Below are 288,358 nucleotides of genomic sequence, written 5' to 3'. Positions count from 1 at the left end.
ATTGACAATCACATATCGGCACACGTATTTTAAATGCAGAACATTTTAAAATGTCTCACTTGTTAAATGTATAAATACATCTGCAAAATCACACTAAATGTAATATAACTTAGTAAACATACCAACTTCTTTCAAAGTTGTCAAGCTCTTAAAAAGTAACTATAAATGACCAGACAGAGATAAAAACGCCTAGATTATGATTGCAAGGAAAGGGTGCGGCGGGGAGAGTTGAAGGAAGAGAGGGTAGCAGTTGAGAGCAAATCGGCAGGGCCGTTGGTTGAGAAGAAGGGGAATGAGTTTGAAATCACTGTACCTTTTTCCATGACAGAAGCTGCACTCCAAAGGGGGTGCCCGGGAGAGATAAGGCTGCCATCGCCCACTTGCCACAATGTCACAGTCAAACCTTTTGTGCAACGGTGCCCACAACTGTACTGAGATCTAGAGGGCTAATTATTTTCCTAGGGATTTCTGGGCGAAAGGGCATATGGGTTTATGGAAGACTGTCCGCACGGCAGCCCACCGGAAATGGCTAGCGCTTAAGCCCTCCCTCAACAGCCTCACTATACGTATTACAGGAAACTCAAACAAAAATCTTGGGCCATCTGAAACACACACACAGCTCCTCTGCAACGTCTACGGCGAGTCCAGGCCAGAATAAAATGGAAAAAAAGAGCGCGATCGCACTGCTACAGTTCACTCGTAGTGAAACCTATTGGCAAAAGTGCAATTATCTATGTAACAGGGTTGATGTCATGCAAAGCGCTCGACTTCTGCCAAGCGAGATCACACTGCGAAAAAAGATCAAAAGTAGTCCACAAACCGGATGGAAAACAGCGAGCCTCGCATGTTTTCAGTACTTGGTCGCTGCGCTCGAGGAGAGCTAACCACCCGAAAAGGGATGACGTATACATGCCTTCCACTTGTAGAGACGGGCCACTCACCTGAAAAGCAGGATGTCTGCAGGGGCAATGGTATGCCTCCGACCTCCTGGACACCTCTCGCCACTTCCTGGTGGACACAGAAACCCCGGCAGGTGTCCCAAAAGGAGAGGGGGGTGGAAGAGAAAGAGACAAAACACTGCCACGTCCTTCCGGTCCAGCCAGGCACCCTGTATTTTCGGGGGGGGGGGCGGTCGTTGTTGACAGAGTGATAGTAGAGTTAGTGCACTCGACTTCCTTGAAACTGAATCTCTTTTTCTGACACTGGCACAGGAGCGGTAGAAGAACACCGGGATGCTCCAACACTTTTCTTGGATAATAATAACTGTTGGCACAATTACTAACACTGCATTACCAAATACCCAAACTGAGTACCATGACAATAAGTACAGCAACACTAGGACTGGCTTCACAGAGATTCACTGTTGCACACTACAATTAGAACTGTGGTTGCACTTATCATGCACAAGAAAGACAAACAAGGGCATTAATTATATCACATATAACTTTCCTGCATGCATAGGATTAAACTAAAAGGAACAAAAACAATCCAATAAATACAAATGTCCACTCTGGGTTTAAACAGTTAGGTTTGCACAGTTTGATTTGGTTTTATTGTGTGTGTGAAAAACCATTCAAAAGCAAATTCCTCAAACCTGAAACACATGCATGAATGGCACAATTTAAATCCAAGAGTTATGCTGTTAGAGAAAGAAAAGTCACATAAATGTTCTTTTAAAATTGCACTGTCACTTTTTGTAGTGCTTGAGCTCAAGCAGATTTCCTGAAGCAACTTTAGGCAAGTAACTACAATAATAATGTAGAATGTTCAGAAATGCATTTGTATCTCCAAGATAAGCACTCTGCCAAAATACGAGGTCTGAAATACACCAGCTGTTCTAGGAAAGCGCGGCGTTCAAAGAACAAACTCCCTGGAGAATACTAGTCACTTAGCTGCAGTCTTTTCCGGAGTGCTTGATGAATGCCTGGTGTCAGCTGGTACAGGAACAAAGAAAAGAATTGCCTCAAAAGTCCTAAATATGAGGATGACAGCAGGGCTGGACTGCCAAATCAGATGCTGAGATCAGGAAGCAAAACAAAGCCAAGCAGGGAGGCATGCTTCACTCTGCTATTTATAGCCAATCAGGAAAGCAGTTGAGTTTCCACATGTGGATGGTTCACCACACCCAATTAGAAGCACATGTCTACACCTGCTCACATTAGCAAACAATCATTGGTAAAACAAGCATTGATAAAACTAATTGTGTAACACAGCACATTATGTTTACTTAGAAATATGAAGGTTTAACCAAGAACGGAGATATGACTTAACCGTAATCCCTGGGGATGCTGACAGATAACGCAGGAGGCCCCTTGGGGATTCCTGACACCATTAATGAAAGCAAGCACATTTTAAAAGGCAAGCCCACGAACCAATGAAAGGCACTGACGTGACATGGATGGGGCTCCAAGCCCTTTTCTAACTACTAAAGCGTCTCGCAAGGAATACGCATGCACAAGCGCATGCGACTCAGACTCAACCCTAAAAAGAGCACAACTCCGGTCCTCATGCATGACACTGCAAGACTAGCCGAAGATGCCGTGTCAGAGAGACATTGTCCAATTTAGAAGTTATTTGGTGTACTTACTTCTCGAGGAACTGATACAGTTGTGTCTGTGTCTGTGTCCTGTGGGCTCTGTGCTGGTGTGAATCACACATAACAAGTGAAAATGAAAACAAAAACTGAAGCGGGCTGGGGAACTTCTTTTTCTCATCTCTGGGGCATGACTCTGGGTGTTAGGCCACATAAATATGGCGGCATTTCAAAAGGTAAATAGACTCTATTGTTCCAGTCATTATGTAAAACAATTCTTGTTCTCCGATATGAATATTTAAATATTTTATGTCCCTTGCAAAGCTGAATTTATCTATGCCTCTTTGTGATACTACTGTTACATTTGCCTGTGGTTGTTCTTTGAAGTATTTGTGTTATCAGAGGATCGTCTGATAATATTCAAATGTTCACTTTACAGGAAACAAGCCTTGGCAATACCAATGGGTCTACCCTTCAGTATGCTAACACACGGCCGAGCCATTGGCTGTGTCAGTGCTTCTGCACACAAGAAGGGGTAACTTTTACTGTTCCGAGACCGCTATAGCACTGATTTTGCATGCGTTGGGTATCATGAAATTGTAAAACCCTAGGAAAATAACAGTTAACGTGAGAGATCACATGTGCTTGCACATGTCATTTTTATTTTATTTTTGCATACTTTCTCATTGCTTTACCATTCTAAGATGACTGTGCACTACAAAGCTAGCAGTGGGGGGAGTCCATAGCAGTGACCAAACATCATTTGGTGGTATCTGACCATATTGGCGGTCACTGCACTTTACCTAGATATATTTTGGTATGGCTCCAACGGTCTGTAGCCTTTATACCGCAGTCATTACTAGGCCTGGGCGGAATTTTGATTAAGGCGGAGTGATAAGAGTAATGTAGGTATTTCTGTGTTGATCATTGATGAGGAATTACTGAGAATTACAAGATTACTCATTGCGTAACTAAGAGTAATTTTGTGAAAAAATGCCACCACGAGAACACATTTGGTGAGTATAAGTGGCCTCATTCATTCGCTATTGGTGTTGTGCTGCATTTTGCGCTAAGAAAATAGCTCTAAATGCCAGGAGTAAGTTGTGGAGAAATCCTGTCCCAAGAGCACATTTTGCAAGTCCGAGTGGCTGCTCTTTCTCACCATTTTTGTTCTGTTGCATTTAGCAAAATTTCTTAGTGCTAAATGCATCCTCTAAATGCAGTATGTTCTCATGTGTCGCAGTGAGTTCTGCCGCCTCAGTACTCCAAATTATTTGCTTTTCTGGGATCACCAGGTTTTTGGATTCTTTACTGTTGGTGACTCTCACTACCAGTGTCTCACTCACAGTAATCCCATGGCAATCAGATTTGGCATGTTTACCACAAGTGTCTGCCTTTTAATATAAGGCAGCTGCGACACAGAAAGGGTAAGGGACACTTGGCTGGTTACACGTTAACACATGTGTACACACATGTGCACACATGTGCAGGCTGTGCACAGGAGACTACTGTTGTGCACAGCACGGTAACAGCACAAAGGTAGGCTGGTGCAATGGGGACTCTGCAGGATTAGTTATTCATCTTGGATAGGCCTCATGAGGGTAGTGTACACTATTAGGGAAAGTCAGTGTGCTTTACTGTTTTAACTGTAGTGGCATCCCACTTTACACATAAGGGCTACTTCAGGCATATTCAAAGCGCCCAGTTGTGTGTTCAGCAGTCCTGTTGTATGGCACAGCCTGTCTAGGGAACTGCCTTAGAATGCAGTTTCACTTCCCCTTGGCCTCCAGAGACCATTGAGTTCTTGAATTGAAGTGTAACCTGTGTGAAAAAAACACATTTGTAACTTTCAAAATGAGAACTGTACATCTTATGGGCCATTCACACTTTCCATATTTTTCTGGCTTAGCTCAGGTTTGGAACCCAGGCCCTGTGTCACCTGCTATGTCTTGTAATTACATTTTCTCTAGCAGCAGGGACAAATGCTGCCTCCACACAAAAGGAGCAATTAGCAGTACTTTTCCCAGCTTCTTAGAAAAAAGGTGGGAGGTGGGATGAACTGTGTCAATCACCCAGCTGTCACATTACAACAAGGATGGTCCTGCCCAACCCCACTGAGCAAGGGAAAGTGCCCAGACAATTTGAACCAACCCACTGTGGGCTCCCTTTGAAATTCTAGTGGGCAAGTCCCTGGCACTAAAGTCAACGAAAGGAGGAGCTGAGACCCCAGGAGCTGATGTGACCAGTGGCTTCTGGATTATGCTATTTTGGATTGTCCCAAAATGCTATGCAGGAGGATTGGGACAGGGGTGGAGAGGTGATGCGTCACCACAGGATTGGCTAGGGGTGCCTGTGTTCTGTAACCTTCCTCTCTCTTTAAAAACACTTGCACCACGGGAGAGACTATCTCTTGCTGTGGATTCTCTACCCACTTTGCTGCTGGATCGTGGCCTTGCATTGGAGGACCCCCAGACTCCCACTCAGGACCCAGGTCTCTGCCCAGTTGACCCAAGGGCCAGCGGATCTACCCAAGGGTCAGTGAGGCTGTCTCCCATGAATCTCCTGACGACCAGTTGAGGGAAATTCCTAGACATTTCTTGCCCACTAAGTGTAAAATGAGCCCAGGATTATCCCAACGGGCCGGAGTTTGGCATTCTAAAGTTTAGCAGCCTTTTACCTACTTTTCTACCTTGGAGTGGGGCCCCACTGCCGGTTCATTCATTTTCTCCCAGGGTGGACCGGGCCTGGGGGATGGTGCAAGGAAGTTGTTGTGTCTTTGTTGGGGGAGGGGGTGTGCATGCCCTCACCCCTGTTTTCCCACCTTGCCGTGGACTCCATCCCTCAGGCAAATTTATACTAAAGGGAGCTGGGACCCAATCCATGGACCCCGTGTTATTCCTGATGTATGAAAGTGCCATCACGCTTTCCCAGGATTCTGGAGTGAACAGACACAAATGAAGGCTGCTAGCTCTCGCAGGAGAGCACGATCATGCTTTTGGCATTGGGATCTGGAAAAGGCAGTCAGGGGTGGGCTACTTGAGCTGCCCTTCAACCAAGACTTCATTTGGTATGCCCAGGTGGGGTAGGGCACCCTGACCTAAAACAGAAAACGTAGCACAAGCCAGCCCTGAAAAGGAAGAACAAAGCAGCAAATCTGACACAGCTCTCCCCAGCGCAGTGTGAGAGCTGCTGCTCTAATATTCACTACTTTCAACAAATGGCCCCATAATGCTTTGCGGGGCCTTTCCAACTCAACACATCTTTGCCCATATCTCTGCTTGTGAGGGTCCCACGACGATAGAACCACCACCACATTACTCAGCACAACCCAACCTTTATGTAAATTTTACTTTCGGGTCCTCATTCTAAATTGATAACCTCTTTTGGACTTCAATGTCTTTCCAAACTCTCCCTTGCCTGCAGCTATTGCTCTACAGTCAGGAGTGCTTCTCCCCTAGGTGGCTTGTGTGTGATACCATCCACTGGGGCTTGGAAGTCCTGAAAATATATAAATTCAATGTTCATGTGGTTACTCCCTCTAAGGGCTGACTGTATGGTTTCAATGTAATACTTTTTCATTGGGATGCTCTCTATGGGCTGTTTTTACAATCACTGTTTAAACAAATACATGAAAGAATTCACAAACACAAAGTATATTCCTGATGTTTTGTTAGGTTGTCATAATGACTGCGCATGATTTATTAGTTCAGCATTATCACATAAATAACAATGACTCATGCAAAAGTAATGTGTTTATTACAAACCAACTGTCTAAACTCACTTGACATGGTGACCCCTCCGTGATTACACTATGGGCCTGATTACAACTTTGGAGGAGGTGTTAATCCGTCCCAAAAGTGACGGTAAAGTGACAGATATACCACCATCCATATTCCGAGTTCCATAGGATATAATGGACTCGTAATACAGGTGGTGGTATATCCGTCACTTTACCGTCACTTTTGGGACAGATTAACACCTCCTCCAAAGTTGTAATCAGGCCCTATGTCATCTATGTTATGCTCCATCTGCCATTATATATATTTGTAAATTATTGCACAGTATTTAGTAGTGTGTGTGTAATAAATGTACTTCTCCTTTTTCTAAAGAACAAGTACTGGCTGGACAGTCATTTATTGAGTTTTATTATTGTGTGCCAGTGATTGGCGATTACTAGCCCACACCATCACTCTTGAGTAGGCCATGGACTGCTCAGCTTTGTTGCACTGTGAGAGTCAAGCGCTACAATTGGATATTTGATTCCCAATGAGGACAGCTGTGGATCTATTGCTATTTATGGCCACACGACTAATAGTCCAATTTACAACATTGCTTAATTTTGCATACACAGGATTACGTGAGTAGGTACAGGTAAAAGGAGACAGTGTTTAATTTGAGCCAGTGGTTTCTGGTACTCAGCACTGGTACTTAATTCCCTGGCAAAAATGACAGTCCAGCACATGGTGGTGTGGCTGTCTCATTTGAAGATGAGCACAAAAGCAATGTTTAATACATCATTGTGCATTAAAAGTTATTTGTCCCTCCACCCACACCAATCTTATAGCTTTGAATGACCTGGGATAGAGTGAATTATCACTTTTGCAGGAGTGCATTGTTTAGTGGTCGTGTTGATACTTCCATTTGCAACCCTTGCAGGGGCAATACGTGGCGCAAGCGAGTGCTCTGACTGGCTGGCTGCAACATGATAAGAAATGTTGCAAGGATAATTACAAGTCTCAGAGATTTAGGGGCTGATTACGAGTTTGGCAGTCCCGTGATAGCCATGTTAACGGTGGTGGTCTGGCAGAGCAGACCGCCAAATTCTGAGTTTTGCAGTTGTGCACACAGACGACCATCATAGGTCTGCTGGCACCGCCAGCCAGTACAGACAGTGGCGGTCGACCGGAGGCACAAACAGTCCGATGGAGACCATGTTTCCACCGGAACTATTAGGTTCAACGATCATGCATCAGGAGGCAGAGATAGACACAATAAAAGGAGAAACTCTCGTCCAGGAAGCCATACACATCTGGTGCCGCCATGTAGCCACAACTATACTTCGTCCCACTGCTCCAGCTTGCCAAAAGTCAACAAAAGCATCACAGACGCTGACAACGACTGTAACTACACACACTCACCTGTTACATTTGTAAAATGTCTAAATTTGTACAGTTACATAACATTCCATAGGGAGAGGGGTGCAAAAGGCTCTTTACCACTGCTGACCAGTGCTAAAGTGCAAGTGCTCCAGTGTGAAATTGTGTGTGTAATGGGCTTATTCCTGATTGGCATATGTGATTTACTAGTAAGTCCCTAGTAAAGTGCACTAGAGGTACCTAGAGCCTGTAAATCAAATGCTACTAATGGGCCTGCAGCACTGCTTCTGCCACCCATATGAGTAGCCTTGGAAACATGGCTCAGACCTGCCACTGCAGTGTCTATGTGTGCAGTCTTGCACTGCATATCGACTTGGCAAGTGTACCCACTTGCCAGGCCTAAACCTTCTCTTTTTATACATGTAAAGCACCCCTAAGGTAGACCCTAGGTAGCCCCTTGGGCAGGGTGCAGTGTGTGTGTTAGAGGACGGTTCTCATCATCAGGTCTGCCCTTTTGCTTTTTGACCACCTGTTTTTTACTTTTTACTGTGAGGGAGCCTCCTATGCGGGGACTCACACACAGTAAACTTGTGGTAAAATGGACTGCGCTTGTTTACCACCGGTGCCGCGATGCTACGGAAAGGCTACAGTGGCACAGCAAGGGCAGGAGGCCCCAGCCGGGTTGCATGTGATCATGTGTGCACATGGATGTGCACCCATGTGAGGGCTGTGGGAGGGGGATTCCTGATGTGCGCAGCCCAAGAACTGCACTTAGGTAAGCCTGGTGCAGGAGGAACTATGCAGAGTGGGTGGTGACCTGGAGTAGGTCTCATGAGAAGGGTGTACACATGTGAGGAAGAGTCAGTATGCTTACTGTCTTTTCACTGTAGGGACACTCAGTTAAATTCCAATGTCAGTGTGCTTAAGGTATTTGCATTGTGGGGATACTCCATTAAATGTCAATAGGAAAGAAGGGCCTAGGGTGCAACTCCAGCTCTCTGGGGTCCACCGAGACCAGAGTCACACCAAAGTACACTGTAACCTGTAAGAAAATAATGATGCAGTAGGTTACAAGAGCACAGTTGTACAACTTATGGGTCATCCATGGATGTCAACTTTCTCTGACTCAGCTCAGGATTAGGGCCAATTACTGCTCTGTCCAGTTGCTTGAGCAGGGTCTGCCATCAATCAGCCAGCTGTCATCCCGTGCCAGGAGCAGGCTGGAGAGGCCCTGCGAGGAATGTCAGTGAGGAGCGGCTGAGACTTTTAGAGCACAGGTTGCAACTAACTCCTGGAGGATGCCATTTTGAGCTATCCCAGAAGACTGTGCAAGAAGGAGGGGATGGGGGCAAGGAAGTGATGTGGTACATCTGGATAGGCCAGAGGTGCAGACCTGCTGGACACTTCCACCGCCAGTTAAAAGGTCCTGCATAGGGGGGAGCTCTCTCTCTTGGCTGTGCTTCACTGCTGGACACTGGGACTGCAGACAGGCGTCATGGACAACTGGAAGGAAGAACCTCCTGATTGCCCTTGGGGCAGGGACTCTGCCCCTGAAAGACTCCAGGCCAGCAATGCAAATGCCAGGGCCAGGCAAGCTGGCCCCCTTAGCCCTCCAGAGGGCTAGTTGGGGGAAGGATAGGGCTGGTGCAAGGAGAGCACGCTGCCCAGAAGGAAAAGAGGGAACCCAGAGGAAAGGCTGGCGCAGGGAGTCAGTGGGACTGGCTCCCTATGATCTGGGACCCTTCGAGGCCAGGAGGCCTGAGGAGAGTGCTTCTGGTGGCAAGGGCTTGTCACCAGTAGCGAAACGACACAAGAATGATGAAAATCAGCCCTTGGCGGCCCGAGATATCCAGGGAAAAAGGATGGTGACCCTTGACCTCTGGAGAAGCAGCTACGAAGTGTGTGGGGCTCTGCAGTTGATCGAGACTGTGGCCCCGGGGTGGGCCAGGGCCGGGGGCTGCCCCAGGAGGAAGAGGAGCGAGGGGAGTGCCGACGCACTCCCCCTATGGAAGAGGAAGGGGTCCCGGACCCCATCCCGGGGCCCCGTGAAGCCTGGTCTGAATTGATTGGATGGTGGGGCGCCGTCGCGCACCCCCCCCCTGCTGCGGTGGGTAGGGACCCCGGACACCATCTCGGGCCCCCTTTGGCCGAAGTAAAGTCAGGGAGCGCCATCGTGCTTCCCCGTGAGGATGTGATGCGAGGGGCACCCGGACCCCATCCTGGGGCACCGTGAAGAATGAGGAATGGGGGGGGGCACACAATGCAGTCTCCAACCCCCTGGTGAGTGTCTGGAGCCAGGCCTGGGCAAGGCAGGATCTTGTAAACAACAGAGACTTTGCTTTGAAGTTTGCCCACTTCAAAGGCAGAAAGGGAAATAAGAAGTGTACCCAAAACCCATGAAATTCAAAATTCTTCAAGGAATTAAGAGGAACCTCTGCCAAGAAGAAGAGCTGAAGAGCTGAGGAGAAGTGCTACCCCTAACTGTGACTGTGCTTTGTTGGGCTATCCTGCAGTTGCTGCTTCTGCCTGTAAAGGGGGACAAAGACTAGACTTTGTTGTGGATTCCTGTTTGAGAAGAATCACCAAGGGTTTGAACTGAACTTGCCTCCTGTTGTTGAAGTCTTAGGGCCATTAAAGACTTCCTCTGCCAGCACCTGGACTCTCTTGTGAGACTCCTGCTTTGCCAAGTGGTACCCTATCCAGTCCCTGGGCCCATGAAAGGTGAAGCTGGTGTAAAAGGTCTGAAATCCATGCAAACACTGCCATGTGGGGACATTTTCGATGCACCAGCTCCAACACGGCTTATAAACAACGTGCCGTCAGCCTCGCGGTTGAAATCATTGCTCCGCCTGCATCGTAGCTGGAAGATTGATGCATCAAGGCTGGAGAAACGTCACGCAACACCCGCTTGCTGCTGTTGGTAACAAAGCAAACTCCACGAATCGCGGTTTTCTGACACCGTGCAACAGGATTTCAACGGCAACTTTGCTGGGTGTGAAAAATCAATGCAAAGCATGTCCAGACCCGAGGTGCCCGTCCAGAAATCGATGCATCGCTCTCTTGTAAGGGAGAAAAACAACGCATTGCCGACCCGACCAGAAAAGGAAACAACACACAGCTTCGCTTGCGAGTAAGGAATCGACGCATCACTGACTTTTCCAATGCATGCTCGTCCGTGCGGCTTTATTTTGGACGTAAACCAGGTACTTCAGTGTAACAACAGCGTTCTCAATGTTTTCTAAGGATTAAGGGCCTGATGTAGGTAGGTAGGAAATTGTGATTTGCAATTTGCGAGTCCGTGCGACTCGCAAATTGCAAGTCGCAATTTGGTATGCAGAAAGGTGTCTCAGACACCTTCTGCAAGTCGCAATGGGGTCGCAAAGACCCACCTCATTAATATTAATGAGGTGGGTCGCAGTTTGTGACCCCATTGCGAGTATGGGCACTCACGGGGATGGTGGCCAGCTAGAGACAGCAGACCAACATGTCCGTGACTGCTTTTTAATAAAGCAGGTTTTTTTTTTCCTATCTGCAGCCCGTTTTCCTTAAAGGAAACCTTTTGTTTTGGTATTTTTCAGAGCAGTCAGTGGTCCATAGGACCACTACCTGCTCTGAAAAATTATTTTTGTTTCCATTCAAAAGGCGAAGGGGTCCCATGGGGACCCCTTCCCGTTTGCGACTGGGTTACCAACCACTTCAAGTGGATGTTAACTGCGATTTCATTTGCGACAGCTTTCGCGGTCGCAAATGAAATTGAATAGCATTGCGAGTCGCAAATAGGAAGGGAACACCCCTTCCTATTTGCGAGTCGGAAATGCATTTTGCGAGTCGGATCCGACTCGCAAAATGCATTTCTGCATAGCAGAGAGGCTTGTGCGCCTCGCAAACTGCATTTTTTGCGCTGTTTGCGAGGCGCAAACACTTTGCTACATCTGGCCCTTAGACTCTTATTGTTTTAAAAATTCATATCTTGTCCTGTGTACAGTATGTTGGACTTTTATCATTTTGGTCTTGTTGTATTTAGAGAAATATTACATATTTTTCTAAACTGCTGTGGTACCCATTTTGTAGTGTTTTCACTGTATTAGTGTGTGTGTTGGTAAATATACACTTTGCTTCTGAGTTAAGCCTCCCTGCTTGTGTCAAGCTACCAAGGGAGGGGAGTGGGGGTTAACCAGGTGTGTTTCTCCTTTACTCTGACTAGAGTGAGGGTCCCTGCTTGGACAGAGTGCCGACTGACCACTGTTAGAAATGAGGTCTTTGGTTCGCAGTCAGGTTACCCCCTCCAAGGACCCTCACTCTAGTCAGGGTAAGTAACACACAATCCAAATTATCCTGTGCCCACTCTCTGGTAGCTTGGCACTGAGCAGTTAGGCTTAACTTAGAAGGCAATGTGTAAAGTATTTGTGCAATCAATCATGCAATAACACAGTAAACCTCACAAATACACCACACAGTGTTTACAAAAATATGTAGCATTTATATGACTAAATGCAGGTCAAAATGATCAAGAATCCATAATTACATATTGAGATATCACTGTAGAAATGATATAAAGTGACTTTAGTCTTTAAAAAGCAACAAGTGTCTCTTGCAAGCACAAAGAACCTGGTTTGCATTCAAATTCTCCACAAGGGACCGCAGAGGAGGAGATGCCTGGAAAACGGGGAGGTGTACATCATTTTTTTCGGTGCACACAAATGATGCGTCATTGAGCATTCACGCAGCGCAGGCTTTGCATTGATTTCCGGCAATTAGACTGTGATCCTCTTCATGTTGAGGGGTTTTCACATGCCCCGGGGATGTTGCGCAGGAATCCTGGGCGCGCAGGGCTAATTCACAGGGGCTGCATCGGTCTGGTGGGCGATGCATGGACATTTCTGCCGCACGGCAGGTACAGCGCCGATTTCTCTCAGGAAATCGAGCTGCGTCGTTCCGAGTCAGCTCTGAGTCAATCCAGTGGGCTGTGCGTCGAAGTTCCTGTTGCAACGCTGGTGCTGTGTCGATCTCCTGTTCGGGAAGTCGGGCTGAGTCATTCCAGTTCGGCGTGCAGTGATTTTTTCACTGCTATGAGGGCTGTGCGTAGTTTCTTGCAGGTTGTGTGGCAATTTTCACCACACAAGGAGTTCTTTGTAGAGATGAAGGGGGTCATTCAGACCTTGGCGGACGGCGGAGGCCTTCCGCCAAGGTACCGCCGACAAATGACTGCACCGCGGTCAAAAGACCGCGGCGGCCATTCAAACATTTCCGCTGGGCCGGCGGGCGCTCTCCAAAAGAGCGCCCGCCGGCCCAGCGGAAATGCCCCTGCAACGAGGACGCCGGCTCAGAATTGAGCCGGCGTAGTTGCAGGGGTGCGACGGGTGCAGTTGCACCCGTCGCGTATTTCAGTGTCTGCAAAGCAGACACTGAAATACTTTGTGGGGCCCTCTTACGGGGGCCCCTGCAGTGCCCATGCCTTTGGCATGGGCACTGCAGGGGCACCTAGGGTCCCGCGGCACCCCCTACCGCCATCCTGTTCATGGCGGGTTTCCCGCCATGAACAGGATGGCGGTAGGGGGTGTCTGAATCCCCATGGCGGCGGGCATGGAGGATTCAATGGGGCAGCGGTAAACCGGCGGGAGACCGCCGGTTTACCCTTTCTGACCGCGGCTGAACCGCCGCGGTCAGAATGCCCTTGGGAGCACCGCCAGCCTGTTGGCGGTGCTCCCGTGGTCGGTGACCCTGGCGGTCACCGGCCGCCAGGGTCAGAATGACCCCCGAAGTCTTTTTGGTCCTGGGACTTCAATGAACAGGAGGCAAGCTCTACCCAAGCCCTTGGAAGGCACTTCTCATTGGAGTCAGAGGACAGTAAGGCAGCAGGGCAGCAGGCCTTTGCAGAAAAGTAGTCAGGTGAGTCCTTTGGTCAGCCAGACAGTTCCTCTTGGCAGGTTGCAGGTTCTGGTTCAGGGTTTCTTCTCCAGTGGTATCTTGTCCAGAAGTGTCTGAGTTGGTAGGCTCAGAGACCCTGCTTAAATACCCAAATGTGCCTTTGAAGTGGGGGAGACTTCAAAGAGTAGTTTAGAAGTGCACAAGGTCCCCTTTCAGTTCCATCCTGTCTGCCAGGGTCCCAGTAGGGGGTGTGGCAGCCTTTGTGTGAGGACAGGCTACTGTCCTTTGACATGTAAGTGTCAGGCCCTCTGCCCTTCTAGCCCAGGAAGACCCATTCAATATGTAGATGTGTGCAAGTGTGACTGAGCATCCGTGTTTGGGGTAGTCTCAGTGAATGCACAAGGGAGCTGTCAACTAAACCCAGCCAGACGTGGATTGTAAGGCACAGAAGGATTTAAGTGCGGAGAAATGCTCACTTTCTAAAAGTGGCATTTCTTAAACAATAATATTGAATCCAACTTAACCAGTCAGCAGGATTTTGTATTACCATTCTGGCAATACTAAATATGACCTTGTTACTCCTTTCAGATCATAAGCTACCACTCAAACAGCCTGTGAGCGTAGCCCTAATGTTAGCCTATGAAAGGAGCAGGCCTCACAGCTGTGTAAAAACGAATTTAGGAGTTTTACACTACCAGGACACATGAATTACAGAGGTCCATATCCTGCCTTTTACCTACATTGCACCCTGCCCTATTAGTTACCTTGGGCCTACGTTAGGGTTGACTTATATGTAGAAAAAGGGGAGTTTACGGCTTGGCAAGTATTTTTAAATGCCAAGTCGAAGTGACAGTGAAACTTCACACACAGGCCTTGCAATGGCAGGCCCGAGGCATTGTTGGAGGGCTACTTAGGTGGGTGGCACAATCAGTGCTGCAGGCCCACAAGTAGCATTTATTCTATAGACCCTGTGCACATGTAGTGCACTTTACGTAGGACTTACAAGTAGATTAAATAAGCCAATTGGGTATAAACCAATGTCACCATGTTTTAAGGGATAGAGCATGTTGGAAACTGGGTTATTGGTAAGGGCAGGGAGGAACCTACACTTAGCAATAGGCCACTAACCTCCACTTAGGTCCAGTTAGGTCTCAGTAAATTAAACCCAGCTCAACCCTTGGTAGCTTGGCAACGAGCGACAAGGCTTAACTTAGGAGACAGAGTGTAAAGCATTCAAATATCACAAAACAGTAATTAAATAAAACACAGGAAACAGTTTAAAAATCCAAAACCAGTTTATGAAAATAGATTATATTTGTATTGTTAAAATGACACAAAAACGAATAATATCAGATAAGGGGAACCAGAGATATGATTTTTTTTTAAATTAATGCTTTCTAGCGCATAGAAGCAACTAGTGCTCAAAGGGTTAAAAAAAGGTCTCACTGGAAAGGAACAAAGTCCAGAGTTCAGGCCACCCACGAGGTAACACTGTCACACTACTTTAAGAAGTGTTTGATTCAGGAAAGTGGTCCAGAGCACCAGCCAAGGGTTCAGAGGCTATGGGGTGCCTCCTTGGGTCTGGGACTACAACTCCCACAATGAACCTCTTCAATTTATTCAGTTGCTCCAAATGTCTCCAAACTTCTGGATCTTCTTTCAGAGGTCCTTTTTGTGTCCTTGTAGTGTCCATAACTTGATCCAAGGTTCCAGAAGCTCTGAGTTGCTCCTTGGGAGTTGGGACTACAATTCCCAGAATGCACCGTGTCAGAATCCTCAAATGGCCCCTGAGCGCTGGTCAGCTGGGCTCTGCTTGCAGGACTTGATGCAGGGGACTCTGGGCAGCTCCTTTGTACCCATGGCAAACAGGGAGTCCCTTCTTGAAGCAGTAGAAGACAGGTAAAGTCCTTTTAGTGGTGAAGCCCAAGTGTGCAGCTGGTGCAGTCCTTCAGAGTGCAGTGTCCAGGCGCAGGTCAGGGGTCCAGCAGGACAGTCCTTCTTTTCCTGTAGTTCTTCCTTGTTGGAATCTGATGGGGATCTGAGGTGTGGGTGCAGATCTGCCAGTTTTATCCTTGCTCCTGGGTGAAAAGCAGGGGGGTCTCTGGTTCTCCGATCAGGTGCAGGGTCCTTCCCCCTGTGATGACCACTTCCTGGGAAGTGTGGCAAAAATCAGTCCCAGGAGGCCACATTCCTCAAAAATCCATCATGGCTGAAAGTGATTTTTGAAGGTTGCATCTGGCTGAGCCCACCCACTGGTGGGGCTAAAAATAATAAACACACCCCTCTCCTGCCCTCTCCTAATCTAATCAAAGGGGCACCTAGTTGTCTGGGGTTGCAGGATGTAGGGGTGTTGCTGGGTTGCTCCAAATGTCCTTCTCTGCCTTTAAAGACCAGTTTGGCAGCCCTCCCCCTTCCTGCCTTACCATCTGCTGAGGGTAGATCCCCTCCCACAGGCACATCTCTTTGTGTGAAGCCAGGCCACTTCACACCTCATCAAGGCAGCCTGGCCAGGCTGCCAGAGGCTGGCCAATCAGAGCACAGCAGCACAAACAATGCTGGGCTGAAGTTGGCAACTTTTCAGGTAAAGTTTAAAACTCTTTACCTGAACAAGTTATATTAAATTCAACAACTGGAAGTTGTGGGATTTACTATAACAATTAATTTGATACCAAACTCTTTATATCTGTCACTTAAGGGGACTTTTAAAATTAAAATAAAGTCTCCCCATTCTAGCCTATGGAGGCCATTCACTACAATGAGGGGAAAACAAATTTGCCTGTTTTACCTCACCAGGGCTTATAAAACTATTTTTATAAGGTCCCTGCTTATAGTTACATGGCACCAAGCCCTAGGGGCACATAGGGCACACCTTAGGGGTGACTTATATGTAAAAATAAGGTAGTTTAAGACTTTGGAACTACTTTTAATTCCAAAGTCGAATTTGCATATAACTTTAATTTAAAAGCAGCCAGCAAGGCAGGCCTGCCTTAAAAATTACACTGGGCACCTCATCAGTGCACCTATGGGTGTACTACCTATGCTGGGGTCCCTTAACCTACATGCCCTACCAATAATAGGGACTTATAGGTAGGTTGACTTAGCCATTTATAATTAGCCTAATTTGTATACTGATTTTACACAGAGCACAGGCCCTGGGACTGGTTAGCAGTACCCAGGGCACCGTCAGAGTCAGGAAAACACCAGCAAAAAGTGGGAAATGGGGGCAAAAAGTTAGGGGGCCTCTGCAATCAGCCCTGTTCTCTCACACAAGCCCCTTCCAGCCCACACATCCAGGAGACTCAGCCCAACCCTGGGAGAGTCTTCCTGGCTTGTCATGCGAGGAAGACAGTGAAGAGAACAGGCTGTCCCTTTGCAGGGCCTACTCTGCCTTACATCCTCCTGCCTTGGTCCCTCCCCCTGGGTAGTGAATCCATCCCAACATTGAAAGGACCCATCTCAAACTGACACTTCCCTCTAGGGGTGTCTTCCTCCTCTCTCTCTGCCAACTTGGGTAGTGAGGTGCCCACCTCCCCTACTCCTAACTTTGCTAGGGCAACACCTAGCTTACCCAAAGAGATCACCCAGCACTTGAGCAACCCCACCATGACCAACAGGGTCAGTGGGCCTACTTTGCTTTACGCCTTGGGGTTTGCCTCCCAGGCCAAGTGCAGTGCTGCCAGGAAGACTAGAACCCAGCAGAGGCTACTGACAACTGTCAGTACCCAGAACCAAACCCTAAGCTCTCCACTGACAGGTGGCGGAGCTTCTTTAGGGGCAACTGTGGGGTCCTGGCACCACTCCTGCTGTTTAGAGTGGGGGGCTACCACCTCCTGTGGCAGACACCCTCCTTCCACTCTCCCTTCTGTCAGTGTAGGGGCAACACTCCGCATCTGGACAGCTGCCTGACTAATCAACTAATCAGGACTTCCTTGGGGTCAGGTGGGGCCTCACCAGTGCCAACTCTGGGCTCCCCCCCTACTGGGGCAGAAGGCCTTTGGCTCCCTGGAACTCTCTTTACGAGTGGCCTACCCTTCCTTCTCTTCTTTCCTTTTCTTGAGGACCACTGCCTCCTAACTGTAGGGACTGACTCCCCAGGGCTTTGGGTTGGGGGGCGCCCTGGGTGACGCCCCATCTGGGACCAGAGTCACCTCTGGGAGGTCATTGCCCAGGATACAATCTAGGGGGAGGTCAGCACTGACTACCACCCTAAACCAGTCAAGGATACCCTCCCTCTCTAGGGGCACTATGGCTACAGGTTTGGAGGTGACCTCTCCTGTGGCTATCCTGACTTTCCTGGTCTGTCCTGGGACATACATGTCTGGGGTCACTAACAGGTCACTCACTATAGTGTGACTGGCACAGGTGTCTCTCAGGCCAGTGGTAGGCATCCCATTCACCTGAGTGGGGTGAAAGTGCCTACTCCCACCCTCAGGGATCACCAGCTTACCATCTGGTCCTGTCTCCCAGCTCAATGCAAGGAGGACTTCATCATCTGAGGAGTCTTCCTCCATGGCTACACTGGACAGCCCAATGCTAACCACCTTCTTTGGACAGGCTGCATCGCCTCTGAAGTGGCCTGTCTGCTGACAGTCAAAGCAAGCCTTACTGTCCAAGAGCTTTTTTAACCCTAGGTCTACCTGTCTCTGCTTGTCAGAATGGGAGTGGGATTTACTCTCCTCCTTCTTAGGGTTCTGGGGTACAGAGGGAGTTTCTGTGGTGGGCTTACCACCTCCTTCCTTAGGTTTTTGGGGACCTGATCCCCCTTCTTGGAGTCTCCCCCCTGGGACTTGACAACCACCCTGGTTCTCAACCACTCATTGACTGCCTCTCCTAGCTCTCTAGGGTTGGTCAGCTTAGAGTCCACTAGATGCTGGCGTAACCTTTCTTGGATAAAATTGGTTAAGATGTGCTCTCTCATGATCAGATTGTATAACCCCATATAAGTATTTACTTTGTTACCATGAATCCAGCCCTCTAGTGTCTTAAGGGAGGTATCTACAAAGTCAACCCAAGACTGGGTATTAACCTTCTAGGTGGCCCTGAGCTTCATCCTATACTGCTATGGGGTCAGATCAAACTTCTTGGTTAAGCACCTCTTCATACTAGGGTATGAATCTGCCTCCTCCCCATCTAAGGTCAGAAGCCTATCCCTCCCTGAGTTGGGGACCAACTCCCATAAAAGTGAGCCCCAGTATTGAGGCCTAACCCTTCTCATTTGGAGTGCCCTCTCAAAGGCCTCCAACCACTTGTCTGTGTCATCCCCCTCTACATAAGCAGGAACCACCCCCTTGGGTAATCTGGGGCAAACCCCTCCACCCATGGACACCTCAGCTTCTCTGTCGCTGCCACCATCTCTTTTCTCTTTCTTTGCCCACTTTTTTCTCTTCTAGGGCCACCTTCTGTGCTTCCAAAGCTATAAATGCCAGCTGGGCCTCCAGCTCTCTTTCCCTGAGGGACAGGTTCTCTCCTCCTGAAGGGACCCCCTTCCCCCAACTAGCTTTGGGTATGACCCTAGTAACTGTGTGCAGTGAGGACCTGTCTTCCTCCTCCTCACTTAGGCTCAGATGCCCTCCCTCCCCTGAGTGGTTGGAGCTAGCATCCTCTCCTGCTTCTTCCTCCTCTGGAGCTTCCTCTGAGTCTACCTCTTGGGCCTCAGCCCATGCTTTCAGGGATTTGATCAGGATATGCTTCCTGAGGTCAGTGGTTGCAGTCAACCCTCTTTCAGTACACAACCCCCTAAGCTGGACTACTGTCAGTGTGGGTAGGCTAGCCAGACCAAGCTCCATGGTTCCCTAGTTTTGTGTCAACAAAAACTTTTTGCAAAAATTGGAAACAACAATTTAGAAAAATCACAACAATTCAATAATTGAAATTAATCCAAATTAAAAATGAAAACAATTTTTGCACTAGGACAATTTAAAGGATTTTCAATTTGTTTTACATAAAACTATAATGTGATACTGAACACAAGTACAGGATCCCACCACTGCGCACCAAAAATGTTGGAAAATGGGTCATTGGTAAGGGCAGGTAGGTACCTACACTTAGCAATAGGCCACTAACCTCCACTTAGGTCCAGTTAGGGCTCAGTAAATTAAACCCAGCTCAACCCTTGGTAGCTTGGCAACGAGCGACAAGGCTTAACTTAGGAGACAGAGTGTAAAGCATTCAAATATCACAAAACAGTAATTAAAGAAAAAACACAGGAAACAGTTTAAAAATCCAAAACTAATTTATAAAAAATGACACAAAAACTAATAAAATCGGATAAGGGGAACCGGAGATATGAATTTTTAAATAATAACGCTTTCTAGCGCATAGAAGCAACTAGTGCTCAAAGGGTTCAAAAAGGTCACACTGGAAAGGAAGAAAGTCCAGAGTTCAGGCCGCCCACGAGGTAACACTGTCACACTACTTTAAGAAGTGTTTGATTCAGGAAAGTGGTCCACAGCACCAGCCAAGGGTTCAGAGGCTATGGGGTGTAGCTTGGGGTCTGGTACTACAACTCCCACAGTGTACCTCTTCAACTTATGGAGTTGCTCCATACATCTCCAAATTTCTGGATCTTCTTCCAGAGGTCCTTTTTGTGCCCTTGAAGTGTCCACAACTTGATCCAAGGTTCCAGAATCTCTGAGTTCCTCCTTGGGAGCTGGGGCTGTAATTCCCAGAATGCACCTGGTCAGAATCCTCAAATGGCCATTGGACACTGGTCAGCTGGGCTCTCCTTGCAGCACTTGATGCAGGGAACTCTGGACAGCTCCTTTGTACCTATAGCAAACAGGGAGTCCATTCTTGAAGCACTAGAAGACAGGCAAAGTCATTTTAGTGGTGAAGCCCAAGTGTGCAGCAGGTGCAGTTCAGTTCTTCAGGGTGCAGTATCCAAGTGCAGGTCAGGGCTCCAGCAGGGTAGTCCTTCTCCTGTAGTTCTTCCTTGTTGGGATCTGATAGGGATCTGGTAGGGAACTGAGGTGTGGGTGCAGGTCTGCCAGTTTTATCCTTGCTCCTGGGTAAAAAACAGGGGGGTCCTGGTTCTCCAATCAGGTGCAGGGTCCTTCTCCCTGTGATGAACACTTCCTCGGAAGTGTGGCAAAAATCAATCCCAGGAGGCAATATTCTTCATAAATCCATCATGGCTGAACAGGTCTATCAGAACAGGAAGAACTTCCACTCCATAAATGTCCAAGTAGTTTGGCGGACCTCTACTTTTCCCAAGTATATGCATGGTACCCAGGTTCAGTCCTTGATGCCTTCATCATGTGGAACATTGCTATCCCACAGCTGATGACACAACAGTACCCTCAGAAGGCCTGGCTGGTTGGTATGTTACATATGTCATGTGTGTTTGCATGCTCTGTCTGCTGCCAAATGTGATCATGCCCTAGACTTATGTTTGCATACGTTACAGTTTCTTACAGGTGACTGTCTAACCAAACAATCCCTGGTTGTTGAAACCAGAGAGGGACCCAAACACGCCAGGGGAAGTCTGCTTCAAAGAGACCCATGGAAGGACATGGTATGGTGGGGAATGGGCTTTTGGGCTCCTGATGGCAAGATTCTGCAGCATTGATAAGTCTGGTGGAGACTTCCTCTACTCACCCACTAAAGTGGGTCACATTAATGTGGCCTGCTGCATGCTCCAAAAATGTTGCCCTGGGGTGACAGATCCCATACATCCCAGATGAGGGGGAGGTAGCAGTTCCACCGGGTGAGAATGCAGAAATGTCAAGTGAGGATGACAGTAATGAGGATATAGGGAGGTAAATGTGGGCAGATCTCATCAATCAGTACTTCACCTGTGTGTAAGTATGTGGTGTTCTGTAATTTCACTGACCCTGTGGGTAATGTGGGGGTCAGGATTGGTTGAGAAGGGTGTCTGTGTGAACATCAGATAGGTCATTTGATGCTTTGCAATATACAGCCCAGGTTTTCCAACAAGTTTAGACTTTGAGTTGTGACTCTTGTGAGGATCTCCTTAGTTTGAGGGCAGTCAAAATGCTCAATCTGAGAAACAACAATATTTAGAACTGATTTTTCTAGCTCATGTTAGCCTGCCTAAACTCCTTGTGTACCACTTTCTCCTTCCAGGTCTCTTCACAATGCCATCCTCATGTGCACATTTCTGAGTTGTGCAAATGGCAGGTGGCTTTAGCTGGTCTGACATTTGAAGTGGACATGGATTGGTCCAGGTACTGTGTTAAATTTTTTGGGGGTGTATGAATCCCATGCTCAGGCTTTCAAGACAGTGGAATGGCATAGATCTGTGCTACACAATAGACCTGTTTGCCACGGTATATAGGTCCAATGTTGTCATGTGTGTGATTATGTTTCTTTGACACATCTCATCCTGTGCAGTCCATTCACTCAACCCTCACATTGAATTGACAATGATCCTGTTTGACTTGTATCTAGCTGTCATTGTGCTCCCTCATTGCAGGCCACTGTGCATGTGTGTCAACACTGACATTGGTGAGCGAAATGCCTACAGATGACTGACCATTGTAAGTGGAAGGTTCTCTCACTATGGACTGTTGTACTGTCTTCTGTCTGTATTATGGGGTATGTTGATTTGGTAGGCACGGTGTGTTAATGTGATAAGGGTTAAGCCAATTGCCACAAATCTGTAAGACTATTCAGAGGACACAGTCTGACATGTCCCTTACTTCAGTGGCCAGTTGAATGTTACTTACTGACACCTAGGCAGAAGCAATAAATGTTTAGACATACTTGACTATGACAGTCCTGACATTTGGTAAGCCTGTGTGCTGCACAGTGTAATAAATAGAGATTGGTGATTGTCCATTTGTGTCATTGTGTTGGTAGTGATCCCCAGCATGACACTACCTGTGACATGTCCCTATTCACATGTCTTTCTTGTTAGTTAATCATGAGCATGAAATATATTTCAGATGAAACTACTCACACAGATAAAAAATGACTCCCATACATAGTTAGTGTATTAGTCACGTTTATTTTCATGTGCACAGGATATTATGATGAATGTGGGCAAAGTAATAATGTTCAAACACTGAAGTTATCAGTCATGGTGAATGATATCATTTGAGCAGCTGCCACAACATTTGAAGTCCCAAGTCCGGTGTCCTACTATTCTGGAAAACTAGAAAGTGGTTGTAGAAAAGTCAATATGGTGCATCAGTGGTACAAACAAGGGAATCAGTTGGGGGTTACTTCCTGGCAGTGGTTGTTGTTTTTCCATGTGCACCTCCTGGTTGTTTGGGTGGAAGTCCATGCTAGCGGGGGTGGGGGTTCTTCAGCTACAGAGGCAGGGGTCTGAGGCATATCCTTCACCTGGCAGGGCTTCATTCCTCTGGATGCCACAGATGTTAAAGGGGCTTGTGTAACTTGGCCAATGGAAGGAGTTTGGTGTTGTGGATGTTTTCTGCTCAGGATGGTGCTGATGTCTCTCAGCACCCCTGTTAGGGAGACCATGTGGGTATTGTGGACCTCCCACTGTAGCATGACTTCCTGGTGGTTGTTTTTCTGTAGCTGCTTGATCTCCCCCATCATGGCAAGTACCTGGCACATGATGCCTTGGGACTGTTGGTAGGCTCCCAAGACTTGGGAGATGGTGTACTGGCCAGAAATATCCTTAGCAGCCTAATGCCACTGGCCCACACCATTTCTCCCACACACCCTATCCCCATGTGCCTGCATCCTTGGCAATGTTTGCCCACTGCCATTGGTGCCAGGTCCATCATTGTCATGGTTTTCGAGTTAAGACTCTGGTACCTGGACTGGGAGGGCACATGATGGTTGTTACTGTCCTTAGGGCACAGGTTTGGGGATGAGTGGTTGCCTGGGATGTACATGCAACAGGGATGGCGGGAGTTGATGTGGGCAGGTTGAGGCTGACAGTTGTTGTCTGACCAGGCTGCCAGATGGGCCAGAGCTATCCCCCCCATCCACACATCCAGGAGTGCTCTCCTCGCTGAGAGCTTTATCCAGAGGGGAGGTGGCTGCCTCAAGAGTGTTTTCATGGTCCCAGTGACAGGTAGACCTGTTGGAGATGTGAAACAGATAGTTACAGGTTTCAATGTGACATGTGGCACCAATTTAACAGGTAGATATGCTTTGGGTCATATACAGATTGGTTGGTTTTGCTTGATCTCCTTATGTGGCAGTGACACCTGCTTTCAATTATGAAGATCTGGCATTTGGGGTACACACAGTTCCTTTTTAAGTCGCCTTGCTACAGGATGTCAGAGTATCTTGGCACTTGGTTGTCTGTTCATTGACTCATATCTTGGCAGCAATGTAGCATGATATGTTTAATAGTACCTCACTGTTAGTAATACTTCATTGTAGAGTTAAAAGACAGCTGCACAAGGTAATGTGCATTCTTGCCTCACCATCAAATTGGGAGTAACCATTCTACCTGGCCCCATCTGACAGGATACAGCAAGTACAGCACATGGATATACGTAGGATCGCCCCAGGTGTGCTGAGTCACATAGGTGATGGGAGGTAGAAAGGACAGAGTAGCAACAAACACATTTGTAGCTGTGTGTGAGGGGTATGTCCGTGGCAGCTGCCCTTGGCATTCCTGTCAATAGCTGGCCTATGCCAACAGACTTTACAGTTGTTACCCCCCAGGTGAGTACAGTTTTATAGGTGATGAGAGGTAGAAGACATGGAATAGCAGAGGACACAGTTGTGGCTGTGTGTTAGTGGTGTTATACTAGCAGAGGTCCATAGCATTGCTGTCATTCCCACCGACTATACAACTGTGGACAATTCAGTTGAGTACACCCCATTGTTTAGTTTACATGCAAGGCTATTTTTACTATGGTACACTGTTCTGGTTTTCTTAATGGTAGAACAGTACCTTCTGGGAGTTGTAGTGCTCCCGGCCCCACACAATACACAGATAATGTGCCCCCAGGTGAGATAGGTTCACATGTGAGATGCCAGACAAGGGTATTCGGATAGTTGGACACAGGGGGTGGTGAGTGGGTTGACTTTTAAGGTGGCAAAAGGTGACCAGTGAGCATGCATTTTGGTGGCATTATTGGTATAGTGATTTACCCGACTCCACCAAGTATTCCTGTCAAGCCCTCAGGATGCAGGATGGCCAAGGCCTTCTCCTCCCATAATGTTAACTGTGTGGGAGGAGGAGGGGCACTACTGCCAGTCTAGAGGACCACGACTTGTGCCTGACTAACATGGAATGCACCATGCCCATGAGGTCATCCCTCCATCTTCCTTCCTGTGCACGGGCAGCTGCCTACAGAATTCACCCTGTCAACTATTCATTGTCCCATTTCCATATTCCTCGTAATTGTAGTCTGCTGGACTTGGGTTCCAAATAAGTGTAGCTCTACTCTGATAAATACATCCACCATGACTCTTAAGTCATTTTCTGTGCAACAGAGATGTTTTTGTGGTGATATGGTGGTGGTAGACATCACAAAAATAAGAGGATGGGGTGTAGGTGTTGTGTGGTGAGGGGGTGACGGTTAGTAAATGCTGTGTAGAGGTGCTATTTTGTGTGGTGGGTGTGTTGTGTGGGTGTGGTTTAAGTGCTATACGAAAGTTAGATGGGAGCTTAGTCTATGATACTGTGTCTCTGATTTTGGTCTCTGGCTTCTATGTGCGGTGTTGTATATGCAATGGATTGTGGCCTGTAAAGAGGTGTGTTTTATAGTGAAGTATGTAGGTGTGGCAGGTGTGTGAATGTGTGTCAGCTGCATGGATTTTGAATCCATCAATGTGGTGTATTACTGTGGTGACCGCCGACCTCCACGGTTCCCACTGCCATTGGTAGAAGGCCATGGATGCACCACTGTCATTTGTGAGAAGTAATACTGTAGGTGGTTGGTTGACGGGCTGGCAGTGCTGGTGGTTGGACCGCCTATTTCCTGCCATCCAGAGTCCTGGCGGTGTTGTTTTTTTGCTTGTGTTTTGACCGTCCTGGCTGTTCAACTCGTAATACGGCGGTCTGTGAGCCCACCAACATGGCAGTCCTTCGGTGGCCGCCAGCATGGCGGTCTGGCAGTCAGGTCAACAAACTCATAATGAGGCCCTTAGTCCCCTGTCCTGAACTTTAAAAAAAGGAATATAATGGGTAGTAGGAAGTAGCCTTGTGACCCACTGCAGGCAATTTTTAAAAATGTTTTCTGTAACTACAATCCTGCAGTTCGTTCTCAGGATTGCAGTAAAAACATTTGGCAGGCAACATCCTCAAACCATATTATTTATTAAAAATATGTGCAAGGCGGAGTGCATGGGCCCCGGTGTTGATTTTGTACCTAGGGACCTATTACCTTGGGCCCAGTGAGGTCTCAAGGGGACAGACATATTTTTGAAATGGTTGGGGGCACAACAACCCCCTTCCTGAGTCACCAAAGTACCAAGGCCAGCTCACTTTTTGTGTTCCCTGGAGCCTGCCTCAGGGAAGCTGTTTCCCTACCCATGAGAGAGCAGACAGGGACAACTTGTATGCTGCCACCTGGCAGGAGCTGCAAAAATGCTCCCACAAGGAGGGTAAACCCATTGTCGTTTGGGCCATGCTTTTGCAGGCTGGGAAACAGAGACTGCCGGGTGGGAGAAAAGCCAGCTTCTGCTACACCCAAGATGGGTGCATGTGGGGGAGCCGGTAGGGCTATGCGGGTTCTGAGGTTCTACTCATACCCCTAAGATTGTAAATTGTAGATGTCCCAGGTGAGGAAGGGGCAACCACCTTAGGACCTATGGGAAGGGGTCCACATGAACAGTGTTGACTCAGGGAGGAGGGCACACACCCCTACCAATTAATTAAAAAATAAAAAGGAAAGAATTGCCGGCACCCAGGATGAAGCATGCAAGTGAGCTGCGGGGGAACCCTAAATATTAATCGAAAAATATATAATAAATTACATTTTTTAATTAATACATTATTCCCTTCTCCTTGCAAAGAGTGCCCCAAAATGCCATGAAATGGCTTTTTAACTAATTTTAAAATGTTTGGTTGTGTTGCAAGCAGTGGCAGGGGCACAACCAACAATTGTTTTAGTGTTGTAGGAGCTGCAGGGAATGCATCAGTCCCTAGCAACATTAACTTGGCAAAAACAGCTTCATGGTAGTGCAAGATAAGACAAAGAACAATCATTGACAAACCAATAGTTTTAACCTTGAGAATGCAATTAGCACGCTTGATTAATTATTTTTGAAGGTTATAAAAGATATTTAATTGCCAGGGTATTACAATAGCTCATGGTGGCTCAAAAGTAAGTTGCTGTTCACTTGAGCATTGGTACACACATCGACTTCACAAGCTCAACTTAATTAAAAGCAGTACAACATTAATGAATATATTGTAAAAAATTATTAAAAGCAACAATGTTTTGGAATTCACTCAGGCAACTTGACATGACTAGCTGAAGCTCTATGAACAGGGCAAAATACTTAATGTAACTAAAGTACAAATGTTAGCTTTCTAAAATTAGATTTTTCTCATTAGTGGCACAACGAGGTTTTTCTCTTTTCTCTTTTAACTTCTTCTGTATAGCATATAAAGACATGTAAAGAAATAAACATTGCATCATGAGCAGCACTGCTAAACCACATCTAAAAACTAATACATTTACCCAAAAGTAAATACCAAACAAATATAGATCTTGCTCCCTAGCCATGCACATCTACATAACTCGAGCATTACATCACTTATGAAATGTTCTATGACATCCTTGATAAAACTACTGCAGCATCTGAAATGGCAGCGTTTAGGCAAAAAGTCAAGTTCAAATATCAATACCAAGTTTATAAATAATATAGTTTTCAAGAATATCATTGTTCATCATCATCATATACTTTATTCGACCATAGGTCATAAAAGTTACACATTAAATCGTACAAAAAGGGTGCGTTTGTTCCATTATGCTTTCACACTGGCTTAAAATAAATTTTAGAATAAAAATAGCTTCTCTAAAACCTTCAAAATCCGACCAAGATTTAAAAATTTAAAGTGCTAGGTTGATGTTACATAGTGATACAGTTCCTTGATAGTTTAGATAGCATACTTTGACATGAAGAGCCTGCTCCCGGCGCAATCATCATATAGGCAAATTTAGGCACTGCCAAGTCATTGGAGACACAAGCACAATGAAATAAAAAGCTTATATAATAGCTTAAAATGGATATCGGATTCATGTTAAGATTGCACGAATACCAGACAGGTGCATAAAAATAACTCTTTGCGGCTAACACTAGTAAAAAAAATAGCAGAAACACAGGATGATTACCCACATATTTGTCTGAGAAAAATCTATTCCAGGTCCTGTCCAGACCACATGGTCAATAATTGATCATCATCATCATCATTATCAACTTTGTTCGATCAATGACCATAAAACACATAAAACAAGATAATAAATAGTTCTTAAGCAAATAAATAAATACACATCTATAAATTGGTGTAGAAACATTAGAACAATAACTTAAATTGCACTTATGACTCTAAAACTTATCTATAGAAGAGATGAGACCTAAAATTACTTTTTGGAGATGGCATCGTATGCGCCAAGCTGTTGCTAAATACTTGCTTACTGAAAGAATTACGTCGGTTGAATTGTGGCTTTTTAGAACCCGTAGAGCCAAAGAGCAGTTCTTGAATCCCATGTCCCTGCAAATATTGCGGATCCATTTTAGTCGCGGAATCGCAGAGGCTGGGCAAAAGAACATGAAATGCTCAATGGTTTCGAAAGTACTGCCACAGGCAGGGCATATATCGGGAAGATTACTCGACCCCCACCTATGAATCAATGACATCAGGGGCAGAGAGCCAAAACGAAACCTTGCATATAAGCTCTTGCCCTGCAAATCCGGTATAACATCCAAATAGGATTCAAACTTTGGGGACCATTTAATATCAATGAAGGAATTAGTTAAGCGGCCGTGGGATTTGTGGGTTATGTAGTTGTCCTTAACATAAGACCAATAGGTTAACTTTAAAACGTTTTTATGCCGTCTCTCTAATTTATGGGGATTTTCCCAATAATCACCCAGACCCAATAGTCGGAGCCAATGGGCCACGTGGCGAATCCAGGGTAGAGTATTAGCGTTCTGGCATTTCAATAGATCGAGTAATGCGGTTTTATATATATCTAGTTCGGGGGTTATCCATAACCTGATCCAATAAAGGAGGGGTCTTAGAGTAGCTAGATCTGCTACTCGGCTTAACCCCAGATCTAGAAATAATGGAAGCAAGGGTGTAGTGCGTGGACATGCAGTTAAGGCCCTTGCAAAGTTGTTTTCCCCCACACTGATCTTGTTACAGTTAGCGCAACCCCATACCTCCGCTCCGTACAGGGCTGCACTTTGAGCCTTAGCTGTATACATTTTTATTGCTGGGGAAACAACTTTGGTAGAGGTGCTTTGATAGAAACGCAATATAGATGAGGCTCTGTGTTGTAGGAGCCCTGCACTTTTTGTAATCTGCTCTTCCCATAATAGTTTGGTGGTTAGCCTAACTCCCAGGTAATCTATAGAGCTTACTTCCTTCAACGGTACTCCCTCAATATGAATGGAACATTTTTTCCTAGGTCCCTTGGATAACACCATCAGTTTGGTTTTGTTAATATTAACCTCCAACCCATGATCGCTACAGAATTGGTTAAACCGGTCAACAAGGGTTTGCAACCCCATTGGTGTCTTAGAAATGAGGAGTGAATCATCAGCAAAGAGCAGGATAGGGATTTTTTGTGTATTCAGGGAAGGGGCATCATTCTGGCCTATGGACACAGCCTTTACTACTTCGTTGATAAATATGGTAAACAGTAGGGGGGCTAGCACACAACCTTGGTGAACTCCCCTTCTGATTGGGATCCGCTCTGTCAGTTCGCCTTGTTCACCCCACCTCACTTGGGCATAAGTGTTCTCATGTAGTCGTTTTAACAGGAGTAATAGATCCTCTGGGACTCCCAATCTACCCAGCACTTCCCACAGTTTGGCTCTCGGGACCAGATCAAAAGCCGATCGCAGGTCTATAAATACCACATACAGGCATTGCTTGGCCACAAGAACATATTTCCAATGCAATATGGCCAATCGGAAGACCTGGTCTATCGTGCTAGTTTTTGCACGAAACCCTGCCTGTAAATGGGAAAGGATTTGATACTCCTCAACCCAATTGATTAGCCTCTGCAAAATGTGTTTAGCAAAGATCTTTTGTAGGTTGTCTATAAGGCTAATTAGCCTATAGTTAGCTGGAAGATTAGCATTTCCTTTTTTATAAATGGGTATGATCTCTGCCCCCTTCCATGTACCTGGAATTTGCCCCCCTGCAGCTATGCTATTTGAAATGGCATTAATATACCAGGACCAGATGTATGGTTCCGATCTATAAAGATCTCCAGGAAGCTTGTCTGGTCCAGGTGCTTTACCAGGTTTTAGGCTATTTATAGCCTCAAGGGTCTCTTCTACTTTAAAGATGAGGCAACCCTCAGGAACACACTGGGCCTCCACTTGGAGGGCCATGCTGGAATTTGATTCCAACAATTTTGTTGGAGAGTGGACCACATTGGTGTCCATTGGGCCCTCTGGTAGGGCGTAAAGAGTAGTAAAATGCTCTACCCAGCTTTCTGGTTGAATGTGGTTGCTGGGACAACTCCTACCTCCATTTTCTCTTTTAGACAGGAGTTCCCAGAAACGCTTGTTATTCTTCTCTCTGGAAGCGTCTAATAATTCCTGCCATAGGGAATCCTCCCACCGCTTTTTTGCGTTAGACAAAGTTACTTTGTAAAGGGACCATTGTTTAAAAAAAAAGAAATCAGTAATATAGATGTGAAAAATATAGGGGCTGATTTAGATTTCGGCGGACGGGTTACTCCATCACAAAGGTGACGAATATCACAAGCGCCAATTTCTATTTCTGTGGACAGGATATCTGTCACCATTGTGAAGAAGTATCCTGTTCATCCAAATCTAAATCAGGCCCTAAGACTTTTAAATATGTTAATGGGTTTTAGTTAATATATTAATGACTTGTGTTTTCATTGTTATCATAATTGTTATTATCATCATCATCATCAAAGAAACTTTATTCGATTGTTTTTAGCAATCATAAAAGTCATTATACATAAAAAACTATTTTCAGAGGAAAGGGGAGGGAGGATGCAGGGAATAAAATACGTATAAATATGAATATAAATACAAACAAGTAAAAAGTTAAAAAGAAGTAAAAGTTAATAAGCAATTTGATTAAAACAGGTAGGGAAGGAAAAAATCTCAAATATAGTGCTTGAAAGTCTCACCCATTTGCCTCAAGACATTGTCTGGCCTTAATCACTGAACACAGGAACAAAGCTAATCCATTGCAAACCATGATAGACAGAAGAGATAAAAGGTACAGAAAAGCTGGACGACATTGTTTAAAATGCATTAATTTAAAAATGGTATCACAAACATTTTCCTAAGAGTTGAATAATATTTGCAAAAGAGAAGTGTACATTTTTACAGTTGTAAAGACCAGTCATTAATCAGGGGGAAACTAACGAGACGATGAAAAGATTCTAGTCTCAAGCGCGTGAGGACAAACCGATGTCTTGGGTTTGTGACTTTGCATAAGTATGGTTCCATGCCATTCGTTTGCTGTATCATATGGTTTCTCCTGACACTATATTTATTTGCCTCCGCTACCCATCTCAATTCGGCCAGGTGGGTGAGGCAAGTGTTTTTCAGGTCTTTCCTGGAAATTGTTTTCAATTCATCTGGGGTAAAAAACAGCTCAGGGTGGCCTAGTTTAATAAAAAAGTGCTTTATGTAGTTTAGCCATGGAATTTTGGACGAGTAAGTAAGTGCCAGGGCATCTACTATGATAGCCTTGTTCAACCTCGCAGGATCTGAGGTCCATACTTTATGCCAGAGTAGGATTGGTTGGACACGAATGAGATCTGTGAGGTATGTTACTCCCATTTCTGAGTGGCATACTACTGTTGATGTTGATTGCGGGACACTTAAAACTGTTTTCAGGAGAGCATTTTCGGTCAGCTGTGAGGTAGTGCAGTCTCGATATCCCCAAAGTCCAGCCCCATACAGTGCTACTGAAACACATTTTGCGTTGTAAAGAGTCATCATGTCTTTGGGACTTGCTCTCCCCACCCTTTTAGAGAAGTTTTTTATCGCCATAACGGTTTTCGTGAATAACAATGATCTCGCTTTTATGGCTTGTGCCTATGTGCCTTTGTCATCGAACACAATGCCTAAGTACGAAAATGTCCCTGTGTCAACTAGTTTTGCACCTTTTAAGTCTATATTGCAGTTCTTTGTGCGGCATCTGGGATATGTCATAGAGAAAGTTTTAGTGTGATTAATTTTGAGGCCCAAGACGTCCATGCAGTTATCAAAGGTTGTAGCTAGTCTTTACAAAGCGACTGGGGTGCGGGCCATCAGAACGGCGTCATCCGCATACAAAAGGGCCGGGATCTTCCGAAAGCCTACTTGTGGAAGATCACCACAGGCATCGGAAAGAATCCCCTCTAGACTGTTAATATACAAAGCGAACAATAGGGGAGCTAACACGCAACCTTGACGCACCCCTCGTTCGATGGGGAAAGATGAAGTGCATTCCCCTTGACGCCCATAGCAGACCTTGGCGTTTGCACCAGCGTACAATTCCCTGATAAAGTGGACTATGGTAATATCGACCCCCATGTCCAGCAAAATGGGCCACAATTTAGAATGCACCACACAATCGAAGGCGGAGGTTAGATCGACAAATGCAAGGTATAGTGCTCTGGGCTTAGCCCTTGTATATTTACCAAGTATGATCTCTAAGTTAAGAGCCTGTTCCGTTGTCACTATGCCAGCCCTAAACCCGTATTGTTGATCAGAGAGGATATGATTTTCCTCCATCCAATCTTGTAATCTATTTAAAATGATGCGTCCCTCAATCTTTGCAAGTGTGTCAAGCAGTGAAATAGGACGATAACATGCGGGATTATGCCGATCTCCCTTTTTATAAATTGGAATGATTATAGACTCTGCCCAGGTCGAGATGAAAGTAGTTGAACAACAGGCGCGTAGCACCTGTGTCAATAGTGGACCCCAAAGAGAGATATTAGATTTATAGATGTCAACTGAGACTCCATCTGGGCCTGGGGCTTTTCCGCTTTTACTTGCATTAATAGCGTCAGTGACCTCGTTTAAAGTAAATGGTGAAATGGGGTCATGGGAGTCTGGTTTAGGGAGATTTGTTTCTAGTGCCAAATTTTCTGAGGAGTATATGGCAGAAAAGAAGGCAACCCACTCTTCTTCGTGATGGCAATTTCAATTTTTGGCATTTCTTCATCACATATACAATTTTCCAGAATTTTACATTATCATTCCGGAGACTAGCATCATAGAGGGATTGCCATGCCTCATTTTTTAAGTTCTGTTTTCTTTTCTTTATGGCATTTTTATACTCCTTCCTCTTTAAACTTAGTTGGCGTTTATCCGGGTTTTTTGAATGCAAATGACATTTTAGGTTCTTGCGAGCTTGTGTACATTCAGCATTGAACCAGCCTTTGTCCTCTTTCGATTTCGATTTGCTAAAAGTTGCCTTAAGAGACTGTTTTATACCAGCCGTAATTACCATGAAGGCCTCGATACAGTCTCGTGGATTTGTGTCGTCTGCGGGGCAAATATTTAATTTGTTAGCATAATTGGTCACCAGTCGTTTCATAAAATCTATAGGTTCAATGTCTGACCACCGGATGGTGTAACCATTTCTTGCTCCCAGTTCAATATTTTCTACTATCTCTTCCATGTCCCTGTGTATAAGGGCATGTTGGGGAAATGTGAGGCATACGGTTTGAGGGTTATGGTCACTGAATATGGTGTCTTGAATATCATAATCAAGTACATAAGGGAGGAGGTTATTGGAAAGTAAAATAAAATCAATTGTCGTGTTGGCTTGCCTACCATTAAAAGTGGGTTTCAATTGTGGCCTACCCTGAGTCAGGCAATTGCATAGGATGAGGTCAAGACTAAATAGGACTTCATTCAACAAATTGCCTGAATTGTTGTGTATGAAGTGTAATGAATCATCATCACCGTCAGGGATGTGAGGGCAATAGCCCTTAGTTAAGCTGGGACACAGGTATATGTTAAAATCACCTCCCCACACAATATAAGACTGTTTATTTGAAGAGTCACATACTCGGTCAATATCATCCTGGAGGAGGTTAAGTACTGATCGGAGATCTTGAAAAGGTACATTGTTATAAAAATTAATGACCACCAACTGTGCAGTATTTTTTAAATGACATGAAATCACTTGGCAAAACATATTAGATATTAGAGCAATGTCCTTGATTGTATCGCACTTATTGGATATAAAGGTGCACAAACCGCCCTTGGCCCTGCCCCGTGCGGAAGGAACGGCAGGAGTATGTAATGTCCTATAGCCATTTATGTGAATCGGGTTCACAGACCAGGTCTCTTGGAGGCAGACCCAGGGAAAACACTGGATGTATTCTAACCAGGCCTCATTCTCCACCTTAGATCGGAGGCCGGCCACGTTCCAAAATAAAAAAGAAAGATAGTCTTTATGCATTATTTTAACCTGGCCCACAAGGGACTTATCAATTATCTGGGTTTTCCCTGGAATAGTAATGGTTTCTGTGCATACAGGAGAAATCAGGGCACAGGTAAAAAAATATTTTGGCAGGGCTCTTGGAAACAAGTCATCATTGAGAGATTGTCTAGAGGAGGGTTCCATGTCTGATCGTTCTTCTCCTGTGTCTACTGCCGAATTGTCTGTACACAGGTACAAGGTCCGATGTTACTATAGGGTGCTTAGGCTTGCAGGATTCCTTATCAGGTAATAATCAATCAATATCTTCCATGCTGAGCCCCCAAAATCTATTCACAGTAGGAATCATGTATTGCGGCTCAGGCCTGGTTCTATGATCCTCTAGACAAAGGACAGGTCCGTCATAGTTTTTAGTGCTCGTATAAAAGAAACCCAAAGGAAGCAAGGCAACTCCATGGTCAGTAATCTGACCTGGGCTTAAACTTGTTAAGATATGTTTGACCAGCGTAGGGGTTTTGAATGAAAGAACTACGCAATCGCCCTTGAATGTTTTACGGTTTCTACCCACCCATTTTACCCTTCTAACCATCTTGATGTCTTCAAAAAGTTTATTTGTCAGGCCAGGTTCAGGCGAGTTGCAATCCAGTTCAGGGCCTTGTTCCTCAGAGCTGCCCATGATTCCTCCCGTGCTCTAGATAGAATGGGGACATTGGCAAGAACTGCCACATAAGGGGTTGCCGCAGGCGGGAGGTCAAGTATGTCTCTCCTGATTAAAGGGGCACCCTGATAGACTTTTGGAGTAGTTACGTTTTCCCCTCTTTTTGATTACGTTTTGTGGGATTGGGCTTTGCCAGTACTTTCGGGTGAAGCACAAGGATCAACTTGTCTTTGGGTAATCTGAGAAATGTGTGGTTGGGTCTGATGCGTTAAAGAGGGCCTGGCGTTGAAATCAGTATAGCAAAGCTGTTGTGCAGTTGAGGTTAAAGGGTTTATTAGTTGTGGATTCAATGTTTTAAGCAAATAATACATTTTTCCCTCCAATTGGGTTAGGCGTTCCATTACTTGATCAAAGCGTGTACTAACTAATTTTTCTAGAGCAGTCAATGGCTCTGCGGCACTAGTTTTCCCTTTCGCTGTGTGGGGTTTATTCATATGGTCAGATTTTTCATTTTGAGGGCGAGTTTGAGCGGTTAGGATACATGCATTGGGTTGTGCTTTCGAGGAACCTTGTCTAACGTTCACAGGCGGGTCTTGTTTAGATGGTATATCCTTCCTTGCTAGTTGGGGTTTCCTCTTACGTTTTGGTCAGGACGGATGGTCATCACCATCTGAGATAAAGTCAGTAGTATCTTGAATACAACCATTAGTAATTTTAGTCTGGGTTTCGCTTCCCAAAGGCTTTGCCGAGTACTCGGGAGTTGTTGTTAAATGGGGAGGGTTAGGGAGTACTAGTGACCTATTCTGGGTAAGTATTTATCCCTCGACATTAGTAATCTGTTTGTCAATTTCTCCAATTGCTCCTGAGATAAATTTCAAAATTGACGTATGTTTTTTTTTAAGTGAAGTATCATTTACGCTGAGTTGTTTCCTTTTTCCCATTTTTACTAACTGCCAAAGTTCTATGGTAGTTGACTGCTAGGTAAGAGTTCACTTAGGAGGTAAAGTAACAACAATTGCTTTTAGAAAGATGGGGGCGAAGAATGATAGATGGATTTATCCCAGTATTTTTTATTTATTTTTTAAGCAAAAAGGGGAGAGGTGCAGGCTACAAGAATATAGTCACGAAGGGCAAAGAAGAAAAACACAGTACCTGTTTTAATGATTTGTGTGCCAAGTCCTAAGCTCGCAGGGAAGATCTCAGAGGGGTGGCCCACACAACATAATGCAAGAGTGATGCAATTCAGAAGTGAGATTTATTAATCCATGCGAGGCTTCATAAATATTGAGTAATGCAATGCAGCGCAAATCACTGAGTTACACTACTCTGCACCAGGGATGCATTTCCATGGGTGTTCCCACGCAACATCCATGGATTTTGATACATTCACAGATTTACAACAACATGTAAACCTGGGAATACACCAAAAGGATGTGTCTCCCCAGGAGAGGCATAATGAGGAAAGAATATCTGTATTTCTCATTGTTTTTTCCTCCTCCTATGTGTGCTGCATTCTGCAGCATACATAGAAAGAGTAGAAAGCCTCTTGGGATTGCTTTTGCACAGGAAGAGGCACCTTCCTGCACAAAAACAATCCTACACACACTGCAGGCACCCTTCCACCATGGTGCAAGGGTGCCTGCATTGGTGGTATGCAGTCTATTGTGTGCCAGTGCAGGAGAAAGGACAGGAATGTGCGATATTCTTTTAAATACTGTGCATTCATATCGTTCCCCTGTGACACACAGCAGCGCAGCAAGGTGACTTGCTGACCTGCCCTTCGCCAATATTCCCATAAATATGACCCGTAGTTTGTAATTTCAAATGATTTAGTATTTTATTTTAATTAGTATTTGTATTTTATAGTGTTGTTGCAGGTTGTTGGGTTTGTAGGGAATAGACTGGGAGGTTACTTAAATTAGAAATATATTAATTTGGGTGTATTGTTAAATAATACTTTATTTAAATATTAAAAACATAAATACTTTTGTAAATTTATTTAGAATTTGAAATTGATATTTTATTTTTTATTTTAATTATTAGTAATAGCAAGTTATATTTTTGTAATGGTTTATAAGGTTATAGGGTAGGATGATCAATGAATAATAAATAACTAAACATTTTTGTTGAATAATAAGCGTCAGAGCAGGGTTAAGGAATAAAGGGCCCAGCACTTTTTCCTCCAAAACCTACAACCACGATATTTGTCCAAACTGAATTTCAACCTTATTTGATGTATAAGAGAACTTAGAGTTTTGCAATACTATTGAAGTATGCCATCTTGGAAAAATAATCCACAATGATCATAGTTATGTGATTTCTACTAAATCGATCTTTATTTGAATCATTGTACAGCCAGTCAACACTTGTTTCAGGGGATGACCCTCTTCTTCAGGACTGTAAAATTAATTGAACATTAAAATCATAAACCTGAATGTCCAGTTTATAATATAAAGAGAGCAAATTAAAATCACACCACAACAAGTGGCAACAGTACAATATAAGGTTTCTAAAGCTTGACAAAACTAGATAGTTTTTTAAAAACAACAATGATTATTTCCCATGATTCAACATTTGATTCCATACAAATAATACTTTTCAGAAAGCTGATCTATCCAATGTGGCAAATAATAAGTATTTAAGGCTATAAAGGCCTTACTGTCAGTTCACCTCCATATCCCCTCCTCTCCAATTCCATTTTATAGTATCAATACCTATAAATCTTAACCCCTTTGGTGCGGGTGTCAGCCACTGGCCGACGCCCACACTACCTCCCTGATGCAGGTCACGACCAGTGGCTGACTGACACCAAGGAGGGGGTTAAAAAATCCAGGGGATTTTTCTTTTTTTCAAAATAACCCCGGGAGACATGGAAGACCTTCCGTGCCTCCCCCAAAACTCCCACCCACCCCTTTGTGACATCAGCGCACCACTGCAGGCACACAGACATCACTGTTTTGTTTTCCCCATCGGAGCAGGAAGTGGCCGCTTCCTGCTCCGATGGGAAAACGGCCCCAAACAGCCTCCTTGACGTTCGGAAAGGCCTTGTTTGAAAGGAGAGACTCTCCCCTTTCAAACAAGGCCTTCCTGAACAGGTTTCTGCGATCAAGGGCCAGGAAACCCTACTAGACACCAGGGATTTCACTTGGGGGGTCAGCCCCCTCGGCAAGCAGGCCTTTCCCCTCCCCCATGGGGGGATATTTTTTAAAACAAAGATAGGTATCCCCTGGGGGGCCCGATCGTCCCCCCACCAGGGGCTAATGCTAATTGTTTTTTTTTTTAAATAAAGAAATTGACAGGGGGTCGCCCGTGGGCAGGGCGACCTCCTGTGGGGGCAATATTTTGTTTTGTAGTTGTATGGTTTTCCTTGGGGGCAAGGAAACCATACAACTATTACAAAATTATAGAGATATATATATATATATATATATATATATATATATATAGATAGATATATATAGATAGATATATATATATATATATATATATATATATAGATAGATATATCTATCTATGTAGCTAGATCTATCTGTGTAGATATCTATCTATGTAGATAGGTCTATATATAGATAGATAGATAGATAGATAGATAGATAGATAGATAGATAGATAGATAGATAGATAGATAGATAGATAGATAGATAGATAGATAGATAGATAGATAGATAGATGTAGATAACTTTTGCCAATGCATGCGATTGGCCCCCAGGAAAACCAGACCCACATATAAAAGTGATCTATTTATGAAAGTGATCTATGTATACACACATGTATGTATATATATAAATATATATATATATATATATATATACATATATATATTTGCCACCAGTTGTCTTGCAGTTGCAGCTTGCGTCTTCAAAGCAATGCATATACTTCAACTGACACGTTTCAGTTGTAGCTTTTAGGCAGCAATGAAAAAGTCAAGTAAGTCTTGTGATTTTGTTTCTGCTACAAAAGGATTAGACTTTTGTCTAGTGGCAGTTGTGGCGCCATAAAGAAGTGCAGAAGGTTTATATGCCTACTGCAAAGAGCAAATCTGTATTTTATGTAAATAGCTGAGTACATTAGTAAAGTCAACCATTAGCTGTGCTATAATACAAATTAAATGTATGTGCGGGGGGTTACTATGGAGAGATGAAGGGCACTTTTGCTGGGTGGTAGTGAGGGAATCCGAGGAGGAAGACATGGGCGTGGGAGCACCAATAATGATTGTTGGACTGGGCGTTAGAGGTGCTAAAGACTGTGACTATTGGAATGTGACAAGGTGTTTCTTAAGTGTCGTGAAAGAACGTGCTGATTGAGGGAAGAAGTTAAGGTAAGGTGACCTCTACTGTTGCACGTATCACACACACACCAGCAATTTCGTGACTGTCTACGTAAGCTAGTGTTTTAGAGCAACAGTTTAGCCAGTAGCAGAGATGGCATTTCGTTGGATGACTGCTGCTCACGCCCTCACTTGGGTTATAGAGGACAGCTCTGACATAGGATCAGAGACTGAGACAGCAGATACTGAGACAGCATCTGAGGGGTAGGACAATGGTGCAGACTCTGGGAGATTTTTCAGTCGGAGGAGTACCATTCGATAACTTATTTTCCAGTAATTATGAGGGAGGTGATGAGGACAGTCCTGCTGTCCCTTCGCAAGCAAAGTCTGTGCAACAGACAATAGCGGGTTAGTCCAACCCAGAGAGCAGGAGAATGCAGCGGAAAGCACAGAGAGAGAGAGTTCTGCCCCAAATTCCACCACCCAAATCATATTGTGGAGACATCAAAATTATAAATCACAAAACAAACTGGGTTTGTAATGCAGGCACCTGTGTTTTTAATCCTGGGCTCTGCGGCCATACAGGGAAACATACTAAATGCAGACATTTCTGGAAACTACACATTCGGGGTAGCCCACAGAGGTGTGACTTGTATGTATTCCCAAAGGTTTTCTTACCCAGAATACCCTGCAAAGCTGAAATGTTGAATAAAAACTCTATTTGCTCTTGCATTTTGGTCACACAAACTACAGGAATATGCTTGCTGCCTGCCTAGGCTCCGCCACCTCACCTCCTACCACTGTATGAGGTCTCTGACAACAGACAATGGTGCAAGCTCTGGGTATCAAAAGGAAACTGGTTCCCTAACATTTCAAACAAAACTTCCACCAGAATCTCTCAGATGCTCCTTTCCTACAGGTCAACAGAAAAGATCCAGCAGGTGGCGAGGCTGGCCCAAAATGAGAAAAGTGGTGATCACCACTGCGCTGGCCGGAGTCCAAACAGTACAAGATGAACTCCACTAAAGCAAGAACTCAGGAGCTGAAAAGGAGGTATGGGGCAAGGGGGTAGCGGGCAAGGGGTGCGTGGGATAAATCACAAGCAGCTGTCGGACCAGCATTCGTCTGGAGTACAGCATTTGCAGGCAGCAAATGACTGCTTACCCCCGGTCTCTGCCTTTTAGGCTTCTGGGGTGGAGTTTCACCTTCCTCCCAATATTGGTTCTTTTAAAATGACACCTGGACAATCATAATCTCGGGATTTCCTGCATCAAGGTACAGCTACCTGTTGAGCTGAAGGGGAAGGGACAAGGAGCATATACTCTCTGCTTCCACCCCTCCACACTTCTCTTATTCCCTTTGCTCATGGCAGAAAATCTTGGAGACCTTGGGGTGTGTTAACTGCAGTCCCTTTATGGTCCGCCTTTGCCTCCCCGCCTCATCTTCCTAGTGAACCTCCTCATCTCAAACATGACAGGCACATGCAAAAAAGGGAGTAAAGCAGGGGTAAACAGGAACGTCTTTCACAGTGGAGCTGAAGGCGTGCATCAAAATGCTGGATTTGGCCTCAAAGAAAGGGTCTCCACTGAAGGGCATCAACATATAAGGTGATGCACTTCAGCTATACAGATCCTGAAGCACCAGGCAAAGGAGCACCAGAATGAAAATTCAGAGCCTCAATCTCCCAAATCATGATAAAGAAAGAATGCACCATTTCAGACTCTGCTGTGTCCATGATCATGGGAGGAGACAGAGTTGCACCAATGCTGTTTTGAAATGTGCGTGCCAACATGTTACTGGGCGGGTTGTCAGCTGGTGCTTTAACTACAACTACAAAGAGTTCAGCTGTGATTAGGACAGTGTTATTGTCTCTCCCCGGCTGGCTTGGAAAAAACGGAGAGCAAACACATAAATAGTGACATGCCACAAGTACAGTAAGAACTGATTGATGACTGATAGGGGCTAAGTAAAAAATGCCTCCTCTGCTTCTGGAATTAGATAGTGGTGATTCCCATGCCGAAGGTTAGGCAGGCAAAAAAGCAGTGACATCCTCTGGAGCACATAACCCCTACCCGTCTTGATTCCTCAATAAGAACCAGAAAGGTAATCCTTTCAACCAGAGATGAACATGCTGAGGCTACAATTCACTGGCAGTAGTACCTCAAGCATACACACTCAATAGGTTTTAGAGGTCTTGGCTCAAACACTGCTCCAGGAATGATGCAAGGGTGGTGGTTTTTAGGGAAATTGGTGCTCACAAACACCCAATCCTTAACGTCTCTTGATCCAAATCTCCAAGAAGGAGGTGCACTTAAAGGGGGGGAAAAACACACACCACAACCCCCCAAATTTGAACAATTGAAGACTGTCAAAAACAAGAAGTCTACACTGAAGGCACACGCCTATAAGTAATTCAAAGACATTATTTACTTATGTTGTGGATAGTCTCTTCTGATTTTGAGTCCTTCAACTCTTCAAAAGTCTAAAGTAACTTAGTATCAGCACTCCCCAAGGGAAGTAAATCTCCATATGCTGCGAGTATGCTTCCATGATATCTATTCAAAAAGGAATTTTTACTCTATTGGGATCTCATTGTTTACCAGCCCTGACGAAGTCAGTGGGATATTTCCCAGGACAAAACATGTGTTGGCGGATCTGAGGCTGATTTGAAACCAATTAAAAACGACTGAACTGCAGTGAAGGACTGGAGTTTCAATTTGTGATAGGCCAAATTGAATTGAGCCAATTGGAGTTTGGATCTGGAGCTTAACTGTCATCTGATGCATGAACATTATTTTATATATGGACTACCCACAACATAAGTAAATAATGTCTTGGAATTACTTATAGGCGTGTGCCTTAAATGTAGACAACTTGCTGCTCCAGGCATGTTAGATATGTCAGCCTTATGGTGGTCTTACCCCAGTCTTTTTGCCTTACACCTCCATTTCTTGCTGATCTCATTTTTGTTGGCCTTAGGACTCTGTGCATGTGACGACTGCTTATCACTGCTAAAGTGTTTGCTTACTCCCTAAAGCACAGTAATATTGGCCTACACCCAACTTGCACATTTAATTTACTTATAAGTCCCTGGTATATTGGTAATACATGTGCCCCAGGCCTGTAAATTAAATAATACTAGTGGGCCTTCAGCACTGATTGTGACACCCACTTCAGCCACCTACCAGACCTATCACAGGTCTGCCATTGCAGCCTGTGAGTGCAGTTTTACCACCAATTTGACTGTGCAAAACACATTTTAATACATATAATTTACTTCTAATGAAGGCCCTAAATAGCCCTAGGGAGGGGTGCAGTGTATTTCAAAAAAATATTCAAAAGCACGTTTGACTTTTTCATATCCTGATAGCGAAAAACCCCTAAACTAATGTTTCATTCTAGCAATGCCTGTTTCTCTGATAGAAATAACACAGTTACCTTATTACATTGATTAAGTGATAAATTTCAATTGGGATCAGGTATGAATGTTGAGTTTGGCATCTAAAGAATTGCAATTTAAAACCCTCTTTAATGGTAAAGCCAGATTTTAAGTCACAATTCTGAAAATGTCACTTTTAGAAAGTGACCATTTTCTTTTCCCACCCATTTAGTGCCAGCAGCCTGTATCCTGGGTCACTTGACTAGGTGTAGCTGGCAGTTGGTCTTTGTGCATTTTACCTAGACAGTGAGACAAAGGCGAAATAGCTGTTTTCAGGATGGACCATTTCTGACTTCAGAGGGATGAGTTGTCACCTATCACAGTTGGACATCACAAAGACTCTTCTTGAGGACACTAATATGTACACAAAACAGGGGCTCAGCTCTGTGCCAGCAAAGGCCATCATACACCCACGGTTCTTTCGTTTTACAAATTAACCAGGGCTGTTGGTGCCTTTGTGTGCTGAAGTATGTCAGTCATCTCCCTTTGAAGCTCTTCATCAAAAACATATCTTGGCTTTTAGAAGTGGTCCTCGACTCAGCATCCCCCTCTAGGTTAAATTCCAATAGAGATAAGTACCACTGGGAAGGGTATATTCTCCCCATCCCAACTGCCCTTCTCTCATGTGATTTCTTATACAGGAAGCATAGTTAATCTTCTGAGCACTATTTCTCCCATCTGCCACAACATCAGGGAATCATTTTTATGACGTGCGCTTTCAAAAATGCGATATTTCATTATCACCAAGAGCCATAACAAGTATCGAGAGAACCCTAACCATTTCCCTCTCTCCACTACACAGGCTTGACATGGGACGACCTTCAAACCTATGACAGACGACCCACTGGTGGCTTGGGTGGTAAAGGAGGGTGGAATCACAGGGTGACACAGAACACCAATTCTGGGGTAAAGAGGTAAGAGCCAAAACCCACTACACTTCTGAGTCAGTAAGAGCCGTTTTTTATTGAGTCAAATACAAGAACATTAACTTAACATTGCCAGGACAGAGATATGCAGTTGTGAATATATATCCATAAGGAATATTGTACTTATAAATGCACATTAAATTAGGCATATACAGCAATTTAGTATCAAGGCTCCAAGTTTGAATAAAGAAAGAAGAAAGAGAGAGGGAGAAGAGCTATAGGGATAGAAAAGGGAATCAAGTGATAGCCATATGGAGAGAGAGGTAATAGACATTAGTTACAGCGAATTTAAGATGAAATAAGTATATATGAGAAGGAAAACAAGAAATATATTGACATTTTTTTTAAAAGGAGGAGAAAAATCCATTTCCTTCGCAGTGCGTGAGAGATAGTTATTTAATGGCAACCATAGCTGATGACGTTTGAAGAAAGTTCCTGTTGAATCAAGCTTGTAGCTGTCAAGTCTATGATGATAACATACAGAATTCCACCACTGTCTGAGAGTAATGTTCTCCGAAGATTTCCAGTGAGAAGTAATTATAGAGATTGCAATAGAAAGCAAAAGGTCCACCAATTTTTCAAGAGGCCTGAATGAACTCCAGATATCGTGAATGCCACCCAAAAACAGTAATTCATATGACATTGGTAAGGAGATCTGAGCTATTGCTGAAATGTGAGACCATATTGAGGACCAAAAAGTAGATAGGGATGAACAGAAAAAAAACATGTGAAAGTCAGTACCCTGCTGAGTGTGGCAGCGCCAACAATTGTCATTTTGTGCAAGTTTGAGTTTGTAAAGGCATTACAGGAGTGTAGAAAAGTCTATTATGAAAAAATATAGGGTCTGTGTGAGGCTTGCAGTGCGTGCAGTGGAATGTATCTTATACCATATTCTATCCCATAAAGAAGTTGGCCAAACAACACCAAGATCTGATTCCCACAATGTCTCAATAGGTGATTTGAGTCTAGGTGAAACAGACGTTCTTAAAAGTTTATAAATTCCAGCTGCCCTAGGATAATTAGAAGTTACAATCGGGTGTGTAGATGATGCACAAGATGAATGATTGTGATGTATAAGTTTATTGAGGGCCTCTTGGACTAGAGTAGAAAGAATGCTATATTGGGATTTCATGCGAATAGGGAGATTATAAATTGCTGAGAGAGTAGTAAAAGGGATGATAGAGTCTTTATGATATAATTGGGAAATGAGAAGAATACCTTTAGTCATCCAAGCCTTCCAACACAAGGTTTTACCTTGTTTCCTAAGCGAACTATTCTGCCAAATAGGACTGTTAAAGAATTGATTAATGGGGGTGAGATGCGAAATAAAGAAAAGGTTTCAGTAAGTTGACTGAATGGGAGATAGTGCTGGGCAACCAGAATTTTGGGGGGTTAGACATAAATATAATGTGTTTATGGAAAAAGGGAGAAATAAATATTTCTTCCAAAGAGAACCATAGCTTTTGAGGGGCATCATTGAGTGTAGATAAATAGGGATGTATTTGCTCGATGCCAAAAGATTTGTGATAAGTTATAAAGTCAGGAAAATTAACTCCACTTTGTACTTTAGGAAGTTTTAATTTCGAGAGAGAGATTCTGGATTGTTTACCGTTCCACAGGAACTTGGATAGAATTTTATCAATTGAACTAAAAAATAGTTTAGGTATCCTAATAGGAAGCATCATAAGGAAGAAGTTAATGATAGGGAGAAGCATCATCTTAATGGCGTCCAAGCAGCCTCACCACGTGAGATATAACGGAGACCATTTCTGTGTGAGATCTACAAGCTTTGCAGATAAGATTTCTAAATGAGTCCTTAATGTATCCTTGAGAGTAGTGCAGTACCATACCCCCAGGCATTTAATCTTAGAAGAATTCCAAGATAATCCTGCATCAAGGAATACAGAGCCAGTGCAATGAGCATTAAGTGGTAAGACCACTGTTTTGTCTATATTAGGTTTATAGCCAGATACATCAGAATATAAGTTGAGCTCATGCAGGAATGCAGGAAGAGAAGTGTCAGGGTGAGACATGAACAAAAGAATATCATCAGCATATGCCATAACTTTGATGTGTGCATTATTAATTTGAAACCCCGTAAATTGTTCAGACGTTTTTAATTGGTATAGAAAAGGTTCGAGAGCCAAAATAAATAGTAAAGGAGATAATGGCCATCCGTGACGAGTACCCCTTTTAAGAGGGAAAAAAGGAGATCGGATACCATTTGTTATAACCGAGGAACATGGTGAGGAATAAAGAATGGATATAAAATGTCGGAATTTAGTACCTAGTCCATGCCATTCCAATGCTTTCGAAAATAAACCCCAGTAGACCCTATCAAAGGCCTTTTCCGCATCCAATGATAAAGCTGCCATCGAATCTAAAGTTTAGATGCCTTGTTAATAATATTTAAAAAGGTACGGGTATTATCTGCTACATTTCTATTAGGGATAAAACCAGATTGATGAGAATCAATAAGGTCAGGTATATATGGGAGTAAACGGAGAGCTAAAACTTTGGCATAGAGTTTACAATCAGTATTAATTAAAGATATGGGTCTATAATTTTTACAGTCAGTCACATCCCGATCTTTTTTGGGAATAAGACAAATCATGGCCTCCGTAATGAGCCAGATGCAGAACCTGACATTATAAAGTGATTAAGTAATTGAAAGATTTTGGGGAAAAGAGACTTAGCAAACTGAATAAAGAATTCTACTGTGAAGCCATCTGGGCCTGGAGCCTTACCTTTGGGGAGAGATTGTAAAGCTGTATATAGTTCGGTAAGTTGTAGGGGTTGGTCTATAGATGAGAGGTCAAACTGCAATGGGTCTCTTCGTTTGAGATTAGAGAAATATTGGTTGAGAGATTCAACTGTTGGTATGTGTTCTGGAGTGTACAGGTCCTTATAGTAAGAAGCGAAACACAATGCTATATCTTTATCGCTAAAGTGTTTAACACCATTGTTATCTGTGATAGATTTAATAGTTGTTTTTTCTTTTCTTTGTTTCAAATATCGAGCTAGAAGAGAACCAGCTTTATTGTTACCACCATAATATCTGGCATTTATTTTCAGGAGGGTGCCGCATGCTTGCTCAGTGGTATATTGGTTAAACTCCATTTTAGCTGAGACTAGTGCTTCAAGATGTGATTTACTAGTTTTGTGAGTATAGTATTCATGTTCTAGGGACTTTATGTTTTCAAGGATGGAAGTCGATTTTTGTTGAGCAGACTTTCTTTTGAGTGAGCATAACTTATGATGAAACCCCTAGAGGCTGCTTTGAATGCATTCCACACAAAATGAAATGATAGTTGATCACTATCGTTGATGTGAAAGTATTCTTCTATAAACTTACTGTAGGAAGCGATAAAAGTAGCATCTGAAAGTAGAGAGTTATTAAACCTCCATGAAGATGTTTTAGGACCATTAAGAAAAAGATCAAGGTCAGTAATCACAGGTGCGTGATCTGAGATCAAAATAGCACTGATTTCAGAGTTGACCATATGTTGCAATAAACCTTTACTCAGAAAAATATAATCAAGCCTAGAATGTGAATGGTGGGTAGGAGAATAAAAAGAGTATTCCAAGAGGTCGGGATTGCATACTCTCCAGGAATCAGAGAGAGAATGCTGTAAAATAAAGTTTTTAAAAGCTTTGTGGGAGGCATGTGGAATGAAACGTGACGTGGAATGTCTGTCCAAAAATGGATCGAGAATTTGGTTGCAGTCACCACCTGTTAGTAAATTGTTTGAGGAATGTTCAGAGACAATATGTGAAAGATTCTTCCAAAAATTTGGATCTGGATGTGTGGGGCCATGTATATTTAGGATAGTAAGAGAAATATTATCAATTGTAAATGTAACAAGTACCCAGCGACCTTCTGTATCTTGATGCTGTGAAATTATTGTAGGTTTGAGAGATTTATGACAGCAATACAGCAATATAGTAACACCCATTGTTTTTTAAGCTTAATTGCCTCAGAGTCGTTGAGGTGAGTCTCTTGCAACAAAGCAATGTGGCATTTCAAACGAGCTAAGTGAGATAAGACACGCTGACGTTTAATGGGGTGTTTAAGCCCCTTAACATTCCAAGTACCAGTTCTAAGTTGCATAACAAGAAGTATTCATAAACACCTGCTGTAACAAGGAAAAAACTAGGCATATCAATTTTGCAAAGACAAAGAAATGGGAAAGAAACAAGATAGTAAAGAAAAAGAAAAGGAGGAAGATGACCTCCAGAAGTTGTATTTACATGGATGTGGCAACACAGGGACTTAAGTCCACGAAAGCTAAAGAAAACAAGATAGAAAGTGAATACCCCGAAAGGTAGAGGGACAGTGGAGAACCTGAAAAGACAGGCAAGAGTGGCTTCAGCACAAGAGAAGTGATATTAGATATTAAAACATATGAAGGCGAGTTTCATGGAAGAAAAAAAGCATACAAACGAAAAATGTACCATTCAGGAGACCAAATAACGTAATACCTACAGTAAAGGACTATGACATGAAAAACAATAAAAATCAAAGCTTACCAGTGGAACGTGTAGGAGAACAGTTTGGATGGTGAGAAAGGGATATGGTTGGGAAAGAACACTATCTAAAAAAAAATATATATGTATATATATATATATATATATATATATATATATATATATATAAGAAAATAAGAAGATGCAGAGAAGGAAAACCATGGATATAAATATTAAACATAACCATTACTATTAAACTGTCCAGAAAAAAAAAAGAAAGGACATTAAAGACAAATTAAATTATATCTTCAAGTAATTGCAGATGCTCCTAGTTCCATTGCTTATGTTTTGTGTTGGTTAATAAACGTTTGTAGTGCTGAAGGTTCCTCAAATGAGTAAGATTTGTCCTGGAATGTAATTTTGAAAAGGGAAGGGTGAAGAAGACCATATCGAATATTCAAGGATTTGAGTTGTGGACATAAGTCCAAAAACTATTTGCGACGTGCAGCTGTAGCAGGAGAGAAGTCTTGTGTGAAAAACACTTTAGGACCTGACCATAGCAAAGAGCCCATCTTTTTGGCTTCCGAGAGTATTTGCATCAAGTCAGTAAATTGGAGAAAGAGAATAATAATTCCTCTAGGATGTGCACGAGGGCCAGTTGAAGTCTGTGGACCTAAACGATGTGCCCGTTGGATAGAGAGGGGAGAGGTAGGAGGCATGCAAAAAAATTGAAGGTATTGCTGTTTGAAGGAATGCAATCATGTTAGAGCCTTCCGAACCTTCTGGAATCCCAAAAAGGCGAAGATTATTTCTCCTATTTCTGTTTTCTAAGTTTTCAGTAAGCCTATTAATTTGAGCTATGTCCTTAGAGATCTGAGGATTGACAGTGTTACAATCTTCAAGGTTACTGACTCTCTGTTCCAGAGTACAAATTTGTTGTTCGTGTTGGGACCATTGCTCCTCCATACGTTGCAAAGAGGCATTAGTGTCCATCATAAAGGGCTTTAGTGCACGCAATTCCTCCATGACATCATCTAGAGTAAGATGTGTAGGTGATTTTGAGGGAGAATCAAGGTCTTTTTTTGGGCTCTTGACGGAGGAGGTGTTAAATGTTTTTTTCGCAATTGCGCCAGCAGCATGAGATAAAGAGGCGCTATCCTTTAAAAAGACTGCAGCACTATCCATTGTTAAAGCTGATGGTAGAGAAGATTTAGTTATATGTGTGCGCACCACTCGAAGAGGATTATTAGACTTGGAGAAAGAGGATGACTGGCAACGCTGAGAATTATGTGGTCTCCCCATAAAAGCCAGCAGCAATTTGGTAATAGGAAGTCAGCAATGTGAGGTTTTGATGAAATTATATTACGATGAGAAGCTGCTGCCCAAAGTTTCCAACAACAGAGCAAAATATAATAAAAAAATATATAAATAGAAAATCCTAAATTATTCTCTCATAACAGGCATGACAGAATACCACAAGAGCAAAGCACTTTACTGCACATAGTAAAACAATTGGTGACTAGTTTTAAGGGAACCTTCTGAAAAGGAAAAAATCCCCTCTGTCAAAGGAAAGCATTTACCATGTTATGAAGAGCAATTTGAAAGAGCTCCTTGACATGAGCTGCCAGTGAATACTGAAAGTTGAAATCCACTAAATGTGTTTGAAGATAGAGGTCAAAAGTTCAGCTGGCTGTCAGAAGGTAATAAATATTCCATTGCAGAGGAAACTAGATTTGTAGAATCACATCCAGGCAAGCAATTAAAAGTCAAATAGAAGCATCTCTGTGAAAGTTTAGGTTTGTGCAGAGGCTTACATCAGAAGTGCTGAAGTCTCACGGAGCCAGCGTGACCTCCAGCCGCACCCCCAGCGCAAACATTGTAACACCGGTCACAACATTACACTTCCCCTGGCAACAGGATGACTAGTTTACAGCATTTGCGTTTGATTCACCTTTTTAATTTAGCTCCCTTTCTGCTCCCTCAGGTGCTTGAGCAGCTGAGGTTTCCCCTCTCCTCTGCTCACTCTGAGATTTGCTTATCACCATTCAGAAACTCTTGCTGCCTCCGGGTCAGGCAGCCAACCAGCGTCTCTACTTTAGCGATGAACCTTCACATCCCACTCTGACTGGTGGCTGGTCATGGCCTCCCCTCTTCTGTGCCACGGTAAGACCTTTCTACTGGCCGGTTCTCACTGGCATTATTACTTGCTCCCTGGAGATATGTCCAAATGAGTTGTACCTTGTTTAATAGGGATGTGGGGGTTAACGCTGCAGGCTGATAGTTCTTTGCCACAGGCTTTCCACCATGTCTTGCTCCCGAGGTCAGCTGTCCGAGATGCTTATGGAGCATTTCTTCTCAACAAGAACATGAAGAGACACGAATAGGACATGGGTGTACATCTCCTAGAAAAGCGAAGTCTATTGTTAATAAATTTTGCAACCACTGATCTCAACCTCCCTTCCGCACCACACCGTATGTGGCACTGTTACAGGTTCGGAAAAAAATATGTTTGGTGCAAATAAAAAAAAAAAATCGCTAGGGAATTTCTGGGAAAAATGTAATAATAAAGACTCGTAAATTCTGCTATTACGACGGGCACTGAACACTGTAAGGTTCTCGAAGAATGCAAAGGGGCCAGGCAATGCTTAGTGTTAGGAAAATAGGAGGAGGGAGTCATACGTGCACCTTCGTGAGTTAAACAAATATAATGCACAATGAGGCTGGTCACAAAATGCAACCTGGGTTATTATGGAAAACCGCACACCCCGAGGAGAGGTGGCACTTGCTGCCAGGAAACCGCCCGGTTGCCCTAATGTGCGCGAGAATGAAGTCGCTCACTGGTGGTTCTGCTGTTTGCCTCTTCCCTCCGTCCCCCGTAGGATGTACTCGTTGGTTCACACGCACCCAGCCCACGTGGCACAGACGCACGAGCGCCTCGACTCCTCAGCGCCTAACGAAGTAAGTACACAAAACCTTCTAAACTGTGTGTATTGCAGTGTGCGCTAAATCAAGCATTCAACCAGAGATAGAAAGCAGGTGCTGTTCTGGGTCGTAGCGCTATGAAGCCCATGGCCTATAAGTACACGCAGGAAAAAAAATAATCAGTGAAACTGAAGTAAATGATTGAGATGACCCCGTTAGCAGCCTGAGGGATGGGGACCGGCCTCGAAATGGAAAAATAGATTCTGAGAAGTGCCGGCACTCTCCAATGAAAAGTATTACGTTTTTATTGATAAGTGCAGGTACTCGCCCTCTCAAAATAAAACAGCGCCGCTGAGTACCGGACAGTAACGGCCCATTTAAAGCACCGGACCCTGCTTTGTGTGAACCTGTGATGTGACCGGCCTACGCAGGACCTCATTTTGCGTTGTTTCTCTTGTCCACGCGTGTTCTCCGATATAAAAAGCACAGAAAAGTGTTAACTTTCAGCTGTATAAGCAATTAAAGACTAATTTAAGGGACTGCAGTTGAACAACTCATATCTATAAAACTGAAACCATGATGTTTACATTTTCACCCAGAAGTGCACCAGGTACTGTACGGGCAAAAGTTTGTACCAAAAGGCCCGGCAGCCGCATCTGACAAATCCGCTTTTTGACAAATAAAAAATCAACAGATGCTGTTGAGTCCAGTGCATTGGGTTATATATGGGATAAAGTACCCCCAAGTGGGCGTATTAGGAATGCACCGTGAGGGCAGAGAGCCACAAGGCCCCAGGACTCTCTGTAGTTTTATGGGTCTTTGAGTGACTTGTAATATAATTTCTTCAGGACTTGCAGTTTGGGGTATTCTATTTCGTATTGTACATCAGCGCTTTGTTGTAGTCTATATAGGTAATAATTAATTCCATGAAATATGCAAATTCTCTGCGTGGAAGCCTATTGGACGAGCTAGGAATATCAGCTCCTCCCTGGTACCCCAGTTGTAAAACCCTTTATGTATTTGGAGTTTAGGAGATTCTTCGTCGGAATTCACAAGTTTTTCACACTGAAAACAAACACATGCATAGTATTTTTGTGTGTCAAGCCAAATAAACCCAGTTCAGTAAATGCTACTGAATTAATCACACTAAGCACAGCAGGGCTTTTCCATGCAATCGTCATAAATCCTGCATGATGAAGCTGGATCTGATCACACTTAAAACACTAGCATCTACGCCTCACCTGTGCTCTTTCATTGAACTAGAGAATGATTATCAGAGTCTTTCTTTGCTGCCTATTGTAGAACATGAGCATCGACACCTCAAATGAAACAACTAAACTCAAAACGTTTGTTGAAGCCTCTGGGATATGAGTCTAACCAGCTTAGGCCCAGATTTAAGAGGGCCTAGCGCCATTCTAATGACACATTAACGTAATTTTTTATGCTAACGTGATATTAAATGGCCAAAATTGCTGCACCATATTTACAAAGTGGTGCAATGCATGCCTTGTGTCACTTTGTAAACCGTTGCGCCACATTATGCCTACGCCAGGAATAATGTATGTGAGGGGGGGGGGCTCCCCTATTAAAGGAGTCGAAAACATGGTGCAAAGAAAACCTAAGAGATTTCTTTGTGTCATTTTTTTCACCATTTTTTGCGCCTTCACTGAGCAGGTGTTAAAAGGAGGCTCAGGCTCCCATGGGTTACATTGGGCCTCAATGGGCTTTGCAGGATTACCATCAAATTTTGAACGCTAATCCGGCAAAGCGCCGAACTATTGTCAAAAATGTTGATGATAGTTGCCTAACTACCGCCATGGTGCACCGTATATTGAATACGGCGCACACATGGTGGCATTGGGGGGACTCTAAGGGATGCAAGAAAAGTGCTGCTGCACTGTGTGCAGCTCCATTTTCCTAAAATCTGCCCCTTAGTTTCTTAAGATTTGGAAATGTTGGTTTAAATGGTGTCTGTGTTCCTTGATGTAAAATGCTAAATATTGATTTAGTGCTCCCTGCACTGTGGTACTTTTTTGATCTGTCAAACTGCCCATGCACAAGACCCCATGGGCACTTTGGTAAGTAGAAACAGAATGTTTTATCGCGTTTCACATTCTTTTGATGTTAATTGCTGACTAGTTTGAACACTGTAATAGGATTGTCATTCACACACATATAAACTCCGGGGGTACACAAACATTTGAAAATGTATTCATAAACCTCTTAATTCTGCATCCGTACTTGTTAAAACCCACTTGCTCATGATTATACTCGATCATTCATCTGTTGACTCTGTGTATAGAACTTATTTGGAAAAACAGGTCTTTGAAGTTCATTTTTAAATAAATACGTTCTTGCTATTGTCTGTGTTGGCAATCACATTCTATGTTAATAAACTCTAATTTCCTCTTGAAAGATACCTTTTGTGCATCTTTTCCTGTTCACTTTTCAATGTTTTAAGCCTGAAAACATGTTTTGAATTCGAGCTAGTTGTCAATATGGATATCCACAGAATCATTATGAAAGCTATTTTGATGATCAGGTTGTTATATTGAGTGTGGTTCATGTGATAGCTGGTAACTGGACCTGATTCTTTAAATAATCACTACAGCCAAAAATTCAATAGTACTTTTAGGTATCTTATGTATAAAATAAACGTGCTTCATGCCAAGATCCCTGATATTGATATCCAATTTCTCTTTTATCTATGCTACACCAACACAAGAATTAGCAAAGCCAAAAGGTCTTGCTTTTAACTGACAGTCATTGAATTTTCCTTGTTTTGATTTCTGTAATCAACCATCGATGCACTTTGTCATGTGTTTATCTTTTCATCCATTCACTCATTGGCCCCTTCTTTCTGTCACCCAGTGGACCAGCCACAATCCAACCTTCATAAATTCGCCAATCATAAGGCATTTACAGTTATCACCCAGATCTATTACCTTCACTTCTACACCCACCTGATCACTCTATATGCTCTAACATTGCTATGCTTAGATGTGATCATCATCTTAGCAGTAGAGAATCTACAGCAGGTCATGTCACGCTGTATCAGCCCTGTTGCCCTGGCACACGTGGCATGGTGTACTTCTGCTATTTCTTAAGAGGGCACATTCACGTTCAACTTAATACTAAACATGAAAGTTCAAATGTACACTATGAAAACCAGTCTTCTTTAGTACTTCCCGGACTAGAGATCTGTTGAAGAAGGTATTGCGTAAGGAAGCCATGAAAAGTTTATTCTTATGTGTTTAATAAGGAGTGACTTCATAATGCAAACCCCCTCCGAGGTTATCTGCCACAGACTTCACTGTGTAAGCCCTCTCTCATTGCATCAGAGAGTTTACAAATGTAAATGCCTTTCCTGTAGTAATTCCTGTTGTATTTCTCAGAGAGTTAAAACATGTGAAACCCGTTCCTGCTGCATTTCTGACGGCTCCTGTTAGACAGCCTTAGGGTAGTCACCCCTAACTTTTTGCCTGCCTCCCTCCACTTTTTGGACACTGTTTTTGCTGGTTTATAGACTCTGCGCACTTTACCCCTGCTAACCAGGGCTAAAGTGCATATGCTCTCTCCCCTAAAACATGGTAACCTGGAATCATACCTGATTGGACTATTAATTTACTTATAAGTCCCTAGTAAGGCGCACTTTATGTGCATAGGGCTGGTAAATTAAATGCTACTAGTGGGCCAGCAGCACTGGTTGTGCCGCCCACTTAAGTAGCCCCTTTTCCTTTGTCTCAGGCCTGCCATTGCAAGGCCTGTGTGTGCAGTTTCACTGCCACATCGACTTGGCATTTAAAAGTACTTGCCAAGCCTAGAACTCCCCTTTTTCTACATATAAGTCACCCTTAATGTGTGCCCTAGGTAACCCCTAGGGCAGGGTGCTGTGTAGGTAAAAGGCAGGACATGTACCTGTGTAGTTATATGTCCTGGTAGTGTAAAACTCCTAAATTCGTTTTTACACTACTGGGAGGCCTGCTCCCTTCATAGGCTAACATTGGGGCTGCCCTCATACACTGTTGAAGTGGCAGCTGCTGATCTGAAAGGAGCAGGAAGGTCATATTTAGTATGGCCAGAATGGTAATACAAAATCCTGCTGACTGGTGAAGTCGGATTTAATATTACTATTCTAGAAATGCCACTTTTAGAAAGTGAGCATTTCTTTGCACTTAAATCCTTCTGTGCCTTACAATCCACGTCTGGCTGGGCTTGGTTGACAGCCCCTTGTGCATTCACTCAGACACACCCCAAACACAGGGTACTCAGCCTCACTTGCATACATCTGCATTTTGAATGGGTCTTCCTGGGCTGGGAGGGTGGAGGGCCTGCCCTCACACAAAGGACTGCCACACCCCCTACTGGGACCCTGGCAGACAGGATTGAACTGAAAGGGGACCTGGTGCACTTCTTAGCCACTCTTTGAAGTCTCCCCCACTTCAAAGGCACATTTGGGTATAAAACAGGGCCTCTGCCCTACCTCATCAGACACTTGCTGGAGAAGAAACCTGAACCAGAAACTACATCCTGCCAAGAAGAACTGCCTGGCTGCTCAAAGGACTCACCTGTCTGCTTTCTACAAAGGACTGCTGCCATGCTGTTGCCCTGCTGCCTTGCTGAACTCTTGTCTGGCTGTGAAAGTGCTCTCCAATGGCTTGGATAGAGCTTGCCTCCTGTTCCTTGAAGTCTCAGGACCAAAAAGACTTCTCTCTTTTACTTGGACGCTCCGTGCGCCGAAAATTTCGACGCACAGCTTGTTTCGCGGCGAGAAAAAACGTCGCACTCCGACGCTGATCGACGCGATGCTCTTGGGACGATCGAAGATCCGACGCACGGCCTCGCTAGGACAACGCCGCCCGACCTCTAGAGGAGAAATCGACGCAACGCCTGCCGTGAGATCGTAATTTCAATGCGCAGCCCCGCAGATCGAAGTCTAGAGGAGAAATCGACGCGACGCCTGCCGTGAGATCGTAATTTCGACGCGCAGCCCCGCAGACCGACACGCAGCCGGAGAACAAGCAGGAAAATCCACGCACAGACCCGGGACATCTGGTAATCCCCGCGATCCACAGAAAGAGACTGTCTGCGCCGGAAAACGACGCCCGACTTCCCCGCGTGGAAAATAACGACGCAAGTCCGTGTGTGCTGGGGAGAAATCGACGCACACACCCTTTTTCCACGCACCTCTTCTCTTGTGGCCCTCTGAGGAGATTTTTCCACTCCCAACCAGGTACTTGTGCTTGAAAGAGACTTTGTTTTTATTCTAAAGACTTAAGACACTTTATATCACTTTTCCGTGATACTTCTACAATTTTCCATTGCAACTTTATTCTTTTTGACCTACAATTATCCTGATAAATATTATATATTTTTCTAAACACTGTGTGGTGTATTTTTGTGGTGCTATATGGTGGTATTGTATGATTTATTGCACAAATACTTTACACATTGCCTTCTAAGTTAAGCCTGACTGCTCGTGCCAAGCTACCAGAGGGTGGGCACAGGAAAATCTTGGATTGTGTGTGACTTACCCTGACTAGAGTGAGGGCTTTTGCTTGGACAGGGGGTAACCTGACTGCCAACCAAAAACCCCATTTCTAACATTGGTGATCAGCGGTGAGGATAGGACTTGTATTTGTGCAGTGACATACAGTAGCTAAGTATTTCACTACCTACCCACAGTTGAAGGTCAACTTGGTTTTTATCTCTTTTTGTAAACCCAATTTTTTTCCTGACAATTTTCAAAAACTAAATCCTCACTCAACATGTCTCTGACTGGGTCTCAGACAGGGGACTTTGACCTAGTCCAGTTGGATGCATATACGGTCAAACAACTGAGAGGATTCTGCAGGACATTGAGGGTACCCACCCAAGGGGCCTCCAGAAAGGAGGACTTTCAAGTGGCGCTGAGGGCCTGGGCAGAAGCCCATTTAGAGGATGATGAGGAAGAGGAGCCAGAACATGGCCTCTCAGAGGAATTTTCACTATCTGTGGATGGTGTTACCACTGCAATTGTGCCCCCTTCCAGACCAGGGAGCAGTGTCTCTATGCAAAGCCTGACCGCAGAGGAAAGGAGAGAGGAAAGGGAGTTCCAATTGCAAATGGCAAAACTGAAAATTGAGGCTCAACAGGAGGAGAGGAGGGCAGAGAGAGAAGCCAAACAGATTGAAGCTGAAAGAACAGCCAAACAGATTCAAGCAGAAGCTGAAAGGGCAGCCAAACAAGCAAAAGCTGAAAGAGCAGCCAAACAGGTGGAAGCTGAAAGAGCTTTGCCTGAAAAGAAACTATTGTTGGCTCATGAACTGAGTCTCAAGGAGCTGGAGATCAAGGCGAGACAGTCTGAATCCAGCAATAATGGTGGCAGCATACAGACAGGACCTGCTGGAGAAAAGAAGGTTCGTATACCCAAAAATGTGGTGCCCAGTTTTGTGGTGGGAGATGACATAGATAAATGGTTAGCTGCTTATGAAGTTGCACTAAGGGCTCATGAGGTTCCTGAAGGGCAATGGGGGGTAGCTATGTGGGGTTATGTGCCGCCATTGGGGAGGGACACACTTCTCACATTGGATCAACCTGATCAAAACACATACCCACTTCAGAAAGCCACTTTACTTGCCAAGTTTGGGCTGACCCCTGAGGGATACTGTCAGAGGTTCAGGGACAGCACCAAACAAACCACACAAACATGGGTAGATTTCTTTGATTTCTCCAGTAAGGCACTGAATGGATGGGTGCGGGGCAACAAAGTAGCAGATTATAAAGGTTTATATGACTTGATTCTGAGAGAGCATATGCTTAATACTACTTATACAGAGTTGCGCCAGCACCTAGTGGATAGTAAGCTGACTGATCCCAGGAAGCTTGCTGAGGAGGCGGACCTCTGGGTTAGCACCAGAGTGTCCAAGAAGGTACCTGGGGGGGACTCCCACAAAGGTGGTCAGGGTTCCCAACAGAAGAAAGAGGGGGGAGATAAACTGGCAGATAAGGAACTCTCCAAAGGCCCCCAAAAGAATTCCCAGGGAGGGGGTGGCAACCCTTCCTTTTCCAAATTTGGGAAAAAGCCAGGGACATATGACAAGTCAGGGAAATCTAGCCCCAAATGCATGGAGTGTTACCAGTATGGTCACTACAAAGGTGATCCACAGTGCCCCAAGAGGGCACCGTCCACTACCGGACAGGCACCTGGGTTGACTAGTGTAGCGCTCGGGGGGGAGATGGACCCAAGTAGCTTTGGGGAGCAGGTAGAGATTTCCCTAGTGTCCCTGGGAGAAGGAGAAATGGTGCCCAAGGCCCACATGCCAAAAAATACTTCGAAGTACCGGCAGTGGGTCACCATTGATGGGCAGAAGGTGGAGGCTCTGCGTGACACAGGAGCCAGTATGACTACTATCAAGAGTCAGCTGGTGTCAACAGAGCAGATAGTCCCTAATACATTCCTCCAGGTCATAGTCGCTGACAATCGCGAGAGTCACCTACCGGTGGCTCTGGTTCCCTTTGAGTGGGGGGGGGGGTCTCTGGTACTCTGAAAGTAGCTGTGAGTCCTGCCATGCCTGTAGATTGTCTGTTAGGCAATGATCTTGAGCACACTGCTTGGAAAAAAGTGGAGCTCATGTATCACCTGGAGATGTTAGGGTTACCTGAGTGGGTCTGCATGACCACACGGTCCATGGCTGACCGAGAGGGAAGTCAAGGGCATCTGGAGCCTGGAACGATGGCCCAGAGAGCTGCCAGGAGGAGGGACCAGGGGTGCGGGAAACCGGCCACAGAAGTTCCCGCAGTGGCTGACGGGGCTCCTGAGGAGGAGGCTCCCGAGCCAACTGGGGAAGACATTGCCACCCTAGGTGACTTACCTGAGCTTGCTGGCTGGCAAGTTGAGGGTGGACCCACCAAGGAGGAATTCTGCAAGGCGCAGAAAGAATGTCCCACTCTGGAAGGTTTGAGGAAACAAGCCTCAAACCAGGCAGCAGGTGACGCCTCTGGCGATCACCACCTATATTGGGAGAATGATCACCTCTACAGTGAGCCTAAGGTTCCGGCCTTTGGGGCAGCACGTATGCTGGTGGCCCCCCAATGTTACCGAACCTTCCTACTGGGTCTGGCTCACGACATTCCCCTGGCAGGACATTTGGGGCAGGGCAAGACCTTTAACAGGCTTGTCACCCACTTTTATTGGCCCAAAATGAGGACACACTCAGATAAGTTCTGCAGATCTTGTCCTACCTGCCAGGCCAGTGGTAAAGCAGGAAAAAGGGTTAAAACCCCCCTGATTCCACTTCCTGTCATTGGCACCCCCTTTGAAAGGGTGGGCATCGACATTGTTGGTCCCTTGGACCCCAAAACTGCCTTAGGCAACAGGTTCATCCTGGTTTTGGTGACCATGCCACCCGTTACCCAGAGGCAATCCCTCTGAGGACCGTAACCGCACCAGTGGTGACCAGAACTCTGATGGGGATATTTACCCGTGTGGGGTTCCCCAAGGAGATAGTGTCTGACAGAGGCACTAACTTCATGTCTGCATACATGAAGTCTCTATGGAATGCGTGTGGTGTAACCTACAAGTTCACCACACCCTATCACCCCCAGTCTAATGGTCTTGTGGAGAGATTCAACAAGACCCTGAAAGGCATGATTGGTGGCCTCCCTGAGGCCATGAGGCGTAAGTGGGACGTCCTCTTACCATGCCTTCTCTTTGCTTACAGAGAGGTCCCCCAGAGGGGGGTAGGGTTCAGTCCCTTTGAGCTTCTCTACGGGTACCCTGTCAGGGTACCCTTAAGCATTGTCTAGGAGGGATTGGAGAAAGCTCCAAAGACACCCCCTCAGGATGTGGTCAGCTACATGTTGGCCCTCCGCAACTAGATGACCCGCTTCTGGAAAGAGGCCCAAAGTAACCTTGAGGCCAGTCAAGAGGTAATGAAACACTGGTATGACCAGAAGGCCACCCTGGTAGAGTTTCAACCTGGAGACAAAGTGTGGGTAATGGAGCCAGTAGAGCCCAGAGCTCTCCAGGACCGCTGGTCTGGCCCATTTGAAATAAAGGAGCGGAAAGGGGAGGCCACTTACCTAGTGGACCTCCAAACCCCTAGGAATCCCCTAAGGGTGCTCCATGTGAACCGACTAAAAGCTCATTTTGAGAGGTCGGAGAGCAACATGCTTCTGGTCACAGATGAAGGAATGGAAGAGGAGAGTGAACCTCTCCCCGACCTCCTCTCTGCCCAAGAAGGTGATGGGTCAGTAAGCGGGGTCATTCTGTCTGACTCCCTGACTCTAAACCAGAAAGGAGACTGCTATGAGCTGTTGGAGCAGTTCTCCCTCCTGTTCTCCCTTAATCCTGGACTGACCCACCTCTGTGTTCATGATATTGACACTGGTGACAGTCTCCCTGTGAAGAACAAAATTTACAGGTTGTCGGATAAGGTGAAGGCCAGCATCAAGGAGGAGGTCTCCAAGATGTTGACTCTAGGGGTTATCGAGAAATCCAGTAGTCCCTGGGCCAGCCCAGTGGTGTTGGTCCCTAAGGCTACTGCCCCAGGTGCGAAGCCAGAACTCCGGTTCTGTGTGGGCTACCGGGGTCTCAACTCAGTCACACGGACTGATGCTCACCCCATCCCCGAGCTGATGAGCTCGTGGACAGGCTAGGCGCTGCCAAGTTCCTGAATACGTTTGATCTTACTTCAGGGTACTGGCAGATCGCCCTGACTGAGGGGGCTAAGGAAAGATCCGCATTTTCAACCCCTGATGGCCATTACCAGTTCCGGGTGATGCCGTTTGGGTTGAAAAATGCCCCCGCTACCTTCCAACGGTTGGTTAACGGGGTCCTAGCTGGCAAGGATGCCTTCTGTGCAGCCTACCTGGATGACATAGCTGTCGACAGTTCCAGCTGGGAGGAACACCTGCTTCACCTCAAGGAGGTGCTTCAGGCCCTGCAACAGGCAGGCCTGATCATCAAGGCTAGTAAGTGCCAGATTGGGCAGGGTTCGGTGGTGTACTTGGGACACCTAGTGGGTGGTGGCAAGGTGCAGCCACTCCAGGCCAAGATTGAAACTATCAAGGCCTGGCAACCACCGCGAACGCAGACTGAGGTGAGAGCCTTTCTAGGCCTCACAGGATACTACCGCAGATTTGTCAAGGGCTATGGTACCATTGTAACACCCTTGACAGAACTCACTTCCAAGAAACAACCTAGGTTGGTGAATTGGACAGAGGCTTGTCAGAAAGCCTTTGACGCCCTGAAGGAAGCCATGTGCACGGCCCCCGTGCTCATGGCCCCTGACTACTCCCAGGAATTTATTGTGCAGACAGACGCTTCAGAGCATGGCATAGGGGTTGTCCTAGCACAGCTGAATGAGGAGGGCAGAGATCAACCGGTAGTCTTTATTAGCAGAAGGCTATTACCACGGGAACAAAGGTGGAGTGCTATTGAGAGAGAAGCTTTTGCTGTGGTCTGGGCACTGAAGAAGCTAAGACCCTACCTGTTTGGGACTCACTTCCGGGTTCAGACAGACCACGGGCCCCTCAGATGGCTCATGCAGATGAGGGGTGAGAATCCAAAACTCTTGAGGTGGTCCATTTCCCTACAGGGGATGGACTTTACGGTGGAACATCGCACAGGGGTTCACCACGCCAATGCTGATGGTCTCTCCAGGTACTTCCGCCTTAGCGATGAGAGCTCCCAGGAGGTCGGGTAGCTCTCCCCACTTTCAGCTGGGGGGGACACATGTTAGACCTGACAGCCTTAGGGTAGTCACCCCTAACTTTTTGCCTGCCTCCCTCCACTTTTTGGACACTGTTTTTGCTGGTTTATAGACTCTGCGCACTTTACCCCTGCTAACCAGGGCTAAAGTGCATATGCTCTCTCCCCTAAAACATGGTAACCTGGAATCATACCTGATTGGACTATTAATTTACTTATAAGTCCCTAGTAAGGTGCACTTTATGTGCATAGGGCTGGTAAATTCAATGCTACTAGTGGGCCAGCAGCACTGGTTGTGCCACCCACTTAAGTAGCCCCTTTTCCTTGTCTCAGGCCTGCCATTGCAAGGCCTGTGTGTGCAGTTTCACTGCCACATCGACTTGGCATTTAAAAGTTCTTGCCAAGCCTAGAACTCCCCTTTTTCTACATATAAGTCACCCTTAATGTGTGCCCTAGGTAACCCCTAAGGCAGTGTGCTGTGTAGGTAAAAGGCAGGACAAGTACCTGTGTAGTTATATGTCCTGGTAGTGTAAAACTCCTAAATTCGTTTTCACACTACTGGGAGGCCTTCTCCCTTCATAGGCTAACATTGGGGCTGCCCTCATACACTGTTGAAGTGGCAGCTGCTGATCTGAAAGGAGCAGGAAGGTCATATTTAGTATGGCCAGAATGGTAATACAAAATGCTACTGACTGGTGAAGTCGGATTTAATATTACTATTCTAGAAATGCCACTTTTAGAAAGTGAGCATTTCTTTGCACTTAAATCCTTCTGTGCCTTACAATCCACGTCTGGCTGGGCTTGGTTGACAGCCCCTTGTGCATTCACTCAGACACACCCCAAACACAGGGTACTCAGCCTCACTTGCATACATCTGCATTTTGAATGGGTCTTCCTGGGCTGGGAGGGTGGAGGGCCTGCCCTCACACAAAGGACTGCCACACCCCCTACTGGGACCCTGGCAGACAGGATTGAACTGAAAGGGGACCTGGTGCACTTCTTAGCCACTCTTTGAAGTCTCCCCCACTTCAAAGGCACATTTGGGTATAAAACAGGGCCTCTGCCCTACCTCATCAGACACTTGCTGGAGAAGAAACCTGAACCAGAAACTACATCCTGCCAAGAAGAACTGCCTGGCTGCTCAAAGGACTCACCTGTCTGCTTTCTACAAAGGACTGCTGCCTTGCTGTTGCCCTGCTGCCTTGCTGAACTCTTGTCTGACTGTGAAAGTGCTCTCCAAGGGCTTGGATAGAGCTTGCCTCCTGTTCCTTGAAGTCTCAGGACCAAAAAGACGCGACGCCTGCCGTGAGATCGTAATTTCGACACGCAGCCCCGCAGACCGACGCGCAGCCGGAGAACAAGCAGGAAAATCCACGCACAGACCCGGGACATCTGGTAATCCCCGCGATCCACAGAAAGAGACTGTCCGCGCGCCGGAAAACGACGCCCGACTTCCCCGCGTGGAAAATAACGACTCAAGTAGCTCCCTTCTAGTGTACATGACAAAGGGCATGCGTCTCTATAGGGTAGGCACAGTGCAACTACTTCAGAAGTTGAGTTAAGCTACTGCTGTTGAATGAAATGGTCAAAATCAATAACATCAGAAAGAGGGAAGTGCAAACTTTCTTCTCTATACACTGTTCTTTAGGTCGAGCCTAGGCAGTGAACATTTCCTGTCTCTCGACTTGATGTAATCTACTTCTGTGGGCTTTCACCATGCCCATCACACGCACATCACTTTCATTCGTTCCTTAGCCTGCATTTCAAAATTGCTTTGGTTTGTTAGGTAAATGCTTTAGGTTTATCCTGCCTTGAGACTGTTTTGTTACCACCTTGGAGACGGACCCTGTTACATGGATTATTGTGCAATCGGCCATACACCTTAGTGATGGCGCACTATTTTTTACTTTTGTCTCTCTGCTTCACGCTCATGGCATCTTGCTATTTCTTTGCGGTGTCTGCACACGACATAGAGGGCAAGCTGGAGGGGGATTTGTAAAATTTATCAAACTCGGCCGGAAGATTGGAGCGCTTTACATGAGCACTAGTTCAATTTGCAACCCCAGTCCTAAATTTTACTCAGGTTTAGCAGTTTCAAAGTATACAAACTGGCACCTTTTAAATAGAAAAAACACAAGGGAAACCCTCAGGGCAGCTCTCCCCGACACAGCGGGGCATTCCTTTTACAACACATTTTTGGCCACATCTCAGCACAATGGGACTGCCACCAAAAGGTTCAGCACAACTTGCTCTCTCTGTCCAGATCATCTTCTGGGTCCCCACGCTAGGTTGAAGGGACAAAAATCGTACCCTCTCGCAGCATTCAGTGATTATTTTAAGCTTTCTCTCATGGTTGGAGCTATTGCTTTACAGTTGGGAACAGTTTGTATTCTAAGGGCCTTGTTTGTAGTAATATTCTAGCAGTCCTGTTAGGCCTGAAAATGTGTAATGCCTCATGCTATCTAGGGGCTGAATATATGGTCACACTGCAATGTTCCCTGCCCTTCCTTTTTCATGTGATTATGCCCTCTAGGGGCTGACTATATGGCTACATGGCCATGTCTCTTCCAAATGATATTTTTATTGTGGTGCCCTTTAGGAGACTTTCTATTGCAGTCTAATGCCAAGTGTATGAAAGAATACACAAACACAGTTTATTTCTGATAAAGGTTTTCTGTGCTGCATGGCTAAGTACTTATAAGGTCCCAAAGGTAAGACCTATTGGCTATGCCAATTATGTTGTGCTTACATGAAGTCAGGTAGACAGGACAAGCTGTCTCTGCCAGGGCTCTTTGGAAAAAACCTTACTATGTCCAAGTAGGATCCAGTAGAGGGAGTGGAAGGTGTAGACTTATGAACTGTTAACGCGTCCTTTTATGTCAATTTTATACATATTAGGACTTGTTTTAGGCCAATGAATCTTGTGACTCTGTGGTGAGACACCGTAGGACGAGATAACTGATCAATATGTCAAGCAATATATCAAACATTTCATCAATATTTATCACCACAATGTACCTTACTTTTGAAAAAGACACTAATCAAATTGTCGACGCAACCATGACCTTTCAGCCATGAATAATCACGCCTGTTGATAGAATTTTATTCCCTATTGATTACAATCTACGAGCAGAAGAGTCAATCTCAAAACCAAGAAGCATAAGAGTATAGTCACAATATGACAACTGTGATAAGATTTCATTAATGCTAGAATCACAAACATAAGAACATAGCACGGCGTGAACATAGATCAGAATACAAAGAATATCACTTGAGTCTTAGTTCAGCATAGTGTAACGTCAGTCTTTGTCTATTTGCGTCAGTCAGAGTGATTACCTGTCCTAACCACTAATTAGCATCAGCATGTTGGGCTTCATGGCAAACAATTTAGAACACAGATTTGGAAAACATCTAGCTGCGGCCTCTATTCAAAAATACAGCAGTTGGTACCTAGAAAGGAAAAGCAAACAGACAAATTACAATTCGCATTGTCATAATTACCCTCCAGGAATAGGTCAGCACACAGGATCAGTCTTCGTCTTCAGGACATCAGTCAAATCGCCATCAGTCTAACTTCATCTAAAGGACAGGGGACCCTTCCCTCATAAGGAGGAGAAGTGTAAAGGGCAGTCTATGGGTGAGGATGGTTTATTAAGTCTCAAAGTCACCAAACAGAGTAACAAAGTTTCTGGATGAAATCGATAGCATTCCCTACCTAGTTCGAACGTCCCTTCTGTGACATGAGTTTTTAACCCTTTTTCATAATACCTTCCCCCAAAATTTTTGGACATTCACTATACCCCACTATCTTTAACCTATCAAATTATACATTAGGTAATTGCAATTGTCACCCCACGATAATTTATAACATTTTGATTGGTCTTCATAATTGACGCCTTCGGAGGTGGCACATCCGGGGGGTTTTCATCATCATTTGGCACGTTTCTCGGGTCACGAGTTCCTTTGTCCATGGTCAAATGTCCTTGTACATTGCTTTAATCTACTCTTGTTTCAAAATTGTATAAAACTCATGCTAAGGCAGCTAGCATGCAGATGAGAACTGAATCTGTGTGGTTACATAAAACGGAGAAAAGGAACAAATGCAGGGTCATGGCCCTTTGTGAGTCAGCACACTGAAAAACAGAGAAAAATGCTTTAATATGAGAGCTAAGGAGCTAAATCTACAACTCACGCTAACTTAAGGCCTATGAGGTTTTAATACAAATGCAATATTGTAAATGTTAATATAAATCATAGCATGAATAATTTTACTCATCATTAATAATTCATGTATATATATTGGTGACCACACACATTATAATCGTAATTCAGATGCAATGTTTAAGCATTATTCAAATTATTTTTGTTTTCTATGTGGCATCATTAAGCATTGATATAAGTATTTCACTTTTAGTATATGTAATATTTAAGCTACGCTCTCTCAGTACCATAGATTTAAATGAAGAGACCAATCATGTGACAGCTGGGGCACGCGGGCAGGTTGGAGATATGCCTTCACAAAGGTGAGAAGGGTCATTTGAAGTCCTTTTAAAAGGCAGAAGGAAGTTGCATTTCCTGGTTGCTCCAGCGCTCGTCAATGTCACTATACTAGAAAAGCAGTCACTGCCTTCCTGTATTGCTCCAGTTACCTTATTTTTGCTCTTGCGGAGATCTCCCTCATTTGGCAGACACACCAAAGTATGTGTATTCAGAAGATTGTCTAGTTGTTTTTATGGGTGAGCGGAAAGCGCTCCGTCCCATGCTGTAATCTCTCTTTGGGCTTCAACCACACCCATGTCATGTCAGTCACTTTCATTGGTTTGTGGGCTTGCCCTTTAAAATCCAGTTGATTTCATTTGTGAAAGGCATGCATATGTCATGCCTTTTCCAGTGTTTAGCCCACGTACACAGCACCGGTAAACTACAGAAACCATTTGAGGCTCAATGTTTTCAGCATGGTTTCTGGACTACTTTATCTTTTTATTTTCCATGCAACGTGATCGCCGAACTTTTTTTTTTTTAAAGCGTTTAGAGTGCACTTGCTATGTTTCTTCTTACGTTTCATGGCGCTATTTTTGTTTAAATACACTTACATAGTTTATTTAAAGCCTTGTTTACAGCTTGGGGACGATTTAGTGTATTTGAGGAGAAAGCTGTGACACGTAACACATGGGGGGTCATTCTGACCCCGGCGGTCTGAGACCGCCGGGGCCAGGGTCGGCGGGAGCACCGCCGACAGACCGGCGGTGCCCCGCAGGGCATTCTGACCGCGGCGGTTCGGCCGCGATCAGATGCGGGAAACCGGCGGTCTCCCGCCGGTTTCCCGCTGCCCTGCAGAATCCTCCATGGCGGCAGAGCGCGCTCCGCCGCCATGGGGATTCTGACACCCCCTACCGTCATCCTGTTCCTGGCGGGACTCCCGCCAGGAACAGGATGGCGGTAGGGGGTGCCGCGGGGCCTCTGGGGGCCCCTGCAGTGCCCATGCCAATGGCATGGGCACTGCAGGGGCCCCCGTAAGAGGGCCCCACAAAGTATTTCAGTGTCAGCTATGCAGACACTGAAATACGCGACGGGTGCCACTGCACCCGTCGCACCTTCCCACTACGCCGGCTCAATTCTGAGCCGTCGTCCTCGTGGGAAGGCTGATTTGCCCTGGGCTGTCGGGCGGCCTTTTGGCGGCCGCCCGCCAGCCCAGGGCAAATCCCAAAATACCCTCAGCGGTCTTTCGACCGCGGAGCGGTATTTTGGTGGGGGAACTTCGGCGGGCGGCCTCCGCCACCTGCCGTAGTTAGAATCACCCCCATGGTGTTTTATATTCGCTGTTTTCCGTTTACTGAGGTTGGCAGGATGGATTCAGCTCCTTTCACATGTTTCATTCATGTATGGATATTTTTTACAGCTTGAGACGATAGTGTCTTTTAGGATACAGCTTTCAGTTCTTTTTAGCTTATGTTTTAATTAAAAGTATGGTATTCACAGGGTTAAGTAATAAGCAGATTTGTGTTCAGAAGCGGGCGGGTGTGGGGCTAATAACCAGCGTATTATTGCATTTTGTAAGATTATGTTTGAATAAATGCTTACCTGCTCGCTGCACATTTAAACGAGGTTTAAAATGAAAGCCTAGTATTTATCTGTATCTTACAGAGGGCTTCATTGTCGTTTCTTCGAGTCTGTATAGCGCTTGCGCTCATGCTTTGTATTTACAAACGACAGAAATGTTGCTTCTAATCCCGATAGTAATCTTTATGTGTATGTTAATGTCTTTCTCTTAAGTCATGAAGCACCCTGCTTCCTTTATTGGCCATTTGTGACTGCATCCTGGCGCCGAGTTCTTAGAAAAGATGTGATTCAGTGCATTTGTATTGCAGGGCTAAAGGTTGCCTAAAGCCTAGAAATTACACTTTAGTGCTTTAAAAAAGCTTGTAACACATGTTTATTTACATTTTCATTTCAAACAGATTTTGCGTATCAACTGTAACTGGTAGAACATTTTGTATATACTTAGCTGGCCATTTTACTTTAATAAAATGTGGTAAAAATAAGTGTGCACAGCTGTTTAACTTGCTGAAGTGATTTGTTTTGGAGATTAATAGTTGGCAAATGCAAATTATTTTTAGAAAACAAATATCTGTTCACAGCTAACATTAATGCAAATTGTGCTTTTCAAGGAATAGCGATTTTACTTTTCTGGAAGTTATTTTACATGTGCGAGTTGTGGCAGAAGGGTTTATATTTACATTGCATAAGGGCTAATATTTATTTAAAGCTAAAACATTCATATTTTGAGATTAAAGACTGTAGGAAAGTACCATTTTGTCTGGCATGTTACCCCCTTTTTTTTACTGATATGTATGTTTGTTTTTACCTGTGTCACTGGGATCCTGCTAGCCAGGACCCCAGTGCTCATAAGTTGTGCCCTGTATGTGTTCCCCGTGTGGTGCCTAACTGTATCACTGAGGCTCTGCTAACCAGAACCTCAGTGTTTATGCTGTCTCTGCTTTTAAAATTGTCACTGCAGGCTAGTGACTAATTTTACCAATTCTCATTGGCACACTGGGACACCCTTATAATTCCCGAGTATATGGTACCTAGGTACCCATGGTATTGGGGTTCCAGGAGAGCCCTATGGGCTGCAGCATTTCTTTTGCCACCCACAGGGAGCTCCGACAATTCTTACACAGGACTGCCACTGCAGTCTGAGTGAAATAAGGTCCACGTTATTTCACAGCCATTTTACACTGCACTTAAGTAACTTATAAGTCACCTATATGCCTAACCCTCACTTAGTGAAGGTTAGGTGCAAACTAGCCAAGGTGCCCCCACATTGTTAAGGGCAAATTCCCCTGACTTTGTGAGTGCGGGGACACCACTACCCGCGTGAACTACATATAGGTCAATACCTATGTGTAGCTTCACAATGGTAACTCCGAACATAGCCATGTAACATGTCTAGGATCATGGAATTGTCATCCCAATACCATTCTGGTATTGGGGGGACAATTCCATGCATCCCCTGGGTTCCATCATGGACGCTGGGTACTGCCAAACTAGCTCTCTGGGGTTTTCTCTGTAGCTACCGCTGCTGCCAACCCTCCGACAGGTTTCTGTCCTCCTGGGGTCTGGGCAGCCCAGTCCCAGGAAGGCAGAACAAATGATTTCCTCTGAGAGAGGTTGTTATACCCTCTCCCTTTGGAAATAGGTGTTAAGGGTGTGAGAGAAGTAGCCTCTCCTGGCCTCTGGAAATGCTTTGAAGGGCACAGATGGTGTCCTCCTTGCATAAACCAGTCTACACCGGTTCAGGGATCCCCCAGCCCCTGCTCTGGCGCGAAACTGGACACCCCAGGGGTGGTGCCCAGAGCTCCTCCAGTGTTTCCCAGACCTCTGCCATCTTGAATGCAGAGGTGTGAGGGCACAATGGAGACCTCTGAGTGGCCAGTGCCAGCAGGTGACGTCAGAGACCCCTTCTGATAGGCTCTTGCCTGGTTAGGTAGCCAATCCTCCTCTGAGGGCTATTTAGAGTCTCTACTGTGGGTTTCTCTTCAGATAACAAATGCAATAGCTCACTAGAGTTCCTCTGCACTTCCCTCTTTGACTTCTGCCAAGGATCGACCGCTGACTGCTCCAGGACGCCTGCAAAACCGCAATAAAGTAGCAAAAAGACTACCAGCAACATTGTAGCGCCTAATCCTGCCGGCTTTCTCAACTGTTTCCTGGTGGTGCATGCTCTGAGGGCTGTCTGCCTTTACTCTGCACTGGAAGCCAAGAAGAAATCTCCTGTAGGTCGATGGAATCTTCCCCCTGCCAACGCAGGCACCAAACTTCTGCATCACCAGTCCTCTGGGTCCCCTCTCATCTTGACGAGCGTGTGAGCTGGATCCAAGTGACCCCGACAGTCCAGTGGTCCTTCTGTCCAAATTTGGTGGAGGTAAGTCCTTGCCTCCCCACGCCAGACAGTAATCCTGTGTACTACGTGAACTGCAGCTGCTAGGGCTTCTGTGCCCTTTTGCAAGACTTCCCTTGTGCGCAGCACAGCCCAGGTCCCAGCACTCCATCCTGCATTGCCCAACTCGCTGAGTTGACCTCCGACTTCGTGGGGCCCTCTTTTGTTGTGCTGAGACGACTGCCATGCTCAGATCTTCTGAACACCTGTTCAGGTACTTCTGTGGGTGCTGCCTTCTTCTGCATGGGCTCTCTCTATTGCTGAGCAGCCCCCCTGTCCCCTCCTCCAAGGGGTGACCTCCTGGTCCTTCCTGGGCCCTGGCAGCATCCAATACCTTCAACTGCAACACTTGCAGCTAGCAAGGCTTGTTTGTGGTCTTTCTGCATGGAAACAACTCTGCATCCTCCAGCACGCCGTTGGACATCTTCTGACCAAAGGAGAAGTTCCTGGCACCTTCTGTTGCAGAATCATTGACTTCTTCCACCTGGAGGCAGCCCTTTTGAACCTTCATCCGGGGTTTAGTGGGCTCCTGCCCCCCCTGGACACTTGAGTGACTCTTGGTATTGGTTCCCTTCCTATGCAGCTCCTCAGGTCCAGGAATCCGTCTTCAGTGCTTTGCAGTCAGTTGTTGTGTTTGCAGAATCCCCTATCTCGACTTTACTGTCTTTCTGGGGTAGTAGGGTAACTTTACTCCTACTTTTCAGGGTCTTGGGGTGGGGTATCTTGGACACCCTTAGTGTTTTCTTACACTTCCAGTGACCCTCTACACACTACATTAGGCCTGGGGTCCATTTGTGGTTCTCATTCCACTTTTGGAGTATATGGTTTGTGTTGCCCCTAGGCCTATTTTCTCCTATTGCATTCTATTGTGTTCTACAGTATTTGCACTACTTTTAGAGTTTTACTTACCTGATTTTGGCTTGTGTGTATATTTTGTGTATTTTACTTACCTCCTAAGGGAGTATATCCTCTGAGATACTTTTGGCATATTGTCACTAAAATAAAGTACCTTTATTTTTAGTAACTCTGAGTATTGTGTTTCTTATGATATAATGATATATGATATAAGTGGTATGGTAGGAGCTTTGCATGCCTCCTAGTTCAGCCTAAGCTGCTCTTTTATAGCTACCTCTATCAGTCTCAGCTTCTAGAACACTACTAATCTACTAATAAGGGATAACTGGACCTGGCACAAGGTGTAATTACCACAAGGTACCCACTGTAGGTCAGACCAGCCTCCTACAAATACAGATAACAAAATATCAGTTAAAGCAATACACACAGTGCTTAATTTATAAATAAAAAGGTGCCGGTGCCCAAAGCCCTCCTCTTAAACACGCGGCTTCTGCAATTTAATGTGCCATCACAGAATACTGAGGCGGCGTAATCCTGAAGCCATCTCAGGCCTCTTCAATCCATTTAAAGAGACTCTCTGCCCCTTCATTCCTCTCCTGTAGCTTTCTTCTTTTGCTCACAGTAAATGCTTAAGGCAGAGAAATAAGTGCCAGTCCTAAAAAATAAGTGCAGGTGCTCTGCACAGGAAACAGCAAGCACAAATTAAGCACTACATACATATGCATTTTTTTATGAAGAACTTAAAGGTATTTTAAAGATGGTGGATATGTGCGGTTAAATAATGGTTTCTGGCGCTGCTCGCTCTGACTCCATCTTGGCGCCGAGTTGTTACAAAAGGTGCGCTTCCGCGCATTTCTTTTGAAGGGCTAAAGGTTGCCTACAACCTAGAAATGACACTTTTAGGCTTTGAAAACACTCGCAACAAATACAAGTGCAAATTTGTTTATTGTGTGTTTATTGTGAATAATAATGTAAAGACATTGCTTAGAAATACCAAGGAAGTTACTTAAAAACAAAACTAGAAAAATAAAACATTTAACAAAAAGGAAGACTTTTTTATTTAATATCACACCATACACACTGTGCCACACACCAACAAAGTTTAAACATATACATGCATAAATAACATTAGAATTGAATATGCTTAATACACAACAATAACAAAAAAACATGCAATCACATCCAAAGGCGAGACCTATTGGTTATGCCAATGCTTGTTGTCTCTTGCCTCCTCCCTGCCCCTTTTATTTCCCATGGGTATAGGTTCAGGAATGACAGTTATGTGCTCTTGGCTTACACTAGAGTGGGCTTTGTGCACCCACATGTGAGTTCATCTGTTACTTGCTTAACTAATGAGTTTCTTGTATCTACAATTTCATCTTGTAAATTGCAATAAGTCTTGTGTCCTAATATCAAAAATGTGTCTTGGTCGAAACTTTGAAAATGTTAATGCTTTTTGTACATTAGATTTCAAATCTTTGTATAATTGAATAAATTCCACCCAACAAAGTAACGGAGGCAGTGGGATGATGAGATTTATGCAAAGAATTGAGCAGAATTAATTAATGTTTTGCAAAAGTGAATAATCTTAATATTCCATAATAAGTATTTTGAACTGCAGCACCTTCCTACAGTAGCTTGGTTGAGACCACATCTCTGATATTGGGATTTATTAAAAAGGGTCAGCGAAAACTGTCTCATCAGTCACCCATTTGAGTATCACTGAACTACTTTCCCTTTGATCTGCTCATTGCAGTTTCCCTCATAATGTCCATTCCTAATGATGCAATTGTGATGCCCATTTCTGTTTTCAAAAGGGATGTAGTGGAAAGCACTGATGTTACTTGACTTTATCAGAGATGGCTCTTTTATGAATTAATGTAAAGCTGACACCCTATGATGCCACCACAGGGAGGCAAAATACTCCCACATTGCTATTAGAGTTGCATTTATGATTCTTTGGCTTGCAGTGGGGGGGTTTCATTAACATGATTTGAAATGCTGTTTCGCAGCTGATAATCTTTACCCAATTCCTGGTTTTAACTACGCAAGTAGTTTAACAAGTTCACACAAACAGGAGAAAGATCACAAAACATTTTAACCTGATGCCAATACATGTCCTCAGTGTTAAGCAGGGCTGTGCTTAGGGCAAATTACTTTTACCACCATATTTTGAAAGATTTGTGGAGATGGTGTGAGAAGAATATTTGGCAAAAGGGTGATTTCTTTTTAAACATGCAACATGAAAGGTTGTTTAATAATGTCTGTGTGCACCATTGAATTTTGTGCTAAAATCGTTGTATGGTAATTTGCATTTGTTCACAAATTGCAATTAAATGTGCTTATCTGATGGGAGAGGCGAGAAAAGAGTGCTTGTAATTCACGTATTGAGTATATTCAGGCATTTTGGTTACTGGATGTTAGAAATTGGGTTTCCGGTTGTCATAGGTATGCACCCTGTCCAAGCAGGAACCACAATCCCAGTCAGGGTAGTTCAGCTACACTCCATAAATTAACCCGTGCTCACGCTCTGGTAGGGTAGCTTGGCATAGAGCTGTCAGGGTTAACTTAAGAGGCAATGTATAAAGTATTTGTGCAACACTTCAAACCATAACACAGTGAAAACTCTACAAAAAGATTGTGCACTAGTTTAGAAAATTAGCTTACATTTTTATGAACAAAATAAGAACAAAACAACAAAAATCAAATAAGTATAACCTGAGTTATGAACTGTAAATATTAAATGAAATTGAAGTGCTTAAATGTTTAAAGTGCCCATTGGGGCCACCTGGTTGTGCTAGACTAAGTCAAATCCACATGTCCAGGCTGATTGTAATGGAATGCGGGTCAGATACAGGAACTTGCCTTAGCCCGGTGAACCATCACCTTGATTCATGGTTGCATCAATGTTGATAACATGACTCAAGGAACAAAAGAGGCAAAGTGTTGTTGTTGATCCTTTGGCTGTAGGTGATGCATGGGTTCTGAGCCACGTAAAGTCAGAGATGCCTATGGAATGGGGGCAATGCACCATGCCATTGCCGATGCAAAATCCTCGATCCTTGCTTCAACATTGATGGAGATGCGGTGTCCTTGACCCTCACAGCAGCAGTGAGGAGTTAGCATTGAGGGAGATGCGTTGGTTCTGAATGGTGCAACAACATCGATCCATAGACTCTGGACTGGAGAAGCACTTTATACCCACCTCCAAGCACCCAGGACTGGGTTGGCACCACTTGGTAGGGCAAGACCCTCAGATGGCAGAGTCTAGGTGCTGTAGTCGATGAGTTGGAAGTCTTTTCTGTCCCTGAGACTTCAGAAAACAGAAGGCAAGCCAGCAAGCCCTTGTAGTCACTCTGGTACTGTGTTCAAGTGTTGTGGGTCCAGTCCTTCACACCCAAGCAAAGTGGCAGCAGTCAGTAGCCATCGGTCAATACAGCAAGAAAGCAGTTTTTATAGAGCAGCAGTCCAGCAAAGTAGCAGTCCTTGCAGCAACACAGCAGTCCCTCTTCCTGGCAGAGTATTCACAGGTCCACAAGTGTACTGAGATGTTAGAGTTTGTCGCCCAAATATTTCACCCACATGTGCCATTGAGATAGGGTTGACTATAAAAAAGTACCTTTGAAGTGCACAGAAGATCCTTTCTTCCTGCCCTGGCTCTAGACTCACTACAGGGGTGTATTCAGCCCTTCCAGTAGGGACATGACACTGCTTTTTCAAGTGTAAGTGTGAGGCTGTGCCCAGCTCCTCCCTCCCATCCTGCCCATAATGTCCCATCAGGATGTTGATGGCCCATCAGTCACACCTAAGCCGTCTTTGTGTGTGGCTGTCTAGAGGGAATACACAAAGTACAGCTGTCGCCCTTCCCCAGACAGGCTGCAGGCAAACAATGGTAAGGGCAGGAATATGCCAACTTTCTAAAAGTGGCATTTTCAAAATTTCAGCTATAAATCAAACTTTGCCATGAAAGGGGATTTATCATTACAATCCCATAGGTACTAAACATGATATATCTACTCCTTTTCAATTAGGAATTACAGCTTATTGAATGTAATGAAGAATCCCAAATGTGGCAATTGTATTGGGGAGTTTTTAAGTATCAGGGATGTAAAACCTAAACGTAAATACAAAACCTTTTAATTATATAGCACACTGCCCTATCGGCCACCTTAGGGGTGACATATACTATATAAAAGGAAAGATAAAGGCTTGACAAGAGGTTATAAATGCCAAGTAGACATAGCAGTGTAAACTGCATTCATAGGCTCTGCAGTGGGAGGCCTGAGACATGTTTAAGGGCTACTTGAGTGAGTGGCACAAACAGTGGTGCAGTCCCACTATTACCATTTAAATTACAGGCCATGGGCACATGCAGTGCACATTACTGGGGAATTATAAGTAAATTAAATATGCCAATTGTGGATGTGCCAATCAAAAATACAAAAATGTCTCTAGTACAGAGATGGTTCGTACAAATGAAATTCCAGTTATAAAAAAAAAAGACGTCTCAAACCTAGAGAAGTCCAATTACATAAAAATATATCCAATAGAAATAATCAAAATTCAATTTATTTAGTAATGTATATATTCATAAATCCAATAATAATCTAGGAACACAATATCTTAGTAGGAATTTTGTTATGTACCCTGGGAAATGTATATGAACCTCAAAACAATAACCACAATCATACCAATACACTCATACAAAAAACAATGTTCTTAAAAAAAGTTTTTTGTGACAAGGACAAAACAAAAGTCAAGAAGAAATAAGGTGAATTGCAGTACAAGAGGTACATATGCTACCCCTAGACGGACTGTCCAGTCCTGCCTATAGTGTTCCAACCAGGTTATAGTAAACCAATGTATCCAACTTCCTGGTCCACGCACAATTATATACTGAGGAAGTCCTTTATATCTATTGTATTAATTCTACAAGCTTCTTCTAAGTAATTCTCTTCTTTTATATGGGTCCTTCTTCACATTCTTATGTTTAGGGAAAAAGATTCAATCCGATGCATTATACTTGTTTTTACGTGACAACATCAATGTAAATCCAAAATGTCCTTGTCTTACATGCTAGTGCCGATGTACGTTTCGGTGACAAGGGGCCTGTCGCGGTCAAACACCTTCTTCAGAGCACAAATAGTTAAGATGAATAAAATAGTCCCAGGGACAAGAATAGTGTTCATACAGTTTATAAATATGAAATATGAAAAACAGTTTAAATATAACTCCGGGCATGAGACCACATAATGAACAGAGCTAAAGAGAGAAAAAGAAAACAGAAAGGAAAAAAGAAAGGAATAGGGCAAAGAAAAAGAAGGAAAATGACAATTCCAATTTCACCAAAAAATGTGCTTCTCAAGCAGGAAAACGAAAAGTGTATCCTACAGTACTCTCTAAGGAGTATAATTCAATGTCCCCGAACATGCATGGCTCCTTGTCTAATATCTTTTCTTGACATGATCCTTATAGTTTTTTTTAGAAGATTAGGTCATCCAAAGGGTGATCCAAAGTAGCTTAAGTTTATATATTGCCCTAATATGTGGAGGGTCTAAAATAGGAAGTCCTGCAGACAAAGATCACAAGATCCTGCTCTATGCAAGATATCTCTCTATTTAGAAACCTGAGATAATGATACTCCCTTACTTCAAATCAGAGGGGCTGACTTGCTTATGCAGAGAGGATAAACACCCTCAAGTATCCCCTTTTGGTCGCTGTTTTAAATGGGGTCTTTGGTTGGCAGTCAGGTTACCCCCTGTCCAAGCAAGGACCCTCACTCTAGTCTGGGTAAAAGAGAGTCACCCTCAGCTAACCACCGCTCACCCTCTTGGAGGCTTGGCACGAGCAGCAGGCTTCACTTCAGAGTGCTAAGTGTAAAGTATTTGTACCAACACACACAGTAGCTTGATGAAAACACTACAAAATGGCACAAAACAGGTTTAGAAACATAGAGAATATTTATCTAAACAAAACAAGACCAAATCAACAAAAAACCACAATACAAAAGTCAAGTTAATAATTAAAAAACAAAAGGGTCTTCATGTAGTTTTAAACACAACGCTATTGCTGTTAGCATGAAGATGTACCTTGGGTGAATAAAAAATAACCCTGCATGGCTGAGTGTGCATCAAAAAGGGCTTGCAATGCGTTGATTTCACTCATGAGCAAGACCTTGCGTTGTTTCTCCTTTAGTCAGATCGGCGTGCATCTTTTCTTCCCTCCGCAGGAGAGCTTGCATCGATCCGGTCAGCACTCTCGTGTCCGGGCAGGCCTTGCGTCGTTTTTACACACCCAGCGGTGTTTGCGTCAGAAATTCAGCCACACAATGGTCCGAAAACCACGCAGCACAGGTTGCAATCTCACCAGCCTCCAACAACATTGTGCATCGTTTCTCTAGCCGCGGGTGTCGATCTTCTGGTCACGTTGCAGACGAGCGGCTATTTTCAGCCGCGAAGCCGGCGGCGCATTGATTTTTCAGCCGCAGATGGGAGTTGCGTTGATCTTTTGCCCGCATGTGGATTTCTCACTCTTGTGCTGCCAGCTTCTCCTTTCACGGTCCCAGCAATTGGATGGGCACAACTGGCACAGTTGGAATTTCTCCAGAGGCTCCAGGTGCTGGCAGAGAGATGTCTTTGCTGTCCCTGAGACTTCAAGCAACAGGAGGCAAGCTTTAAATCAAGCCCAAGAGAGTTCTTCACAAGATGGAAGCAAACACAACGTCCAGTCTTTGTCCTCCAGCACAGACAGAAGCAGCAACTGCAGGAGGGCTCATCAAAGCACAGTCACTGGCAGGGCATCTCTTCTTCCTCAGCTCTTAAGCTCTTCTCCAGGCAGAGGTTCCTCTTGGTTTCCAGAAGTGTTCTAAAGTCTGTGGTTTTGGGTGCCCTTCTTTTACCCATTTTGCCCTTTGAAGAAGGCTTACTTCAAAGCAAAGTCTATCTTGATTATGAAATCCTGCCTTGCCCGGATCAGGCCCCAGACACTCACCAGGAGGTTGGAGACTGCATTGTGTGAGGACAGGCATAGACCTTTCAGGTGTGAGTGACCACTCCTCCGCTCCCTCCTAGCACAGATAGCTCATCAGGAAATGCAGACTACACCCTAGCTCCCTTTGTGTCATTGTCTAGTGAGCGGTGCAACCAGCCCAACTGTCAAACTGTTCCAGACAGGGAATCCACAAACAGGCAGAGTCACAGAGATGGTTTAAGCAAGAAAATGCTCACTTTCTGAAAGTGGCATTTTCAAACACACAATTTTAAAATAAACTTTACTAAAAGATGTATTTTTAAATTATGAGCTCAGAGACCTCAAACTCCATATGTCTATCCGCTCCCAATGGGAATCTACACTTTAATCATATTTAATGGTAGCCCCCATGTTTACCTATGAGTGGCACAGGCTGTGCAATAGTGAAAAACGAATTTAGCAATATTTCACTGTCAGGACATATGAAACACATTACTATATGTTCTACCTTAACCATACACTGCTCTCTGCCCTTGGGGCTAACTAGGGCCTACCTTAGGTGTGCCTTACATGTAAGAAAAGGGAAGGTTTAGGCCTGGCAAGTGGGTACACTTGCCAAGTCGAATTTACAGTTAAAAACTGCACACACAGACAGTGCAGTGGCCGGTCTGCTACATGATTACAGAGATACCTAGGTGGGTGGCACAACCAGTGCTTCAGGCCCACTAGTAGCATATGATTTACAGGCCCTGGGCACCTCTCGTGCACTGTACTAGGGACTTACTAGTAAACCAAATTTGCCAATCATGGATAAACCAATTACACACACATTTTGTATAGCAACACTTGCAGTTTAGCACCATCAACAACCTGGAAAACAGCAGTAAAAAGTTAAGGGAGACCACACCAAGGATGAAAAGTCTAACAGTCGTGATACCTAAATATAAACAAACATCATCTTGTCAGAGTCACCAGATCCTCGGGGCCTGTGCACATTCCCAACACGTCCACCACTGAACAGCTCCAAGACTCTGATAGATGAATCACAGAGGCTGAGAGATTTCAAGAGGGGAAGAGGGGATTAGGAAGGGGACCTGTGGGAAGCAAAAGATTAAACAACACAACATCAGATTCAAAACCACAATTAGATTCATAAAAACTCTCTGCTGAATCTAGGGTTCAATTATACTTGGAACATGAAATAACACTCTATTGAGTCCAGAGTTCTATGACACTTGGAACATGAAATAACACTCTGTTGAGCCTAGAGTTCAGAGATACTTGAAACATGAAATAATTCTCTGTGGAGTCTAGAGTTCAGTGATATTCGGAACATGAAATAACACTCTATGGAGTCCAGAGTTCTATGACACTCAGAACATGAAATAACACTCTGTTTAGTCTAGTGTTCAGTGATACTTGAAACATGAAATAACACTCTGCTGAGTCTAGAGTTCAGTGATACTTGAAACATGAAATAACACTCTGTTGAGTCTAGAGTTCAGTGATACTGAGAACATGAAATAATATCTAAAACTAAGTAAACATGAATGGCTTAGAACTAGATTCTAATTAGGCCTTACTAAATCTAGTTACCAGGAAAAGAATCAAAAATGGTTAGTACAATGTTTCATATGGAATTTTCATTAATTGAAAACATAGAGGGTTATTACAACTTTGGAGGAGGTGTTAATCCGTCCCAAATGTGACGGATATACCACCAGACGTATTACGAGTTCCATAGGATATAATGGACTCGTAATACGGCTGGTGGTGTATCAGTCACTTTACCATCACTTTTGGGACAGATTAACACCTCCTCCAAAGTTGTAATAACCCCCATAATGTTCTAGGAATACAAGAACCTTTCAGAACAATGTCCCAGAACAAACACAACCTCATTACATGAGGATAAAGGCTATCCAAACATTCCTTGGAAAATAATAGGAATTGTTCTAAAGACCTTACATGCACATAGAATATAACATCCAGAATTCTAGCACTTTAGATCTTTAGAATGCAAGAACACAAATTGCGCACATCACGGATTTACACAAGAGTTTTGTAAATGTCATGAAATAGTTGCGCACAATGAATAACATGAATTAAGCACAGGAAAAGGAATTGCGCGTCTTGCCGATTCGAAGGCCACCATGTGAATGCCAAGAACTGATAGCACACACAATGAGTAACATGAATTAAGCACAGGAAACCAATTGCGAGTCTTGCTGATTTAAATGCAACCTTGTAATTGCCAGAAAATGGTTGCGCGCAATGAATATCTTTGCCAAATATAAAGTCGACCGTAGATGAGTCTAATGCTAAACGTCTGTTTTGCTGCCGAATGGGTATGGGCACCCCCAATGCGATAACATCAATGTGCAAGGGTGACAAACAGGAACAGACGTGGGATAGAGATACAAGAACCTTCCAGAACAATGTCGCAGAACAAACACGGCCTCATTACATGAGGATAAAGGCTATCCAAACATTCCTTGGAAAATAATAGGAATTGTACTAAAGACCTTACATGCACATAGAATATAACATCCAGAATTCTAGCACTTTAGATCTTTAGAATGCAAGAACACAAATTGCGCACATCGTGGATTTCCACAAGAGTTTTGTAAATGTCATGAAATAGTTGCGCACAATGAATAACATGAATTAAGCACAGGAAAAAAATTGCGCGTCTTGCCGATTCGAAGGCCACCATGTGAATGCCAAGAACTGATAGCATGCACGATGAGTAACATGAATTAAGCACAGGAAACAAATTGCGCGTCTTGCTGATTTAAATGCAACCTTGTAAATGCCAGAAAATGGTTGCGCGCAATGAATATCTTTAACAAAAATATAAAGTCGACCGTGGATGAGTTTGATGCTAAACGTCTGTTTTGCTGCCGAATGGTTATGGGCACGCCCAAAGCGATAACATCAATGTGCAAGGGTGACAGAAAGGAACAGACGTGGGATAGAGATACAAGAACCTTCCAGAACAATGTTCCAGAACAAACACGGCCTCATTACATGAGGATAAAGGCTATCCAAACATTCCTTGGAAAATAATAGGAATTGTACTAAAGACAGTACATGCACATAGAATATAATATCCAGAATTCTAGCACTTTAGATCTTTAGAATGCAAGAACACAAATTGCGCACATCGTGGATTTCCACAAGAGTTTTGTAAATGTCATGAAATAGTTGAGCACAATGAATAACATGAATTAAGCACAGGAAAAGAAATTGCGCGTCTTGCCGATTCGAAGGCAAACCATTAGGAATGCCAAGAACTGATAGCACGCACAATGAGTAACATGAATTAAGCACAGGAAACAAATCGCGCGTCTTGCTGATTTAAATGCAACCTTGTAAATGCCAGAAAATGGTTGCGCACAATGAATATCTTTGCCAAATATAAAGTCGACCGTAGATGAATCTGATGCTAAACGTCTGTTTTGCTGCTGAATGGGTATGGACACCCCAATGCGATAACGTCAATGTGCAAGGGTGACAAAAAGGAACAGACGTGGGATAGAGATACAATACTACGGACCTGGGCATCACTATTGAGATACTGTAAGAGAGAGGAAGCATTCATACAGCTATCTGATGTTAATCAGTTACCCTCAGCTGGCTCTTCTAGCTGTGGTTTTAAAATAGACAGTTTTGCAAGTCTGTATATATTTAAAGATGATGTTTGTTTACATTTAGGTATCGTGATCAAAAGGGGATACTTGAGGGGGTTTATCCCCTCTGTGTAAGCAAGTCATAGGAACACTATCAGCCTCTCTGCTTTGAAGTAAGGGAGTATCATTATCTCAGGTTGGGTTCTAAATAGAGAGATATCTTGCATAGAGCATGATCTTGGCATCAATGTCTGCAGGACTTCCTATTTTAGACACTCCACAAATTAGGGCAATATATAACCTTAAGCCATTTTGGATCACCATTTGGATGACCTAATCTTCTAAAAAAACTACAAGGAACATTTCAAGAATAAATATTAGACAAGGAGCCATACATGTTCGGGGATATGGAATTACACTCCTTAGAGAGTGCTGTAGGATACACATTTTCCCTTTTCCTGCATGAGAAGCAGATTTGTTGGTGACATTGGAATTGTCATTTTCCTTCTTTTTCTTCGCTCTTTCCTTTATTTATTTCTTTCTGATTTCTTTTTCTCTCTTTAGCTCTGTTCATTATGTGTTCTCAAGCCCAGAGTTATGTTTAATCTGTTTTTCATATTTCAGATATATAAACTGTATGAACACTACACTTGTCCCTTGGACTATTTTATTCATGTCAACTAGTTTTGCCCTGAAGAAGGTGAGTGACCCTGACGGGCCACTTGTATTATTACAAAACCAATGACATACCCTGTTCTTCAATGGAAGAGTCGATTCATTCTACCCTGACCTTAGCTGTGGTACTTTCCCCAAATGCAGGGGCAGCAGGCAGGGGGAAGGTGCAAACTCTGATTAGACTGTTCCCCTACTCCTTCATTCACCCCCTCCTTACCCTACCCCTAGGATCATATGACATTTTTATGCTGCTTGAAGACCTCCTATTATCTCGTGTGCCTGCTGAGACATTCACCTCAGGGGAACAATGAACCTGAGCAACTGCAACATGGTCTGAGAGAATCTTTCACTTCGATTGTTAGTCACAGAGACCTGAGGTGGGGGCTCACTCCTGTTAACTTTCTGGGAATTTCTATGCATGGTGGCCCCACCTGCTCCACAATTACAATAAACTGTAGTGGGCCCCATGTCCTTCTTCAAGTCAGAGAAAGCTGCTTCCAGAGAGGAAGGCCGTTCAGTATTGAAGTTAAACACTGCATAATGGTAGCACTAAGCCTATTAAAGACATAGGTAGTCATTATGAGTCTGGCGGTCCTGGGACTGCCAGACTCGTGATGGAGGTCAGACCGCCACGCAAGCAGCGGTCCGATCTCCATATATTGAAAGTAGTGGAGCAGGCACGGTCGGACCGCCGGCACCGCCAGGTTGCCGCCAGTCAACAGCCTGGCAGTCTTGGCGGTCGCAATCGGCCAGGGCAGTGGGATTACAAGTCCCCTTTCTGCCAGCCTTTGCACGGCGATCGGATTGCCATGCAAAGGCTGGCAGAAAGAGGGTTCCCGGTGCCCCATGGGGCCCTTGCACTGCCCTTGGTGCAGGGGCTCCCATGGACAGCCCCGTCGCGCTTTTCACTGCCCGAATTACTGGCACCGCCACATTGCCACGGGCTCAATTATGAGCCGGCATCAATGTTAAGGCCCTATTACCTGCTGAGTCCATGGGTGTAAATGCTGTTTCCTCCCCCTTGCCCAGTGGAAAACTCACAAAATAATTGAAATTTCCTGCCATAGGAATTGAAGAGTGGGGCCTCATGTCAGGATGGCCAGACCCTACCCCATTATTTTATAAAAAAATATTCCTGGCATTCGCTGGGCTTTCTCCTCAATCAGGACAAACCTTCTATTCCCAGGGGGGCAGACGAACTCTGCTATCCCTTCCCAGGAGAAGGTATTTTTTCTTTTCCAGCTGTTTTGAAATTTCTGGTGCTTAGTGAGCTTTCTGCCTTCCTGGGGTGGCGGGGAGGTGGGTGGGGAAGGCTGAGAAAAGTGCTTTGTCTGCGTGAGGACAGAGAGCATCTGTTGCCCCTTTTGGGGTGAGTTTATAGCCCAATGTTTTGGTGGGATTTCCTTCCCCTTTTTCCTCAACTGTTAAATTCCTGGTGTATAGTGGGCTTCCTATTCCTCCAGGGCAAATTAGGAATAACCCCTCACCCCCAGTCTGCCTCCCGAAGAGGGGGCAAAGAGACTGCATTGTCCACTTTGTTGTGGAGGTATAGCCCTACGCCATGGGGGGTGTCCCCACCCTTTACAAAAAAAAAAGTCTACACCCCAGAGACAGATCAGGGGCAAGCCACTAAATATTCCTCCCACGAAGGGACAGAGAGAGACTGTATTCTACACTTTGGGGCAGGGACTATTACAGGGTGAGATGCCCCATGCCTCTTTTTTATGTATATAGAGCTTTCTACCCCACTGTGGGGCAGATTACGGGAAACAACCCAATTTGCCTCTCAGGGGCCAGAAAGACTAAGGGGGTCATTACGATCCTGGCGGATGGCAGTATTTTGGAGAAAGGTACTGGCAACAGGCTGGCGGTACCTTTCCCCAAAATATGACATTCGCTGTTTGGCTCAAGCCAAACATCCAATGTACCACACTGTCCACCAGGGCGGTAACAGCCGCTGGGCTGGAGACTTCAGTCTCCAGCCAGGCGGCCGTCACAATCCCACCCTCGGGATCATGTCTTATATACTTCGAGCTTATGAAATTTAAAAACCAAGCATTTAAAAGGGTACCATAAAATTAGCCTCATGTTTTAAGTAAATTGTTCAGGGGAATTTAATCTTACCATTTGCAAAGTGCTATGTGCTAAGATACTATGAATCGGTTTAAAACAGATAGTATACCAAATCATTTCCAATTATACCTATATAGACTGTTCTAGAGCAAGTTATACATAAAAAATGATTCATAATACTTCGTAAAATACTTCGTACTTGTGAAAATTAGAAACCGGGCATTTAAAAAGGTACCATAGGGTTAGCCTCATGTCTTAAGTAGATTGATCAGAGGAATTAAATCTTACCATTTGCAAAGTGCTATGTGCTAAGATGCTGTGAATCAGTTTAGATGAGAAAATCCACTAAAAACACAGACAAGAATAAAATCTGGTCTCATAGATAAATCAACACAGATAATTATATTTGAATTCCCTAACTGCCTAAAAATCCTCGTCCACTAGCTGTTGGACCTCTCTTCAGCCAGTAGATTAGGGTCTAAAATAGTCCTGCTACGAATTGTCCATGCTGCTGACAGATATTTAGAAACAGAGCTTACTATCAGCGTGGAAGTGTCATATTTGCATAGTCTGTAGGCACTAGTTCGATTTTGTAATAGCAATACCTTACACAAGGGAATAATCCACCTTCCTCTACGACATTTCTAGAAGGGGCAGAAGAATAGAACATGCTCAGGAGTTTCCTTGCATGAGTGGCAGTTTATGCATTTGTCAGACATAGGACTATTAGTCCGCCAGCGGGCCGTAAAGCTGTTCACTGCTAATGTTCCGTACCTGAGCTGAAGGAATAAGGCTCGTGCATGTGCTGGTATGGGGAGGTTCAGGAAATTTTCGGGCCAAGGTTCATGTTTGACCAGCAGAAACTCTGCTGTCAGCCGACCTGGCCCATTACAATGAAAAGACTCCTCGTGGTTTTTCCCCAGTATTGTTCTTTGATCAGCAATCTGGCGTCAGCAGGAATCATCTCAGGATTTTCCCAATAATGGGGGAAGCCCAGCTTAACCCAGGCAGATTTAATCTCCCTCAACCAACAAACTTTTTCCCATCCCTGGAATGGTGGTATAAGATCTTTGATTGCTGTCCTGAAGGGCTCAAGTTCTTCCGTTTTCCAAAGTCGAAACCAGTATAGAAGCGGCCTTAAGCATGCTGTATCTTTGATGCTATTTATACCCAGGTCTAATATTAGGGGAATCATCGTCGTGCCCTTCCCTAGTCTAGATATGTGTCTGAAAAAGTTGTTTTCTTTGGTTTAGAGGGTATCCAATTGTCTGTGTGAACTCCAGAGTTCCGCTCCGTACAGGGTAGCAGCACGGATTTGGACTTTATAAATTTCGGAGATAGAAATCAGAGGGGGACTTGCTACAGTATTAGCCTTTCGTTGTAGCACTCCGCTTCTTTGGCTGATAATGAGTGCCCCTTTTCTTATGGCTGCATCCCAGCTGCCCTTATCTGATAGTCTGATGCCCAGATAATCGTACTCTGTTACCCTCTCCAAAGGGACTGAATCCATCATTATATTTGCTTTTAACTTCTTATTCGGGGTACTATATATCATAAGTTTGGTTTTCTTGGCATTGATGTCCAGCCCATAATCTCTGCAAAATGCACAGAACTGGTTAACCAGATTTTGGATTCCCATGGGTGTTTTGGCCAGCAAGATAGTGTCATCCGCATAGAGCAGGCATGGCACTTTATTCCCAGCCATCTTAAGGGAGTCATTGGTGCAGTTTGCTAGATAGTTAATGCAATTGTTTATATATAGGAGGAAAACGGTAGGGGCTAGCACACAGCCCTGTCTGACTCCTCTTTCGATGGCAACTGGATCTGTTAAATCGCCATCCTTGCCACTCCTAATTTGTGCATAGGTGTTCTCGTGTAGTCGAGCCATAAGTTTCTAAAGACCATTTGGGATGCCCATGTTGGCTAATGTCAGCCATAACTGGTTTCTGGGGACCAGATCAAATGCGGCTATAACGTCAATGAAGACCACAGACAGGTTACCCCCTCCTATTTCCACAGTCTTCCATTTGATTGTTAGAAATCTTAAGACTTGATCTATGGTGCTAACTGCTGGCCTAAGCCCTGCTTGCAAGTTGGAGATGGCATTGGTTTCTTGAATCCATTCTTCGAGATGAAACAGGACTTGCTTTGCAAAAATGTTTTGGAAATTATCAAGTAAGGAGATTGGACGGTAGTTGGCATGGTCAGAGGTGCTGCCTTTCTTGAAGATAGGAACTATCTCCGCTCCCTTCCAGGAGCTCGGGACAGGCACTCCTGCGGCTACTGCATTAGAGACCAAGTTCAGGTATGGGGCCCATATATCAGGACTTGTCTTGTACAGGTCACCTGGGATTTTGTCAAGGCCTGGGGCCTTTCCCCATTTCAGTGAAACAATTGCAGCCTTGGTTTCTGCCAGGGTGAATTTGATTGGGGAGGTCTCAAGGGTCATAATATGGTTCAATTCCCTGGTAGTAACATCTGTAGGCCCCCTGAATATAATCGGCCAAAATGATCTGTCCACTCTACAGGGAGTATTGAGGCACCGGGCAAACGGTTTGGTTCTTCACTAGCGTCGGCCACCAGTTTCCAGAATTTCGAGGTATCATTAGCTTTTGCAGACTCCAGAAGAGAAGCCCATCTAAGCTCATCTTGTCTCCTGCGGGCTCTACTAAGTTCCTGTTTGTAATTTCGTCTATTGTTTGTCAGGGCAAGCTGCTGTTCGTAAATCTTGGGGCAAGGAGCTTCAAGTAGAGGTAATAGGCTCCTAACCGATAAAATCAGTGGCTCATGATCACTTTCCTCATGTTCTAAAATCTTCATGTCAGCCATGTGACCCCATAACCGAATGTCAAGCAAAATATAATCTATCTGGCTCTTCTGGGCTCCACGCCTAAATTTAGGATGAAGGTCAACGTCCGAGCAGGAATGACCGTTACAGGCTCGAAGACCATGTGCCATTGTAATGTCCATGACTTGGTGTGTTAATCTGTTCATTCTCGGTCTTTTGCTTGACACCAATTGGGGGATACCCCAATAAGCGTCCTTTTCTTAATAAAGTTCCTGGGCCAACGAGTAGGGCTCAAAGGTAATATTAAAATCCCCTGCGATAAGAATAAAGTGGGAGGAGGTTTTGCAGGAAAGAAAACTGTCCAAAATAGTCAAAGCGTCTGACTCATATTTACTGCCCAGGCTCCTGTTGTAGATGTTAATTATTAGGAGCGGTTTCTCCTTAAGAGATGGTATTGATAAACCCATCAGATCGGGACAGCCCATATCTACTATTTCAACCCAACATTTGAGGGAGCAGCTAAGCCATATGAGCAGCCCGCCTGAGGGTCTCCCGGAGATGGCCTTGCTTGCTGGGACCCAATAGCTTTTGAAACCAGTTCTATATTTGGGCTCCAATGCCCACGTTTCTTGAAAGAGGCATATTTTGTGTTCATCTATAAATTTGCCCCATTCAGGGATACCCATTTTATTCTCCAGCCCTGCAATGTTTCAACTAAGAACTGTGTCTAAACCATCTATTTTATCTTGGGGGGCTTTGGCCATAGAGTACCCTCTTGCACATGAAGTGCCAGTGGGAGTTTTAATACCCCTTTCAATCATAGTTAGACTGGCCTCAGTTAGGTTTTCTACTACATTGTCACCCATGGTGTTGCACGCCCCATTTAGATCGGGCCTGGCATAGTCGGTTCAAATGCCCGGACAGGCGGAGTGGACCTGCGGTTGCTAGTACCTGTTAAATCCGGGGCTGGGTTGATCTCATAAGCCATGCCCTCCATACTAGCTCCCCAAGTGCAGGTCTCCATGCTCTGATCACAGAGGAAAAGTGAGGGGCTGTTTTCCATCCTAGAGGGTGCTGTCTGGGCTGGTGAAAGGATTAGTGTGGAGCCTCTGATGACTGCAGTAAGAGACTGGTCAGCCTCAGGACTGCCTATTGCTGTTCCTTGTATTTCAATAGTTCCGGTTATAAGATGATTCTTATCCCAATTTCTAGTTCCTTGAGGCTTCGGTGGGCCATGCGCGGGGCTGATTTTTAGTCAATCAATTTCAGAAAGAGATGGTGAAACGGAGCTACGTCCTGACTGAGGGGCAGGCTGCATCTGAGAGCTAGTGGAACCTCTAAGTGGCATTGGCGCCCCCTTAATAGCTGATAAAACTATATGAGGGTAGAACGCCTGGAGTCTACACAAAGATAGTTCTCCCCCTAGAGGGTTGGATTTGCACACATTCAGAGAGAGCTGCTGGACAAGGGTGGGTGAATCAAAGTTGATAACAATACAATCCCCCGTACCGGGGTTCTTAAGTGGACCCACCCAACCCACCCTCCTCACCATTAATATTGAGGGTACCATATGAAATGCAAATCTGGCGTTGCTATGTAGCCAATGTATGACCTTATTTTTCAGTTCTGTGAATGATTCGGAAATGTCAGTTTTAAGTTTAGGGACGCTCGTGATAACAAGAACGTATGGGCAGGATTCCGGCGGCAGGTGTAAAGTTCTCCGGTTGGTTCCTTCATCCCTATGCATCCGATCTGTTGGTGGATAGTTCTGATCAAGGATATCTTTGTAGGATTTTGATCCCATGTTATTGGAAGAAGCAGCTCCTCCATTCCCCCTCAGAAAGGGGGTGGCAGTCTTAGTACACTTGTCCTTTGGGGTGGTAGCCAGCCTAGCAGTTGGAGCCCTCACTGGTTGGTACAGAGGATCAGGACAGTTCATTAAAGGGTTGAGGTCCGTACCCAATGATAGGGGGAGGTTACTGGGGCTGTTGCCTAGAAGGCTTGAGGGGAGAATTTGGCGGGAAAACTGCAAATCCGGTGGAAGGGGGTTGTTCATCTGCTTGGACTTGATAAGACTTTCCAGTTTCTCTTCAATAGCTTGTAGGCGAATTGCTATAGGGTGTAGCCTTTTGGAAAACTTGTCTTTTATGTATTCAATGATATAATCAATTGCTGAACGGTCATCGATAGATGTTTGAGTTAATATAGAGTTCTTGTTCCGAGTTGGTGCGCCGTGATTGGGGGAGCTAAAAATGCGGGCCCGTTTGTTCCTTAGATTTAGCTCACCTCGTTTTCTTTTACCTTTTGTGTTGTGCTCTGAATTGGGTAGAGACCTGTCTAAGAGTGACTGTGTAAGTTCTGGTGGCTGTGTGGCATTATCCTGGGTCTCCACAATAGACTCTTGGGTAGTTAAAGGAGAGATAGCCGGGGGAGACTGTAAATCAGGTGGATGGAGGGAATGTATTGGAATTTGCAGTGGGGATAGGGATGGACAATTGACTACCGTCAATGGGGGGGGCAGTTAGACGGCGCTCCACCATTTCAATTTCCTTTTCTAGTGCTCCAAATGCTTTTTGGAGAAATCCGTCTAGGGTCTTGTTATTGCCAGCCTTTTCCAAGGATGCCCCCCCCTTCCGTCTACCCATCTTGACTCTTTGGACTCCTTTTATCTAGCAGGTATTATTTGGTCAGCCTTTTACTGTAGGCACTTTGCCTCCCCTTTTCCCACCCTGTTTCCACCCCACTGGGGCCTTGTTGAAAAAGGTAAAACGTCAGAAAGGTACAAATACTGCTCACCTATAGGAGTGTGTTATCCTCACAGCTGCGGTGGATTCAATCACTGGTCACCAACCCCAATGCCAGTAACAGGAAGAAAATAGTATGGCTCAGCCCAGCCTCCTCCGGTCGCCGACGGGCGCAGGACGGGCCCCCTTTCAGCTGATCGCACTTCCATGGGTTAATGCTTGGGAAAACCCACACGCCACTCATGTAATGCCTTCCAGGGCAAGGTAACGCAAGGCAGCGACTTATGCTGCCTTGCGTTACATCAGATTTACCAAGCCACACAGGGTACGTGGTAAATCATTCTACAATAGGTTTTGCATCACCTTGAATGGTGCAAGGGTAATGCAAAACCTGGGCCTAAGCTCTTACATAGTCCATTTTTCAATACCAGGCATTCTATCTTGGGGCATAGAAGGTGTACTTTGGAGTGACTTACTTAATACTTAAAAGTAGTGTTTCTCTCCTGTCAAAAGGTTTATTTTGATTTGCCTGCCTATAGGTCTAAAGGCTGCAACAGCCAGACTTTACATGAAGGCCTGAAGCCATGTTTTCCTCGGCAACCGAGTGAGTGACACAATAAGTGCAACAGTCCTCAGGTGACATTTAACTTTCTATGCCATTTGTATATTTACCTGCACCATATACTATGGCCTTAATGGAAAATTAAAATATGTTAATTTGGGATTATCCAATTTTACTACATTATAGGAATCAGAGCAATTTTTCTGGGGAGTGGATAGCAGTACCCCAATATGCAGAGTTATAACACTAGCAGCATCATTCACAAAAATGAGGGTGACCATGTGAAAAAGGTGCATTTTCTCAGTATTGTTTTGATATGATCTTATGTTTTCTGTATTCCGGTAGATACAATCGGGGATGTTTGTAGACATGTATGGGCAGCTTTACCTCTTTCAGCATGCAAAAGGTCAAGAGACTGAATGCCGGTCCTGAAATCCACTGGAAGACCAAAGAGTTTACATTTCTTTAGGAGATGTTGTTTGATTTGCTTAGATTATTGATGTGCTAGGTCATATGGAGGTTGGAATTGATTACAAATCCAAGGGATTTTGCTGATTACTTTCCTATTTGAAGCCATGTAAAACTAATATGAAAAAAGATAAAACAGCTAATTGGCAAACTAAAGATGTTCTGTGTATTTGATTGATGAATTAATGTTATAATATTTTTCAAATTATTCTTAAATATTTTTCTGCTGTTTGTCTCCGCAGATCATCCCAGTGACTACTTGAAAAAAATGATGATACACCACCTTTCCTTGGCAGTTCTGGGTGCTGTAGGGATAAAAGAAGATCCGTGACACTTAGGCATTTCTAAATAACCCATTATGGAGCTGGGTACAGTGCTGGTACTCTCCTTACTTTGGAAAGGTTAGTGTGACTCCTAGTTGAAAAATCCCTAAATCCATTATGTTTACAAAAAAATAAACTATACATCCGCAACAGGATTAATTCATTATCTGATATTCCTAGCTACAGCAGCAGATTTGCAGAGCAGCAGTTTGCCAACCTGAGTAGATCTGCGTGGTATAGTAAATCTGGAGTGACGCAAGACATCGCAAGCTCCTGCCTTGCGTTACTCTGGAATGAGAAGGAGAGGGGGTTTTCCCACACATCCACCTATGCTTTGTGGTGCATTCCCAGATACACTTACACTAATAAACCTGGGAATGTGTCAAAATGCTTTTCCTTCCCAGTTGACGCACAATGAGGGAAATACATTTATTTCTCATTGTTGTTTCCTATTTCTACGTGTGCAGCACAAGCAGAAAGAGGAAAATGCCTCAGGGGATTGTTTTTGCGCAGGAAGCTACACAACAACAATCCTGCCTGTAACACACACACCCTATCATCATGGCGCAAGGGTGCCTGCATTGGTGCTAGGCTGCACTCAGTGCAGCAGCACAGAGGGAGAGCAGGAATGTCGTCCCCCATATCTCAATAGATATGGTACATTCCTGTTCTCTCCATTTGACACAGTTGAGAAAGTTTTCTTGATTCATTGCGTCAAATCTCTGTAAATATGCCCGTTAATTTAATCAATTATTCTAACATTCTATAAGGAGTACAGAGAACAGCAAGTACTCTTTGGGCCTTCCTCCAATAGCCATTGACTTTTATGCGCTTTTCGTGGTGGGTTACAGGGTCCTATTTGTGCACCGATTAGGCTTTTATGGTGTGGCATATAATAGTCATTTTGTTGGAGTACAGATGTAACATGACATGCAGATTGTGATTGAGAAGCACTGTGTGCTATTTGGTAAAAGAATGACATTTTATGTGCCTAATTATGACTTTCTAGTTTAGGAAGCATGCACTATTTGTGTGTCATATTCCTTTATAAGAACAGAATGGATTGCGCTAACTGCTCTTGCAATTTTAATTGTTTTACTGTATTGTCATGATAACATGTAGTTTAGCACACAGTAATGTATAATAATGTGGGCACAGGTTGGACCGGGGACCCCACCATTTTGACACCCTGAAATATTACTTTAACAGAACGTCCACAATTCCATTAATTGGAGACAGTGGTAAGCCTCAGTTTCATGAGGATAGGCATCCTTGAGGTAAAGCACCCTCCAGCATTTCAAAAATATCGGAAAACAGATAATTAACTGCATTCTAGACCACCAGAATAATTTAGAGGCTTTCTTGCTTAGAAAATGTAGTACAGAGTCAATGCCATGAAGAGTCTCAGCAAATAGAGCATAATAGAGAGGTGCAGAATAGAACATATTCAAGGCTCCCAGTAAGCAGAAACACCAGGACAGAAACTAAGAGCATCGCTGGTAACAAAGGAAAAGTCACCAGAAAGCTCTGGATCACACCCAAAATCAAGGTTTTGTATGTGTTATTTTTCAATATGAAATAAGTAGAACTATGTGTGATGGCCTAAAAAGTATGTTACTTTCTCAGCCAATGAGAGTACAGTCCCATTAAGCATCAAATTGCCTTAAAAACAAAGCACTCTCTCCTACATGAATAGTTTTCTCCCTACTTTATGCTAATACTATCTGGAAATATTGGAACAAACTGATACATCAACAACACCAAACTATTATGAATTAATTGGATAGGGTGAGCTAGAGGAAAGGCCTTGACGTAATAGTTTAATTTTGTGACTGAACTGAGGAAGAGGATGATTAATGCCATTGGAAATTAACACATTGAATTGTGCTTGACTGCTTGCTGAGCAAATACCACAAATAACAAAAAGTGAAATGTTCAAGGGGGAGATAAGGATGACATCCATTCTGTAAAATATAGCTGCTATTCCAAAATTGAGGTCTAGCTAATAGAGGTTGGAGAAACCCACTTCTATGCAACATAGGAAAATCATTTTTAAAGCAACAGTACAATATGAGTGTGTACATCTATTCTCAAGTGTGAAACTCCATTCTGTTCTTTGTTAATAATGGACAAAAATTATAAATGCACAAAAATCATCAAACTCCATTCTGCGCTTTGTTAATAATGGACAAAAAATATATATGCACAAAAATCATCAACAAACACATGCTTGCTTACAGATGCAATTAAATATTCACTCTTCATTTTTGCTCCTTGAAAATCTTTGGTGTGTCATTGTCGAGTGCACAATCTTGACTAGCATGTTTTGGGAGAAGCTGTGATTCAATTATGAGCAATCTTACTGACATTATGGCACCAAAAAATAGCCGAAATCCTGGGGAGAAAGGAGAAGGTGCACAAGCCGCCCGGACTAAAAAATCTAGCGGTGAAATGGCGCCCGGTAATAAACGGCAAACCCTAACGCTTGAGAAAATAAGCAGGAAACAGGCTACTGGAACAAGTAGGGAAGCTAAAAGCAATGCCCCCCTATTGTCTTCCCCTGGGGGAAAGAAAACGCAGCCTACAATCACGGGCTTTTGGAAGGGGGGCATGCAAGAGGACAATCTCGTGCACATTTCCCCTCCCCAAGTTGGTATGCAAATGACATCAAGCAGGAAACAGGTGGCCGATAGTGAAGGAAAAACGCTTCCTGAGGTTGGAAGTCAGGGGAAAGACTTCCTTTTGGACTGGCAGCAAGCTTCTGTGGCTTTGGAAGTCTCTGAGATTGCAGTGTTTAAGGGGGAAAAGGAGCCCGCAAGGCCTTCAAAGGATACAGAAATATATACGGTCCCCGAGGGGAATCCTCAACTATGACTCAAGGAGCAAGAAACTGTGCCCATTTCAAGCCAGCCAAGAAGCTATTTACGTACTAAAGGACTCTGCAGGGAATTCAGCTTAGATGGCCCAGGCATTTAGTCAAGGAGCTGAAACAATCATAGCAAAGGAAAACGGGCCAGATTGGTCCAAAGATGGAAGGGATACATTTTACTCTTTAACAGAGGACTCAGACTCCACTAACAGTGATCAAGGGTCAAGTGAAAGTAGAGACAGCATTTCTTCCGAATCTGTTAGTTTCCTATCCCTCGCAGAGTCTACTGTACGACAGCGGCGGTGGAAAAGCAAGGGGCCGGTCCCCAGTGAAGATAGTGTGGAGCCCTCAGCCCAGAACCGCAAAGCACTCAAATGGGACTATTCAGGCACTAATCTTATGAGTACAGTAGAGGTCCATACCTCCCAGAACCCAGCAAAGAGGGCTGATGAATTGGTATGTGGCCCTGCCCCCTAATATTGATGATAGACATACAGACTCAGACATGTAACAGTCTATATGTAATTCAATAAAGGAACTACAAACTGAGACAAGAGCAGAAAGCCACAGAGCAAGGATGGCTACAAAACATCTACAAGGAACAGTCGGCAAGGTGGTCAAATCCTGCGCAGAAATTGAAGGGAAACTAAGCTCGATGGAAGAGAAGACAACGGTAGTGGAAGGGGAGACTGAGGCTTTAAGAGCGCAAACTACAACGCATGAAGGACAACTAACTGACATTGGGGGTGATTCCAACCCTGGCGGTCGGTGATAAAGCGGCGGCCAACCCGCCAACAGGCAGGCGGTCCAAAAAATGGAATTCTGACCCTGGCGGGAACCGCCAACACAGCTCGCCACTTTAACACTCCGACTGCCACGGCGGGACAGACAAACAGCGCGGCGGTCACCGCCAACAGGCAGGCGGCAGACAATGTACCGCCCACCCTATCACAACTCACCAATCTGCCACCTTTTCCGGGGCGGGAGCCCCGCCGATAAAAACACGGCGGAAACAGACTACGAACGGGAAAACGCTCACCTATATACACTCCACGAGGAAGTTGGACAGCATGGAACCCGAATTAAACATCCTACCAGCTATTGTCTACCTGCTCATCTACCACAAGTACGAAAGCCGGAGCAGACAACAACGGTGAGTACTGCACCTACGACACAGGGGAGGGGGGAGGAGGAAAGGTTACGGGCACACACATATGCGACAACCCCCCCACCCCCCCTCAACTATCTACACACCAATGCAGAGCAACAAGTCAGAGTGACACACCCCAAACCCCCCGGAAAAATGCAAAGACATAATTAAATTGAGCTTTAAAATTTATGTATAAAATAGGTTCATTGAAGTCATGTTAAATTAGCAATATGAAATATAAAAAATAAAGAATGAACATTGCGAAATCTATAAACATAGGCAATAAGTCCTGCACAGTCAGTTAAATTTCCATAGTCCGTGGGCCAATGTGTACAAACACATGGGCAAAGCCCACACAGGAGACCGGATACCATTGGAGAGAACACTGCAGGGGCATCAGATGATAAAACTACAGGCACCTCAGGGGGAAGGGAAGGGGGGCACCTCAGCCACAGGAGTCCACGACGCCAGATCCACGAGGGGCCTCCATGCCCAATGTATCATCCTGGGGAGTGCAAAGCCACAGTCTCACAAGTCTCTACAGTGGGAGGGTTGCCCACTGTGCCATCCTGGGGAGTGCAAAGCCACAGTCTCTCAAGTCTATACAGTGGGTGGGTTGGCCACTGTTACATCCTGGGGAGTGCAAAGCCACAGTCCATCAGATGGATAACCGACTCCACTGGTATTGGAGGAGGCATGGTGCCCAGAGTGCTGCGTGAACACCAGCTCGACACAGAACCGGCACTGTCAATGGGCCAGCGGTGCTTGAGACGGCGGCGCCCAGCGGAGCGTTGCTTGACAGGAAGGGCCCAGCGGAGCGGTGCTTGACAGGAAGGGCCCAGCGGAGCGGTGCCTGACGGGAAGGGCCCAGCGGAGCGGTGCTTTACAGGAAGGGCCCAGCGGAGCGGTGCCTGACAGGAAGGGCCCAGCGGAGCGGTGCTTGACAGGAAGGGCCCAGCGGAGCGGTGCTTGAGATGGCGGGGCCCAGAGGAGCGGTGCTTGACAGGAAGGGCCCAGCGGAGCGGTGCTTGAGACGGCGGGGCCCAGCGGAGCGGTGCTTGACAGGAAGGGCCCAGCGGAGCGGTGCATATTCACGGCGGGGCCCAGCGGAGCGGTGCTTGACAGGAAGGGCCCAGCGGAGCGGTGCTTGAGACGGCGGGGCCCAGCGGAGCGGTGCTTGACAGGAAGGGCCCAGCGGAGCGGTGCTTGACAGGAAGGGCCCAGCGGAGCGGTGCTTGAGACGGCGGGGCCCAGCGGAGCGGTGCTTGACAGGAAGGGCCCAGCGGAGCGGTGCCTGACAGGAAGGGCCCAGCAGAGCGGTGCTTGACAGGAAGGGCCCAGCGGAGCGGTGCTTGACAGGAAGGGCCCAGCGGAGCGGTGCTTGAGACGGCGGGGCCCAGCGGAGCGGTGCTTGACAGGAAGGGCCCAGCGGAGCGGTGCTTGAGACGGCGGGGCCCAGCGGAGCGGTGCATATTCACGGCGGGGCCCAGCGGAGCGGTGCTTGACAGGAAGGGCCCAGCGGAGCGGTGCTTGACAGGAAGGGCCCAGTGGAGCGGTGCTTGAGACGGCGGGGCCCAGCGGAGCGGTGCTTGAGGCGGCGGGGCCCAGCGGAGCGGTGCTTGACAGGAAGGGCCCAGCGGAGCGGTGCTTGAGACGGCGGGGCCCTGTTCAGTGGTGCATTTTCACGGCGGGCCCTGTTCAGCAGTGCATTTTCACGCCGGGGCCCTGTTCAGCGGTGCCTGTCTTGGCGGGGCCCTGTTCAGCAGTGCATTTTCACGCCGGGGCCCTGTTCAGCGGTGCATTTTCACGGCGGGCCCTGTTCAGCGGTGCATTTTCACGGCGGGGCCCTGTTCAGCGGTGCCTGTCCTGTCTTGCTAGGGAGCCAGACCTGGCCAAGACTCCCCGCTTAGTCGCCCTCTGACCTTGCGGTTGCTGGCCCCTCCTGTGATGGAGTCTTGGGCCCGTGGCTGTCGTCCGTCACACCCGGTATGGGGCTGGTGGGGCCCTCCTGGTCCGCTCGCCTGCTGGCTGACTTCTCCGCCCTGCTGCCCTTGCCCTCCTTCGATGAAGCTCTCTGGCCCTTGCCTCCCTTTGATGTTGTGGCAGTTGACTGGCCAAGGCTACGGTCCTTGGTGGCAGCCGTCTCAGCCTTCTCGCGCCGGCCCTTAGTTTTTCTGGTTCTCTTCCCAGGGGGTGGGCTGGCTGTCCCCTTGCTGCTGGCCGATGTTCCTGCCCTAGGAAAATGTGGACTCAAATACCCGTGCACTATGGTCATACTTGATGCAGGGCTGGTGGTGGCTGAGGTGCTCTTAGGACTCTTACCAGATGGAGGGGGTGGGTCAGGTGATGCAAAGAGGTTAAGTTTAGAGAGGAAAAGTTTTTTAGGAGCAATGGGAAGGGTAGGTGCAGTGGGAATGGGAGTGGAGGAAGAGGATGTGGTTGTAGGAGAGTCAAGTGTGCTGTCTTTGGGTGCAGGTGCATGTGACAGAGGCTGTCGTGAGGTGGATGGCTGTTGGGTGGGTGCCTGCCTGCGTTTGTGTGGTTTGGAAGAGGGGGTGACAGACACACTGGGAGAGGACACAGGGGACGTGTAAATGGCAGTGGGGGTGGTGACTGCACATGTGCGGACTGTACTGGAGGGTGTGCTGGTGATGGAAGTACTGGCTGATGGTGGTGTGCATGCAGGTGTGAGTGGAGACGTCACAGGGAGGGAGGAGGGAGACGAGGAGGAGGGGGACACAGAGGTGGTAGTGACTGTTGCCATGTCTGCATCTGGATGTTGCTTGGGTGAATGCTTGTGGGATCTGTGGTGCTTATGTCTGGATGAGCTGCCCTTGGGTGTTTAGGTGTGTGCTGGCTGGTCTGATGGTGTGGATGGGATAGGCAGAGGAACAGGAGACTGGGACTGGGTGGAGGCAGTTAGAAGAGGGAGGCTGGAAACAGGGACAATGGCTGCCGTCAGTGCTGAGGCCAGAGCGTTGAACGATCGCTGATTTGCAGCCTGACCCGAATGAATGCCCTCCAGGTATGCATTGCTCCGATGCACCTCCCTTTCTACACCCTGGATGGCATTCAAAAGGGTAGACTGCCCAACAATGATGGTCTGCAGGAGGTCAATGACCTCCTCACTGAGGGCAGCAGGGGTAACTGGGGCAGGGCCTGAGGTGCCTGGGGCGAAGGAGATGCCCGCCTTCCTGGGTGAGCGGGCACGGAGCGAAGGCTGAGGGGCTGCTGGGAGGGCGGGGCTGGTGCGCTGGGTGGCGGCTGTACCTGTTGTAGCAGTGGGCACGGATGTTGCCGCCACCACAAGGGAGCTCCCTTCCGAGGACGTGTCGGTGTCGCTGACGTCTCCACGGGTCCCCGTTGTGGAGCTCCCCTCGCCCTCCGTCTCACTGGTGTACTCGGAGTCTGTTGCATGGCCCTCCGGGGCGATGTGAGTTGCAGCTCCCTCGTGCTCCGATGCCAATTCTCCTCCGCCTGATGATGCTAATGCACACATGCACAGGAAGAAAAAGAAAATGGGTGGGGGGAGAAATAAAGACAGGTTGAGTGCATGCATTGGCAACACCATTGTCGGAGAGGACAGACACAGAAGCCCCCTGCACTACGCCGCGCAATCGGGGTACACTACTCAGTACTTGTGACTAGGCCTACAGGTCTATGGACAACAAATGCACACACGGGTGATGTAGGACCATGGATAGCTGTACTTGGCACCCTACAGAGGTGGGGGGCAGGGGCACAGGGCCATGCCTAATGGAGGGGCCTAGCCTACAGAAAGCGCCCTGGCCTAGAGATACCCACAGCCCTCCTCCCCCACCCAGACACCTCCACTCCGCGCAAAGATAGCAGAATGGGCTGATACTCACCCCCTTGTGTCTGCTGTGATGTCCTCACGCGCCCATCCAAATCGGGGTAGGCCACTGCCAGGATCCGGGACATCAGGGGGGTCAATTGGCGGCTGGCACCCCTCCTACGTTGGGAGGCCATCCCCAGCAGAGACTCGGCGGTCTTCCTGGTCCCGCGGCGGATGTCCTCCCACCTCTTTCAGCAGTGGGTGCCCCGTCTGTTGTGGACCCCCAGTGCCCTGGCAACCTTGGCGATGGCATGCCAAATGTCGATCTTCTGATGGGCGCAGACCTATTTGACATGTACAGGGTGGGAAAGGAAATATCATCACTTTTCTGCATGGTAGATGTGAGTGGCCCCCCCCTCCCCAACCTTGCCATGTGGCACATGTTCTCATCTGTCATGCGTTGCACTCCTCATTCGCTCCCCTCCCCACCATCTTACATCCACCCCACTCAACACAGGCATAGCCCATTCAACGTGCACCCAGTGTACTTACCTGTTGGTCTGGAGGACCGTAGAGTAGCGCATACTGGGGGAGGACCCCATCAACAAGTTTCTCCAACTCTTCTGAAGTGAAGGAAGGGGCCCTTTCCCCAGTCGCAGCAGCCATAGTATCTCCCAGACCGAGGTCACAGCAGCACTTGCAGTATAGGTCCTCTCCTGTGGATAATCAGGTCTCGAGTGATTAATCAGATAGAAAATGGCGGTCACGCCCGCAGCGGTGCGTACCACGACCGCCGGCGCACATCGTCATTGGCTCCTGAAACCCATAGGGTGCAATGTTAACCAATGCGGCTTCGCACCGCGGTCTTCGACCGCCTACCGCCACGGTGTGCCACGCCAGCGCATTGACCTCACATCCCATTGTCACACTTCACAGGTCAGGCAGCCGCCATTTCAAAGGCCCACATGGCTTAATTTCTACTGCGTCACACAGGCCTAGGCCGTGCATTGCCACTCATGCGTGTCTTTAACTGCATTGCGATTCTTTTACTGTGCAAGCTGTGTGAACAAACCTGTGGGTTGCTTGACTCTGTACTCCATGTTGTCCTTCCTAGGCACCGTCCGCTGGGACTTGCGAGGAGAAGGATGAATCCTCCCCTGTACTGACCGCTGGTGGACCTGTCGACAATGGAAGAACAACATATTATACTTCGATACAGACTTGACAGAGCCACTATACATGAACTGTGTGCCCAGCTGGAGCCAGCCCTGATGTCCCCCATCCGCCAACCCACAGGGATTCCCCCTCTGGTGCAGGTTCTGTCAGTACTCCATTTTTTAGCAAGTGGGTCTTTTCAGACAACAGTGGCCATGTCATCAGGGATGTCTCAGCCTATGTTTTCTAAGGTTTTGTCCAGAGTGTTGTCTGCCCTGATGAAATACATGCGGAGCTACATTGTTTTCCCTGAGGAGGATGATTTGGCTACAGTGAAGGGTGATTTCTATGCCCTTGGACACATCCCCAACATCATTGGTGCCATTGATGGGACCCATGTGGCTTTGGTTCCCCCCAAAGAAAGTGAGCAGGTGTACAGAAACAGAAAAAGTTATCATTCGATGAATGTCCAGGTGGTCTGTTTGGCTGACCAGTACATCTCCCATGTAAATGCCAAGTTCCCTGGGTCAGTGCATGACGCGTATGTTATGCAAAATAGCAGCATCCCTTATGTGATGGAACAGTTACAGAGACACCGTGTGTGGTTATTAGGTGACTCTGGTTACCCCAACCTCTCCTGGCTATTGACCCCAGTGAGGAATCCCCGGACCAGGGCAGAGGAACGGTACAATGAGGCCCATGGGCGAACTAGGAGGATCATTGAAAGGACCTTGGGCCTCCTGAAGGCCAGGTTTAGGTGCCTGCATATGACAGGTGTATCCCTAATGTACTCACCAAAGAAGGTGTGCCATATCATCGTGGCCTGCTGTATGCTTCACAATCTTGCTTTGTGACGCCAGGTGCCTTTTGTGCAGGAGGATGGTCCAGATGGTGGTGTTGTAGCAGCTGTGGAGCCTGTGGAGAGTGAAGAGGAGGAAGACGACGGGGACGACACGGACAACAGGGATACAGTCATACAACAATATTTTCAGTAGCACACAGGTAAGAATCACCCACGCCATTTCACATTTACTTAAGGCCTCCTGCGTCTCTACTATCTGTGTTTCCCCCCAGTTCCTTTAAACTGAATTGTGACTTTCCCTTCCCTTTTCAGAGCTGTATGACCAACTGCGTGACTTCTGCTTTGTTTGCCCATGGACTACAGCTTATTGTCATTGGTATGTTGTCATCACAATGTATCAGAACATAATTGCACCGTTATGTGTAATACATATTTGAAAAATACAAGCAGACTCCTGTTATTGTAAGTGCAATAAGTGATTTATTTCAAGTGCTACATATAGGTACATGATAGTAAAACGGTGATGGGTGGGGGTGGAGTAATGTCCATGGCAGAGTCCAGTTCGCAGTTTCACAGGTGCATTGTCCATATGCCTCTGGAAGGATGGAGCAGGGGCAGTTTAAGGTTGGACAGGGTGACAATGTGGGACAGTGGGATGACATCAGGGGGTATCTTATGCTGGCGGGGGTCTTGCAATCCTACTCTGTCTTCTTGTGAGATCTCAGGTTCCGCTTGCGGGTTGGTTGTTCTTCAGCAGGAGGTGGGGTTCTGGTGGCCTGTCGTTGTGTGGGGGCCTCCTGTCCACTAGCGCCGGCGGACGTGGTAGGCTGTTCCTGGTCCAGGCTAGTGACAGGGGCCCTTTGTGGTGCCACATGGTCCCGCAATGTGGTGACTATCTGGTTAAGGGCCAGGGATATGGTCCCCATTGCAGAACCAATGTTACTCAGTTCCTCTCTGAACCCCATGTACCGTTCCTCCTGCTGTGCCTGGATCTCCTGGAACCTGGCCAGTACCGTCGCCATCGTCTCCTGGGAGTGGTGGTATGCTCCCATGATGGTGGTGAGGGCCTCTTGGAGAGTGGGTTCCCTGGGCCTGTCCCCCCCCTGTCGCACAGCAGCCCTCCCAGTTCCCCTGTTTCCCTGGGCCTCTGTCCCCTGGACGGTGTGCCCACTACCACTGCCCCCAGGTCCCTGTTGTTGTTGGGGTGGTGGGTCAACCTGGGTGCCCTGTAGTGGCGGACACACCGCTGATTGACGTGTCCTAGAGACAGAGGCATGGGCCCGCTGGGTGGGAGCTGTGCTGGAGTTCCCAGAGGGGGTTAGGTCTGCTGTAGCCTGTGGCTGTCTGTGGGGAACCGACTGTCCAGAGGTCCCCGATGGGCCGGGCTGGTCATCTGGGTCCAGGGAGACAGAGCTGCTGTCATCGCTGGGGGCCTCTTCTGGGGGTGGGATGGACATCTCTGTACCCTCCGTGGCGGTGTGGTGGCGTTCGGGTCCTGCAGGGGTATAAGGGTATGGTTATTGCTTCTGTGTGTGGCATTTCGTGTGATGGGTGGGTGGCCGTGTACCCAAGTGCAGGCATTCCCTTGTGGGGGCTTTTGTGAGGGTGGCTTGTGGGGGTGATGTGTGTGGGCAGTGGGCATGCTTTGGTGATAGGTGTCCATGCTTTGTGGTCGCATGCAGGTCTGGGTGTTGGGATGGGTGGGTTGTGATGGTGGGACATTTGCAAGGAGTTGGTGTGATGGGGGTGGGGGTGAGGGTGGGGGTATGTGGTGGCATGCAGGTGGGGTGGGGGTGGGAAGTAGTAGTTAGAATTGACTTACCAGAGTCCATTCCTCCAGATACTCCTGCGAGGCCGTCAGGATGCAGGATGTGCAAGACTTCCTCCTCCCATGCTGTAAATTCTGGGGGAGTAGGTGGGGGTCCGCCACCAGTCTTCTGCACCGCAATGTTGTGCCTTGATACCATGGAACGCACCTTCCCCCGTAGGTCGTTCCACCGCTTCCTGATGTCCTCCCGATTGCGTGGATGCTGTCCCACTGCGTTGACCCTGTCGACTATCCTTTGCCATAGCTCCATCTTCCTAGCAATTGTGGTGTGCTGCACCTGTGCCCCGAATAGCTGGGGCTCTACACGTACTATTTCCTCCACCATGACCCTGAGTTCTGCGTCAGAGAACCTGGGGTGTCTTTGGGGTGCCATGGGGTGGTGTGGATGAGGTGAGGGATGTTGTATGTGTTGTGGAGTGTGATGTGTTTGGTGGTGTATGGTGTTTTGTGCGTGGTAATTGTGTGGGTGATGTTGTGATTTGCCTCTGTGTGATGGTCTACTCTAAGCAGTGCTGTCTCTCTCTGTCCTTGATTCGCAATTGTGGTCGTAGGGGTTTGTGGGTGATGTGGGTGTGTGTTTTATATTGTATTGGGTGTGTGGGAGTGGTGTGTATATGTGTATCAGGTGTGTGTATTTCAAATTGTCCAATGTGGTTGCGTTTTGTAAGGGTGTGTGTATTTTGAGCGCGGCGGTGTGTACCGCCAATGGAATACCGCGGTTGTAAGACCGCCGCTTGGATTCGTGAGTCGTAATGGCATGGGCGTATTTCTTTTGGCGTGGCAGTGGAGGTTTGGTCATCGCTGACCTTTGCTGTGGCGGACTTTTGTGGTTGTCGGGTTTTTGGAGGTTTTCAGGTAGCGGGTCGGAATGACCGTGGCGGTTTACCGCGACCGCAGCAGTGTTATGGCGGTCTTCTGACCGGCGGTAAGCTCCTTTTACCGCCGAGGTCAGAATGACCCCCATTATGTGGAAGTTGGAGGATCAGGAAAATAAGCAGAGGAGGAACAAGTTGCGCTTCCTTGGCATCAAAGAAGAAGCAGAAGGCAACAACATTAGGGCCTATATGATTAAAATGCTGCAGGAAGCGTTTCCAGAGCTTACTAACTGGGACTGGGAGGCTGAAGTCCAAAGGGTACACAGGTACCCTGTAGTAAACCGGGAGGGCCGCAGAGAGGAGGCTAAACACCCTAGAGCCATTTTGGTTTACTTTGGGAACTATCCCTTAAGACAGACTATATATGAAAAAGCTCGCGCAGTGGAGGGGGGGGCGACTTTTTTTTTCACCCGACCCGATTATTGTCATGCCACTGTGGAGGAAGGTGGAGGCTGCGGCAGCTGATCAAACACTTTCAAGATAAAGGGGGAGAAGCGTATTTACTTGTTCCCGCTCGCCTCAAGACAGTGTTTAATTCAGGCTGTAAATATTATGATGTAAGGAATTCAAAAGAGAGCGTTGTTGGTCTTGAGTGAAGCTTAAGAGGCCGGTCAGACGGGGGGGGTAGTGGGCGGTACTAAGTACCTAGGCGACACCAACATTCAGGCCAACAGTGGTCTGACTGCCTCTAGGGGGGTAAGAGGGGAAGTGGGGGAGGGAGAGGTGGGTTTTTTGGGGAGAAGGGGGTGAGGGGGTAGGGGGAGATGGGGGGCGGGAGCGGGGATAACCCTTGGCGGGGGGGAGGAAGAGAAAAATCATACCCAAAGAGGTGTGCAGAACTATGTATGTTTGTATAAATGCAAGGTGGTCATTGGTCAGGTGCAAGGCCGAGTCAGTCGAGTCAGTCAAATGTAACCAATTAAGTCTGTACATATGTCAGTTATTAGGATAGCAACCATTAATATATGTGGGTTAAATACCCCCCGGAAGAGGAAGAAAACTGCAGATGATTTGAGAACATTAAAAGCGGATATTTATTGCCTGCAAGAAACACATATAGAAAAGGCAGATAGGAAATTATTAGAAAGTTTGGGTTTGCGGCTGTTAGGGTGTACTGAACAGACGTCTAAAACAAAGGGGGTTGCGATTTTGGCAACTAGGACTAGTTGCATTGTTAATCCGCAGAAAGTAGATGTAATTGGTAGGTGGGTAATAATGGAGTGTTCAGTTGGCAATGTTAGATTTACGTTATGTTCATTATATGGCTCAGTGGATGATGACCCCTCATTATTTGATTTTATATCTGCAGAATTGACACTTTGGCCCGCACCATACGTTATCTGTGGTGGTTTGAACTTTAATGGATCATGGGATGGTGCACAGAGCCTAAGAGATATTAGAAGGAATAAATATCCAGGGCAGAAGCCTAGAGTCTTTCAGGCTCTTAAGAGCATGCAAAGGGAGGTTGGGCTAATAGATGTATGGTCAGTTCTAGAAGGTCCTAAACCAGGATATACTTATTTTTCTGCACCACACAAAAAATGTGCTAGATTGGATCATTTTTTTGTCTCTCCGATATTTTTTGGCAAATTAGAGATTAAGCTATACCCTCGGTTTATGGCAGACCATAACCCATTAGTATTAGTGATTAGGGATAGAGACCGCCGAGATCTCAGAAGAACTGGACATTCGAGTGAGCTCTGCTGAATGATCCTTTGTATATACAGCACATGAGTACACGGTTGAAGGAATTTTTGGATTTCAATATTGGAACAGCCCCAATAGAAATAGTCTGGGATACATTAAAGGCAGTTATACGGGAGGAAACTCTGGGGTACAGTATAAAGCGACGGAAGAAAGCAACAGCCCAGCTTCAGGCACACATGGGGGAATTACAGACAGCAGAAGAGCAGCTTATCCAGGCTATTAGGAATGATGCTGGGGTCGAGGACGCCCTCCATCGGGTTTCAATTGCAAAAATGGCATTAGGGAAGTATTCAACTGAGAGGTGAGCAGAATTTTTTTTACAAAACAAAGTGAATGCTATGAATGCAGTGAGAAAGTAGGGCATATTTTAGCTATGCGGACTCGCCAGAGGGCATCTTCAGGCTCAATTGTGCAAGTGCAAAATAAGGCAGGGCTGACAGTTACAAGACCTGACTCCATCAGGGAAGCCTTCCGGGAATACTACATAGATTTATACGACACGGCTAATATTGGTCAGGAACACATTGATAGACATTGGCTTATCAGATTACAGTGGACGATCAAAGAGTACTGGGACATGAGGTGACAATGAAGGAATTTTTTGGGGCACCTGAGGCACTTCCAAATGGGAAGGCTGTGGGGCCAGACGGCATTCCATTAGAGCTATATAAATATTTCACGAAGGTGCTCTCACCAGTCTTGTTGCAATTGGTGATTCATGTACAGCTGGGAGGTAATCCCCCTCCGTCCTGGGGCTCTGCTAACATCGTAGTATTTTTAAAGAAAGGGAGGAACCCGGTTAGTTTAAGTTCATACCGCCCTATCACCCTTATGAATAGTGATGCAAAAATGTATTCCAAAATATTAGCGACTCGATTGTCTGGATGCATCCGTAAGTTGGTTAGCTGTAACCAACATGGTTTTGTCCCCGGCAGGGACACAACTGATCATATAAGGAGGGTTATAGCATTGTTTGATGCTATGCATTCGGCAGCAGAGCCCATGGCTATGATTTTACTGGATGCTGAGAAAGTGTTTGACAGAGTCAACTGGAGTATTTGTGGGATATATTAAAGATATATGGCTTAGGAGAAAGATTCATCACAGTTGTTAAAGCATTATATAAGGAGCCGAGCGCTAGCATATAGATCAGGGGAGAATACTCCCATTCCTTTAGGATTAAATGGGGTACATGGCAAGGATGTCCATGCTCTCCCTTATTATTCGCGCTATATCTAGATCCCTTCTTGCGATTTTTGGAAAAGAATGTTAATGTTCAGCCAGTTATTCGCTATGGGTGGGCAACAAAAATTCTGGCTTATGCAGATGATGTGGCAGTCATAACCGCGAACCCGAATCTTGCCCTGAAAGAAATTGAGGGTGTGGCAGAAAAGTTTGGGGCAGCCTCGGGCTAACTCCTTAACAGAGACAAGACACACATAGTTTTGAATGAATACTGTAGATCGTCGGATACACGAAAAGTAGAGCACGAGGTGTACTTAGGGATTGATATTCGACCCCAGGTAGAGGAGATCGTCCGGTCTAATCTTTGGCCTATTATAGATAATGCTAGGTATAATTTTAGCAGATGGAAATACTTGCATATAACAATTATGGGGCAGTGTAATATGATAAAAATGATGTTCCTACCTAAAGTACTATATTTATTTCTTGCGATTCCATTAGAATCTGAGAAATCTTGGTTTAGGAAACTGGATCAGCTGATTATGCAGTTCATTTGGTCATATGGTAAGATACGCAGAGCAAGCAAATATATGACACTTTCAAGGGAAAAGGGTGGATGGTCCCTCCCCAACTTTAAATTGTATCAGACGGCAGCTGCAATGCAGTATATGCATTCGATGTTTATAAATGGAGGGTTGGCAAATGATGGGGAATATGTCCCTAGCATCTATGAGGTGTTAATTGGCCCTGTCACAAAAGGGGCGATGTTTAAGCTTTTGGAACCAAGCTATTTTAAGAAAACTTGGTTTAAAGTCCTCCAGGCAGCTTTCAAAACTTGAGGTCTGTGGCGAAAGAAATGCGGGCTGGGAAGGTACAATTATTATACTTTGATCAAGGACAATATGTTCCTTCCTGAGATTTTCCACAATAATATTATGGAGCGGTGGAATCAACAGGGAATACAAAGGCTCAGTGATTTTATTAAGGGCTCTACAATTACTACAGCCTTCAGGGGAAATTCAACTAGCCCAAACAAGCTTTTTCAAATATTTTCAAGTAAGGGATTTTATCCTACGGAAAACTGGTGGTGCAGCAGGGTTTGTTAAGAATTCCTTAATAGAAAAGATGATTTCACCTGATAAGAGCACGATGCGATCAATATACGCAGAATTGACTGATAACCTACCCGATGATTTGGCGAAGCATAGTCAAAAATGGAGTGTTAAGTTGAATGTGGAAGAGGAGGTTTTCTATGAATCTCTTGAGTTAGGGCGTACCTCCTTGATTTCAGCATCTCTCCAGGCTCAACATTATAAAACAATATTTGACTTGTACATCACGCCCGGGAAATTAGCACAGTGGGGTCGGGAACAAGGAGTGTATTGCCCAAGATGTCAGCAACATGGAGTGGATATAATTCATGTTTGCCACCTGTACAAAATAGTGAACTTTCGAGGGAAAGTGGAACAGTTTATAAAAGATGTTGCAAGATTAGAAATTGAGTTATCATCGGGGGTGGTTATATTTGGGGTCGCGGAGCGAAGGGAGCCTACTGTTAGTAAATTTCTTTTTATGGCTATGTCAGTATATCAATTGTGTATTTCTTCTGTATGGCTCGATCAAAACCCCCTACACATCAAAATTGGTTAGATCGTCTCCTTGCAGTATATCAGCTGGAACAGACCCTGTAGGAACGAAAAGGGAAAAAAGGGAGACAAAAAGGGCAAGAAATATGGGGGGTTTTGGGCACATGGCCTGGCAATAAGTGATGACTCTACAATGGTATTCTATATGTGGCTAAATGTTCTGTAGATATATATATTGTGATTTTCGATGAATTATATATATGTTTATGTATGTTTTCTTGGTACTATTAAAAATTAATAAAAACATAAAAAATATATTCACTCTTCACCCAAGTATCTTTCATTCAATATTTTGCTTTTTATGTCTTTAAGATTCTCCATTTTCATCTTCTGACTCCTCGTGTAACAATATACTTTCATACCATAAGCAAACATGTTTTATTATTAATAAGGAAAAGCACATATTTAAACCATTCTTGTTCTTCCTTAAGTAAGAAATTGGGTTATTAGTCATGGGGACTGACTACCCACAATGAGTAGTAATCTCAAACCTCGTCAGGTTAACTCTCAATGTCACAAAGTTAACCTGGGCTCAATGCCTTGGTAGCTCTGGCATGCAGTAAACAGGCTAAACTTGGGATAATGTGTGAAAAATTTATGCAGTACCAAAAGAACAATAAAACCCTAAGTGAATTAGAAATCTAGACTAACATTTGATAAGATGGAACAAATGACAATCCAATACAGTTTGAAATAAAAATAGCTCTAAAAACCACTAAGCTCTAAAAGCGGTCAACTGGCCACGATAGACCAGGAAATAGGTGTGATTTGAAGCCAATCACGATGAAGCGGGGATTAGTTTCATAAATCAGGTTCAAACCAGTCAGGTTTTAACTTGAAATCAAACTCCAAAATGAAAGCCCAAAATTTTTAGTGGGGCATGGCAGCAGACCGTAACCGAATAGGGCTCCATGAGGTTGGATTGCCAGTTGAACATGGTCCCAGTGACGTCATTGGTTTTGGCAAGCAAATTTCAGAGTAGGAGAAATTTGAATTTGTACCCGGAAGTCCTCTTGCCTTCCAGATACTTTGGGCATCTTCTCCCAGTCAAGATCTATTCATTCACACTTAGGCCCTCATTACAACATACCACCCGCCAAGTTGTAACCGCTGTGCGGCCGCACTCCTGCGGTGCCAATTTAGACATCCCCGCCGGCCCAGCGGGGATGTGGGCCGCAACATGGGAGCCGGCTCCAAAATGCATAGCAGACAGTGAAAAGCCGCATGGGGCCCTGTCAGGGGGCCCCTGCACTGCCCATGCCAGTGGCATAGGCAGTGCAGGGGCCACCAGGGGCCCTGTGACTCCCCGTACCGCCAGCCTTTTCCTGGCGGTTCAAACCACCAGGAAAAGGCTGGCGGTAGGGGGACTTGTAATCCCCTGGGCAGCGCTGCTAGCAGCGCTGCCCTGGTGGATTACTACTGCCGGGGACATTGTGGCGGGCTTCCGCCACGGTCGAAATACCATGGGAACCACCGACAGCCTGTTGGCTGTGCTTCCGTCATTTCAGCCCTGGCGGTCCTGTACCGCCAGGGTTGTAATGACCACCTTAGTCACTTTTTCGGATATAAGAATCCTTTAGGGAGACAAGGCTGCACGCTACAAAGAGGGCTCCATAAGGCCAGATTCCTTCTATGCGAGAACCTGCTGAATTAGATTGCTGATGCAGCGAAACTCTGGTAGGACTAACCCTCAATCTTAAAGTTGGTGGCAACACACTTTTTGCAGATCTTTTCGGAGGTCTTGCAGAAAAGATTTTTGAGTATCCAGGTTTCAGGGATGGTAGGAGATGTTCAATCATACACAGCTAAGGGTTCCAGGACTTAAGGAACAGGACTCACTCAAGCAGAGGCCGACCACAGTGTCAAGGACAGGTCCAGCTGGACAGTTCTGGGCAAAAGCCTCTTTGTGATTGTTGTGTCCCTATAGCTTGTGCAGAAGAAAGATGTATTCTGAAATGCACTCCAAAACACCTTTTGAGTGCACTTTGTGTGTAATTAACCTGAATGTTTGCAATTGTACAAAAATGATTTGATCAAAATCAATTACACCATGAGCACCAATTGTTTGAGATCTATGTATTTGAAAAGGTTCTATATACTCTAATGTATCTATTGATGTGATGGTACATGAGGCAATATCTCACATTTTGACTTGGCCACATATCCATAATGCCTTCAATAATTGGGGCATTTGATTTTAGACCTGACTCACATGGTTGTTTACACATTGATATACATCATTGGGGTGCACCCGCATGGTGGCCATCTTGATTAGAGGAAGCAACCACCAGGCCCTCCCTACAAAATCCTGTATTTCTATTAGGACGCGCTCACATGGAATATCTTCGGTAAGCCAGTGATTTTGCTGCTCACCTCTAGTTATAGCATATCAGTGATGATTTCAATTTTTGTACACATTTTGAATTCATACAGGTTTATCTCCTGAAAGCCTTTATTTTTATATATGAGGTATTGTTTCATGTAACCCACATTGGACATTATGGTGAATTTTTTACAGAGTAGAATGACACTTCCTCTCACATCCGAATTGGTACAGTTTTCATTAATGGTCATCATTTAATGTATTGAGTACAAAACAAGTGGGGAAAAGATTAATGCACTCGTTATAATAATGTAAATGTTGTAAGAAACAACATATGTTTACACTCATTATATACCCAGGTTCTTAGGAATACAGCGATTCCACGTGAACTGTTATGCCTGACTACAAGAGGGAGCAAATGCAGTCCTTCAGGGCTCCTCTCAGGTAAGAGATAGCAGGATCAGACTTTATCTGATCTTCCCTACCTCTAATAGTGTTCCAGAAAGGGTGCCAGGATGCCTGGCACTAGCTTCTCAGTCAGGTGACTCCAGGCTACTCCGTATCCAATGGGGTAAAAGTTCCCACTGGGTAGGCTACCCACATCTAAAGCAGTTCCTGCCTGTCCTACTACAGGCAATCCCCGAGTGCCTCTAAATCCTAAAATCTAAAATGGTGAAACCCTTTTCCCCTTTGGTAGACCCTGTGTGCCCACCCAGAGGTGTGGCCAGGATAATGAGCAGCTCTTCATCTGTGGTCACTTCAAACCAGTTCTCAGGATAGCAATACCCCCACTTGGTTTGGTGCCTGCAAAACTAGGAGCACAAACGAATGGGCTTGTCTAGGTTATCATCTGACATCTGGTTGTGACAGAGAAGGCCCCTTTGAAGTAAATTAAGTTCAAGGACACTGCCCAAATGCTAATCCTGCCAGAGAAACAAAAGTGTCTTCCCACATCCAGGCTTGTTCTGGGATCAGTCTTCATACCTCTTTCAGGTTCAAGCACTCAGAGGGCAGCAACTGGACCTTAATGCAAATGTGCCTCCAGATGCCTTAGGGAGAGAAAGACCAACTTTGTAAAAGTTATGTTTCCTTATTATGTATTTGAAATCTGAATTTATTAATGAAATTGGGTTTTAATAAATATTTTTTTAAAAAGAGTGGTTGAATCACATTTCCCTAAACTGAGATAGCAAAATCAATATTTAATATTGCTTCATAGTGTTTTTCTGCATTGTTAGCCAGGCTTTCTACGGTGAAAATTACTTTTAGGTGCTAGTAACTGAGAGGGCATGATAACATCAAATTTCTACATGCACGTTTTTTAAACAACACACATTGTGTGCGCTAAAAAGCATACTTAGGGGTGACATTACATTTTATAAGGAAGGTTAATAGGGTTTAATTTGAGATTTCCACTGCTTCATTTAGGGTACAATGTAAGGCCCAAAGCCATATTTGCACTTCCACTGTAATAGATGGCACAATCGGGTCAGTGTACACTAATGGCAATTATCTTTCATACATGGTTATACTTTGTACCATGTATTATTGCCTTATTAGAAAGATAAAAATGCCAATTAGGAAGAAGCCAATTCAGTCATGTTAAAATGGGAAGCACAGGCACTTTACTCCTGGGAAGAGGGGTTAAAGTGCATACATTTCTGAAGCCAGCAAAAACAGATAGGCCATAATCTGATGGTACAGGCCACAAAGATAGTAATTTACCTCACTCAACATTACTTTTTTATGTTTAATTCTATAAATTGTAAGCAACAAGCATAATTAATTTACAATGTTGAATATAATAAAACCACTCATAAACAAGAAAAATCTGTGCTTTTGTACAATTTCTGCGTCTTCTCAACAATGGTAAGATATGTCACCAAGACATCTAGAAAATATTTTAGTAGCACAATATTTTGAATGTTAATGAAAAAGTAATATTATATATCTTAATGATTTTCAAGATCAATATTTCCACCAAGAAGACTAGATCTACCAATTTTTCTACCACTATCACCATCATCACTGTCACTACCACCACCACCCTCATCATTGCAGAACTGCCACCACTATTACCACAGTTGCCATTACCACCATTATTGCCCACATCCCTACCATTATCACCATGATTACTGTTATCACCACCACTACTATAGCATTATCACAACTATTATCTTCCTCACCACTAATCCCGCTATCACCACCAACATTTATACCACTATTATCAACATTACCACTACTGTCACTGTCACCACCACTGCTACCACTGTCAACTCTACTAGCTCCACATTCAATGCCGCTTTTACCATTTGTACCATCATAGAAACCACAATGACCAGCACAGTACCTCTGCTGCTCCTATAAGGACTACTATTAGGAACATCACTATTATCATAACAACCACCACTATCTCTTTCATCAACACTATTTATCACTATCACTATGAGCCCTAGTAGCACCATTATCACCTCATCAACACCACTAGCACTTCAGCTACTGATACCACTATCACCTACATATTCAGCACTATACCTATCACCAACATTATCATTTCTTTTACCTTTGTCACCACTACTACCACATATTAACACCCTCCCCATCCCCACACTCCAACCACCATCATCACTACCTGTACTATCACCACTGCTGCTACTACCATGCTCTCTGCCATCACCACCAGTATTGTCATTACTACTACCATCACCACTACCATCACTAGCACTATATCCAACATTATCAACACTGCTAATACTACAACTAGAAACACTACAACCATATTGACATTGAAAGCCAGTACCACTATCACTACTATCACCCTCACATTATCACTAACTTTGACAGCAAGTTCACTGTTAAGTTTATCTCTGCTACCACTACCCACCCTTAGCATCACCAATGTTACCAGCATCACCAGTACTACTGCCATCACCACTATCTCCATCACTATCGCCTACACCACGATCACCACCATAACTATGGCCGCCATCACCAGTGCTTCCCCTTTAACCACCACAATCATCACCTCCTCACCATTGCCTCCACCACCATCACTACTATCACCCACAATGTCATGCTCTTGTATAACTTTCTAAATAAAACCCTTCTGGTGTCCTTCAAGCCAGTAAAGGTACAAGAGGCCCGGAAACAAAATTGGTGGACCTCCCCACCTTATTCCACTCTCCATCAACTTACAATGCAAACTTAATCTTCTAACTCTTTTTAGGTTTCGCCTGCACAGCGCCTTTGCTGTGCTTGTGGTAATTTAATATAAATCTTAAAATTGGCTTACATCCCGCCCCCTTGCTTTTCATTGGTTCCTGTGCTTGCCACTTACTTTTACTCTGTTTCTATTGGCTGTAGCACTATTTCCCACATTTACCAATTCTTGTTCCTCATGTGCTTGCTCTTATCAGTGTCCCAAGGAAAAAGTTCTGTTTTTATCCACCTTGCTGGAACTTCTTTTAAGCTGCCAACACCTGCCTGAGTGTCATGGGCTCAGCGAGCTGTGCTGGTTTCAGTGGAGAACTCATGATTGTAGTTCTGCCTGCTTTGTGGGAAGCCAAAGCTCATGCTAGCACGCCTGGTCCTTAGTAAGTAAGCTTACAAGGGGACGCGTATAGGTCAATTAACCTTTTGAATCGCATGGAGTATCCTAGTCATGCAGTGACTACTGAATCGATAGCTAACATCAATAATCGAGAAACATTCTATGGAAAACAGCTTTAAACCATCTTACTCATGAATAACCACAACTCTGTAATGAGTTAAACAATTTTATTTCCCTATTGATTACAATTCTAAAGCATCCGTTAGTTCAGTCTTTATTCAATCCACTTAATTTATTAGTTCATTGATAGAAAACATTATAACTTGAAAGAAACACATGCGACATTGCAATTCCATAAACTAAGAATACCAGCGTTAATAGTGAAGATCAGCAAATAAGTTTGTCAGTCATTTGTCACTGTCAACGTCACCCTTAACAGCCTACCTAACCAAGATTAACATCAGCATGTGGATCTTCATTCGGAAAACATCAATTTGGAAAAAAATCTACCTAAGTAAGAATTTCTATAATCAGCGCAGTAGGGGCCAGATGTAGTAACATTCAGAATTGCGACCCGCAAATTGCGTTTCAGAGCGACTCACAATTTGCGAGTCGCAATTCTGAATGTTGGATGGTGTCCCTGACACCATCTGTGATTTGCAAGGGGGTCGCAAAGGCCCACCTCATGAATAATCATGATGTGGGTCGCAATTTGCGACCCCCTTGCGAATGGCCGCCCTCACAGGGATGGTGTGGCCTGCTGCAGACAGCAGACCACCATGTCTGTGACTGCTTTTTAATAAAGCACTTTTGTGTAATGCAGGCCGTTTACCTTAAAGGAAAACGAGATGCATTACAAAAACGAAAAATGAAAAAATGAAAAATAATTTACAGTGCCATTCACAACGGGGAAAGGGTCCGATGGGGACCTCATCCCTTTTGGGAATGGGTTACCACCCAATTGACATGGATGCAAAATGCGATTGGTTTGCGACCGCATTCGCGGTCACAAACCAATCCTGCATTGCACTACGACTCGCAATTAGGAATGGAACACCCCTTCCTAATTATGACTCGCAAACCCGTTTTGCAATTCGGTAACAAGGTTACCGAATCGCAAAACGAGGTTTGTGCATTGCGATGTGCTTTTTGCACGTGGCAAACAACAAAATGTGCTGTTTGCGACGTGCAAAGAGCTTTCTACATCTGGCCCTAGGTACCTAGAAGAAAAGGCATAAAATCGTCAGTCACATTTTCATAGCTACCTATCCAGGATGGTTCAGCCACAAGTCGGTCTTCGTCTTCAGGTCATCAATTAGTCAGCTACGGATCAGGCTCACAGACCATAAGCCCAATATCAGCACCTCGGACAGCGTCTCCTGACATCATCAACTCCTCTCCTGCAACTCTGACTTCTTGCCCCTTGTCATGACTTTTTATTAGGGTCTCCCAGTCCATCCCCCTAATTGCTAATTGGTCAGTCAGTCGGCAGATATAACTTTAATCAATATATTTTGTTTACTAAATCTACAAATTTTCATATTTATTCGTTGACAAGATATGGATTGGTTCTTCATGCGATGCCCTCATCATCCGGCTCATCAGGTATCTAAATTGTTGCATATTCCTCTTCAGTCAGTGTTTCTATTGTTCAAGTCCTGGGAAAGTACATTTGGCCTGCTCTACACATAATTGTATCAAATTGTCTTCATCATCCGCCGGTACATTGCAGAAAATTCTAGCTAAGTAACTTGAACTTCGAGCGGGTCAAGGTGATATCTGCTTCCAGTCGTTTGCAAAGCATTAAGTATTTCATGTTTTCGAGTATGCGAGGCCAAGGGAAACTAGGCCTTTAGTCTAGCTAACTTAACACTATAAATTAATGCAAACCATAGGTATACATCTCATTATGACATATTATTAATTTTTTCTCATATATTTTCATTATTTCATACAATTTCAGTCATTTTAGTACACATGGTGATCACACATGAAGGGCACATTTTCAAACGTGCACATTATTTCTCTACGCAATTTCTCATTAGTAATTACATATAGATCATTAATAATTTTCTTGTTAGCATATCTGCTTCATCAGTCCTATCGCTACAGCACTCACCAGTCCCCCGGGGCAGCGTCCACACAGGGCCGAAGCAGGGACCCACTCTAGTGCTCCCTTTTGTTTGGAAACGGAGCAACTTGTGAACCACCACCAGCCAGTGGGAGAGTCATATCATAGGCCAACGCTTGCAAGACTTGGCTCGCGACCATACCAAAGGTATTTGCTCTGACCAAGCATGCTGGAAGAGTGAGCTGTGCCATTTGCAGCTGTGTGCCTAGGTGAAATCAACTGAGAAAGACGTTCCCAAACTTTTTTTATTTAACGCTAACAATTCCCACACTTCTTGTTACCTCACCCTCAAATTCGCCGAAACACCCTCATTGCACTGGAGCCACTCTCCACATAAACTTGGGAAATACCAAGAGTTCTCTCTTCTATTTTGCATAATTTATGCATCACTCTAACTCTGAAAGGGTTTTGTTTTGACTTACACTGGGTGCCCCCTTGTGTCTGGGCAGTTCTAAACCTCTCTGAAGAGCTGTAATGACAGTGAAACACATGTCAGGGGTTGCTTTTGCTACTTCCAGACTGGTTTAAATTGTATATTACCAATTCAAAGAGGTAATACTGTGCTTGGAGTGGTGAAAAGGTTTTGCCATTTACAGCTTTGATAGAATAGATCTGTGCTAATCTTATGCTTAAAGACTTTGCTGTATAAATTACAAAAGACTTTGTCATTTTCTAGCTCAGTGTGGATAGCAGTGTTCTAATCCTATGCGTAAAAACGTTGCTAGAAAAACAGGTGTTTGAGGTGAGCAAATCTAGAGTGTTGCTAGTGTTGTAGGGAGCTCTATACTGGAGCTGCTCGCCATCTAAACTTGGGAATATATTTTTTTACCGGCAAACAAATGTGCCACACTCCAGGAGGTAGGTTTCTCCACTAGTATCCTTTATTCTTTACCACACCATAACTTCACACCTTTTCAACTCAAACAAGTCTTGCTCAGGGTATGCAAGCCATTCCTTGCTTTCACCTTAAATAGACGATACTCCACTTAACCATTATGGGGCATTGTAGGATCTGTAGTGGCACTCAAATCAAAGTTCATGTCAATGGCATTTTTACAAAACATGCTTAGATCTTTGACTCCCTCTATTCCTAAAGTGCTTATATATCTCTATTTGAATTCATTTTTAATGTGTCCCTTTTCACAGTCGTAACAGCACTCATTGGCCTCTCCTTAATTACTTAAGCACTAATCCTGTTATGGCTAGTCAGTCTTTACAAGGCATTTGATGGGCATATTGTTGTTTTCAATGTATGTTTTCATTATTACACTCATATTCACTCAGTGCTTATGGATATCAAAAATAACTTGTTTGGTCTTCCTTAGACCTGTTTATCTCCTTCTTTAAAATGTTGCACTTAATATAGTGTGTCCTTATGGATTAAGCACTGATTTTATCTAACTTCGAACTTATTCCTAAGGCACTAAGGCCCATATTTATACTTTTTTTGCACCACTTTTGCATTACTTTCTGATGCAAAAGCAGCACAAATTTACAAAATAAAATTATATTTTGTAAGTTTACGCTACTTTTGCATCATAAAATGATGTAAATGCAGCACAAATAAAAAGTATAAATATGGGCCTAAGTGGCCAATATATATATATTCTAATGTTAGAGTTATCTCATGTAACTATAACTTGTGCCCTAAGGTAACTATAACTCTCTTCTCCACTAAGGCCATGTGCAGTGGTGGTTGGATTAACGTATAGTAATGGAAATAACTTTACGTTAAAAAAAAAAACCATAGAATTTCAATGAGAACACCAAAGGTTACAGGAACGTTATAGTAAGGAACAAGAATTTAAAAATCTTGGAAATTCACTGGAAAAAACAAAGGTTACAGGGACGTTATAGTTAGGAATTGAATTTACTCGTACAAAATCATAGAAATTCACCTGTTATAGTTAGAGTTATCTCAAGTAACTATAACTTGCCCCTAAGATAACTATAACTCACAACTTCACCATGCACTGCAAATTATCCCAGATATTACAGCACTCAGAACAACTTCTATAGCATCATTAAAAATATAAATGAAACATTAGCAGTCAAATTATCGAAGAAAAACCAGTGCATGGCTGGGGCGCAAGTTATAGTTACCTTAGGGCGCGAGTTACAGTTACTTGAGACAATGAGTAAATTCAATTCATAACTATAACATCCTTGTTATAGATTTAGTTTTTGTTTTTTTCACTGAATTTCTAAGTTTTTTTTAAATTCTATTTCCTAACTACAACGTCCCTGTAATCTTTGTTTTTTTGCAGTCAATATATTTATACATACTTACTTTTAGGGGCGGTTATACTCTTCATCCATTGATTGTTTGTGCCATTCACATTTGTCTTCCGTTCCCCTCAGCATATAACTTGAGGCAAAGGGTCAGTCCATTTGAGCTATTGCAAACCTACACTGAGTTATGGCATTCTGCCCTTTCACATGGAGCACACTAATTAGTTAATTTCAATTAAGTGGAGTGGAGCAATAGCAATATGTGCTTATTGTGACAAAAAAGTTTGTTGATTCTAGGGAATATTTTTCTTAGATTGATGAGGGCTGGTAGCTTCCCCAAACATTAAGTTTTGCTAAATCATCACAAAATAAAACAACCATTGCAAAGTCGACAGGCTGGCAGTCAATGCCAGACCTATTGGTTTTGCCAGTGTTTGTTTGTGTTTGCTTTTATTTCCTGGTTCTACATAGCTATTCTTCAGCTACTCTATCACAATACCTTTTTCAAAGTCAGTGCACACATTGGAGTATTTGTACACCTGTCAAGACTCACACAATGGGCTTTATACCAACTCAAATTTGACTAATCTCCATATCAACTCCAAGAAGAGGATTAGTCATACATTGTTACATGGTTTTCAGCTTTGTGTATGTGCAAGAGGTTTCTCTACAATTAGGACATTCTGTTATGTGGGTGCTTTGGAAAATATTCTTATTTACTTAACAAATTACTCCAAAATACAAATGCTCACCAGATAATATCACCTGAAATAATCATTTCCAGACCCCACCAGTTTTGCAAAACATAATTAATCCAATGACTAGCTTACTGTGTCAACTATGATTTCAATGTAGAAAGATAAGGGCAGACGACATTTGCAACAGTGGCAGACATGGCAGTGATTCTGCAGAAACAGAGAAAATGGAGACTAGCAGTGGTATAACATAAGCCCCGAAGCGGAAAAAGTGGTAAGTGGTAGTCTGGGGAGGAGGCTCCCCTACATGTACTTTGCAGGTTTCATTATGCCACTGCCTGCTCAAGATGGAGTCAGACCTTATGGACCATACATTTAAAATAATGTATAAGAGAGTATGTAATGGTAAAATAAAATACAAAAAATAATTGTGTTGAACTGAACTGAACTCTAATGAAAAGGGACAAGAATTAGAAACGTCAGTCTATATGTGAAAAGATTGTTTCAAGCACATCCTGGACGCAATTCCAATTCTAGTCACATGATAATACCACTAAGATAAAAATGACATTTAATAGCCGAGAACTTTAAAATGAAATCAAACTGTATTGTATAATTTACATAATATTGGTGTCATCGGTACTCAAACTATAATCTAAAACATTCACTGTTTGGCTTCTGTTCATGCAATGTGTTTCAGTATATTGCTGATTGATATTCTGTGGAGTTTTTCCTATCCCAATTGCTTCCATTGATCATCAGCCAATTGTTTCACTGTCAATAAACAAAACAGACTTTGCGGGAATGTCAACAATATTACGAACTTAATAGCAGCAGTCAATCAATCAATCAATGAAGAAGAATTTGAAGAGCACGACTTGTCACCCGACTGGGAATCCAGGTGATTGCTGCCAGTGTTAGGTCAAAAGCCAGGACTTAAGGACTTAAGTTCCTTCCTGAAATTCGTCAGCAAGGGTGCGGTGTGGAGGTGGTGAGGGAGGGCATTCCAGGCTTTTGGCATCGAGGTGGGAGAAGGAGCGCCCTCCTGAGTGGCATCAACAAATGCAGAGAATTTGAGCCAGGGTGTGGTGTGCAGAGATAAGGTTCCTGGGAGGTCTATGGAAGTGTAGGTAGTGGTTAAGGTAGTCAGGACCCCAGTCATAGAGGGCTCTGTTGGCATGGTTGAGGAGTTTGGAAGGGCATATTTTCTGGATCGGGAGCCAGTAAAGGCCATTCAGGTGCTGGAAGATGTGAGTTCTCTTGGGCAAGCTAAGGATCAACCTTCCGGCTGCGTTTTGGATTGTACAGTCTTTACATTAGTTTATTGGTGGTGCCTCCAAATAGTGTGTTGTGGCAGTCTAGTCAGCTGTTGATGTGGGCCTGATTTGCTGTCTTTCTGGTGCAGACGGGGAGCCTTTTGAAGATTAAGACTAAGGAGATGGCGTTGAACTGACATCTCATGAAGAGCTCATTGTCAAGGATAATGCTGAGGTTGCGTGCGTGGTCCTTGGTTGTGGGGGTGGGTCTGACTTCTGATGGACACTAGGAATCATTCTAGAGGGATGTGTGTCTGCCAAAGATCAGAACTTCGATGTTGTGCTTTAGGCAGTAGTCACTCATCCAGGCAGATACATTCTTCATACAGTTGTGGAAGTTAGTCTTTGTTCGGGTGGGGTCTACTGAGAGTGAGAGGATGAGCTGAGTGTCATCAGAGTAGGAGATGATGTGGATGTCCTGTGATCTTTCTGTGACCCCTAGAGGTGGCATGTAGACATGCAGAAGGGTTGGGCTGAGGGATGAGCTTTGGGGGATGCCGCAGATGGTGTTTTTGGCTTGCGAGGTGAAGTGGGGGAGCCCACTCTCTGAGTGCATCCTGTGAGAAAACATGCCATCTATCTGAGTGCATTGCCTGTGATCCCTAAATGGCGTAGTCAGTCGATGAGTGTGTGGTGCGAGATGGTGTTAAACGCTCCTTAGAGGTCCAGCAGGATCAGGACGGCTGATTCCCCACTGTAGAGTAGGCTGCAGATGTCATCTGTTGTGGCAATCAAGGCTGCCTCTGTGCTGTGATCAGCTCTAAAACCTTATTGGGATGGGCCAGTGGGTTGTTTCTCTCCAGGCGCTCAGTGAGTTAGAGGTTGTTGGCCTTTTACAAGACTTTGGTGGGAAAAGGGAGCAGTGAGATTGGATGGTAGTTCGGAAGCTTGTTGGAGTCTGCGGAGGGTTTCTTGAGGAGGGGGTCTGACCTTGGCATGTTTCCAGGATTTGGGAAAGGTAGTTGTGGCTAGCAAGGCCTTGAGAATGGTGGTGAGTTTGTAGATGATCTTGTTTCTCCTGAGGTTGAAAAGTCGGTAGCGGCAGGGGTCAGTGGGTGCTCCGGAGGAGATGGAGTTCATGAGTGAGGTAGTGTTCATTGTACTGAGTTGCTCATAGGTGGTGAGTGGGTGGATGGCAGTGGTGGTTGATGGGATGTTGAGGAGGTCCGAGAGTTGGGGATCGAAGTTTTTGTAAGCAGGATTTTTATCTTTCTAGTAGTTATATTATTTAAGGCAGAAAACAATTAGGATCCAATGGCTTACTGTACCAATACCATTCACAAACTAGGATGTGTAATTTGCACACTGACTGATTTGCGAATTTGGATGCAATTTTCAGTTTGATGCAAAATGGCCTCCCTAAGGAATATTAAATAAGCAGATTGCATTCTGAAACTTTCTCCGATCAGCTGTGAATACAGGGATTGTGGCCTGCAAGGGACAGCAGTCTTACATTCCTATATTTGTAGTCAGAAACAAGGAAAACAATTTAAACCAGCATGTGTCCGTTAGAGGGATAGGTGCGGAGACTTTTAACAGTGATTCATAAATAGGAGGAGAGCAACCCCTTTCACACACACCCTTTTTGCAACTTCAAGTAGTGTGCAAAGTTTATTTTATGGTTAGAAAAAGGTTTTCCCAACTTGTAAAGAGCTATTGTACATTGTAAATGGGAGTCAAAAACCCTGTGAATTAGAAAGTTGCAGGATTTTGCAACCACAAAATACAACTGGACATTTGGCCCCAAATGACGCACAACTCTTTAATTGTGAACTCATTGTAGAATAGCATGTGAGCTGCATAATATTTCTTTTAGTTACTGTTAGAAATGGGGTCTTTGGTTGGCAGTCAGATTACCCCCTGTTCAGGCAAGGACCCCCACCCTAGCCAGGGTAAAGGAGAATCACACTCAGTTAGCTCCTGCTCACCCCCTTGGTAGCTTGGCACGTGCAGGCAGGCTTAACTTCAGAGTCTAGGTGTAAAGTATTTGTACCAACACACACTGTAATAGAGTGAACCACTACAAAATGACACAACACAGGTTTAAAAAATCCACTATATACGTAACAAAGTTGTTCACAGAATCGGTTGACTCCAGGTACAGTGCCTTTACAACAAGTAGAAAACAAGCTGGTGCACGGAGTCGGGGAGAGCCGCTTCGCTGGATTTGACGCAGCGTCGGTTCCAGTGCCACAGGGTAGAAACACTGCAGTGTCGCGCAGCGATGTCGGGTTCTCGCTACAGGGAGGGAGAGGTGAGCCGCGTTGGATGCAAAGCCGGTCCTGCGTTTCCAGCAGATGCAAGTTCGGTGGAGTTACGATGCTTCGGCGTGACCTCACGGGGTCGCGATGTTGTCACAGGGCCACAGGCCCTGTGATGTGTCAGAACATCACGGACATTGGACTTATGACCCACCGATGTCAGCGAAGTCAGGCAGGATCAGCGGTTGCAGCGACACGAGGCCTACAGGGTCGTTGGGGTTCCATGAAGTCCACGGCCTTGGCGCAGGGGGCGTCGTGGTTCCGGGGTAGCGACGTCAGCTCACAGGGTCATCAGATTTGCACTTTGGCGAGGTCCACGGCCTCTGGGCAAGCGGTGTTGCGGTTCCAGGCAAGAGGCATCCTTTGCGAAGCCACACGGTGTCGTCCTGCATCGGTAGACTAGTTTTTCACCAGGAATTCACTTTCAGGGGGTCCAGGAACTGGAATGGCACCCTCTGACAAGATAGAGTCCACAGCAAGTAGATTCAAGTCTGGTTGGTGAAGCTTTGCTGTCCCTGAGGCATATGTTGCCATTCCTACTTCTCAAGCAGGAATGCAACAAAGTCCAGTCTCTGTCCCCTTGCACAGGCAGAAGCAGCATATTCAGGATAGCTGCACAAAGCACAGTCACAGGCAGGGCAGCACTTCTCCACAGCTCTTATCCAGGCAGAGGTTACTCTGGGTTTCTTGAAGTAATCTACTCTTCAGGGTTTTTGGGTGCTCTTCTTATACCCCTTTCTGCCTTTGAAGTAGGCCTACTTCAAAGGACAGTCTCTCTTGTTTGTGTAATCCTGCCTTGCCCAGGCTAGGCCCAGACACACACCCGGGGGTTGGAGACTGCATTGTGTGAAGGCAGGCACACCCCTGTCAGGTATGAGTGTAAACACCAATCCTTGCCTTTTATTCCTCAAAACCACTCCCCGGAGTTACCACGATCCCTGGAACTGGACATTAATGAGGTCCTAATTTGGTTGCCCTCAGCTCAAGGGTGGTGGTGACCTAGTTGGCTTGTACAGATTGAGTTCAGGCCCTTCTCTCATTGTCCTCATCCTACTGCCATCCCAAGTCCTCAAAGGGATCCTCAGAAATATCAAGACAGCGTGCAAAATTCCTGAAGGTCAAGAAAAAACACATTTATAGAGATTTCAGTGTGTTTCCATCACCAGATATACCTTCAGGCCTCATTCAATTGTATATCATGTTCTAGCTTATAATGTGATTACCATGAAAGAGTACTCTTTTTTACAGGGAATATAGAGGCTAATTGTAGGTGCAGAGAGTAGGAGGAGGGGTACTGAGCCACAACAACTCCTATGAAAATTAAAACATCCCATTATTAAAGGATGCATGAATTTGTTATTACCAATTCCAATATTCCAATATTGCAACACAATATTCCTGCAGACAGATACAAAGACTGTACCAGTCATCCCCCTATATAGTAGACACCAATCCTAAAGTATGTAGGTGCCAGACTGAGACCCTTTATCACACACCTTCCTCCAGATAACAAAACGGACACAGAACACATTGCTCTGCACAAAATGGCCACACTAGACACATAATGAACAAATAAGCTCACTCGAAAAAGGAGGGGGGGAGACAGGTGCTGTACCTACAGAACAAGAGAACAGCAGTCAAGGCATCAACTGATCAACCCACCACAAGCCTAGATGACAGGGTCTAAGACGCACAACACAAGATGGCGCTGAAGACGTCATCACCCTACAGAGCACAGCATTAGTGGTACCATCCCCACTAGCAGTGACCAGCATCAAATAGCTTTCACTGTGCACAGTTCATAAAGTAATTGTGACCTAATTAAGCACAATTCACTAAAGATGTTATTTCTTGCAAATAAATTACATCCACCTATATGCTACCTGAATCAAACAGGTTAATGCAAGAGAACTGTCCAGATATTTACACGACATGTGCTGTCAAATATATGCCTAAAACACAACATAGTCTTATGGCTGATAGAAAAATCACCAAATGAGACTGCGAGGTAAGCAGCTCACTCTGTCACGATAGTCTAGCATGATGCATTCCTTGCCACCCAGCCATTTGTGCATACCCATAATGTTATGAAATGAAGTGACTAAGTGCAGCCGGCTGCAGAAGTGAAATCAAGACAGGGATAGCGGAGGGCTCCAGCAACTCTTCACCTCGAAGGGCGTGCATCCCAGCCCCTGCCTGTGGTAGTAGAATTATGTCAGGGGAGTGGTTTGTAGGGCCTGTATCTGTAGTTCCTCCCAATTGCACATATGTCCGCTACTACATTGATTCTGAGTTCTCTCACCACCAGTATGGTTCCCCGCTCATTAGACAATGGAAGCCTTGCACACCAGGCCAAAGGCACCTCTGGAGAATATAGCAGAGAACCCACCTGCCTTTCTTGAAGCACAGTGTCGCATTCAGAGAGTCCAGCACTCCATATTTCCGGATTGGGCACTCAAAGAGGAGTTTTGGCAGATTACATGGCACTGCCATTCCACCCTCCAACCTGACATATGGAAGGTCCTATGGACCGTGCACCCAGTAGTGTGCGGCCTGAACCTGTGCCACTAGATAATATAGTTCCAGGTCAGGTGCAATAAAGCCTCCCTTGTCATAATGGAGAGTTAGGGTCCGCCACCCCACTCTGGGGTGTCCACCCACCCACGCCAACCTGCACAAGGGAGTCCGCAGACTGACAGATACTGGCCATGTGGAAATTATCAGGATGTTCTGAAACAAAAAAAAAAAAAAACAGCAGCAAGACCATCTTCATAATAGCTACTTGCACCATGAGTGAAAGAGGCAATTAAATCCAGTGCTGCACATCGTCGGTAAGACGCTGTATCACTTTTTCATAGTTGTGGCGCAATACTATTTCTGGGTTTGTATGAATTAACATGCCCAGATAATGAACGGCATCGTCAGTCCACTGTAGTGGATAGTGCATGTGTATCGGTTTCGTAGTGGGGGTGAGGAGAAACATTATCAGTTTACTCCAATTGACCCGAAGCCTTGCATGGCTCCCAAACAGCACCACCTGCAGGACCGGAGCCAAATTGCTCTCTGGATCTTTAATATAGAGCACTGTGTCATATGAATAGGTTGACAATATAAGTGTATATAAAGGAAAGCATAAACCGCAATGTGAATGGTATTCTTGCAATGCGCAGAACATGGGCTCGCCAACCAGAGCCTACGAGTGGGGGCAACCCTGCCTGGTCCTCCTTTCTATAGAAATGGAAGTGGTCAACCGACCATTCAGGCGGAGACGCACCACAGGACTTGTATAGATCACATAACAAATTGAAGAAACGAGTCTCTAACTCCTACTTGGCGCAGAATCGCTCTCAGAAAGTCCCACTACACGCAGTGAAGGACTTTTTCTATATTGAGAAAGACTGCAATTGCTTGTATCTCCAGGTCTACCTGCTTCATAGTGCCAAACAGGGTTCAGAGATTGAAGTACTGACTCTGCCCCGGGAACAAAGCCCGTTTGCTCCACTCCGGCCAGGAAACAGAGGAGTCAGTCAGTTTGCCAGAATTTTTGCAAACAATTTAGTGTCAACATTCATCAAAGATAGCAGTCTATATGATGAACATTTGTCAGTCGGCTTTCCCAGCTTCAGCAGGACAGCCAATAAGGCCTCACTCATGGTGTTCGGCATGCATCCATCAGCCGCAATCTCCTCAAATGGGGCTACTAAATGAGGACTAAGTATCTCCTGATATGCTTTATAGAAGGAAACGGTCAACTCATCAGGGCCCAGTGCCTTGCTGGATAGCATGTCTTTTAGTGCATGTTTGATATCAAGGGATTCAAGAGCGGGCCTTTGAACGCACCCTTTGGTCGTTAGAGAGACAGGGCATAGCTATGTGTGTGCGGAAATCTGTAACCGCAGCCTCATCAAACTGTAATCGCGACCTATGTAGTTCTGCATTATAGCTGTGAATCCCTCCACCATCTCCTCTGTGCCACTCTGAACCTGACTAGTATCATCTAGTACCTACAAGATTACGTTGTCTTCCTTTTTGGGACACAACAACACCGCTAGCATAGCTCCCGGCCATTCCCCCTCACCATAAACCTGTGCCACTGCATATTTGCCCATATGTGTCACCTCATTCTGAGCTGTCTCCTGGAATTCTACTAGCTTGCTTTGGAAAGAGCCTAGTACAGCATCTTCCCTCCTTCACTCCAATCTAGACTTCAAATCTGCTATTTCGGCCTCATCTATTAGTGAATTCAGAGGGGGCCGCCCGGAGGGATAACAACATGATCCAGTCCCAGAAGTATAAGGGGAGAAGGTCTGAGTATGAACGGGGGAGCACCTCACATTCCCTGATACGTGAGGTCAACCCTCAAGATATTAGCCAGTAGTCAATGCGGGTGTGTATGTCATGAATGGTCAAATAATGTGTGTAGCCTGATATCACAGAGATCTATGGGGCCAAACATCTATCATACCCTAGTGCTGTATAATGTCAGTAGCAGCACAAGCCGCCATTGAGGGCCGACTCAGAGGACATTTAGGACCAGTAACACAATTGAGATCCCCCCATAACTGGGGCAAATTGCCCCATTCTCTAAGTTTAACATTTAGCTCACTGTAGAAATTAGGATCATCATAATTAGGGCCATATATTCCCACCAATAGTATTGCCTGCCCGTTAATGTATCACTAAGTAATGACATAGCGCCCATTTGGATCCACATATAACATCCACAAACTAATCCCCGTTCCCTTTGCTTAAGCTCCATCCGGGGGGGGCCTGTAGTGCTAGGATATATTCTGTGAGCCACTGCTGGTGTGCAATGTGCCTAGGATGCTAGGATTAAGGAGGATCAAGTCCTTGACTGGAGGAGCACTTGGCCTATGCAGCCATTTTCTTCGCCTGGCAAGCTCCCCCCCACCACCTTGATTTATATCTGCAATTCTTCCTCAGGAAATCTATTTGTGATCTTCCTCATTCTTCAAGACCATCTGATTTTTGCCCTAGTGTACTTCAATGAAGATAGCGCTTATAACAAATGATATCCTCTTTGCTAGATCTGGAAACCATGGTACACCCAATATAGCCAGCCAAATTGAATATTCCATATAAGGGCTGTAATCTCATTTGTGCATATGAAATATAGCCTTTTAGCCTGCATAGTGGGCTATAGTGGCCATTAAAGGCCCGCTCCAGTGTTAAAAGCCTGAGCCTTAGGTGAGGGCCTTTAACAAGGGAGTGGGACTTTAATGCCGGTGTTGTCCCGCTATAGAGGGCTATATGGCTATTATAACATTCTGCCACTAGAGGGCAGAACGTTCTAAAAATGAAAACACAAGCCTTGCAGAACCTGAGGGTAGTAAAATCCCCTCGGGCTCCGTGAGGCCTATGTTCATAGCAATAGCTATGAGCAAAACTTTGGATTGTTGGAGCTCTGTGCTTCTACCAGCCTTTAGTAGTCCGGAGCACTCAACTGTTTTCAATGGAGCTCCCAGCATATCAATGTTCTAATACAAGCAAAAAAGCTGTTTCACTCCTGACAACACAATGATATCAGATGTTAAATGATCTTTGGTGAGAACCAGAATTGTTACTCCGACATGAGTACAAATCACGACTCTTGACTTTTATAAGGAGGGAATAGATGTAAAAAAAGCAAAAAAAGTTGTATTACTAACTGCAGGAGGAGATGGAGCAAGTAAAAGATTAAAGGGAAACAGGAAGTGTGCATGAAGGCGTTCAGACAGCAATCCCAATGAATGTTTTCTTGACATCCATGAGGTGGATGATTTACCCAAAGGGAGGATGACTAGCATAATTTCGTTCACTTTTATGTTTTTTTAATGATAGGTTATTTTAGGGGGGCTCCACTTGAGAAGTCAGTTGGCTCTTGAGAGTGGAGCAGAGAAAAAGAAGAAGAGCATTAACAAGCAAGTTAAAGATACTTATGTTCAATACTATGATATATACAGGGATGAGGTGTAAGAGGACCGATAACCTCATATTGTAATTTGGAGTGTTAATGGTTTTAAATCTTTCTCTTTCTCCAAACATAAGTAAATAGAATGTTTTGTTGCGCTATTAATGTTCTACTGTACTGCAGGTAGGTACAGCTGCAAAATCTTGATAATGTCCGATACTCATCATCTGCTCTATCACTTCTTGAAGACCAGCAATCTGAGAAACCATTCAGAACTGTATCCCGAAATAAAACACATGAACCCTATCTAATGTCTGTGACATATTTAAAGTCGCAGGTTTATGGGCTACCCTTGTCTTTACTATTCACGGGGATCATGACTCCCTCTACAAAGGGGTGGAATTAAGTGCTAAACTGCTGCAATTAGAGATTAAGCATAATTCTCAGCTACGCAAAAAATACTCATGCTAACAAAATATCAAGTAGACATTGGATACACCAAGTGGTATTCCTGGATAGGTTAGGATTACAGTCACTACGGTAGTCATATTGGATAATTAGGTTCCTTCATAAATTATAATCTACTTATTATGTTCTTCAGAATTGCTGCTACTAGTATCTGGCAGCTTGTGATTCTTTACTGACAATCAGGTCCCATAATATTGCCTGAAATGATTTACCTTATATGGAGTTTCTTACTAATACTAATTCAAAGCATAACATCAAACAACTGACTTGATTATTGATTGACATAACAATGGATTATCTGTTTCTTGAGCGATGGTCAATGAGACTTCAGATACCTTTATGATTTCTGAATTAATTTACAAGTATATGTAACGGTCATCAGCAGGGTAATGCTGCTCAAAATTCTGCTTAAAAGGCAACACCTTATACTGATGCAGGAGTTCTATTATATTCTGAAGAGATTATTCTAATTCTTGTTGTTTTCGCTGAGATGAGAGAGAGAGGCTGCTTTCATACATACAAATGCAGCCATCAATTAGCAAGCAAAGGAAGACGTACTTGCTTTCCCATTTAGTCACAATTCCCTCTGTTCCTCAGTCCTGTATTCTGGTCTTGTCTCTTACAAGTTGACAGCGCAGCTTCCTGTCCTTGGTCCAATCCTATCCAAGGTGCTGGAGTAGAGGGCTCCAGTAAACTCAACCACGAAATGCAACATTGGCCCACAGGCAATCTTATAGCCAAAGTTATTGGAAAGTTGTGTCAGGCTCAATTGCCAATCAGGGTCTGGGAAACACATACAATTCTTGAACAAACCAACCGAGTCCAAGTGCTTCTTCCTTCAGTACTGTTCAATCTCATGGTGTAGGAGGCTGGCCTTGCTTATAGTGGGTATCTTGTGGTACTTACACCTTGTGCCAGGTCCAGTTATTCCTTATTAGTAGATTAGTAGTGTTCTAGCAGCTGAGGCTGATAGAGGTAGCTATAGCAGAGCAGCTTAGGCTGAACTAGGAGACATGCAAAGCTCCTACTATACCACTTATATCATATAGCACCATATCATAAGAAACACAATACTCAGAGTTACTAAAAATAAAGGTACTTTATTTTAGTGACAATATGCGAAAAGTATCTCAGAGGATATACTCTCTTAGGAGGTAAGTAATATACACAAAATATACACACAAACCAAAATCAAGTAAAACACTTAGAAAAGTAGTGCAAACACTGTAGAACACAATAGAATGCAATAGGAGAAAATAGGCCTAGGGGCAACACAAACCATATACTCCAAAAGTGAAATAAGAACCACGAATGGACCCCAGGCCTAGTGTAGTGTAGAGAGGGTCGCTGGGAGTGTAAGAAAACCCTAAGGGTGTCCAAGATACCCCACCCCAGGACCCTGAAAAGTAGGAGTAAAATTACCCTACTACCACAGAAAGACAGTAAAGACAAGATAGGGGATTCTGCAAGGACAAATACTGACAGCAAAGCACTTAAGACAGATTCCTGGACCTGAGGACCTGCAAAGGAAGGGGACCAAGTCCAAGAGTCACGCAAGTTTCCAGGGGGGGCAGGACCCCACTAAACCCCGGATGAAGGTGCAAAAGTGCTGCCTCTGGGTGGAAGTAGCTGAAGATTCTGCAACAACGGAAGGTGCCATGAACTTCTCCTTTGGTCAGAAGATGCCACACGGTGTGCTGGAGGATGCAGAGTTATTTTCACACAGAAAGACTGCAAACAAGCTTTGCTAGCTGCAAGAGTCATGTTGATGATTTTGGGTGCTGCCAGGGCCCAGGAAGGACCAGGAGGTCACCCCTTGGAGAAAGAGACAGAGGGTGCACTCAGCAACAGAAAGAGCCCACACAGAAGCAGGCAGCACCCTCAGAAGCTCCTAAACAGGCATTCAGAAGATCTGAGCATGACAGTCATCTCAGCACAACAAAAGAGGGTCCCACGAAGTCGTAGTCCAACTCAGCGAGTTGGGCAATGCAGGACAGAGTGCTGGGGACCTGGGCTGTGCTGTGCATGAAGGAAGTCTTGCATAAGTGCACAGAAGCCCTAGCAGCTGCAGTTCACACAGTACACAGGATTACTGTCTGGCGTGGGGAGGCAACGACTTACCTCCACCAAATTTAGACCGAAGGCCCTCTGGACTGTCGGGGAGACATGGATCCAGCTCCTGTGTTCCAGGGACCATGCTCGTTAAGATGAGAGGGGACCCAGAGGACTGGTGATGCAGAAGTTTGGTGCCTGCGTTATCAGGGGTAGGATTCCGTTGACCAACGGCAGATTTCTTCTTGGCTTCCAGTGCAGGGTGAAGGCAGACAGCCCTCAGAGCATGCACCACCAGGAAACAGTCGAGATGAGGCGCTACAATGTTGCTGGTAGTCTTCTTGCTACTCTCTGCATTCAAGATGGCAGAGTTCTGGGACACACTGGAGGAGCTGTGGTGGTGATGGACAGGGGAGTGGTCACTCCCCTTTCCTTTGTCCAGTTTCGCGCCAGAGCAGGGGCTGGGGGATCTCTGAACTGGTGTATACTGGTTTATGCAAGGAGGGCGCCATCTGTGCCCTTCAAAGCATTCCCAGAGGCCCGGAGAGGCTACTCCTCTCAGGCCATTAACACTTATTTCCAAAGGGAGAGGATGTAACACCCTCTCTCAGAGGAAATCCTTTGTTCTGCCTTCTTGGGACTTGGCTGTCCAGACCCCAGGAGGGCAGAAGCCTGTCTGTGGGTTGACAGCAGCGGTAGCTGCAGAGAAAACCCCAGAGAGCTAGTTTGGCAGTACCCGGGGTCCATGCTGGAGCCCCAGGGATGCATGGAATTGTCCCCCAATACAAGAATGGTATTGGTGTGACAATTCCATGATCCTAGATATGTTACATGGCCATGTTCGGAGTTACCATTGTGAAGCTACACATAGGTATTGACCTATAGGTAGTTCACGTGTGTAATGGTGTCCCCGCACTCACAAAGTCCGGGGAAATTGCCCTGAACAATGTGGGGGCACCTTGGCTAGTGCCAGGGTGCCCTAACACTTAGTAACTTTGCACCTAACCTTCACTAAGTGAGGGATAGACATGTAGGTGACTTATGAGTTACTTAAGTGTAGTGTAAAATGGCTGTGAAATAACGTGGACGTTATTTCACTCAGGCTGCAGTGGCAGTCCTGTGTAAGAATTGTCTGAGCTCCCTATGGGTGGCAAAAGAAATGCTGCAGCCCATAGGGATCTCCTGGAACCCCAATACCCTGGCTACCTAGGTACCATATACTAGGGAATTATAAGGGTGTTCCACTGTGCCAATCAGAATTGGTAAAATTAGTCACTAGCCTGCAGTGACAATTTTAAAAGCAGAGAGAGCATAAACACTGAGTTTCTGGTAAGCAGAGCCTCAGTGATACAGTTCAGCACCACACAGGGAACACATACAGGGCACGCTTTATGAGCACTGGGGTCCTGGCTAGCTGGATCCCAGTGACACAGGAAAAAACAAACATACATATGAGTAAAAAATGGGGGTAACATGCCAGGCAAGATGGTACATTCCTACACATGGTAGTTAGGGTTCCATAACAACCACTCCTGTATGTGCCTTGATTAAGACAGACATCTCGTACCGCTATCAAAAAATGAATATGTCTCTCACACTGCTTCACTTAGTAAAGGATGCTGGCTTCAGCTTTCCTTGGAGAACTGATCACAGCATGTAGGGGATGGCCATGGAGCACCTCTTATTTGTTCAGGTGAGAACAGTGTCCAGTCCTTGACCACAATATCTGTTAAGTGCTGCGTCTTATGTGCCCGGGGGCTGACCTGTCTAAACTCGTTTGACCCACTTAGATGAGCAATAAATAGCCCTTTTGTCTCTACTAAATGCTTTGTTGATGTGAAGTAGAAACATAGAAACCTGGCTACAATTGCCTTCACATGGTGCAAGAGAGGGGTGAAAGAAGTAAAACAAATACAGGCGGTTTCTTGAATGCTTGTACCTTCTAGCTTGCTGACCTACCCTCTATTGGAGCACACACCTGCTTACGGACCCACAACCAGCAGTACTCTACCTCCCATGTACACCACAATTATGAGTGTATGAAAGTGACTATGCATGATTTTTACACTGTAGGAGCTTGAAAAGTGGTTGGTTTCTTTAGGTTAAAAAAAAAGGGGCTTCTTAGGGCAATGGAGAAGCTTGTGCAGCCGGCTAGTCATCCACTCTAATCCTTACTGGAAGGCCACAGATTGTCAGAAAGAATCACCAGTTTGGCGCCCCCTGCCCAAGAGCAGGCATAGGAAAGGGGTCAAGGTTACTGCAGTACTGCTCTACTGGGGTGGATGTGACTCCCCAGAAGAAATAAGACCACCAACTAGTCAAGGTAAAACACAGCTTCAGTAATTTAATCCTGGGCTCAACTCCACAGTAGCTATGGCACCAAATAGACAGGCTTAACTTAGTAAAATGTGAAAAGTATTTAACAGTAACAAAACGGTTACAAAAATCAAAGCAACCACAATAAAAAATCACAACAAATTTAGAAAAATATAATACATTTGCAGGGAAGGGCCAATTTTACTATGTTTTAGGGGTCAGAGCAAATACCCTGGCGTCTGGACAGCAGTGCTCCAATGTGCAGAGTTCAAAACCATCCCTACTATTCTGCTTTGCATACTTAACAAAAATTACACACACCCTATTCGCACTGTGAGAAGTGACCGGTGTCAGCCATAAGCTGTCTGACAATGGGGGACCCAGAGCCAGCCTTCTAAACTAGAACCCGAAAAGACCTGTAGTCCATTACTATTAATCAGCTGCCATCTGCGTTTAGTTATTTCATGGACTGGACACCGGGAGACGACTTTTCCATGTTGGAAGGTGGTCCTCTTGGGCAAGATCCACCTCACCAGAGTGGGGTATTCTGCTGGAACCAACTTACATAAACATAGTCCAGCAGACTTGCAGAGGGAGTTAATGTGGAGGTCCCTTGCAGTAAGCCATCATGACGACAGAATGTTAGAAGACGCAGAAGGGTGACAGGCGGCTACTGGGCCACTTACTGTAGCAGAGACCTTCTACCGCAGTAAGCAAGTGACTTCTAGAATTCAGTAGCATGCACGGTATGGGCCACATGGAACCAGGGCCATGGACATAAGTAGGTCTTGCCTGGACTGAAATCTTCATGCAGCAGCCAGTGACTGATATGACAACTCACTCCCTGATGTTTCCCAGAAAATTAGTGCAGCTCAATTTCCTAAACACATCAGCTAGCTGTAAAGTCACACGTCTGAGATGAAGACACCACATTGTGGTTACTTCTCATTCACTCTTAAATGAAATATTAGTTCCCAACACGAAAGTGAAAGAAAGATAGTAAAACGAATAAAGGGCCAGAAGTCAATAAGGCTCATACGATGCTGGAAAGGGAATCGAGAGTTCAGGAGGGGTCTGCCATCTGTGCTTTAAAGCTGTGAAACCACTTAAAGGGCTACAATGCAATGATGGATCACAATGTTCACAAGAAGGTCGGATCAGATGAGTTTAGGAATAAGAGAGTTTCTAATCCTCTGTCTGGAGACGGAGGCAATCACAACGGGAAGCAACAAATATTACCAATGATCTCACCCTAGGTAATGCGTTTCTGTATCTACATTATCTGCTTTTACTATTGCTTAAACTGTTGCATCAGTAAACGGAGTATTGCGTGTGTCCTCCCCCCACTCTCTTCTTCCTTCACAGTCCTTTTTTCTGGGCAATTTCTGTGCTGTTCGGTTTCCCTCTGTTCCCCCCTCCTCGCTCATACACTTCATAATAGCTCATATGATTCACTTTACGTTTCCTGCCGCTCTTGTCTCGCAGGTGCCCTCTGTCCCTCTGAAGATTATACATTGACTGTGACCTCCCCCGTCAGAGCCCAGAAGGGCCTGTGTGTCCTCATCCCCTGCACGTTCACCTACGAGGACACGACGGAGAGTCCAGGGAGAGCCCACGGATACTGGTTCATTAAAGGTGACCCCCGAGACAAGGCCGTGGCTACCAACGATGTAAACAAACAGATCTACGGGTTCGCCAGAGGCCACTTCAGACTGGCGGGAGATGTAAGGAGCCGGGACTGTTCCCTGAGCATCAATGACATCAGGAGCTGGGATAAAAAAACCTACTTCTTCAGATATGAACACAGTGAAGCCTCAAAATTTAAATGGAATTACGTTGGTTTTCCTCTTCGTGTGACAGTATTAGGTGAGTGTTGACACCTTTGCTTCTCCTCTGTAGCGAGTATGCCGCTGCCTCTGCTTCTATCAGCCGCGTCCCCGCGGGGCCTTGCACCCCACACGGTGACAGAACCCCGTAGGCGCCTACAAGAGCCTCAAAATGAAAAACTAACATTAGATTGCTTTTGGGACCAAGTCACAACAAAAGAATATGGGGGTCATTACAACCCTGGCGGTGGCGAAATCGCCGCGGTCGCACCGCCGGGACCGGCGGTTTCCCACCACATTGGTCCCGGCGGTTTCCTGCCACATTGCTCCCGGCGCATATAATCCGCCACGGCAGTGCTGATAGCAGCGCTGCCCAAGGGATTATGAGTCCCCCTACCGCCAGCCTATTCCTGGCGGTTGGAACCCCCAGGAAAAGGTTGGCGGTACGGGGAGTCGCGGGGCCCTGCCATGGCCCGTGCAGCTTTTCACTGTCTGCACAGGTTTCCGCCCACCGGCTCAGTGGGGATCTCCTGATGGCCGCAGCGGGAGTGCGGCCGCATTGGCAGCCCCCTGGTGGTCCGATCTTGGCAGGCGGCATCAGCTGCCTGCCAAGGTCGTTATGAGGGTCTATGTGCTCAGCGCTATTGCATTTTGTTTGCCTTATTTTTTAGAGGAAGAGCGCACCTAATATATATGGGCTACAACAAAGTGTCCGACTTTTTTGCCTCTCTCTTGCCATTTTTCTTTCCTCTTTCTCCTTTTTTCTTGCCTTCCTTATTTTCTCTTCCCTCTTTTTCTTCCTTCTATCCTTCATCTCTCCAGCCTTCCTTCCTTTCCAGTTTTCCTTCCTTAATTCCTCCCTTTTTTCCTTCTGCTCTTTCCACCCGTTCTCCTCTCCTTTCTTCCTTCCTCCCATCTGCCCGCCCTTCTTGCTCACAGACTGATTGGCTTTTTTAAGTTTGTGTTAGCCAAGACCGTTTGCTGTTTCCACAATTTTCCACGACTATGTGTACAATGTAGCCACCTGTAGGGTAACTTCATCCATTGGTCTGTGGATCTGTTGTTCACATGTTCCTTCCGTCCACCCCAGCGTGCATCAAGGTGCAAGGTGTCCGCCTCCTTCAGGCTCCCTTCACTAGGGCCGGCTGCCCTTTCACAAGAGCACATCAACACACACACAAGCTCCCTTCACCAGCAGGTAGTAGTGTGGCAACATGTGCACTTTTCAGAACAAAACAACTTCACCGCTAACCATTGTTTTTGTTTAACTTGATGCGGCTCCAATAGCTTCCCAAATAATAAAGGCTTGTGAAAACCATGGCAAAACGAAACCAGAGCTGGCAAAAACTGGTGCTCAGCTCCAGACTTATTGGCTTTGCCAATGCTTATTTTAATGAATGTCACACTTTTCCATATATTCTGTGTCCTTGCTCGGAAAGCAAGGTGTCTGTTGCATTGTACTTTAAATTTAACCCATTTTAGAAGGTGGCTGGTGAATTCCTTTTAAGGTAGGTGTGTTTTGGCCTCTTTTCCCCAAGAATGGGAAGAGTATTACAGCCTGAAAAGTATAAACTGCGTTCTTGTTGGCATGTACATTGCATTAGTGCAGCCCATGACAATGATGTTCGTTCCTCTTCTTTGTATTCAGTTTGTTGGAATAGTTGAAACTTGTGAAGGAATGGGAAATGGATGGGTGTTTGTTTTACCATAGAATTTACCCATGGAGTGAATAAGAAGGCTGAATTAAAAATGACTCCTGGGTTCATCACCATTTTAGCTGAAGGGACTAGAATAGGATAATGGGGGTCATTCTGACCCTGGCGGCCGGTGACCGCCAGGGTCACCGACCACGGGAGCACCGCCAACAGGCTGGCGGTGCTCCCGAGGGCATTCTGACCGCGGCGGTTCAGCCGCGGTCAGAAAGGGTAAACCGGCAGTCTCCCGCCGGTTTACCGCTGCCCCATTGAATCCTCCATGGCGGCGGAGCGCGCTCCGCCGCCATGGGGATTCAGACACCCCCTACCGCCATCCTGTTCATGGCGGGAAACCCGCCATGAACAGGATGGCGGTAGGGGGTGCCGCGGGGCCCCCGTAAGAGGGCCCCGCAAAGTATTTCAGTGTCTGCTTTGCAGACACTGAAATACGCGACGGGTGCAACTGCACCCGTCGCACCCCTGCAACTACGCCGGCTCAATTCTGAGCCGGCGTCCTCGTTGCAGGGGCATTTCTGCTGGGCCGGCGGGCGCTCTTTCGGAGAGCGCCCGCGGGCCCAGCAGAAATGTTTAAATGGCCGCCGCGGTCTTTTGACCGCGGTGCGGTCATTTCACGGCGGTACCTTGGCGGACGGCCTCCGCCGTCCGCCAAGATTAAAATCACCCCCAATGTGTCTTTCAGTTCCTTCCAATTGTAGATTTAGCTTTTTAACTAACATTGAGGTATAAGAACTGTTTCTTATTAGAAGTTCACAGATACATTGCTTAAGTGAGAGTCACTCAAACTCCTGAGATAAGGAGGCCATACATGTAGAAGAGTTGTACAGCAGATTGCTAGCACTGGAAACTTTTTAAGGTGCCATGTAGCGTGCATTTGTGTACATTATATGTGCGCCACTTTTAATGAGGGCGCATCTGAGGGGGGTATAGGCTCCTAGGCACTCTTAGGTTTGCATCACCTAATTTGCGATTTCCTTTTAGGAAATCACAAACTTGAAAATGCCAAGCTATTCGCACCTATGGTCGTTTAAGCCAATAGAAACGAAGAATGGTATAGCATTTCTTAAGTAGCGATTTCCTAACAGTGATTCCTAGCCTGTAGGAATCACTATTAGGGAATCTCTATTCTTGTACATTCCATTTTTCATTTCTTGAATAGTGATTTCTCAGGATTCGCTATTTAAGAAGCGCAAAATAGGAATTTCGTACATCTGGCCCTTTATCTCAACCAAAAGGCCATAAAAGTACAGAATAAAAACTTGATACACACTCTTTACAAGAAGTAAAAGAATAAACTTACAGATTGCAGTTGCAGTACAATTAGCAGTTGTGCATGTAAAGTGCATTAAGTTAAAAGAAACGGTTATCATTCAGATAAAGTGCATGATAACGAGGCTTCATAAATCAGTGGGGATCTGGGGGCCTCGGACCTGCTGGGAGAGGTATGTAAGAACCAGCAATAAGCCGGAATTCCCAGGGAGATTCTTAACTCGCAACGAGCTACTATAATATAATAAAATAAACATAGGTACAGTAGCGTAAACGCTTCCCTAACGTAATAGGCAGGTGTACCCGATGTGGGTATAAAGTGCATTAAATAGACAAAGAAGGGTAACAGCGTGATAAAGTGTGTAACAAGGAGGCATGATGATTCAGTTGGGTTCTGCTGCCTCATGCTTGGTGTAGACATATTTAGAAGCTAGTTATTAAAAGACATATGTCAAATCACTTAGAAAAACTTAAGATAATATTAACTACTGCACACTTGGGCCAAAACCAGGGAATGGACACAATACATCTTATTTTGATTTAAACCACGGAATGGACATAATACAACACCCGATGCCCGCTATGCCCAGTCCGGCACTACTTATCAAGCGAGTGTTGGTGACCTAAAAGCCTCTCAAAAGTGTCTCATGGCGCCCGTCATTCTGACGGGGCATTAATGAATGATTGACTCTGTTTCTCATGCCATGGAGTGCTATCAGCAGACTAGAATGCCTAAGCAAAGCACTAAGGCCAGTGCACTCATAAACCAATGTGTTCTGTGCTACACTCAACCGTACTTAGTAAGGCAACGGTTCTTCAATGTAATTCACAATTTTGGATATCCCTTCATGTGAATGATAAAACATCATCATGACGTTATACGTGCAAAGACACCGTACCCAGACCACATCTTTTCTTAACTTGCATTAATCTGCTGCATTCCACACATCGGTCCTGATTATGATGGGTTGGTGTTTTCTAAACCCTGATCAAACTCCTGAATTCAGAGTTCGGTGTTAGAGGGTGTCATTTAACACACTGAGTAATCACCCATTGTTACATTTTGACAGATAAAACTTGTCACAATTTAACAGGGGAAAAGTGTATGATATTTACTCATGCAGTAAACACTCAAATCCACATGTTAGTCCCCTAAAACATGGGGCATCGTTATTTATGAGGAGCCATAAACTGCACTTTGATTCCGGAGAACTTGAATCAGGGTCCTACATTCATTATGAGCTTTCGACTTCCGCAGCAAAACCATGGGTGCCAACAACTGCAATCACTCAATTTGCCAAGATTTTAAATGTTTGATGATTTTTTTCCTCAGCCACACAGGAATTCTACAAACTTTGTTAACACAAACCTGGGCATTCTTTTTCATCAATTTCCCATGGCAAAAAAACTTTGAGTTTCTATTATCTCTCACTGAACTCCTCTGGAAATCTTTCCTCCCATCTGATGCTATCTACTGCTCTAGTTCACTTCCCTAGCCACAGAACTTCTCTAGATAAATACGCGTGTCCTCATCATTGTTTCATCAAACTTCAGTCTAGGCTCAAACATTGGCTTTCTTTTCATAAGCAAAATCATTACATTTCCTCAGTTTATTCCCTGGGAACTGACTCACAATTCTACTTCATCAACCTTTAAATTGCAAAACAGCAAATTGCCTCCTCTTCTTCGTCTTATCTAATGATGGTCCCACACATGTGAGAGAACATGTAGAGAAAATGGGTTGCTGGTTGACTGGGGTGTGAGCCCTGTTCAAATAACAGCCACAATCCCTGGCAGGGTGAACCACAAAAAGTCACTAAATTAACCTATGATTAACCCTGGGTAATTTGGCACAAACAGCAGTCAGGCTTAACTCAGAGGCAATGTGCAAAGTATTTATGCAGTACACAAACAGTAATAAAGTGAAACACAAGACAAGAAACATCCCCCACCAATTTAGAAACATGTAATTTTTAATATATGATGTGACACCAAAACAACAAAAATCCAATCAGTAGATCCATAGTTATGAGGTTTTTAGTAAAACCTGGTGCATAAAAGATCAAAGTGCCAATCGCTGACATCTAGACTGTCAACCATGATGGAGCTCGGCTCGGATACAAGAAGCAGATTGGGCCCGGTCTGTGCTAACCTCTGGACTTATAAGACATTTTGAGAAAAATTTTCTGAGAAGGTAAATTTTAGACCTGACAACCCTAGGGTGGTCTTCCCCAAACTTTGCATTGCTTGTGTCATATTTTTGCTGATTCCTTTTTGTTGGCCATAAGACTCTGAGCACTTTAACACTGCTAACCAGAGCTGAAGTGCATATGCTTCTCCCCAAAAATATGGTTTAATCGACTTATCCACAATTGGCACATTTAATTTACCTCTATCTCCCTAGTATAGTGCACTACATGTGACCAGGGCCTGTAAACTAAATGCTACCATCGGGTCTACAGCACTGCTTGTGCCACCCACATGAGTAGCCCTTAAACATGTCTCAGGCCTGCCACTGCAGAACCTGTTTGTGCAGTTTACACTGCCATGGCGACTTGGCATTTAAAATCCCTTACCAAGCTTTAGTCGCCCCTTTTATTACATATGAGTCACCCCTAAGGTATGACCTAGGCAGTCCTAGGGCAGGGTGGTATGCAATCGAAATATAGGACATCTGCTTTTAAGGATTACATGTCCTGGTAGTGAAATACATCCAAACTCATTTTTCACTACTGAGAGGCCTACCCATTTCATAGGTTAACATTGGGGATTCCTTATTACATTTAAGAAACTGCAATTCCTAATTAAGAGAAGATAGAGTTGGAAAGGTAATGGCAAATCCTCTTAAATGGTAAAGTTGGATTTGTAGTTACCATTCTGAAAATGCCACTTTTAGAAAGTTGGACAATTTATTGCTCTTAGCCATTTGGTGTCTGCTGCATGTCTCTGATCACTGGTTGGGCTGGGTGACAGTTCACATTGTGTATTCCAACTAGACAGTCCCATACAAAGGAAGGCTGGGTGTGACTTTTTGCATCTTCCCAGGAGGAGGGGAAGAAGGAGCTGGGCACAGCCATACTCCTACACCTGAATAGGCAACCCGAATAAGCTGTGCTCTGTCCCCACACAAAGGGCTGCATACCCCTTATAGTGAGTCTGGAGCCAGGGCAGAAAGAAAGGACCTCTGTTCACCTCAAATACTCTTCTTTGAAGACACTCCCACGTCAAAGGCACAACTCAGTATAAATACTGGAGCGCTGACCCTACCAACTGAGTACACTGCTGCTCTAAATACTGCTGCTCTCCTGGATGGCTGCTCCGGAAGACTGATGCCTTGCTGTGCTGTCCTGCTGCATGCTGCTATCTCTGACTGTACTTCCATCACTTGACCCAGAGTGACCCCACGGGCTAGCTGTCTAGCCTCCGGTTCTTCAAAGACCAATGGATATCAATCTTTAACCCTGCTCCTGTGCCTGGCCCACTGGAAGAGGAGACAGGTGCTTGCTGCAGTGGAAGTGATGCATCTTCTGCCGTGTGACGCAGAATTGACACATTGCCTCTGTTGTAGGAAAAAAAAAGTTTAATCGCACTTGGAACCGGTGCAGTGCCATCAGAATCAATGCATCAGAACCACTGCACCGCCGGCACTGTGAGAGAGATGATCGACGCGTCCCCTCAACTGCGTGGAGAAGCCCACCGCTTCACACTGTGAACCTTTGCATCTTGCAATCAGCGTTTTGTTTTTGGAACCAGCGCATTGCCATCATTGCGTGGAGAAAGTCGACAGATCTCCTTGACCGTGGGGTTGATACCAACGCATCTCTCTGCTGCATTCTGCATTTTGTGTTTGAGACAGACTGAAGGTACTTTTGCTTAGGAGGCCCTGCATGGGTCCTGTGTTTGGCCTGCGCTACATCATAATCGGCCTGAACTCTTGACTTTGTCTCGGTCCAATGCTTTTAGATAGCCCCCATAGGCGCTTATTGCTTCTAAGCACTATTTTCACTTTTCTTCTTTAAAAATTCATATCTTGAGTTCTACTATATGGAAATTTGGTCTTGCCTTGTTTTATTTTTAAAATCTTAATCAATTTTTCTACACTGGTGTGGAGTCTTTTTCTGATGTTTTCACTGTGTTACTATTTGAAGTGTTGCACAAATACTTTACACATTGCCTCCTAAGTTAATCCTGCCTGCTCTGTGCCCAGCTACCAGAGGGTGAGCAAAGGTTAATTTATGGTGTGTACCTGACTTACCCTAACTGTTCAGCCTACCAGACACCCAATTTCTAATAGTAAAGTTCAGTGGGACCAGGCTGCAGGCGATGTCCGAGGTGGGAGTGTCGTTATCAGGGAACCTTGAGTCAAAGCAGCAGTGACGATTTCTATGTCTGGGCTCAGTCACTTTTTTGAAAGTTGAAAATCTCCAGTGGGGCGAGGCAGGAGGCTATAGCTAAAGAGAGTTCCAGCGACTCGGATACTCCTTTGGTGGAGGATCCCTGAACCAGATTTGATACTATGGAGAAGAATGTAGCAGGAGCATCAGTCAGGCCGACCGGTGATGCACCTTGGATAGGTAGAAGCGCTGGTTGGTCCCAGTCTCCACTTGGTTCTTATAACACTTTTTAACCAAAACATTTTCTAAGTCTTCAGATTGGCTATCTGGGCACATTCAGCATGAGAACCAATTGTCCAGGAATGATGGGACACCACTGGGGGGTTTAGGTGTCAATCAGGCTGGGTCCAGATGCTGCAGGTTCAAGATGGTGGGAGCTTTTTATGTTCCTGTGGAATTGAGCAGAGGCCAGCAAATTAGCCCTTGGAGTCACTCTGGTAGTCCTGAGTTCAAGGGAAGATACAGGGCTCAAACAGCAGGACTGGCTTCTGAGGGTTCAAGGCAGACTCCAAGCAGCAAAGCAGTCCTTCCAGGTATAGCAAAGCAGTCTCACAGAGTGCATAACAGGTCACTGCAACAGGCAGTCCTCTGAGAGTTCCTCCGCAGGTCCAGGAGTGAACTGAAGAGTGGGTCTGAGTGCCCTATTTTTATACCCCATGCCTCATTTGAACTTGGGAGAAGTTTTCGCTTTGCATACTTAACAAGTGTATGGAATTTCCTCATCTCTCAGCCCTGGCTTCAAGGTGGCTGAAGTGACAATGAGGAGGTGATAAGTCTTTTGTGTGATGGCAGAGCACAGCCTATTCCGTTGCGAGTGAGGCTGTGCTCATCTCCGTTCCCCCCACATCCTGCCAGCAGATTGCTCATTCAGGCACACTTAATCCCTCTATTGTGTGACTGTCTGGGAGGATACGTGTGTAGTCTTACTGTCAGTTACACACAGTCATGTGGCTTAAGACAGCATGCAGGCACTAATAGCCTAACACAGGAAAATGCCCACTTTCTAAAATTGTCATTTTCAAAATTATAATGTGAAATTTGACTTTACCAACAAATATAGCAGAAAATGACAGATTTGCATTTCACATAATTACACCTATTTTCATGTAATTTTGCTGTCATTTTAGATGATCACACAAAAGCGACTTACACACCCCTAGCTTATTATATTCTGCAATGGGTAATGCCAAATAATATTCTATAGTAAGGAACCAATATCAGATGGCATTAAATGCAATGATTTATTTTTCAATTTTCCAGGATCTGACTTGAATTGCTTATCAACTTTACCAAAACCCTGGCCCCACTCCCTTCAACAATGCCCAGGACGAGTAAGAATAGAAACAGCCACAGGGAAAGGAGACCTGCAAAAATGAGGCCATAATGCTTCCTGATTACCCTCAAGAGCAATTGATATACAGGGTTCAATAAATTAGTCAGAAGCACCTTAATAGTTGAAAAAACTCCAAAAGATCTTTCCTTTGACATATTCGACGACAAACAGCTAGCCCAGTCACCAGCTGCTATTCACTGAAACTTAATTCTACTCTCCCCTGTGGTGGTGATTCATGCATCAGCAATTTAACCACCCAGCAGTCAGAGCCATAGGTAATACTCAAATTATTGTAAGACACCTGCCATAATAATGGTCTAGAATGGAACTGTAACTTCAATTCTGATTTCACCTCCCCAGTGCTTTTCCTTTTTTGCTAATTATCACATCCCCTAAACAAGCAGAATCGTTGCCTCCTCTGGACCAAATCTGATGTCAAATTGAATAAACATTAGATGCAATGACTAAATTTATATGTAAGGCACATAGAGAATACTTTCAGATCAAATGTCAAGAGTGTTCAACTCCCCATGCAAACTTACAAAAATCGTTTACATTTTCATATCCCAAAAGGCCACAGAAAACAAACTCACCCTGTCTACTGGATGTTATAATGATTTGTCTGAATTCTTCTAAGAGAAAATTCAAACTATATACTTAAAGTTTACAGGAGAGGATCCCCTTAATAATTCTGTCAATTTGAGGTCAGATATTGGATCCAAATTACTTCACATCTACCTTATATAGTCAGGGGACTTGGCTAATGAACTAGCCAAGTGTAAATCCAGATCTCTTTTAGACCCATGTGCCCCTCATATCTTAAGTCACGGATCTTTCACTATCAACCAAGTGTAAACAAATATTTTGAATATTTTCTTGAACACTGCTATTTTTCCTATGAGCTTGTAACATGCTCTACTGCTTTCCTTACTGAAGAAACCAAAGGCTGATCCAGCTGTGCTAAGTAATATTATACCAATTTTGCTCCTGCTACAGCCTCTAAGATTCTGGGGAAATTTGTTAACAACCAGCTAACTCACTTCATAGAATATAATATTATCTTATATGAATCTCAACCTGGGCTTCGACTGGGCAATTCCACTGAATCTGCCTTGTTAGAAGTAACAGAATTCATCAAAGGAAACTTAGACAGAGTTTTTCACTCGTGGTGTTCTTACTTGATTTATCAGCCGCTTTTGATATGGTGTTACAGCAGGTTCTGTTGGACATAACAAGAAAGATTGAGATGCAAGGACAGGCCTTTACTTGGGTAAAACGTTCCTTGAGGACAAGTCTCAGGTGGTTTATCTTCTGTACATCTAGAAAATCACTCTGCTATGGGGCCCCACAGGGATTGGCTTTGATTCAACAAAAGGGTACTGGCAGATCACCTTGACTGAGGAAGCAAAAGAGAGGTCAGCATGTGTAGCCCTGGAGGGTCATTACCAGTTCTTGGTGATGCCCTTTGGCTTGAAGAATGCCCCTGCAACCTTCCAAACGGTTGGTTCACAGGGTCGTGACTGACAAGGATGCTTTCTGTGCCGCCTACTTAGACAACATTGATCTCTACAGTGCCAGCTGGGAGGAACACCTGTATCACCTCAAAGTGGTGCTTCAGGCCCTGCAATAGGCAGGCCGGACAATCAAGGTCAGCAACGCTAGATTAGGCAGGGTTCTGTGGTGTATTTAGGACACCTGGTAGATGGTGGCAAGGTGAAGCCCCTCCAGGCCAAGACTGAAACCATCATGGCCAGGCAGCCACCCAAAACCCACACAGAAGTGAGAGCCTTTATAGGCATCACAGTTTAATACAGAAGATTCATTAAGGGCTATGGCACCATTGCTGGCCCCCTTAACTGTGCTGACTTTTAAGAAGAAGCCTAGGTTGGTGATCTGGACAGAGGCTTGTCAGAAAGCATCTGATTCTCTCAAGAAAGCCATGTGCACAGCACCTGTGCTCAGGGCCCCTGATTACTCCAAGGAATTCATCGTGCATATGGGACTTTAAGAGCATGGCATAGGGACATTCTTAGCACAGCTGAATGAGGAGGACCTAGGCAAATCGGTAGCCTTCATTGGCAGGAGGTTACCTTCAAAGGAACAGAGGTGGAATGCCATTGAAAGAGAAGCATTTGCTATGGTCTGGGCACTGAAGAAACTGAGACCATATCTGTTTGGGCCTCACTTCTGTTCAGACTGACTACAGCCCCCTCAGATGGTGCATGCAGATGAGGAGTAAAAATCCTAAACTCTTGAGGTGGCTAATCTCCCTAAAGGGAATGGACTTTATGGTGGAGCATTGCCCGGGGACTGACCAGACCAATGCTGGTGGTCTCTCCAGACTCTTTCACCTTAATGAAGAAACCTCCCAAGAGGTTGGGTAGCTCTCCCCACTTTCAGCTGGGGAAACACATGTTGGACCTGACAGCTTTAGGGTGGTCTTCCCCCAACTTTTTGCCTGCCTCCCTCCATTTTTCTGATCTTATTTTTGCTGGTTTTAGGACTCTGTGCACTTAAGCACTTCTGGCCAGTGCTAAAGTGCTGGTGCTCCGTCTCCGAAACATGGTAACATTAGCTCTTACCCAATTGGCATATATGTAAATTACCTAAACATCCCTAGTAAAGTGCAGTACATGTGCCTGGGGCCTGTAAATTAAATGCGACTAGTGGGCCTGCACCACTGATTGTGCCACCCTAAGTAGCTCCTTAACCATGTCTCAGGCATGTCATTGCAAGGCCTGTGTGTGCAGTTTCACTGCCTCTTCGACTTGGCATTTAAAACCATTTGCCAAGCTTTAAACTCCCCTTTTATTATATACAAGTCAACCCTAAGGTAGGCCCTAAGCAGCCTATAGAACATGGTGCTATGTACGTAAAAGACAGGATATGTACTCCTAAGAGCTACATGTCCTGGTACTGAAAATCTCCTGAAGTCGTGTTTCACTATTGTGAAGCCTGCTCCTCTCATATGCCAACATTGGAAATTCTCTTATATACCTTTAAACGGTAATTTCTGATCTGAAAGGAGAAACAATGTCATGTTTGGAATGGTTGGAATTGCAGTGAAAAATCCTGCTTTTTGGTGAAGTTGGATTTAACATTACTATTTTGAAAGTGCCACTTTTAGAAGTAGGCATTTCTCTTCATTTACTGCTCTTTGTACCTTACAGCCCTTCTCCAATCCATACCTGGTCTGTGCTGGCAGTTTCACCCAGACAGCCATAAACTCAGGACACTTAGCTGCATCTGCATTCATCTGCCTACTGATGGGTCTTCCTGGGCAGGAGAGGGGCTCTCAGTTACACATCAACGGCTAGTGGCCTTACCCCACACAAAGGGCTGATACCTCATCACAGATCTCCTGGCAGACAGAGGGGGTGATTCCGAGACCGGCGGGCTACCCCCGACAAAATACCGCTCCGCGGTCGCAAGACCGCGGAGGGTATTTTGAGATTTGCCCTGGGCTGGCGGGCGGCCGCCAAAAGGCCGCCCGCCAGCCCAGGGCAAATCTACCTTCCCATTCGGAGCCGGCGTAGTGGGAAGGTGCGACGGGTGCTGTTGCACCCATCGCGTATTTCAGTGTCTGCTTTGCAGACACTGAAATACTTTGTGGGGCCCTCTTACGGGGGCCCCGGCAGTGCCCATGCCATTGGCATGGGCACTGCAGGGGCCCCCAGGGGCCCCGCGGCACCCCCTACCGCCATCCTGTTCCTGGCGGGAGACCCGCCAGGAACAGGATGGCGGTAGGGGGTGTCAGAATCCCCATGGCTGCGGAGCGCGCTCCGCAGCCATGGAGGATTCACCCGAGCAGCGGAAAGTCGGCGGGAGACCGCCGACTTTCCGTTTCTGACCGCGGCTGAACCGCCGCGGTCAGAATGCTCGAGGGAGCACCGCCAGCCTGTTGGCGGTGCTCCCGTGGTCGGTGACCCTGGCGGTCACCGGCCACCAGGGTCAGAATGACCCCCAGAGTTGGGTTGAAAGGGGACCTTGTGTACTTCAGAACCTCTCTTTGAAGTCTCCTCCACTTTAAAGGCACGTTTGGGTATATGTACCGGGTCTGTGACCCCCTAAAATCAGACACTTCTGGACCTAAAACTGGACTCTTTCAGAAGGACTGCAGTGCTTCCCAAAGGACTCCTCTGGACTGCTTTTCTGGATGAACTGCTCTCCTGCTTGTTGTCCTACTGCATGCTGCTCCCTGACTCTGCTAGAAGGACTCAACCTTCCCACCATAAATGATCTCCAAGGGCTTGTCAGCTTTCCTCCTATTTAGAAGCCTCAGGACCATCAAAGACTTCACCTAAGAAAGAAAATCCACTGCTCCAGAAAAATTGATGCAATAGCTGCAGAATCGACGTAGCTCCTGTCTCATGCCTGAAAAATCAACGCAGCACCTGTTTTATGATCACAGCGCATTTGGATTTTCCATGCATCATTCCTGGGTGTCAATTTGCAATCAAACCCTGCACCACAGTAACCGCACCAGAAAATTTGATGCAACGCTTTACTTTCCGATGCCTCATTGCCCACAGCATCTTTATTTTTTATGCATTCCAGGCACGTTTTGCTTAAGACATATATCCATTGATTCCTGTGGATTAAGACTTACTTAAACCTCTAAAAAGTGATATCTTGACTTGTGCAAATTGGATTTTTGTAATTTTGGTCTTGTTGTTCATCAGACAAATATTACCTATTTTTCTAGATTGGTGTGAAGTACGTTTTGTTGTGTTTTCCCTGTGTTAAAGTATGAGGTATTGCACAAATATTTTACACATTGCCTTCTAAGTTAAGCCTTCCTGCTCTGTGCTCTGTGTGAGCCCTGGATAATTTAGCTTGTGTTGTGACTTACCCTGACTAGGATGTGGTCTCTACTTGGACAGGGTGCATACCTGTGCTAAGTAGAGACCTAATTTCAAACATATGGTGCGTTATGTCATAGCAAAATATCATGCTAATGTAGTAGTTGCAAGAAAAAGAGTGTTGATTTCAGATACAGCACTTTTGTAGTAATACACATGGTCTTGGTCCTTTCCCCAGGGAAATGTTTGTTTATAGATGTGAGTATTAATTTACAGGAAATTAAAACAAGTGTTTCATAATATGGGCACTTTTCCTCAGATGGAATGTATTTAAATAAAAAAGATGTTAAGTTTTACAATATATTTTGCCCTGTTACAATTGTTAAGGCGGAGCAGAGTCCCCAACTATTCATTATTTACTATACATTGTTTTAGTGATGGAATTGTATTGTGATGATGTGCTTTTATGGTTCATCTGTGATATGGACACAATAAAGATTGAATTGAATTGATTTGCATTACAGAATGTCAGCATTGATGCAAAATGATAGAAATGCTTGGGTAACAAACAATTCTTATACTTTGAATCTGCCACAGAAATATCTAAGCTTGCCCTTAGAGCAAAAATCCAAAACATTCCTACTTCGTTTCCAGCTATTTTCATTGTCACAATTAAAAGCTGTGTTATAATCTGCTGTGTTTGTAATGCCTTCTCTGCCCCTGCTTCCCTACTATGCTCAGAATAGCTTATGATGTCATAGAATATTGGTGAGTGAATGTTAGGATGAATGGTGATTAGATAGAGTGGACTGAGCAGAGAGGATACTGCTCCTGGTGGGGCGGTCTACTAAGTAACTTGTAAAGTATCATCTTCAAAAAACCTACAACTGGTTAACCTATATGAACTGGCTACCTGACTCCTGCTTACCAAGAAGTAGCCTTCAATTATAACACAAGCGATGACCAGAATGTGAACATACAGGTCACAAGGAGCTTTTAAAAACTAAGAAGAGAAAGGTAGATTGAAGGCATAAGATGAGAAAGAGAAGCCTTGAATGCTCCACCTTTTCCAACAGACAGTCTATGGACACGAAACTCAAAGACCGATAGCTTAAGAGTGTAGATTGCTGAGCTCTGAATGTACTCAGATGAGCAAAATATTATCTAATCAATGCCAATATTGAAGTTTTATGGTTTCAAACTGGCCTCAAATGCTGGCTCACAGCTTATAGACTGGAGACGTCTGCCAGGCAGTGACTGTTTTGTGAATCAGACTTGCTGTACTTGGTATGAGCCATACCAAATGCCAATTTATTTGGAAAAAAGGAAAGGAAGTCCAAGGTTGATGATTCGCAATAATATCTAAACGATCTATATCACTGAAATGACTTGAAAAATGGTGACTTGATGGAACTGTTTGTAAATGAAGTTCAAGTTGTTGTGGAGTTATGTGACTAAACAAAAGAGAGAAGAGTCAGCTGCTGCTTCAAAACTTTATATGTAATATGGTAAATGTGGATGTGGTGTGTTTTCAGCAATCCACAGAAGTCAGTTATTAAAACTGATCTGGTTTCAAGAAGGGATACATGTAACTGCCACCTTATTGCTTATCTTTGGCCTTGGCAGTGCACAGTGACCTGTTAAGAAACATCAGAGAAAAAGAGAAAGCACTTCCCCAATCTGAGTTTCATGCCTAATTTTTAATCTATCTCTGTCCACCGAAAGTGAAGAGGTTGCATGCTGCAGGTGTTCGTAGTCCTGCAAGACTGCTCAGAAGAGGATATATTGACTACATGTCCCTAGTCCTGTAAGAGCGTACAGTAGAAGTTGGATATGTAGTATGTTTCCCTGGTCCTCCAAGTGTGCACAGTAGAGAGGAAGTGTGCCTCGATTCCTAGTGTTTTGCAGTCGTTCACTAGAGAAAAAGTGTATGATTTATGTCTCTGGTCCTGTTACTGAATACAGTAGAGGTAGGTTAAGAACATATGCCTGTTCCTGCAAAAGTGTGCAGAGGAGAGTATGTGGAGTAAGTGTTCTTGGTCCTGCAAGGGTATGCAGTAGAAAGTAAGTGGAGTTTAAGAGTGCCCTGGTATGAAAATATTGTTCCCCTGCTACTGCACCTAGTGGAGGTTTCGTTTGGAGAAGTTCTGTGTGATCTGTGTATGGATATGCTTTCAGGTTCTTGTGGATGAGTATGAATGTAACTGGGACGTGGCCTTAATGTCAAACATGGTGGACGTGTAGCAAAGGAGCTTCCCAGTCCCCCAACAATCTTAATACATCTGCAGGGGCTGACGGCATCCTTCCACGACAGATCACCGTGACACAGCACCTAGCCCCTCTGAACACAGGGGGCAGCAACCAAAATCCCAGAGGAACAGTTTGTTCAATCCGGAGCTCTGAGTAGGGGCTGTGCAGCATCCTGCTTGGGCCTGGGCCATCCCACACTTGGTGCCACTTGTATCGGCCTAGATGTTTGCAGTCCCTCTGCTACTGGAGGGCCCAGGCCTGGTGGTGAGTGTGCTCCACTGCTTTCCCAATGGATTGTTACTGGGATCGGACTGCAGCATCTACATAAGGTTTGGCCTGCCCTGGCTTTAGTTGGCTGGTGGGGACAATGTGGCCCTGTGACTAAGTGATTTGGGACATTGGGGAGAGCGGGCCAGGCCGGCCTCAGGGGTCACATCAGCCCATGTATGTATGACCCTATGGAACAACTGTGTCCCCTACTGCTTGGGGGGCCCTGTAAACTTTGACAATAGAGGTGCTGTGCATCAAGCACACTTGGGGCCAGCTGGGGACCTTGGCACATCATCGCAGCCGGTTCCTAGTGCCACCCAACGAGTGTTGCCTGGTCCTGGTGCATCCTGCTCTGGATTTGGGGTTTCACTCAGCCCGGACCATGCTTCTGGAGGTGCCACATTTTAACCTGCCTCTGTTCTCAATCTGCTGTGGGATAGCCCTCAACGTGGCTACTTTCGAACCCTTAGACTGCTCATGCTGCTATTGCCCCGTGGTGTGCTGGCTGTAGATGTGGCGTGTCTCTGATGCCTTCGGCCTTGTTGGCCCTTTATGGACCCTTCGCTCCCTGTTGTGGAGCACCTTACTGACACATGGCCTTGGGAGGCCCGTGGGAGGATGGAGGGACTGTGTGAGCATCATACTGGCCCTCATCCTGAGACCCCAACTGGGGACCTCCATCTTCTGCCCTGGTGTGGCTGGAAGCCCCTATTCAGATAGTTTCTCATTCAGTGCCCCACCTGGGATGGATTTGGCCACATCTCTGCCTGCTTCTGATAAACTGGACACAATTGTGGCTGCCATAGCTGAGTCCCATATGGCATTTGTAGCTAAGTTTGACTCGGTTACCAACGACTTGGTGATCCTTCATGCAAATCAACACAAGTTGTCTGAAAATGTAATCTCAAAAATACTAAAGTAATATTATTCCTGGATGGGATTCCTTTCTTCAGGTCAAGCGGCAGCTGTGTAAGATGGGCCTCAGGTATGCTCTTGTTTTCCCTGCTAAACTGCAGATTTCTGATTGTCAATGTACACACTTTTTTTTCACAGCCAAAGGAGGCCTGGGACTGGGTGGAGCCTTTCACAGGCTTCTCCCGTAGCCACTGTCCATCACATCCCCAGCATGGCCATGCATGATCCACATTACGAACACTGTCAACCAACTGCACCGCCAGCAATCAAAAGGTGGGGCACCTACTCCTGCACTATGCCGAAAGGAGCAGCGCAGTGCTCGGCGCCTCAACCATTTTGTTTATTCAGCTTTCTGTTATCATACCCAGCTGCTCTCTGACCATATATTGTTACTGATGGAATTGGCTTGGGGGGCTCCTCCCACTCTGATTCCCATTTGGCAGCTATTGCCCATAATGCTAGAGGACACGGTCTTCCGGCAGACTCTGCTCGACCACATAGCCACCTTCATGGAGAATAAGGTGACGGCTTTCTTACTGTTGGTTAAATTGGATTGCTTTAGGGTGGTTACCAGAAGGATTTGTATCCATATCATGGTTGAGGTACATAGAGTTTTGATGGAAAGCATTCAGGAGTTGGAGGTAGCCATTGAGGCATCTGAAAGGATGATGGTAGCTGACATGGGGACATTGGACGCCTTGAAAGGGGCACAGTCTGCCCTCTGATAAACTAGAAATGCTTCACTGTCATGATCATGCTGCGTACATCACAAGGACACACAACAAAAGTGACAAATATGCCTACTGGAGCAACTGGTCTTGACCCATTACCTTGAACCTACTTCACTGATTCATTTCAGTCCTGCGAAGTTGTTCACACTCAGTATTCTATCAATGTCACACCTACAATGGTTTATATTGTTTGGTTCCTAGCAAGAATACTTTTTCAATTTAAATTACATCTTGCTCAGTGATGCCTCACTGAAATGCATAAAAAATCTGATCCAACACAAGTCCATTAAGCTTATTTTTTACATCGCACAAGGCAAATACATTGTATACGTTTGCATATTGTGTGTGTCCCGAATGCAATGGATACTGTGAACAGGTTAGTCCGGCTGAAAAAAAAAACCTTCTAAGGACCATCATGAAGAGACCATTTCACAGTGGAGAAGGTCATGAGGAGCAGGGAAAGCGTCACAGATGATCATCTCTGTAATTCGAAGAGCAGGCTGGATGTTGTGGATGGTCATTGCTGTAGCGCAAAGATTCTGTTGAGTGTCACAGACAGTCACTGCTACAGATTCACATTTTAGGTCAATGGGGCTTTTGATGGTGTAGTGTAAAGTGCAGATTTGTATTTCTGGTCATTGCTGGCCTTCTTGGTCACAAAGAGCCAAAAACTTCAGGATTTCTCCTTTTCTTCAAGGAGGAGTTCAACTGATCCCACACCAAAGGTACAGGACCTGACCTGAGGAGCACCTCTTGGTGAATAGGAACTCATTATATCCATGGCCAGCAGGGCTCAGGCAGGAGTAGTCGCAGGGCCAGACAGGTCAGCTGGGCAGTTGAAGGGAGTCCTCTGGAACTTGTTATGTTCCTGTAGCTCTTGCAGGATTTCAGGCAGCTTACCCTTCGAGTAACTTCAGTTTAGGATGGAGGATGCAGGTCCAGTCTTTCTTCTCAGTAACCAGGACATGTCTCAGGCAGCAGAGCAGTAGGGCATCCTTCTTCTATAGCAGTGGTTCCCAACCTTTTGACTTCTGTGGACCCCCAATTCATCATTGCTGGAAACCGGGGACCCCCTCTGAATCATTATTGGAATCTGGGGACCCCGCACTGAGTCATTACTGAAATCTAGGTACTTAATCTGTCAATATTATTTAATTGTCTAAGCATTCGCGGACCCCCTGGAGAGGCTTCGCGGACCCCCAGGGGTCCCCGGACCACAGGTTGGGAACCACTGTTCTATAGTTTCAACTGGTCCAGGATTATACTGAGAGTGGCTCTGAGGGTCTCCTTTTTATACCTGGTGCATACTTTGTATTGGTAGAAGCAAATGGAATTTCCCCTTAAAGATGTGTCTGGAATTTTCTGCCTCCCTGCCCTGGTCCCAGGCTGTCTGCAGGCACAATGAGCTAGTGTATAAGCTGAGCTAGTGTCCTTGAAGTTCAAGTGTGGTAGATAAAAGGTTCCCCGCCTATCAAGTCAGAGATGGCTCACACTGCCAACACCCAGGCCTTCTAATGTGATCCTGTCTGTGGGGAATACAGAAAGGCCAACTGCCAACTGCACCTAGTGATGTGACTCAGCAACAGGCTGCAGACACCAAATAGCTAGGACAAGAAAATGCCAGCTTTCGGAAAGTGGTGTTTCCAGAATTATACCTTAATATCCAATGTTTCCTTTAAAGAAGATGTTAAATTACAATTCCTCGGGCACCAAACTTGACTTTCCCACCTGCTCTCAATCAAAGTTTACAATACATACAGGGTAACCCAATAGTGAACCGAAGGACCTAGGTTGATTATAATACAAAACTACAGTAGTCCATTCGGAAATTTTTGATCATCTTTGTTGTACACTTAATGATGCATACATAATAAGAATTAAGGGCCAGATGTAGGAAACTGTTTGCAACTCGCAAACGGCAAAAAATGCCGTTTGCGAGTCGCAAACCGGAGTTTCCTATTCAGAAATGCATTTTGCGAGTCGGGACCGACTCGCAAACTGCATTTCCGAATCGCAAATAGGAAGGGGTGTTCCCTTCCTATTTGCGATTCGCAGTGGTATGCAATACGCGGTCTCAAATGAAGTCACAGTTACTATCCACTTGAAGTGGATGGTAACCCACTCGCAAATTGGAAGGGGTCCCCATGGGACCCCTTCCCCTTTGTGAATGGACCACAAAATATTTTTTCAGGGCTGGTAGTGGTCCAAGGGACCACTACCAGCCCTGAAAAAATACCGAAACAAAAGGTTTCGGATTTGTTTTTAAGTGCAGCTCGTTTTCCTTTAAGAAAAACGGGCTACACTTAAAAAAAAAAAACTGCTTTATTTATAAGCAGTCACGAACATGGAGGTCTGCTGACTACAGCAGGCCTCCATGTTAGCGAGTGCCCATAGTCGCTATGGGGCCGCAATTTGCGACCCACCTCATTAATATTAATGAGGTGGGTCTTTGCGACCCCATAGCGACTCGCAGACGGTGTCTGAGACAGAGTTCTGCATTGCAAATTGCGAGTTGCAATTTGCGAGTCAGAAGGACTCGCAAATTGCAACTCGCAATTTGCAATATTGCTACATCTGGCCCTAAATTCTGAACATGCAGCATAACATTACAAGAAATAATAAAGAAACCACGCTATAAGAAAATACACTTTTATTTATTCTTTATATGATTCTAAAATTCCTACCACATCAAGAAAGAAAAGAGGACAGAAAATTTGTGCATAAGTAAAGTGTTCGTAAATAGAAGATATACAATTACAATCCACCATATATCTACAAAAACTTATATTTAAGGAGCCTGTTGGTTGACCATTCATCCAGTTAAGTCAAAATTATTCCCATAATCTCTACTGTCCTCAACTTGATTTAATAAATCAATCCAGGCTACAACAGTATCGTCAACTTTTCGACCCCATAACAAAACAAGGGCCAATTCCGTGCTCCCAAGAGGTCTTCATCAGGTCTCAGAGGTAAAAAAGATCTATAATCAAAAATGAGGACATAAATGTCCTACCTTGATACTAAGTCACTAGGATACATCTTATATGCTGCATGTTATCCATATTTTTACTCACCCATGCAAATCCTTCTAAAGAGAGATATCAACGCCAGCTTCCAGGATAGAACTCTTCAAACTTGTCCCCAAGCTTTCACAGATCTAAAAGAATTATTAACAGACTTGCCTTATCCGATGTCCTTCCATCAATGAATCATGTATTGTAAAAATGTATTCCAAAATCTCTCACCTATTCTATATAATTTCCTCCATATTCTACATCTTCTTCATACAGCTAAGGGGTGCATTAGTCACCACAATTCCTAGTTACTCCTTAGAATTCCTTAAAAAAGATTTTTGGAAGATAAATATCACCCTTATAAACAACAATTAAATCACCTAATTAAACTAAGTTTCACATTCAATTCAAAAATCTCTCATCACTCCCCATTATCTTCAAAACAATTTGGCATCCCCGTGGGTGTTTAAATTTACCAGGTATGCAGTAACTCCACATGCCACAAATTCATACTGGGTCGCTTTCAAAACAATTAATTAGCAATTAAACACAAACTCTCATTTCTCCGACTAACTTCCCAGATGTTGAATTTCACTACTTCCCCCTGTCTATGGAGCCTGAGATTGAATTACATCCGAACATTCTCAAAGTGATAAAAAAATCGGCATACCTGCCGGAGTTAATCGTTCCACTCCACACACAAAGAGACCTCCATCCTCAGCGTTGATCCATCGTGAAATAAAATTTGCGCTTAAATCAACTTCGTCTGCGTCCCGTGCACGTTGCATTCAAGAATGTTAAGAATGCAATGGCCACACTGTTCCTTCTCTATGTCTGCCATCATCGCTTTCCTCATCTCTATCCCACTACATCGATCCCATCAAGAAGCCAGGATCGCCATGTGACATCGATTGAAAGGAATAAGCATTTCTTAAAGGCGATTACATCAAACTGAGAAGAACAGGTCCAATACCGTTTTGCACTGTGTTACGCAACCTTAAAGTCATCGCATACCTTCAGATGTCACAGATTAGATTGGCACATACCTCACCATTAACACTGTCCCATTACATAAATGCACCATGTACATTGAAGTTGTGCTTCCATTGTTCCAGTTGTGGCAGCCTACTCACTCTTGTGTCCCTTAGATACCTTCCGCGGCAGATGAATAAGAGGTGGAGACATACCCCGCCAACAGACCCCTTGTGGACTTGGCTACACTGGAGGACAGGCAAATTATCCTCACCTATAGACTGGACAGGGCCACAATAACTGAGCTGTGTGCCCAATTGGACCCTGACCTGATATCTGCTATCCGTCATCCGACTGGGATCCCCCCACTTGTGCAAGTGCTATCAGTGCTCCATTTCATGGCAACGTGTTCTTTCCAAGTGACAGTGGGCTTAGCAGCAGAAATGTCACAGCCAATGTTCTCAATCGTGCTTGCAAGAGTCTTGTCTGCCCTGGTAAAACACATGTGCAGCTACATTTCTTTCCCCCAGGTGGAAGATTTGGCCACTATGAAGGCTGGATTCCATGCAATGGGACGTATCCCTAATATAATAAGGGCGATTGACGGTACACATATTGCGTTTGTCTCCCCCCGCCAGAATGAACAGATGTTCAGGAACCGTAAGAGTTCCACTCATTGAATGTGCAGATAGTGGTCTTGCGGACCAGTACATCTCCCACGTCAACGCTAAGTATCCTGGGTCGGTACACAATGCCTTTGTCCTGAGGTATAGCAGTATCCCAAATGTGATGGCCCAACTACAGAGGCACAGGGTGTGGGTAATAGGTGAGCCTTGGTCCCCACCCACTGTATGTTAGTGTATGCCTTCAGGTGTTCCCCCCATAGGATTGTGTGAGGCTAAATGTTGTCCCTCAATATTTGCAATTGACTCTGGCTACCCAAACCTATTGTGGCTGCTGACCCCTGTGATGAATGCCAGGACAGGTGCTGAGGAATGTTCTAATGAGGCACATGGGCGAACCACACGGAAAATCGAGTAGACCTTTGGGCTCCTCAAGGCCAGGTTCAGGTGCCTCCATCTGACAGGTGGATCCCTGTGCTACTCACCGAGAAGGTCTGCCAGATAGTAGTGCATGCTGCATGTTGCAAAACCTGGCCCCCAGCCACCATGTACCTTTTCTGCAGGAGGAGGAGACTGGAGATGCTCCTGTGGCAGCAGTAGACCATGAGGACAGTGAGGATGAAGAGGCAGAGGATGAGGATGAGGACAACAGAACATCAGTTATCCGTCAACACTTCCAATGACACATAGGTGAGACAGAGCAACTGACCATTCCGATGACTAATGGTATATTCTGTGTGGCTGTATCACGATGGCATTAATTTCCTTTGCATCTCAACTTACTGTCACCTATGGCTTGTCATTTTACAGATGTTGGAGATATAACAACTGTGTATTGATGTGCTGACTACAGACAGCTACAGGTCATTATTTCTATGTTCTCACAGTGTTCAGATCATTTGCACTAGAGGTGACTGTTTCCATAAATGCATATTTTCAAAACATAAAACACTAGTAGTCAAGTTGTGTTCAATGGTGTTTATTGTAGTGCTGAGAAATTGAGGAGAAAGTGCAATGGAATGGGGTGATGTTGGAGGAAAGTCCAGTGTAATGCACTAGTCTGTTTGTAGCACAGGTCCAGTGTCCAAGGGGCCATAGGAAGGGGAGCAAAGGCAGTTCAAAGTGGACAAGGTGACAGTGTGGCACACAAGGGGGATGATCAGGAGAGTCTAATTTCCTGGTGGTGGTCTTGGCAAGTGTCTTTGGCTTCTGTCTGGTTCACAGGGAACGTTTGCGAGGTGGTTCACCTGCTGCAGGGGGAGGGGTGCTGGTTGCCTGTGGATCCTGTGGTGGGGCCTCCTGCCCACTAGCTGCAGTGGAAGTGGAGGGCTGGTCAATGGACTGGCTAGTGGTGGGGGGCCGCTGCTGTGCTGCTGCCTCCCTCATGATGTTGGCCATGTGTGCCAGCACCACTGCTATGGAGATCAGGGTAGTGTTAATGGCCTGCAAGTCCTCCCTGATCCCCTGATACTGTCACTCCTGGAGCCGCCTGTTCTCCTGCATGTTGTCAAGGATCTGGCCCATCGTATCTTGGGAATGTTGGTAGGCTCCCAGGATCTGGGAGAGTGCCTCCTGGAGAGTCGGTTCTCTGGTCCTGTCCCCCCCTGGTGCACAGCAGTCCTCCCAGTTGCCCTGTTCCCCTGTGCCTCTGTCCCCTGAATGGTTTACCCACTGCCACTGACCCCAGGTCCCTGATTGTCTTGGGCATGAGGTGTGGCCTGGGGTCCCTGTACTGTTGGGCACACTGCTGATTGACGTGTCATGGGGACAGAGGTGTGGGTACTTCGGGGAGGATGCTGTGGTGTTGGAGACTGATGGGGGAGGCTCTGTGGTGGACTATGAGTGGGCTGAGGTGACCAGCTGTCCAGTGGTCCCTGATGGGGCAGGTTGTTGGTCCAGATCCTGAAGTCCAGAGTTACTGTCATCACTGGTGGCATCTTCTGTTGGGGTACTGGATAGTTGTGGCACCTCCTCTCTGCTGACATTGGCTTGGGCACCTATGGGGATGTCAGTGATGCATTATGCTTCATGTCTGTGACATATTGTACATCCCTATCTTCCCCTCTATCCTTGGTGTTGCCCTGCCACCTTTTTCTTGTGTATGGTGATTTATCGTGTGATTGTTAGTTTCCCTATGCTGTGCATGCTTTGGTAAAGGGTGTCCATGCCGGGCTGGGAGGGCTGTCCATGCATTGGTATTGCATGCAGGATTTGGCATTGGGGAAGTCATATGTGTGGGTGCAGTATGTGGGATGCGGCGGAGTGACGGAAGTGAGGGTGTGAGATAGCATGCAGGTATGGGGGGAGATTAGTAGTAAATATTGACTTACCAGTGTCCAGTCCTCCGGCAACTCCAGTGAGTCCCTCTGGATGCAGTAATGCCAAGACTTGCTCCTCCCATGCTGTGAGGTGTGGGGGAGAAGGTGGGGGTCCACCGCCAGTCCTATGTATGGCAAGCTGGTGCCCTCCTTCTATGGAACGTAGCTTCCCCCGTAGGTCGTTCCTCCTCTTCCTGATGTCGTCCCTTGTTCTTGGATGTTGTCCCACGGCGTTCACCCTGTCCATGATTCTCCGCCATAGCTCCATCTTTCTTACAATTGATATCTGCTGGACCTGTGCTCCAAAGAGCTGTGGCTCTACCCTGACAATTTCCTCCACCATGACCCTTAACTCCTCATCAGTGAAAAGGGGGTGCCTTTGTGGGGACATGGGTGCTGTGTGGTGTGTGTAAGTGTGTGGGTGTTGGGTTCTGTGGTTGGGTGTGTGAAGTGGGGTGTGTGAGGGATCTATGGGTGTAAGTGGTGTGTGTCTAGTTGTCGCAGTGGTCTTGGTGTCAGTCTGGTGGCAATAATTTGTATTTGTAAAGGGTTGGGGGTAATGTGGGTGTGTGTTTTATAGTGGTCTGGGTGTGTGGGTGTGGTGTGTGTATGAGTGTCAGTTGTGTGTTTTTCGTATTGGCCAATGTGGTGTTTTTTTGTCTGAGCGCAGCAGTATGTGATAACGCGTCCCGCCCTAGCTAATTTACTTAGTCTGGGACTCGTTTTGGGCCAATGAATCTTTTGACCCTGATTGGAGACACTTTAGGACAAGATAACTAATCAAAATGTCAATCAATAGATCAATAACCTCATCAATATTTACAATAGCAAATCAATCAAATTAATCAATAACATTCATAAGAATCAGAACACACCATGACCTTTCAGTCATGAATAACCACACAAACTTTTAGTAAGATTTGTGATATTTATTCACTATTGATTACACTCTACTAGCAAGTTTATTAGTCTCAGTACCAGAAGACACATTAACAATGTCACAGTATGGCAACTTGAATAAGACTTCATCAAAGCAAAGATCACGAACATTAGGAAAAAGCACGATGTCAACATGGATTAACTTTAGCAGAGTATCATTAGCGCATTATTCAACAAAGCATAGATTCAGTCATTTGTCTATTTGCGTCTGTCTTAGTGAACTCCTTAACTAACCTCGAATTAGCATTAGCATGTTGGGCTTCATGCAAAACAATTTAGCAACACAAATTTAGAAAACTTCTAACTATGGTCTCTATCAAAAAAGAAGCAGTTGGTACCTTGAAAGAAAAGGCAAACAGACAATTACAATTTCATCATTATATAGTTACCCTCTGTAATGGGTCAGCATACAGTCAGTCTTCGTCCTCAGGACATCAGTAGATTCGCCATCAGCCAGGAAACGCAGCAAAAGTTCAGCAAAGTAGGTAATAAGGGACACTTCCCTCATGAGGAGAAAAAGTATGAATCGGGCAAGTCGAAAAGGTGAGGATGGTTTGTAAAAACAAATAATAAAGTCTTTAAGACAGAGTGACAAAGTGGCTAGGTAATATCAAGGAATGGCACGTAATGGCAATGGCAAAAGGTGGCTCGGAATGGCTGATTTCTCCTTGTGACATGGCATTATATCAATCTTGTCGTACAAGCTTCTAATTTCCAATTGGGCAAAATTTGGTGCATCATTATCTCCAACCAATAATAAGCTTGTCACCTCATTAGGATTTTCACTTTAGAACAGTTCTCATGTAGTTTACTGGCTCCTGTAATTGACGTCTCCAACAGGTAGAATGTCAGGTACAAACTTTTATTCTCACAGGCTCAGTCATTAGTCCCATTATCTTTACCAGTTTAGTCAACCTTGCACCTGTTGCAAGTTTACACTGTTGCATTCAGCAAGAATGTCTCCTTGAGCAAGTCGAGTCTCATGAGAAATAATTTACTACCGTTACACACACATCTTCTAGCTTCTGGAAAACTACGGCTACATGTCCTTCAGCAAGTCAGCACATTGCACGTTAGAAAAACACATTTCATATGAAACCGGGCAGCTAGGCCCCGACTTATGCTAACTAAGGCCTAGGGATTAATTTAGCAAAACCTTAACATATAGCTCTTATTACTAGTACAGAATCATACATTAGTACATTAATAATTAATTATTAGTCTATTTCATTAATCATCGTATACATTGGTGGCCACTCCCCATGGGCACATTTCAAATGCGTACGTTAAAGCACATTAATACATTTTCTATGCGGCATCATTACACATTAATTTGCAACCATCTCATGTTAATTTTGATTATAAAAACTACACTCCAACAATCCCTCGTCTGATGACACATGGCATCACACACATCCATTCATTAACAACCCTTTCACCTTTTCATTTCCCTCATTTCAATTTCTTCCTTTTGTTGCGCCTTTTCATATTTTGCTCTGAACTTTTTCTCCCTTTTCTTTTCTTCCCTCCTCGCTTTATGTTTTGCCAAGTTTACTTAACCCTTTTACTAACTTTGCTCAATTACCATAGTCCAAATAAGCAAGCCAAAACAATTACTATTCCCTTTATTAATTTTCCCAAAAAACCATGCCAAAGACCACTAAACCAGCTTCCCACACGCGCAAATCCATGTCCAACCTTTTCCCAGACACCTGCTTCTTTCAGTTCCTTCAAATCTGCAATATCTCTTGTTAGGTTAGTAAGCATATTTCTAATCTCATTACTATTATCTGGAATATAGGCACAAGAGTGACGCTCATTAAGCATCTTACTGACTCCGCCACTTTTTGCTAAAAGAATGTCTAAAGCAAGCCTGTTTTGAAGAGTCATAGCCCTCTCCACAGCAAGTTCAGTATCCATCAGGAGTATAGCCCCTGTGAAGTTTGTAGGCATGTTATCCACAATAGTAGACAACTTTCGAATCTTTATGGAGTTCAAAACAACTCCCACTGAAGGAATTATTGCTCCAAATATATCTCCTACTACACCAGCAGCAGTTTCTCTCATTTGTCTAGCACAAAGTAATTCTGTCACTTTCGGAAACTTCTATAAATCATCCAGTTGATAGATCTTTGGAAAAACTATTCCCAAATAACATGTCCCATACCATCCCTTTGGAAGATGGTAATAAGCACTAAGTCCACAAATATAATAAACCCCTGGGATCGCTTGATCCATTCCATTTAGCATGAACGTCCATTTATTCTGCAACAAAAACACATGCTTACACTCACTCGTTCCCACAAACACATTGTCATAATATGACTTCGGCCGCGTGATGCAAAGCCTACCTACATATTTTGCATCTAAAGCTAGCTTCCCTTGTTCCCTAACCCCATTGTTGATATTACTAAGGAATGATAGTTGCTGCAAGCCGTTCTCTAATTTCCCCTTTAAAACCCTTCTTCTATCTTCAGTGTGATCCTAAAAGCTCTTTTCTACAGGTGTAAGCAAGCATGTCAAATTATTGCGGTGTGCATATGATGTACTAATTGTCATTCTAGGCTCAAAGAATCCCTTAATCACCTTTATACCATAATACTTAGCTACACTATTCAAATCTTCTATGATAGGCACATAAGAGAACACGAGATCGTAGCTTGAATAAAAATACTGCACTTCTTCTTGGTTATAGAAACGTGTTAGTAGCAAACTACAACTAATCCCGTATGTTAATGGAAAGCTGTGATATGTAACTCCCTCTTGGACTGAAAGAGGAATTTGTGTACACACATAACAAGCCTTCGCATCCATAGTGTCAACGTACTCACTCAGCAAGCGATAGAAAACATTAGTAGACAGCTCCCCTTTTGTATTAGTTTTGTCATGCAAATACTTTGTATCCTGCTCAAACCTATCCCACGGTGTTAGTGTAGCAGTCTCAGAAACAGTAGCATTGTTAGCTTCAATCTCCTCCACCAAACGCATTTCCACAAACAAAGCTATAATGAATATCACACACACAACACCCAAAGCAACACCCAAATATTTACAGCGCTTATTCCCCTCAATGTCATCTGCTGACCTAGGCATGATCTGTAAAGAATCAGAAAGTAAAGTACTATAGGTGTACACAACTAACTTGAGGATGGTTAATAACTCTCTTTTTTTTTTTTTTCAGCAAGCTAGGCAGTGATTGTACACACAGCATATCCGTCCCTCAGCACTCCCACTGAGTCTCTCAGGCATGAACCATCAACATAATGTAATCATTTTCTTCCAATTGTGTATCTTTAATGTCAGGTCTCGGTTTGGTGCACAGTTCTTTTACCTCAAGACAATCATGTTCTACTTCCTCAGCATCATCAACATCTGTATTTTCATTAAGAAGCAAAGTTGCCGGGTTTAACAGAGTACAACGTTTTAAAGACACATTAGGTGACCCCAATATAATCGTTTCATATTTTGTTAGGCGGGCATTTGTCATATGTTGCGTCTTTGTTCGGGTGAGTAAAATTTCTACTCAGTGTGGGACCATTACTGTTAAGGGATGTCCCATCACTACGCCTTCACACTGAGTAAGGCTTTGACCAATTGCTGCAACTGCACGCAGACAACCCGGTAAGGCTGCTGCAACTGGGTCCAAAGTAGTTGAAAATTATGCTACTTGGTGGTACGCACCTCCATGGACCTGTGTCAGGACAGACAAAGAACAAGCATCACGTTCATGACAAAACAGGACAAAAGGTGTTGTGTAATCAGGCATACCTAAAGCTGGAGCCCTGCACATACACTTTCTCAGCTCAATGAATGCCCTCATCTCTTTCTCGGACATAGTTAGGGTATCTGGGCCATCCTTAACCTCCTTAATGGTCAACCTCACCAAAGGCTTAGAGATAATTGAGAAGTTTGGAATCCACTGGCGACAGTAGCCCACCATTCCCAAAAACATCCTAACGTCTCTCTTAGATGCCGGCGGATTCATCTGCAATATGGCTGTCACTCTTTCTTTAGATATTCTCCTTGACCCATTCTCAATGAGATGGCCTAAGTATTTCACTTCTTTCTGACAGTACTGCAGCTTCTTTGGGGATACTTTATGTCCGTTCTTTCCCAAATGATTCAGTAAGGCAATAGTATTGTACCTGCAGTCATCTTTCGTTTTGGATGCAATCAACAAATCATCAATATACTGCACTAGAGTCGAATTAAAAGACAATTCCAATGATTCCAAATCCTTCTTAAATATCTGATTAAAGATGGAAGGCAATTCTGAGAACCCTTGAGGAATTCAACACCAACTGTAAACCTTGTCCAAGAATTTGAAACTGAAGAGAAATTGGCTATCCTCATGAAGAGGCACCAAAAAGAACGCTTGAGACAAGTCCACGACGGTGAACCACTCTGCATCACATGGAACCTGGAACATGATTACAGTTAGATTTGGCACTATTGGGCAACATTTTACCACTATCTCATTAATTTTCCTCAGATCTTGGACAATTCGAACTTTCCCACAAGGCTTTCTCAATCCCATTATTGGTGAATTACATGGGCTGATCATCACTTTTTTTCAGACCCCTTGCTTCACAAAATATGCAATTATCTGCGTCACCTGTTAAGGACATCTTGTGCCATGTGGTACTGCGGTACCTGGGGAAACACAGCATTTGGCTTCCCCTCTACCTTGACTGGTTCTACTCCTTTTATCAATCCCACTTCTTTTCCTGTCAAATCCCATACCTTCTCTGTCACTGTTCCCTGTAATTCGGTCCGCAAGTTGGTCACTGTGAACATCGGGGAAAAGCTTATCAAGGGGTACTCCTCATCTATGGTCTCCGTCTCTGGTTCTGAGATCTGACCATCATCGCCTTCATCATCACTATTTGTCTGCGCCTCAATTCCCTCATTGGAACAGGTGACTAAACACCTCGTCTTGCACAGCAAGTCACTCCCTAGTAAGGATACGGGACTTGAATCACAGACTACAAATCTGTGCAGTCCCTGGAAGGTACCAATCTCAACCAGGACCAGATCTGTAATCAGATTAGTCAGGAGCTGATTTGCTACTCCTACCACTTTTATGGTACGCCCTGAAAGAGGCAATTTCGGAACCTCTGCACTTCTGACTGTGGAGCGTGTAGCTCCTGTATCAACCAGGAATGAAACCTTGTGACCCCTCACCTTCCCTTGCACATAAGGCCCCTTCTGATCTATTTCTAGGGACGCTGCAAGTCTGCACTCCTCACTATCTGAACAATCATCTGACCATTCATTGTTTATTCCATTCTCACCACGCAATGGGAACTGTTGTAATGCATTATTTTGACTCATTGTTTGACCTGTGACCTGTTGAGGAAGCATCACTTGTTACTGTCCCATTGGAGCTAAGGGGAACTGCATTTGCTGTCTAGGCACCACTGGAATCTGCGGTTGTACTTGCTGCACCTGCACTGATTGTACACGTGGCATTTGCATTTGTTGCATGGGCTGGAGACCCTGCATCTGGACCATATTATTCTGAAAGTTCGGATTTGGACCCCTCATTCTTAGACCCCTCACATTTTGGAATGCACCAACATCATTGCTTTGTTGAACAACACCATCCTGCACCATCATCTGACATTCCCGCTTCCAGTGTCCCACGCCCCGCACGCATGGTGACATCTTTTTCATCCCTTGCACATCATTTTGAACCACAACAGTATTCAAATCTGGACCACGGTTCACAAAACCTCCTCGACCTCTGCCTCTCGCTTGCGTTTGAAACATTCCATTTCCTTGCGGTTGCTGCACCATCTGCTGCACTCCATTTCCCTGCATCCCTGCTTGAGCTGCCTTAATTTGCATCACCATCACCTTCTCTTTCAGCTTTCTCTGCTTCAATTCAATCTCATCGCTAAAGTATTTCACATACTACAACACCTCATCAATCGGCTTCATTTGCCAACAGATCAAATGATTCTTAATCATCGGGCTAACCTCTGGCCTCAATTCCTCAACAAACCTGAACACAAGGTGATTCATGTCTTTCGGATCTATGACCTCTGTGCCCCTGTAGTGCTTGAACGCCTTCAACAGCCTCTCATAGGAAGCATGTATTGACTCTCTGCCCTCTTGTGCTGTTCGATCAATTTTCTACCAATCAATAACTTTCGGCCACACCTTCTGCTTCAAAAACCCAGTCACCTTAAAGTAGTACCTCATCACCTCAGGAGACGGTGCTCCCGTAAACTTGTCCCTTGCTGGTTCCTCTGTCGGCCAATCCACGCTCCTCTTGCACTCAAGCCACAAATCAGCTGGAACTATAATCTAAACAGTGTATTCAAGTCTTCCCAAAGACATTTCGCAAGCTTCACAAACCTGTCCGTCTGCTGATACCATTCTATCGGCTTTTCTCTCAACTTGGGATAATAGTTTGTGAATGACAATATGTCTCCTCTAGACCACGGTACATGGACTAGAACCCCTCCAGCTGTTTCTCTAATCTGTAACATCTTTATTGTTCCCGTATCTGGCACAGATTTCGCCTGCTGCTGTTCCAGGCAGTCACTTTTCCCCTTATCTCTCTTCTGCGCCCATCTGCCTTCCCACTTCTCTAATGCTCCCCAAATTTGAGCACTCTGTAGTATCTCTTTAAGGTGTGCCTTCATCCCATTAGCCCTCATGTGGTCAAAATCTTTATGGTTCGAAGTCTAACCTGTAATTTCTCTTCAGATGCTTAGTATTATCTAAGTCTATGCCATATCTGTCTGCCAAGTTCGCTAACCTCTGGTGCACCTTACTCACTTCTTTGGGTATTTTCGGGCACAGATACCTCAGTTCTGCTTCAGTGTATGATTCTAACTTGTTCACTCCCATGCTTCCTTCAACTAACTCAGCTGCATCCAGACCCAGTCTCACTAAATTCAGATATTCCTCTCGCTCTGACCGCTCTGCTGTTGAAGGAGTAGTTTGTGGAGTGTTAAGCTTGTCTAACCATTCATTTAATTGTTGCGCCGTCAAACCTTGCAACAAGACATTTCCAGCCTGCACCACCGGTGTTTGTGACGTATTTGCACTTAGTACCTGTGGGGTCAGAAGGCCCAAACCTGCTTGTCTCATTGTCTCTAAAGGAACACCTATCGGACTGAAATCTAACAAGGACCTAGATCTCTCTGCTGTCTGTTCTCCTGGTGTCATCCCTGGAGGGCTTCCTCTGAACCCTCCTCTTATCACCTCTTGAGTCATTACCCCTTGGTCACATACACTAGGCTTTGCCTGTGCATACAGCGGTACTGGCGGACCAACGGTAATTGGCAAAGATATAGCAGCTGGTGCCTGTGCGTTTCCCAATCCCTGTGGAGCATTAACTCCCATAGCTTGGTTCATTACGGGTGCTGCGACTGACTGCGGTCCTGTGACCGAAGTGTAATTCGGAACCACCTGTTGCTGCGGCTGGGGCAGCAAATGTGAAGTTGGCTTAATCTGTACTAACTTTGATCTCGTGTAAGCTGGATCAGACGGCACCATCAAATTCGTAGTCGTCTCTAATACTGGGACATCAGGGTGGAGCCTCTGAATTGGCGGTGGCTGCAGCTGTATCTCCGTCTCTGGTGCAATGGATACACTAGCACCATTCTGTATCGGAGCTGATGTGGTAACATTATTTTCCTGTGCTGTATTCATGATCCCTTGACTCTGTGTCGAATTTACAGGATCTGCACTAGTACTTGGCCTATTATCATTTATGGCATATGGTGGTGGTCGATCATGTAACAACTGATTGAGAAACTCATCATCATCTGAATCATCCTCATCTACCCAAGACTTCTGAGTCTCCTTTTGCTTACTAGAGCCCTTGTCTGTTTTACAAGTGGCCTTTCGTCCCTGTGTTTCGGCTTCTTGAGTTATTGCTGGAAACATTCTTACTCGGTCTATTATTTCCCTTCTCCACATCTTGTTCTCACTATCCCATCTAGCCTCCGCTAGTGTCTTTTCTGCTTTCCTCATTCTCCTCTCGAACTTCTGTTGCCTCTGTTATATGGCCATTAATTCCCAAATCGCTAACGCCTCAAACTGAGCTGGTCTCGGAGGTGGCTTTTGCTCATTTAGCGCTTTCCGCAAATTCTCTAAAACCCCTATTGTAAATGTTCCATTCTCTGAAAACACCAAACACCCATCTTTCTCTGTCAATTTGTACCATTGCTTTAGCCAAAGACATGGCGCGACTCCCTTCTTCTCCATTATGGCATAAGCCGGAGTATCCTCTGGCGGTGTAGGCTCCCCCAGACTCGCTGTAATGTACACATCTCCCCTCAAAGCACTCTTTAAAGCCTTGAAAAACTTCATTTTTGCATCTTTTATTTCATTTAGAATCTAATCAGGAAGTGACCCTTCTCACTAATCGACCTATCCCAGCACGGCTCCAATGACGTCACACTCACACACACTGCGGCTGACAAATTCCTGCGGCTTGTCTTCCTCACTCTCTATTCACACAATACCAATGCAATATATTGCGAGCACTTTAACAACAAAAACAAAAATTTGCCGGTTTACTACAGGAAGGGTAACACAATCGCTTCAGAACTCTACAGAGATTTCACTTGAAGCCTCAGCCGCTACTCTCTCCTTCTCAGATCCCACACTTGCAAGCAAAATTTGAACCGCAAATTTCACTCTCGACTTGTCAATGGTTCGTCCTAGTGCACTTTAGAACTTACCAAATCTCCATCAAAGGTTTCACTCACACACTTTGACTCAAACTCGACTCGTCAACCACGCCAGTTTGACCTATTAAACCACGCAAATTACAGCATAAATCAAGTGTCTCATATACTTATCAATATACTCCGGAGTCTTAGACCACGCCGGGTCCATACACCAACAACCACGTGGACAATTTTTGAGCACAAAGAGCCACACTCACATGAAGTTTGCCGACTTCCCAACTCTCATACTGCGGGGTACGCCCACTCCTACTAAAACATCACCTGGCCTAAATTCTCACAACCCTCACAATTAACCTGCGATATGCATACGCTGATCAAGTGCATATTCTAGGTCACATATACTTATCACTAGAACGCCGAGAACATACCCAACTCACTTCGGCAAGCTCCGAGATTCCGGGAAAGTCATTTTGGACTTAGGGGCACATCATACTTCCAATTTGCATTATTTAAAAAAAATACTTCTAAAACAATTGTCCCTCGTCCTAGGGCCCTAAAGGGCCTAAACCATCCTCTGCTACCAGAACTGATAACGCGTCCCGTCCTAGCTAATTTACTTAGTCTGGGACTCATTTTAGGCCAATGAATATTTGACCCTGATTGGAGACACCTTAGGACAAGATAACTAATCAACATGTAATCAATAGATCAATAACCTCATCAATATTCACAACAGCAAATCAATCAAATTAATCAATAACATTAATAAGAATCAGAACACGCCATGACGTTTCAGTCATGAATAACCACACAACATTTTATTAAGATTTGTGATATTTATTCCCTATTGATTACACTCTACTAGCAAATTTATTAGTCTCAGTACCAAAAAAAAACATTAACAATGTCACAATATGGCAATTTGAATAAGACTTCATCCAGGCAAAGATCATGAATGTTAGACCTGACAGCCTTAGGGAGGTCCCCCCTAACTTTTTGCCTGCCTCCCTCCACTTTTTGGACACTGTTTTGCTGGCTTTTAGACTCTGCACACTTTACCACTGCTAACCAGTGCTAAAGTGCATATGCTCTCTCCCTTTAAACATGGTAACCTTGGATCATACCCAATTGGACTATTTAGTTAACTTATAAGTCCCTAGTAATGTGCTCTGTATGTGCCGAGGGCCTGTAGATTAAATGCTACTAGTGGGCCTGCAGCACTGGTTGTGCCACGAACTTAAGTAGCCCCTTTACCTTGTCTCAGGCCTGCCATTGCAAGGCCTGGGTGTGCAGTTTCATTGTCAACTCGAATTGGCATTTAAAAATACTTGCCAAGCCTAAACCTCCCCTTTCTCTACATATAAGTCACCTCTAATGGGTGCCCTAGGTAACCCCTAGGGCAGGATGCTGTGTTGGTGAAAGGCTGGACATGTACCTGTGTAGTTTACATGTCCTGGTAGTGTAAAACTCCTAAATTTGTTTTTACACTACTGTGAGGCCTGCTCCCTTCATAGGCTAACATTGGGGCTGCCCTCATACATTATTGAAGTGGTAGCTGCTGATCTGAAAGGAGTAGGAAGGTCATATTTAGTATGGCCAGAATGGTAATACAAAATCTTGCTGACTGGTGAAGTTGGATTTAATATTACTATTCTAGAAATGCCACTTTTAGAAAGTGAGCATTTCTTTGCACTTAAATCTTTCTGTGCCTTACAATCCACGTCTGCCTGGGTTTAGTTGGCAGCTCCTTGTGCATTCACGCAGACACACACCAAACACAGGGTATTCAGCCTCACTTCCATACATCTGCATTTTGAATGGGTCTTCCTGGGCTGGGAGGGTGGAGGGCCTGCTCTCACACAAAGGACTGCCACACCCCCTACTGGGACCCTGGCAGACAGGATTTAACTGAAATGGAACCTGGTGCACTTCTAAGCCATTCTTTGGAGTCTCCCCCACTTCAAAGGCACATTTGGGTATAAAACAGAGCCTCTCGCCCTTCCACCTCAGACACTTCCTGGAGAAGAAAACTTGTAACCAGAACCTGCATCCTGCCAAGAAGAACTACCTGGCTGCCCAAAGGACTCACCTGACTTCTTTCTACAAAGGACTGCTGCCTTGCTGTTGCCCTGCTGCCTTGTTGAACTCTTGCCTTGCTGCAGAAGTGCTCTCCAAGGGCTTGGATAGAGCTTGCCTCCTGTTCCCTGAAGTCTCAGGACCAGAAAGACTTCTTTCTTTCAACTGGACTCCTTGTGCAGCAAAAAATTTGACTCACAGCTTGTTCCGCTGTGAAAAATTCACGCACGCCGACTTGGGATGATGCCGCATGACTTCGCAAGGAAAAGATCGACGCGGCGCCTGCGGTGCGACCGGAACTTCGATGCATGGCCCGCCTGGACAACGCCTCCCGACTTCCAGAGCGGAAATCGATGCACCGCCTGCTGTGATGAAGAAAATTCCACGCACAATCCCACCGGAACGACGCGCAGACGGACAACAAGCCCAGGATTCCACGCACAGACCCCGGGGCGTCTGAAAACCCAGCGACCCACAGAGGAGACCTGTCCCCGCGCCGGAAATTGACTCAATGTCTTCCCCGCATGAAAAATAACGACGCAAGTCTGTGTGTGAAGGGGCGAAACCGACGCACACACAATTATTCCACGCATCTCCTCCGTGGCCCTCTGCAGAGATTTTTCACTCCAAACCAGGTACTTTGTGCTTGAAAGAGACTTTGTTTGCTTTTTAAATACTTAAGACACTTTATATCACTTTCCAGTGATATCTCTACAATTTCTTATTGCATCTTTTATCGTTTTGACCTGCAAATACTAAGATAAATATTATATATTTTTCTACACACTGTGTGGTGTATTTTTGTGGTGCTATATTGTGTTATTGTATGATTTATTGCACAAATACTTTACACATTGCCTTCTAAGTTAAGCCTGACTGCTCAGTGCCAAAGGTACCAGAGGGTGGGCACAGGATAATTTGGATTGTGTGTGACTTACCTTGACTAAAGTGAGGGTCCTTGCTTGGACAGGGAGTAACCTGACTGCCAACCAAAGACCCCATTTCTAACAATGAACATTAGAACAAAGCACAACGTCAACATGGATTAACTTTAGCAGAGTATCATTAGTGCATTATTCAACTAAGCATAGATTCAGTCATTTGTCTATTTGAATCCGTCTTAGAGAACCCCTTAACTAACCTCGAATTAGCATTAGCATGTTGGGCTTCATTCAAAACAATTTAGCAACACAAATTTAGAAAACATCTAACTATGGTCTCTATCAAAAGAAGCAGTTGGTACTAGAAAGAAAAGGCAAACAGACAATTACAATTTCATCATTATATAGTTACCCTCCATAATGGGTCAGCATACAGAGTCAGTCTTCGTCCTCAGGACATCAGTAGATTCGCAATCAGCCAGGAAACGCAGCAAAAGTTCAACAAGACAGGCAATAAAAGTATCAATCGGGCAGGTCGAAAAGGTGAGGATGGTTTGTAGAAACAAATAATAAAGTCTTTAATACAGAGTGACAAAGTGGCTAAGTAATAGAAAGGAATGGCACATGTTTGGCAATGGCAAAAGGTGGCTCAGAATGGCTGATTTCTCCTTATGACATGGCATTATATCAATCTTGTCGTACAAGCTTCTAATTTCCAACTGGGCAAAATTTGGTGCATCATTATCTCCAACCAATAATAAGCTTGCCACCTCATTAGGATTTTCATTTTAGAACAGTTCTCACGTAGTTTATTGGCTCCTGTAATTGACGTCTACAATGGGTAGAATGTCAGGTACAAACTTTTATTCTCGCAGGCTCAGTCAGTAGTCCCATTGTCTTTACCAGTTTAGGCGAACTTGTACCGGTTGCAAGTTTACACTGTTGCATTCAGCAAGAATGTCTCCTTGAGCAAGTCGAGTCTCATGAGAAAGAATTTACTACCGTTACACACATGTCTTCTAGCTTCTGGAAAAGTACAGCTACATGTCCTTCAGCAAGTCAGCACATTGCACGTTAGAAAAACACATTTAATATGAAACCGGGCAGCTAGGCCCCGACTTATGCTAACTAAGGCCTAGTGATTAATTTAGCAAAACCTTAACATATAACTCTTAATACTAGTACAGAATCATACATTAGTACATTAATAATTCATTATTAGTCTATTTGATTAATCATCGTATACATTAGTGGCCACTCCCCATGGGCACATTTCAAACACATGTGTTAAAGCACATTAATAGATTTTCTATGCGGCATCATTCCACATTAATTTGCAACCATCTCATGTTAATTTTGATTATAAAAACTACACTCCAACATATGTACCGCCAATGGTTTACTGCCGTTGAATGTCTGCCGTGGTGATTCGTGGGTCATAATGTGATGGGCGTTGTTTTGTTGGCGTAACAGTATGAGTGTTGGGACCGCCACTTTTCCACTGACCTCTGGGCTGGCATATTTATGTATGTGGTGTATTCTGTGGGATTGGTGAGTGTGTGTCATAATATGGTGACAGGATATTCGCCACTGCAGCGGTATGCTGGCGGCCGTCACCGTGGCAGTAAGCGGGATTTACCACCAATGTCATAATGAGGGCCTATATATGTATTGGTATAGGTCTTTTCTATTCCTTATTACTGCTTCCTAACATTGCCTAAGGGTCTTTCCTCTAACACCCTTGCCGTGGTCCTTCTTCAATCTTGTTGTTTATGCTGGTGGGCGTGTCCCATAGCTTCCTCGACAGTGTGCACGCATCGACTGCCAGAAACGATGAGATGGACGTCAGTAAGGTGTCCAACGTCGGACACTCTCTAGCGTTCAATGTGGCAAACGGTAAGCAGTGCAATGCGCTCATACAGCCAGAAGCACAATACGCTTGTAAAGCCAGAAGCGTGCGCTCTGGTATATTACTGTACTAGTCATTACCAGAAGCATGCACAGGATGCCTCGTGCACCAGAGTCAGTTCCTTTAAAAATGTCTTTAGTCATTACCAGAAGCATGCACAGGATGCCTCGTGCACCAGAGTCAGTTCCTTTAAAATTTTCTTTAGTCATTACCAGAAGCATGCACATGATGCCTCATGCGCCAAATTCAGTTCTTTTTAAAGTTTTCCTCAGAGCTGCAATATATCTCCTTGCCTTTTATAGCGCCGGGCTACTCGCGCTTACCTCAGGAGATATTCTAATGTAGCTCATTCACGCTGCGCTGCGCCCTTGCCGTTGAGCAGGAGGACCTGGCAGCTCATCGCCAAAAATATGTTGCGATGCAAGTACTCAGAAGACAAAGGTTAAGGGCTTGAGTATTTATTGGTAGTAAAGGTCAAGCATGACTTTCCTCCTTGCCAGTTGCTTGCAACTGTCAAGGATGGGAACACCTACGCTGACCTGACAACCGTAGAATCATTCGCTCATACCCAGATACATAACAGATTACAACAGTGTGCAAGGGAGAGAGTCAATTTTCTTTTAAGCACAAGAATGTATTTAAAGTTTGTATAATGCAGTTCAGTTAAGTGATGTAACAGTGTGGCATTTGTACAGAGTGCCAATATTATTGAGTAGGTATGGAATAATGGATATGGATACTGTTAGAAATGGGGTTTTTGGTTGGCAGTCAGGTTACCTCCTGTCCAAGCAAAAGCCCTCACTCTAGTCAGGGTAAGTCACACACTATCCAAGATTATCCTGTGCCCACCCTCTGGTAGCTTGGCACGAGCAGTCAGGCTTAACTTAGAAGGCAATGTGTAAAGTATTTGTGCAATAAATCATACAATACCACCATATAGCACCACAAAACTACACCACACAGTGTTTAGAAAAATATATAATATTTATCAGGATAATTGTAGATCAAAAAGAATAAAGTTGCAATGGAAAATTGTAGAAATATCACAGGGAAGTGATATAAAGTGTCTTAAGTCTTTAGAATGCAATACAGTGTCTTTCAAGCACAAAGTACCTGGTTTCTGGTGGAAAATCTCCTCAGAGGGCCACAGGAGAAGAGATGCGTGGAAAAAGGGGTGTGTGCGTCGATTTCTCCTCAGCACACACAGACTTGCGTCGGTCTTTTCCACGCGGGGAGGTCGGGCGTCGTTTTCCGTCGCGCAGACAGTCTCTTTTTGTGGATCGCGGGGATTACCAGATGTCCCGGGTCTGTGCGTGGATTCTCCTGCTTGTTTTCCGGCTGCGCGTCGTTCTGCGGGGCTGCGCGTCGAAGTTTCGATCTCACGGTAGGCGTCGCGTCGATTTCTCCTTGGAAGTCGGGCGGCGTTGTCCTTGCGAGGCCGTGCGTCGAAAGTTTGGTCTCACGGCAGGCGTCGCGTCGATTTCTCCTTGGAAGTCGGGCGGCGTTGTCCTTGCGAGGCCGTGCGTCAAAGTTTCGCACTCACGGTGGGCGTCGCGTCGATTTCTCCTGGAAAGTCGAGCGGCTTTGTCCTTGCGAGGTTGTGCGTCGAAGTCTCGATCGTCCCGAGGGCGTCGCGTCGATCAGCGTCGGTGTGCGGCGTTTTTCTCGCCGCGAAACAAGCTGTGCGTCGAAATTTTCGGCGCACGGAGCGTCCAAGTGAAAGGAAGAAGTCTTTTTGGTCCTGAGACTTCAAGGAACAGGAGGCAAGCTCTATCCAAGCCCTTGGAGAGCACTTTCACAGCCAGACAAGAGTTCAGCAAGGCAGCAGGGCAACAGCAAGACAGCAGTCCTTTGTAGAAAGCAGACAGGTGAGTCCTTTGAGCAGCCAGGCAGTTCTTCTTGGCAGGATGTAGTTTCTGGTTCCGGTTTCTTCTCCAGCAAGTGTCTGATGAGGTAGGGCAGAGGCCCTGTTTTATACCCAAATGTGCCTTTGAAGTGGGGGAGACTTCAAAGAGAGGCTAAGAAGTGCACCAGGTCCCCTTTCAGTTCAATCCTGTCTGCCAGGGTCCCAGTAGGGGGTGTGGCAGTCCTTTGTGTGAGGGCAGGCCCTCCACCCTCCCAGCCCAGGAAGACCCATTCAAAATGCAGATGTATGCAAGTGAGGCTGAGTACCCTGTGTTTGGGGTGTGTCTGAGTGAATGCACAAGGAGCTGTCAACTAAACCTAGCCAGACGTGGATTGTAAGGCACAGAAGGATTTAAGTGCAAAGAAATGCTCACTTTCTAAAAGTGGCATTTCTAGAATAGTAATATTAAATCCGACTTCACCAGTCAGTAGGATTTTGTATTACCATTCTGGCCATACTAAATATGACCTCCCTGCTCCTTTCAGATCAGCAGCTGCCACTTCAACAGTGTATGAGGGCAGCCCCAATGTTAGCCTATGAAGGGAGCAGGTCTCCCAGTAGTGCAAAAACGAATTTAGGAGTTTTACACTACCAGGACATATAACTACACAGGTACATGTCCTGCCTTTTACCTACACAGCACCCTGCTCTAGGGGATACCCAGGGCACACATTAAGGGTGACTTATATGCAGAAAAAGGGGGTTCTAGGCTTGGCAAGTACTTTTAAATGCCAAGTCGAGGTGGCAGTGAAACTGCACACCCAGGCCTAGCAATGGAAGGCCTGAGACAAGGAAAAGGGGCTACTTAAGTGGGTGGCACAATCCGTGCTGCAGGTCCACTAGTAGCATTTAATCTATATGCCCTAGGCACCTGGAGTGCACATGACTGGGGACTTATAAGTAGATTAAATAGTTCCATCAGGTATGATCCAAAGTTACCATGTTTACAGAGAGAGAGCATATACACTTTATCACTGGTTAGCAGTGGTAAAGTGCGCAAAGTCTAAAAACCAGCAAAACAGTATCCAAAACGAGGAGGGAGGCAGGCAAAAAGTTAGGGGTGACTACCCTAAGGCTGTCAGGTCTAACATGTGTGTCCCCCAGCTGAAAGTGGGGAGAGCTACCCGACCTCCTGGGAGCTCTCATCGCTAAGGCGGAAGTACCTGGAGAGACCATCAGCATTGGCGTGGTCAACCCCTGGGCGATGTTCCACCGTAAAGTCCATCCCCTGTAGGGAAATGGACCACCTCAGAAGTTTTGGATTCTCACCCCTCATCTGCATGAGCCATCTGAGGGGTCTGTGGTCTGTCTGAACTAGGAAGTGAGTCCCAAACAGGTAGGGCCTCAGCTTCTTCAGGGCCCAGACCACAGCAAAAGCTTCTCTTTCAATAGCACTCCACCTCTGTTCCCGTGGTAATAGCCTTCTGCTAATAAAGACTACCGGTTGATCTTGGCCCTCCTCATTTAGCTGTGCTAGGACTGCCCCTATGCCATGCTCTGAAGCGTCTGTCTGCACGATAAATTCCTGGGAGTAGTCAGGGGCCTTGAGCACGGGGGCCGTGCACATGGCTTCCTTTAGGGCGTCAAAGGCTTTCTGACAAGCCTCTGTCCAATTCACCAACCTAGGTTGCTTCTTGGACGTGAGTTCTGTCAAGGGGGACACAATGGTACCATAGCCCTTGACAAACCTGCGGTAGTATCCGGTGAGGCCTAAAAAGGCTCTCACCTCAGTCTGGGTTCGAGGTGGTTGCCAGGCCTTGATAGTTTCGATCTTGGCCTGGAGTGGCTGCACCTTGCCACCACCTACTAGGTGTCCCAAGTACACCACGGAACCCTGCCCAATCTGGCACTTACTAGCCTTGATGGTCAGGCCTGCCTGTTGCAGGGCCTGAAGCACCTCCTTGAGGTGGAGCAGGTGTTCCTCCCAGCTGGAACTGTAGACAGCTATGTCATCCAGGTAGGCTGCACAGAAGGCATCCTTGCCAGCCAGGACCCCGTTAACCAACCGTTGGAAGGTAGCGGGGGCATTTTTTAATCCAAACGGCATCACTCGGAACTGGTAATGGCCGTCAGGGGTGGAAAAGGCGGACCTTTCCTTAGCCCCCTCAGTCAGGGCGATCTGCCAGTACCCTGAAGTAAGATCAAACGTACTCAGGAACTTGGCAGCGCCTAGCCTGTCCACGTGCTCATCAGCTCGGGGGATGGGGTGAGCATCAGTCCGGGTGACTGAGTTGAGACCCCGGTAGTCCACACAGAACCGGAGCTCTGGCTTCGCACCTGGGGCAGTAGCCTTAGGGACCAATACCACTGGGCTGGCCCAGGGACTACTGGATTTCTCAATGACCCCTAGAGTCAACATCTTGGAGACCTCCTCCTTGATGCTGGCCTTCACCTTATCCGACAACCTGTAAATTTTGTTTTTCACAGGGAGACTGTCACCGGTGTCAATATCATGAACACAGAGGTGGGTCAGCCCAGGAGTAAGGGAGAACAGGGGGGAGAACTGCTCCAACAGCTCATAACAGTCTCCTTTCTGATTTAGAGTCAGGGTGCCAGACAGAATGACCCCGCTTACTGACCCATCACCTTCTTGGGCAGAGAGGAGGTCGGGGAGAGGTTCACTCTCCTCTTCCGTTCCTTCATCTGTGACCAGAAGCATGTTGATCTCCGACCTCTCACAATGAGCTTTTAGTCGGTTCACATGGAGCACCCTTAGGGGATTCCTAGGGGTTTTGAGGTCCACTAGGTAAGTGGCCTCCCCTTTCCGCTCCTTTATTTCAAATGGGCCAGACCAGCGGTCCTGGAGAGCTCTGGGCTCTACTGGCTCCATTACCCACACTTTGTCTCCAGGTTGAAACTCTACCAGGGTGGCCTTCTGGTCATACCATTGTTTCATCACCTCTTGACTGGCCTCAAGGTTATCTTGGGCTTCTTTCCAGAAGCGGGTCATCTGGTTGCGGAGGGCCAACATATAGCTGACCACATCCTGAGGGGGTGCCTTTGGAGCTTTCTCCAATCCCTCCTGGACAATGCTTAAGGGTCCCCTGACAGGGTACCCATAGAGAAGTTCAAAGGGACTGAACCCTACCCCTCTCTGGGGGACCTCTCTGTAAGCAAAGAGAAGGCATGGTAAGAGGACGTCCCACTTACGCCTCATGGCCTCAGGAAGGCCACCAATCATGCCTTTCAGGGTCTTGTTGAATCTCTCCACAAGACCGTTCGTCTGGGGGTGATAGGGTGTGGTGAACTTGTAAGTTACACCACACGCATCCCACAGCGACTTCATGTATGCGGACATGAAGTTAGTGCCTCTGTCAGACACTATTTCCTTGGGGAACCCCACACGGGTAAATATCCCCATCAGGGTTCTGGCCACCACCGGTGCAGTTACTGTCCTTAGAGGGATTGCCTCTGGGTAACGGGTGGCATGGTCCACCAAAACCAGGATGAACCTGTTGCCTAAGGCAGTTTTGGGGTCCAAGGGGCCAACAATGTCGATGCCCACCCTTTCAAAGGGGGTGCCAACGACAGGAAGTGGAATCAGGGGGGTTTTAACCCTTTTTCCTGCTTTACCACTGGCCTGGCAGGTAGGACAGGATCTGCAGAACTTGTCTGAGTGTGTCCTCATTTTGGGCCAATAAAAGTGGGTGACAAGCCTGTTAAAGGTCTTGCCCTGCCCCAAATGTCCTGCCAGGGGAATGTCGTGAGCCAGACCCAGTAGGAAGGTTCGGTAACATTGGGGGACCACCAGCACACGTGCTGCCCCAAAGCCCGGAACCTTAGGCTCACTGTAAAGGAGATCATTCTCCCAATATAGGTGGTGATCGCCAGAGGCGTCGCCGGCTGCCTGGTTTGAGGCTTGTTTCCTCAAACCTTCTAGAGTGGGACATTCTTTCTGCGCCTTGCAGAAGTCCTCCCTGGTGGGTCCACCCTCAACTTGCCAACCAGCAAGCTCAGGTAAGTCACCTAGGGCGGCGATGTCTTCCCCAGTTGGCTCGGAAGCCTCCTCCTCAGGAGCCCCGTCAGCCACTCTGGGAACAGCGGGGGCCGGTTTCCCGCACCCCTGGTCCCCCCTCTTGGCAGCTCTCTGGGCCATCGTTCCAGGCTCCAGATGCCCTTGACTTCCCTCTCGGTCAGCCATGGACCGTGTGGTCATGCAGACCCACTCAGGTAACCCTAACATCTCCAGGTGAGACCTGAGCTCCACTTCTTTCCAAGCAGTGTGCTCAAGGTCATTGCCTAACAGACAATCTACAGGCATGGCAGGACTCACAGCTACTTTCAGAGTACCAGAGACCCCCCCCCACTCAAAGGGAACCAGAGCCACCGGTAGGTGACTCTCGCGATTGTCAGCTACTCTGACCTGGTGGAATGTATTAGGCATTATCTGCTCTGCTGACACCAGCTGACTCTTGATAGTAGTCATACTGGCTCCTGTGTCACGCAGAGCCTCCACCCTCTGCCCATCAATGGTGACCCACTGCCGGTACTTGGAAGTATTTCTAGGCATGTGGGCCTTGGGCACCATTTCTCCTTCTCCCAGGGACACTAGGGAAATCTCTACCTGTTCCCCAAAGCTAGTTGGGTCCATCTCCCCCCCGAGTGCTACACTAGTCAACCCAGGTGCCTGTCCGGTAGTGGACGGTGCCCTCTTGGGGCACTGAGGATCGCCTTTGTAGTGACCATATTGGTAACATTCCATGCATTTGGGGCTAGATTTTCCTGACTTGTCAAATGTCCCTGGCTTTCTCTCCAAATTTGGAAAAGGAAGGGTTGCCACCCCCTCCCTGGGAATTCTTTTGGGGGCCTTTAGAGAGTTCCTTATCTGTAAGTTTATCTCCCCCCTCTTTCTTCTGTTGGGAACCCTGACCACCTTTGTGGGAGTCCCCCCCAGGTACCTTTTTGGACACTCTGGTGCTAACCCAGAGGTCCGCCTCCTCAGCAAGCTTCCTGGGATCAGTCAGCTTACTATCCACTAGGTGCTGGCGCAAATCTGTATAAGTAACATTAAGCATATGCTCTCTCAGGATCAAATCATATAAACTTTTATAATCTGCTACTTTGTTGCCCCGCACCCATCCATTCAGTGCCTTACTAGAGAAATCAAAGAAATCTACCCATGTTTGTGTGGTTTGTTTGGTGCTGTCCCTGAACCTCTGACGGTATCCCTCAGGGGTCAGCCCAAACTTTGCAGTAAAGTGGCTTTCTGGAGTGGGTATGTGTTTTGATCCGGTGGATCCAATGTGAGAAGTGTGTCCCTCCCCAATGGCGGCACATAACCCCACATAGCTACCCCCCATTGCCCTTCAGGAACCTCATGAGCCCTTAGTGCAACTTCATAAGCAGCTAACCATTTATCTATGTCATCTCCCACCACAAAACTGGGCACCACATTTTTGGGTATACGAACCTTCTTTTCTCCAGCAGGTCCTGTCTGTATGCTGCCACCATTATTGCTGGATTCAGACTGTCTTGCCTTGATCTCCAGCTCCTTGAGACTCAGTTCATGAGCCAACAATAGTTTCTTTTCAGCCAAAGCTCTTTCAGCTTCCACTTGTTTGGCTGCTCTTTCAGCTTCTGCTTGTTTGGCTGCCCTTTCAGCTTCTGCTTGAATCTGTTTGGCTGTCCTTTCAGCTTCAATCTGTTTGGCTGCTCTTTCAGCCTCAGCTTGTTTGGCTTCTCTTTCTGCCCTCCTCTCCTCCTGTTGCGCCTCAATTTTCAGTTTTGCCATTTGCAATTGGAACTCCCTTTCCTCTCTCCTTTCCTCTGCGGTCAGGCTTTGCATGGAGACACTGCTCCCTGGTCTGGAAGGGTGCACAATTGCAGTGGTAACACCATCCATAGATAGTGAAAATCCTTCTGAGGGGCCATTTTCTGGCTCCCCTTCCTCATCATCCTCTAAATGGGCTTCTGCCCAGGCCCTCAGCGCCACTTGAAAGTCCTCCTTTCTGGAGGCCCCTTGGGTGGGTACCCTCAATGCCCTGCAGAATCCTCTTAGTTGTTTGACCGTGTATGTATCCAACTGGACTAGGTCAAAGTCCCCTGTCTGAGACCCAGTCAGAGACATGTTGAGTGAGGATTTAGTTTTTGAAAATTGTCAGGAAAAAACGGATTTTCAAAAAGAGATAAAAACCAAGTTGACCTTCAACTGTGGGTAGGTAGTGAGATACTTAGCTACTGTATGTCACTGCACAAATACAAGTCCTATCCTCACCGCTGATCACCAATGTTAGAAATGGGGTTTTTGGTTGGCAGTCAGGTTACCTCCTGTCCAAGCAAAAGCCCTCACTCTAGTCAGGGTAAGTCACACACTATCCAAGATTATCCTGTGCCCACCCTCTGGTAGCTTGGCACGAGCAGTCAGGCTTAACTTAGAAGGCAATGTGTAAAGTATTTGTGCAATAAATCATACAATACCACCATATAGCACCACAAAACTACACCACACAGTGTTTAGAAAAATATATAATATTTATCAGGATAATTGTAGATCAAAAAGAATAAAGTTGCAATGGAAAATTGTAGAAATATCACAGGGAAGTGATATAAAGTGTCTTAAGTCTTTAGAATGCAATACAGTGTCTTTCAAGCACAAAGTACCTGGTTTCTGGTGGAAAATCTCCTCAGAGGGCCACAGGAGAAGAGATGCGTGGAAAAAGGGGTGTGTGCGTCGATTTCTCCTCAGCACACACAGACTTGCGTCGGTCTTTTCCACGCGGGGAGGTCGGGCGTCGTTTTCCGTCGCGCAGACAGTCTCTTTTTGTGGATCGCGGGGATTACCAGATGTCCCGGGTCTGTGCGTGGATTCTCCTGCTTGTTTTCCGGCTGCGCGTCGTTCTGCGGGGCTGCGCGTCGAAGTTTCGATCTCACGGTAGGCGTCGCGTCGATTTCTCCTTGGAAGTCGGGCGGCGTTGTCCTTGCGAGGCCGTGCGTCGAAAGTTTGGTCTCACGGCAGGCGTTGCGTCGATTTCTCCTTGGAAGTCGGGCGGCGTTGTCCTTGCGAGGCCGTGCGTCAAAGTTTCGCACTCACGGTGGGCGTCGCGTCGATTTCTCCTGGAAAGTCGAGCGGCTTTGTCCTTGCGAGGTTGTGCGTCGAAGTCTCGATCGTCCCGAGGGCGTCGCGTCGATCAGCGTCGGTGTGCGGCGTTTTTCTCGCCGCGAAACAAGCTGTGCGTCGAAATTTTCGGCGCACGGAGCGTCCAAGTGAAAGGAAGAAGTCTTTTTGGTCCTGAGACTTCAAGGAACAGGAGGCAAGCTCTATCCAAGCCCTTGGAGAGCACTTTCACAGCCAGACAAGAGTTCAGCAAGGCAGCAGGGCAACAGCAAGACAGCAGTCCTTTGTAGAAAGCAGACAGGTGAGTCCTTTGAGCAGCCAGGCAGTTCTTCTTGGCAGGATGTAGTTTCTGGTTCCGGTTTCTTCTCCAGCAAGTGTCTGATGAGGTAGGGCAGAGGCCCTGTTTTATACCCAAATGTGCCTTTGAAGTGGGGGAGACTTCAAAGAGAGGCTAAGAAGTGCACCAGGTCCCCTTTCAGTTCAATCCTGTCTGCCAGGGTCCCAGTAGGGGGTGTGGCAGTCCTTTGTGTGAGGGCAGGCCCTCCACCCTCCCAGCCCAGGAAGACCCATTCAAAATGCAGATGTATGCAAGTGAGGCTGAGTACCCTGTGTTTGGGGTGTGTCTGAGTGAATGCACAAGGAGCTGTCAACTAAACCTAGCCAGACGTGGATTGTAAGGCACAGAAGGATTTAAGTGCAAAGAAATGCTCACTTTCTAAAAGTGGCATTTCTAGAATAGTAATATTAAATCCGACTTCACCAGTCAGTAGGATTTTGTATTACCATTCTGGCCATACTAAATATGACCTCCCTGCTCCTTTCAGATCAGCAGCTGCCACTTCAACAGTGTATGAGGGCAGCCCCAATGTTAGCCTATGAAGGGAGCAGGTCTCCCAGTAGTGCAAAAACGAATTTAGGAGTTTTACACTACCAGGACATATAACTACACAGGTACATGTCCTGCCTTTTACCTACACAGCACCCTGCTCTAGGGGATACCCAGGGCACACATTAAGGGTGACTTATATGCAGAAAAAGGGGGTTCTAGGCTTGGCAAGTACTTTTAAATGCCAAGTCGAGGTGGCAGTGAAACTGCACACCCAGGCCTAGCAATGGAAGGCCTGAGACAAGGAAAAGGGGCTACTTAAGTGGGTGGCACAATCCGTGCTGCAGGTCCACTAGTAGCATTTAATCTATATGCCCTAGGCACCTGGAGTGCACATGACTGGGGACTTATAAGTAGATTAAATAGTTCCATCAGGTATGATCCAAAGTTACCATGTTTACAGAGAGAGAGCATATACACTTTATCACTGGTTAGCAGTGGTAAAGTGCGCAGAGTCTAAAAACCAGCAAAACAGTATCCAAAACGAGGAGGGAGGCAGGCAAAAAGTTAGGGGTGACTACCCTAAGGCTGTCAGGTCTAACAGATACCCACAACATGTTTGAAGTTGATGATGTTCCTGGTACGGTTGTTTTCTGATTCACTTCACTTCACAGATTTTCAGATCCTTCATGCTCAGGAAATCACTGTACTAACTAGTATGTAAGAAATTTCACGAGGAATGTTTCAGAAATCTTATTTGTTCTTTGTACTGAAAAAGGAGGTGACATCAGTGTGCAGTTGATTCCTGCATCTTATGATAATAAAAATGTTTCTGTTCCAGGTAGTTTGAGTTTGGAAGAAATGTCTTCAATGGTTAGCAACTACTGTTGAGGTGATTGAGATGTTCCCAGTACTGAAGGTGATTGTGGAGTGTGTACCTGCTCAGATCCTGTGTCTGCTAGGGAGAGTGATGCATCTATTGAAGGCGATGTGAGTGTGAAGGAAATCCTGCTTGAAGTGAACGATATGGTACTTTTCGTGTGTAAGGGTAAGGATGTGTTGCATCTAGCTCTGTGTATTTTTATTTGTGCTGTTGTAGTTATCCTGTCTAGAATCAAAACCTTGCCAGGAGTCTGATTGCTGGAAGTGGAGAGGATGGTTACAGTGGAATCCACATTCTAATGTAGATATGAATGGATGGGACATCAGAGAAGAGTATTACCCAGTGATCTTTCTGTAAGGATTCAGTTATGACTATTAAACGCTCTTAAGAGTTTTCTCTTTGCCCACCATGTGCAAGTTGTCAGTGTGACAATATGGTGACATGAGTTCACGAATTGTACCAGGCCTGAGTCTGAGCTTTACCTGCATCACCCAACAGAAGCCACTAATTCATGACTGGGTGAGCAGTCAGACAATTGAGTATTTAGTGATAATTTACAGAGGTTTGTCCTATTTTATTTTAATAGGTTCAGGACTTGTGATGATAATGTTAATGTTGTCTAAATAAGTATATTTGCATTAAAATGTGCATTTGGAATTTCACAAAGTGACATGCATAATGTTGGAACTATACAGAATCTGAGTCCAATGGGCAGGGATGTGCGATGTTCACAACTAAGCAACTACCTGATGTGAAATGTTTGTGGAATTCGTTTAAATTTGCTAAAGGGTGAAATAGGCTGAAGGCTATTAGCGGAAGAATGTTCCTGCAGGTTATTTTCGCTCCAATTCAAATTCCACAAAGTTGCTGAATAAAAAAAAAAAAACAATGTCCAGTATTGTGTGGATGTGACGTTAAACAACTTTACACACCAAATCTAATGGCTGTTGCATGCAAAAGATACTCACCCAAGGAAGGCGCCCTACTGAACCCGAAAAAGCTATAGAGAGACCTTTGCTGCCAGAATAATACACACAGAATTAATACCGTCTTTGACAATACTTATCTCTTGATTCCTGTTTCTTAGATCTTCAAGATAAGCCCACAATCGATCTGCCACCAGCACTGACCGAGGGTGCAAATGTGAGCGTCAACTGTACAGCCCCAGGGCGGTGCTCAGGAACGCCCCCAAGCATCTCCTGGACTATGGGCTGGAACTCTGCATATTCTACAATGAATCGCACAGTTAATCATTCTGATGATACCCAGTCCCACATATCTGAGATCACCTTCCAGGTTAGCAGGGAGCATAACCGCAAACAACTGGATTGTACTGCATATTTTTCCACTGTGGGAGCATCAGCTACAAGTAGTGCCACGCTCAATGTCGAATGTAAGTACAGTTTTAAAACATTTGATAAAAGTTATGCTTTCAGTGAACTTCCTTTTGGCGAACACCATTGGTCGGTGAATGGGTCTTAAAAAGCAGTGAATGAATCAGTGCATCATTGTTCCTTTATCACCACTCCTTATCTTAGGACTGGAGAAGTTCACAGATGAATGACTGGAAACGTGATGAGCGCTTTGCTGCCTTTTGGCTAGGTTCACACTTTAAAAATACCACATACATACATACATACATGCAGACATATATAAAATGCCACTCAGGACTCTGACTCCATCATCCAAGCACTCATTTCGCACAACCTATCTGTGGGCTAGAAGTAATGGATTAGAAAGGTGTCCTTGGGAACTAATGCAAGCAGAGAGAATATCCCTTGGCGAGTTCACAATTAAAAAAATACAATAATTGGAATGCGATGGGTCCTCAGACCTCTGGGATGCAGTGACATTGCTGCTGACACGCTACGCTCATTGTTAGAAGCAATTGCAACCAGTCAATAGGTAGGAATGTGCTGCAGAATAGCTGGAGAGAATTCCCAAACTTTCACAAAGAAAAATGGCCAGATTTACAACCTTTTACACTAGGTTTACATCACAAATGTGACACAAACCTGCGCAAAACATTTTTGTGAAGAATAGGTATCCCAGTAAAATAACCTAAAAGTAACGCAACGCAGCACAAAGGTCAGAGAGGCGTTTCATGAGTGGTACTTGGACGTTCCCATGCAACCTTCCATGGATTTTGATGCAAAACTCTAACTACTAACAGTAGTAGACTGGGTTTTGCACCAAAAAATAACGTTGGTTCAAAGCAGACATTGAAAATGAGAAATTCTTTTATTTCTCCTTTCTTGTCCGACTTTGCGTGTGTGCTGCACTGTACAAGCCACATACAAAGCAAGAAAAGCTTTAAAGTTAGTGTAAGCATAGTGGTTTGTACTGGAAGGTTAACCTGTATGTCTGATTAAGATTCACGCAGACACCCTTGCACTATAGTGCAAAGCATTATGCATGTCCCAGTGCTGCCTGATTGTGCACTAGCGCTAGGTAGGGGAAGGAGGGTGTTACATCTCTGCAGATATGGCAGTCTTCTGCTCTCTCCGTGTCACACAAGGCTGAGCAGCAACATTTTGTCTGTGCTGCGCTGCCTGGCATCTTTGTAAATCTGGCCCTCACTTTGAAATACTGGTCAGCATCAAGCAGCAGCCACTTGAAAAACAATAGATACAAAGAAATAGCTATTTATAGACAATAAACATGCAGAACATTAATAAAGTGCATAATTAATATTTATTCCACATAACATAAAATTCACCGACTAGGTACCACAGGGTTTCCTAGGCAAAGGGCTTATGCAATGGAGCGCTCTGAAGTGTCTGACACAACATGTAGCGCCCTATAAAACTACTAAATAGCATTGGCAAACTATAGGTGTTGGAAAAACACAAAAAGCACGACTGACAGAAATTGACAAGTTGAAGGCCAAAGCGTGTCTGGGATGGAACAAAATATCCAGCATCAAAATTCAGCCTGGCATACTCAATGATATACCAAACAGAAATAATCACTGCTGGGAAAACATTCAGAGTTTTAGAGCTTTGCTGTCAGTAAAATGTCATTAGAAACATATAAAAAATGTCACTACATCCCAGAGGCTTTAGAAGTTTGATAATATTTTATCTTAAATTCTCAGCACAAATGATGGTGTTCTCCACTTATTCTGGTTTATTCGGAATTACTGACTAATGGAGGTTCCTCTAAACGTGTTGATGTGGGTGTTTTAAACACACCTTCCTTAAGAGTTCCTTAGAGAGTGCGAAGAAACACTGCAGTTCGGAGGAAGACAGCATGTATCTTTTAGAACAAGAATCGTGATAGCGAAGACCAAAGATCTAGGTGGAAGGCAATGGATTGGAAGAGGAGGTAAATGATAAGAGAAAATAACGTTATTATGCAATAGAAGAGCTCAAATATTAGAACATAGCCATGAGCTGCATAAAAGAAAAGTCTTTGGTATTCTAAATCTAATAGTAAAATGATATTATTTTGTTATTTATGTAATGCTCATGACACCATTTGTCACCATTTCTAAGTATTGTAATGTACATGGGTAGGTGTAGAAACGTAGTAGTCCTTCCGAAAAGTTTTTTTCTAAATACTTTGCAAGCTTTACCTTCTCAACGTTTTCCTAGCTTTAAAATGTATAGGAAAAATCGCATAAAATCCACTATACTTCTGTTTTTGTTCTGAAAAAAACACATAGAGCAGGTATATTTGAACTTAAAATAAATGTTTGTTATAAATGTATTTGTGCAGGAATTTTAGCCTGAATCTGAAATATGGAAATGGTGATAAACTTAGTTAACGAAATGGCAAAGTTTGACACTGTCACATAACTTCATAGATGAAATTTTAGTAGAAACAATCCGTAGTAAACACCAGATGCTACCATTACTCAATTTTATGCTAATACATTTATCAATCTCTTGAGAATTAAATATGTAGTTGGTTACTTTCATTGTATCTAATGACCTTCAGATCATACCAGATGCCAACAAAGGTCACTTAGAGAACTGAGACATCTCACTGAGGAAGGCTGATATTAGAAGAACTACTGGAGCAAGAGCCTTAAAAAGGACGGGGCTGCTTAGGAGAAAGATTGCCTTCTTCTGAGCTTCTAGTTGATGATATGACTTCAGAGAACCTCAGACCCGGTCCTCATGAGGTATTACATATGTTTGTTAGATAAAAGGGATCTTTCAGATTTAGGATTGAATGATTGAAGTACTTCCTTGTTAGGTTCTGGCCTCTACTTGAAATCATTAATGTTCTTGAGTGCCAGAATTTTGATTTGGTTAATGGATTTAATGGGACTCTCGCATATTTTTCAGGCACCATAATGTTCCATCAAAGTGAACAATATTCAGTAACAATACTTTTATTTACAATTTTAAATTTTAATAACAACGTAAAATATGCAGTTTAGACTAATATTTCAGAAGTTGTTTTGAATGAATAACAGTGGCAAAGTTTAAGACAATGGAGATTAGGTAGACACTGGTGCAGTGGGAACCCTGTTGTGAATCAGTGAGGCTCCTGCACATCAAACTCGCTACCTGTCAGCTCACGTGGAGGTGGGCAAAGTTCAAGATTTCCATTTGTGACATCTAGTCTACCTCCGTTAGAGGAAATCCTTGACCTGACAGCCCCTCTGCCAATAAGCATCCAGGTCATAGTGACCGTCATCCATTCTTGTGTAGAGAGAATCCCAACCAGCATCTCATTTGTCAGCACCAGCTATGCCCATGTCAGTTTACAAACTATTTTCCCCAGTACTTTTTGAAAGCATTGCATTTATTTCTAAAACGAATATATTCCTTTATAGATCCACCTATGACACCAACAATCAGCGTATCTATTACTGATAGAGGTAAGGTAATGCATCAATATTTATTTTGTGTTAATTTTAGTTCAATTTTTTACTGACTATAGCACCATTATTTATCTCATCAATTTACATCTTGGTCAGTTGTTTGCACATGGGCTTATTTTCAGTTGTGTGTGATTTTGTCATATTTAGGTTTCTGCAGTTAGTCTTTTTAGACTTATTAAAACATAGCTAGATGCTGTATTAGGTGAATACTTGTTAGAAATTGGGCTTCTCGTTGTCAGAGGTATGCAGCCTGTCAAAGAACGAACAACAGTCCTAGGCAAGGTAAGTCAGATGCACAGCCTAAATTAACCTGTGCTTACTCTCTGGTAGCTTGGCACAGCAGTCAGACTTCCCTTAAGAGGTAATGGGTAAGTATTTGTGCAACACTTCAGAGGGTAAAACAGTGAGAACAACACACAAAAAGATACACACATACTCTAACCAGAGAAATAGAGCTCAATTTAAAGAACAAAACAAGACCATCGTGACAAAACTCCAATCAGTAGAACCTGGGATATGAATTTTTAAAGCATAAGTGCAAAATCAGCTTATAAGCGATAAGCGCCTATGTGGGTAATGTTGTTGAGATGAACTGGGACAAAATCAAAAGTTCAGGCTAACTGCAATGGAGCACAGGCTGGATTCAGGGACTACGCAGGGCCCACTGAACAAAGGCACCTTGATTCTTGTTGCAACATGAAGATGCATGGAGCAGTCAAGTGATGCTTCGATTTTCTCCACGTAACGGAGGTGATGTGTCAGTTCCGAGAGTGATGCGCCAGTTCCCAGATACAGCACTTCCAAAGACGATGCACTCCGTTTCTCCATGCAGCGCCAATCATGTTCCCACAACAGTTGCGATGTGTTGATTCTGCTCACATAGCAGAGGATGCGTCGGTTCTGCTGGAGCAAACACCTTAGGCACTCTTCCAAGGGTCCAGGACCAGGGTGGCACCTCTTGGAAGGCGACACTCACAGATGGCAGACTCCAGGTGTAGGAGCAGGATGATTGGAAGTATTTTATGTCCCTGAGACTTTAATCCGGTAGCAAGAAAACAAGCCCTCGAGTCACTCTGGTTCTCGGTTGTAGAGATGCAGGTCCAATCGACCTCAGGCAAGGAGGGCAAGGTCCGCACAGCAGAGCAGGAGTCCAACAGAGTCCTTTCAGTAGCATGACAGTCCTTCTTCCTGGCAGAGTATCCTTGGTGGTGTCAGAGGTCCAATACTTATAAATGAAAATAGGTACACTGTTCCGATAAGTGTGTATGCAGGAAGAGAGAGGGAGTCAGTATTGGCAGAAGAGCTGAGCATCATCATTGGGCTAACTCCTTCATCAGACCGGTACTGCAATGTCTGGCGTGCCTACCACACTTTGGTGGTGGCACTCAACCGAAAATAGTGCAGTAATTGGAGATAAGGTCTGTGAGAATTACTGAGAAAAGGAGAGAAAAAGGAATGTGGTTAAGATTGACTCTGACCCATAAGCATCATAATTTAATGAATCAGGATAAGGATCAGGCCAAGATTAAAAAGAAACAATGGGAGTGGGAACGGGGAGTAATGTCCCACAGCACTCCAAGGAAAGGCAAAAGGAAGGGTACCTAGTCCTAACAAAAAGTGGTCAATATGTTTCGCGCCGCTTTGGTCACAAAAATGATCCTCTGGCGCTTCATCAGGACCTAAATAAATACTTCTCCTAATTATATGAAACAAAATGAAATAAGTGCTAATAGTCACTTACGGACCGAAGACAATTTTGTCACCGTCACATAGTCGATAAGTTGCCCTGCATATAAAATAAAAAATATTGAAAACATAGACATATATTGGTGTCTGCCATGTGAAATCAACGTGAAAGAAATGTGAATGCCCCAAACTGAACCGTGAGATCAACAATATGGCACATGAGGCTTACCGTCCCATAATCGAGAAACGGCAACATAGGCATGTGCGAACCTCAAGTCAAAGGGAGAATACTAGATATAACAAAACCGAGTGATAATGTAAACTCTGGACATATGTAAATCGAACATTTCACAAACATTAGTGGAGAAACCTAAAAGATTCTTCAAATTACACTTTTAAAACAGATAAACTGTTGGCATATGTCTAGCAATAAGTACAGCAACGGAAGTCATGTCCCTAGGTGAAGGGGGAATTCTTCATTATAAACTCTGCTGCAAAGCCATATGTGCTAAAAATGCCTAGTGTAGCATAGTACAGGAATTCCTCAGACCAATGGTAGATAGTCTTATAGTCCATTTGGAAAATAAGTGTACATGAGGCTTTTTTTTTTTTTAAAAAAAACAGACGCCAGTTTTTAATAGCCCCCAAATACACGTGTTGACTGAAATTGATAGCAGAGTTTCCCAGATAAAAATCATAGTCAAAAACGCACTTACTTCATGTCCTCCTGAGACGGCAATTAACCTACCCGGGATCGCGTGCCTGCAAACATTGGCACAGCGTCCAGGAGGGTGTTAAATACTAGGGGCCGTATTTATACTTTTTGACGCAAAACTGCGCTAACGCAGTTTTGCGTCAAAAAGTTTTGCGCCGGCTAACGCCATTCTGAAGCGCCATGCGGGCGCCGTATTTATTGAATGGCGTTAGCCGGCGCAAGCAGACCGGCGCTGCCTGGTGTGCGCGAGAAAAACCACGTACACCAGGCAGCGCCGGCGTAGGGGGAAAATGGCGCATGGGCGTCTTAAAATGGGGCAAGTCAGGTTACGTCGAAAAAATCATCGTAACCCGACTTGCGCCATTTATTTTCGACGCCCATCCCCCATCAACATGACTCCTATCATTGTAAAGATAGGAGTCATGCCCCCTTGCCCAATGGCCATGCCCAGGGGACTTCTGTCCCCTGGGCATGGTCATTGGGCATAGTGGCATGTAGGGGGGCACAAATCAGGCCCCCCTATGCCACAAAAAAAAAAAAAAAAATACTTACCTGAACTTACCTTAATGTCCATGGGATGGGTCCCTCCGTCCTTGGGTGTCCTCCTGGGGTGGGCAAGGGTGGCAGGGGGGGTCCCTGGGGGCAGGGGAGGGCACTCTGGGCTCATTTTGAGCCCACTTGTCCCTTAACGCCATCCCTGACCCAGGCGTTAAAAAGCGGCGCAAAAGCGCCGTTTTTGGCCACGCCCACTCCCGGGCGTCATTTTTGCCCGGGAGTATAAATACCACGTAAAGGCCTGGGAGTCATTTTTTAAGACGGGAACGCCTCCCTTGCATATCATTAACGCAAGGAAGGGGTTCACGCTAAAAAATGACGCACACTCCGGGCACTTTGGCGCCCGAAGCGTCTAACGCCAGAGTATAAATATGGCGTTAGTTGGCGTTAGTTCTGCGTCGAATTTGCGTCGAAAAAAACGACGCAAATTCGGCGCTAGGAGTGAAACGCGGGCATTAGCGTTCACTCCGGGAGTCGGCCGTAGTCGCGAGTGCATTGCAAAAATAAAAAAAGGACTACCAATGGTAGTGGCGGCGGCCATCTTGGAAGTGAAAATAAATTAAAGGGACCATATTCACATGTAGAAGTGTAAAACATGTGAATGATAAGAAAAACAACACCATTAGGTATGAGATGCTACCAATTGATAATGATATAGACAGACAGGATCAGAACCACTCATAGCTGATGTGGTTCATAAAATTAACAGAGTGGTAAGCATTGGTATCAGAGAGAAATATGTCACTCTTAAGTCCACTGATTGAGTCACACAGGGTAACACTGCAGAATGCTTCTGACAGACAAAAAAAGTATGAGCACATAGAGTGTGTTGAAAAATAAGTAGATACAAAATTAGCAATGGTTACAGACACCAGAGTGGAAAGTGTCAGTTCTGTCACAGATCAATAATGTAATTTTATGATGATCAGGTACACCACGGGATATCATTGTTCAGGCCCTCACTGGATGTTTTGAGTCTGTAAATCCAACGTTGTTCAATTCGAAATAGATATTTGGGATCATTATCATTGTGTCTAGGTACCTGTAAAACTATCCACCATAAGTCATCCGGCCCATGGTGTGCTTCCAGGAAATGGGAACTTAATTTGGTGGTAATGCGAGAGCACCTGATGTTGCTTTGGTGCTCATTAATTCTCTGTTTAACCAGTCTAGTCGTCATGCCAACGTACTGCAAGTTGCAGGGGCATGTAATCAAGTAAATACATTGTCGAGTGTTGCAGTTCGTATGTCGATTCAGATGCCAGGTACCGACATACTTCAAATCTAGTTGATCAACTCGTTTGGTCAAACTGCAAATATTGCAGGAGCCACAAGGATAGTGACCAGTAACTGCAGGTAAGTTCCATAAAGTCGTCTGATTTGACTTGTCCCGCTGTATACGTGGGCGTGTATGTACAACTAAGTCTTTTATGTTAGGAGATCTCTTGAATGCAAAAAGTGGTTTCAAAATCTGTGTACCCCCACTCTGTAAAATGCTCCAACGTTTGTTGATGAGTTTTCTAACAGTATTGGACAGTGGGGTATAGGTGGATACACAGGTAATACGGGCCTCAGTTTCTCTGGCCACTGGAGCTAACAGAGAATCCCTATGGTTGTTACAAGACCTTTTGTAGGCTGGATTAATGACCTTAGTAGGATAGTGACGATTGTATAGTTTGTGTTTCAATTCAAGAGACTGATTGTCAAAAGATTGTACCGAACTGCAATTACGGCGTAACCTCAAAAATTGGCCCACAGGGAGATTATCACGCAGGGCCTTTGGGTGATGACTGTCATATAAAAACAAACTGTTCTGGTCAGTACTCTTGTGATAAGTATCAGTCACTAGTTTCCCAGTTTCCCTTCAACAATCCTGATCATTAAATCCAAAAAGGGAATTTGCGTGGTAGAAGTGTGCGCGGTGAATCTCAGGAATGGGTCTAGAGTGTTGACCCAGTTAGTGAAAAGATCAACCTCCTGCATAGAGCCTTGCCAAATGATGAGAATATCATCTATATATCTACGCCACAACTTGATGTTCTCGAAGAAAGGATTGGATGAAGGTAAAATGAACAGTTTTTCAAAATGATACATATACAAGCATGCCAAACTCGGAGCGAAAGTACTGCCCATAGAGGTCTCCCGGATCTGATGAAAAAGGGCATCCTCAAATTGAAAAAAGTTCTGCGTCATGGCTAAAGTAGCACATTGCATCACAAAGTGTACAGGAGTGGAGGAAGACCAATAACTTTGAAGGAGAGCAGTTTCCACAACTCGTAGGGTGGCTTCCTGAGGGATGTTCGTATATAAGGCCTCTACATCTAAAGTGATCAAGACCTGAGTTTGCATAGTGGAGTTCACATACTCAATTAGATTTAGGGCATCTTTAGGATCCTTGAGAAAAGTGCTGGAATTTCTCACCAAAGGTTGTAGGAAATGATCGCAGAAAGTCGATAATGGTTCCAACACTGAGCCAATACCCGATACATTAGGACGACCTGGAGGGGAGAGAATCCCTTTGTGGATCTTCGGAAGGCAGTAGAAATATGGAGTTCGCAGATGGGGGGTCTCCAAAAATTCAGCCTGTTTAGAGGAGATCCAAGCATTACTGCGTGCTTCTTCAACCATACTCTTGATTTGAGTCTGTGGAAGAGTAGTAGGGTAACAAGTTAAAGGTGCATAATATGTGGTATCACTGAGGAGGCGGAGACATTCCTGTCTGTAGTGTTCATAACGACTATAGCTCCTCCTTTGTCTGCTGGTTTAATCACTATAGAGTGATCAGAGGATAGAGCCTTGAGGGCGTCTCTTTCAAGTGTGGGGAGATTAATAAATGGATGTTTCGGGTGGATCTGGTCAATGTCGGATAGGATAGCTTTCTCAAAAGCCGAAACCTCACAAGGAAGGGAGTGTGAGAAGGGTACAAAAGTGGAAGGCTTTTTAAAACCTGTTACCATGTTTGAAGCATAGAGCACATGCACTTTAGCACTGGTTAGCAGAGGTAAGGTGCCAACAGTCCTAAAGCCAACAAAAAACAAATTAAGCCAAAAGCAGATTAGGAGGAAGGCAAAATGTTTGGGTGTGACGCTGCAGAAAGGGCCATTTTAAGCAATAACAATTCAGTTTTTATATTACAATTGCAACAAAAGATGAGGGCCTGTTTCACATCAGCATTACTTTCCTAAACACACGTCTGAATTTAGTGATTCAGACAATCCCATGTAATACATTGGGACATTTTTTCACTGATTAACGGCATGACCACAATATCAGGCAAATATAAGCTACTCATAACACATTTTACAAGCAATCGTCCAGAAAAAAATTCACTAACTTAAAATGAAACATAAAAACATTAAACCAACATATTTCTGCATATTTTATGTGAAGCTGAACAACTAGTTTTTTGGATGGCACTCATTTTGTCACAGTAGAGCAGTAGATCAATTTGTAAGTTATCATCAAAGCATTTTTATCTCTAACAATTCTCAATTAGTCTCCGAGTGAATTTGCAGATATAAGCCATTAAACCTGGTTTCCAGTTTGGTCTTCTGAAATCAGCAAATGTAGTACACTACCAAAGTGCATTCCAAATTGAGTTCTATTATCACAGCATGTCTGATCTGATTCCACACACAGTACTACTTTGCTAGTTTCAAAAGGCACTAAAAATATGTAAATTGATGCAAAATTTCCTTTTGAGTGAATTAGCCATGGGTTATTAATCTCAAATGAATTGGTCTTCTCTCACTAAGGATATTTATAGATGAGGCTTTTACCTATTTCTGTGTGTGCTGCGAGATGCAACATCTATAAAGATATTCCTCCTCATTTCATCTCCCCCTGGGAAGGCATAGCCTTTTGATGCATTTCCAAGTTTACCACTATTGGTAAATCTGGGCATGTGCCAAAATCAATGGGTGAATGAGTGGGAACACCCACTCTCCATCCATAGAAGTAATAAAGTAATGCAAGGCAATGACTTGCACTGACTTGAGTTACTCCAGATTTACCAAGCACCACAGGGGCATGAAAGGTGGCCTTGCCCTGCTTGATAATCTAACTAAGGAATTGCATTGCCCTTGCAACACCATGCATGATGCAAGGTCAGCATAATACCACAAGCCGCTCCATGAATGAAATCCCAATATTTCACATATGCATCATAGTCATATGCACCCCCCACTAAGGGAATGATCATTGGACTAACATCTTCAACATCTTCCTTTCACCCTTCTACTTATCTCCTTTTGACTTCATCTCACCACATCCCACCCCTTTCTGTCTACATAATGTATCTACTTTTTCTTTGCAAGCATCCCCACAAATACCTTCAGCCATGCACACAGAGCAAATCTTGATTTTGTTATCTGCAGAACAACATCCTCTTCTCCTCGCCAGGGTTTAATGCACCATAAAGAAGAATTACTGCAAATTAAATTATATAAACAAACAATTAATCAATTTGGAGTAAAAAGAGAGACACAATGCAACATTTTGTGCGGTACATGACCCTGACATGGATGATCATGGCATCCAACACCATGAGTGGGACATCTGTAATAGATGTGATATAGTCACACTGACCAACTCCACACTTTGCGCTAGTAATCAATTAGGGTCACTGAACGAATGATTGATGGATAAAAGTTATGGATATTTAGTTGACAATTATATACTTATAGTCATTACCAAAAGCAGCTAGCTTGTTATAAACAACATGGCTCAGAAATATTGGCTATCCCCTTTTAAGTATTGTATAAATGTATCTAACAAAGTTGTGAAGTTGCGTAATTCTAAGTAACACTCTGAACAAATTCTGTGAAATTAACCCTTGTGTCTGTTACGTTCCACAGAAGGGATAATGAGAACAACTAATGCAACATCTGTGGAAGTGCTGGAAGGCTCTAACTGCAGCCTGCACTGCACTGCGGACAGTGAGCCACTTTCTAATCTTACCTGGATGATGGGAGGGCTCATCCTCAATGAGTCAGCATTTGTTTCTAATAACCTGCAATTGATCCGCCTCAATATATCTCCCAAGGATGATGGCATTTACCACTGTGCAGCAGCCTATAAAACTGGGCGGGAACAGAGCTCAGTCACTGTCACTATACAATGTAAGTATCAATCTATTGAAATATAAAAATACAGTGACTGATTCCTTGCTAAACTATCTTCTTTTGGGCTTTATGTTAAGGATGACACAACTTTGGATTTCGTTTCAGACCCCAGCTATTCTTTGATCTAAATGATGATTTCACCTTTGTAGGTCAGAAATTGATCCACCTGAATGGTGGAGTGTCCTCTAATTTTAAATGTTATACTAAAATTCTTATGTTGCTGTTTCATGAATAAGGTCAGGTTTGAGAAATGTATCAAATATGTATCCCTGTTTTCCCGCTGTCTCTAGATTATTGTTTCAGGTGATGCTTTTCTGCTGCTTGAGGAATATCATACATATTATCCTTTCATCAGTTACTCCTGAGGGCCTCTCAGTTATTTTATTACATCATCTCTTATTGCCACTCTCATTTCTAGGCACAGTGCATAATCTGACATGCCCCGAGTTGGAATATTGTTGTAGTAGAGAATTTGCAAATAAAATGCAGATTCTCTGCCCCTACCTCTGGCCGATGAACTGAATGTCAGTTGACTATTTTCAGTATTTGTTCTTTTTCTGTTTCTGTTGTTTTTTGTAAGTTTCAAGCTCACCAAAGGTTAGATGCACAGGAGACAATGAGAAGGAGAAACTAACATGAAGCTTGAATGCCTCTTTGAGTGAAAGAATGATTTGTTTGGGCTGTTCTCCTAGGGTTCAGTTGCCAAAAGGTGTTTTTGGGATCAAGCCTACCAGACAGCACAGCTATAAAAAAAAAAAAAAACTACCATGGACTTACCAGCGGTTTACAGGGCCTTGTACCCGTCCCATTGCTTACCATTGGTTAGCTTTAGTATCACTGTCACTCACCTGCCTCTTATATGATGGCTTTCATTGACTCAGCTTGCCCCTCTTGTGTTCGTCCCTTCCCTGGAGCACTGTCTCCTTGAAATATATCTGGTTAGTTACCTGCTATCCTAATACTGCTCACTTTTAGGCAACTCATTTTTGTCCATTTTCACTTCTCACTCACAGCATGAGAGTGCATGTGTTTTCCACCTCTCTCCCTCTTGTGCTTCTCCCCACCAAATATCACCCCCATGCTGTTATCTCCTTAATTTGCTGCAAGCTCTGTCTTGTGTGCTTGCTCCCCCTACCAAACTCTCATGTGTGATTCTAGCTTTGTCCTTTATGTTGCTTCTCCATCAGTTTATGCTTTTTAAATCCACTTTGCTTGCCACGCAAGCTCCCTGTTGCTTCCTACACTCCTAGATGGTCAGGCAGCAAATAGCTGCAAAACCCTCTGACTTAAAAAAACTCTTTGTCGCTTCTTAAATTTATTTTTTATTTTATTTACTGATCTACCTTGGAACAAGAATGGCAACCCTGCCATTTTGTGGGCTGACATGCATGGCAGTGGCGGCTGGTAAATTTAGGAGGAATGGGGGTGGGAGACACATACACACTCACACTCACTCACTCACGCACTCATCCATTCATTCATTCACACACACACACACACACATCCACTCACAGCACTCATTATCAAATATTTCAAACATACATGCACTCATTATCAAAAATTACAAACATACACGCACGCACGCACCAAACATCCATTTAAAAAAACACACACACTTACCTTCAGCTCTGCCTCGGAGGTCCCAGGAGGGTTGGGACTGCTGCCTCCCCTATTTGGATGACCACTGGTCAGCCAATGAGGGGAGGCAGCAGTCCCAACTTCGTTCCAGAGTGGATGGGGTCAGTGAGACCTCTGACCCCACCCCACTCTGTGAAGAGGTGTCACTGATTGACACTTGCCCTGGGCGCTTCAGGGCTTAAACCTGACGCACCCAGGTCAGAGTCAATGGGTGACACTTCCCCTCATCACCGAGGGGGAGCGCCTTCGAGGCACCTTTGCTGAGGTGAGGATGTCACGCCCATAGGAGCTGTCACCTCTTCAGCCCAGCAAAGTTCAGCGCAGGCAGCCAGGAGCCTGTGCAAATTGTGCATGTCTAACTCCTGGCTCCATGACCTGAAGATGAAGAGTGTCTGTCAGACTGACATTTGCTCAGCTGGACAGACACTCTTCTTGAGGGGCAAAAGGTAGGGGGGCATGGCCCCTCTGCCACAATGGATGGGCCGTGGCTGATGCATGGTGACACATGTTTGTGACTACAAAATAACATGGTTGGCAGCAACATTGTGGTTTTTTATTTGTATTTATTTATTTATGCCAATTCTGCACAGTATCTTGCTAATGCTGTTAAGCATCACCAAAAGGCTTTAGCAAAGTCAGTAGGCCCCAACGATGAGACCTATAGGCTTTGCCATTAATTGTAAAAAGAAGTATTTTAACATCCTCGATATGTGGCAAATTAATTTGCTTAAGTGCCACTGGAAGAACAATTGGAAGAATTGGAGCTACTTACTCTTGTACTGGAACCTTGTGCACCTCCTATGTCTGCAAATGACTATTCAGATTTTACCAATAATAGTTTAGGAGTCTTACGGAGAGTCAGTAGCTTACGTCACTAGACATAATTGGTACAGCATGGGAAGCATGTGAGTGAAGGGTAGAGAATAATTTTAATTGTGAACATTACCCTGGGTATGTAGAATTGGTGTGAGCATTCCATGGCTATCAGGAAGCAATTTGATTGCATGAAAAACCTGTTTTAGAAGTGGAGGAAACTTACATGCAGGCTCTCCAATCAATTCCAATGAAAAGCATTTCCCAAGTAGTGCAGCTAAAACAAAAACTGTTTTCTTGATGCTATAGCTGATTACCAATTGAGTATACCTGAAAGCAGCTCAAGGTTTGGAAGATCTTCTCCATTACTGCATAGCACGATATTGATAGGGCTGGTTTGTCTGTACAACGAAACGTCCAGCAACATGTTCACATATCAGAGATGTTTTGATCTATGGCCTTTGACAATATTTCCATCAATACTTTAGTTTCTGTTAGAGTGCGCTGGTGACTTTTTGCCAGTGAGACTGAGAATATTCTCACCAATAAGGAGTGTCTGTCAGGAAACCCCTTTTATACCAAGAAGATGGCTTTCAGCTCCAGAGTGTGTATTTGGTGTGTATCATCCATCCTTGCCTTTAGGACACTGATGGCCATTTATCTCCATCGATCTCTCATTCCACAGCCTAGGGAGTTAGTGATTTGAAGGAAGAGCCTTTCATTTCAAGAACAAGGCCAGGGCAGATAGAGGCAAGAAATCATTAGTTAACAAATGTTTGAACATTCACTAGGCAAAGGCAGGTATGTGGCGCATGTGCATGATTTCAAGGTAACATTTTAATATCCCTGTTAGTGAGATGTAAATTATCTCATTATTTCCCTAATGAGCTAACCATTGTGTGGAAAAAAAACATCAGAAATGGATCATTGCTTCTTCCAAAAATGAGCTACAAAGACATTGGAGAAAACATAGGAAGTTTCAACAAAAACCCCATTCCAAATAATAAGCTGTCGAGCAGGCTGAGTCTCATTAGATGAGTTTATCAGCCAGACATCTGGAACACAAATACACAAATCATCATACAGCAGCAGACATGCATCACTTGCCAATGGAAGAAGGCTTCTGTGGCCGTCATGGCTCTGAAAAAGAATAAACATTGTTCATTCAGGTCAGAGAGCGGAGGCATGTCCTGGAAAGATCTCTCCCTAATAACAGGCCTGAGAACCCTAAGGCAAAGAGCCTGCAAAGTTTCTTCTTCTGGAATTAGAGGTTGTTAGGGGTCTAGAGCAGCTAACAGCAATTTATTAGTTCTTGGATGAAATAATCATTGATAGGAAGCATATTCAGATATTCAGATTCTTTCTGAAATGTAGATGCCGGTTTATGGTTGTTTGTTGTTCTATGGCATTAGCCTTTTCCACAGCTTAAATTCCAGTTTAGCAGTGTCTTTGCTTGTTGAAACCGTTTGAGTTTTTTAGGCATATAGTACAAGTCTTTTAAGTAATCCATGGATCTTGACATGGACATAGGTCTTTTTTGGAGAGAGATGCACATATTCCTCAAGGCTGATGTTGATTGAACCCTATAAAGCTAGGCGTGCCAAGTGCTCTGCACTCTGAGGTTAATGAACATTTCCTCCTGTACCCATGTTATTTAGCATAATGATAAGCCACTGCTGAATGCCACACTGGAAATAGAATAGCTCATACTAGGAAAGAATATGTTCAGAGGATTGTCTGATAAACAAACATGCAGTTGTTCATCAGATTTTGAATGACTTGAAACACAGTTCAGAGAACTAATATAAATCGTCTGCACTTTATTGAAAAATTGATGAATTGTAACCAACCCAAATGAAATGAATGAAACTGGGATCTTGGCTTTCCTTGTGTTTCCTACATTTTTCGCAGCTCCTTTTCTCTTGATAATCTGAGTGTGCCACCTCGATCAGTCTTTTGCATGAAGAATCATAATTTCAAGTTCAATGGGAAATCGACACTTACAGCAGAAATAAGTGTGGTAGTCAATTGCTTCTTTTCATTCTTCACATAGTTGCCTGCAAAGCAGGGTATGTGTCTAAAACCAATCTTGGCTTTCAAGTTTCATGGTGTTACAGCATAAATTAGCATGATAGCCAGTTAATGCTTTCTCATTCTCCATGGGTTCTCCTACTAAGTCAGGCATGCCTACTAGAGAAACTCTTGAGCGACGAATCTTAGTCTCAAGTTGAGGCTGAGTTGAAACTAGCAGGAGAAATAGGGTGCAGTCAGTTCCAGTCTTCTCAATGTTCACATGTTAAAGGATATTTTATTTTTTGTCCTTCCCACACAAGACATTGATCATAAATGCTGTTATCTATTCCTATATTGACTACTATAATGCCCTATATTGAGAGCTTTATGTCTGCCTACTCTATTTCATCTACAGTTGATTCAGAATGCTGCAGTCAGAATGGTTTTTAGGCTGACTAAACATGACCATAGGTAACCTGTTTCACTTCCCTGCACTGGCTGCCTATTCATTCAGCAGTAAATTTTGTTCAAGTCCATATGCTTAGCTCATCAGGCTTTGCATAATTTACGGACCTGTCCTGTTTTAAATGATGTTCCACATCTCGATTCCTAAGATCAAGTTATCAATATCTCTTAAAAGTCCCTAAAAGTTAAAAGACTGTTTAGTGGTGGAACAGATTCTCAGTTGTCATCACCATCAAATGGAACCAATTCTATCTGATATTAGGAGAGAGCAGTAAGACGAATATGGAAAAGGCAGAGAAATCTGTAAAACAGTAAGAACATGTAAAAAAATCAGATATTGCTAATTCCCTTAGCATCTTGTCTGAGAAGCTGGATGAAGACTCTAAGTTGAGCCAGAGATTCAAAAGTGGTACTCTTATACATGACTTTTCAAAGACGTAGGTGTCATAGTCTAAATCATGCATTCATGGCTCATAAGGAAGTGCGTAAGTCCAGAAATCCTGTTCTTCTACTTGCTGTGACTCTTGAGATGGTTAAGAGCAAAAACCCCTTCTGACAAGACCATAACATTTGATTTCTTTGCTTGAAGGCTGAAAGTAGTTTCATAAGATCAGTAAATTGTTTGAAGGAGATTTTGTCCAGGCTTGGAGACAGAGCTCAAAGTAGAAAGTTTGGAACCTAGACTATGAACTTTATGAATATTGAGGGAGACACTACCTAATAATCCAACAGTTTGGTGTGTTAATATTAATGAAAGTTATCTGTGCTTTCTGTGATCCCATAAATTCTGAGGTTGTTACAGCTATTGAAATTCTTTTATACTTCAGTCTGGCTTTTGAGTCAATCTCTCTAGACATTGCAACTCCTTTTGAAACCATCTGTCCTCTAGTCTTTGAAGTATGGTATTGGCTTCCATGACAAAAGGTTTTGGTAGTTTAATTTCCTCCATTTAATCTGCTGGAGTAAGTGGATCCAGGTACTTGTTCAATCATTGAGTACTACCTGCCATTCCATCATTGCAAGAGAAGAGGCAGCAGAAGAGTGTGTCACAGATTTCAGTGTAGAAGACAACACACCATTACCTTCTACCACGTAACTCGCTATGTCACTTTTGTGAGACATGTAGGATGTTGCTGAGATCTCATTGGAAGGAAACGTGAGTCCATGACACCATCTAATTCCTCCCATGAAAACACACAGCAATTGAAAATAAATTATATTAGCCTCTATCGGTATAGAAGTAGCAGATATAGAATAAGCAATACACTGAGAAGCAAATTTACTGACTTTAAAGTGTCCTGCCACTGTGAAGACAGGCAACTTAATTCTTGAATATGTCAATGGAAAAGGTTAGTGTGAAACTAGGTTGAATTTGGTGATAAAAAGTACGAACTATCCCTCTAAAACCCTTTGAGAATAGCCCATAAAAATCACCCACACAGCCATCCTTTTACTCCCCAATCCTCCTTTTTCATCAATCCACCCTTTTCTCTCACTCATCCTTCCATTCTTTCATCCACTTTTTCTTTCATCCACTCATCTATCTATCCTTTCACCCACTCGTCTATCTATCTGTTCATTCACCCATCCTTTCACCCTCATCCCTCCATCCATCAACCATCCTTTCACCCAATGATCCACTGTTTCATCCACTCATGCATCCTTCCACTTACTCATTGTTAGACTTGGCAGCCTTGGCGTGGTCTCCCCTAACTATTTCCCTCTGTTTCCCAGGTTGTTGATGTGTGCTGGACTCTGTTTTTGCTGTTTTTGTTACTATGGGCACTTTACCACTGCTATCCAGTGCTAAAGTGCAAGTGCTCCTATGTAAAATGTATGTGTGATTGACTTTTCATGATTGGCATATTTGGTTTACTAGTAAGTCCCTAGTACAGTGCACTAGAGGTGCCCAGGGTCTGTAAATCAACTGCTACTAGTGGGTCTGAAGCACTGGTTCTGCCACCCACACTAGTAGCCCTGTAAACATGGCTCAGACCTGCCACTGCAGTGTCTGTGTGTGCCAGTTTTAAACTGTCAATTCGACTTGGCAAGTGTACCCACTTGCCAGGCCTTAACCATCCCTTTTTATACATATAAGGCACCCCTAAGGTAGGCCACATGGGCAGGGTGCAGTGTATGTAAAGGGTATGACATGTACTTATGTGTTTTACATGTCCTTTTCACTTTTGCAAGGTCTAATTCTCTTGTGGGTTAACATGAGGGGTGCCTTTAAATATTGTTAAAGTTCAGATTCTCCTTGGGAGCAAATAGAAATATAGAGTTTAGGGTCTCTGAGCTCACAATTTAAAAACACATCTTTTAGTGAAGTTGTTTTTTAGATTGTGTGTTTGAAAATGCCACTTTTAGAAAGTAGGCATTTTCTTGCTTAAACTATTCTGTGACTTTGCCTGTTTGTCGATTCCCTATTTGGGTCAGTTTGACAGCTGGGCTGTTTGCACCTCCCGCTAGACAGTGACACATAGGGGCCTGAGGTGTAGCCTGCAAATCCGGATGAGCCATCTGTGCTAGGAGGGAGGGGAGGAGTGGTCACTCACACCTGAAAGGGTTGTGCCTGCCCTCACACAATGTAGTCTCCAACCCCCTGGTGTGTGTCGGGGGCCTGGCCTGGCCAAGGCAGGATCTTGAAAACAACAGAGACTTCTCTTTGAAGTAGGCCTACTTCAAAGGCAGAAAGAGGTATATGAAGAGCCTACAAAACCACTGAAAATTAGATCACTTCTGGAATCAAGAGGAACCTATGCCAAGGAGAAGAGCTGAAGAGCTGAGGAGAAGTGACTGGGCCTTGTTGGGCTATCCTACAGTTGCTGCTTCTGCCTTTGAAAGGGGACCATTCTAGTTTCCTTTTATCAATGTTTAGCATAAGGATTTAGCTTTTCTGCACTCACTTTGACATATAGAAATCTACACAAATTGATGCAAGATGATCTTTTCACCATATATCAAGCATTGAAAGAAAGTAGCTCATGCAATAATCACATCTTTCACACAAATCATCATATATGCTACATATCGTACAATTCTCGCCAAAATCTAATATTTATGGAAAATAACGGTCATTTTACCTGTTTGAATTATGAATCATCAAAAAGGTAGTCCAATCTTGAACAGAACTGGTTGTAGAAGATAAACATCCAATGTCTCTGATTATTCAATACACAGTCTGCAGTTAAATAAAAGTTTTCAGTTCATATCCGGCGAACTCCTTGTAGTGTGGTTGACGCATTTCAGCCCAACAATTCAGGGCCTCTTCAGGACAGGGCAAGGGAATGCACCTTCACTAATGTCCATTTTTCCTTATGCTCAATGGGTCAAACTTAATTGGAAACATTCCTGTTAGACCTGGCCGGATGTTTCTCCCATCTCGCCATCGGTTGTATCCGGCTCAAGAGTGCTTTAGCAGCATGGCGGCCTGCGAGGCGTCAGTGCAGAAAACCACTTAACGCACCACTCGAGCAACTAAATCTGTCTCGGAGTGCCCAAACTTAAACGTCAGCCATGCAGCATATGAACCCAGAAAGTGGTGTTGTGTCAGTTTAATCTGATTTACAGATTTGAAAGTGTTTCAGGGAATCTAGAGCTTGAATCGTGGCCATTTTATGGGTGCCCACACCATGGCCCATTCCCCAGCTATTCTTATCAATAAAAAACTATACATATCAACTGGATACCTATTACCAGAGGATGCTGGGAATATATTACACAATGAGAGTGAAGGTTTTATTCCCTTGTGTAGGAGTTTCTTCCCCAACCATGATTCATGGCAAAAGGTTAAGGGTGATATCCCCGTGAGATTATGAGATTTGATGGTCAGTTTAGCACCCACCCGCCTAGCAGTGCATTAAGAGCATTAGATATGAAGTTTGTAAAGTGGGGGGCCTTTTCAAATAGGTTTCCCTCAAACTGAGACCAAAAGGAAAACACAGGAGGTAATGAGAGATAGGACACCTGGGTGAGTCAGCTGGTGGCTTTTCTTCATTTTCATTATTCAAATTATGTCAGACTTACCATACTGATATTTCCACTGATTTGCACACCTCTAAGTTACCAGTTTACAGTTGTTTTGGATTTCAAACATTTGCTGTTTTTTGGTACACCTTCAATTTGCACCCTTTACTAAATAAAGCCCCACATCATGAATGAAAAATATTCTCCAAACATCACAACTGAAAACATCTCAAGTTAAAGTGGTCCCACAATCCCAGGGTGGCAAGTATAGGCTTTCAGCTTAAACATAAGTAAAGGTGATGGGCTGCATTATTTATTTTTCAGCATGTTACTTAGGGCCACATGTAGGTAGGCTCCAAATTGCTACTTGCAAATTGCGAGTCAGAGCGACTCGTAATTTGCGAGTCGCAAATTAGAATGTAGGATGGTGTCCCTGACACCATCTGCGACTCGCAAGGGGGTCGCAAAGGCCCACCTCATTAATATTAATGAGGTGGGTCACAATTTGTGACCCCCTTGCGAGTGGCAGCATTCATAGGGATGGTGGCATGTCTGTGACTGCTTTTAATTAAAGCAGTTTTTTTTTTGTAATGCAGCCCGTTTTCCTTAAAGGAAAACGAGATGCATTACAAAAATGAAAAATTAAACGTTTTTGTTTCATTTTTTCAGAGCAGGCAGTGGTCCATAGGACCACTGCCTGCTTTGAAAAAATGCTTGTAGTTCCACTCACAATGGGGAAGGGGTCCCATGGGGACCCCTTCCCTTTTGCGAATGGATTACCACCCGTTTCAAATGAGTGCAAACTGTGATTGCTTTGCGACCGCGTTCTCGGTCACAAAGCAATCCTGCACTGCACTGCGACTCACAATTAGGAAGGGGACACCCCTTCCTAATTGCGACTCGCCAACCTGTTGGGCGATTCGATAGCCAGGTTACCGATTCGTAAAATGGGTTTTGTGCATTGCAAAGTGCATTTTGCATGTCGCAAACAGCAAAAATCGCTGTTTGCCACGTGCAAAATGCTTCCTACATCTGGCCCTTAATTCCATGCCTCAGCTTCCGTTTGGAGAAATACATAGTATTAATGTAAAGTTCCTTTTGAGTTATTTGGTATCTATTGCTGACAACCTATTGGCTGCAATCAGTACTGCGCTTTCTTACAACACAACAAACTGAAACTAGGATTGCATGCTCTTTGCAACTTTCTTTGCTAACTTCCATAAATGTTACAAAGTCATTAATGCTTTTTAGCATGTAAATTTCAGCAACAATTGAGTTTTGCAAAAGAAAATGCCTGCAAAACCTTCTCTTATCAAAGACTGTAAGAAGTTTCCACAGCAGCATTTTTTGGGAAAACTCTGGGGGTGGTATTACATTTTACCAACCCCATAATTGAAGTATATATTCGTAACAGAAGGGTCTGCATTACACAGCGCCACCATATTAATTTTCATGTTTTTGTAGCATATTGTTTTTTTGTTTACCACCAGATGTTCTTTTTGAAAGCAGAATACACAATAATTGTATTGTATTATATTTGCAATTATACAGTGCTTACAGTCCCTGACAAGGAGTTGGACTTTACGGAATGCTACTCCAAATTTAGTGGGTAATGCAGGTATTATTAATTATTGTTGTAAAATGTGCAGGTTATTGTCTTAGCCTTCTGCTATAAGGAGACTGAAGTATTTCTTATGGTGGATTAAGTTAATAGGAATTTGTCCTAATTATTAGAGTTTATGCAAATGGAACAAATAAGGACACTATTCTGTGTCTGAGTTTACTTGAAATTCAGCATGCTTACAATATGCTTACATGTAGCCCTATGTGGTAGGCAAGTATCAACAAATAAAAAAAATCTAAACTTTTAAAGATAATTTTCTGATTTTGTTGCTACAGATCCACAGAGGAACCTAAAGATAACCACTGAGGGCACCATGACAAAACGTATTAACCAGCATGGGTACATGTGTTCCTTTGTGTATGTGTGTGTGTGTGGGGGGGGGGGAGGAGTGGCCATGTGTGTGTGCATATGGTTTTTCTTTGGCTGTCTTTCTTTGGTTCATTTCCGGAAAGCAGAATGTTCTACAGTAAACTGGTGGGATTGAGGAAATGGAGCATAGACTATATCAAGAGCATTGACTATGGCATATTTTAACATGTTACACGTTGCTTACCTGTGCATATCTGAATCAAATTAACAGAGCATGCTTTGAAGGAATTCAATGTCTGAAGGGAATGTTTATAAATATTTTCCACTGGGTTTGCACCACAACAGTGAAGCAAATTGACACAAAATGCTTTCTTTCATTTACTTTCCTGCAAAAAGCTTATTTTGCCCCAGAAAGTTGCCTCAAAGTAAGGCAAAGTAGGGCTTCCACTGCTTTGCCCAGCTCTAAATCAAATGGGGCATTTTGTGGGTGGTACATGGGCAGTTACATGCAACCACCCATGGTTCCTGATGCATCTACCAACACAGAAGACATGGTTTTGCACCACAAATAATGCGTTTTGAAGCAGGCACTCCTCTGCCGTTCAAATTGACAAAAAAACAGAAGGTATAAAATCTGGGGTATGCATTTGAGTTCCTCTGGGGATTTGGTAACTAGTGGGTGTCAACCATTTTGAATTAGATAGACAAGGCAGTATTCAAGCTGTTTTGATTTGTACTAAACCAAACTCTAATACCAAAATGTAATTCTCAACTTGGTAGGTTCATTAAAAGTATATTAGGTTAGAAACAAATCATTAAATGAAAATTCCAAATCATATTGATGAATATGTCATACATCTTTGTCTACAGCCATTTATTGTTAGATATCTTAAGTTCCATTTAAGTTCTTCAGAGATGTTTAATATCACATACTGTGTGGTATTTAGTTTTCACCAACCCTATAAAGGAATCCAGGTCATGTCATGAGAATCTCCCTGTTGCGTTGTTCTTGTGCCAGCCCTGAGGTGGCGTAGGAACGTGATGCATTCCCAGAGTTGTAAATCTGGGAATGCATCAGATTCTTTCAGGTTCCATGGGTGTTACATGGGAACACCTCAAGCAACACCCATGGAATTCACACAGTGTTATACGTGAAAGGGGTCCATATTTACAAGGCCATGAAAAGCCATGCAAAGTGGTTTTGCATAGTCTTTAAATATGGGCTGGCACACTGCACCGTTAAAAAAAACAAAATGATGCTCCGGTGGCACAGTGTGCCACTAGGGCTTCATAAGGGCGGCCCCTCCGCAATGGTGGAGGAGCATTGCCTCCCTGGCCAAGAGCCAGGAGATGACAAATATTTATTGTATTTTTTTTTTTCATCTGCTCCCAGCAGTGAAGGGAGGGGCAGTGCTGGACCACGGGAGGGAGCAGTAGGGAGGGGTAGTGGAGTGGAGTGCACCTAAATGCGCACTTGTGTTTGCCGTCCCATGTGCACTTAGGTTTCTTCAGCCCGGCTGTGTTGAACAACTGGGCTGGAGAAACAGCACAGGCCCCAGGGTTGTGTCTGAGTGACAGTCCAAGCTGCTCAGAAAAATCCCAGGGTTGCATTTATGCTATTTCTAGCATGAAAGCAGCACCAGGATTGCTGGGGAGCCTGTGCTGGTGTCCCATTGAATGCTGGTTCACCACAAGAAGAGGATCGAGGAGGCAGGAGTCGGTGAGAAAGGTGCTTTTTAAAATGTATTTATTTTCTTCTTATTATTTTTCCCTTCACTGTCATCCCTCCTACCCCCCATGACATTTGCGGTAGCCACCGCTGGGGCTCCATAAATGAGGCCCCTGGTGTCTAAAGTTTAAGCATTTAACTCAGAATTTCTCTGAGTTAGTGCATGAACTCTAGACAGAACAAGTCAGAAAAAGAGCAATCACTGCTCACTGTTTCTGAATTGTTCAGTGACTAGGACAACCTCTGAGCTTTATGATTGAACTTTAGACACCTGCATGCAGAAAAACAGGCAAGCTACTTTGCGCACAGCCATTATGGCAGTGCCGCTTGTTTCAATTTTCCAATATGTGATACATAAAAAACGGTATGACTTTGCAACGCTATTGCTTCATTCAGGTCAATAGTCCTTGATTCACGAATATATCTTAAGACTGCACTCTATACAAGATAATGCCCACAGCACTTCTTGCCTGGTGGTATGATGACATGCACGTAGAAGTATTGCACACAAGAGTGAATAGTCAGGGGCTTCTCTATAGCACCATGAAAGTTTATACTCTATTCTTGTTTGAGATCCCATCCAAAAACCTAGATATCACAGGTTTGAATATCGACAAATTTGTTTCAGACTTTCATCCTTCTCAAGGAGTACCAATGTTCTGAGTAGTATTAGCATATAATAGTAATATTGTATGTAAGGGTAATTCACTTTGTACTGTGTGCCATGCCAGTGACCACCATTGTGATATATGTTGTTACAGTCTTGCTTTGCAGATTCACCCAAAAGGTGTCACCAGAAAAGCAAGGTTTGAAGAATTTTGAAAATCTCATGTTTTTGTGAGATTTATGGGTTCGGTCTCGTGTTTTTTAATTTTTTATATTGTACTCCCAAATGTACACATGTTGGTTATTACTGACCAGTTATGTTTGAGCCAAAGTCCAGTGGCACTGCAGCACAAGGGACTATTTCAGGGCAGTGATGGCTGTCTTTACAACCAAGTCCTGGGCGGCGGGTAGGTCATTGGTTTGCTTGTTTTAAAACTCGAGGTGCCCTTGCTGTGCTACTACCCAGTCAGTTGTTAAGTGGCTGGTTAATATGTTTTTTGTGCTACTTAACTTTCAATAAACTAGTTATGGATTTTTGCTTGGCCATCTTGTGTAGTACTATCAGCGACAATCATTGTGTAGGCAGTCTCACAGTACCCTAACTTTGTAATTAGTTAAAGATGTGCATATCACCAGGAATCAAAATGGGGGGAATAATGAAGCTGGTAATTCACAGCTGTTGCCAAAAGAACATAAATTGGTAATTTGGTACCGTTTTTGGTAATTTGCTGGCATGAGTTAAGTGATATAAAAACAGTTGGTAACTGTACTTATGAAAATTAAAGTTGAAATTATTTTTTTGCTAATTTTGTATAAACAACACTTTTTTAACGTGCAAACAGTGTAATGAAAAGCTAAATAAACAGAAACGAATGGACTATGTAGACAATCTTGCATTTCGCTTTATGCCTTCTGTAAGAGCTACCTTACAAAACTAGGCATCTAAATGCTCTGTAGTAGGGGAATACGTCAGTTCGTTGAAATAACTTCATTGATATGAACATGCATGGCAACTGAAAATGTGTAAATTTTTTGCAGATTGTTTGAGTGAAAGAGAAAACAATTGTATTGAAAAGATAGTGGAAGGTAGATCTGTCACCATGAAGTGTTCAGTTGAGAGTTCACCCCTTGCCAACTTGACATGGAAAAAAGTAGAATACAGCATTTTGAAAAACTCCGAGACCTTAGACTAGAACAGTCTGACGCTGAGCCTCCCACGTGTCACACCTGAACCGATGGACAGTACCTGTGTGAGGCACAGAATAAGCACGGCGTGGTGAACTCTTCTCTGTCCATCACAGTGGAGTGTGAGTATCTTCTAAACAGAAACAAGATTAGTGGAGCACACCAAGAAACCCACTGTATCAAAAGTTTCAAGACAAATGTTGTCTTATGAGTGAAGGTGACAAGAGAAAACCATCGACTGAACCATCAAGCTATATTCTTCTAATGCTGTTGGTAACAGTATCATATAAACAATAAATACATATACAACATACAAAACAATTAGTAAAAGACAAAAATACCAAAAACAATGTAACTTTTATATATACCACATGAAATTATCACAAATATACATACGCAATACAAACAATACAAAAAATACATAAACAAGTACAAAATACAAAAGCCATCAGCCGACACATGTTTCGTCCAAACCGGAATTCTTCAAGGCTGAGAAAATCATAATAAACAACATTCCATTATAAACTAGTACATAAATCATTCCAAAAAACATTTTCTTTATTTTGTTAAAAGAAAAATAAATAGAATCACCACCCCGTCACCATAGTAATAAAAGAAAAGGGAAAACAACACCGCATTTCCATTATCACAAATTATTAAAAATTATTAGAGAGTAAATGTTGTATAAAAGACCCCGAGTGCAACTTAGTACTGAAATTAGAAAGCCATGCAAATGTTATCTTGTATGACATGCAACACCTGTGGGTTGAGAATTCAAGAACACTAGGCTCAAAACTCTGTGCCACACCTCAACAATAGGTGCTATCTGTATTCAATAAATACCTTAAACATTCAAATGGCACTTGGCCTCGTATTCCCCTTCGCGACTATCCAGAGAAAAAAAAAAACTCCATTATTCTTCCTTATTTTGAAAACACCAAACATATTGGTATCAGCTGTTAACTTTCCATACTGACCTGGGTTCGACAAGCGAATCCGTCTCTTGAGGTCTTCAGACTGCAACTCACACAATCTTATTAACAGTTTCCTTCCATCCATCTGGTCTGAACTCGGAGACAAAGTAGTCTTAGTGTCTTGTATAATCTGTAACCAAAACAATTGAACCCCCATAATTGAACACACTCCTATATTTCACAAAGAAGCAATATCACCTTACTATATGGATCCCTATGTCTGATCCAAAGTTGGCCTCATAATTAAAAAGTTGGTTTCTAACAAAATCAATATGTTTCACCTCATCTCACTATCCCAGACCACCAATATTATCTTACCTGTGGCAATAATCATCTTTTATGGTCAGTTTTATCCCCGAGGTGGAGCCAAATATTATCAACGAGTGTCTTAGACGGCAGAATACGTCATAAACAATAAAAAAGGAGTACCGTTTTGCAAAAGCCTCGGCGGCCAACTTTAAATATTAGAACCATAACCGGCTTTCTCATAAGCAAAGAAGAGGGGCTTAGCCATTTCATAGAGCGAGCTATGTGAATTATTCTGCTCTCTAGCAGCAAAATGTGTTTCAAACAGAGAAAAGGGACCCGACTGCCATCTCTAGCTCCGAACGGATAATTATTAAATATAATATATATTGAGTTGTTTATGGAGGATACCCATCTGGACACAACATCTCAATAGTACTCCAACTACATGTGTCTGAGGATAGAACAAGACAGAATCCAGAATCCTGCACCTCAACCTACCTTCAAATAAAATCAATATGTTTCACCTCATCTCATTGTCCCAGACCACCAATATTATCTTACCTGTGGCAATAATCAACTTCTGTAATCAGTTTTTTTCCTCCGAGTTGGCGCCAAATATTGTCAACGAGTATCTCCCCGAATACTGAAAACGATGATTAAATAATGAAACGGCATTGTCGTACATCCAATCATAGCGCGAGCTATGCAATTATTGCACTCGTAGATGGCAGAATATGTCATAAGCAATAAAAAAAGGACTACCATTTTGCAAGAACCTTAGCGGCCAACTTTAAATATTAGAACCATAATTAGCTATGTCACAAGAAAAGAAGAAAGAAGTAACCAATTCATGGAGCGAGCTATGTAAATTATCATGCTCGCTAGCAACAAACTATGTTGCAAACAGAGAGAAGGAACTACACCATTTTGCAGAAACCTGGCGGCCATATGTCAACGCTAAAAACCTATTCAACTAATCCATAAGAATAGAAGAAGGGCATTAACCCTCTTAAGAGCAAACACCCAGCAGCCATCTTTAACTTCTAACAGACAATTTCTAAATGTAATATATATCCAATTGTATTTGAGGAGGATACCCATCTGGACACCATATCTCAATAGTACTCCACCTCCATGTGCATGAGAATAAAACAAGACAGAACCCATGCCAAGATGTATAGAAAGTGCCCATGCAGAAAGACAGTAAAAGTTTCACCATGAGGGACATTGTGTGGCATACTATATATGGGTACAAAGGTGCAAACATGTTAACATTGTCGTTTCTACATAAATCGATAATATCTAATGTGTAGTCAGATGGCAAACAATGATCATACATTTAAAGAAAATGGTACAGCTCGTCATCCAGATTCATTCCCAGATCTATAGTTCTTAACTTAATGATCCATTTCGCTTCATTTTTTTCTTAAATCAAATGTCCTATTGCCCCCCACTAGGGTTCATTGGAATATAATTTATGCCTATATATTTGAAAAAAGGGACCTCCGTGCCTGGATGTTTTTCATTAATATGTCGTACTACTGGCGAAGCTATATCATAGTTTCTCAAGGCTCTGATATGCTCCTGAATTTGTTCTTTTAAGGGCCTGATGGTACTGCCTACATATATTTGCCCACATGCACATTCCAATATATATACCACAAATTTGGTATTACAATTGCTAAAAGTGGAAATTTTGAATTTATCACTGCCATTATAGCAAATTTTGTGCATTGCCAAATTGCACTTTTTGCAATTACCACATCTGTGGAAGCCAGTAATTTTGTCAGAGAGCCATGTCAATGTGCCTTCCATTATAGGAGGTAAAAAGCTTTTACACACCTCATTTCTAATGGTTTTACCTCTTTTATGGATCATTCTCGGCTCCTCTGGGAGTAGACCCGCAAGTGTGTCATCCGTCTGTAATACATTCCAATGTTTACATAAAATACAATATATATTTTGACTATTCTGACTATATTCAGTGCCAAAATTGACTGTTCCACATGATGAACCTTTGCAGGTTTTGGCATGTTGGCCCAATAATGTGGCTCTACTCACTTTGTCAATCTTTTTCCTTGCCACCCCTATGGCGCGTTTTGAATAGCCTCTTTGTAAGAACCTATCTCTCAAGTTATACAATTCAGTATTACATACATTTGGATCACTACAATTTCTTTTTAACCTAGTCATCTCCCCAAAAGGGATGGCTGAGATCTGATTTTTGGGGTGAGCACTTTCAGCATGTAATATTAATTACAGGCTGTTGGTTTGCAGTGAACTTTCGCATGGATCTTATTATCTTCGATGAATATATCTTAATCGAGAAAGCAAACATTACTTTTACTGTATTCATAGGTCATTTGTATATTAAAGATGTTGGTGTTAATATAATGATAACATTCTATTAACAGTTGCTCTGATCCAGTCCAAATCATTAGTACTTCATCAATGTATCTTCCCCCCAAAAATATGTTTTCAGTCAGGGCAGAAGGGCCCCCTTTCCAAACAAGTATTGCCTAAAAAAAAACATGTATAAATTTGCATAGGATCGAGAGAACCGTGAGCCCATGGCTACTCCTTGTGCCTGTTTGAACCATTGTCCTTCATGTATGAAGACATTGTTCTTTAATATGAATTCAATCATTCACAAAAGCATCTCAGTATGTTCTAAATGGGATGCAGATCTACCAGAAAAGAAGTGTCTTCTGACCTGGGGACACTGCTGGGCAGAAGAACACAAATTAAATTAACCAGTGGGGGAGTCTGCCGCCCTTACTGGCAATGAAAGGCAGCCATTAGTACCAGCTGTTTGCACATGCAGGAGATGTTTGTGGATGAAGGAAAAACATAAATCTTAGTATATCTACAAATGCAATTGCTTTTGGGAAAAAAATGGACACAAATTGCCTTCATGTGTTGCTGGTTGGTAAAGAGGGAGATGCCGGTAGAACTGATTAAATGCTTTTCAAATAGAATGGTGTCACATTAAAAAAAATAGATTGAAATCCCATGGCAAATGTCCTGACCTTTTCCCCTTCTTGTGCAACACCAACTATCCCAGAGCAGCTTCTGTTTGTTTTGAGATGCAGAATCAGAGCACAGCTGTCCTTACTGCAGGATTGCCTTGAAGGGTCTTGTGGGTGTTGTGATGGAAGGAGGGGAGGGACTAGCAGCAGAGGTATCACAATGAAAGCATATTTATTTAGTGTACTGTCCCACCCTGCTGCTGCTTCCCTAAATAACAGACCACAAACAATGACTTAGAGGGCGAGAGCTTCCTACTGCAGTAGAAACAAGTTTTTACACAAACCCGAGGAATGGGCCCCTTGCTTTACAGAGACTATGAATGTTTATGTGTCCTTGGAAAGAATCTGTTGCTGAATGGCTTCTCTCCAAGCTGAATTTCAGGCCTCAGGTAACTTGTACAATGCAAAGCTTTGCTCCATCCAAAGATGCATGATGAAGTTTAAAAAGTTAGAAGACAATTTTATGATGCAGTTGTGTGAACATAGTCAAAGGATTTTAGGTTTGAGGTGACATCCTTGGCTTTTGAGTAATTTATGAATTCTGATCCTAACCATAAATTGAATTTCAGAGTTTTTTCGGTTTCAATGCTTAACCATAACTTTAACTGTGTTATTCAACACCCATGTTATAACAAAAACAACCATAACTTCAGTTTGCCTTTTTTGGTGTTTCTACGTTCAACCCTTGTGCAAAGGTTTCCTTTCTTTTGCATTGTTTTCATAACTCGCCCTATTGCACGTTATTCAGTGCTTAATTTGTAAATAAAAATGTGCCGGTGCTCAAAGCCCTCCTCTTAAACATGCGGCTGCTGCAATTAAATGTGAGAGCGCGGAATACTGAGGCAGCGTAATCCTGAAGCCATGTCCAGCCTCTTTAATCCACCTACAGCCAGTCCCTGTCCCTTCAGCTCACTCTTTCAGCTTTCTCCCATTGTGACGCTTTTTCGTTTTTCTCTTCCTCTGTCTTTCCATATGTGTCCTTTGCTCTCAGCAAATGCTTGAGGCAGAAGAATAAGTGCCGGCCCAAAAAATAAATAAAATAAGTGGCAGTACTTGGATTTTGCTCATCGTTTGGCTTCTAGGCAACAGTATCCATCAAAAAATATCTTGTGGGTTCAGGGTCATGTGGAAGATGTGAGGAAGGAGGCATTTTGTCCTGTAACATTTCCAGTATCTCAAGTGACTTGAAAGTGAGCTGTAGCCGAAATTCCATTTTGTGCAATTTATGCTTAATTGTTAAGTAGTGCAATTTCAGCTGCAGAATTGTGTGATTCTGTTACCCCCGCACCTGCTAAACTGAAACAATTACAAACCAAAGCTCGGCAGAATAAGCACTGAGCTGTAAACTAGAAAACAGTGATGTGTTATGCCATTTACTGCAGGATTTTAGCAACCCTAATCCGATAAATCAAAAGCAACTACACAGGCTTCTGCAACCGCAAATTACATGCATATTTTACTTATCCTTCCTCTATGCAAATTTCCTTACTCCATTTTGTACACGTTGTCTAACAGATAAGCCTTAGATATTACAAGTCAGAAAGTAGAAAGGGTCCTATACTTGTATTCAATCACACAACACTGTCACTCACTATGTCACACATACTCAGTCTCCACATACACATAAGCAGCCTATGCCCTCTGTAATATGGCACAGCCATACTACTTACAGTACATTAAGGACCAATGTGAGCGTGTACAAGGTGATATTCCACCATTTTACAGTCTTTCACATTGATTCCCACACTGGCTACTTAGTCACTCAGAACGGACGCATTGCTTCTGATTACTAATGCACCGCTGAAGTTGCATCAATTGTGACAGGCAATACACCACTTTTAAGGATGATGCGTTGTGGCAGAGTTCCCACTGATGCGTCAGAACTTTTGATGCATCCTTGGGTCCATGGCCATGTTGCCTCGTATTGTTAATACGACACATCCATGGCATCACAACCTGTTTTGATGCATAATGTTTTAGATGTATCGCTGCAAGAGCACAATAATGTGTCAATCCTTGTAAATAAGGCCATCAGTGTGCACAGGAATAATGATTCAAAAAAGAGCACTCTAACAAGACGCAAGAAAGACACTATTTGGAAAGTCTTCGAGGATACTCATGACCAGTACTTAGGAATTTTTTTTCTGATGCAAGAATACCATTGCAAAAATGTTTGATGTAGGAAATATCGTTGACAGGAATACCACACGTGAGAGTATAATTTTTTGGTATGTTTTAAATACAATTGTCCAATATAGTAGTTTAAAAATTCCATTTTTAGTGATATTGTTTTTATGAATATTTTTGTGTATGTATTTATGTTGGAATATTAAAAAAGTTGTATTTTAAAAGTATTAATTCATATGTGATTTGTAGTATTGTATTTATTAATTTACAGATATTTAACCAATTATCTTTATACCTATGTTATTTGTAGGAGAATCTTAAACGGGAAAAAGATGGAGAGACTTCTAAAAGTAAATATTTTTATGTTGTATTTTAATTGGTATTTTTAAATTACCTTTACATTTTGTAAATGTATTTTTACATTTTGTAGGTGTTCAAACTTATTTTCCTCTTTATATGTTACAGATTTGCTTTTTGATTTATGTTTTCACATTTGATAGATGTATTTATATTTTATAAAATAATTATTAACTAAAAATTCAAAATTACAATTTAGGGTATTTTTAATTTTTTATTTTTTATAAGGATTGTGTAGTTATGTATATTTTTTTTGGGGGGGGAAGTAATGTTATTATTTAATAATTTAACGTGTACATTTATACATATTCAATGCCATAATGATATATCCTAAATAATTAAGGACATTTAGAAATTAAAGTTGTTTTACTTTTTATATATTCATTTTGAATATTTTTATATAGATTATTACAATTTGTTTTGCAAATAGAATGTGTTTGGTTATTGCTCAGAGTGTTTAAATAGATTTAGGGGCTCATTACATTTCCACCCGCCGGCCCAGCGGAAAACTCACCACAACATTGACGCCAACTCGTAATCGAACTGGTGGAAATGGCACCCGTTGCACTTTTCACTGCCCGGGCTGTCCATGAGGCCCCGGTGCCAAGGGCATGGGCAGTGCAGGGGCTCCCAACATCCCCTTTCCATCAGCCTTTGCATGGTGGTCCGACTGCAGAAAGGGAACTCGTAATCAGGGCTTGCAGTGCTGCCCTGGCAGATTACGACAGCCAAGAACACCAGGCTTTTGCCACATCATTTGGTATTGTTTTTGGGCGTTTTAGTGTGTGTTGGATTTATTACATTCATTATTTATATTAATATGAGTTAGTTACAGATTGTAGTATACATTTTATCGTGTTATGCTTTGTCAAAAATGTTGTGACTGAGTATAGTAAATCTGACCCCTTACACTAGATGTTACGAATTTGAGTGAAAGTGGGAAATCTGATTCCTTTACTGTCCTACACCTTAACCATTATAGCACATATGGCAGGGCGAATATTAAGAATAACTCCTCTAGTGTGCAACACCTTCCCTAAATTGTTTAGATTAGAGTTGGAATAGTAAATCTGACCTGCTTGGTGCCCAACAGCTTCCCCAAAACTGTGTACATTGGTGTGGCATTAGTACATTTGTCACAGTTAATGTCCAGCACGTTTCCCAACTTAGTTTAGATTGGAGTGGGAATAGTAAATCTGACCCCTTTAATGCCCAACACTCTTCCCAGAAGGGTTTAGATTGGAATAGGATAAGTAAATCCAACCCCTTTAGTGTTCAAAACCTTCACCTATAAGGTTTAGATTAGACAGAGAATAGTAAATCTGACCCCGTTAGTGTCAAACACCTTCTCTAAAATTATTTAGATTGGATTAGTAATAATTAATCTGACCCTATTAGTGATAAATTCCATCCCCAACATTATTTAAATGTGAGTGGGAATAGTAAATCACTTTATTGTCCAACACCTTCTTAAAAATGGTTTATATTGGTGCTGGAGTAGTACATCTGACCCCTTCACTGATCAACAACTTCCTCAATATGACTTTAATTGGAGTGGGGATAGTATAGTATATTTCAGTATGTAAGTGTTTACATTTATACATTATATGCTAGTGTTTGAAGTGTATTGTAATAAGTGTATCTTTTGTTTACTGGGATATTAGCATTATGCATGAGTATGTTTGCTAAGTAAAGTTTTGCTTTATTGTTCTGGTTGGAGCTGATGGTGGTGTATAGTGGTTTTTTTGGAATAAAAAAGTGCACATTTATTTTTTATGTATTGTATTTAAACATTTTAAATATTTTTTCCATGCACTTTTTCATACTGCAGTTTTAACATACACATTTTTTATAGTACAAAAAATAAGTGCAACATGTTACCACATTTTTTATTTTTATATACATTTACATATATCTTTAAATAATTATGTACATTTTATAGTAATATATTTTTTATCTCATGCAAATTACTAAATAATTAAAATGCGTCCTCTAGCCAATGCTGTTCTAAAATAGATCTAAATGCTGAATTGTGCTTCTCGCACAACTATGCATAATTCTGAGTAAGTTTGTTGTGATTATGATTAATTATGCTAGAGAGAATGACACCTGTTATGCCCACTCAATCTTAAAACCCACAGGAAATGAATGGAAAAGGTCAGGCCAGTTCTCTTTCTTTTCTGAACTATGCTTGATTTAGGCTACATTTGTGACTCACGCTGTACAAAAATGAGGCTAGCTAGAATACGAGTTGGAGTAAATATAAAAAATATTAAAGAATAAGGTCACCAATCAGTCAATCAATCACTGAATTTATAAAGAGCGCTACGTACCCGCGATGGTTTCAAGGCGCTGGGGGGGTGGGGAGAGCTGGTGTTACTGGTCGAAGAGCCAGGTCTTGAAGAGTCTTCTGATGGTGAGTAGGTCTTGAGTCTGTCGCAGGTTGGTGGGGAGGGTGTTCCAGGTTTTGGCCGGGAGGTATGAGAAGGATCTGCCGCCGGAGGTCTTTCTTCGGATGCGGGGGACGAGGGCAAGGGCGAGGTTAGTGGAGCGGAGCTGACGGGTGGGGGTGTAGAAGCTGAGTCTGTTGTTTAGGTAGGCTGGTCCGGTGTCGTGGAACGCTTTGTGAGCATGGGTAAGAAGCTTGAAAGTGATCCTTTTGTCCACTGGGAGCCAGTGAAGGTTTCTCAGGTGGTGGGAGATGTGGCTGTGGCAGGGTACGTTGAGGATCAGCCGGGCCGAGGCGTTTTGGATACGTTGGAGGCGTAGTAGGTCTTTTGCTGGGATGCCTGTATAGAGTGCGTTGCCGTAGTCCAGCCTGCTGCTGACGAGGGCCTGTGTCACTGTTCTTCTTGTTTCTGTCGGGATCCACTTGTAGATTCTGCTGAGCATGAGGAGTGTGTTGAAGCAGAAGGAGGAAACTGCGTTGACCTGTTTAGACAAGGTGAGGGAGGAGTCGAGGATGAAGCCCAGGTTGTGAGCATGGTCGGACGGTGTCGGCGGAGTTCCTAGTGCGGTGGCCCACCAGGAGTCGTCCCAGGCGGAGGGGGTGGGTCAGAGAATGAGGACCTCCGTCTTGTCCGAGTTCAGTTTCAGACGGTTGTTTCTCATCCAATCGGCAATGGATTTAATTCCCTCATGGAGGTTGGTTTTGGCGGTGTGGGGGTCTTTGGTGAGTGAGAGGATAAGCTGGGTGTCGTCAGCGTAGGTGAGGATATTTGAGGTTGTGTTGTCGGGCCACTTGAGCGAGGGGGGCCATGTAGATGTTGAACAGCGTTGGGCTGAGGGATGAGCCTTGGGGGACGCCGCAGATGATGTCGGTGGCTTCGGAGCAGAAGGGGGGGAGGCGGACTCTCTGGGTTCTGCCAGAGATGTTTGAGACGATCCAGTCGAGGGCTTTACCTTGAATTCCGGTTTCGTGGAGGCGTGATTTCATGGTGCGGTGGCAGACTGTGTCGAAGGCGGCAGATAGGTCCAGGAGGATGAGGGCTGATGTTTCGCCGTTGTCCATTTGGAGTCTGATGTCGTCTGTGGTGGCGACAAGGGCGGTTTCAGTGCCGTGGTTTCGTCTGAAGCCGTACTGGGAGGGGTCTAGGATGCCGTTGTCTTCGAGGTGGCTGGTTAGTTGATTGTTGCCGATTTTTTCAATCACCTTTGCTGGGAAAGGGAGCAGGGAGATGGGTTGGAAGTTCTTGAGGTTGTTGGGGTCTGCTTTGGGCTTCTTGAGGAGGGCACGGATTTCCGCGTGTTTCCATTTTTCAGGGAATGTCGCTGTTTCGAAGGAGATGTTGATGACCTTCCGTAGTTGGCTTTGTTGTATACAAGAGATTTGACCCCGTGAATCATGTGATGCGAGGTCGCTGTTATAATGTATTATACCCCATTTTACAATGGTGGTTATACCTCAGGTACCGGGTTGGACACCTAAAAAAAACTACCCATAATCTTGACATTACACATCTGTCAGTTTATCCAGAAAATCACTGCTAAACCACAGGTGAGAAACTAGGCCATCATTGTGTATGTGGTTGCATTCACATTTTGAATGTTGTTAACATTCTGTCATCAAAAACATTTTCTGAAACAAATGGCCAGGTTGCAAAGTTACTCTAAATATGAGAGTGATTAGAGGTAGAATGAGGAGTGCTCTACAACGACATGTTCTTTTTTACTATGTTGTAGCGAGACATAGCCCATAGTGTACAGAGAACGCACGTCTAGTATATATTTGCAGTTTCTACATTTGATTGGGGTGTCATTGGGATCAATCTCACTTCAGATGCAAGCTTTGGAAATATTATTCCTTCACATGTTTACAAACTCAAGAATGGGTATGGGAGGCGTATACCTCATGTAGTTGCATGGGGTGAATATACATCCTAGGAGCCCTAAAGAAGGCCTTCAACCCATGAGGGACATCAAGATAGGCTGAAACATGTTGGCAGAATATTAAAAATGTTGGACTCATTGCAGTTTCAATAACATCCCCATTGCTAAATTTTAATGGTATCTGGGTCACCAAGGTACTAAAGGGAAAACTCCTTTGCCTTCACCTCAAGATATTTTTACTTCTTAAAAAATCTGATTCTCTGTACCAGTTATCTATCTGTCTATCCAAGTTAAAACTGATACCCTGATGTGGAGATGTCACTGATGATGAAGCATGCCACGAATATGATGGGTGAATTGGTTTCTTCAATTATCTTTCTGTATCTATGTAGGGCCCAGAAGCACCCACATGGAAAACCTATTTTTTTCATAACCTACGCATGCTTTCTGTTGATTTTTTATCTTGGGTAAGATGTGCTAAGGGAACGCTTTCTCCCTCTTCCCTCTTGTGTATTAGTCTTTTGCTTTTTAAAAATAGTTGTACTTTGAATCGTAATCGTTCATATATCTCTTTTGTCCAGAATTTTTTGGTTTGATTTGGCTTACTGATTGTTCTATACTTAGTTGTCGATAGCTTTGTTGTTTTGGAGGATTTCTAGAAATTTGTTTAGGGTCTGGTGGCTTTGGCCTAATGTGGCTTGAAAGGCATTGTGCCATCTTTTCATTGAGTTGTTGGTTTTCTAAGGTTTAGCTATGGTGCTCCATGGAATTTGAAACTTAGGTTGGCGTATGTGGCCAGAATGGTGCAGTTATAGTTTTTGTTCATTTCTTTGGTATCATGGGGATTAATTAGTATGTTGTAGTGGTTAGCTATGTCCATGAATTGTACATACACTAGCGCTATTAATATTTTTAATTTCAAAGGCATATTTTACAGTTAGTGCACATTTTGTTTAAAATTACCATAACAGCCTTTGAGGGTCATTCTGACCCTGGCGGCCGGTGGCCGCCAGGGCCACCGACCACGGGAGCACCGCCGACAGGCTGGCGGTGCTCCAATGAGCATTCTGACCGCAGCGGTTCAGCCGCGGTCAGAAGCGGAAAGTCAGCGGTCTCCCGCTGACTTTCCGCTGCTCATTGGAATCCTCCATGGCTGCGGAGCGCGCTCCGCAGCCATGGGGATTCTGACCCCCCCTACCGCCATCCAGTTCATGGCGGGAAAGCCGCCATGAACAGGATGGCGGTAGGGGGGGTCACGGGGCCCCTGGGGGCCCCTGCCGTGCCCCCCCTACCGTCCCCAATGGCATGGGCACGGCAGGGGCCCCCGTAAGAGGGCCCCAAAATGTATTTCACTGTCTGCCTTGCAGACAGTGAAATACGCGACGGGTGCAGTAGCACCCGTCGCACCTTCCCACTCCGCCGGCTCGATTACGAGCCGGCATCCTCGTGGGAAGGTCGTTTTCCCCTGGGCTGGCGGGCGGTTTAACTGGAACCGCCCGCCAGCCCAGGGGAAAACTCGTAATACCCGCCGCGGTCTTTTGACCGCGGCGCGGTAATTTGGAGGGCGGGATCCTGGCGGGTGGCCTCCGCCGCCCGCCAGGGTCATAATGAGGCCCTTTGTCTGGCTGTATGTGGGTATATTTTGATAATTGGTTGTATCATTCTCTCCTCAAATTTTGCAACTACTCTTTGAAGGTAGTAGTTGTTAGTTTCAATTTTCATCTAGTATGTTGCTCTTTGCTTGTTTATCAATAGTGCCTAAATTATGGGCACATTATCAGTCTGATATTTTGCATGTATGGTGTAAATTTGAGTGAATAGTGGAGGGTATGGTTTGAATCTGACATCTTTCATCCACATTGGGCTTTGGGTAAGTCTGAGTAAATTGTTTTGTGTTGCATATATGATTATTCTCCTGTCAATATTTCTATTGTTGTGGAGGAGGAATGTTTTTCCATTATGTGTTTTGGTTAACTGTTCTTAAATGTTAATTTATTGGTATGTTTTAAAAGCAGCAGGAGCTTGTGTAGTGACTTTTCTAGTGTGTACCATTAATTAGATTGGAGATTGCCAACAGTTGGCCTGTAATGTGCTCTCGAAATTTCCAAATTTCAAAAATTGTCCCTGTGTCTTGCAGGGAGCTAGTTCTTGTGTATCTATGATCTTGAAGAGCATACCTTATTTAACCCTCTGTCACATTTAAGGGGTGCTTATGTCCTCTAACATTATTCATAATATTGTTTTGAATTGTGGCCCTCCCATACCAAGCATTAGCATAATATTTGGTACATTTCTAAATTACAATTTCACTGCTTATGTTCACGTTGCTGTAGCCACTGTGAGATACAAAATGTTTACTTTTCTGTGAGGCTTCATTGTGGCTCTGTGTGTCATTTTATCTGAACACTGTAGAGCTATGTACATAAAGGTTTGTATTGACCATTGTATGTAGTTATTACTAATATCTAAAAATATATTTTATTTCACTTTTCAAACTCACATATTTGCTTTTAACATGGTGTTCTTCCTCTTCTGATATTGTTTTAGTCAAGATGTTGATCAAGTGGGTTGTCATTTGCTGTTTTAACTTATCTTACGGTTTGGTGATTGGTATAGTTTTTACCAGTTTTACATACTCGTAATGTGTCTTTGTTGAGGTGAACATTTATGATGTTGGGGTTGTAGGTCTCAATGATGACATGTTTATTTGAAATGCTGAAGTGAATGCTTAAGTGGTGATATCAATGATAATTTAGGGTTTGCTATTTTCTTTTAAATTAAGGTAAAAGCAACTTCTTTAGGTTACAATGCAGTTAGCTAGTTTAATTTACTTACTTTTACTGGTTTGTATCTAGTTTTGTCAAGTGTTGATTCTTGGAATTATTTTTTCTGCAAATGCAAGTTCGTTTTTGTGCTGTGGTATATTAATTAGGTAAAGAGTTATATTGGTTATTTTCTATGTGGAATGTTAGTGCTTAGTTAGTGTGATTTATGATCAGTTTAGTTTGCTGTAATTTAATTTTAGGTCATACGAGAGTGTATGTGCCCAGGTTTACAATTTTATGGCTTACAGTGATTAGCCTTAGTTAAAAAAATTTAATGTTATGTGATTTTAGGGCATATTATAAATAATGTATTAATGTAGTATTATTAAACTTATTTTAGTCAATATAGTAGTAGACACTAAATTGTTTCCAATATTGTATTTATTTTCGATGCATTTAATTGGTTAACAAAATCTCATTTATAATTATTGTTGTCATCAATGTTGCTTTGGTTAAATATGTTTAATAGCAAAATTTGTGTTATCAATATTTGTGTTTTTCTTTTTTAAGTAAATGATGAGAATATTTTGGTCAACGGTTTTAGAATATTGTTGTAAATCAATATTGTGTTCATCAATATTGTCTGATATAATCTCTCCTTAGCAGTTTTGTTCTTCTGACAATCATGCTTTGACCTAACAGTCTGTCTAGATTTTGACATAGACAGAGTTGCCTATACTACATATATAGATAAAAGACTGATAATTAGCATCTATCCAGTGAGCGTGTTTTAATAACCAGTTCCATTGCAGCTTCAACAATGTTGCTCTGTATTTGCTCCACTGGTTTATTTACTTTTGTCTTTTTCAAGGCAGAATATACCGAAATAATAGATTATTACTGGAGTCAGTGGCCATGTACTTAGATGAATGTTTCAGGTTGAATGTGTCTATCAGTGGATTGATTTTATTGCCACTGGTTCATGCTAGGAGTTGATAAGAAGGATCAGGAGGCAGGGAATACCAAAGGATAACTGAAAAAAATGCATGCCAACAGGACATTGATTTGAAATGCATGAGGTATGATTACATATGGTTCTTAGGATCCTCTTAAACACCAGCATCCATGCATTTTACTGGTGGGTAATAGTGTGCTCTATTGGTGTAGCTTAATGTTAGTAAAAATGTGGAATGCTTTTATTGTCAACTGAATCATGCCAGTAAATGTGCATGAGCCTGATCACAAAATTGATACCTCATGGGAGAACAAGTCTACAGATTGTAATTATCTGCAAATGATCAATGCTTCTCAGAGCATGCACTGGTGATTAAGATTTCTTCCCTGCGAATGTAGTAATACTGTTCATCTTCTATGCATGATCTGATTGTGAGAGCAGATGCTACACTGTTCAGTTGCTTGGGTGGCAGATTTTCAGCACAGACTCCTACTAGTATTTTGGCTCTAAATGTGCTAACGAATTGTTTGTTAATATGTTGTGTAGGTAGGTTTAGCTGTTTCTTTAGCACAGCAATAAGATTCCACCTACTATGTGATTTCAGGACTGGCACAGCCAAAGCTTTAGTCATAAACATCATGAACAACAACAAGGTCAGGCTTTTTTTAATTTAGTAAAAGTATTTGGTAATAGGCAGATTTGTATATGAATTTGTTTTGGGTGGTATAAATGAGTGCATCACTGAGTTTGGGAGTGATGTGAATGGGAAGAGTGTGAGCCATTGTGAACAGATGAATGGGCAGTTGACTGAATGGTTGTATGAATAAATGAGGAGCTGAATGGAGGAACGAATAAGCAACAGCAAGAGATGTAGAGAATGACTTTGTTAGCCCTCCATGCATGTATCAATCATCTTTCGCATTCATTCTTCCTTACACTCACTCTCTCATCTACAGTCATATTTTCATTGAACCACCCTTCCTTATAGTCACTTATTTTATACAATCATTCATCCATCCATCTATGCACCCACTCATTTATTGTCTTGCCTGCCATTTGACTCATTTGTGCATGCACTCACTTAACATTTAAAAAAATCACACACAAGATCAAAAATCAAGGAAGGACTTTGTTAAAATTAAATCCAAACCCTTTGGCTTTAACATTTGTTTTTGGAGAAGGCATGGGCAAACATGCCACTGAGGAAAGTTTAATGCATAAATGTATAAGCTTTGCTTGAATACAGAGCCATGAGTGTAGATATTGTTCAGCTCACCTGCCATCAATGTTGTCATTTGTTATCCATGTTTGAGTCTAGAGCCATCAATTTTTATATTGTTTTAATTTTCTTTATTGTAGAATTGTTATTGTAGACCTTGGTTGTCTTTGCTGGAGCCTTTAACCATCAAGATCATTACAATGCGTCCTCTCTGTTCTGATTGAGAGCAGAGAGCACAGCTTTAGGTGGGTTAGAGGGATGGAAGGCACATAGGGTGGCAGGGTTGGGAGGCAAGAGACCATGTAATACTTTTATTTATTAGGGTGCGAAAGGTGTTCATGGGAGAGTGGGTGGAAGGATAACAAGGTATATTTTTTAATCTAGGTGGTATGTAACTTACAGGGGTTGGTCGAATGGGTGGCAGGAGTTTAGGTATTTATTTTATTATTTGGGGATTTGGGGTGGGAGAACAAAATATGAGAGTGGTGTGGGTGGACATCAGTTTTTAGTTTGGGTAGGATATGGTAAACTGCAGTGGCTCCTAGGTGTGACTGAGGGACTCTAGATATGTGTTTAATAGATGTAAGGAGAGGATAGCACTCGGGGTGGTTTAGGAATTTGGCAGGAAGCAAGTAATTATTTTTAAAATTTGTATAGTTGAGGCAAGGGACAGTGAGGTTTATTACAGTTGATGGTATGTTATGTATGACTCCTCCTACATGATTACTCCTGCGGATGCTAACAGCAGGAGATTAAGTGGAGAGGATACAAAACATACAATTAAAGAAAGATCGGTAGCTGTGATTAAAGGGTATGTTTTTAGGAGCAAGAACAATTCCCAAGTGGAAAACTAAACTGTTTTTTCCACCAGAAAAGTGGAATGGTATCTGATTTGCTGTTCCACAAGTGGGAAGAACTCAAAAGTTCACTTGGTTTTTTAAACACTGTGGCCCTGATTTATACTTTTTGGTGCAAAACTGCACTAACACAGTTTTGCACCAAAAAGCTTAGCACCGGCTTGCACCATTTCTGTGCACCAGCTGAGCACCATTTTTATGGAATGGTGCAAGCTGGTGCAAAGGCTAGGCTAGCGTAAACAAAAAATGACATTAGTCGAGTGGGGCTGGCAGTGTGGAAGAAAGGGGTTTTGCACCAATAAACTATGTTAGGCAGGTTAGAGTAAAACATGACTCTAACCTGCCCAGAGTCATTTTCTGACACAAAACCATCCATACCACAACTCCTTTCTTAGAAAAGACAGGAGTCATGCCCACCACCCCAATGGCCAGCACAGGGGACCAGGATCCCCTGGGCATGGTCATTGCACCCAGTGCCATGCAGGGGGCCCATTTCAGAGCCCCCAGTGGCACTTTAAACAAAATAGATAATACTTACCTGTGCTTAACTGGGATGGGGACCCCATCCTCCACTGCCCCTTTGGTGTGGGTGGGAGTGTCCCTGGGGCATGGAGAAGGTACAGGTCCCCTAACGCCTGCCCTGACTCAGGCGTTAAAAAATGGTGCAAAGCTAGCTTTGCACCATTTTTGGACTCCTCCCCCCCTCGTGCTTGATTTTTGCACAGGAGGATAAATAAGGCCCTAGGGCCTTGAGTCATATTTTGCCCGGGAACACCTACCTTGCATCTCATTGACGCAAGGTAGTTTTCCCCAGGCAAAAAATGACTTTAACTCCAATATTTTGGTGCTAGGCATGTCTAGTGCCAAAATATAACTATGGAGTTTAGTTTGCACCGGATTTACATAAACAAAAATTACGCAAATCCGACGCAAACAGAGTATAAATATGCCCCTGTAAGCGGGTAGCAAGTGCATTTTCTTTAAAGGAATGTACACTTCAAAACAATTTTCCCAGCAGGAACATAAGTGTACAGCACCTGCCTGCAAAACCGCCTGACAGGTAGGCATCACATGCAAGCTCCCCTCCTGGGGAGATTTCTTTGTTAATATAAAGTTAATTACAATGGTCAGCCCCTGAATGTGCCAGACCACACAGGAATCTCCTTGTTCTTTGCTTTCCTCAATGCTCAACATGAGGAATTATTATTTTCCAGGCCATTTCCCATCTTATTTTGCAGTGTATTTCTCATGTATTCTTCCCTTTTTCCAACCCATGGGAGCCAGATGTATACAATGCCAAATTTACCTACACTTAGTCATTGGCCTACAATAGATCAAAAGGGGCCTACCCATAGATGTTTTTCACATCAGAGTTCTGCATGAGAACATGGACAACTCCAACTTTGTTGTTCTTGTCTATCTGATGTCACTCAGGACTGACTATTGAAAAACATCCCTGTTATTCAATTCCTGATGTAAAGTTCTATGGGCCCATATTTATACTTTTTGACGCAAAACTGTGCTAAAGCAGTTTTGCATCAAAAAGTATAGCACCAGCTTGCATCATTCCAGAACGCCAGCTGGGCGCCAAATTTATGAAATGCCACAGGCCGGCGCAAAGGGTGGGCTAGCATAAAAAAAATGACCTAAGCCGGGTGGGGGTGGAGGTATTGGAGATGGGGGTTTGGCATAAAAAAATCACACTAGGCTGTTTAGAGGCACAAAAACATGCCTCTAACCAGCCAAATTACATGACTCCTATCTTAGAAAAGATAGAAGTCATGCCCACCAGCCCAATGGCCAGCACAGGGGACCAGTGTCCTATGGGCATGGCCATTGCACCCTGTGCCATGCAGGGGGCCCCAAGTTGGGCCCCCGATGACACTATAATGTTAAAAATAAAATACTTACCTATACTTACCCTACTTACCTGGGATGGGGTTTCCCATCCTTCATATCCCTCTGGTGTGGGTAGGGGTGTTCCTGGGGATTGAGGAGGGCACGTGTGGACCAATTCCATGGAGTTCAACCATGGAAAAGGGTACACAGGTCCTCTAACGCTTGGTCTGACTCAGGCGTTAAATAATGGTGCAAAGCTAGCTTTGCACCTTTATTTAGCCCCTCCACCCACCCGTCCCTCATTTTAGCATAGGGGGATGAATATGGGGCTATGGAGTTAGCACCATTTTTTAGATGGAAACACCTACCTTGCATCTCATTGATGCAAGGTAGGTTCACGCATCTAAAAAAATGGTACAAACTCCAATATTTTGCCGTTAGACGTGTTTAGCGTCAAAATATAAATATGGAGTTAGTTTTGCGCTGAATTTGCGTGGAAAAGAATGACGCAAATTTGGTGCAAATGGATTACAAATATGCCCCTATATGTTATGAGTTGGTTTAGTCTAGCACTGCCAGTGAACACATTGGCTAGAATCTAAAGTTGTGATGTGGATTTTCAGTGCCATTACACTACGAAATAGCAGCACTAGTTTTTTACAGTGGTTAGAAACAGCAAACGTGCAGTAAGAACTACTATATACGTGTCAGGTTATTTTTAACATCATTGGATACCTTTACAGTGGTCTTGATGAAACATTCAGGATCATATTTTGCATTTCTTTGGAACAGAGCTGTCAGTGTAAATATTTATAGCTTTGCCTGAATATAGAACGTGTCAGTTTTGCTTGACACTGTGCCACAGATTGGCTACATATCCACATTTTCTGGTCACATGTTCCTCTCTCATTCTGTTCATGAGAGAGGAACACAACTGAATGTAATTTAAAAAAATTGGAATATTTTGTGTTTGAAAATAAAGGGATGTGTTCGCACGATAAGACAGGATTAGATATATTATTGAGGAGGTACTTTATGTCATAGGGAAGGAAGCTGTATTATTTGTCACTAAAGAATTGTATTGATTTTTTTACACTTCAAGCAGGTTTGGACATAAATAAATTTCATCTCTTTCCTATCCCTTGTTTCTAAAGCGCAGGCTTCTATTGTCCCTAATTATATCCTAAGTATTGAACTTGTTTCACTGCCCTTCACTCTCCACCTATGGAGAAGTGTTAGGACCCCCAGCGTACCTCCACCACTTTGTCATTTTTACTGCTAACATCAGATCATTGTTCACCACTTCCCTGTGACCCCTTTATTGAGGATCAGCTTCATTATTAAATGAATAATTTCAGTATCTTTATTTTTGGATGCTATTCCATCGATGGTAGGTAAGTTAGAAGTTGACCCTATATTGATTCAAAGTCATATCTTCATTTAACCATGTTGCATGTCAGTTTTTCCATTGCCATGATGTTCCAGAGAAGTGTGGACCAGTGTTTCATTGGAGGCCACAACGTCTGTCTACAGCATCCTCCCCAAGGATCAGCCATCCTAGGCTGCTGGAGACGGTATGGTGTCTACCTTCACCACAACAGAGACCTGCACCACGACCAGCACCAGCAACATCTCCGCCGCAGCTACCTGCACCACCATCTGCATCACCACGTGCCCTGCCGGTACCAATCTGTCGGATGTCAGCAGCATCCCCAGTGGGCAGCCGTCCGAGTCTGCAGGTGACGTCCTGGACCCTAGACACGCCACTTGAGGCACCACCTCCAGCACTGTCACGACCAGCAGTTGGCAGCCTAAGTCGCCGCAGGATGGAGTGTGGCTCTAGTATCATGCTACCTGTTCCAGGTACATCGCGTGGCTCAGACACCCAGGAGAGAGGATGTGAACTGTCACACCCCAGGTGCAGAATCGCTGGGCACAAAGCCCCCTCCAGAACCACACATGACACCTGCCTCAAAATGGAGAGAACAGCGCAGGGGCATCAGTTCGAAAAAAAGACAGGCATCTCAGGGGTAAAGGGAGGGGGTGCACCTCAGCCGGAAGATGGTACGACACCACTGCTCCTCGAGGGGGCTCCATGCCCACTGCTTGGTCCTGGGGAGTGCAAGGCCACAGTCTCTCTAGTGGGTGGTTTGCCCACTGCTTGGTCCTTGGGAGTGCAAAGCCACAGTCTCTCAAGTCTCTCAAGTGGGTGGTTTGCCCACTGCTTGGTCCTGGGGAGTGCAAAGCCACAGTCTCTCAATTCTCTCAAGTGGTGGTTTGCCCACTGCTTGGACCTGGAAGTGCAAGGCCACAGTCTCTGTAGTGGGTGGTTTGCCCACTGCTTGGTCCTGGGGCATGCAAAGACACAGTCTCTCTAGTGGGTGACATGTTCCATTGGTTTTAGAGGGGGCTTTGTGCCCAGAGTGCTTCATCCTGGTAAGGACTGGGTGAGTGGATGCATTTCTCCACTGGTTCTGGAGGGGGCTTTGTGCCCAGAGTGCTTCATCCTGCCAAGGACTGGGTGAGTGGATGCATTTCTCCACTGGTTCTCTAGGGGGCTTAGTTCCCAGAGTGCTTCATCCTGCCAAGGACTGTGTGAGTGGATGCCTTTCTCCACTGGTTCTGGAGGGGGCTTTGTGCCTAGAGTGCTTCATCCTGCCAAGGACTGAGATAGTGGATGCCTTTCTCCACTGGTTCTGGAGGGGGCTTTGTGCCCAGAGTGTTTCATCCTGCCAAGGACTGAGATAGTGGATGCAATACTCCACTGAAGGTGGTGCTACATGCACGCTGCCCAGGCTCCTGGAACTGACCACCAGCCCCGGACAACTGACCACTGGGGATGGCTGGCGGCGGTGTCAGTCGCGGGGGTGCTTGCGGCGGCCTCAGTGGCATCGGTGCTGGCGGCGGTGTCAGTAGCAGCGGTGCTTGCTGCGGACTCTGTGGCATCCGTGCTGGCGGCGGTGTCAGTAGCGGCGGTGCTTGCTGCGGACTCTGTGGCATCCGTGCTGGCGGCGGCCTCTGTGGAATCAGTGCTGTCGGCGGTCTTTGTTGTGGTGGTGCTGGTGGCGGTCTTTGTGGCAGCAGTGCTGGTGGCGGGCTCAGTGACTGCGGTGCTGGTGGCGGGCTCAGTGACTGTGGTGCTGGTGGTGGGCTCAGTGACAGCGGTGCTGGTGGCAGGTTCAGTGACTATGGTGCTGGCGGCGGTCTCTGTGGCGGAGGTGCAGGTGGCGGGGCTGGTGGCGGTCTTGGCCCCCGTGCAGGTTGGCATCGACGTGGACCTGCCCTTGATTTTCTGGCCCTTCCCCACCTTGGATGGTGGCGCAGCTGTCTTGCCACTTTCCACTTTTGTTTTGCCTGAGCCCTTGGTGGCAGGTGTTTTTCGCCTTCTCCCTCCCGGATGTGGGCAACTTTTTGACTTTTGGAGGTGGCGGAATGTCCTTGCCCTTGCTCCGTGGGACACTGGCAGCCCTGTTGCTTGGCGCACTCCAAAATCCCGCATTTGCTGGCACTAATGTGCCCGGTGATGTGGTGATGGAAGGGGGAGGTGTAGGGAAGAGGTCAACATTTGATAGGAAAAGCTTTTTGGACACACTGGGATGGGTAGATGGAGGGGGTTTGGGAGTGGAGGAAGAGGTAGTGGATGTAGGAGGTGTACGTTTTCTGACTTTGGTTGAAGGTGCATGGGCTGGAGGCTGTTGTGAGGTGGATGGCTGTTAGGTGGGTGTGTGGCTGTGTTTGTGTACTTTGGGAGGAGGGCTCACAGACACACTGGTAGAGGACACAGGGGCTGTGTGAATGGTAGTGGGGGTGGTGACTGCACGTGAGCGGTGTGTGGTAATGGGCGTGCTGGTGATGGAGGTAGTGGCTGAAGGTGTAGTGCATGCACGTGTGAGTGGAGATGAGACAGGGAGGGAGGAGGGAGACGTGGAGCAGGGGGACATAGTGGAGGCAGTGGATGTTGGTATGTGTGCTTGGGCATGATGCTTGTGTGAGTGCCTGTGGGATGTGTGGTGCTTATGTTTGCCTGAGCCACGCTTGTGTGTTGATGTGTGTGCATGCTGGTCTGATGGTGTGCTTGGGATAGGCTGAGGTACAGGGGATTGGGTCTGGGTGCAGGAAGTTGGAGGGTGGAGGCTGGACACAGGGGCAATGGCTGCCATCAGTGCAGAGGCCAGAGCCTGTAATGCTCGCTGTTGGGCTGCCTGGCCAGAATGAATGCCCTCCAGGTATGCATTTGTTTGTTGCAAATAGCCTCCTCACTGAGGGCAGCAGGGCTGACTGGGGCAGGGCCTGAGGTGCCTAGGGCGAAGGAGATGCCCACCCTCCTGGGTGAGCGGACACGGGACACACGCTGAGGGGCTGCTGGGAGAGCGGTGCTGGTAGGGGGGATGGTGGCTGTACCTGTTGATGCGGGGGGCACCAAGGGGCCTGCCACCACAAGGGAGCTCCCATCAGAGGAGGAGTCGCTGTCACTGATGTCACCCCCTGTCCCTGCTGTGGAGCTCACCTCGCCCTCTGTCCCACTGGTGGCTTATACTCCGTTGTCTCGCCCTCCAGGGCCATGTGTGATGCAGCTCCCTCCTGCTCCGGTGCCACTGCTCCTCTGCCTGGTGATGCTAAAACACACAAGAACAGGGAGACCACAAAAAGTGGGGTGCGAGACAGAAGAAAGACATGTTCAGTGCATGCAATATCGCTACCGTTGGCGGACACAGCAGCCCTATGCACTACGCCATGCACTTAGAGTTCCCTAATTAATCACAGGGACATGGGGTACAAGGCCTATGCCCGATTGCTGCAAACATGGAAGTCACAGACTGACTAGGTGTAGATGGTTCTTACCAATGGTGGGGTTGGGGTGCTACATAGCCTGCCTCACGATGAGACCTTGTCTACCAAGCTCGCTCTGACCTAGGGGAACCCACAGCCCACCTCCCACACCCAGACACCTCGTAATGCGCACAAAATCAGATTGATCTGACGGTACTCACCCCCTTGTGGCTGCTGTGATGCCCTCAAGCGCCCATCCAACTCCGGATACACCACCACCAGGATCCGGAACATCAGGGGGGTCATGGTGCGACGGGCACCCCTCCCACGTTGGGAGGCTATCCCCAGCTGGGCCTCCGCCGTCTTCTTGCTGCAGCGGCGAATGTCCTCCCATCTTTTCCGGCAGTGGGTCCAGACTGAGGTCACAGCAGCAGTGTAGGTCCTCTCCTGTCGAAGGTCAGGTATCAAGTGAGTGAACAGAGAGAAAATGGAGGTCACATCCGCAGCGGTGCGTAACGTCACTACCGGCATACATCATCATTGGCTACTGTGACTCATAGGTTCAAATGTTAACCAATGCAGGAATGCGCTGCGGTCTTCGACCGCCTACCGCAAAGGTGTACAACGCCAGCGCAGTTACCTCATATCCCCTTGTCCCACATTACAGGTCAGGCAGCCGCCATTTTACAGGGCCACATGGCATTAATTTGCAATGCATCACACCTATCTAGGCTTTGCATACACACAGTGACAGGCACATTGCGAATTGGTGTACAGACCGCTGGTGGACCTATCGACAATGGAAGACAGACACATCATTATCACTTACAGACTTGATTGTGCCACAATCCAGGAACTGTGTGCCCAGTTGGAGCCAGACCTATTGTCAGCTATCCGCCATCCCACAGGAATCCCCCCTCTAGTGCAGGTCCTGTCAGTACTCCATTTCCTGGCAAGTGGGTCTTTTCAAACAACAGTGGCCATTGCATCGGCGATGTCCCAGCCTATGTTCTCAAACGAATTGCCCAGAGTGTTGTCTGCCCTGCTGAAACACATGAGCAGCTACATCGTTTTCCCTCAGGTGGAGGATTTGTCCACAGTGAAAGGTGACTTCTATGCCCTGGGCCCTGGGACCTAACATCATAGGTGCCATTGATGGGACACATGTGGCATTGGTACCCCCCCCGCAGGAGTGAACAGGTGTACAGAAACAGGAAGAGCTACCATTCGATGAATGTGCAGATGGTGTGTTTGGCCGACCAGTACATCTCCCATGTGAATGCCAAGTTTCCAGGCTCAGTGCATGACGCTTACATTTTGAGGAATAGAACATCCCTTATGTGATGGGGCAACTCCAGAGGCACCGTGTGTGGCTAATAGGTGAGGACAAGGACCCTATACCATGTGAATGATTGGCTGGGTCTGGGGTTGTCCCTAAGGGTTAGTGTGTGTCTAACAGTTGTCCCTCGACATTTGCAGGTGACTCTGGGTACCCCAACCTGTCATGGCTACTGACCCCAGTGAGAAATCCCAGGACAAGGGCAGAGGAAAGCTACAATGAGGCACATGGGCGAACTAGGAGAGTGATCGAAAGGACCTTCGGCCTCCTGAAGGCCAGGTTCCGGTGCCTCCATATGACAGGTGGTTCTCTCTACTACTCACCAAAGAAGGTGTGCCAGATCATCGTGGCCTGCTGTATGCTGCACAACCTGGCTTTGTGACAACAGGTGCCTTTTCTGCAGGAGGATAGTCCAGAAGGAGGTCTTGTGGCAGCTGTGGAGCCTGTGGACAGTGAAGAAGAGGAGGCAGAAGAAGAGGATAACGGCAACAGAAACAACATTATCCAGCAATATTTCCAGTGAGACACAGGTAAGAAGACATCACTGCCTCCTATATCTCATTCAATTGTTAGACCTATCATATGTCTGTCACTTTCACCCAGTGTATGGACCCTGACTTGCCACTTTGCCTTTCCATTACAGATGTGGGTCCCACTGTGTGACCTCTGCTATATTACCTCATGGACTAGAGCTGTGTGACATAGGTATGTTGACAATACAATCGACATTGCTATTTTCCTTAGTTATAGCAAATAAACATTTTTAAAAGCACAGGCTGACTCCAGATTGTTTTGTGATTCAAGGGTGTTTATTTAAGTGCAAAATAGTGGAGGGGGTTGTAAAATGGTCAGGGGTGATGGTGGAGGAATGTCCATGGCAGAGTACAGTCTATTTGTCTCACAGGTGCATTGTCCAAAGGGGCTTAGGAAGTGGAGCTAGGGCAGTTTAAGGATGGACAGGGTGACGAAGTGGGACAGAAGGATGACATTCAGGGTGGTCTCATTTTTTGGTGGGGTCTTGGCATTGTTCTCTGTCTTTATCCTGAATCTCAGGGACAGTTTGCAGGGTGGTTTTCCATCTGCAGGGGGTGGGGTGCTGGTGTCGTGGTCCTGTGGCGGTGCCTCCTGTCCACTAGCGCCGGCAGAGGTGGTGGGCTGTTCATCATCCAGGCTAGTGTCAGAGGCCCCTTGTTGTGCCACAGTGTCCCTCCTGGTGTTCACAAGGTCCTTCAGCACCCGTACTATGGTAACCAGGGTGGTGTTGATGGACTTGAGTTCCTCCCTGATCCCCAAATACTGTTCCTCCTGCAGCCGCTGGGTCTCCTGAAACGTGGCCAGTACCATTGCCATCGTCTCCTGGGAATGATGGTACGCTCTAATGATGTTGGAGAGGGCCTCGTGGAGAGTGGGTTCCTGGGCCTGTCCTCCCACTGTCGCACAGCAGTTCTGCCAGTTCCCCGGTTTTCCTGTTCTTCTCTCCCCTGAACCGTGTGTCCACTGCCCCCAGGTCCCTGATGAACTTGGGTTGGTGGATTTGCCTGGGTTCCCTGTAGTGGTGGACACACTGCTGATTGATGTAGCAGAAACCCCACCAGAGGCCAGGGAAGTTTTTTTTTTTAAATAAGAGGGTGGGGGTATGGCCATACCCCCACCCCAAATAAATGGGGCCAAAGTTGTTCTGCCCACCAGTGGGCAGATGGGGCAATTACCCCTGATTCACACCCCGGGGGGGCAGAAAGTCTACTAGATGCCAGGGAATTAAAAAGAAAACAAAAAATATTCGGGTGGGGCTACCCAACAGTATTGGCCTGGTTACGCCCCCACCTCAACTGAAGGGGGTAACAGTCTTTCAACTCTCCCCCGCACTTTAAAACATCTTATCCCACAGCAAGCAAGAAGACATTTGATTATTTGGGGTTTTAGTTTTACATTTGGGCCATGAAAACTTGGCTTACTCTCAAAATTGTCCCACTTGGAATGGTGAGGGCTGCACTTTATGGAATTTGGGACGCTGCCATGTAGAAAAATCCACAAGACCTAGACACATCTGAAAACTAAACATCTGGGTGATTCCAGGGTGGTGTGTTTCACATGCACCCGCACAATTTTTGTACCCACAGTCCCCTGCAAACCTCCAACTTTGCTGGAAATCACACATTTTTCCCACGTTTTTATGACGGAACCTTCCGGAATCTGCAGGAATCCACAAAATTCCTACCACCCAGCATTGTCTCATCTGTACCGATAAAAATTCTGCTGCACTTGTCAGCCTAAAAATGTTTTTTTGCAAACTGCCCTTTTGGACCCCCTTTGTTCCCCCTCAATATCAAAATGTTTTTGGCTTTTCCCTTTCACAAGCACTTGGCCCACCTACACATATGAGGTATCATTTTTACCGGTAGACTGAGGGGAACATTGGGTGGTATGAAATGTGTCCCAGTACGGTGATCCCACAAAGAAATGTGGGAAAAATCTGATTTTTTAGCTAAATTTCAGGTTTGCTGAGGATTCTAGGTAAGAAAACAGTGGGGGATCCACGCAAGTCACACCTCACTGGACTGCCTCAGGTGTCTAGTTTTCAGAAATGTCTGGGTTTGGTAGGTTTTCCTAGAAAGCTGCTGAGCCCAGGACCAAAAACGCAGGTGATCCCCTGCAAAAACAGGTAGTTTTGTATTTGATCATTTTGATGGGTCCAGATAGTGTTTTGGGGCATTTCCTTTTGTGGGCGCTAGGCCTACCCACACAAGTGAGGTACCATTTTTATCGGGAGACTTGGGGGAATGCTGGGTGGAAGGAAATTTGTGGCTTCTCTCAGATTCCAGAACTTTCTGACAACAAAATTGGAGGAAAAAGTGTTTTTTTGGTCAAATTTTGAGGTTTGCAAAGGATTCTGGGTAACTGAACCTGGTCAAAGCCCCACAAGTCACCCCATCTTGGATTCCCATAGGTGTCTAGTTTTCAAAAATGCGCTGGTTTGCTAGGATTTCCCAGGTGCCAGCTGAGCTAGAGGCCAAAATCCACAGGTAGGCACTTTGTAAAAAACACCTCTGTTTTCTGTGAAAAAATGTGATGTGTCCACGTTGTGTTTTGGGCCATTTTCTTTCGTGGGCACTAGGCCTACCCACACAAGTGAGGTACCATCTTTATTGGAAGACTTAGGGGAACACAGAATAGCAAAACAAGTGTTATCGCCCCTTGTCTTTGTCTACATTTTTTCCTTCCAAATGTAAGACAGTGTGTAAAAAAGACGTCTATTTGAGAAATGCCCTGTAATTCACATGCTAGTATGGGCACCCCAGAATTCAGAGATGTGCAAATAACCACTGCTTCTCAACACCTTATCTTGTGGCCATTTTGGAAATACAAAGGTTTTCTTGATACCTATTTTTAACTTTTTATATTTCAGCAAATGAATTGCTGTATACCCGGTATAGAATAAAAACCCATTGCAAGGTGCTCTGGGTACCTAGAGTTCTTGATGAACCTACAAGCCCTATATATCCCCGCAACCAGAAGAGTCCATCTGACGTAAAGGTATATTGCTTTCAATAATCTGACATCGCAGGAAAAAGTTACAGAGTAAAACGTGGAGAAAAATGGCTGTTTTTTTCACCTCAATTTCAATATTTTTTTATTTTAGCTGTTATTTTCTGAAGGACACAAATGACTCCTTTCTGAATTCAGAATTTTGTCTACTATTCAGAAATGTTTAGCTTTCTGGGTTCCAGCATTGGTTTCTCACCCATTTTGGTCACTAACTGGAAGGAGGCTGAAAGCACAAAAAATAGTAAAAATGGGGTATGTGGGTATGTCCCAGTAAAATGTCAAAATTGTATTGAAAATATTGGGGTTTCCAATTCAAGTCTGCCTGTTCCTGAAAGCTTGGAAGATGGTAATATTGCCACTGTAAACCCTTTGTTGATGCCATTTTCAGGGAAAAAGACACAAGCTGCCTTCTGCAGCCCTTTTTTTCCATTTAAAAAAAAAATAATACTTTTCACTGGGTTAAGGCTAATTTCTTGGTCTCCTTCAGGGAAACCCACAAAGTCTGGGTACCTCTTGAATCCCTAGGATGTTGGAAAAAAAAGATGCAAATTTGGCGTGGGTAGCTTATGTTAACAAAATGTTATGAGGGCCTAAGTGCGAACTGCCCCAAATAGCCAAACAAAAGGCTCAGCACAGGAGGTGGAAAAGGCCTGGCAGCGAAGGGGTTATATATTCCTATTTTGTCAGTTTCTGATAAAATCATTAAAACAAATAATAAAAACATGTGAATATAAAAGTATAGGGTGCAGGGGACTGCTAGGTGAGACTGCTGAAAAACAGCTGTGATTGCTCAATAATTAGAAGTGCACCAAGATGCAACAAGATCCTATTATGAACCAGCACTCTTCTTGTTAGAAATGGGGTCTTTGGGTGGCAGTCAGGTTACCCCCGTCTAAGCAAGGACCCTCAATCTAGTGAGGGTAAAGGAAAATCACCCTCAGTTAACCCCTGCATACCCCTTTGGTAGCTTGGTGGAGCAGTAGGCTTAACGTCAGTATGCTAGGTGTAAAGTATGTGTACCAACAAACACAGTAACTTAATGAAAACACTACAAAATGACACAACACAGGTTTGGAGAAAAAAACAAGACCAAAATGACAAAAATCCAACATATACAAGTCAAGTTATTAATTAAAAAGCAAAAAGAGTCTCACATCCTTGAGAAAACAGGTAAAACACTGTTAGCGTTGAAAAGTATCTGGATAGCTTCAAAATAACACACACGGATAGTGTGTGTCAAAAAAGGTAAGTGGTGTGTCGATTTCTCACCCGCAAGCGAGATTGTGTGTCGTTTCTCCCTCTCCAGTCGGGTTGGCTTGTTTTTTGTGTTTCCTCCCCGCAGGGGATCGATGCGTCGACCCGAGCAGCACTCTGGTCCGGGCAGGTGTTGCATCGTTTTTCCACGCCCAGCAAGGTTTGCGTCAAAAATCCTGTTGGACGGTATCAGCAAAACCACGCAATGTGGGTTGCGATGTTAACCGCCTCAGTCAGCTGGTGGTTTGCATCGTTTTTCCAGCTGCGATGTCGGTGGAGCATCGTTTCTCAGCCGCATCTCAGAAGCTGCATCAAATTCTTCCTGCATTGTGATCTGTGCATGGATTTTCAGTCTTGGTCTGCCAGCTGCACCTTCCAAGGCCCCAGGAACTGGATACGGCACCACTTGGCAAGGCAGGATTTTCAGCAGAGAGTCCAGGTGCTAGCAGAAGAAGTCTTCGATGGCCCTGAGACTTCAACAACAGGAGGCAAGCTCAGGACAAGCCCTTGGAGATTTCTTCACAAGCAAGAAGGCACACAAAGTCCAATGTTTGCCCTCTTGCACAGGCAGAAGCAGAAACTGCAGGATAGCTCCACAATGCACAATCTCAAGCAGGGCAGCACTTCTCCTCAGCTCTTCAGCTCTTCTCCAGGCAGAGGTTCCTCTTGATGTCCAGAAGTGATATAAAATCTGTGGTTTTGGGTGCCCTTCTTATACCCATTTTGCCCTTTGAAGTAGGATTACTTCAAAGGAAAGTCTCTCTTGTTTGTGAAATCCTGCCTTGCCCATGCCAGGCCCCAGACACACACCAGGAGGTTGGAGACTGCATTGTGTGAGGGCAGGCATGGCCCTTTCAGGTGTAACTGACCACTCCTCCTTTCCCTCCTAGCACAGATGGCTCATCAGGATATGCAGGCTACACACCAGCTCCCTTTGTGTTACTGTCTAGAGAGAGGTGCAAACAGCCCAACTGCCAAACTGACCCAGACAGGGAATCCACAAACAGGCAGAGTCACAGAATGGTTTAAGCAAGAAAATGCCCACTTTCTAAAAGTGGCATTTTCAAACACACAATCTTAAAACCAACCTTATTGAAAGATGTATTTTTAAATTGTGAGCTCAGAGATCCCATACTCCACATGTATATCTGCTCCCAAAGGGAATCTATGCTTTAATCATTTCTAAAGGTAGCCCCAATGTTAAACTATGAGAGAGATAGGCCTTGCAACAGTGAAAACTGAGTTTGGCAGTATTTCACTGTCGGACATATATAACACATTAGTATATGTCCTACCTTAAACATACATTGCACCCTGCCCATGGGGCTACCTAGGGCCTACCTTACTTTAGGGGTGCCTTACATGTAAGAAAAGAGAAGGTTTAGGCCTGTCAAGTGGGTATACTTGCCAAGTTGAATTGGCAGTTTGAAACTGCACACAGACACTGCAGTGGCCGGTCTGAGCCATCTTTACAGAGCTACTAATGTGGGTGGCACAACCACTGCTGCAGGTCCACTAATAAATAGCATTTGATTTATAGGCCTTGGGCACCTCTAGTGTACTATACTAGGGACTTACAAGTAAATCAAATATGCCAATCATGGAAATCCAAACAACAATACCATTTCCACAGAGAGCATATGCACTTTAGCACCGGTTAGCAGTGGTAAAGTGCTCAGAGTTCTAAAGCCAACAAAAATAGGTCAGAAAAAATAGGAGGCAGGAGGCAAAAAGATTGGGGATGACCCTGCATAAGGAAAACAAAAAAACAACATCCCGTATTAGGTGAAAATTATATTTTGCAATGTTTGGGGCGAGGGTATTGTGAATATTCTTGTAATAAGGGATTGCAACAGTTAGATCTGAAACATAGGGCCAGATGTACATAGGTCAGGATTTGCCAGAAAAAGACAGCCAGTGAGATGTGAACTCCAGACTTGTCTGTTAGCGAGGATTGCTTCTTGATTTGCACCCACTCCTATTTATCACCAACTTCTATTTACAATATCACAGGGAGATTTACTAAAAGGATTACATTATATATACTTCTATATGGTTCATTATCTCTGTGCACTGTTTACCTTTGATGAAACCACTGACGTCTTAGTAAATTTGATTTCCATAACTCATTTTATTTTAGACGCGCCCAGAATTGCAGCCATTAATAGCTCCTCCTGCCAAAGTTCAGAGAATGCTATAATGTGTATCTGTGTGGTGGAAGCCTATCCTCTGCCTACTATCGAGTGGAAGATCAATGAGAACATACTCCCAGAATCCTTCCAGAATGGATCCATGCAGCAGGCCTTCTCTCTGCACAGTAACCTCAAGAACAGCACCTTAATCATGAATATCAGTGACAGCCCCACCCTCAGCATCACCTGCATCTTCTCGAACAAGCACGGGACAGGAGCTGAAATTTTAAAGTCACCAGGTAACATCAGCATTTTTGTCTATGACATTTTTTCAGCTATCTCGAGAGGTAAGAGTTCAACATTCAAAGTATGGAGATTGAGCAGTCTTCTAGAAATCCACATTTACTTGTGAATTTTGTAGAAGACTGTGCAACATTCTGATTTTCATTACAAAAAGAGGAATGTGAGGTGAAACTAATTATCTCAAGTGGTTATCTGCAAATTCATTCGAAATTGAAAGTTTATGTTAGAGTAGTTTTGCCCAGCAAATTTGTTCCCGAAATATCCTTCCCAACCTTCCATCTATGAACATCCATTTGTTGTTACAACAGATAAGTCTTTCAGGCGGGGTAAGTTTATATTTTACATTGATCACTAATCCTCCAGGATGTTCTTTACCTTTACAGCATACTTCATAACAAAATGTTTCAGGTTTTAGCCCTCTCACACATGTGTGTTTGTATTGCCATACTTCATCAGTTTCTTGACTCTTGTTTGGTCCACCTAAAAGGCAGCCTGTCTTTTGCAGCATCCTTCATCAATGACCTCAAGAATGTCAACCAAATCACTCCTACTCTAAAAGATCCACATCCACATCTTCTCTAAGCCTGCTTCATCTGAAAGGACCTCATTTGCCAATCTATGTGTCATATATGTTCTTGAGAATAATATAACAATTTGCTATGTGTTGTGATATCAATTTGCTAGGTTTTGAGGAGTGAACATACTAAACGATTTTAGAATTAGCCAGCATGGGTTTATCCAGTTATGTGTTTGTAATGTTTCTGACAATGATGTATGATTTTTCTAAGTTGTGAGTATTCATATGATAGGCTACATGCTATATAATTTTGAGCACATGCACCATGTATTTTCCAGACCATGTATCATGGTTTTCAAAGCTCTTGGGTATAAATGTGTCCTTATAATATGCCAGTGTTTCAAAGGAAAACTTATACCATATTATTTTGTGCATGTAACACTCAGGAGCAACTGGTTTCATTTAATTGCACAGAAGCACATTCTGCCCAGGGAAGAAGTGTGTGGGCCCCAAGAAATGTCATGATCCGCTTGAGTCAGTTCCCTGTTGGGGTAGGAACATCAAATGGTTCCAAAATGAAAAACAAGCAGCAAACAAATGAGTCCTCTGGGTGAATAATAATAATAATAATACATATATTTGTGCCATGCAGGGCTACTTCATTGAAATGTCCCAGCACTGAGACTCCACTCCTGTAAAGATGGTGCAAGTGAAGATAATGAGAAAATTAAAAGCCAGAGGTAAAAAAGTTTTCAGTTGTTTCCTAAAAGAGACTTCAGAAGGGGCCTGTCAGATAGTCTCTGGCAGAGAGTTTCAGATTGTGGATGCGAGGTAGCAAAAGGACTTTCCACCGATTCTGACTTTTTTTAATGTAGGAACAGAGGCTAGTCTTGCATCAGATGATCTTAACTTCCTAATTTGAACATATGGTCTAACTAAGCAGTGAAGGTATCACAGGGTAGCATTAGATAATGCCTTATAACAATAGCAGAGAGCTTTAAAGGGAATTCTGTGCCTATATGGGAGCCACTGAAGTTTGCTCAGACTGGTTCTGATTAAAGCACATTTAGAAAGATTCAGTAGCATGCGTGCTGCAGAGTGTTGGATGTGCTTACATCTGCTAAGTCTCGACTGGGAGAGACCAAGGTAAAGGACATTGCAGAGTCCAACCTAGAGATGATCAAGGCTGGGATGACAGTTTTCTGAGCAGACACTAGTAGAAATCCTAGGTTCTTGTTAAGGATTTTCAGTATCCCAAAACACTGTCTGGCTAATCAGTTGATGTGGCTGTCAAATGAAAGCTTATCTTCGAGCCAGATAGTGAGGTTTGATACTTTTTGTTTTAGAGATGGTAAGGGACTTAGCCTATTAGGTCACCATGCGGTGGGCCAGATGTCCAGCTGATTGCCCAAAAGCAGTTGTTATCCATCCAGCTTGCAACTTCTGAAAGACACAGACACAACTGGGAAGTGGTGTCATTGTTTTTTTGAGAAAGAGTAATGATAAGCTGTGTGTTCTCTGCGTATGAAATTATGGTAAAACCAAAGCGTTTAATTACATCATCCAGGGGCAGACATAGATGTTAAAAAGACTTGGACTCAGGGAAGATGCCTGAGGCACTCATTGGTCCAACAAGAAAACCTTCAAGTGAAATGGTTTTGAAGAAACCTTAAATATTTCAACTTGTAACAAAGAAGCAAGCCAGAGCAGGGTTTTATCCCCAATATCACGTTCCCACAACTTTTTTAACAGAATATTGTGGGACACTGTAAAATGGGGCACTGAGAGCTAATGTTATGGCTGACTCACCTGATGCAAGATTGGGTGCTGTAGGATAGGCAACACCTGACTGAGTCCTATGAAGCACATCAATGCTTTCAAAAAGGTTTTGGAGTTGTTTAGTCACGTGTTTTTCAGTAATGTTAGAAAAGAACAGTAGGAGAGAAATAGGAGGATAATTCTTTGTTTGGAGGGATGAAGCAGAGGTTTCTTCGGCAGTGGAGCTACCATTGAGTGTTTCCTACCCTGAGGAATGTAGCCAGAAGCTAAGGAGTGATGAAGAAGGTTGCACAGTACACAACAGATCCCCACTAAGCCTTGCTCTAAGATAGAGGGAGATTCATGGTGCAAAGGAGCGCCAACTTCTGCAGAGGAGCATGGCGATGCCATATCGATAAGATCAGTGACATTAAATTTCAAGCGTCTAAAGCTAGCCTCAAAAGTACTAAACTAAGCCTTTAATCATGGAAATTCTCTAGCTTTGACAGGAAGCAAAGTGCAGACATTGTCAACCTTCTGAGAGAAAAAAGAGGCTAGGTCCTTACATCCCTCCATCGAAGGCGAGATGGAAGATGAGACTAGAGGGAGTGGGGTGAGAAATTTTGCTATAGAGGACATTTCTCTAAAGGTTATTAACAGGTGACTGAATTTTGGTTGCATAAAAGTCATGATGAGATTGTTTGATTTGATGATGGTAGTTCATTAAGGCAGCTAGATAGTCTGCTTTGCGCAGTGGGTCATACCCTTTTCACCAAAGACGTTCCAGTCATTTGCATTCCTGCATCATTAAAAGTAAATGTTTATTAAACCAGCAAGCTGATGTCCTTTGCCTGCGAGAGATCTGCTTCAAGAGGGGAGCAATCTGACCTATGACTCCTTTAATGCATTCTTCAGTTTGTTTATTGGTCTTGTCCACATTCCTATCTAGACTGGTTCCGCTGCTTTCCAGTGCTTGACAGAACCTTATAGGGGTCAATTTGGCCCACTGCTGTTACCCGACTGGAGTGGCGTCATATCCCTCCGGCTCCCCTCTGAGCTTTATGAAGATGGGAATGGCAAGATGGTTACTAGCTCAGGGGAAGTGGAGTCTTTTTGGGGCCTTTATCTTGAGGTTATCAAGATTAGAGAAAGCAGGGTCAAGGGTATGACCTGTCCTGTGCATGGGGTTGCGAACTAACTGACTAAGTTGTAAACTTTTCAAGTCCCCTAATAGGGATTTTACCACTAGGCAGCTGATGTTATCAAAATGTAGATTAAAGTCACTGTGAGAAATTGGATTGTTGGTTGACTGGGGTGGGAACCATGGTCAAGCAACAATCACAATCACTGTGCACCACATTATTCACATAACACAACTACTCTCTCCAGGACTGAGAAGAGACGTACCTGTAACTCCAAGAAGGTGGTGGTTGATCTCAAAGGCATGAAGGTCTCTCTGTTTGTTATTTTAGCCCCCACTTCCCCTCTGTGGCGACAGTTGATTCACAGTTACAATTTGCTTATCGGACGCCACCCTAGGAGAGATAAGAGGTCCAGCATTGTCTCTGTGGACAAGAGCCATGTCATTGTCATGATCCAGGCACAGAGGGCTTAATCCACTTTCTAAAAGTGTAATTTTCAAACTTGTAATGATAAATCTGACTTTACTATTAGAGGGAGTTGATCCTTTCAAGTTCATTGATACCAAACATGACTTATCTACCACCTGTAGGTTAGGAATGACAGCTTATTAAATATAATAGGGAATCCCCAGTGTTATCTGAGGAGAGGAGTAGGCCTCACAGTATTTTCACTACTAGGACATGTAAAACTTACAAGCAAATTGGTCTATGGGCTACGTAGGGCCGACCTGAGGGGTGACTTAGATGTAACAAAAGGGAAGCATAAGGCTTGGCAAGGGATTTTAAATGCCAGATCGAAATGGCAGTGGGACATTGCCTTTAGGCTGCAATGGCAGGCCTGGGACATGTTTTAAAGTGCTACCTAAGTGGGTTGCACAATAAGTGCTGCTGGCCCACTGACAACATTCAATTCACAGGTCCTGGGCTTATGGTATACCTCTCTATAAGGGACTTAAATGTAAATTAAATATGCCAATTGTTAGAAATGGGGTTTTTGGTTGGCAGTCAGGTTACCCCCTGTCCAAGCAAAAGCCCTCACTCTAGTCAGGGTAAGTCACACACAATCCAAGATTATCCTGTGCCCACCCTCTGGTAGCTTGGCACGAGCAGTCAGGCTTAACTTAGAAGGCAATGTGTAAAGTATTTGTGCAATAAATCATACAATACCACCATATAGCACCACAAAAATACACCACACAGTGTTTAGAAAAATATATATAATATTTATCAGGATAATTGTAGGTCAAAAAGAATGAAGTTACAATGGGAAATTGTAGAGATATCACTGAAAAGTGATATAAAGTGTCTTAAGTCTTTAGAATATAAACAAAGTCTCTTTCAAGCACAAGTACCTGGTTTGGAGTGGAAAAATCTCCTCAGAGGGCCACAAAGGAAGAGGTGCGTGGAAAAAGGGTGTGTGCGTCGATTTCTCCCCAGCACACACGGACTCGCGTCGTTATTTTCCACGCGGGGAAGTCGTGTGTCGTTTTCCGGCGCGCGGACAGTCTCTTTCTGTGGATCGCGGGGATTACCAGATGTCCCGGGTCTGTGCGTGGATTTTCCTGCTTGTTCTCCGGCTGCGCGTCGGTCTGCGGGGCTGAGCGTCGAAATTACGATCTCACGGCAGGCGTCGCGTCGATTTCTCCTCTAGCCGTTGGTCTGTGGGGCTGCACGTCGAAATTACGATCTCACGGCAGGCGTCGCGTCGATTTCTCCTCTAGAGGTCGGGCGGCGTTGTCCTTGCGAAGCCGTGCATCGGATTTTCGGTCGTCCCAAGAGCGTCGCGTCGATCAGCGTCGGTGTGCGCCGTTTTTCTCTCCGCGGAATAAGCTGTGCGTCTAAATTTTCGGCGCACGTAGCGTCCAAGTGAAAAAGAGAAGTCTTTTTGGTACTGAGACTTCAGGGAACAGGAGGTAAGCTCTATCCAAGCCCTTGGGAGAGCACTTTCACAGGCACACATTAGGGGTGACTTATATGTAGAAAAAGGGGAGTTCTAGGCTTGGCAAGTACTTTTAAATGCCAAGTCGGGGTGGCAGTGAAACTGCACACACAGGTCTTGCAATGGCAAGCCTGAGACAAAGTTAAGGGGGCTACTTGAGCGGGTGGCACAACCAGTGCTGCAGATCCACTAGTAGCATTTAATCTACAGGCCCTAGGCACCTGTAGTGCACATTACTAGGGTCTTAGAAGTAGATTAAATAGTTCAATCAGGTATGATCCAAAGTTACCATGTTTAAAGGGAGAGAGCATATGCACTTTAGCACTGGTTAGCAGTGGTAAAGTGCGCAGAGTCTAAAAACCAGCAAAAACAGTATCCAAAAAGTGGAGGGAGGCAGGCAAAAAGTTAGGGGTGACTACCCTAAGGCTGTCAGATCTAACACCAATCAGCTATTTGCCAATCAAACCATGATTAGAGTAGTGTTCAAAATCACTTTAGCACTGGTTAGCAGTGGTAAAATGTACAGAGTTCTAAGGCCAACCTGCAAAAATCCAAAAAGGATGGAGGCAAACAGGCAGAAAGTTTAGGAAAAGACTATTCTAAGGCTTTCAGGTCTAACAGTCACCTACAAGTAAAACATTGAAGTAGTGAAGTACACGAGGAGATAACAAATCTACTAGAGAAGTAGCAAAGATAGATAGCAGGTCCAGAGTGTGACAGATTAAGACCCCTGAAGGGGTAAAGATTATTGTGAGTTCTAAGGAGAAGAAGGATGATTCACATCCATCAAATGATAGCTCAGAAAAGGAACTGTATAGCCCTTGTCTAAAGATCGTCATGATCCCTCCTCCCCTTTGAGCTGTGTTGTCCTGTCTAATTATAGCATATCCTTGAGGGTTTGCGTGCAGAAAATTGAGGGCAGATTAATCTTTTAGCCATGTTTTGGGTAAAAACACTGCATCAGGTAAGTGTTCCTCAATTTAATCATAAACATCAACTTTGGGTTTTACTTGCGTTCTACTGTTTAGTGAGAAAAGCTTAACAGTCCCTGCAGATTGTTGTGGCTGACTTACCCTGACAAAATTGCGAGCGGACTGTGACCAGATAACTATAGTGTTTAGCTTATTTTTACTACGGTGCAAAGAGTGACAGCAAGAAGCAGGCAGACTGCTTGACAAGAGAGAAGTTCCTGTTCCACGTAGCGAGTAGAACCTGATTTAACCCCTTCGCTGCCAGGCCTTTTCCCCCTCCTGTGCTGAGCCTTTTTTTGGCTATTTGGCGCTTAGGCCCTCATAACTTTTTGTTCACGTAAGCTACCCACGCCAAATTTGCGTCCTTTTTTTCCAACATCCTAGGGATTCTAGAGGTACCCAGACTTTGTGGGTTCCCCAGAAGGAGGCCAAGAAATTAGCCAAAAAACAGTGATTTTTTTTTTTTTTTTTAAATTGGAAAAATGGGCTGCAGAAGAAGGCTTGTGGTTTTTTCCCTGAAGAGGGCATCAACAAAGGGTTTGCGGTGATAAAATCACCAGCTTCCCAGCTTCCCAGCTTTCAGGAACAGGCAGACTTGAATCAGAAAACCCAATTTTTCAACACAATTTTGGCATTTTACTGGGACATACCCCATTTTTATGATTTTTTGTGCTTTCAGCCTCCTTCCGGTCAGTGACAGAAATGGGCATGAAACCAACGCTGGATCCCAGAAACCGCAACATTTCTGAAAAGTAGACACAATTCTGAATTCAGCAAGGGGTGATTTGTGTAGATCCTACAAGGGTTTCCTACAGAAAATAACAACTGAAAAAGAAAAATATTGAAATTGAGGTGAAAAAAACATCAATTTTTCTCTAAGTTTTACTCTGTAACTTTTTCCTGCAATGTCAGATTTTCGAAAGCAATATACCGTTACGTCTGCTGGACTCTTCTGGTTGCGGGGATATATAGGGCTTGTAGGTTCATCAAGAACTCTAGGTACCCAGAGCCAATAAATGACCTGCACCCTGCAGTGGGTTTTCATTCTATGCCGGGTATACAGCAATTCATTTTCTGAAATATAAAGAGTAAAAAATAGCTATCAAGAAAACCTTTGTATTTCCAAAATGGGCACAAGATAAGGTGTTGATAAGCAGTGGTTATTTGCACATCTCTGAATTCCGGGGTGCCCATACTAGCATGTGAATTACAGGGCATTTCTCAAATAGACGTCTTTTTTACACACTGTCTTACATTTGGAAGGGAAAAATGTAGAAAAAGACAAGAGGCAATAACACTTGTTTTGCTATTCTATGTTCCCCCAAGTCTCCCGATAAAAATGATACATCACTTGTGTGGGTAGGCCTAGCGCCCGCGACAGGATATGCCCCAAAACACAACGTGGACACATCACAGAAAACAGACCTGTTTTTAGCAAATTGCCTACCTGTAGATTTTGGCCTCTAGCTCAGCCGCCACCTAGGGAAACCTACCAAACCTGTGCATTTCTGAAAACTAGAGACCTAGGGGAATCCAAGATGGGGTGACTTGTGTGGCTGGGACCAGGTTCTGGTACCCAGAATCCTTTGCAAACCTCAAAATTTGGCTAAAAAAACACATGTTCCTCACATTTCTGTGGCAGAAAGTTCTAGAATCTGAGAGGAGCCACAAATATCCTTACACCCAGCGTTCCCCCACGTCTCCCGATAAAAATGATACCTCACTTGTGTGGGTAGGCCTACCGCCCGCGACAGGAAACGCCCCAAAGCGCAACGTGGACACAGCCAAATTTTTGAAGGAAAACAGAGGTGTTTTTTGCAAAGTGCCTACCTGTAGATTTTGGCCTGTAGCTCAGCCGCCACCTAGGGAAACCTACCACACCTGTGCATTTCTGAAAACTAGAGACCTAGGGGAATCCAAGATGGGGTGACTTGTGTGGCTCGGACCAGGTTCTGTTACCCAGAATCCTTTGCAAACCTCAAAATTTGGCTAAAAAAACACATGTTCCTCACATTTCTGTGGCAGAAAGTTCTAGAATCTGAGAGGAGCCACAAATTTCCTTCCACCCAGCTTTCCCTCACGTCTCCCGATAAAAATGATACCTCACTTGTGTAGGTAGGCCTAGCGCCCGCGACAGGAAAGGCCCCAAAGCGCAACGTGGACACAGCCAAATTTTTGAAGGAAAACAGAGGTGTTTTTTGCAAAGTGCCTACCTGTAGATTTTGGGTTGTAGCTCAGCCGCCACCTAGGGAAACCTACCAAACCTGTGCATTTCTGAAAACTAGAGACCTAGGGGAATCCAAGATGGGGTGACTTGTGTGGCTGGGACCAGGTTCTGTTACCCAGAATCCTTTGCAAACCTCAAAATTTGGCTAAAAAAACACATGTTCCTCACATTTCTGTGGCAGAAAGTTCTAGAATCTGAGAGGAGCCACAAATTTCCTTCCACCCAGCTTTCCCTCACGTCTCCCGATAAAAATGATACCTCACTTGTGTAGGTAGGCCTAGCGCCCGCGACAGGAAACGCCCCAAAGCGCAACGTGGACACAGCCAAATTTTTGAAGGAAAACAGAGGTGTTTTTTGCAAAGTGCCTACCTGTAGATTTTGGGTTGTAGCTCAGCCGCCACCTAGGGAAACCTACCAAACCTGTGCATTTCTGAAAACTAGAGACCTAGGGGAATCCAAGATGGGGTGACTTGTGTGGCTGGGACCAGGTTCTGTTACCCAGAATCCTTTGCAAACCTCAAAATTTGGCTAAAAAAACACATGTTCCTCACATTTCTGTGGCAGAAAGTTCTGGAATCTGAGAGGAGCCACAAATTTCCTTCCACCCAGCGTTCCCCCACGTCTCCCGATACAAATGATACCTCACTTGTGTGGGTAGGCCTAGCGCCCGCGACAGGAAACGCCCCAAAGCGCAACGTGGACACAGCCAAATTTTTGATGGAAAACAGAGGTGTTTTTTGCAAAGTGCCTACCTGTAGATTTTGGCCTGTAGCTCAGCCGCCACCTAGGAAAACCTACCAAACCTGTGCATTTCTGAAAACTAGAGACCTAGGGGAATCCAAGATGGGGTGACTTGTGTGGCTCGGACCAGGTTCTGTTACCCAGAATCCTTTGCAAACCTCAAAATTTGGCTAAAAAAACACATGTTCCTCACATTTCTGTGGCAGAAAGTTCTAGAATCTGAGAGGAGCCACAAATTTCCTTCCACCCAGCGTTCCCCCACGTCTCCCGATAAAAATGATACCTCACTTGTGTGGGTAGGCCTAGCGCCAGCGACAGGAAATGCCCCAAAGCACAACGTGGACACAGCCAAATTTTTGAAGGAAAACAGAGGTGTTTTTTGCAAAGTGCCTACCTGTAGATTTTGGCCTGTAGCTCAGCCGCCACCTAGGGAAACCTACCAAACCTGTGCATTTCTGAAAACTAGAGACCTAGGGGAATCCAAGATGGGGTGACTTGTGTGGCTGGGACCAGGTTCTGTTACCCAGAATCCTTTGCAAACCTCAAAATTTGGCTAAAAAAACACATGTTCCTCACATTTCTGTGGCAGAAAGTTCTGGAATCTGAGAGGAGCCACAAATTTCCTTCCACCCAGCGTTCCCCCATGTCTCCCGATAAAAATGATACCTCACTTGTGTGGGTAGGCCTAGCACCTGCGACAGGAAACGCCCCAAAGCGCAACATGGACACATCCAAATTTTTTAAGGAAAACAAAGGTGTTTTTTGCAAAGTGCCTACCTGTAGATTTTGGCCTGTAGCTCAGCCGCCACCTAGGGAAACCTACCAAACCTGTCCATTTCTGAAAACTAGAGACCTAGGGGAATCCAAGATGGGGTGACTTGTGTGGCTCGGACCAGGTTCTGTTACCCAGAATCCTTTGCAAACCTCAAAATTTGGCTAAAAAAACACATGTTCCTCACATTTCTGTGGCAGAAAGTTCTAGAATCTGAGAGGAGCCACAAATTTCCTTCCACCCAGCGTTCCCTCACGTCTCCCGATAAAAATGATACCTCACTTGTGTAGGTAGGCCTAGCGCCCGCGACAGGAAACGCCCCAAAGCGCAACGTGGACATAGCCAAATTTTTGAAGGAAAACAGAGGTGTTTTTTGCAAAGTGCCTACCTGTAGATTTTGGCCTGTAGCTCAGCCGCCACCTAGGGAAACCTACCAAACCTGTGCATTTCTGAAAACTAGAGACCTAGGGGAATCCAAGATGGGGTGACTTGTGTGGCTGGGACCAGGTTCTGTTACCCAGAATCCTTTGCAAACCTCAAAATTTGGCTAAAAAAACACATGTTCCTCACATTTCTGTGGCAGAAAGTTCTGGAATCTGAGAGGAGCCACAAATTTCCTTCCACCCAGCGTTCCCCCATGTCTCCCGATAAAAATGATACCTCACTTGTGTGGGTAGGCCTAGCACCTGCGACAGGAAACGCCCCAAAGAGCAACATGGACACATCCAAATTTTTTAAGGAAAACAAAGGTGTTTTTTGCAAAGTGCCTACCTGTAGATTTTGGCCTGTAGCTCAGCCGCCACCTAGGGAAACCTACCAAACCTGTCCATTTCTGAAAACTAGAGACCTAGGGGAATCCAAGATGGGGTGACTTGTGTGGCTCGGACCAGGTTCTGTTACCCAGAATCCTTTGCAAACCTCAAAATTTGGCTAAAAAAACACATGTTCCTCACATTTCTGTGGCAGAAAGTTCTGGAATCTGAGAGGAGCCACAAATTTCCTTCCACCCAGCGTTCCCCCATGTCTCTCCATAAAAATGGTACCTCACTTGTGTGGGTAGGCCTAGCGCCCACGAAAGGAAATGGCCCAAAACACAACGTGGACACAACATATTTTTTCACAGAAAACAGAGGTGTTTTTTGCAAAGTGCCTACCTGTGGATTTTGGCCTCTAGCTCAGCCGGCCCCCGGGGAGGGGAATGCCCTAAAATAAATTTGACCCCCCCAAACCCCCCCTGCCCAGGAGCGACCCTTGCCTACGGGGTCGCTCCCCCTGCGTGACATTGGCGCCAAAAAACAAATCCCTGGTGCCTAGTGGTTTCTGCCCCCTTGGGGGCAGATTGACCTAAAATCGACCAATCTGCCCCCAAGGGGGGCAGAAATGGTCTAAATACAGTTTGCCCCCCAGGGGAGCGACCCTTGCCTGATGGGTCGCTCCCCATCTCTAAAAAAACAAACATACAAAAAAAAAAACACAAAAAAAATTTGCCCTGGCGCCTAATAATAGGCCGATCTGCCCCCAGGGGGGGCAGAAATGGCCTAAAATAAATTTGCATCCCCAACCCCCCACCAGGAGCGACCCTCGCCTACGGGGTCGCTCCCCCTGCGTGACATTGGCGCCAAAAAACAAATCCCAAAAAACAAATCCCCGGTGCCTAGTAGTTTCTGCCCCCTTGGGGGCAGATTGACCTAAAATCGACCAATCTGCCCCCAAGGGGGGGGCAGAAATGGTCTAAATACAGTTTGCCCCCCAGGGGAGCGACCCTTGCCTGATGGGTCGCTCCCCATCTCTAAAAAAACAAACATACAAAAAAAAAGAACACAAAAAAAAATTGCCCTGGCGCCTAGAGGTTTCTGCTCCCCCCTGGTGGCAGATCGGCCTAATAATAGGCCGATCTGCCCCCAGGGGGGGCAGAAATGGCCTAAAATAAATTTGCATCCCAACCCCCAACCCCCCACCAGGAGCGACCCTCGCCTACGGGGTCGCTCCCCCTGCGTGACATTGGCGCCAAAAAACAAATCCCCGGTGCCTAGTGGTTTCTGCCCCCTTGGGGGCAGATTGACCTAAAATCGACCAATCTGCCCCCCAGGGGGGCAGAAATGGTCTAAATACAGTTTGCCCCCCAGGGTAGCGACCCTTGCCTGATGGGTCGCTCCCCATCTCTAAAAAAACAAACATACAAAAAAAAAAAACACAAAAAAATTTGCCCTGGTGCCTAGAGGTTTCTGCCCCCCCCTGGTGGCAGATCGGCCTAATAATAGGCTGATCTGCTCCCAGGGGGGGGCAGAAATGGCCTAAAATAAATTTGCATCCCCAACCCCCACCCCCCCACCAGGAGCGACCCACACCTACGGGGTCGCTCCCCCTGCGTGACATTGGCGCCAAAAAACAAATCCCCGGTGCCTAGTGGTTTCTGCCCCCTTGGGGGCAGATTGACCTAAAATCGACCAATCTGCCCCCAAGGGGGGCAGAAATGCTCTAAATACAGTTTGCCCCCCAGGGGAGCGACCCTTGCCTGATGGGTCGCTCCCCATCTCTAAAAAAACAAACATACAAAAAAAAAACACAAAAAAATTTTGCCCTGGCGCCTAGAGGTTTCTGCCCCCCCTGGTGACAGATCGGCCTAATAATAGGCCGATCTGCCCCCAGGGGGGGCAGAAATGGCCTAAAATAAATTTGCACCCCTAACCCCCACCCCCCCACCAGGAGCGACCCTCGCCTACGGGGTCGCTCCCCCTGCGTGACATTGGCGCCAAAAAACAAATCCCCGGTGCCTAGTGGTTTCTGCCCCCTTGGGGGCAGATTGACCTAAAATCGACCAATCTGCCCCCAAGGGGGGCAGAAATGCTCTAAATACAGTTTGCCCCCAGGGGAGCGACCCTTGCCTGATGGGTCGCTCCCCATCTCTAAAAAAACAAACATACAAAAAAAAAACACAAAAAAAATTTGCCCTGGCGCCTAGAGGTTTCTGCCCCCCCCCTGGTGGCAGATCGGCCTAATAATAGGCTGATCTGCCCCCAGGGGGGGCAGAAATGGCCGAAAATAAATTTGCATCCCCAACCCCCACCCCCCCACCAGGAGCGACCCTAAATACAGTTTGCCCCCCAGGGGGGGCAGAAAGGGCCTTCCCAAAAAAATGCCCCCCCTGGGAGCGACCCTTGCCCAAGGGGTCGCTCCCGTTGCGTAAAATTCGCTAAAAAAAAAAAACTCCCTGGTGTCTAATGGTTTCTGCCCCCCTTGGGGGCAGATTGGCCTCATCAAAATAGGCCAATCTGCCAATCTGCCCCCAAGGGGGGCAGAAATGGCCTAAATATATATTGCCCCCTAGGGGAGCGACCCTTGCCTAAGGGGTCGCTCCCCACCTAAAAAAAAAGAAAACATCACAAAAAAAAAAGAAAAAAAAAAAAAGCTCCCTGGTGCCTAGAGGTTTCTGCCCCCCCTGGGGGCAGATCGGCCTAATAATAGGCCAATCTGCCCCCAGGGGGGGGAGAAAAGGCCTTCCTAAAAAAATGCCCCCCCTGGGAGCGACCCTTGCCCAAGGGGTCGCTCCCTTTTGACAATTTCATTGAAAAAAAATAAAATACCTGGTGTCTAGTGGGGTTTCAAAAGCCGGATTGCAAGCAATCCGGCTTTTGAAACCCTGTGAGAGACTTCAAAGGGAAGGAAATACATTTCCTTCCCTCTGAAGCCTCTCGGGGCCTCCCCCAGTGATTGAAAGAGAAATGCAAAAGCGATGGGGGAGACCCTGTGACTAATCGGGGCGCGCTCGCGTGCTGACGTCACAGGGGGGGTTGGGGGGGTCGGGGGTGGGAGGGGAAGGGCTTCCCCTTCCATCCCTGACTTTGGGGGGGTGGGGGAAAGCACACAGAGGGAGCGAGAGCGCTCCCTCTGGGCTGTGTGCCGAGGACGTAGTGGTTACGTCCTCGGCACAGCAGCACTGTGCCGCAGGACGTAACCACTACGTCCGCGGCACAGAAGGGGTTAAAAAGACCAGGGGTCCTTGCCACTGCTGTCGTCCAGGTGTGGATGGTCTCAGACGCACTAGCCTTTGGCATGTCTGCTGGGCGCCTCCTCTAAGTGGACATGCACCTCCCACGTGAAAGCAACCTGCCTCCTGGAAGGGGGTGTCCCTTAGGGCATGGAAACACCCGCAAAACCTGGGGTGGAGATAACTAAATAGCAAACTGGAGCCCAGCAACTCCATTCCTCCAATGAAAGGCTTCCCTTCCAGAGTAATGGAAACCAAAAGTAAAAACAGCAAGGGAAAGATGAAAAAGCAACACATAAACAAAATACAAACAATGGGCAGCCTCTCCCAAGATGGCTTCCAAGTTAATGTAGCCTGGCACGCCCATGCGGTGCTTAACACTACAAGGAAATTAATACCACAATGCTACAATGTCACGATCTGCCAGTGCTCCTCAACGGAACAGAATCCAGCAGACTTGCTATGCTAAATTTGCCCACCTCCTGCAAGGGGGTAATGGAATGGGCATGGAAACACATGAAAAAACGGGAGCTCAGCAACTCCCATCCCTATTCATAGGTAACCAAAAGTGAATACAGTAAAGAAAAAATGAGAAAGCAACACATAAACAAAATAAAAACAATGGGCAGCGTCTTCCAAGATGGCTTCCAAGTTAGTGGTCCGTTCCAAGATGGCTCCCATGTTATGGGAGCCAGGCACCTCCATGCGGTGCTTAATGTTACAAAGAAATGAATACCACAATGACCTGTTTCAGGTCCTGAGCTCGCCCCCCACGACCGCAGCACCAACCTGCTGCCTCCTGCCTCGGTCCCCTGACCACGCTGCTGTTTGCGTGTTCGAGGCCCTCCTCCACCCGCAGGCATCCTCCTGCGCCTCATCCCTGGGGTCTAGTGGGCTCTGACTAGCTTCACTTGACCCGTGTGCCGCTTTCCGCCGTCCCGTAAGTGTTTTTCATTTTTCTCGCTTTTTTCAGCGCCTCGCCGCCGGCGCTTCTGCCCCCTTTGTGCCCCCCTGATTGCTGTCTCCCCGATCGTATATTGTGCCATTTTGTTTTTTCTGATTGTGTGCTTTTCTTATTGTAACTGCTGTTTTTTGCTCGTTTTCAGTGTTTCTGCCCCTTGTGCGCTCCCCGTTCCCTGCCGCTGCCTCCCTGCAGCCCCGCCCCCCTCGCGCCCCCATTTGCCGCTCCCTCCCGCCTCCCAGCTGCTCCTCCCTCCCCCCTCCCTTCTTAATGGCTGGCGCTGCGCGTCGCGAGTGAGCGACCTCTGACCTGTTTCAGGTCCTGAGCTCGCCCCCCACGACCGCAGCACCAACCTGCTGCCTCCTGCCTCGGTCCCCTGACCACGCTGCTGTTTGCGTGTTCGAGGCCCTCCTCCACCCGCAGGCATCCTCCTGCGCCTCATCCCTGGGGTCTAGTGGGCTCTGACTAGCTTCACTTGACCCGTGTGCTGCTTTCCGCCGTCCCGTAAGTGTTTTTCGTTTTTCTCGCTTTTTTCAGCGCCTCGCCGCCGGCGCTTCTGCCCCCTTTGTGCCCCCCTGATTGCTGTCTCCCCGATCGTATATTGTGCCATTTTGTTTTTTCTGATTGTGTGCTTTTCTTATTGTAACTGCTGTTTTTTGCTCGTTTTCAGTGTTTTTGCCCCTTGTGCGCTCCCCGTTCCCTGCCGCTGCCTCCCTGCGGCCCCGCCCCCCTCGCGCCCCCATTTGCCGCTCCCTCCCGCCTCCCAGCTGCTCCTCCCTCCCCCCTCCCTTCTTAATGGCTGGCGCTGCGCGTCGCGAGTGAGCGACCTCTGACCTGTTTCAGGTCCTGAGCTCGCCCCCCACGACCGCAGCACCAACCTGCTGCCTCCTGCCTCGGTCCCCTGACCACGCTGCTGTTTGCGTGTTCGAGGCCCTCCTCCACCCGCAGGCATCCTCCTGCGCCTCATCCCTGGGGTCTAGTGGGCTCTGACTAGCTTCACTTGACCCGTGTGCCGCTTTCCGCCGTCCCGTAAGTGTTTTTTGTTTTTCTCGCTTTTTTCAGCGCCTCGCCGCCGGCGCTTCTGCCCCCTTTGTGCCCCCCTGATTGCTGTCTCCCCGATCGTATATTGTGCCATTTTGTTTTTTCTGATTGTGTGCTTTTCTTATTGTAACTGCTGTTTTTTGCTCGTTTTCAGTGTTTTTGCCCCTTGTGCGCTCCCCGTTCCCTGCCGCTGCCTCCCTGCGGCCCCGCCCCCCTCGCGCCCCCATTTGCCGCTCCCTCCCGCCTCCCAGCTGCTCCTCCCTCCCCCCTCCCTTCTTAATGGCTGGCGCTGCGCGTCGCGAGTGAGCGACCTCTGACCTGTTTCAGGTCCTGAGCTCGCCCCCCACGACCGCAGCACCAACCTGCTGCCTCCTGCCTCGGTCCCCTGACCACGCTGCTGTTTGCGTGTTCGAGGCCCTCCTCCACCCGCAGGCATCCTCCTGCGCCTCATCCCTGGGGTCTAGTGGGCTCTGACTAGCTTCACTTGACCCGTGTGCCGCTTTCCGCCGTCCCGTAAGTGTTTTTCGTTTTTCTCGCTTTTTTCAGCGCCTCGCCGCCGGCGCTTCTGCCCCCTTTGTGCCCCCCTGATTGCTGTCTCCCCGATCGTATATTGTGCCATTTTGTTTTTTCTGATTGTGTGCTTTTCTTATTGTAACTGCTGTTTTTTGCTCGTTTTCAGTGTTTTTGCCCCTTGTGCGCTCCCCGTTCCCTGCCGCTGCCTCCCTGCGGCCCCGCCCCCCTCGCGCCCCCATTTGCCGCTCCCTCCCGCCTCCCAGCTGCTCCTCCCTCCCCCCTCCCTTCTTAATGGCTGGCGCTGCGCGTCGCGAGTGAGCGACCTCTGACCTGTTTCAGGTCCTGAGCTCGCCCCCCACGACCGCAGCACCAACCTGCTGCCTCCTGCCTCGGTCCCCTGACCACGCTGCTGTTTGCGTGTTCGAGGCCCTCCTCCACCCGCAGGCATCCTCCTTCGCCTCATCCCTGGGGTCTAGTGGGCTCTGACTAGCTTCACTTGACCCGTGTGCCGCTTTCCGCCGTCCCGTAAGTGTTTTTCGTTTTTCTCACTTTTTTCAGCGCCTCGCCGCCGGCGCTTCTGCCCCCTTTGTGCCCCCCTGATTGCTGTCTCCCCGATCGTATATTGTGCCATTTTGTTTTTTCTGATTGTGTGCTTTTCTTATTGTAACTGCTGTTTTTTGCTCGTTTTCAGTGTTTTTGCCCCTTGTGCGCTCCCCGTTCCCTGCCGCTGCCTCCCTGCGGCCCAGCCCCCCTCGCGCCCCCATTTGCCGCTCCCTCCCGCCTCCCAGCTGCTCCTCCCTCCCCCCTCCCTTCTTAATGGCTGGCGCTGCGCGTCGCGAGTGAGCGACCTCTGACCTGTTTCAGGTCCTGAGCTCGCCCCCCACGACCGCAGCACCAACCTGCTGCCTCCTGCCTCGGTCCCCTGACCACGCTGCTGTTTGCGTGTTCGAGGCCCTCCTCCACCCGCAGGCATCCTCCTGCGCCTCATCCCTGGGGTCTAGTGGGCTCTGACTAGCTTCACTTGACCCGTGTGCCGCTTTCCGCCGTCCCGTAAGTGTTTTTCGTTTTTCTCGCTTTTTTCAGCGCCTCGCCGCCGGCGCTTCTGCCCCCTTTGTGCCCCCCTGATTGCTGTCTCCCCGATCGTATATTGTGCCATTTTGTTTTTTCTGATTGTGTGCTTTTCTTATTGTAACTGCTGTTTTTTGCTCGTTTTCAGTGTTTTTGCCCCTTGTGCGCTCCCCGTTCCCTGCCGCTGCCTCCCTGCGGCCCCGCCCCCCTCGCGCCCCCATTTGCCGCTCCCTCCCGCCTCCCAGCTGCTACTCCCTCCCCCCTCCCTTCTTAATGGCTGGCGCTGCGCGTCGCGAGTGAGCGACCTCTGACCTGTTTCAGGTCCTGAGCTCGCCCCCCACGACCGCAGCACCAACCTGCTGCCTCCTGCCTCGGTCCCCTGACCACGCTGCTGTTTGCGTGTTCGAGGCCCTCCTCCACCCGCAGGCATCCTCCTGCGCCTCATCCCTGGGGTCTAGTGGGCTCTGACTAGCTTCACTTGACCCGTGTGCCGCTTTCCGCCGTCCCGTAAGTGTTTTTCATTTTTCTCGCTTTTTTCAGCGCCTCGCCGCCGGCGCTTCTGCCCCCTTTGTGCCCCCCTGATTGCTGTCTCCCCGATCGTATATTGTGCCATTTTGTTTTTTCTGATTGTGTGCTTTTCTTATTGTAACTGCTGTTTTTTGCTCGTTTTCAGTGTTTTTGCCCCTTGTGCGCTCCCCGTTCCCTGCCGCTGCCTCCCTGCGGCCCCGCCCCCCTCGCGCCCCCCATTTGCCGCTCCCTCCCGCCTCCCAGCTGCTCCTCCCTCCCCCCTCCCTTCTTAATGGCTGGCGCTGCGCGTCGCGAGTGAGCGACCTCTGACCTGTTTCAGGTCCTGAGCTCGCCCCCCACGACCGCAGCACCAACCTGCTGCCTCCTGCCTCGGTCCCCTGACCACGCTGCTGTTTGCGTGTTCGAGGCCCTCCTCCACCCGCAGGCATCCTCCTTCGCCTCATCCCTGGGGTCTAGTGGGCTCTGACTAGCTTCACTTGACCTGTGTGCCGCTTTCCGCCGTCCCGTAAGTGTTTTTCGTTTTTCTCGCTTTTTTCAGCGCCTCGCCGCCGGCGCTTCTGCCCCCTTTGTGCCCCCCTGATTGCTGTCTCCCCGATCGTATATTGTGCCATTTTGTTTTTTCTGATTGTGTGCTTTTCTTATTGTAACTGCTGTTTTTTGCTTGTTTTCAGTGTTTTTGCCCCTTGTGCGCTCCCCGTTCCCTGCCGCTGCCTCCCTGCGGCCCCGCCCCCCTCGCGCCCCCATTTGCCGCTCCCTCCCGCCTCCCAGCTGCTCCTCCCTCCCCCCTCCCTTCTTAATGGCTGGCGCTGCGCGTCGCGAGTGAGCGACCTCTGACCTGTTTCAGGTCCTGAGCTCGCCCCCCACGACCGCAGCACCAACCTGCTGCCTCCTGCCTCGGTCCCCTGACCACGCTGCTGTTTGCGTGTTCGAGGCCCTCCTCCACCCGCAGGCATCCTCCTGCGCCTCATCCCTGGGGTCTAGTGGGCTCTGACTAGCTTCACTTGACCCGTGTGCCGCTTTCCGCCGTCCCGTAAGTGTTTTTCGTTTTTCTCGCTTTTTTCAGCGCCTCGCCGCCGGCGCTTCTGCCCCCTTTGTGCCCCCCTGATTGCTGTCTCCCCGATCGTATATTGTGCCATTTTGTTTTTTCTGATTGTGTGCTTTTCTTATTGTAACTGCTGTTTTTTGCTAGTTTTCAGTGTTTTTGCCCCTTGTGCGCTCCCCGTTCCCTGCCGCTGCCTCCCTGCGGCCCCGCCCCCCTCGCGCCCCCATTTGCCGCTCTCTCCCGCCTCCCAGCTGCTCCTCCCTCCCCCCTCCCTTCTTAATGGCTGGCGCTGCGCGGCGCGAGTGAGCGACCTCTGACCTGTTTCAGGTCCTGAGCTCGCCCCCCACGACCGCAGCACCAACCTGCTGCCTCCTGCCTCGGTCCCCTGACCACGCTGCTGTTTGCGTGTTCGAGGCCCTCCTCCACCCGCAGGCATCCTCCTGCGCCTCATCCCTGGGGTCTAGTGGGCTCTGACTAGCTTCACTTGACCCGTGTGCCGCTTTCCGCCGTCCCGTAAGTGTTTTTCGTTTTTCTCGCTTTTTTCTGCGCCTCGCCGCCGGCGCTTCTGCCCCCTTTGTGCCCCCCTGATTGCTGTCTCCCCGATCGTATATTGTGCCATTTTGTTTTTTCTGATTGTGTGCTTTTCTTATTGTAACTGCTGTTTTTTGCTCGTTTTCAGTGTTTTTGCCCCTTGTGCGCTCCCCGTTCCCTGCCGCTGCCTCCCTGCGGCCCCGCCCCCCTCGCGCCCCCATTTGCCGCTCCCTCCCGCCTCCCAGCTGCTCCTCCCTCCCCCCTCCCTTCTTAATGGCTGGCGCTGCGCGTCGCGAGTGAGCGACCTCTGACCTGTTTCAGGTCCTGAGCTCGCCCCCCACGACCGCAGCACCAACCTGCTGCCTCCTGCCTCGGTCCCCTGACCACGCTGCTGTTTGCGTGTTCGAGGCCCTCCTCCACCCGCAGGCATCCTCCTGCGCCTCATCCCTGGGGTCTAGTGGGCTCTGACTAGCTTCACTTGACCCGTGTGCCGCTTTCCGCCGTCCCGTAAGTGTTTTTCGTTTTTCTCGCTTTTTTCAGCGCCTCGCCGCCGGCGCTTCTGCCCCCTTTGTGCCCCCCTGATTGCTGTCTCCCGATCGTATATTGTGCCATTTTGTTTTTTCTGATTGTGTGCTTTTCTTATTCTAACTGCTGTTTTTTGCTCGTTTTCAGTGTTTTTGCCCCTTGTGCGCTCCCCGTTCCCTGCTGCTGCCTCCCTGCGGCCCCGCCCCCCTTGCGCCCCCATTTGCCGCTCCCTCCCGCCTCCCAGCTGCTCCTCCCTCCCCCCTCCCTTCTTAATGGCTGGCGCTGCGCGTCCGCGCCACTGGCGGGCCGGAGGCGCGCCAGAGGCAAGCCCGCCTGCGCCCGTCCGCGCCTGGACCGCGCCCAGCGCCACACCCCCTGGCCCTTGCGCCCCCCGCATCCGCTACTCGATCAACGAACTCCGCGCCTTCAACCCCGGCCCCTCCACTGAATGCTACCGGGCATCCCCGAAGCACACTAAAGGACCTTTTTCCTGCCGTACCTGCAACTTCTCCTGCATCAGAACGACCACTCCAACTACGAAAACATCCAACCCCAACCACCTGAACTGCATCCTCATCAACACCCGCTCCGCACGGAAACACGCCATCGAGCTCTGGGACTTGCTCGACACCACTGCTCCTGACGTGGCTTTCCTGACCGAAACCTGGTGGAACGACTCCTCGTCTCCGGACATCGCCATCGCCATACCGGACGGATACAAAATCACCAGACGAGATCGAACCAACGGAATCGGCGGCGGAATAGCCATCGCTCACAAAGCTACCCTCAAAATCCACACCCACTCAAACGACACCCTCAAGACAGCCGAACACCTCCACTTCCAGATCCACACGGACCCCAACACGACCCTCAGAGAAACCCTCATTTACCGCCCTCCAGGACCAAGACCCCCCTTCAACGACACCATCGCCGACCTTGCAAGCACCCACGCCCTCGCTTCCCCGGATTACATCCTCCTGGGAGATCTGAACTACCATCTGGAAAATGCCAACGACGTCAACACCGCGTCACTGACCTCCAACCTCCTCAACCTCGGTCTCCGCCAGCTAGTCAACACACCTACCCACATCGCCGGACACACCCTTGACCCCCTCTTCACCTCTAGCAACCACATTTTCTTCAGCCACACCTCCGAACTCCACTGGACTGACCATCACTGTGTCCGTTTCACCTATAAGAAAACCACAGAGCAACACCGCATCCAGCTTCCTCCCCACCGCCGCTGGGGCAAAATCACCCAAGAACAACTGACCAACACCCTCGTCAACAACCTTCCACCCGACGCAATCGACCCGAGCACAGCCGCCATCAACCTCCATCAATGGATCCTCGACTGCGCCAACACCCTTGCCCCTCTCAAGAAACCCACCACCACCCAAGGAAAGAGAAAACCAGCCTGGTTCACAGACGATCTCACCACCTCCAAAAGCAACTGCCAGAAACTCAAAAAGAAATGGATCCAAGAACGCACACCCGACAACCTCGCCGCCCTCAAAAACGCCAACCGCGAACACCACCAACGGATCCGCACCGCCAAGCGCGCCCACTTCACCGAACGCATCAACAACAACGCCCACGACTGCAAAGAACTCTTCGGCATCGTGAAGGAACTCTCCAACCCGAAAGCCAACTCCAACGACATCCCGCCCTCCCAGAAACTCTGCGACGACCTCTCCACCTTCTTCCACCAGAAAATCACCACCATCCACGACAGCTTCATCACCGGTCCACCGCCAGACCCCACCCCCGACGTCTCCTCCCGCGACTGCCGCCTCACCGCCTGGACCCACGTGGACGAGGCAGAAACCATAGCAACCATGAACACCATCCACTCAGGCTCCCCCACGGACCCCTGCCCCCATCATGTTTTCAACTCAGCAAACGCCACCATCGCCCCCGAACTCCGCAAGATCATCAACCTCTCCTCCACTTCTGCCACCTTCCCGGACAGCTGGAAACACGCAGAAATCCAACCCCTCCTCAAAAAACCCAAGGCTGACCCCAACGACCTCAAAAACTTCCGTCCGATCTCTCTCCTCCCTTTTCCAGCAAAAGTCATCGAGAAGATCGTCAACACTCAGCTCACCCACTTCCTCGAAGACAATTCCATCCTGGACCCCTCACAATCCGGATTCAGACGAAACCACAGCACTGAGACCGCCCTCCTCGCCGCCACAGATGACATCAGACATCAAATGGACAACGGCGAAACCTCAGCCCTCATCCTCCTCGACCTATCAGCAGCTTTTGACACCGTCTGCCACCGCACCCTACTGACCCGCCTCCAGGAAGCCGGCATCCAAGATAAAGCCCTCCACTGGATCTCATCCTTCCTCTCCGACAGAACGCAGAGAGTCCGTCTCTCCCCTTTCCGCTCCAAAGCCACCAACCTCATCTGCCGCGTCCCCCAAGGATCCTCCCTCAGCCCCACGTTGTTCAACATCTACATGGCCCCCCTCGCTCAACTGGCCCGCCAACATCATCTCAGCATCATCTCCTACGCCGACGATACCCAGCTCGTCCTCTCCCTGACCAAAGACCCGCTCACCGCCAAAACAAACCTCCACGAGGGACTAAAATCCATCGCCGATTTGATGAACGACAGTCGCCTGAAACTCAACTCCGACAAGACGGAAGTCCTCATCCTCGGACGCACTCCCTCGGCCTGGAACGACTCATGGTGGCCCCCCGTCCTCGGACCCCCACCCACCCCTGCCAGCCACGCAAGAAACCTCGGCTTCATCCTGGACTCCGCCCTCACCATGTCCAAACAGGTCAGCGCCGTCTCCTCCTCCTGTTTCAACACCCTCCGAATGCTCCGCAGAATTTTCAAGTGGATTCCAACAGAAACCAGAAAGACGGTGACCCAGGCCCTCGTCAGCAGCAGACTTGACTACGGCAACGCACTCTACACAGGCATCCCAACCAAAGACATCAAACGCCTCCAACGTATCCAAAATGCCTCCGCCCGACTGATCCTCAACATACCCCGCCGAAGTCACATCTCCCCTCACCTAAAGGAACTCCACTGGCTCCCGGTAGACAAGAGGATCACCTTCAAACTCCTGACCCACGCTCACAAGGCACTTCACAACACCGGACCCTCCTACCTCAACACCAGACTTCACTTCTACACCCCAACACGTCAACTCCGATCCGCCAACCTCGCCCTCGCCATCGTTCCCCGAATCCAGCGCAAGACATCCGGCGGCAGATCCTTCTCCTTCCTCGCCGCCAAGACCTGGAACTCTCTCCCCACATCCCTTCGCCAGACCCAGGACCTCCTCGCATTCAGAAGGCTCCTCAAGACCTGGCTCTTCGACCGATAAACCAGCAGCGCTCCCCCCCCCCCACCACCCCCCCCACCCCCAGCGCCTCGAAACCCTGACGGGTACATAGCGCGCTTTATAAATACTATGATTGATTGATTGATTGAGAAATTAATGCCACAATGCTATAAAGTAGCAACCTGTCAGTGCACTTCACGGGAGCAGAATACAGTCTGGATGTGCACCTGCCATGTAAAACAGTGTGCCTCCTGAAAGGGGATGTGGCTATCGGCGTGAAAACACATGCAAAACCCGGGGGGGATAAACTAAAGAGCTTCCCTGCCAGAAGAAAGTACTGGTAACCAAAAGTAAAAACATTAAAGAAAAAATGAGAAAGCAGCACATAAACAAGCTAAAAACTATGGGCAGCCTCTTCCAATATGGTTCCCAAATTAGTGGAACCTGGCACCTACATTCTGTGCATAGCTACAAGGAAACGCTAGATTTTAGTGACCTGCCAGCACTCCTCCCGGGAACAGAAAATGCAGCCATAAGGCTCTGGATACCTAAAAATTGAATGTCTGTTGCTTGTGGTGCCCCAAGGACACAAAGTCTATATTTAAATTCACGTGGGAGGCAGGAGCAGCCTTGAGCCCCTTAGAAACCCCCAATGCCAGAAAAGTAGCAGCACCCTAGGGCATATAGGGTATTGCATTATTGGACCCAGGAGACGTCTTAGCTGCTTTGAGTCGTTAGGACTGACCTTGAGGATTTCCATTGGAATGCTTGAGACCCACTACATTTTAAATCTACAGAGAGTGCTCGGATCCCTGGTTCAATGGTATGAATGTGGTTTATAATGGAAATGAGCATTATTTGTTTACTATTATCACTGTTTCAATTTCAATATGAATTACGTTTTATAGTGCAAGAAGAGATGAGCCCATAATAGTAGTGACATCTAGACACATTCATATGTATGGAAGTGGTCATATTGCATTGTAATTGCTTTGGGAGCATCCTTTGGCAAATCCAGTAAGCTTGACTTTTCATAACTGTGTTCCATGATTTCCGAAGTCTTATGTGGGCGTATGGGGCATGCAGGCACCAAGTTCTGCTGCAATAGGAATGGTTAAAAATGCTTCAAATCTATGGCTCAGGAATGCATATAGGGCCTCATTATGACCCTGGCGGTAGAGAACCGCCAGGGCCAACGGGGGCGGGAGCACCACCGACAGGCCGGCGGTGCTCCCTTGGGCATTCTGACCGCGGCGCTTTGGCCGCGGTCAGAAAGGGAAAACCGGCGGTCTCCCGCCGGTTTTCCACTGCCCCTAAGAATCCTCCAAGGCGGCGCAGCTCGCTGCACCGCCGAGGGGATTCTGACAATCCTTACCGCCATCCTGTTCCTGGCGGCTCGCCCGCCAGGAACAGGATGGCGGTAAGGATTGTTGTGGGGCCCCTGGGGGCCCCTGCAGTGCCCATGCCATATGGCATGGGCACTGCAGGGGCCCCCGTAAGAGGGCCCGCTAGTATTTCACTGTCTGCGTAGCAGACAGTGAAATACGCGACGGGTGCAGTAGCACCCGTCGCACCTTCCCACTCCGCCGGCTCGATTACGAGCCGGCATCCTCGTGGGAAGGGAGTTTTTCCCTGGGCTGGCGGGCGGTCTTTTGGAGACCGCCCGCCAGCCCAGGGAAAAACTCATAATACCCTCCGCGGTCTTCTGACCGCGGAGCGGTATTATGGAGGGCGGCATCCTGGCGGGCGGCCTCCGCCGCCCGCCAGGGTCGTAATGAGGCCCATAGTGTCCTCTCTGACCTTTCTTTAGTGTTGACTACCTGTAATTTGCAAGAAAACCTATTTTTCCACTTCTCATTTTTTAAATACTTGTAATTTTGCGCGTATTCAAATGTTTCCTTCTCAGAGAATAAACAGTGAATGGACATTCATTTATTGGGTGTTTTGGTGCTGTATTCTCAGGTACTAGCCTACTGACATGCCTGAGTAAGCTCTGAACTCTAACAGACAAGTGCTAAAAGGGATATCTGGTCCCCAGTTTGAGTTTATAACATGGGGAAGTGGGGTAGTTGGACATAAGGTATTAAAAACGCTGTAACCCTGGTTCACACTTTGAACAAGTTTCCTCTGGTTTATATGCATAATATTTTGATGTGGAAGTGTAGAAGAGCAACAGATCTGGTGAGAGTTGAGGGGCCGGTGAGAGTCATGAGATGCATAGGATAGGATGGGTCATAGGAGAGATGGTAGCGAGGAAGGCAAATCGCCTAAAATAGAATAATTTGACCATTAGTTTGATTCATATGATTATGCTTGACAAGACAGCTGTGTGAGGAGCAGAAGGTGACCAGTGAACTAACTGGACCATGAGTTAGAAACATTTTAAGATGGCAGTGTCAGCTGCCTCGGACAGAGCCTGGGTGACATGAGTCAGGTGACCTTAATGAACCAGATCTATTCATCATGTCTACTTCTGTTATTTGCTTTGAGATTATTGGTATTTTCTTGCTACTCATCATGAGTACCATGCAGAATCCTTTTTTTAAACTTGAATTTTTCAGGTTTTGTTTTATTTCCCCTGTGCACGTCCTAACACGTACCTTCAACCAACTTGAGCACCCCCTCCCTCCAAAGCCTGTTAGGTGATGCCCAGCTCCTTCACCTCTCCTGCTGCTACAAGCAAACTCCTGGAGCATGCACCTCACCTACCCTGCTCCTTCCCCTGTATGCCACCCTTTCTTATCAGTGACTCTCTGCCTTATTCTGGGGAGGGGCAAGTGGGGGAGCTATGAGAAGCAGAGAGCAACGAATGAAAGAAAAGTTTGCAAAGTCAGGGATTATATTCTCTAGTGATATTACTTGTAGGGTTCATTGGGCATTACGGCCAGGAGAGGGGAAGAAACAGGTTTTCCTTCAGAAACTTTCCACAGGTCTGGATCTGTACTACAGAACATGCCTGCAGTGAGTGAGGTGCACTGACATCCCACCAGCAGGGGTGTTAGACATGTCAGCCTCAGGGTGATCTTACCCCAAACTGTTTTTGCCTTCCTCACTTTATTTTTTGCTGATCTCGTTTTTGCTGGCGTTAAGACTCTGCAGGTTTTGCCACTACTAACCAGTGCTTAAGTGCATGTGCTCACTCCTTAAAATATGGTAACATTGGCGTATCCCAAAAGGACACATATAGTTTACTTTTAGGAACCTAGTAAAGTGGTATTACCCAGGGCTTGTAGATTAAATGCTGCTTGTGGGCTTGCAGCACTGATTTTTCCACCTATTTCAGTAACCCTTAAACCTGCCTCAGGTCTGCTGCTGCAGCCTGTGTGTCCAGTTTTAAATTGTCATTGAGACTTGGCAGAAGAAACTTTTTCCACGTCCAAAACTTCCTTTTTTATACATATATATCACACCTAAGGTAGGCCTGGACAACCGAGAGGACAGGGTGCAGTGTATTGTAAAAGTTGGGCATGCACTTTTACATTTTGAATGTCCTGGTATTGAAAGACTCTGAAATTCGTTTTTTACTATTACAGAGCATACCTTTCCCATAGGATAACATTGGGGCTACCTTACATTTAACCGCTCCTCAGTTCATGTTTGGTGTCTTTGGAATTATAATGAGAAATCCTCTCTTTTGAAAATGCCCCTTTTAGAAAGTTGCCATTTTCCTGCCATTCAGTGCATGCAGCCTGTCTCTGGATCATATGACTGAGTGTAGCTGAGAGTTGGCCTTTATGTATTCCTCCTTGACAGCCACACACAAAAGAGAGCTTAGGGGTGCCTGGATGGTTCATTACTGGCAGGATTTGAGGGTGGAGCTCGGCACAGCCCTACCTACAATTGAATAGGCTGTGTCCTGCCTCCACACAAAGGACTGCAGACTGCCTGCAGTTAGTCTGTAGCCAAGCAGGGAAGGCAGGAAACCTGTGCACTTCAAAAAAAAAAAATTCTAAAAGTTTCTCCCACCTTCCAGAGTAAGTGCATGAGGTATAAAAATTGGACATGAGACACAACTTCTGGACCTGTGGATACTCTGCAAGGTAGACAGACTGCTGTGCTGCTGAAAGGACTTCTGCTCTTCTGATCCGAAACTCTGAAGGAACTGCTGCCCTTCTGTGCTGAGCTGCTGCCTTCTGCCCGCTTGCCTGGGTGAGAAGGACTGGATCTGCATCTGTTAAACTCAGGACCCCAAGGGCTTATTGTCTGACCTCCTGACTAGAGCTTTAGGGACAGATGGTTCCATCAACCTTGAACCCAGCACCTGGACCCTGCCATCTGTGATTTCCACCCTTGCAGGGAGTGACAGCCCAATCCTAGAACCCTGGAAGTGGGCCTGAAAATGTTCTGCTAACCCATCAGAGGAAGCAGCAGAATCTCTGTTCTGCAGCACAACCCAATCAGAATTGATGCATTGACTCTGTTGCAAGTGTCCTCCCAATGCAGAGGACTCCACATCATAACTGCTTCCGATGCAAAGCTTTCCTAATGGAGGCCCACGCATTGCAAATCACTCATCAACTGCAGCCTCGATGATGACGCAGGTCTTGCACCACAGCTCCACAGCTCCTCCCAACCCACGCATTACGTGGACTGCGCAATGCATCCTCAAAAACGACTGAGCATCGCAAGGCCTTGTAGATGGGATTTTTGATGACGACACAGGACCTCACATCGCAGCTCGGTAGCTCCTTGGGACCTATGCATCTCCTCTGTTCTGTGACACATCCTTGGTGGGAGACCTCATGAAGCTCCACAAACCAGGATTTAAGGTAATCTTGCTTAGCGCACTCGCTAGGTCCCTGTCGCTGGCCCGTGTTCCATCGCGGTCAGCCTGACCTTTTGAATTTGTCCCGGTCTGGTGCAACCAGATATCCATAGTTTGCAATTTGTGCTTTATGGTGCTATATTTACTGACATCTTGAAACCTGAATATATCTGTTTATAATGATTGGATTTCTGTGGTTTGGCCTTACTTTATTTATTCGAAATTACTCTATTTTTCGGAACTGGTTTGGGATCCCTTTTGTAGTGTGTTTTCACTGTGTTAGTGGTTGAAGTGTTGCACAAATATTTTACACATTGCCTCTAAGTTAATCCTGACTGCTCTGTGCCAAGCTACCAGGGTTTGATTGGGGGTTGATTGTATCTTCATCCCGGCAAGGAATGTGGTTTAGACTTGAGTAGGATTACCCCCCGCCCCCCCAAACCGGCAACCCAATGTGTTACAAGAGGGTAGAGGCCACCTGTGCTTGAGAACATTCTCCCTGTGTGCCTGGTCACTTAACAAATGTTCTGCTCCTTGAACCACTACAAACTGCTAATGGAGCTCAAAAGAGTTTCATACATTAGGAGTAGCAATTTCCTAATAGCAATTTAAAAAAAAATCACAATTAGTTAATCACTTTTCCTATTTTGGTACATCTGTCCCTCAGGGCTAGATGTCCGAATGGCAATATCGATTAACAAATAGTGATTTTTTGCATATCACTAATTGGTAATTGCTAGTACTAATGTCCCCTATTCCCTAAATAGAGATTCCTAGTGGGTCGGAAATAGACAGGTCACAATTTGTGACCCACTATGGTTCGCTGTCATCACAGGGATGGTGTCCTACTAGGGTCATCGACCACCATGTCTGTGAATGCTGTCAAATGAAGCATTTCTTTTAAATGCATCCCCTTTTACTTAAACGAAAACAGAATGTGTATAAAAAGAAAAAAATGAAATATTTAGGTTACCTTTTTTAAGAGTAGGCAGTGGTACCTTGGACCACTGTCTGCTCTTAAAAAATTATTTTCAACATTAGGGACCCCTCCCCATTTGTGATTGGGTTACCACCAACTTTGAGTTGGTGGTGAGGTGCGAATATTTTGCGATTGCATTTCAGTCACAAAACATTTGTATATACCGATGCCAATCGGCACTTGGAAAGGACACCCTAAACATGCAATTCCCAAATATCGATTCACAAACCCAAATTGTGACTCAGCAGCAGGTTACCAAATCACAATTTGGACTTGTACATTTGGAAATGCCTTTTTGCATCTGCAAATTGTCCAATTCTGTGAATCAGGCCATTTGCGACCTCAGAAAAGCATCATACATCTAGCCCGAAACTCCTTTAGAGACAGCTTTGCAGTGCTTGATGCAATTTCATCATTCTTAATTATTGTATTTCTTTTGTGTTTTTTGTAGTGATTATTAATTTTACAAACATAATTTTACTGCTTACCCAGTGTATTTGCATGGAACACTGGACCTGGTTCTGGCATTGCATGTGGAAGAAGGGCATAATATGTTTTTAAAAAGTACCTAGAGTAGTTACCAATAGGAGAGTAAAATGTTTCCGGATGTAATTATTATAAAGGGGTGCCAAGTGGTCATGCTGCGTGTGTATGCATGGGTGTCATATTTCATGCCTTATGTGTGACTTTATTAAATGTGATCACTGGCCAAAGCAAGGGAATTACCACTATTAGGCAGCATGAATATTCATAAGCAGTATAATCAATGAACCCAAGCAAGTCAATTTCCATTATGAAACTCTGGCAGTGGGGACACCGATCATCCCAGCATGCCATAACAGCACATTCATGATTATCAAAGGAAAGGCAGGCTTTTCAAATAGAAGAGTGCTGGTTTTGTCTTCAGCGGAGAACACGCTGACCTCAGATGAGTTCTGTGACAAATATAAATCCCTCCTAGGAATACATGGCTACATGTATAAAGCATTTTTGGGATCTCAAATGGCCAGATTCACAGAATTAAGCAGTCTGCTGCTGCAAAAAATGCATTTTGGTATATTGAATTGAAATTTGGAATTACAAATACTGATATTTAGAAGGGTGTCCCTTACAAATAAAGGATCAGAATGGGATGTATGAATGTTTTGCAATCAAAATGCTGCTGCAAAACTTTCACACTTTACCACCAAAAAAGTTGGTGGTAACCCATCACAAATGTTAGGGAGCCCAACGGGCCAGACATACCTTAGGTACATTGGTAATGGTGATTGCTAAGTAGTGATTTGCAAAAAAATGCTCTTTGGTATTCGTTAATACTAATCTTCGTACATCTAGTCCACAGTTATTTATTAAAAACTTTTTAGTCACTCAACAGAACGGAAGCAGAACTACCACATTTATGTGTCTACTAACAGTATATTGGGGACTTTACATAGGTTTTTGGGTTGATAATATAAGCTTGCAGATGTAAAAAACTTGTTTATGCCTTACAGAAATTCCCAGTGGCATAGAGGACATAGATTCATTTACTAATGCAGTTTTCTCCTCCTTTGGAGTTAAGAAATCCACTGGAAATGGATGGTGATTTACTCCCACCAAGGTCTATTGTAACTTCCCTTTCAGGATGTAAATTTGAAACAGATCATCTCTCAGATTTGTTGGGGTGGAGGAGAAGAGCTATTATTATTGAAAAAATTATTTCCCCACAAAGAAAAACACAAGGCCCAGATTTATGATAAAGTGACAGAGCGCAGCACAGCAAGTCACCTTGCTGTGTTGCTCTGGTCACAGGGAAAGGGCAAGAATGTGCTGTATTTAATAAATACATCGCACTCCTGTCATTTGCCCCTTTGCTGGTGCCATTTTGGCAGCCAATGCAGTCACCCTTCAACCATGATGCAAGGGTGCCTGCTTTGCATGCAGGATTGTTTTTGTGCAAGAAGGGACACCTTCCTGCACAAAAGCAATCATAAGAGGCGTCTTCCTCTTTCTATGGGTGCTGCAAAATGCAACACACATACAAAGAGGAAAAACAAGCAGATATAAAGATCTTTCTCCTCGTTACACTTCACGTGGAGAGGGGTAGGATTTTGGAGCATTCCCAGGTTTACCAGGATTGGTCGATCTGGAAATGTGTCAGAAGCCATAGGGGTTGTGTGGGAACACCCGTGCAGCACTCCTGGATCATCTCACCCGTGCAGAGTAAGGCAACACAGTGATTTGAGATGCCAAGCCTTACTCTATATTTATGGAGCCATTCAAAGCCATGCAAAGCGGTTTTGTTGGCTTCATAAATATGACTTAGTGGTTTATATCACACGTATCACGTTGCGTGGTGCAAGCATTGCACATACCCCTCATAAATCTGGCGCTAATTATGCATTTGCACAAGAGGTTCCAGTTACCCCTGTGGAGTTTTAGGCCATGTAGAACTTTGTATAGTGTAGTCACATGAAAATCCTAAACAAATTCCTAGAATGCTAAGCAAAGCGCTGTTCTGGAGGCATACTGGGCCAGATGTATGATGCACTGGTTGCTAAATACTGGTAGCAAATTGCAATTAGTGTCTTAATTTGTGACCCGGCCTATGTAATAAATGGTCAGGTTTGCAAATGGTCAATTCCTGGTGGGTTGTAATTCAACCTACCTCATGAATATTAATGAGGTAGGTTAGAAACTACGACCCACTAGGAATCTCAGCCTTTACAGGGATGATGGCTCGCTGACCACCATCTTTGTGATTTTTTTTTAACTAAAGCGTTTTATTTAAATTCAACTAATTTTCCTTAAAGATAAAACAGAAAGCATTCAAAAATATAAAATGTAGGCTTCATTTTAAAGGGTAGACAGTTCTCCTGGGACCACTGACTACACTTTCAAAATGCATTGTCAAGACAGGGGCACCATCACTGTTTGGGAATGGCTTACCACCTCCTTTGACGAGGTGTTAAAAGATTTTTTTTTTTGTGACCGAAATTCAGTTACAAAATAATAACATATATCAATGTCGATCAGTATTTGGAAAAGATGCTCTAAACATGTCCCTTACAAATGGCGAATGAGTATTTGGTCTCAAACCTAAATTGTGAATTAGTAAAGTTCTACCAAATCACAATTTGTGATTTGTGAATAAGAAAAGGCCTTTTCTGGTTCCAAAAGGTCCAGTTCTGCAAATAGTACACTTTGCAACTACAAAATGACTATGTACATCTGACCCACTATTTATAATGTTCATCATTAGCAAAAAAAAAGTAAAATTACCTTCACGATGAGACATCACTTGTATGTGTTTTTGGTGGATATGGCCCATTGTTCTCACTTTCATTATAAGTCAGCAAATGTCTGCTGGATTTGCGTTACTAGTGTTCAGTGCAATCAGACTGGTTGCAAAGTCTTGTACAAGAGGAGTTGACATGGCCATTGTGAATCTCACGTGCTGAGCCCAGCGGCTGTTTTGCAACACATAAGACATCATGTTTTAAGTTTAGAAAATAAATCCCCAGCTGCATATTAGTGATCCTCCATGGTGTGGTACAAGACGAAAATAGGCCTGCCGTTCTGTAAAGTTGATCAGTTATTATTGGTTCACGATTTTCCAGGTATCACTAAACTATACAATCCAAGTTAGGCCCAGGATGTTATTTCGGATTCGAAAGCAATGCTCAGATCTATTCCGGTGAGACCTACCAACTGTAAGTGTTTGGTCTGCAGTGCATCTTTGGGGTTGGTGTTGTCTTATAGTATCATTCTTGTTCTGTATTTGGACCTCATTGCTGGTTGTTCTTTCCCTCATTTTGAACCCCCACATTTGATGCCAGAAACTCATTAGTATGATCATACCTGTCCTTCTGTCTTTTCTTCACTAACAAGTCTTTTTTAGCACTCTTTTTGGTATGTTGTTGCTGCCCCTGTAGAGGCACACAAATAACTATTGGTACCTCCTCTTTTCCAGAGTCCTTCAGTACCTCTTCTTCACAAGGAGCCTCTACAGGCGCCATCATAGGAATAGCGGTTGCCATTACATTGCTTTTCATGCTACTGGTGGGGATGTCTCTTTGTATCACCAGAAAAATCAGAAAAAAGGGCAACTCAGGTAAGAGGAACTGAGGAGTCAAATTACTGTGGCTCTCTCCATAGCAGGTGTTCAGGCTGTGAGTATTAGGGTGGAAAGGAGTAATGCCACAGTGTTTATCAGAGCTGTGAGTGAGCTCCCACAAGGTGCAAACAGTCTTACCCATAAAAGTAAACAGGTTTCAGTGAGGAAGCTCTGGCTCGCTTTTGGTACATACGTGTAATTGGCAAGAGATTCTTAAGAAATGTACATGACTAGTGCTTACAAACACCAATGTGGTTAAGAAAAGTAAAACTTAACAAGACAAATGTTGTAAACATGAAAAATAGAATCAAAATAACCCCCTCAATTTAGGAGGGCATGGTAAAAAGTCTTAAACTGTCAAGATATTGGCAAGGCAATTGACCAGGTACCCTTTGTACCCTGTGACAGACCATGCAGGGATGCAACATTTTTAATGTACTTATGCATGACTTTACTAGGTTTGCGTATACGTACGTGTGGCATTTGTATGTCTTATGTGTGATACTTTGAGTAACACTTTATTAGAAGGTAAGCGAAGCAATTTGATCTATATTTCTCTGTTAATGACATAAATAATTGTGTACTGTGAATGCACATATGCCTGCTCACCATGCACCTCAAACAGCACACTGTGTCCTCAAACCTCAGCCCCACCCAGTTCTCGTGAAGAACAATACTCGGGTGGATTCTTTGTGGTTCGAACCTTTGAAGGTAGTGAACCCTGTAAAGACATGCAGGACAAAGGTCCATCATGCACACCGTTTTTTTAATGAACAGTACATAATCAGCTGTGAAGGCTGTTCTGTAACACACCGCCCATAAGGCAGCTGCTTGGTCAGGGCTGGAGCTTTTAATGAAGCAGCAGCGTAGACACCATTGTTATCTCGTGCAAAGGATGAGGTACTTTGTCTCCTTCAACCCAACAACCCCATGCCTTGTGTGAACCAAAGCCAGTTCTGTTTTGTTTTTGGCAGCAACACTTTCTATGCTAGGATTTTAAGAACATACTTACAATGGTCAAAGTGAAATCACAAGTCCCAGAATGCAATGTCTTGAAAGCTAAAAAGAAAGCAGTACTCGCTGAAGGTGTCTCACAAGACATGGAGCTACTTGGCAAATATGTATGCAGCAGAAATTAGTCCTTGAAGGACCCTTGGTTATTATTTCGGTAGTGCCTCATCCTAGCACAACATGGGCATTATTAAAGTATTTTTGTAGTGCCTTTTCAGTGTGTAGCCTGGATTCTTGAGTAAGTTTGCAGTATAGCCAATCAAAGCACTTCGCTCACCATTGTGTAAGGACATGACGGGCTGCTACACAAAACTCTTCTTGAAGAAGAAATAAAGTAGAATTGAAGTTTTCATGTTTTCTTCTATTTCCATGTTCATCCCCTGTCCAGGCAAGTGTAACCTCATCTTGCAGGCACCCAGGCAAATGGGTGAACCAGCATGAAACCCGCTGTGCTGACAGGGTGTCTGCAAGATGAGTTACAGCTGCCCTAAAAGAGAGCAATTATGAAAGACAATGAAAATTCTCTAAGACAAGGCTTTGTGCAGCAGCCCCCCTTTCACTTCAACAGTGATGAGCGAAATGTGTTGATCATGATAAGGCGTTTTAGGGTTCGTTTGCCACAGGGAGGCTACTGGCATAGGATTAGGAAAGCACCTGCTTAGAGGAGGACAGTGGAACACTTCGGCACAGTGAAACGACCTTTGTGCAACTGCCTGTAACTTGCATCTAATCTGAATATATGATGTGCACAATAAAAAATACATAAGCAAAAAAGTTCAAAAGAATAGATTAAATTACAAAATATGTTTCTGACCTCTCCCTCACTGCATATTCTGGCTTGCACCTACCTTTCTGTGTGATGTGCAGTGCTCTCACCCAATCTCTTCTGTGTATGGTAAGACTCTCTATAGGTGACTCAACTGATGCTTCGAGAGCTCTGACAGAGCAGGGAGCTAGCAGAGGATAGTGAGAGGGGCCCCTCATTAAGGACCACAGCTGCAAGGTTCTTTCCTTGCAGAGCGATAGGCCTGACAATGACAGGCCCCTACATTAGAGTGAAAAGAGTTTAAAGAGAGTAACTGGTACAGAGGTACATAATCAGGGCTCAAATCCTAAAAAAAGAAGTGGGACGACAAACCAAGTTAGAAAGTGACATCATGGGGCTTAACATCAAAGCATTGACATATCTTGTGGCATTACAGGAAGTTGCCTCACAACCCATAACCTCACAGGACGTGGCATTACAAGAAGTGACATCAGATCTTAAGACCTCCCACATGTATTTAGAGGGTCTTTCATAAATACATTGAAGCACGTCACAATATTTAACAAGTGAGATTTTGTGTCGGTGTTGTGCCAGATAAGTGAAGCAACCTGGACCCAAAATCTGGGCCTCAACTTATACAATTTATTTTCAAAAACTCTGCCACAAAGAAATTGGCAACAAGGACAAACATGGCAGTAAATCTGTTCTAGTCAATTGGTTGCAAAATCAGAATTTAAAAATGTATTATGGGATAAAGGCACCCGCTGCAGATATCTTTGTGTGCACAATAATGGTAAAATAACTCTAAAAGTTAACATATTTGCTGGAGAGATCTGTTTTGTCTAGTCCTAGTTTTGACTCAAAGTAGCAAAGAGGGTTATTGTGTCTATTGCTAAACACCTCATGAAACATTCAGATGAAAGATTTTCTATTTTATGAAGCTGGGTAAGTGGGTTGCTGCTTTTAACACAGATGCTTTTGGTTACTTTATAAATTGTAATCTTTAGGCCCTGCTGGATTTGAATGAAAAAGCCCCTTCGCCTGCACGTTGGTGCTCGGGAACAGAAGCCGACAACATGCAGTGTGCAAAACTTACACCATTTCGAGTTCAGCATATTTCAGTGGAGCCCAAGTTCATGGCGGGGGGACAGCGTCCATCCTGTCAATTATTACCTGCATATGTCCCCAATGTGTACCCTGTGCATATCCAAAAGGTGCCCTGCTTCACAGGTTTTGGGGCTGGGTTCATTGTCCAGATCATGGTGCAGACTCCTCACAGACACGAATCAGTGTCAGACGTCAGCACTCAGGAGCTAAGTTAAGCAGATCCCTTACAGTACAATGAGCCAGTGCTGGGAGTTCTTGCATGCGCTATGACTGCATGAACATCAATTCACCAAAATGTCAGGGGTAGCTGAGGTAACATCACACGCCCTTTGACCTTCTGTTTCACTCCCACGCCAAATAGTTAAATACACCCATTCATACTTACACACACTATCTCGCCTATAAACACACATCCACAAGCACGCACATAACATACATTTACAAGCATTTTTTTACTTACCTCAGCTGCCGGGGAGGATCATATTTCAGCTAACTGAAACATTATCCACTATTAGTGTAAGAAAAACTAAGAGAAGTCCTTCAGGATGAGCTGCCACTGATTTTGCCACCGCTGAGGCCAGCGGTCGCAAAGGCAGTACTAGGGGTCGCAAGCGATAAGGCAGGGGTGGCAGCTGCAACCAGTGGTGACCTCTAAATGACATCCATGCATGACAGTTGTCTTGAATGTATGGAAGTCTATGTATTTGGCCTTCCCTACAATGGTTGTGTTAAAGACTCATGTAAATGGAAAAGTTGTAAACATTTCATTACAAAAAAATGCTAATTGTTATTCTATTATTCTTGTCTGTACATCTTGAAATCCTTGTTCGACCCTATTTCACTGTTGTAAATACCTTGTCAGCAAACTATACACCCTAGAATCACAATCTGAACATTGCTTCATGGCCTGAAGTATCTAGTATCTTCCAGTGCTGATTTGCCAGAAGCGACTTCCAGGTAATGCGTGGCAGTCCAGGCACCTCCCAGTGACAATGATTTCTGTTTTTGTACCTTGCAGCCCATTTGTCCAGCAGTCACATTTTTGCTATGAAGGATACTGCACTGTTGGTATACATTCAGAGTGATACAGCAGGGAAGCCTGAGGTTTGCAGGTGGGACATCACCAAGTAGATGGTGGCGGGCTTCCACTGTGGAATTGGCTTGGCTGTGTCTCTACCATACATTAAATGAGGCCATATGCTGTTTGTGTGATAATAAACATTTGGCCAATGGAGGAATAAACATTCTTTTTAAATTAAAGGTAGTGGAACCCTGAATGAGGCATCACATGGCACCACAGTGGATTCTACGTATCAGGTGAGTCTTGCTGATTTGGCGTTTAAAATACACATACTGTGAGAAATGTGCCTTATCACTGAAGAAAACATGTGAAATCATGGACTACAAGATGAATGTTTAACTTATTTTCTTCCTGTTTGTAGTTCATGTTTTATGCCTTGCATCATTTATCTCTCCAGTGGCAGTCTTACATTATCAAACACATAGCAACAATGTTCAATAAGAAATCAATGTAATCCATTATTAAATAACTTCTTTACGTTTCCCTGTAGCGAACCGCCATAAGTACTACACAAGTTCAGAATATGGAATAATAACTTGAAATTAACCTCAAAACATGATTTTAAATTGAAATATGTGGAATGGTGATTGAGAGGCCTGAGCAGTAAGCCTCAGCTAGGATGGCAAATTAATCAACATTCAAAAGTTACAGTGCAACTAGAGAAGAAAAAAAACACTTTTGAGATACATACAAAGTGACGAGTTATAGGCGGAAGTTATACACTTGCCTAACTAGAGCGCATTGATGCTGATGGACTGTAACAAAATGAGAGGAAGGGAGTCGAAGCACGCACATGCTTATGATCTGTAACTATAAAGTGAAACTATGCAAAAATTAATATTTATTTGGATGGTAGCTGTGTCACAGAGCAAGCAGGCTTAACTTAGAAAACATGTAAAGCATGTAGAAGTGCAAAACAGTTAAAACAATCAAAGACACAACATAGTAAAACTCCATTCTAATGCATAAACATAGAGAAAGTTCCATAAGCTAAATTATATTCAAATGAAAAAAAATCAATAGGGGCACTTGAGGTATAAATTTTTAAAGATTTAAGTAAAGATTTCACCAGAAAGTGCAAAGTGCAATGGTAGTCAATGGGTAGTGTAGACTGCCACCCAGGCATGGATGGTGACTGATCACAATGAGCCTGCATCAAATACACCAAGTAGATTTGTCTCAGTGAAAGTATGGAAAAAAGTCCAATCCAAAAACTTCTGTGTTCATGAGAGAAACCAGAAAGTCAATCTCACACCATGGAACAACAAGTCAATATGTTTTACATCAATCCCCCTTGAAGCACTGGAGCAAACGTTTATTAAAAGTTTCCAAACTTTTATTCATTGTCTCAATGATTAAACAAGTACACTTCTAAGGCCCCAGTGACCTAATGGAGGGGGCACTTAGGCCCATATTTATACTTTTTAAGTGCCGAAAAAGTATAAATATGGGCCTAGAGTCTCTCAGGGTGTCAGGTGGAGGGCACCAGCAAAGTTCAGTCCAAGTTCCACTTGCCACTCATTAGCTTAATTTCCATGAATTGGCCTCTTGTAGTTTGTTGTGTCCCAATTGACACAGAATAGTTTACCTAACTGACCCTTGGAGTCCTATTCTTTATACTGGGTGCACAGGGAGCAGGCCCAGTCCGTCAGTGTTCTTCTCAGGTGATTCACAGCAGGTCCAGTCCCCTTCTGTTTTTTCACAAATCCAGAAAGTGTTCTGTGGAGATACATTAGGATGCCATATTTTTGCCAAGCATCAGTTACTAGGTGCAGTGACTTCTGGGCGACCCCAAATGAAAGGAGTACTTGTGTCTGTGGGCAACACTAAACATGGTCTCTGAATGATGTGGTTGTGTTGGGGAGAGGCCTATGGAATTTATTAGTGTCCACCCACAACTAGCATCCGGTTTGAAGAAGGTCCTATACCAACAAAATACCACAAGACAGAGGTCTGATAAGACAAAAGCAAGGTCCCTCAGCACTAGACAGAAGATACACAAGAAATACACAAGTACTGTCCTGGAATCCTGTTTGCTCCCTTTCAAGGGCACCAAAGTATTTCAGGTGGCTCCAACAGATCTGTGTGGCAGAATTTTACTTGCTTGTGTCAACAGGTGCCAGGCCTCACCCTTCAGCTGGGCTCAAAGAAGTTATCCATGTGATCTATTTTGTAGCTCCAGAGTGAAATTTCACACTCTAGTCACATCTTATTCAGACCATCTACAGGCGGGGGGTTGCTGGAGAGTTAGTACACTTTAACCTCCAGGAACCTCAGGCAAGGGAAAGAACTTTTTAAAAGGTACTTTTCCATAATATTCATTAAAAAGCTAACTTCGTCATGGAATCATACTTCAGCATTAAACTGGATTTTAAGTAACTCTTAAAAATAGTTGTATAATTTCTTTTCTAGCTGGCCCTGTTTCTGAGATACAATATTAGTATTTTAATCAGTACCCTGATTTTCTACATAGGACAGATAGGACTGACAAAGTAAAATATCTTTTATGGGCTTGTCACATTTGGGACATAGTAACATTAATTTTCTATACACCCTACCTTTTGGGCTACAAGGCACACATAGGGGCAACTTACTAATATTTAAAGTGAAGGTGTTTACTGTCAGATAGGGTAATGTTTACTGGCTGCATTGCAGGTTTCAACTGTAGCAGTCAGGCTACAATTGTAGCCTAAAGTCTTGTTCTCCTTATCAGACTAGTAGATGGCACAATAAAAGCTGCAATCGATAAGTGACATTTAACTTTCCATGCCATGGATGCAGTTTCAGACCATACACTGAGGCTTAAAGGGGCATTATATAAGCCAGTCAGGAATTTGTCCATTTTCTACATTTTAAGGGGTCAAATCACATACACTGGCCACTGGACCACAGCGCCCCAGTCTTCAGAGTATAAAGACAGCAATATAATAAGCAAAAAAAGGTATGGCCACTAAAAAAGGGTCATTTTCTAATATAAATAAAAAAATGGTGTACCAAGGCAAAGGAAGTTCACATTGAAGCTCTTTGGCTGGATTATCCCACTCATTCATAGCTAGCTGTATCATTCATATTTTCGATCTCCACCCAATAAAGACATTGATAATTTCAACCATCAAGCTGGACATGCATAGTGTTTTGATTTCAACCCATTCAGCAATCTCATTAGCCAAGATTTCGTACCAGCTTAAATGAGAAAAAAGGGTAAAAATTAGAGTTTCTCAGTCATGATCCCCATGTGCACTAGCTCTCCAAGGAGCTGGTGTGTTTGCCAGAAAGTGAGAGCACAGACACCAGCATTGATGATGCTCTCAATAGGCTCCTTAAGAGCAGACACACTTTAATGGCGAAAATTGTACGGTTCTCACACAGTCTCAGTGTCAGAAAAAAAGAGTAACTTTAGAGTTGCCCTGTACTTTAATCCATGACCTTTGGTCTTATTGTACCTCCTCAGGTTGGAGGAATGTGTCAATAAGCTTTCTTCCATCCATAGGTAAATCAAAGCAAAATCCCAGTAGAAGTTGTCCTGTATTTTAATCTGTAATGTAAGGCTGCATACAAGTTGCCTGTTATGCAAAGATACCAAAGGAGGAGGAATGATTCTCAGGTTCGGTTAAGTATTGCTGCTTCAAATAAGAAGCATCATAAGTTATTGCTCAAGAATGGGCAATAATATGTGGACCCTGAAACCAGGTTCTTTTCAGCATGTTGTACTCTTTTCCTTAAAAAAATGTCCATTGTCTACAGAATTTACAAATAATGTGTTAAATGGTGGTGGATGGAGACCTGGGGTCAGGAAGGATTGGGGGAATCGTACATCAAAGCATTGCAACTTGGAGCCACCATTAGCTCCTCCCTCAGAAGTGCATCAGGGAGGCGGGTGGGGGCGGTCATGGACCTGCTGCACCTCAGCTCACAGCCTGTGCCTGAGGTTTCCCCTGGTGTGGATCCGATGAGCAGAACAAACTGTAGTTCTTTTAGTCTGTACTGAAATAAGGGAATGCGAACAATAGAGAATGGAATGAGAGGTAAAGGTTTGTGAAGGACAAGTCAATGAATGGTTCTGGAGAGCAAGTAAGTAAGTTTGGGTTTTTGAAAGAAGTTGTGGAACATCGATGGAAAAATGGGTACATTATTGAGTTCATGGATAGAGGAATGGATCCGTTATTGCATGAGAGATTGAGCGCCGATTTCAGAAGAAGAGGCTAGCCCACTGTACAATTGGGTGAATGCCATCCCATCACATTTGCCTCATTCATCTATGTGCTCAATTATCAGCACTTCTATTTATGCACTACATTGCAAATAGTTGAGTGTAGTGCATCCCCCTCATTCAACTTCAGTGTTAAAAGGACTCTGAAAGGACCATGTGCACTAAGCCACCCAAACCCCAGTATATTTATCTAAGTAGACGTAGACACATAAATGATGTATGTGGCTCCCATCTAATCCAGCATAATGTGTGGCTCAAACACAAGCGCACAGGCTCATTTTGAATGTTATGATGAGATGTTAGTTGCAGAAGGCTGTGTACGCATATTTGCTCACATTAGCAGGTGAAGGAGAGGAAAAATAATTGAAGGAAACAAATACACTTTAAAATATATGAGACAAAAAACAAATTAAACAAAGGCTGATATTGATTCTCTCATCTGTTTTCAGGAACTTCAAAGGCGGCAATCTGACACTTACGGTGAACTGAAGATAGACAGAAAATGAATATTTGTGTGATTCCAATCTTCCAACAGAGAAGAGGCCGAGGGTCCCATCCCTATTTTCAGTTCCGAAAGGAAATGCATCAGTGGTTTGTGACCACACTTGCAGTCGTAAACCACTGATAGGTTAGGTGGGTTGCCGTGGTAACTGAAAGGGGAAAGTTTCTCCACAGGGAATTGTGATTTGTGTCTGCAGCAATGGGGGACGGAAGTAGTTCCTGTTTCCTCTTCTGATGTTTTCTAAATGTGAAACTGTCTTAAAAAACAACATGCATCCTTTTAAGGAACACGAGTGGTTAAAAAAGGATTCTTGTTTGGGAACACAAATACAGGAATAGTGATCTGCTATTCCTTGCAGGCCATCATCCCTGTTTTTGTAGCCAATTGCAATAGACGCAAAGAGCAAACTGTTTAATTTAAACTCATTATGCAACTGTGATTCACACTCTTCAACTAGAGATTATGTGATGATGCTGGCTAGAGATGTATGTGTTGGAGAGGTTGGACTAAGGGAAGATCCTAGTGGAACTCCGCAAATTAGGTTGCAGGCATCCGAGGTGTTCGGTGCCAGTAGTGCATATCCTCAAATTCCAATGTCATGTAGGTGTCATGTAGGTATTGGAGAAGGATGGGATGAGGAACAGTGTTAACACTCTTGCAAGGTCCAGAAGGATGAGGGCTGCCATGTCTCCTCCGTCCAGAGTTATGTCAGTGACATCTGTGTTGGAAATCAGAGCAGTTTCCATGCTGTTGTTGAGTCTTGACACAAATCACTAAATCAGAATCAGTTTGCAAAAAGCCAGTGGTCAATTTGTTATCACTATTTGCAACCTTTCTCTTTATACATCTTTATACATCTGGCCCCTTGAAAAGTATTATGACAATTTGATTATTACCATCTGCAACCCTTTCTGTCAATGTTTTTTGTGGGATCTCAAAAAACATCTGCAAAATGCCTTTATTTCTGTATTCATTTCCATGCCACTGTTTTGCAAAAACAGCCAAAAGACTGCAATGTAGCACACCATTTCTTCTACCCCTTTTGTAAAATCAGACTTGATATTCTCAATAAATGTACCACCTTACAGTGCAACTGCTATAGCCGTTCTCCCATATGCACAGCAGCATTTCCCATTGCACACGGAGGGCCTAATCTATGTTTATAATAATTTGCTACTTATTCACACTAGCAGTAGAATGTTGACTGACATCAACATGTGCCCTGAAGTAGACAAGCTACATTAAGAGGGGCATTTAAGTCATGTAATTTAATTAAACTATAAAGAGGAAACGTTTTGTGTAAAGACAAAATGCATAATGAATGTAAAATTCTTGGTTTCAGAATAATTGAGGTGGATATTGTACAGGTTTAAAGTTGGAAGCTGGATGTCATAAAATATCATCATTGTTTTTATTTAACAACTGATGCCTTCCTGCATCCACATGAATAATTTAAGGAGTTTATATAAAAGTGATGTACAATGGTCTTTATCCCCTTATTGTTCTCATATCATAAACTTTAACACCAAAACCCCTGAGATGCCCTGCTCTCAAGTTCCCAAAAACCCCACATTATTTTGTGTCCCTTATGACTGTCTGTCTCCCAGTGCTCCTACTATAACCAACTTACAATCAATAGCATATAACCATGTCTCATCTCAAATAAAGTACATTTCCTCCAGACCTGGGCCTGTTTTGTGTGAGTGTTGAGTATATTATTTGTCACAGTGTGTGAAATATTCTGGCCAGAAGCCGTAGCCCATGGTTAAATATATCCTCTCTTTTGCTCACTGGGTATTTCCAAGACCTTGAATGTAAGCACAGTGACATCGACATACCTCACTACTATTCACTTGCCAATACTCTCCTTGGTTCCGTCCATTCTCCAGCTTCCTGAGGAAATAAGTCAACACATAACAAGCCTTACTCTTTTCAACATCATAGTATGAGGGCGTCTCACATCTGATAAACAGGCACCTGCACTTAATAGCAAACTTGTATGAACTCTCCTTGCTTGGGGTATAGCTGGCTCACTTTTGAACTAGAGTCCACTTTTGTCTCTTTCCCTGACAAAGACTCTGCAGTAGACATGGGATACTGCCAGAAGCCTGTCTGAAACTTCCCTTTCTTTGTTTAATTTGAATATTGTGTTATGATGTGTCAGTGTCTACCAGGGATTTTCGTGCCAGTTACTTGAGGTAAGTATGTATAACAAGTATGTCATTGCTC

At 44.9% G+C, this 288,358-nt stretch overlaps 1 protein-coding gene across 1 annotated transcript; it reads left to right on the top strand.

The window, feature by feature from the left end:
* The first annotated feature begins 49,794 nt into the window (after positions 1-49,794).
* On the top strand, positions 49,795-287,811 carry LOC138246550 (sialic acid-binding Ig-like lectin 13). Its single transcript, XM_069201220.1, has 10 exons — positions 49,795-49,926; positions 90,827-90,985; positions 134,661-135,041; positions 185,820-186,125; positions 189,522-189,566; positions 197,382-197,645; positions 243,746-244,036; positions 277,309-277,449; positions 281,598-281,653; positions 286,077-287,811. Exons 2-10 carry the CDS (start codon positions 90,943-90,945, stop codon positions 286,131-286,133), a joined length of 1,584 nt encoding a protein of 527 aa, XP_069057321.1. The 5' UTR covers positions 49,795-49,926; positions 90,827-90,942; the 3' UTR covers positions 286,134-287,811.
* The last annotated feature ends 547 nt before the right edge of the window (positions 287,812-288,358 follow it).

Source organism: Pleurodeles waltl, chromosome 7 (assembly GCF_031143425.1).
Source record: "Pleurodeles waltl isolate 20211129_DDA chromosome 7, aPleWal1.hap1.20221129, whole genome shotgun sequence".
Lineage (NCBI taxonomy): Eukaryota > Metazoa > Chordata > Amphibia > Caudata > Salamandridae > Pleurodeles > Pleurodeles waltl.
Note: the sequence above shows the minus strand (reverse complement) of the source record. Positions and strands in the feature narration are given on the sequence as shown.

Coding starts and splice junctions, on each gene's coding strand:
- LOC138246550 (XM_069201220.1), top strand. CDS start 90,943: ATGGAGCTGGGTACAGTGCTGGTACTCTCCTTACTTTGGAAAG. Junction 189,567..197,381: donor CGTATCTATTACTGATAGAG/GTAAGGTAATGC, acceptor TACGTTCCACAG/AAGGGATAATGAGAACAACT. Junction 197,646..243,745: donor AGTCACTGTCACTATACAAT/GTAAGTATCAAT, acceptor ATTTTATTTTAG/ACGCGCCCAGAATTGCAGCC.